At 35.6% G+C, this 288358-nt stretch overlaps 2 protein-coding genes across 2 annotated transcripts; both read right to left on the reverse strand.

The window, feature by feature from the left end:
• Positions 1-5334: 5334 nt before the first annotated feature.
• On the reverse strand, positions 5335-45247 carry TPO (thyroid peroxidase). The gene is given in 14 exon segments (XM_052697435.1): positions 5335-5564; positions 8683-8853; positions 9412-9620; positions 13392-13629; positions 15089-15259; positions 15777-16035; positions 22820-23335; positions 28507-28713; positions 31380-31509; positions 35939-36071; positions 38311-38480; positions 43449-43530; positions 44959-45009; positions 45154-45247. Coding segments are annotated over 14 exon segments (2592 nt in total). The 3' UTR covers positions 5335-5403.
• A 23840-nt stretch (positions 45248-69087) lies between these two features.
• On the reverse strand, positions 69088-208503 carry SNTG2 (syntrophin gamma 2). Its single transcript, XM_052701721.1, has 18 exons — positions 208324-208503; positions 207484-207630; positions 201111-201248; positions 189333-189389; positions 189179-189236; positions 176002-176045; positions 175847-175888; positions 162064-162151; positions 156508-156599; positions 143943-144070; positions 131919-132048; positions 124572-124610; positions 111240-111356; positions 104171-104242; positions 99491-99700; positions 86475-86567; positions 80979-81089; positions 69088-71118 (listed from the first exon to the last, which is right to left on the reverse strand). Exons 1-18 carry the CDS (start codon positions 208501-208503, stop codon positions 70987-70989), a joined length of 1878 nt encoding a protein of 625 aa, XP_052557681.1. The 3' UTR covers positions 69088-70986.
• Between the last annotated feature and the right edge of the window lie 79855 nt (positions 208504-288358).

Below are 288358 nucleotides of genomic sequence, written 5' to 3' on the forward strand. Positions count from 1 at the left end.
CCTACTATGATGAGTCACTTAGAGCATCCTGCATTTTCTCCTTCATTTTACTTATAGAAAAGTTTAAAGAAGTATCATTTTCAGGATTTATGTAGCTTTGATGTTTTCACATAATGGTACAAGCATGCAAAAAGATAAGAACATTTCTCCAAAGGTTACAGTCTGTCAGTGTCATAAAATTCAGAACAAAAAAATAAAGTACGGTCATTAGACTGGGTTAGTAACAAAATTTCTTGCCTGTCTTGATTACTTGCTGTCTTGTACTTGTACTGTACTTGTGCAACTCCAAAATGGAAAGCATTCTTGCTGAGATATCATGAGGTGTGGCCAGGTCTCTGCTGCCTTTCCCCTTTTAATCCATGTTTGTGATAATGTCAAATAATAAGGAAGGAGAGGACATTTTTGATTTATAAGCAAAACCTGCAGCAGTGCAGATACAGTTTATAGGAAGCAAGAACTCAATTTTGCTTGCAATATGTAGAAATAGAGGAACACATTCTCAGTACTAGGCTGTGGGATCATAGCTTCAGTTGGGTCACTTTGTCACCATAGCATGAATGCTTGGAAGAAATTTTCTGCTGTGTCTTGGGCACCTGGGGAGCTGATCTCCTAAAGCACGAAAAGGGAAAAGTTGCTTCAAATACAGAAGGCCTCATTCTGGTTTTATTCACTGGAGAAAGCAAACTTCTGGTTTCAGAACCAAATTCATTACAGAGAACGTGTATAGTAATGAAACACTAAAAATCTGTTTAAGAACTGAATTTCATATGTGCTATATACTTTAAAAACACACTTAAATTGAGAGAGAAAAAAGGTGAAGGTATGCACTGCAATATACTATCACTTATGTTGACAATTTTCCTCAGAGATTTAGAACAAACAATGTAAATAAACATAACTTGATTGAAAGCCCTTCTAAGCACCCTTACCCAGAAAAGAGCATATACAGCACTCATTCACAAGTAACCACAAAGTCAATACCCAGAGCAACAGACTGCAGGGTCTCATCATCACATTTTTTTAACTTTTTTATCCGAATGAATCAAAATTTCTCATTTTCACTCTGATTTATCTTATATATATATATATATATGTATATATATATATAATCTTATATCTTAGCTAGATCTTATTTTAGTAGCAGAGAGGGAGCCAGCTCTTACTTTTTGCTGTGGTCTTTCAGAGATCTATTATTAGAGTATTACAAGTAAACCCAACATTCCACTCTAATCTCTGTATCTTCTCTCAAGTTATTTGGTCTCTGAGATTAACAGTTAAGGACGTTATCTGAGTGGGAGTTGTCCTCTGATCAAGTCACTAAGAGCTGACAATTTTTATTAGCTTTATTTTTCACGTATATCATAAAAAATAGGTTAGACCGTCAAAATAATTTTTTTCCCAATCTCAATCTATAATAATAATAATAAAAGTTATTAACCAGATGTAAGCATTATCTGAAGAGAAAGACAAATAGAAACAACATGATCTTGAACCCAATAGTTATCATGAAAGCACAAGAGTAACAGTTCTCATGAAGATTTAGCAGTAAATACTACCAGTTGACTGATTATTAGAAACAGGTGAAATAGAGAGGGAGGAAAGCCAAGTATCCAAGACCTAGTTTTTTCAGAGCAATGCTTCTAGAATATTAAGACTGAAGTGCTTCAGGAAAACAGAAAGTTTATAAGTAATTACTACCTAGTGAGCTACACTTCATAGTCTTAAAAATTAAGAGAGAGACTTGATATATATGGATATTTATATTGAAACAGACAAGTAATTGTTAGCACTGTGGGAAACAGCATGATAAAAAAGAATGAGTTTCTCACCAGTTTGAAATTACTTTTGCTTCAGTATGCAGAATTGGAGATGACATTAATGTACTCATCAAGACTACAGAGATGAAGATGAGACTCTCACACTTATACTGATCCTTAATTTTAAACCCATTCACATTAATTCCTTCAGACTACATTAAAACACCTCTAATGACAGAACTAAATCTTCAATGCATTTTGAATGAAAATCAGTGAAAGAGACAAATACTGTTTATTTTTTTTCCCACAGCATGTGCAGGAAGAAGAGAGTTTTAAGTTAGAGTTCAAGTTATATCACTCATGGAATTACACAAGTGCTTTCCAAGAGCACTTTGGATAATCCTCATCCATCAGTCACCTAAAACATACTAATCTTCAGGCTGAATGTATTTTTAATACAGCTGTTTCAGTTTCTTTTTAATGTATTTTATGTTTTTATATACTATTTTGTAGATAGTGGCTAAAGACATCTGGAGTCCTCTTAAACTTGAGATCTGAAAAAAAAAAAAAAAGTATTTATAAAGCCAAACTTTTTCCCATTGTCTTGAAGGTGGGAACATATAATTATTTAATCATATACTTGTGGTTTAAACTGGCAGGGAGCTCCAGCACCACACTGCCATTCAGTCACTGCACCTTCCATGTGGGATGAGGGAGAGAATTAGAAACAAAATAGAACTTAAGGGTTGAGATAAAAACTTTTTATGAAAAGGAAAAGAGAAACGAAAATGAGATAATAATATAATAACATACTATATAATATATATACAATATAAATTATATGTATTATATACATATATAATATATACAAAATATAATATGTATGTGTATATATATATATATATACTCATTGACTGATGTCTAGCTAACAATCCAATTGCGTGCAGACCATTATCCCACAAGCAACACAACAACTCACCAACACCTGCCTAATTAACAAGCTTTGACCACTCCTGGCCAACTCCCTACAGCTTTATTATAGCCTTCCACATTCAGTATAATTTTTCATAAGTATTTCTAAGACAGAAATTGAAGAAATAGAATACAGTTGACTCACTGTGTTGTTTTCATTTCACTTGTTAATACGAATAATTTTCAGAATAATCTTCTATCAAGTACCTAATTAACTACTTTTTTCTCAGTGGAAACAGTATGAGAAACTATAGTGAGATGTGCTCACATGCCTATTTAGGACTAGTTTACAAAGAAACCACACAAAATACTGCTAGAATCATTTTTCTTTTCATCATACAGAATCACAGAATTGTTAAAGTTGGACAGAATTTTCTTTTGAAGAAACTTAGTTAAACTTTCCTGTTTAAGTAGATTTCTTGGGATTGTGTACATGAAGGTTTTGAATAACATGAGGGATGAAAACTCCACAACCAATCTGGGTGACATGTACCATTGTTCAGTTGCCCTCACAGTAAAAAAGTGTTTTCATGTCCAGCTGGAATTCATGGTTTTAAAGTTGTGCCCATTGCCTCCTTTCCTGTCAATGGGCACTACTAAGAAAAGTCTGTGTCTTTGATCTAAATAGTAGAATCATAGAATGACTTTTAGGAGTAACTTTTTTCTCTCAGAGGGTGGTCAGGCACTGGAATGGCTCCTCAGGGAGGTGGTGGAGTCGCCGTCCCTGGCAGTGTTCAAGAGGTGCCTGGATGAGGAGCTCCGAGATATGGTTTAATAGCTTGTGCTACTGGGAATGGGAGGGTGGTTGGACTAGATGATCTTGCAGTTCGTTTCCAACCTTGTGATTCTATGATTCTATGATTCTATGATTCTATGGCTTGGGTTGGAACAGACCTCAAGAATCAGGAAGCTCCTACCGCCCTGCTGCATGCAGGGCTACTGAGCTCCACATTCAATACTAGATCAGGCTGCCCAGGGCTCCATCCAACCTGGCCTTGAACACCTCCAGGGACGGGGCATCCACAACCTCTCTGGGCAGTCTGTTCCAGTGTCTCACCACTCTCTCCCCTCACCACCACTCCCCTTGATATCCAAGCTAAATCTTCCCTCCCTCAACTTAAAAAAACATTTACACACATTGTTAAGGCCTTCTTGATCCTTCTCCACTTCAGGCTGAACAGTCTGAGCTCTCTCAACATCCCTTTTTATGAAAGATGATCTGTTTCCTTAATTAACTTCATTTCTCTTCCCTGGACTCAAATGAAGACTCGGTTTGGTAACCCCATGTCTCCAGGTCTTTATCATTATGGAGAATACAGAATAGGAGGCAAAGCACTCCAGATGCTGCCACTCCAGGGCTAAGCAGAGAGTAGAGGGAAGAGTTTCACCTCTGTGCTTTTGTTAGAAAGCCAATGAGGATCAAAAAAGCACATTTGGCTTGGTTTGGGGTAATGATCACTTGGTACTGTGCGATGTTATGTTTCCTCTCTTTGAAATATAAAACTAATATTTGGAGATGTCCTGGTTTCATTCCAGTGCAATGTATTCATATATAATCCCTGTTCTCAACACCTCAACATCACTGAACTAATCTCTTTATGTTAATCTGAAGGCAGGTTTTGTCTCTGGGTTTAGAGTAACAAAAATATGACTATGGTTGAATGGGTAATGAAATACAACTGTAAATATAGATAAGAAACACCTTCAAGTGAGGTTGTTCTTTTGTTTTGTGTTTTGTTTTGTTTTTTTTTTTTTTTCTCTTTCTATGGTATTTTAAAAGATAAAAACTCTCACTGACTTGCATCATTCTTTTTTACTTTTATTCCAGAAATAAATAAATCCATAGGCCAAAAAAAAAACAAAAAACAAAAAACAAAAAAGGCTTGAAGATTGTTCCTGAAGCACAATGGGAAAATCAGCTATATATACATGATATCAATGATTTTTTTTGTCTGTTTGTTTGTGAGAAGATAAATTTGCTGAAGAATTATCGTCCTCTGTTTTCCTTGTGCAAATAACAATGATGGACAGCCCAATCCAATATCATAATTCAGGTACTCATTGAAAGAGGTAATGAGAAATGTGCCATCAATAAAATTCCAAACCTAATTATAATTAGTAATATATAGTACTGAATATGCAAGTTTTGGGTGTTTTAAAGTTTCTGTGCTTCTTTTGGGCACTTTGGCAAAGAAAATATTCATCCACTTAGGTTTGCAAGTAAGTTTTCATGGACCTTTTGGGAGATGTGGTCTCTCTTTCCCCAGAACAAATATTACTCAGCATCAGTGGGCAGTTCTTCTAATGCTCCCCACCTAAAATTTAAGACACAATGCATATTCCAGGGGTGCTGGAATTTTGGAGATCAAGAAAATGTGCAAATTATGCTATAGTAAACTGTTTTGCAATGTAACAGGTGGAACAAACCAGGTGACCTGAGAATATATCACCCTTCATATACACTGTCAGAAAATAATGTTTTTAATAAATGAAGAATGGGGAATGACAACCTTCTTCATGTTATTTATTCAATACATTTATTTACTTTACAGAATCTGATGGTACATTTATGACCAAGATTATCTGCAGAAAGTTTTAGGTATTTTAACAGTTCTTTCATACATCTCAATTTTAACATTTTTACAGCACTGTTAAAAAAAGAACTGAGAAAGTTTTAATGGACAGTAGGTTCATGAGTGCTATCAGTGCATGTTCTTCCATCTTCTGCCAGCTTGTAAGGTTCAGTACAGAGACATTTGTAGCTGCCTTTAGTATTAATGCATTTAGCAGTTGGAGAGCATGGTGGATTAATTTCATTTTCACACTCATTGATGTCTGCAAAATGAACAAACAGTGATCAATAATCATTACAAATTAGAGAAGGATTAATAATTTATGCACATCTGCTACAAATATTCATAAGTATATTTTTGTGCATTACACATTGATATTCATTCCCTTTACCTTTTCTAATTTGTTTTTTACTTTTTGAGCTGAATGTGTTTATGTTCTAAAACTTCCAGTTCTTCTATAAACAGTATTTATACCATATTCCATAGAAATAATGAAAAAATAGTAATACTGAAGTGGTTATATACATTTCCAGACATTATTTTGAACAGTCTAAGATCCAGGTTAGATTTGGGTATATCTGTGATAATACTGAAAAAAATTATTGCTCCTAGAAGTTATTTAAATTCTGTGAAATAGCAGTATCTTGACGGAACAATGAGCACATGAACAATTATCCATTTTTATCCACTTGAAGATGCACATAAATGCATTTTCCTTGAGGCCATTCAAGTCCCTTTGCTTTCAGTCTTATGCAAAAGAGGAATCAGTGTGGAGTGCAGGAAAGAAAATACACAATGAGAGAAAGAATGTAGTCTTTTTCATGTTTCTGCATCTCTCTTCCTTCTGTGCAATATTTGCTTATGCAACTTCATTTGGTTTCCTAAAAACATCCAGTACTGTTTTAGATTTTTTCCCATCAGTGCTGTGCAATATTTGCCAGTGTGTTCAACACCTCAGATTCCTTTCCTTGGGAAACACTGCAAGCTCATATGTAGACAAATCTCTGAGCCTTCAGTGCCTTCTCTTTTTGGTTACATTCCTTTCCTTTCATTCTCTACCTCATTTTCTAGCTGCTACTTCTGTCCACGTAGCTCTTTATTTCCTTTTTTTTCCTTTCTTTTCCCCTATCAGCATTAGTATTAGAAAGTGACCCTGTAAAAATGGTTTACTGGCTTAGCTTAACATTGTCACTCAGACCAATTGGGGAAATCTGTCACTGAAAATGGGATCAAACCTGATCCTTTCTTAAATTTTAATGCAAAGAAGCAGCTGTGTCCAAAGCTAACTGTCAACTGAGACAGTCTAAAGAGTGATCACATAAGGAATAATCTTAAATTTACAAATCCTTAAGAAATGCTATCTCCCATAATGCCTCTGTGAAGTAGTAAACTAGTCTGTTGTTCAGGATGAAGTGTCCTTAGTAATCATTACACCTTCAAGACCACATTTTACTTTAATTCCCACAGATTTCATCACTGGGAAAGAAAAACCTGAACAGACTTTTTCTCAGCTGTAATTCAGAGATTCTATTTCAGCGCATACTCATGTTATCTGTTAACTAACTAATTAGTTTTATGGCCATGAAATAGTGTATGTCAGATCTAACCAGCCTACCCTACTGCTCAAAGACTGTGGTACTTTATTAAAACAAAGTAAACACAGTTATCTATCCAATGTAAGATGGCACTTATTATAAAGGTAGCACAGTCTAGCACTAAGTGTCATCCTGAATCAATAGAAATGATTTCTATCGAAGCCAAAATTAGTAAGCAGAAATTAACAGCTCTCAAATTTTGATGCTTTTGTCAGCAGGCCACTCTGTCTTTTCCAGAGAAGCATATAATTTTGAAACCATCTGCAGAAATGCTAAGCTCGATGCTCCTCATTATATTGCTTGACTTATTCCTAATTTGCTGAACATTTAGAAGAATGGAAACACATTGCACAGACATGCATGGGACAAAGTACTTTCTACTATAAAACTGAAGAAGCATCTGCATAAGTGGGGTTTGATGGCTTTTTTTTTCATAAAGGCATTTCTTATTTAATATATGCAGCAGCTTGTTTTCCTATAGCAAATATAAAGTCTTTTGTTTACATTGCTGAACATATTAAAAGAAACTAGGACAAGGAATGATTCATTCATATAAGTTATTTATTCAGTTTGTACCCAGAATATTAATCTAATGAAAAGATTTTATTATAATTCATTTAACAGCTTTATTTCTTTATCTGGTATTAATGTGTGTGAGATTCAGCAAATAAGTAGGATATGAATAAAGGAAAGAGCTACAAATTTCATTTGACTTCTGATATACCAGGTATGCAATTAGAATAAATAGCTTTCTATTCTGCTATCACAGAAATACTGATAAGCACACTTTATTGCAAATCAGCTGCAGCCCTTACATTCAAATAATTTAACACAGTTCATAATATATTCCTAAATACAGCCTTTTCAGGTTTGATTTTCTCTCATGTTCTTATGAGATGCAACAGCTTGAGTATGTGTATAGAAATACACACACATATATCATTAAGAACATTCTCATTAGGAATATGAACACTGAGAGAGTTCATCCCTCATAGCAGTGAAGAGGGAATGTCTTGCAACAAAATATTTTCCATATTCTCTCTCTCAGTCCTCTTTTCAATAGCAAAAAATAGAGCAAAAACAGGACAGAAAATAGTAAATAAATTATCAGAATTTTTTTCCTTTTTAAAATGTTCATGAAATGTCTTTTAACTGACTTCTTACTGTTCCATTTTTCTGCCTGCAGAATTCATTTCTGTCAAAATTTTTCACTGATATTTAAGGGATGGAATTTGGAATAGAATGATAATGAAATTGCTTAATTTCTCTCATATTCAGTGTTTCTTTGTCACTTTTGCTTAACTGATTAGGATAACACACCAACTACAAGAGCTAAGTTCAGTTTGTATCTGGAGTGTTCACTGAACCACTTTAGGAAAATGACTTAAACAACAGTCTGATTCATTATTACATTGAATGTAGGAAGGAGTAATGTATAATACAAACCTGCTTTTTTTTTTTTTTTTTTTTTTTTTTTTCCCCCTGCTAGTTGTTAATTGACATTTCCCTGTCATCAATCCTAACAATGAATCAGCAAAGGTAGAGATTAAGATAGCAACTCTGGATCACGAGTATTTTTGCATTATCGTGTCATCATACTTATAAACGTAGTAGACTGACTATCTTTGTCATACAAACTGCACTCATCTATGAGGAACACAAAGGAAAAATGACATTTAAACAGTACATTTCAAGACAAGAAATGAAAGGAGTTTGCTTCTCTTAAACAGTGTTAGATGAGCTTTTAGAAAACTCAGAAACAAATACACATATCCAGAGAGATACCTATGCAAATGGGAGTCTGAAAGTTCCAGCCTTTACTTGTGCAGCTCAAGTGCTCTTCTCCTTGTAACTGAAATCCATGTCGACAAGAATAAGTCACTGTAGATTGTCCAAATTCTGAACAATATACATAATTACCATTTTCCACATGCTTTGGTGTTCCACACTTTTCTTCTACAAATAAAAAATCACTTTTTAAAAACATACTGCTTACCTTCAAAATGGACATTATTATTCCTTATTGCTATAAATTAACTTCAGTGAAATTACTCACATGCTTTAAGATGATCAAGAATTTAATTGTTCATTACTGGACAAGAATTTATATGGAATTCTTCAGGTCTGACTTACAATTCTTGTAAAGATAACTTTACCTCCAAGCAGTGTGGTCTACAGAGATCTTACTTAATTTATTTTCTATACTCCTAAGAACTCCTGCCCCAGGTAGCATAATGTTTGTGTATTTCACAAAGCCATCTGTTTAATCAAGGTGAAGATGGCAGACAGTATCCTTTTACAGAGGAGAAAATTGAGAAAGGAGAGAAAGATCTAGATCTCATTTCTAAGTGACAGAAATGGTAAAGTTCCATGATAGATCTGGAACTCAAGATCTGAATAACCACAGTCAGTGCTCTAACTATAGGTTACTCTCTCTCCCATCAGAAAAAAAAAAAAAAAAGAAAAAAAAGAAAAAAAAGAAAAAAAAGAAAAAAAAGATAATTACCAAATTACCTTCCTGAAAGATTTCTTGCCAAGCTTCTAAATTCATTCCATTTATATTACTACAATGTTTAAAATCCTGTGGAAACTTTCCAAGTTGAAAGGCATCTACTGGCACATCAGAAATCCCTGTGTTGTCACAAATCACGCGAGACAAAGAGTGTTTTTTGAGTTCATTCTTTTGAGCTTCAGTGAAAACATTATCATTTTCCCACCAAAATCTGGAAAGGTTGATAGAAATATTTTTAAACGATTACATTCAAATAGCTGATTACTCTTACTGTCAGAATATCCTACATAAGAAGAGACAAAAAAAAATAATAATTACAACAAAATGTAAGTGGATACAAGAATCATAAATTGAAACTCCATAATCTGCAGATTTACATATCCATCTTACAAGACACAGGAAGGCTGTTGTGAGTCTGAGGTACTAGCCATCTTAGGTGGTTTGTTAAAGTAAGATAAGTAAAACTATTAATTAATTCACATGTGCTGAGTTGCTTGTAGCCACAAAAGAATGTTGCAGTACTGAGAGGAAAAAAAAATAATTGATGCAAATTATTTGAATTGGATACTTAATCTTATGTAAACCAGCATTCTTATGCATTCATAAATTGTTTTAAACATAATTACAGGAGAATCACAGCAGTAGCCATAATAGATACACACCATAGTACTTGAACTTTTCTTGCCATTACAGAATGGTTGCTATGAAGTTATTGCTGAGTGCTTCTCTGTATAACATGGAGCTCTTCATTTGCTAAGAAGTTGTAGGTATGTAGAATGCTTATAGCAGAATGTTGTCATAATTGTGTTTTTGATCACAAATTAGAGAGAGGAGCAGCTTCTTCCTCTTGGTCACACCAGCAACATGCTGGCAGAAGGAAAGAATCAGTTGGTGGAAAGGTGTATCTACTATATGTACACAATATATATCTGTATATATGCACATGTACAAATAATTATAAAAACAATAAGAGGCTTAGTGAGAAAGTGAAAAGAAACACTGAAAAGGAAAAAAGATAAACAAGATATTATAAATTTTATAACAAAGAAAGGGATAGTCTATGAAAGATCACAGAGACTGTGTTTGTTGCAGTTTTACACATAAAGACGTAATGAATAGAAAATAAGATTTTTGTAGAGTTTGATAGCACATTTGTATTTATCCATGTTAAGAACTGCTATATTGCTAAAATAATTCCCAGTGGTGCTCAGGACAGATGGACTTTTCCCTACTGCTATGCAAGATCTGAACTAACATGACCTAGAACCACCACCTGTGGAGTGTGGATGTGATCACCAGTTGGTCTCAGATTTAACATAGGACTTGTTCATCTGTAATACTGGAGGAAAAGCACTGGGATTTCTAGAGATGTCTGTAATTTTAATGTTTACATCACCCTGATGAGAAGGAAACCACAATGTTGGCTGTGGACCTTGTGCAAAACCTGCATGTACATCATGTGTTAAATGACAAACCTTGCAACTGTTCAATGAAAACGATAAGCCTAATCATTTCTGTGCTGTGGGAAACATAGGGGCTGTTAGTGTGCCCTGGGAGGCTCTTCAGGACTAATTTTGCTTTTCTGCTAACAGAAGTCTACTCAGAAGTCAAAAGCCACTCACATTCAAGAAACTCACTTAAATAAACTGTGTATGTGTGCAATTTTTCAGAACCAGCTTTAGATAGAGGCAATTAGTTACCTACAGTGGAACAGTCTGAAGAGACAACTCTCCTGCTCTCCTACTCTATTGGAGTAGGATGAAATCTGCATAACCAAGGATAGGTCAAATGTTGCACAATACAGAAGCACTATGATAAGAAGTATAGAAGAGAGTGGGGGGCTGGAGAGAGAAGAAAATGTGTTTTCCTTCTGCTTCCGACATACAGTGTCCCCAGACTTCTCAGAACATTCTGAAATGTCACTGACTGTTCCTGGACCCCTTCTTATAACAAAAGTCATTAAAGGCTTTGCACTACTCAGCTCCCCTACCCTTCAGTTTCCTCTTTCATAAAAAGCTGTTCTACTTTCATCAGAAAATTCAGTTTTATCTGCACTGCTGAGAAGGTTTGAGCAGATCATTATTTTTCATCCACCCAGCAGCTAGATGATTGCTCTAACAGAGGTTGCTCCAGCAGATCTGTAGCGAGTCATGAAAATTTTACAGGTGAATTTTGCAAGATTAGAGTAGAAAAAAAAAGAAGAAGAAGAGGAAGAATATAAATAGGGGCACAACCCTCTTATGCTAAGAATGTACAGTCAGGTACAAAGTCATTACCCTGTTATTTCAAACCCTGAGATCAGACAAGGATTCAGAGCAGGAACAGAAAAGAAGGTAACAGCTGATGAAACAAAAACTATTGTTTCCAGGTGATTTGGCTGAAGTCAAGATAGGCTAAGGTCAAACCCAGCATAAGGGCCTGAGTTTATTACACTGGTGAAAGAAATCTTTTTTTCATCAGAATACTGACAGTAGATTTTAAGGTTATGAGGATGGCATTCAGTCAGTTAAATTTAAATTCCTACTTACTAACATGTACGTTTATCTAACAAATATCTCGTATGCTTGTTGTGCTACCAGTGCAGATACAATATCCAACGCATTATACAGCAAGCCACTGCAATAAATTTTGGACTTTTTCATTCTTATGCTTACTCTATGACAACTGCAATAAATTGTTACATACTCCTAACTTTCTTCAGTATCATAGTCTCAATAACCGAACATTTCCCACTTAAGTTAGTAGACACAAAATTTATAGCACGAACTTGAGGTGTTCTTTTAGTGTTAGAACTAATCTTTTCTCAGTTTAAAGATAACACATTAAATTATGCTTGTCTGATTAATGTTAGTAGCACTAACTGGATACACTGGATAAAAGAAGAAAGTCTGAAAGGGTCTCAATAGATCATCATTCTCCAGATAGAGTCGAGGATGCCATTGCAATTCAGAAAACTTACAACCATGTTTTTGCTGCAACTGAGTGGAATGTTTACTGTCTATATGCCTTGTTTTAATAAGATACAAACTTTGATTAATATTGCTTTTTCCTGTAAGCTAATTAATTAACATTTTTTAAAGTTGACATTTAAATTTTGTTTTGGATTCTTATTTACGTAATGGCTTCTGTCCACTTCTGAGAGGAGTGTAAAGGTGAGCACAAGGGCCAGATGTACTTAAACACCACTGCTAAGGTGGTGTGGGTCGTTTAAAATTAGTCTTCTTATGAGACTTTATATTGCTGCCATAAGTATATGACAAAAATGAAAAACAAAGGTTGGTTTTATAATTGCTTCAGGAATAGAAGTCAGAAAGATAAAAGCAGCATCTCAAACCCTTTTGAAGCCTGAAATAGCATTTTTTCTGCCTTCCTGATATGAAGGTAGAAGACAGACTACGGTGGCAGTTGTAGAGGACTAGGTGAAGTGACAGCCTCTTCTGGTATGTCTGATATGGCAGTTCTGGGAGCACTCTGCATTCCTGATACCCATAAGACCAAGTACCCGGTGCTTTTATTTACCTTTCTAGGAAGCCTTCACTGCAACTCTCCTTTCTCTTACAGATTTTCTGTGAGAAATGTTGAGATCCTTTCAGTTAAGGATCCTCAGCCTAGTGCATCCCTCAGGGATTGGATAGTTAAGGTTTGTAAATCCATTCACACAGAAGGACATGCGTTCCTGGCACAATTAACTGGTGCTGGCACCTTGAGTTTCCACCAGAATTTCAAAGTTGGGCATCTCATGTTGCAGAAACAATCCCTATGTCTGAATTTGAGACTACACAGATCAAAGAAGAATAAGGAAAGGTTTACCCAAAAAAACAGGAGAGACTAATGCAAAAATTTGGTATTGGCAGTGAATAATTTGTTTACATAATTAAACGTATGTTTAAGCATCATAATGCATTACATGCTAAGAAGTATCTGTAAAATAACAGTTGCTCTGAGTGGTTCACAAAAGATTCAGCATCATGAATAAACTTACCGATCACCATCCCTTAGTGCTTTCATTTGCTTTCCAATTAAACAGGCAAACAGGGGACCTGTTCTAGCACCTGGAAGAAAGTCTTCTACTAAACCACCAAGCCAAACATCAATATTGCTAGGATTATGGTACAACTCCATGATTTTTTCAGTAACTTTCTGATTAGTTATTATTGCATTCAGATCAGCTTGAGTTTCCAGTTTTGGTAAGCCACAGAATTCTCGCCAGTCATTATAACCTATAAATATGATGATTAAAAGGAAGATTAGATTACTATTAGGCATGATATTTTAAATTAATGCATTCAAAAGCACTGGATTCTGACAACCTTAATTACAATCATGGACAGTTATTACCAAAAATAATCCTGCTGTTATTGGTTAAAATGAGTAGAGAAATTACAGCAGGATTTGCAACTACAAGGTATAAAATATTACATCACACTGAAGGAAGACAAGAATTTTAAGTTCTCCGTTATTTAAGCAATGCACATGTATATATAGTTTGTGCACAATGCACGGTATATATAGTTTGAGCTAATGCAGGCAGGAGCATTCATTTTGTTTGGAGATTTTCAGATCCAGGAATAAACCCTGAATTCTATTAGCACCTAAAGCTCTTTACTAAGGAGATTGTTGTAGGACATGTCCAGTTCCCTGGAAAATATATATTTTTTCCATTTCTTTTACATCTCTGCAATTAATTTTCTCCATCTCCCAGTAAAGCTTGCATTTCTGGTCCTGGAGACCAAAACTTCTTCTCTACTCCTATTTAGCTAAGACTTTTAAACTCCAGGCTGGAGTCTGACTTCATTTCTATTGGCCAGGTCTGTATTCCTAGCTACAGAGTCACACAGCTTTCACAGGAGAAATGGAGAGGTTTGTCATCCAGAAACATAGCAACCTTAGTTAATCAGTTACTTGTATTCTGTGAGTAGGACATCAGGCTCAGAGCATAAAAGTGCAACTGCATTTGTTCCTTATTCATGCAGACAAGTGGTCTGATCAGGTAGGGGATCAAGATGCAGTTTTACAAAACAAATGAAAGAGTTTCTGCCTGCTTTGCAGAGGGTTGTTGCCTCTGCATTTAGAGGCTGTGGCGCAGTTACAGGAGGATTTTACACAGGACTGTGAACATACTGTATGTTTTATCAGCTGCTGTAATTAAACTGATCCAAGCTCCAGCAGTCTTCCTCTAACTCTGTACATCCATGGTCTGGTGGGCTCATGGTCCTTGACTGTTAGTTCAGCCTTACCCTGGGCTAACTAGAGTAAGAAATCCAACGCAAAAAGTAGGCACAAAAATGTAATATTTCTAAAAGTCAGGTGTACATTTTCTGAAGTCATTAACCACTCCTGGAGACACTGCAAGTCCAAGTAGGTGCTGCAGTCAGAAAACCCCACTCCTCTGCAGCTGAATCCTGCAGGAAGGAGTCCCAGGTGCCAGGAGCACCCAGATCTACTGATCAGTACTAGTCTTTCACATTCCAGACTGCAGAATGGGGAGGTTATTTTAATTTCAAATGCTGGGAAATATTTTTTTTCCATCAAAGTTGAAAATAGTGGCTTATTGTGTTTTAAAGAGATTTATGTTTCCTATAAAAAATCTGTTAAGTAAAAACTTACAGTTACATCCCAAATACAAACATTTGTATCTCTGTTGCTGATTGGAAGAAGATTTAAGAAAAATCAATAGACCTGGGAGTCCATGATCACGGCCACGCTGTAAATTCAGTGATGATAAATCAAGTGAACCATTGTTGGACAACACAAACAGCTTATCTGTTAACTCTTCATTCATCAGTTGACCTTGCACCTGCAGTTTTGCTGGATGTGCAAGAAGACCCCTTATCAATGGATCCAAGCCTCCTTCAAAAATAAAAATAATATGTTACAGCATGTATATAAACCACTATATTGTTCTCAACAAATGTGAATGCACGTATGCTTCTCTGTCTTTAAATGCTGGCCACATAGCCTTTTACATAAAAAAAAAGCAAAAATTTACTTAAGATTGAAATTGTGCTAATACAATGAAAATGTTCCACCTTCTTCATCAGGGATACAAAACTTGGCAATCTGATAATACATTTATCCACAAAAATGCAAACAAAAGATCAAATTTTGTCAGTCCATCAGGCTGTTTCAATCTGGAGAGTAATCTATTTTATTAAGAGAACTATTTACCTAAAATAATTATTTCAGTTAGTATTAATTCTATGGAACGTGTTCAACAACATAAATCAGTGGTGCAGTTAAATAAATGTTTTTATTCCTAATTTAAGACCAGCAATGTTAAAGAGACTGTAATACTTATGGGAAAAGCAAACAGAACAAAATAAAGAAACACACAAAGAACAAAAACACAGTTTAAATAAAAACATACCTTCTTTAATAAGCCTCCAAGGACTAAAGAAAACTTCATGCAAATGAAGATGTGGGAGTTCTGGATCATCTAAATACTGTGCATTCAATCGCCTTACTATCGGTTGGATTGTTGCATGACCAAAACGAAAAGCAGCTGTTGCAAATACGTTAGAAACTGAAGGATTCACTGTGGGATCATAACCTTTATAAAGGCCAATATACTGATTGAAAGCATCTGGGCCAATGATTTTGGGAATATAATCTCTTAAAGTAATAATCTGAAGGAAAAGAAAGAAAGAAAAAAAAAGAAACACCATTCAGTGTTTTGATAGATTAATAGTAATGATTCCTGTGTACAGAATGCCTTTTTCATCACTCATTTCTTCACAAGCATGACTAACAGCAGTGTTAATTTGAAAGTAACAAGATGTTAGCACTTCTTTTTGTAGTCTGGAAAAAATGACAGGGCAAAACTAGTGGCAAAGTTCAGTACATAGTATACTAACCAGGTTCATTTAGCATCCTACAATAATGCTGGAAAAAGAGCTACTGGGCAGGTTATCAGTATTGCTCCCTTTCAGTTCAAGTGGGCAAATCCAGCTCACAAGAGCTCTGCGAGGATTTAAAGCCCGGGCATAAGCTGTAATGCCCATGAATGTACAGATTCCATTTTTAGGCATATATATTGGACACAAATCCTCTTTTCTGAATATTTAAAATGACCAGGCTTTAAAATACTGGTTCCGAGCATCCTTTAGTAGACATTTTACGCTAAAGTCTATAAACTCATAAAAACACACTTCAAAAATGAAAATGGTGATAAACACCTTCTGCCAAAAGTTTATGTAATATATCATTACGAAATAATATTACTATTACATGAAAAATATATGAGTACTTCTCCCCCCGAAAAATAAAAAGGTGTAATAAGATCTAATGCACCAAATAAAATGAAAGCTTGTTATAGGTTAAAGATTACACTGCACTCAATAAAGCACAAAGGGATGAATATCAAGCATAGTGAATTCAATAAAATACATTATAGATTCAATATAGTGTGCAAGAAAATACAGAGAAAAATGTACTTTGAGATTGGTGTAGAGGATATTGTAAGGTTAGCTGTCACAAAATTAGGAACTGAGAAACTTGTATCTTTACTTTAGGCATGAAAAAGAGGCAAGAAATCCCTGGCAGAGTTCAGTCACTTTTCTCATAAGACAGGGGTAACATCTTTATATTTGCAGGTATTTGAGGTTAGGTCATGCAATGAACACAATATTTAAAGACAGTAGGTGAGGAGTCCTTTTAGAGCTCCCTAAATACAGCATAAAACAAAATTCAAATAATTGCTGGAAATTAATAATGACATTGTCATTTGAGCAATTAAGCTTTTGCTATATTCACAAAGATTTTGCAAGATAATTATTTCTAAACTTAGATGTAGTTAATTTTTACAGGCAAGATATGGCACATTGTCTTATCATTTCAGAGGGCAGAAATACAGAATTTCAAAGCCTGGTTCATCTTGACTTGGGGTCGTGTGATTTGGAAGTATGAGTGAGGCAGCTGTAATAAATCAAAAGCATGGGTAGAAAGGGATATAAGTACATCTTAAAAGCTGTGCAAAGATCTTAAATAAGGTTAGATCATCTCTGATATGATAAACATCCTGGTATGGCTTTTTTTTTTTTTTTTTTTGGCTCTTTTTAAATGAAATCCCAAACTAAGAAGCTCATTAAGGCTGGATTGCCCAAACAAAAAGTCAATTCAAAATTTTAATTTGCTCCAGGGCCAAGATCTTAATTTCAGATTTCCTTGGCAGCAAAAGAGGAATTGTTGTTTCAAAACACGAGAATTAAAAGGATAAAGGTAAGAAGGAGTCATAAACCTGCTTTCAACTAGGCAAGACATATATACAATGGAAACTTATGGTTTCTAAATAAAGCTCCTCCAAGTAGAGATGAGTTTTAGACAATACAGACTAAGATGATACAGCAGGAAAAAAAGAAGAATCTATAATCTCACAGAGAACTACATTCAAAGTATATCAGCATGTAGTATCCTCTATATAGACTCTGAACAATCTTACTGAATTTGTCTTCATTAAGACAAGGATAAACTCACTGTAACTGACATATGTAAGTGTTAGGGAAGAAATAAATAGGTCACAAAGAAAAAAATGTTTTTCTTAAAATTATTTGGCATGAACTCCTCCCTGCTATGACAGAATTATTTGAAAGATTTGAAATAACTAAGATTCTTCTGTGGAAACAAAAGAACAAAATATGTCTGAAAATATGTCAATAAAATTAGAGCTAAAAAGTCATAAACCTCTATAGAAAAGGCATAACAAGAAACTATAATGAACTATGCTACTGTTTATTACTTATTTTGAGTCACTTTATAAGAAATAAATTTGGTTTGGGTGTTTGCAACAGCATAAGAGCTTTATGTGGGTATAGTGAGTCTGAACCTGCAAGGTATTGAAAGGTCTCAGCTCCTTGTAACTTTTAAAATATTAGTGCTAATCCAATTTTTCCTTAGGAGACATTTGACATCTAATAGTATCAGCTCAGATTTACATAGAAGCCTCATTGTGAAATTAATTTTAATCAATTATGTAAATATTTCTACTCTCTAATGGCTGTAATTACTTCAAATGTACAATTTAGTAGAAAAAAACGAAAAATGGCCATTGTCTTTTAAACAGAAATTATATGTTCAGTATCTAAATGACTTTAATAACCAATATGATCAGAAAGTAACAGAGATTAAGAGTATTTGTATATAACTCATTTAGTCATGTCTGAGAAAAGAAAATTCTGATTTCCTAGCAATACAACCAAATATTTGGTAACTATACAAACAGAAACAGAATCTAAATGATAACAGACTATCAGAAATGGTTTTGTACGGGTTTGTCATAGCATCACTGAATCCTGATCTGTAAATGCAACAGTATTCAAAGTCAAACAGACTGTTAGTGTAAAAAGTACTATTCTTCTCATTCAGAAAGCAGAAGTATATCAGGGATTCTGAAATGTCCTTAGGAACTCAGACAGCATCCTGACTGGGTTTCCCTCTAGGTTGGACCACCTTCAACAGAATTCTTCCATACATTAGTTAATTGAAACTCTCAACTTATTTTTGAGATTTTTTTTTGTTCATGTCAAAAGCTATTTCAAATGAGGTGCAAAAGATGAAGAAATTCATATCACTTCCTCATTAAGTTTAGCAGACTTTTCAAAACCCCTCAAGCATTTTCCAAAAAAGTTGTGAATAAAGGTACAATGCATTGAAAGGAATGTAAAAAGAACTCTGCAAAAGAGAATATAAAAATATATGGATGACTGTAAGAAAAAAGTAGGGCTGATAGGACAGCTAATCTTTGCCATTGGCCAGAGGTGACTGCAAAAAATATCATCTCACTGAAATAGCAAAGAGCCAATTAACTCAAGCTCCTGTGCTTGGGAAAGATTGCAGAAATTGTACAGAACAATCCGACGGCAACACTGCGTAATCTCTTAAAGTGCTATACACAGTTGATTTGAAATTCTTAGGGTTATATTCAAAGATTTACAGATGACATTGAAGTCCTAAACATTTTCCTAAAGAATGACTGTAAAACACGTTTTGATAAAAAATGAACACGTCTTTATAGTTCAGTGAATAGTCTGAGCTATACTTTCTATGAGCAATGATGTATGCAACACATTTTTTTTAATATAATACATATCATTAATCTTTTTATCATTCATCATTTCATAAAGTTTAAGCTCTGAGAGAAGTTACTAATCATCCAATATCACAAACAAGTTTCATTCAAGTGACCTGCAGAAGAGACCCATTTTAAGCTCATGTATAAGTACATGGGGGAGAAGTTAGGATGAAGATGCTTAGAAAACACAGTTAAGGATAGAATGAAGTGAAATACTGAAAACTGAATTCAATTGACAACTACACTTGTGATCTACTGGCTGTAATGGCGCATCAAAGCAAAACTGGTACACATGCATGCATTTTCAACTCTCAGACCATAAATTTAACTTGGCAAGAATCTCAGCACTGCACACACAGTTCTTTACTTACTCTCCTACCTTCCCCAAGAAAATATGGGAGAGAATCGGAAAAAAAACACCAACAAAGTAGATCTTGTGGGATGAGATAAAAGCTGTTTACTAGGACACACATAACAAGGAAAAAAATACATAACAGCAATTTTGATCATATAAATGTGCAGGTGATGCACAAGGAGTTGCTCACCACCCACTGATTGATGCCCAGCCAGTCCCCAAGCCCAGCCTGGTGTTTTTTTGCATGCTGCCATATGGTATGGAATATTCCTTTGTCCAGTTGAGTTCCATCCTCTCCCATCTCCTTGTGCCCTCCAACCAACCCTTTGCTGGCAGGGCATCACATGAACTTGTAAAATTGAAATGTCCTTGCACTTGTATACAGCAACATCTAAAACAGTCTGTTATCAATAGTGTTTTTTATCCAAAAGATGAAACATAGCATCTTATCTCATAGCACCAGACATTATGAAGGAAAAAATCAACTCTGTCTCAGTTGTAACAAGGACAACAAAATAGCAATATTAATACAGTAGAGGTTCCAGAATTTAGTGATCTTCTCCTGTTTTGTCTACACTTTTTGTTTAAAGGAAGAACAAATTTTAACTATTGTCTTTCAAATAACTTGAAAGGAGTCTTCCAACTTCAATAATTCTGTGATTCTCTACCCTAATTTTTCTCATTCGGACATCTCAGAACAAAATAGGAATAACTAAAACAAGGAGTCAATTTCACTTCATTTAGCAAATGACAATGAAAAATATCTATTTGCGTAAAACACTCTTCAGTCAGGGTATATATTTTTAATACAGCATATTGCAGAGTTGATGTTTGAGAGTTAAGTATGTGTCACATTCAAGAAGATAATTGAATTAATTACTGTTGGCTTATGTAAACAACTACTTATCAAAGAAGTATGTCTACAATGCAACAAAAAATGTGTTTTGTCCAAGATATCAACAGGCCATTGTTTGGTAGCACTGTCAAACTCCTATTGCTAAACTTTTGTCACTAGAGCTATTTATGGTGATAAAAAATATCTAGGAGAAAAGCATGGTCTAGAGAGAGATTTTTCAAATTCTTAGTCTAGAAAGAAAGGAAGGCTTTTTGTTCAATTCTCTATAAGTACACACCCACAGGCAAAAATTACACTTGAAATTATTCATTAAAAAAAAAGAGAATTTGAGAAATGCGTAGCAACTGAAACAAAATTTTAGAGTGGAAATCTCAAGATAACTTCAACTAGAGTCGTCATTATGGTGCTGGTTAACATTCCACATTAATAGAGATACTGCAATTACCTCCCTTGAATGAATATCTATGAACCAGCCAGATATAACTGAAACACAGTTCTAATGAGCCATATGCAAATCTCATTATTCTGTGATACTGGTTGAGATAATGAGTAGCCTAGATTTATGTGGTATAATGCTTTGCACAAAGAATTTTCTTTCAGGATAATACTGGGCATAGTTCAGAAATAGTTGAACACATAGAGGTATATTATGGATTTTCACTTTTCTTCTAACAAGTACTAACAACCATTCTGACTCATCAGTGCAATTATTTGATGCAAATAGCTTATTTACATCCAAGAAGATTACGTGATTAATGAAAAAAATAAAATTAAATGAATGCAAAATTTTTAGATTTCATTTTTCTCTTGACTAAAACTTCTGAAAGAATAAAGTGTCTTATTGCAATAGAGAAATTTTTCTACCCCCTCTTCCAGTTAACTTTCATAAAGGTAATATTTTGGTAACAAATCATCTGCTTTCAGGAATCAGAAAGCATATGAAAATCATCAAGATTTCAGTTTATCCTGGTTCTGATATAATATTAATGCTGAATCTCCATTTACACAGAAGCCCTAGTCAGAATTGGAGAAATGTCAGATGAAATAGTCTGCTTATCCAAGTCATCAAAAAAAGGCTGATGGGACCAGTTATTCCCTGAGATCACTAAAGAAATTGGTTAGACCACAAACCTGAGGATGAAAGACAAGACAATGAAAAAAACTGTCCCCTGAATGTCAGGTATGCTAAAGGAATGATGGCTGAGAAGAGGTAGCACTACCTGTGAGAAGCAGGGAGGAGAGAATCTCTGTAGAATTTTGCATACTATGTTTTAAAGGGACTGTTAGAATGTGGGAGATGCTAGGGTATTCAGGAAGGACTAAAGGTGGAAAAAGGGAGGGGTTAAAGGACTGGGGAGGAACAAGCATAGGAAAATAGAGGGAAAAGGGGGTAAAAGTGGTTGTTTGAGCTTGAAGAGTCTCTTGATGAGTGTGCTTCTCTAACAGAGCCCTATGCTTGATGCTACAATTTATGCTATATTCTGCAGGAGAAGGAGAACTGTGAGGAAAACACAAGCCTGCATAATTATTTCAGGAAGAAAAGGGGAAAAGAAAGAGGAAATCAAAAAGGAAAAAAGGGAAAAAGAGAAGAAGGAATAGGGAAGAGAAGAATTGGAGATTAGACCCTGATTAATACAGCACTGAGAGGTTCCTAAGTATTTTTACACAGAACAGCTACTTGTTTATATAATTACCATAAGAAAGTAAATATTTTGGGCACTATGTAAATGCGGAGACATAGTTTTTTACTTATTTCCTTTACCAAAAACTATAAAGAAATGTATCTAAATGAGCTTCTTTAGACTTCAACAGACAAAATAGACATAGGAGAAATATGCAAAAATATGAAGAAGAAATAGTAGTAAATAAGTAGAAAAAATAGTAGTAAAAAAGTAGAAATTGCCATAAAATCAGGGCACTGAGATCTGAGGTCTGAATAAGGAGGACACTGCATTTGGGGAAAATAGGACAGAGCAAACTTTAAACATACCAGATGGGAAGCATAAAAAGAGCTGGCACAGAGTATGCAACATGATCTCTGAAACTACTCACAGTAACATATTTGAAGTTCTATGATGGATTCTACTCTAGGATATTCACTGCTATGTGTCAATAAGCAAATAGGCAGCCCACCTGATGGAGAGCTCCAACAATTTTCCGTGCTTCTTGGTAGACTGTCTCAGCGCTCCAGTGGCTGTTGATGGTTTTGAGGGCCCGGGCCAGGCGGTTATGCTCTCTCAGCCACAGTGTGTGCATGGCTGTCAATGATGTGACCTCACTCGATCGGCTGTCCCCAGCCATAAAGCATTCAATCCTTTCATCTTCACGTTCATTTGAGTCCTGTGCACAAGGTGATGGAACCCGGTCTGTAAAAGGCAGGTATTCATGACCATTATCATGATGTTTATTGTTGACTTTGAGAAGGCCTTCTTCACTTGTTAAATTCCTCAGCTTGTTTTCAACAGTGGAAGTGCTCCCATAGACAGTAGAAGCATCAATGAAAGAGGTTAAGCCATTGATCTGTTGTCTTGGATTTAGTGCTGATAGATTTCCAAAGAGAATACTGTGATCACCAGTGCCACATGTAGGAGATGAGCGATAGAAGGGCAGGCAATCCATGCCTTCGGATAATGTGTCATTGGTTGTTACCTGTATAACAAAAACGTGGAATTTCTGAGCTGAAGGCAACACAGATGTTCAATTAAGTTTTGCATAAGTATTTCTACCCGTGGTCTCCTTTTTCAGTTGTTTCCCAGGTCTAATGTAAGGATGTGACATTCTCTAAACTCACAGAGATGGTCTTTTCTCTCCTTCAGATTTAAGTGAAAAGATGTTTCAACAACTTTCAAGAAAAGACAGAAATAAATTAAAACATTTGCTCTATCATTAGATCAAATTACTGATGTTATACCTTTTGAGTAGTTCTATGCCTAAATTAGCCCGTTTTCACATTTAAAATTCATCACAGAATGTATCACAGTGAAGATGTGAACATCTGGTCAAATAATGTTCTGCTGAGCACCAAATGAAACAGGAGGTTTACATGTGTACATAAAAAAGTAATGAAGAGTTTCAATGTCTGCAGTAGCATGCCATAAGAGCACTGTTTCAATACTCAATTTTAATCAGGCGACAAAACTAAAGAAGGCATACATAATTATTCACTCTGCCTTCTGCTGGTCCCATAAGCATTCTCCTACATTATTTTATGGGTTCGGCTTTTCTTAGAAGTTTTAAATCATAGTTATAGAGACTTTTGAGTTGGAAGAGACACTTAAGTGTATCCAGTCCAACTCTCCTGTGGTGAAGAGGGACACAGACACCTACATCTAGATAAGCTTGCTCAGAGCCCCATTCAGCCTGACCTTTTTGACTGTCTTTATGAAAAGCAAAGAATGCTCTACTCCTCACAAGCAAAAGCCTTTCCAGTGCTTTGAACCTCAGGCAGCCAAGATGCTCAGATGATTGGTGATCCAATGTTTCTCCACTAGTCAGCATGGATATAGACTATTGCTCAGTCAGCTACTCCAAATTCAGGTAAAGAGTATGGGTGAGATATGTGGAAATTATCTAATGGAATCTTGCGATACAAGTAAGGGCATGAGGGAAGAATACAACCCAAATGAAACAGCTGGAAGGTTTGCCACTGGGGAACATACAGAAAGGTATGTGAATAGTTTAACGGCTGTAGGCTGTAGAAGAGATGTTGGAGGGTGTGAGTGAAATGGAAGTAAGAAAGACTTTATGTGCACCCTATGATATTTAAGAGGAAGACTCAGATGAGCAATTTTATTTCAAAGAACAGAGTTCATAACTAAATAAAAAATCACCAGGTTTCAAAATGACTAAAATGTATCTTCATTGTCAAATGCATATTTGACATTAGGAACTTTGTTTTGTTTTGTTTTTGAAAAATACATTATTTCCAAATGGTAATAGCTCTCCATTGTGCAACAACAATGAGTCATAGCAGTGAGTTAGTTCCAGGAGTTTTAGAAAGATTAATATCAATTTGAAATGTTACCAAATGATGGATTCTGAGTTTTGTGGAATATAAAACTTTTTTTTTAACCAACTGGTCAACATGAAATAGGTATAGAAAGCACTAAAGCTGCTTCAATATCTGAAAATAAAATTGTCTTCAAATAATCAACTAATAGTAAATAAATATTTTGTGTGGAAATGTGAGCAAATTGTTTTCCTTTGCATTATATTTTCTTGCTGTTCACATTTGAAAACTCCTTGGCAGAATACTGTTAATACTGCAGATGTTATATGAAATAATTTCTTCTTCGTACTTCTAAAAACAAAGTTTTTAGAATTGGGAATAAAATATCAGACAACTTTGGAATAGAATGAATGAGTTTCACTTAACAAAAACCTTACCTCGCTTATTATACCAAGTAATTTTCTTACTACTGAAAACTTGTGGCCGCAGGAATTGATATCAATAAAACATTTAGGTTAAGAAAGGATTTTGTATGTTTTTAGTTTTGTTTGGTGAAGAACTTCTACAAATATTCCTACACGTTAGGTACCAACAAATTTAAGTAGGTTAGTTTTGAGGGAAATACCTAATTTATTATCATTTTTCTTTTCTTCACTGATTACTGAAGTCAGTAATTTTACTCCCTTGGATTTGCCATGTAGTGTTTTTCCCTATGTTTATGTCTCTTTCTACTATTGTGGCTTCTTTTTCTCTTCAGTTGGTAATATAAGCAGGAAGATCATTTCACAGTACAGAAACCTGAACTCAACAGCCACAGCGTAGTATGTATTTGAGTGCCCCTAGCTTCTAGTTAAGAGGAAAGCCTGGAAGAAATCAGGTATAATTGGGAAAAATGTAAGAGTCGCCTTTAAGTTGTTGAGCAGTGTGGCTCACAGCAAAACATATCAACAGTGAATGAAGTTCATAGTGAATAATCTTCGGTTAACTGCCTCTGCAATTTCAATTCAAATTACTCTGTGCCCCAGCGGAGAAAAGCAGCAGTAATGAGCATTAAGGGACTGCAAAACTGTATAATGTAGTCTTTTCTCTTTTCATGGGATAAACAGCATGCAGACAGCAGCTGAATGTGCAAATAAGAGATTCCTTATGTTATTATTCAAATTACATCAGAAATAATCAGAGAAAATTAAAAGTTTTTTTCCTTCTGAAATGATTATAGAATAACATTTTTGTTCAGTACTAAATTAATATATATATTTTTTTTCCTGTCTTTGTATAATTCTAAAGGGAAAAATATCAGAAATAAATCCATCTCTGGCCACAGTAGTTTTCCAGGTACAGCTGCATGCTGATTGAAACCGACTAAATGTTAACAGTTATGCATAGCAGAATCTGCTTACAGTGAAATTTTTCAATGTTTAGGAATCAGTAATTGTTTCAGGAGACCACAATTTCTAGGCCATGACCATATTTAAATAAAAGCCTTTCTTGCTGTGAATTTGTTCTATGTCAAATAGTCTCTTTGAAAAGAATTTTTGCTGTTCTTAAGTGAAAGAAAACTTACTTATGGTTAAGAAAGTTTGTCCTCAAGGAAGACATAAATGCGTGATCTTAGACATGAAGATCAGAAAAGAGTCCATCTAACAGCTAGTTGCTACCTCTGAAATGCAGAAGAAAAGGCAGATACTCACTCTGCTGGCTGTCTAATACACAGACTGATCTTTTCTTAGCCAGGACAGGAACTTGCCATATTATATAACACCTTTGTTTCTCCCTTTCTTTTCCAGCTTCTCTGTAGCTGATCTAACCAAATGAAAGCATTTCAGGATCATATCTTATTATATTTATGTGCTATGCCTATCTTAATATCAACAATATAATTATTATTGAATAAAAACAGTAGTTCTCCTCTGAAAGTCTTTCTAATGTTTCACTGTGTCTCAGCTCTAGCCTAAAACAATCATTGGAAGAATGACAAATTCTCAGCATCCCACTTCCATGTGTCAGGCCTCAAAAAAAGCTAGTTTATTATTATTGTTGTTCATACTATGGTATTCTAAATAGATAAGTACAGAAACAAGATAAGTACAGGCTCAATGTGAGAATCTCTGAGTGACTCTCTGTAGCCTTTATTATGAAATGTCCAGAACAGGAAATCATAATGTTTCCTGCTAACCTATAAATAATTTACTTACACTTGTCATTAATATTAATGTACTTTTGCAAATTTCAATCTGTCTTTGAACTGCATTGTCTCATAACATTTTCCAGACACCTTTCCTAATTTGCACAGTCAAGAGCTGCCTTTCTCAAGTGAAAGCCCTGGAGTGGTCATATGGCTGAGCTCATTTGTCTTCTCATGTGTTTGAATTTTCCCTTGGGTGCCCCTGTTCTAGATACACTGAAAGAGTGCAAACAGCAGCCTCTGTGTTCACATTGTTGGATAATACCTTATCGGTTTCAATACCTCTGGAAAGCAGCTGCAGTATCTTCATATAAAAAAATGAATGCATGAAACTAAACATGGCTGTTTTCCAAATATTTGCCAGGTAGATGTTAGCTTTACTGAAGACTTGACAAAAGTGGTCATACTAGATATATAATACTAGATATATATCATAAAAACAAAAGAACCACCATCTTCATATCTGTCCTTCTTTAAGCGTGAATAACAGAGGAACAAAAAGAGGCTGAAAATTAATGGAACTATAGTAAAATAATGAATTCAGAAGTCAGAAAGCTTATCTAAAACAGAATTGCATCTGAATTTCTTTGTTTTTCTTTCCCATGGCCATTCTGGCTATCAGACACTGAATCCCAAGGGTGATCAAGAGTTCTGTTATGACCCCACTCCTCTGGTAGGCTATATAATACTGCGTAAGAGCAGCTTCTGGGCCAGATTCATAGCTAGCTTTAGGACATACACATGTAATTTGTCTTCACAGCAAATTGAAACACACTCGGTGATGAAACTCTTCACAACTCCAAGATAGAAACAGGACTTATGCCCTTTGTTTACAACTTTTCTCATACAGCAAAGTTACTGGTATATGGATAACTATATCAGCATAAAGAAGCTGATCAGTAATTAAGCTCTAGCCCAAAGAAAAGTAATTTACGTTGCTCTGAACACAAATTCATGCATCAGTTTGAGGGTTATGATAAACATAACCCTCCTGCAGAATAAAGTAATGGTCTGTGTTTTGAGAAACAAAAAATGTATTTTGACTTTGCCACTTGCTTTTTTTTTGTGTTTGTAAAAGAATGTTTATACTTTCAAATCAATTGGCAAGATAGAATTCTATATTTATACTAGTTTATGTTCTTTCCAATTTCCTAACAAGCTTTGAATTCAAATTTTCCATCTATACAAAGCAAAGATGTGATGTATGTAACTTTCAGCAACCCCTTGCAGATTGTTTTATACATACATTGAAATGTTACTTTAAAAACAAAAGTATTTTATATAATATTTTATATAATATTAAAGATGGCACTTTAAAAACATAATTATTTCTTATCTATTTCTCTATTCTCTGTGATAGAATTCAAAACGTTGATGCATGAAAACAATAATACTGGGGGAGACATAAAGTTTCTCTGCAACATAAACTTGAGAAGTAGAAAAATATATTTGTACTAAGTACTGTAGCTGTAGTTTGTTATCTCTGTAAAGCAATTTAAATCTGTACCTGTTTCATGTTATAATTACACTATATATCAATACTTCTATCACCATCTGCTGTACTGTTGGTGGTCTACAAGTTTCCTTTGCAATTATTTTAGCATATGTATGTCTCTAATGTATTTTACATTATTCACTTGTCTAGAACCTGGAGTTTGTCTTGAAGAAATTAATTTAAAGTCTTACCTTTATCGGAAAGCATGGATTTTGTCTTTCACATGTCATCTGACACTCCTTTCCTGTTAAAAAGCTGGTTCTACTTATGCTCTGAGGTGTGAATGAAATGTCATGGTCTATGTACTGTCCCCACACCATAATGATGTCAGAATATAGGTTGTCTTCGGTGACAGCCTCGTTAGATGCGTGAATTATCTTCCTTGTCACCTCTCGAACCTGGGAAAAGAACTAATTTACCTTGAGTGTCAAGCAGTTCTTCTCACAATCTGATAAAATAGTACAATCAGGATGAACCGTAATAAAAGGTATCTTTTCCCACACCCCCTCCTTGGAATACTTCAGATTGCAGAGTACTTTTAATGGCTTGCTTGAAGAAAAGAAAAAGAAAAGAAAACAAAACCAAAATCTGACAGTGTTAGTTCTGTTCAGGAGCTGAAACACTGGTGCCCAATGCAGATTAAGATGTTTCAGTTAAGTTTCCTATGTATTTGCCAAATGATCTGTGTATCTTTGATTTGTTCCTTCTCAGAGAATTTTGCAAACTTTGTGCTTTTCTTTATTCTGCCTATGAGTTTTTTTTCTATTTTTTTGTTTTCTTTTCCTTTAACAAATGGATTCTGCTGAGCAACCTCTGATCAGCATGAATACGCAGCGGTTCTGGCCTGTTCTGAATAAAGAGATCATTTTATGCAGCCCAGAAGACGGCATGGTAGCAAATACATGGTAGCTGGAAACTCTGCTTCATTATTCCAGGTAGGGAGAAGCCACAAGTATTTCCTCAATCACTTCTGTGAAAATTACACAGAGATACAGATGCTCTTAGAGGGAACATGTGGAGACACCAGTGCTATATGCTCAGCTGACATTGATTGCTAACTGAAGCCTTTGGAGCAAAATCAGCAATCAGTTTGATATGATTAGGATATCAATATTATTCACAATTTTTTCCCTCATGCTGCAAAACATTCCATCAATTAGGAGTCAAGCAGTTGAAAGGGCAGCACATAAAGCAGAGTAAAAGTCTGTAATAAATATGAGGGTTATATAATGAATGCATAAGGCAGATATAGTTAAATAGAATCTGTGAGGACAAGAAGCAACATGGGACTTGCTAAGAACACCAAGTCTTTATACTGAAATAGTCAAGGGTAGAGACATATGGCACTCATCAGAAATACAACTCCTTATATCAGTATTCGAATAACTTTCATGGTCACAAGTCTCAATTTTTTTCTTCCAGTTAGGAAGATATTCTAATTGGAGTTAAAGTTCTCAACCATGTTGCATTCTATCACTTTACAATAATTCTCAAGCTTCAAAGAATCATAAAATCATAGAATCATAAAATGGCTTAGGTTGGAAGAGATCTTAAAGATCTGTGAGCTTCCACTCCCTAACATGGGCAGAGTTGCCAATCACTAGATCAGGTTACATGACCTTATCTGCCCTTGAACGTCTCAGGTTGTATTTATACTTTACATTCACTTTATTTATTAGTTTCTTTTTAGTTTCTTTTTAAAGATTATGAGTAGTTAGTTAATAGTAAAAAAAAAAAAAAAAAAAAAAAAAAAGATGAAATAATGTAAATGGTGAAAAACAGCTATGGTGAAATGTAAATGTTGAAATGTAAAATGTTAAATGTAAATGGTGAAAAACAGGCACTAGTTTTATCATATCTTCCAATTAAAACAGAGTAGCTTTCTGGTTGTCAGATATGATCAAGTTCTTTAAAGCCATATAAGGTTTTTTAAATGTGTTTTACTTCATAAGTATGTGCTGTAATGAATCTAAAAATAGGCAGTTTGTAAAGCCTGGAAATTTACTTGTGCAAATGTCAGATTTTCCTCTCCAAGACTAAATCATGTAGTTTAGAGAGAATGTTATTTAATTAATAACATGAGTTGCAGGTGACATTAACACTAAATTCTCTTTTTCATCCTTATTAAACACGTGGTGGTTAAAATAACAAGATTTTGAGCCCATTAAAAGTCAAGTTTCAAGAAATGATGACAATTCAGGAATAGTAAGTCTAGCTCAAATCATTGTACACTGCAATGGGAATTTTTCACTCAGTCCCCTTCTCAGATGCATTTCATTCAAACTCTCCTCCCCGCTATTTACTAAGCATACAGGCTTCAAAGATTTGTAAATACTGCAAAGTCCTCTTAGTTTAGTAAATTGAACTTTTTGAAAAATAAAATTCTGGTTTGATAGAAATATTTTTCAACTAAGGTATGTTACTCAAGGTGGCAACACTGTGTATTTGTACACATATAATACATACAGATTACACGTGTTGTATATGCGGTATATTTATTTAGTTAACAGCCATTCTTGTCGTCCTTTCCTGAATATGGAGTCATGAAGTCATCAGCAAAATTATGTAGAAACAAAATTCTGGAAATCAAGTGGTGCAACTTTATGTTAGGAGAAGGAAATAGGCTATTTAGAGCTCCAAGAGCATCAAACTCTTGGCTCTCAGAGATTTCCAATGAGGGATACTCCAGAAGTAGTCTAGTTAGTTTATTGTGACATTTAATTTTTCTCACAGCAAAGCATTTTTCTTATATCAAGAAAAATATGGAGCAACTTGTAGCTGTTGGCTCTTGCTTTGCCAGTGTGCATCACAGTGAAAAAGTACCTTCCTCCTTCTGTAATGCCCTCTTCAGCATGAGAGTACTGTGTCTAGGTCTACCATCTGGTTCCTTTCCTCAAGGCTGAGCAATAACCCTATGTCCACTGGTTGCTCTGCAAGTGAAGGGAATCCTACCTACTCTTTCTATGGTCCAACTTCTTTTGCTGTTTGATTTATAGATGTTAATGGAGGCTTTTTTGTGACAGATATGTTTATGGCCAATGTTTCACTTCGTATACTTTCTAACCAGGGGTAGCTGGACTCCATTGTATCGAACACTGGGATCCCATCCTCGAGGTTGACTGAGTCCATCTTCATAGGTTGGCGGGAGCCATCTAGCCAAGGCTGTGTTGGATGCTCCCCATCTAGTATGTTCCCTGGGAAAAAGGAAAACCAAAAAAATTGCTCACAAAGAATTTTCACCTCTCAGTAATTCTGAATATAAAATAATTGTCAGCCACAGGACAATATTTCCTTGTAACAAGATGTTCAGATAATGTTCTTGGCAAAGGAATCAATTATTGGTCTTCACATATGCCAACATCAATTTAACAAGAAGGAATGCTATCTGACTCATGTTTCTAATTTATGTTGGCTACCTTTTGACGTCTTTGAAGTACTTGCCCATGTTCTGACTTCCTGATAATGAAATTACGTTCCTATGGAGTCAGAAATACTGTTAAGGGCTTTTGCATTTTTTAAAAGATGCTCATTCAGAGTGACAGCTTGGGAATCAAGATTTAGGAGAATGTGATGGAATCTTACTATAAAAGTGAAGAAAGCTGAAAAGAAAAAATGGGTACTACTCATACAGAGGTGACCATTTAACAAGATCTCAGAAGAAAGAAGAATTAGAGGAGAATGATGCCTTAAACTGTTGGATTCAATAGCAGAGCTCTTACTGGTTGTGTCTGGGTTTTTTTGGGAAGGCCTGTGAACAAGCCTAAGCTCTGCTATGCATTTAGTTGTTAAAATCATCCAGTGTTTCTCTAATCAACAACTGGCTGTGCACACCTTGGGATTAGTGCAGGCCAGATTTCTACGCTGCAGCCAGCCTTTATGGAAGAAGGTAGGAGTGTAAAACGGCTCAGACAAGAGCTTAAGTGCAAAAGAATGTAGTTAGCATTAAGGTCATCCTTGATTAAATAGTCATGAAATTATTCATGGTCTTTTCATTTATTAGTTCAGTCATTGAGTCTTGGGCTTGACCCAGTTAATTTTCCTACTATCGTGAACATTTCTATTGCATTTTCCCTAAGAGGAGAATATTTTAGGTTTTTTTAATATTTGTCAATTTTCTTCACATGATCTGCGCAGTATGTTTTATTATATATTGCTAAATATATGATATTAACAATAAATACAATTTTAGAAATGCATGCAGTGATTTCTGACAGTAGAAATATAGTATGTTACAGCAAGTTTATATTTCTTTTGGGTACTAAAGAGAGAGCAGTTACTTTATTAATCCTTCATTGATCTTTAGCTCACTGATATGACTCAATTTGCCTAGTAATATGATAGAATAATACACTTAATTATCCACAATAATTCACATTTGAAGGTTGAAGTATGTTTCAACAAGGCATTCAAATTAGTTACAGTTGATTTATCTTTATTGAAATTGCATAAAATGTTGCACATAGTGTAGTGCTATTTCACTCAATTAAAAATAATGAAATGTTAATTTTGCTGCTTAACTAGTGATTTTTCTCCTGATTGCTTTTATATTGTAGCAGCTCACTGGAATGCTACTTTATTAAAACCCAGCGTCTCGGATGCCTTGTTATTATTCTATTAAACATGTTGATGTCTTGGAATCTTGCATGAGTTATAAATGTTTTAACTAGGGTAGATGAAATAATGAGAATTTGGTATCATTATACACTTATAAAGTAGTCAAATTTGATAATGATACATTCTGTTTCTGGGAAGTGGAACTTTTCCTTCACTTGTGAAACATTAGAATTACACTATCTGGATATTGCTTTGACTCCCCTGGGTGGAAACTGGAATTTTGAGATACTGCTTACTATCCAGATTTATGTCTTTTGAATGACACCTAGCTTCTATTTAAGTGAAGCTGCCATTCAAATGAAAACATCTCAATTTCTTTTCCTAGTCAATGGATTTAGTCCAGATTGGACATTCTTTACTCTGGATGTACCATATTCAAATCCATAATTCCTACAGTATTAGAGCTTCAAAGTAACCATCAGGTACTTGCCTGATAAAATTATTAAAATCACAAAAATGAGACAAAAATCTGACAGATAAATTTCCTTTTAGATACTCAAATAGCAAGCATAAAAAATTTTTATACAGTTATCTAGACTCCTGGCATCAGCCCAGAAAAGAGTGCCATCCAGTCATTCTGTACTATCTCTCACTCTCAGAAATAACTCAATCTTGCAGTAGAAATATCAGTATCTCGGAAAGGTAAGATTAGAGGACATTAATTTGCACTGTGAGATGCCTTTCTTTTAGTATCTGTAATTTATCTACCTTTGAATCTCTTTCGTTGCCCTAAACATTAAAAAACAAAACAAAACAAACAACAACAAAAAAAAACCAACCAACAAAACAAACAAATAAACAAACAAAAACCCATCACAAATCAATGCAATTAGTTGGGATAAAAATGAACAAATAGAGGAAACCAACTTTGGCATTCCTTGTCTTCCACTTTTCTTACTTATTACTGTACATTTAGTTTGCTTATTATCCACACGTAAGCCTTCAGACACACAAAAACGTAACATTTGTTGATACGTGCTAGTGAATGAGGATAATGATGGGAATGTTTAATGTCACGACAATATTCTCCAAAGAAAGCCATGCTCATGCTGTTCTGTTATGCCTTTGTTCTAGGAATTTTATGGAGAAATAAACTCTGTGCTGGCAGAATAAATATTTTGTAATTGTGCTGATTTGTCCCAAATATGCAAATTGATTAAGCAAAGAATCTGTTAAGAGATTTCAAGCTCACTTTTAAATATATTTATCCAGTTTTGCTGTCGTTGTTGTTGTTGTTTTTTTTCTTTTTTTCTTACAGGCCAATTAATTTTGTGAATGTGAATTTTGTTTTTAAATGCTACCTAAAAAATGCAGGATTTTCTGACCTAAAGCACAGTTGTACATTGCTTCCGGGTAACTAAAATCGTTAATATAATTAAATGCTTTCCACTTGAAATTGCAGCTGTAAAACAGGGAAAACTATGGACCAGTACTTTTCATTAATGTTTGAAGTTTTCAGCTGGCTTTCGTTATAGAATTTGTTTACATTACAGTATAATGAACCTTTTCGGCTGCTGCTTACTTCAGTAAAGCTTGAGGTACCCACAGAGTTTTAGACTAAGATCTAACCTTATGGTTTCAAAGTCTCTATTTTTTATTTTTTGTTACAGTGCACCTTCTACAGATGTTTTAAGTGAAGAGTCTAAAATAAGACAAATGTGAGATATAGTTTAAACACTGGTTTGCTACAATCATACAACTATACAAAGTAGAAAACACCAACTGAAGACTAACCAGACTCAGTGGATCAGTTACTCCAGCCAAGTTTAGAAACATCTTTACATATCCTTGTATTAGTCAAGTTATCACAGAGAAAACAATTTTTAAATTTTCCCTCAACTGTTATTCTCTCCTGAAATGAAGAGAAAGACCTCAGTAACAAAGCCTGCATATTAGAAGCTTCAGCTGTGTGCTTATATTTGGCTGCTTGGCCACTGTTTTCAAGCACCAACAGAGTTATCAGGGCAAATATTGTACCAACTGTTATTTCAGATTCCAAGCCTGGGGAAATTCACATATATCCAGATAGATTTATAACATTGATGCATATCGGGTTGTGTTCTTTTGACAAAGAGCTTAACATGCACATTCCTTACAAATGACTTGTGATGCAGAAATACTGATTCATCTCATTAAAACTGAGTGATTTAATAATAAAAGTGCAGAATGTTACCACTGTTCAGTCACCACACTGAATGCCTTAACCTGTGTAATGCTAATCGTCTTCCATTTACAGCTCTGCAGTAGCATATGATTGCAGCCTGACTTTTCATTTGTGACCTTAAGCCTAGGTATCCTGCGGGTAAATATAAATACCATTTATCCTTATACTTGAAAGGTCTCTTATTCTCCTTTTTATATCCTTACTCTATTGAAGTATTTTGAAAATACAATACATTAAGGTGAGTGTTGTAGGAAACAATCCTGACTGATATCAGAGTACAAGTAGACTAATAAGTAAACAATAAACATTCAGCCAATCAGCACATTCATAAAAATGGAAATGTAAAACTAAATATATCACCTAGAATTTTTATGTGTATATTCACTATGCATTAAAGTTGCGAGAGAATAAAAAAATGAGAATCTGTTTGATTTTCTTATTGCTCACTATGAAGAAGTAATTTTTTTATGTTCGATATTGCTCTAATTTAATGAAAGATGGAAGTTGGGTTAGAATTCAATCTATTTTATGTAGAAAATGAATCTACTGAATAAGTCCACCCTATGTTTAAAGCTCTTTACATAATCTTAGAAGCTTTCAAAGGGAGCTGCTCTGCAAAAATTAGTGTACTAAATTTGAGATGAAGAGTCTCTACCCTAGGAGCTTTAAGAGGCACCTCATTTAGAGAGACACTGATTTTAAATAATTTAACAAATCCATCCAGTTTTTCTTGGAAAAATAAATTATTGAGTTTAAAGAAAAAGAAACAGAAAGAAAGAAAGAGGGAAAGAAAGGAAGACAGAAAAAGGAAAGATTTTTCAGGGCATAATCCTTATCATACATACCTGTTATTGCAGGCACCAGTGATGAGTCGATATTTATTAGCTAAGCAATTGTTTGGACATTTTGGTGGCAACATATAAGGCAGACATCCAGAAATGTTAGCAATCATAGTAAGCAAATCAGCTGATAAAAGATCTGTAAGAAAGAACCCAAATATTCTGTTGATATATGGCTTCTATGGGAGAAAATACATTATTGTCAGCGGCAATAACAGCATTCGCTTTTCTTTCTAGGAAAGAGCATTAGTTATACGTGCTGCAGTAGGTAGTCTTAGAGACTTAGAGGAGATAAGAAGTGAAGTGGAAGAGCTATTCTTATTATCTCATGAGTAGAGAATGAAATGGAAGCCATCCATCTATAGCTGAGAACTGAGGTGGACCTTCTTTCTCTCCTTTAATCTTCTCTTCTCTGCATGCTCTTCTCTTTCCATGCATTGTGGTCACATGTTTGGCCAGTCCACATAGTTAAAATAAAGGTGTAAAACAATGTTGTTGAGAAGTAGATGCATATACCAATGAACAAAATCTTGGGACTGGAAGGATGCTGAAATTTAAGGTGAGGATGGCTGACTGTATAGCTATGTTCAGACTGGGAGAGGAACAGAATCATTACCCAGAATTTGAGGGCTAGGGAAAAACAGGCTGCATTTCTTTCATGTCAACGCTCCCAGTGTGAGTTCTGGCAGCCTTTCTCACACACACTGTATGTAAATAAACATAGTGCAAGCTGGAATTAAAGATGTAAATGAAGGAAAAGCAACATCCTTCCTGAAACTCTTGCCTTTCAAACTGACTGTAAACCTCATGTGACAAAGCAAAACAGCAGAAGCAGAAAGTGACTATTGCACCTTCCTCCTTACTGCTTCAGGTCAACCAGTCCCACCACTTATCTGTTCTGCTCATTCAACCTTGATCTAAACTGATTTAGTCCATTAATCAAGTGAAAAATGCAAGTCAGAAACAAACAAACAAAGAAAAAAGATTCAAGAGTCAAATCATCTGAAAAATGTTTCACTGAGCAACTAGAATCTGTGCAAGGTAGTGTTGAGAACAGAGAGAGAGAATGGGTTGCTTGACCAGCTATATAATGTTGCTATTATGCCCTAGCTACCCATGTTAAATCTGTGGGTACAGATGCATTCACATGTTAGTTCAGGTTCAAAGTCATGCTCAGAATCCAATTCCCACCATCAGTGTATTGATTCATATGTTTGCTTTACAATGTTTTGTTCTTTGTTTAACAGAAAAACTACCCTTAGACATGGAAAAAAAAAAAAAAAAAAAAGCATTGAATTTATCCAACTTCTGTGCAAATTGCTCTAGTTCTGTACATTTATGAGTTTTTTACACTTTGTGAACTAAAAATTCTAGTTCTTTTGAAACTGTACCAGTAGAAAGATCACTGTATCAACTGTGAGTCTGTAAATGTCTAAATATACACATCTATAAATAGAAATATGTGTAGTTCTACGAAAGCCCCATTCATTTAGTAAGCCAGATGTTTCCTCAAGAAAGAAAAAGAAAAAAAAAAAAGAAGAAAAAAGATAATTGTAGATCTTTGTGTTTGTCTACAACACTCTAATGCTTTGATATCTTGAAAAATATTGCCATGGTATAATATCAAGATAAAGAATAGAGATTATAAATCTCCAGCTTGCTTTAAGTAAAGGAATTAAATTTTGAAGGAAAAAAAGAATCTGAATTTTTGGCTTTCCTGACATCAGGGACTCATCTTGAAATTAATCTTGAAGTTCATCTTGAACAGCAACAAGTACTTTCCTTAGATATTATACATCACTGAACTTTCTTTATTACCTCCTTTTATTTCTCCATCTAACATAAAAAGTAAAAAATGAAAACAAACAAACAAAAAAACAGTTGAAATATAAACAAAGTGATTGCAACTGCAATGTATCATTAAATTAATTTTTAAAATATGAAAACGTTTTCTTAAAATGAGCTATAAGTAAAACCATCTATTTCCAGAGGTGATATATTTCAAAGTGCCAGTGTCCTAGAGTGATAGGAATATTTTGCTTGTAAGCTCTTTGTCTCAGAAGCACTAAACCCAAAAATATTTCACTATCAACAAGAAGTTTGCAATAATGCGGATATGAAATATGGTCCTGAGTTCAGATGATGCCAATAGCAAAGTGCTGCTCTCCTCAACTGTAGGAACACAGTCAACTCTTCAGTAAAGAAAAATGTGAAACAGGGGCTACATGGGCTGCTTTTAAGAAGAACAGAAAGAGCATCCTGGCGCCAGGATATCGACAAGATATCTGCCTAATGTAAAAAATATACAAAGTTAGTACAATTTTAATCTAAAAGACAATATTGAAGAAATCAACAGGGATTTTTACTGATTTGTTTACCAGCTGGATGCAAAGAACGCTTGTGCTTCTGGCAAACATTTTGTTTCAGCACTTGAATTGACATTTCCATTCGTTCTGCTGCTTGGGAAATATCTTGACTGTCTTGTTCAGGAAATTTTGAGAAGGCCAGCAGTGAGGTAGGACTTGCTATTCCCTTTCCTTGGCTATTTCTATAATAAAAATAAAACAATAAACTCATCAATCGGTGTACTTGTCTATGCTGGGTATATTCTAAGTTGAGATATAACTTGATTAAAGGATGTGCTGGGAAAGAAAAATAAAAACTACATTTTTACTTTGTTTTGCAAGGAGAATTCTGGAAAGGACCCTTTTGTTCAGCACATACAACAGTATTGAAGTTTGTGTGAAGCTGTCAGGATGGAACAGAAACTGGTATGCTGGACAAAGTCTGCAGCTCAAAGTAGCTGAGAAGACTCATGCAGAATAATCACAGTATAGAACCCCCCTTGCTGATATCTGAGTATGCTTCCTTTTTATGTAACATGTAATATCACTGACCACCTCAATCATTACAAATAGATTCATAACTTGCCCTGTCACCAAGGAAACAACCACAATAGTCTAGATGCTCTCTGCATCTGACAATTAGAAATGTGTCTCCTCTCATAAATAGTCCAAACACCTGTCTCATAGTGACTAGCTGTAGATGGAGTTTCAGCATTTAGTTTAGCATGAGTTAATTATACAGTTAATGGCAATATGTTACTTAACCAGTCTGATCTTACCTTTAGCTTTTATCAGTTTATGTTTGATTAGACATCTTTTCAACTTCAACATAAGAAAAATAGAATCACAGAAACATAGAATGGTTTGGGTTTGAAGGAATTTTAAATATCACCTAGTTCCAAACTCCTTGCCAATGGAAGGGACACCTTTCACTAGACCAAGTTGCTCAAAATCCAGCCAAATGGGCCTCGAGTATTTCCACTGATGGGGCATCCACAATTTCTCTTGGCAACATGCTCCAGTGTCTCGTCACACTTAGAGTGAAGAATTTCCTCCTTATATCTAATTTAAATCTATCTTCTTTCATTTTAAAGCCATTACCTCTTATCCTAGAACTATATGCCCATGTAAATAGTCACTATCCAGTTTTCTTGTAGATATCCCTTAGGCACTTGTAAGGCCACCATGTGGTCTGTGAGAACCATCTCTTCTACAGGCTGACTAACCCCCCCTCCCTCAGCCTTACTACATAAGGAAATAATTCTAGCTCTGTGATCATCATGTCACTCCTCTGGACTCACTCCAGCAGGCTCACGTCCTTCTATCTCCAAAGGCATGGAATGTACCCTCAGCAAGTTTGCTGATGATATGAAGCTGGGAGGAGTGGCTGACGCATCAAAAGGCTGTGCTGCCATTCAGTGTGGCCTGAACAGACTGGAGAGCAGGGAGAAGGTGGGGAACCATAAGGGGCTTAACAAGAACAAGTGCAGCATCCTACATCTGGGGACAAATAAACTCATGCTTCAGTACAGTCTGGAGGATGACATGCTAGAAAATACAGGGATCCTTCTCCTGTGGAGAAGGACCTGGGTGTCCTGGTGAATAACAGGATGACCGTGAATCAGCAGTGTGCTCTTGTGGCCAAGACGGCCAATGGTATTTTTGGGTAAGTTATAAAGAGTGGTCAGCAGGTCGAGGTGATCCTCACTCTTTACACCACTCTTTACACCTGATGACACCACATCTGGGATACTGTGTTTAGCTCTGGACTCCCTGATTCAAGGAAGGATGGAGAATTTCTAGAGAGAATCCAGTGGAGGAACACAAAGATTGTTAGAGGCCTGGAGCACCTCACTTATGAAGAAAGGCTGAAGGAGCTGGGACTGTTCAACCTGGAGAAGAGAAGACTGAGAGGGGATCTTATCAATGCTTATACATGCCTACTGGGTGGGAGTAAAGTGACTTTAGAGGCTTTTCCAGATGTTGAATGTGTCCTTAATTGATACAAGAGTCTTAACCATCTCAATCATCCTACACACAGAAACTATTCCTGTCCTATGAGGAAAAGACCACGAAAATTCTTCTAACTGAAGCTATTCTTCTCCTCAGCAGTTTATTCTTCAAGTTTTTGACATATAGTTAGGAATTTTGCTGGGAATCTGGAGTATTAGAAGTCCTGAAACTAGTTAGTCAGAAGTTAAAAGAAAGATGCCACAATCAAATGCAAGAACTAGGGCTTAGTATTTCATACTCACATAAGGAAAATATTGGTCATGCATCATGTAAAAAAATATGCATGAACATACTCTCTCTCAGAGTATGAAACATGTATCTCAGAGAAATGAAACATTTCTCTATCAGTAAGTTACATGACAACCTCTGTAAAAATTAGCTACAACAAAAACACAAAACCAACCTCTCTTAAGGACAAGGTATGTCCCATACATCTTCTTCAACCTTTTTTTCTAATCTTATAGACTGTGTAAGATTATCCCAGTGGTTATTATTTTGTCAAACTTCTCTTTTCTTGCCTCTTTCCACTTCCTAATTCAATGTGTTCATGCTTCTAGTTCATACTTATGCCCTTATAGATGAGCTCTGATTCTGGAAGGAGATGCTGTTTTTTGTCACTAATTTAAAAAAAAAATAAAAATTGAATTGATAATTTGTAATGAACAAGTAGCCCCATGAAGCTAATGACCTGTGATATTATTATTTTTTGGAAGATGAGAGATATCTGGGAGGAAGTTTATATTTGCCAGGTGTTCAGATACTGAGTCTCACTGCAGATCAGCATTAAAATATTAAGCATATTATTACAAGCATATCTATATGCACAAAACAAATTCTCCAAAGTACAAGCTATACCTTGTCATCCAGCATCTGATATTCTGTTTTTGAGATTTCTTTCTGTCTTGAATTAATGTATTTATAAAGCAATTTTTTTTAGAGATTCTAAAGCCAGAACAAATGCCTTAGACATTTGCTGTCATCTGATCTCCCATAACAGCAGCACTGTGCAGAATATAAAGGGAGTATCTTTTGTTTGTTCTCAAAATACATATGTAGATGGCTACTGTTGCTCTAAGACCAGGGTGGCACTGGCTAAAGTATGATGCCAAGTGGGTTTCTGCAACTATACAACTATAACAATGGATTCAAAACATAGAAGTTGATTTTGCAATTCATTATGGACATAGTCTCATGGATAGCCAATTCGAGTTGGCACAAATAGGGACCAAATACAATAAAACATATTAAGTTGGAGGTTTTACAGTTCATATACTTTGAAACTGTTGAAACATGGTAAACAAACAATTCAGGAATTCAAGTGATTATATTAAACAGCTGATGTGAGAAAACCTACTTGTTCAGTTCAATCACAATTCAAGGTTAAACTGAGGTCTGTGGGAAAAAAAAAAACAGTTATTTTGTCTCAGACATCTTGTAGCTCAGACCCCTAGATCACGAATTCACCAACCATTGGGTTGGACTACTGTACATGGAATGATTAAGAGTTTTCTTATTCTAACCTGAAAAAGATACTGCCTTTTCATCTCAGAACTGCCTTTTCAGTCTCACAGACAGCACTGAGCTCATCTGTATTGCACTGTAGTTTCTTTCAATTATTTGTAAGCCAAAGTAAAATGAGTTTTCACAGTGCTGCAACCTCTATAACTTCCAGAATTTCAAATACGCAGTCAGATGTCCTTCTTTCCTGTTTTTATCCTTTGTGCTGACTAAAGCTTTAATTCAAGTATATAGCATTCTTTGTTACAAAGGGAAAAAGCCCTAGCAGCTTTAGATTGATATAAAAATGCAGAATTATATAATTTAAAGAGTTAAACATATTCCTTCCTCTAGATAATAATGAGATTAGATAATAGTTCAGTTCTCAGTACTTTGCAAAGTACCAAGGACTTTTGTCTAAGAGGCAGGTGTTGAGCACGTATACCAGGCTGGATTAAAACAAGTCTCTCAATGAGCTGATTAAACCCACAAGGAACTGAATTAAATAAGAGCATGCGACAAAAATACTTTTCACTTCTGGCAGTGTTCATTTTTAACAGTCCTATTATTCTACACCAGTTAACACAAGAGCAAATTATATTCTTACGGACAGGTTTCTAACACTGGAACAGGACACTTGTGCCTCTGATTGCACAAAACAGGAAAGCATGTGCTTTAGTATTGATACTAAGGCACGTATTCAGATGCTCTGCTGACAGTGCAAGCCGTTGGCTGCTTGCAGAGTTAAATCTAAACTGCAAACGACATAAGCAGTTCACACATTGCTTTTACTAGCAATGTTGTGCCCAAGAAATATCCAAAGATTAAAAACAATTCCTGTCAGATCAAATGCTTAATTTAAGTTTTGGATTATTGATCTAATTTTCAAGTGCTGCTGTCAAAACAGGAAAGGAAAGGGGAAGGGGAAGAAAGGAGAGAGAAGGAAAAGGAGGAGAGGGTAAACGAAGGGAGGAAAAAAGGAGAAGGGAAAAAATCTTATTTGTTTGCCTTTTCTGTAATATTTATTTCTCTGTATAATTATTACTGGAGCATCTCTCCTATGAGGAAAGGCTGAGAGAGCTGGGACTCAGCCTGGAGAACAGGTGGCTCAAAGGGGGTCTGTAAGTACCAATAAGGAGGGTCTGTAAGTACCAATAAGGAGAGTGAAAATAGAATGGAGCCAGGTTCTTTTGATTGGTACCTAGTGCCAGTATGAGAACAAACTGGAAGATGACAGGTTTTGTCTGAGCACCAGGAACACTTTTGTGCTGCATGGTGATGGAGTACTGGCACAGACAGCCCAGAGGCTGTGGGGTCTCCTTGGAGATGCCCCAAATCCACCTGGATGTGGTGCAGTACGCTGCTCTGGGTGTCCCTGCTGGAGCAGGAGCTGTGCCAAATGCCAACCTCAGACAGTATGTGACTGCTACTGTTATAAAGGCTTTTAAAGGGACCTCTTCAAAATAGGAACTTTGTATAATGCCATACTTCATATCCTATATATTCATATGAAGTTTTCGAGTGAAGTTGAAAAGTCCAATGACTTAGTGATTTATCTAGGGTGACTGTACAGTTTCATTTTTATCAAACTTCTATTAGGAAAGCCTTTTGCTGAATAAATTCACTTTTATTTTATATATATATATATATATATATTTTACCTTTTCAGAGCATACTGTGTAGCATAATCCACCAAATTAGAAGCCTTCTGGATAGCCTCAGTAATGCAGTTATCTTCACTTTCTTCTCAACAGAAAGACAAAACAATAATATATATATACATATATTAAAATACATTTAAAAAACAAATAGGTTTGCAATATTGTCATATGCAATTATTCCCCATTAAAAATATCTCCATTATTTAATGCTGTGTTTTCTGATCTTTCTGAAAAGCAAGGTAAGAGTAGTAAATCAATTCTTCCATAACATATGAAGTGCTAGGCTTTCCTTCATTTTCTTCCAGCATAAATCCAGTTACATACATTGTGTAGTACCACACTTACAGATCCATCTGAAAATGTGGTGTTATGTGAGGATTGTGCTCTGTACCTTCATATATATGTTGCATAAGGCTGTTCTTGGACTGAAAGGACAAGTCTGAGTTCTCCTCTGGTAGCACGAGCCATTCATGTGATTCATTTAATGTTAATCCAATATGTTACATTTGAAAATGCTTTGAAGTTTAAGTTAAAAATTGAGACTGATCTTTATAGTTTACACAGACTTTCAGAATTTAATATTGCAAGATTTTCAATTAAGGGTTTTTGTCTCTGAGAAATATATTTTGCTTATAGTATTTTTCATCGTGTGATATTGATTTAGTCTCTAATCTACAAAAGAAAATCCATCTTCTATACCTGAATTCCACTCTCTCTCATTCTTTTTCATTTATTCATATACTCATTTTGTGTTAACTAACTTAAAAATATAACCTCATTTTAAACAATGCAATTTAAATTAATTTAAAGAAATTAATACGGGAGCATAAAACAGAAAATCCCCTGTAGAAAACCAATCTGATCCTATTTCACAGAGATGGTCCAAAATCTATTTACCATCTAAAGTAATGTCTTTGATATTGGTTCAGGGGTTATTTATTTTATAGTCTGGATATAATTGTATTTTACTTTATTTGTGATTCTACAATAACTTCAGATGAAAACATTCCTAAGATCTTTCCCTTCCAAGCCATATCTAACATTTATAAAATCAATTAAGGAAATGTAAATATTGAAAAATAATTGAAAAATAAATATTGAAAAATCCTGTTTTTTCATAATCTTTACTAATGTAAAATCAGCCTTTTGAAAATTATCCTTTCAAAATTCAATCTTGTATTTATTGTATTAGTCTACCAAACCTCACTGATTTAGATTGATCAGATGTAAAATAAATAGCTCTGGTACTTAAAAAGATGGGATTTTATCATTTGAACATAGGTGCTTCTGCAGTCTGAGATGCTCTGAAGTCCCTCCAGTAACCAGAGGGTGCTAATGGGAACAGATACATGGAGATGTGCAGCCTTGTGGGACATCAGCAGTGTGCCAGCTGGCACATTGCATGGCAACTGACTGTAGTCCAGAGAGAGACAATCATGCTTCTAAACATTGCAGCTGACATATGGAAGCCACTAAGAAAGTTAAATCACTCTTAGACATACATACATACATAACTGAGATACCCTGCATATGCTGTGTTCTCCCTTGTCAAGTGATGAAGATGCATTTGGAAAGCAAGTGCTCATGGAATAATTCTCATGAAGTCAGATAGAATATTTTGCACATTAAAAAAAAAAAAAAGAAAAGAGAAAGAAAGAAAAGATTAAACTGAATTGCTAGATGAAATAAATATGCTGCTACTTACCAAAGAGGACATCTTTGCTTGTCTGAAGGAAAGAGAAGAAAACAGCTGTGAAGGCTATAGCTGCTGAAATTCCCAAAACAATTAACACCTTCATCTAGAAGAAAGAAGAGAGAACTGTTTACAAAATATATACCTTCATTTTCTAGATAATTATAAGCCATATTATAAATAATTTCTCGTGCATGGTAAGTTTTGCCATTAAATTATATTTGTAGCCAAATTTTTGAGTATGCTATTGAAATTTAAAATATTCATTTTTAGAAATAATTGTATTTCCTTTTTTTTTTTTTTTCTATTTTCATTTCTTATTAATTTTTTTCCCCTTTGGGAAACTTCTAGCACAAGGAGATATAACACTTTTCTTTACAGCACTATATGTTCTGAAAGTATTAGCAACGCTTAGCCTACATAACAGAAATTAAGCAATATTTTACCATTTATTTTGAACTTCTGTGTCTTAATATCATTTGATCATAATTTTGGGTTACACACAAGATAGTGAAACTGGCCAAACCAGGAATAACAAACGTCTACCAGAACTGTCTATAATTCTGTCCTTGTATAACTGTAACATCAAAGCTGTATAACAAATATATTCACATTTCAAATATGTGCTACATTTTCCATTTCAGTACACTGGTTTGCTGGTAGCTTTTACAGCAGTGCAAATACATATGGAAATTATCCAAGAAGCAATATTTTTCACATGCTATATTCTGATAATAAAGAAAACAATAAATTAACACATCAACTAAAAATTTGGGGTACTAGTATAAACTAAAGGAAGTCAATGTGAAGGTATCCCTTATTTTCCACAAGTTAATATGATGAAGTTGCTCTGGAAAATGGCAAGAAAAGTTTCATAGTCTGACCTTTTGTCTGCTGAGCAGAAGATCTTCCACAGTTCTGTACTTTATTGATGGCAGTAACTCTTCTGAAATATTAAGGTGAAGTACTTTACTGGGGCCCAGCCTACTCTATCAGCTTGATGCAGTGCTACTCACTCAAGCTTCATAAATCTTTTTTTTTTTTTTGCAACAGTATTCTCACACAGTGCAGAAACTGATGTTCTGATGTTAGAGCTTCACTTACTTATTTTTTCCTGTTAATAAGCAAACCTCTGTAGTAATTTCTGATATTAGATTTCCTTTTAAAGGAAATGCAAGCAAAATTTACTGAAGTACTTCCTGGGTAGTTTTCATTAGTTCACTTTGTCAATAAACTTGGAAAAGAAGGTAAATCTGTGTCCTATTTTATCTTTTCTGGTATTGACTCTTTACCAAAATGATCTTTATTTCCTCTGCTGATAGCCCCCGGGTTGCCTACCAAGTTTCTTGTATGGCCATTTACTTTGTATTGTTCTCTTGAGCAATTTATTTTACATTTCCGAGGCTGCTTGCTTTTATTTATACTTTTTTAGCACCATTGTTTCTGCTAATGTTAACATTTTGACCTAAGTTGTTTTTTTTTTGTTTGTTTGTTTATCATTGCCTATTTAGTCAGAGAGATCAAATTCAGCCCTAGAACAAGTATTGAGATTTCCATTTCATTTTTGCCAGTCTTTACAGGGAAATCACAAGGTGGAGCCAAAGATCAGTGCTTTCCTCTTTGCCGTGGGTAATAAGTAGAGGCTGAGTAGCAGGGAGCATCCTGAAACTTCTGTACATCATGTATGGTGACTGAAGAAAACTCATGAACATGGGAACAGGTTGGAAGCAAAACACAAGGCTGTTTTATAGCAAACTTAAATAATATAACCATAATCCTATTCCCTGCATGAATAAATGGACTTATATGAAAAGAAAGTGGAGAGTAAAGGGAAAGACCCTCTCTGAATAAGTGGGCTTCTGCTACTTAGATGGGGGCCTTTTCCTTACACAAGAAAATGCAAAGAAGATTGACTTTTAACATGGCACAGCAAAACACTGTGAAAAGTAGATAAATTCCAAACTTCTAAAAGAATAAAGAGTTTTTAACTACCTTTTTTCATATACTTCTCAAGTATCATGGGTCTCATTTCTGAGAATTGCAAGACTTTCTTAACATGTAAAAATGGGCCTGCTTTTGTTCTGAATTCCAGTCAAAAATTGGAGCTTTTTTGAAGAGTTCAAAAAGATCTTCCCTAACATTTTAGTTAGAATCTTAACCTTTGCTCATTTGTTACACTTGAAGTACTGGTAAGATTTGGACTGAATTTTGTTACCAGCAGCAGATTGATCTATGAGGAAAAACATGAATGGCAATATCTATGTTGCCTCTTTTGATGAAAATATAAATACAATTTGTATCATAACTAATTTTTTAGAGAGTTTTAAATATTTATCTGCCCTCTGAGTCTCAATCATAGCTTTACATAGAAAATATAGGAAGTCTTTATTACATTGGATCAGTACAGATAGGTGTGGATATATTCTCATTCTAATTGTAGCTCATTCAGAATCCTGTTATTGTAAACTGCCAAAAGAGAATTTATTGGCTTAAGAATAACTTCAGTTTTTGAATCCAAGAGTCATATATTGCCTACTTGTCAGTGAAGATTAGTTGGATAAACATCTTGCTGAATGAATCCCTCTTATTCTGAACCTCCCATTATTCACTTGTCTTCAATCTTTATTATGTCATACCTTTCTGTTCAGCAGTGACTACACAGATCAACGACTGTCTAAACATGAAAGACAAGTATAAAACAAGACTTATGTTAAATATCACTGTTGAAAAAAGCAGTAGAGAATCCTAACAGCTAACAACATTAGCACTTAGGTTTTAAATTAACCAACACATTCAATTTATTACATTTCCAAGATTTGAATTTGTACATGAAGAGCAGTATTGTGTATATTTGTGTTCTTAAAAATTAAAGACCTACAAGCTAAGTCCTTGAGCTGTTAATAAAAAAAATAAATTCAGTTCGAGGAAACACCTGTAAGCAACAGAATTCGGGATTATTCACACATACAAATTTCTGCAGCCTTACAACATTACAACATTACTCAAAATTAATATTCCATAATCAAAATATTATGCAATTTCAACTGATGTTTTATACAGGGAACAAGCATTTATCTAACCTTAGAAAGGCTCCTATATTTGCACTGTAACAGCCTATTGCCTTTCCAGGCTCTCTCAGGCATTATCAGTCCTTACAAGCATTGAGTTAGAATGAGAGACCTCCAAGATAAATCTGGGCAGCCACGGAAACTATTTCTGATAACAGAAAACAGTATTTTTCAGCATTTAGTAGCAAGCTTAGGATCTAGCATGGTAAGAAGGTGGGTGTCTAAATTGTAATAGAAAAATTAGTCTCTGATATCTCTGCTTATTAAAATTCTATGAATGCCTTTGCAGAGGAGAGGCGAAAAGTATAAGAGGCTCCAATAGAAACAGTTTTGCCTATGTTCCAGCTTAGCACTGTACAAATAGCAACAATCAGCCTCATCCCAGTTAATTCAGCAAAGTGTTACAAAGACAAAAAAAATATAAGGTGAAAGAAAAGATTACAAGGAGAGTTTACCAGTTTCACTGATACCTTGACTTCAGGCAACTTGGGACTCCAAGAAGAATCTACAAAGGTAAATTAGGCTTTTGAGGAGAGCCTACTCCATTCCTTGTGTCTGAACTTACAGCAAGCTTGCATATCATTATGTGAAAACGCTACCTTAACTAAAGAGCAAATTATGATTTATGTGGAAGCATGTGGAACAGATGAACTATATTTTAAGATATATATACTGAGAAGGTCTAAAATGCAATGGCATGAATCACAAAAGTCTTTATTTTTAAAATGCAACAGAAAAATCATTTTTCATCTTGATAAAGCATTGATTTCATGAAATTCAGTCTCTTTCAGACATAGCATCTTAAGGGAAACTTAATGGCAGGATTTCTAACTTCTTATAATTAATGGCCTTCTTGCAGAGACCACAGAAGTATCATATAATGAAGGTGATGGCTTGGATTTAGGGATGGCATATAAATACATCATATGTTACGTAGTCATAAAGCTGATCAAGTATTAACAAGGTAAATAGCATGATCTTTTGTAATTTAAAAATAATGTGGTCTTATGAAGACAAAAACAATGACCATGAAATACAATTACAGCAGAAAAGTTTTGGTATATTGCCAGTGAATGAAAGTTAGTGTGATTAGCCACAAATCCACAAGAGGATTTAAGACCCCAGAAGGAAAATTTAGAAGTGCTGGTGCTGAAAGTGATTTACTGCTGTATTTAAAGTGCATAGAGCTGGGCAGTATTCCTGTCCTCCTTTTCTAGTGCTTTGCAATGAGTGAAATATTCACAGAAGTCCTGGTGGGAGCTTTGACATATAGATCTCTCATGACTGAAGATCTGCCAATACCAACTGGAACTTTGTCCAATGTCTTTCATCTTCTACCTTCCAACACTGAGTTACTGTGAAAATTCTAGCAGTGGCAGCACACTTTCATTCTTTACCCATCCCATGAAAGAACAAAAAGAGATGGTGTAGTAAAAGTACTCAAGTAAAGGACAGAAATACCTATAAAAGTATAAGAATAAGGAATCCTGACTGGACAGAGGCTATAATTTTGAGTGAGGAGAGAGAATGCTATAGCATGAAACTTGTTTTATGCCATAATTATGATTCTTGGCAGTTCTTACTAGCTGCATCAGGAGTCAATATGATGGCATTAGTGCATCCTATTTGGAAGAATCTTATTGTCTCTCCACACTGTACAGAAAGCCTCAGCTTTGCTTGGCTAGATACCTTTCCTTAGACAGTGCAACTGTCAAGTTTGTGTTAACAACATTATGAATAAGAATCCACGGGAAAAAGTATTTTATCAAATTGAAATAACAGTGCTTGAACTCACCACCACACTTAAAATATTTTCTACTGTTCTGCCTTACTGAATTTCCTGGTAGGTTTCCCAAGCGTGGCACCGACTTTCCAAATTTATTATTTCATTTGTAATTAATTGTTTTATAAATTGAAAGATTAAGGCAATGGTGAATATTAGCAGAAAAAAAATATTTCGGAGATGGAATTGTCAAACAGGTTGTAGAAAGAGGTATTAAAAGGAAACAGACATTGAAAAATTAGATTTCTATTTGGTAAATGAAGCAATAAAAATATTTTCACAATATGGCTACCAGCTCAATAAATAGATTGTTCAGTAGACACATCCTACATTATAAAGAACATTTTATAAATTGAAAAACACACTGTAAATCTGAAGAAATACTCTTGAACTGTTTTCAGCTAAGTTCATATTCACTTGAGTAAATGTGCATGCTTCTGAATCAGTCTCCAGTTTTTTGTTGGTCTGTCACAAATCAGGAAAGTAAATGATCTGCAGAAGTTCAACTAAACATTCTCCACAAATTAAGAGGTCACACAACACCACTCTGGGACATTTAGTGTTCAAGTGTATCTTACGAATGTGTAATATAAACATCTTGGCTATCTGACGTCACGTCAAGGTTCCACTGAACTTGAGCTGTTGATTTTAATGTCCTGCTGAGTTTGAAGTATTCTGTAGCTTAGTATATGTTTTAGAAAAGTCTCAGACTGAAAAAAAAAAAAAAAAAAAAAAAAAAAAAAAACAAACCAACCAACAAGTAGTGCTCTAGTATACACAGGAAAAATGAACACGACAAATATTGGGCTCTCAGCATGAAATGTTAACTAATGAAAATGAATGAAAATCATCATATTTAAATGAATATTAAAAAGAATCAAACATTAAACAAAGAATGGTTCAAGCAGTTGAAGAGATGAGAGAGCCTATGTCTATGTGTATATATAATATTATGTAGGTCTACACGTAAAATTACATGGAAATAGTCACAGTAAAATAACTCATTTTTCACTAAGGTCTCCAACCCTAAATGAGGCAAAAAATAATGAGACACTGTGTTAGACTGATAAATCCAGCTACTCCTCCTATTTTAACTTCTAGCTTAACATAAACTATGTAGCAGCATGTGGGCTGGTATTTATTATGGGCAACCTGAGACAAGATGACAAATCAGCTGATCTGCTCATGTGTATATTGCCGTAAACCATCTGGACATTTTTGCATACTTGTAACTTTCTTTTTCTAAAAACTTATCCCATATTTGTTTCTTTGTCATTTAATCTTGAAGTTCAATCACTACCGATAGCAAAACAAATCTGTGCCCTAGTCAGCTGAATGGTATTTAACAGCAGTACTGTTCACCTCCTGAGAGGATCATAGTTCCCCTCAGAAATAACTAAATGCGTTAATGAGAAATAAACTCTCTGTAGAAATGTTGTTTGATGGGAAGCAACACTTCCGGGTGCTTTCTGTTAGCGTAGTCTTAAAGTAAGTATGCCATAATATAATTTGTACTGTGCTATATTTCAGCGTCTAGATACTCTTTAGATCTTTTTTCTGGTTTTCAATAATACCATCAAGGATCAAAGAGCTTCTTATAATCTAAAAGACATGGGTGTCTTTCACTGGTAAATACTACCAATGTTATGTACAGGAGTTTGTACATCAACACTGGAGTGTCTGGTACTGAAAGCTACTGCTGCTAAATTAAATGTAGCTGGGATATTATATAGCCTTTACCTGTGCTAGTGGAACTCCCCAATCAGGAGATATGTATCTAAACTGCCTGTAACAAACCTTACTAATTCTGCAGACATGCCTATAGGCTATTTAATGTGTGAGAAAAAACTGTACCAGAGATGATTTTCAGAATTATAACACAAAGATATGCAGACCCTCTGAAGATTTCCTGCTAATATTTAATTTACTAGCATTGAAGTAAGAAAAGTTTCCATAGGGAAACAAGTTGAGAATCATTCAATCTCTATATACAGTTTTTCAGTATGATTGAATGCCACAGAAGACAGAAGTATCTCAGACTCCTCCCTGTGTGGTGGAATATACCATTATAACATTCCTAGGCTTTCCTGATGCCTTCTAAGACAAAATGAGCTTTTCAGAACTCTAATGGGAGTACACGGTTACTCAGTTCCAATTGGGTATTCAAATAAGGGGACATCACATGATAGGACCAGGAGATAGCTGGTGATGTGACAAAGATAATGAAGTACCTTTGAAGAACTATGAACAAGAAGTCACTCTTCTGCAGACGGAGTAGAAAATACTAAGCAGAGTCTGAAGTCCTATGCATAACTCAAACAGATGATTATAATCTTCATACATAATTTAAAACCAAATAATATTATGACATCAAGTAATTTTTCTTAATATACACAAATCTAGAAATGATGTTCTCTTTTTTTTCCCCCAACACACAGAGAAGTTTACATCATAGAATGGCCTGGGTTGAAAAGGACCACAATGATCAGCTAGTTTCAACCCCCCTGCTATGTGCAGGGTCGCCAACCAGCAGACCAGGCTGCCCAGAGCCACATCCAGCCTGGCCTTGAATGCTTCCAGGGATGGGGCATCCACAACCTCCTCCGGCAACCTGTTCCAGTGCGTCACCAGCCTCCATGTGAAAAAACTTCCTCCTAATATCTAACATAATATCTCAGTTTAAAACTATTCCCCCTTGTCCTATCACTATCCATCCTTATAAACAGCTGTTCCAGTACTTGAAGGGTGCGTATAAACAGGAGAGGGAAGGCCACAATGAGGTCTCCCTTGAGCCTTCTCCAAGCTAAACAAGCCCAGTTCCCTCAACCTTTCCTCATAGGAGAGGTGCTCCAGCCCTCTGATCATCTTAGTGGCTCTCCTCTGGACCCGCTCCAAGAGCTCCACATCCTTCCTGTACTGGGGGCCCCAGGCCTGGACACAGTGCTGCAGATGGGGTTTTACAAGAGCCAAGTAGAGGGGCACAATCACCTCCCTCTCCCTGCTGGCCACCCCTTTGTTAATGCAGCCCAGAACACAGTTGGCTTTCCTGCTGCAAGCGCACACCGCTGGCTCATGTCCAGCTTCTCATCCACCAGGACCCCAAAGTCCTTCTCTGCAGGACTTCTCTCAAGGAGATCTCCTCCCAGTTTGTATAAATTGGAAGGTTTGTATAACCTGGAATTGCCCCAACCCAAGTGTAGCACCCTACAGTTGGCCTTATTGAATCTCATTAGGTTTTCATGTGCCCACTTCTGCAGCCTGTCCAGGTCCCTCTGGATGGCTTCCCTTCGTTCCAACGTATCGACTGCACTGCTCAGCTTGCTGTCATCCACGAACTCGCTGAGGCTGCACTTGATGCCATCATCTGTCATTGATGAAGATGCTGAAAAGCACTAGTTCCAAGACCAACCCCCATTACTGAAAGGTGAGATGGGCCCCATGAGTGAAAGTAAAAAGGCAAGTAGTCTTCACAGTGGCTGAGAATAAGGGGAGTGAAGGAGAATAGTTAGAGATAGTTTGTAGAAGTAAGAATGTACAGCTTGTTAGAAAATAAGGGATGGCAGACACCAAGTCTGGGATAGTGAGGGGGATGAAGACCATACCAATAAGGTTTGAGAACAACCTGAGGACATTTGGCAGGGAGGTGATTAGATGTTCACAGGGCAAGAAGAAACTGGTTTGGGTGGATGCCCCCCTGAAAGGTCGGAAGTTTACAGCAAGAAAGGTCAGAAGCCTTTGTGAGAAAGACAACAAATCGTCATCCCCACGACCCACTACGCACGCGCAAGAGGGGAGGGTCTGCATGCTAATGAACTCTTGGGGGTGTAATGAATATGTATCTGAATTCTAAGAAAACTATTGATTATATATTAGTTTTGCCTATATCTGTAGCATGATTTTTCCTGGTAACTTGTGACCTGGTGGAGGCAATGCACATTCTCACAGGTTATTTATTCTGAAGTCTAACTGTAACAGATAAACACAGTGGTCTCATGGCCTCCAACAGAGAGGTATTTGCTACCCATGCACAGGGAAAAGCAGTGGAGAAGAAAGGAAGATGCTAATGAGTGTAGGTCTCATATTACCCAGAGAATTAGCCACCAGAGGAGCATGTCCTGATTGCTCTGAGTTACCTGTCACCTCTTGATATCTCATCTGAGACAAACAGCTTTATTTGCTGAGGCAATGAATATATCTGCCTTATCAAGAAGTTGATTTTTATGCAAGGATGTCATCATTTTGTCAGATGTTAAGTACTCCACTGCTATATCAGCACTATATCGATACAATCAAACTTGTTGCAGCACAGGAAACTCATCTGGGATAACGTGATGTACTTTCTCTGACAAATAGGGACATTAATACAGGCTGGGAAAGGCAGAAGCAAACAGGTTAAAGGGAGGTAAAAGGTGGCAAAGGCAGAAAGTGTATCTTTTAAAGTGGGAACACATGAGAAGAGGCAATAGTAATGGGCAGGAAAAGGCATAACATTCCTGGAAGTTTGCCTGTACCAGTAGCAGTAATTATATGGCAGAAGAAAGCTGCCAGCAGCACTGTTTATTTCCTGTGGAACAGACAGGCTGTGGCACATATAACTAGCAAGCAGATGGCAAGAGCCCCATGAGAAACGGAGTTCATGATGACTTTTGCACTCCACTGTTTGTGCCATAACATTCTTTTGAAAATAGTGCATGTGCCAGGTCTGGTAATTGTTTAACAGATGCTTCATCTTGGTTTCTGGACAGAAGACAGGAAAGTTGCCCTGAGAGTCAGGAAGGAGACACTCATGCAGCTATGAATGTTCCAGCATGTAGAACTTTTATACATATACTATTTTGCCTCTAAAATGCCATGGGCCTACATATCTCTGTGCAAGTTCTGTTTTTTTCCTAATATTTTTCTGTGCAGAAAAAATTGGCATTTCTCTCCATGAGAGCTCATAGGAACTTCATGAATCTCATTATACAGTGAAGTGAACATTTTGCTCACTTATTGGACTGAAGAATTTGGGTTCAAGATGTTGGAAAGCCAAACAGGCACAGACATAGCACAGTCCACTTCATTATGGGACATCTTGCAGAAATGTGAAGAGTCCTGAATCAAAGTACTAGAAGTAAATATGTTTCTGTACTAGAACTAGTACTAGTTCTAGAAGTATTTCTGGCTTGTTTCAGGGTATTTTGTGTCAATCAACTCTAGCAGTTTTCAAGAGTAAGCAGCTTCTCAAAGGATGAAATAGTTAAGAATTATCAAAGGACATCTATTCATAAGCATTTTAATATGCTTAAGTACAATACTTCTGTAAAAATAAAATGTTGTCCTGCTATTTTAATCTGCTTCTTGTGTCCATGTTAACTTGCTCCATTTGTAAGCCATTATGTCCAGGAGGCTCAGCTATCCCTGCACATGTGACAAGTTACTCTGATCGATTTTCCACAGTATTTTTCATTCGATTCTCCAATTAATTTTTTTTCTTAAAAAAAAAAAAAACCCTAAGAGAAAAATAAATGTTATTACTCTGAAATTAGCCACTGTCTAAACACTCTGGCTGCAGTTGAAATAAAAATATGTTTTCCCAATTAGCAGGAAGTTTCTTCTCTTTTGGACTGTGTATGGCATGAAATAATTCAGCTCCATAGTTCCAAGCATGAAAGAAAATAAAGCAGCTTAAATAGTTAATATAATTTACTGCACAGCAATTACATCTATTGCCACGAGAAGCAAAATTTACTACCACAGGGAACTGAAAAAGTTCAGTATGTCAATATGTCACAGTAAAACACAGTATAAACCGCGTGTAAATGAGACCTTCTACACAGCTCTGCATTTTGTGTCACAGAGCTATTGGATGGAGAATGGATGATTCCTTTGGACTGGAGCGCAGGATTACACCTCCCCAGCTGAGAGCCCTGACTGCCAAGTTACACAGTGCTTCAGGAGGAAGCCAAGAAATGCTGCCTCTTGAGATGTAGTAGGCAGCTGCCACATTGCATCCAGGGCTTAGGAATATGTTGAGGCAACAAAGAGATGTTGCTTAAAAAAAAAGTGCATCCTCTTGCTACCTGCTCTCCCTCAGCTGTGCTTCATGCAGTAATGCTGCTCGAAGCCTGGCATGCTAATGGTTCCCCTTGCAGAGCTCACTGGAGCTGAAATCCAGGTTGTGAGCCATGAGGTAGGCAAGTATCTTGGTGCTTCTTCCAAGGAAGTATCCCTCAGCAGAGAAGGTATGTAGGCATATTATAGTACTTCAATTCATGACTAAGAGATTTTGAACATTTTATCTCCATATAGGTTGTCATTGGTATTAACAAAGAAAGAAAGCTTGCCTCCATTACTAGCACACACTGTTTTCCTTTTAGTTACAAAGTAATATTTATTTTTCATTCATAATGTACTATTTTCTTGAAATACTGCTATTTCCTTTAGGAAGAATGTCTCTCTACAGTTAGCACCACAAAAAGTCAATGATTCCACTGTTAACAATATTAATATCACCTGTATGGTGGTAAAGGTAGAAAAAAAAAAAAAAAAGGTTTATAAAACATTTATGAAGTCCTTTTTTCAAAAATCTGCTCTGTAGTGTCAAAAGTTATTCTAATGGTTTGCATATTTTCAGTATATTTCCAACTTTTGTGTTGGATGGGTGCAACATTTTACATCTGCTAGGACAGCAAGAAATCTCAAGTTACAGATGAGAATTCTGCTAAGATTTGAAAGCTGTTGACGTGTTGCTGTTTAGTACCTTTGGGTTCAGGACTTCACTGCTGATCTTTTACTGAAAAAATACAATATAAATTATGGTCATGATGCCTCAGCAAATCCCAACTGTATGTTTAAACCATGAGTATCCAAACTTTGCCTTGTCTGGGCCAAAATGAGTGAAGAAAAATGGTCTTGGGCTGCACACAAAATAGATAATATAGTTAATATATATAAGTAACAAAACTTCTTTTAATTTTTTTTTTTTTATTATTATTTAAACATAAAAGAGCAACAAAATCATAAAACTAGCAAGTTGGACACATATGGATTAAACCATGGGAAGTGGGAGTGTTTCAGATTCCTTATAGATCATGCCAAAACCTCACTCTTCCTTGTTATTCATCCCTCCCTCCATATTTGATCTCCACTGCCAAAACTGCTCTTCATGGTTGGTGGAAACTAAAGGGAATCCTGTCTGGTTGATCAGGAGAAGGACTTCTTGGTGGATCATGTATTGTGCACACATCTTATGTCAAAGAAACCAGGCTAAGCCAATGATGATTTATTAAATTAAAAGTGATGTGACCTAGACCTTTACTGATCCAATTACAAAACTTACCTTTCATGAAACCCACCAAATTACTGATGATATATAAACCTATAGTAACAACTAACAAATTCCTTGTATTTATTTATAAATGACAAAAAGTCATGATGAGCAATAAATTATTTATTCAAAAACAACTATACAAAATAACACTTTTGGAGATCAACACTTCTACATATTTTTAAAGTGCATCTCTTCATTGCTACAATATTTGGTTTACTAATTTACACTGTACATTCATAATCTGTAAAAAAAATAATTGGTGAGTATTTTCCCAGTTGGATGTTAATAACATTGACAGGGAGCACAGATTCCATTATAGAAATCACTTTTAAAGTGTATACATATACAAACCATTCATAATCAGAAGACAGCACTGTGACAATAGCAATCACTAGAAAGTGGAATTATAGAATATACGGTACGACAATAGGTTTCTTATAAAAGATTATGTAAAAGTGCAAAATATATACATCCTGCCTTTATATTACCTCCTAGTTTAATCTTTAATACTTATTAAATCTTGTTCTGACTTCCTGAAATGAAGAAAAAATTACAGTAATTTTACACTATGTACTACAAACATGCACATGATGCAAGACAGCATTTATAAAAAAAAAAAAGACAAGCAAAGCTTTTCACACAAAAATACCTTTTTAAAAATTTTACTTAGTAAAACATGACAAAGCATATTATGAATATAACTCCAGCTGTGAAATATTATGAATATGAAATTGTTAATTTTTTCTTTTCTGTCAAATTATAAGATTGTAAATAGTTCCATGTGCAGTCCACAGAGATTATCAAATTTACTTCATCATTTTGTTCTGCAGTATTTTGGCCCTCAATTCTTTCCAGTACACTGGAAAGAAGTCTACAATTTGCAGATAGTAAAAAAAAATACCACACTTAATTGCCACATAGCCAATATGAATGACATTTGAACAGTCCCTATGTGTCCATATAGAATGTTAACATACATTAGGTTAGGATCTATTATGATCTGTTAAATATTTTAATATACTTTTAGGACAGAGCTAGTGTACTTTGAGGAAATGTTTAATAATATATGGTTATTGCTCGTCATAAGGATACTTTTCAAAATATTTTTCAAAATATTTTTCAAAATAAATTCCAAAATATTTTTCTTAAAAAAGAACCTGTGCATTTATGTCATGTAAAGTTTAGAACAGAAATCTTGTGTTGATGATATGGCATAGCTCACTTTTTTTTTCCTGTACCAAGGAATTCAATACATTTGCTCTTTTAAAATTTGATTTCTTGGAGGATGATCTTTCCTTTTCAGCAAGGAAAGATTTACAGGCTGGAAGTGAGAATGAATGGCAGTTGTGAGAAGAAACTTGAATGTTTATGTCACCATTGATGACTTACTCCTAGACACTGTATTCTTCGGTAATTCCAATGATGGCCAGTAATTTTCAAAAGCATTTGTCTGGAAGTGGTTTTAGAAATATCCTATCAAGTGTCTAAGATATTAATATCTTTGGCTGAGAAAAAGAAGGCATTCAAAATAATATCTGAAACGCACATTTTTTAGTGAAGAATAGTATGCACAATCAGCCTGTTGTCCTGGGCAACCTGGTCTAGTACCAGATATAGAGGTTAGAGGCCCTGTGCGTGGCAAGGGGGTTGGAACTTGATGATCATTGGCGTCCTTCCAACCCAAGCCAATCTATGATTCTATGATTCGGTGTTGAGGAAACATTTCATTGGAGTGCAAGCAGACTCAAGAGAGCACTGTTGGTGATAGTCACACTTAGGAGAAAAGTGTTACTGTGAAAATTAAAAAAATAAATTATCCATACTTCACTTCTACAATGTGTTTTTTCATATTTCCTCCAAGAAATAAAAATCGCTTTTTACTTTGTAAAAGAGAACACATATTATAGGAAGGTAGGGAAGCAAGGGCCACATATTTCACATTGGTCATCTTGGGAAGGAAATTCACACAGTTGTAATACATGGCTCTAGCACAAATGGTGCTTCCCAACCACAGTGAACAAATTTACTGTGGTATTTGAGATTGAAACTCTCGGAAATATGCAGGTGCTATAAGTACAAATTTTAGGGACTTTTCTTATAAAGAGAAGTCATTTAGTTTTCCCATGCATTTACTAACAACTTTCACAAAGAATAATGTCATCTCCAGTTTTTTACAGTTAAGTGAAACCTGAGCACACTGAGAACTTTAAATCCCATTAATTTAAAATCATCAGTGATTTACCGCCTAATCCATTAGCCATGGTTCTGTTGAAACTGGACTAATACTGGATGAAGATAATATGAAAAATGCAAAAATATTGAGTTAAAATGAAACACAGATCTTTTTGCAGAAAATTTCATTCATTTTCTTGGATTTTCCAAATAAAATACAAAATAATAATAATAATAAAAAATTTGTAATAAAAAGGCAAAAATATTATAATTTTTTTTCATCTTTAAATAATCATAAAAAGATAATGCCATAGCATTAATAGCATCAACCTCTTATGTACACTAGATGTTGTCAACTTTAAGGAAAATTTAAAAATAAATGGCATTTTGTATGTCAACACAAAAATAATTGGACAAATAGGAGAATCAGCCCTCTCTCATTCCTAGTACTTCTCATGCTATCAGAAAGATGTATATGCAGCTAAACTCTTACCTCCTGTCTCTGAGAGACTTAGGTATTAAAAAATATTGGCTCAAAATGCAAAAATCAGGATAAACTGTTTAACAGAATATAATTTTTGGTTTCTAGGTGAAATGGATGAAAGGCACTAGATCAAATAAACAAACCCAGAACACAGTAAGTAAGTAACGCTACAATCACTAACAAGAAACAATGATGCTGACGTAGATGGACGAATAGAGCAAACAGCAAAAATAGAACTAGTGAATATGTATTGGCTGCAAGGTGAGCAAATGCAAAAGGCTGAGTTGGGAAAGCTTTCAGTGGCCACCAGGGATCCAACCTCTTGGAGAATGTGATTTTGTTTGGTTGGGAAACGCTAATAATATCTTCTCAAATGGATGGATGATATTACAACCTGGGTAGCTGGATAATGAGGTATACATTTACATGCTTTAAGAAAGTACTTACATCTGCAATATCTCTCACTAACACAACAAATATTTTAAAAAGCACCAAAGATTTCACTTCCTCTGACAAGTCTGCTGTTACTGAATAACTGAGCAGTATTTCTTCTTACGCTATGTAGGGAACTGCTGTGTAATTCTCTTTTTCTGCTCCTTACATTTTTAGTGATCGTCTACTCTCCATACTCTGGCAAGCTTAGCAGTGCCTCAGAACACACTCAGCATATGCCCAAGCACCTGGATGCATCAGCTCCAGTGGAGCTCAACAGATTGCATTTTTTTCTGTTTATTTTGTGGCTCCTTCTTTTAAGAGAATCCTTTTACAGTTCAAATATCATTTTCTTTTCAATCAATGAATTCATATTAAAAAAACTTCTAAGCATCAGTGATCTTTATGGGACAGATTATGGAGTCCTGCTCTTTATTCTGAACATTTCAAACATCTGTAGCACAAAAAAAAAAAAAAAAAAAAAAAAAAAAAGTGCTTCAACATAAGTATATCACTCATATAAGTTCAAGTCAGAAGATTTATGCATGCTTTCACAAAGCTTTGTGGTCCACAGACAAGTGCCTCATGAATGCATTTGTCCCATTTACACACTGGAATTAATCACATGCATTTATTTGATAAATCACATAAATATTAAAGGCTTGAAACTAAATGGCATGTCATTTTAGATGAAGTGCATTTGTCTCTCACAAGCAGCCTAACTTTGCTTGAACACTTTAGACAAGAAAAAACTGCAAATTTACACTACCCAAGTTTGGCTATAATTCCATAACTCCTCTGTGTGATTAGGTACCATTCTCAAACCAAAAAAAAAAAAAAATAAAAAGGTGTTTGTGGTGATCATAACTGTGACAAGCTGAGGAAGCACCGCTAAGACTGTGGAATGATACAGAAGCAAGGCAATTAGAGAACACAAAGCAGAGAATTAGACATCTCTCACTTCTAGTACTTCCTGACAGTGAATTAGTTGAGAAACATACCATTGTTTCCTACATTTCAATACAATTCCCGTCTCCATTCCTTTCTTACTTGCACTCCCTTTCCAGGAAATCCATAATATGTTATTGACAAATTCAGCGTTTTACTGAATAACCTGAAGAACTAGAAGCTACAGAAAAATACATCAGACAAAAGGTGTCTCCTGCAGAAGTCCTGTGCTTTACTGTAACACATCAATCGCCACCAATATTGTTTGTGCTACATGAAGCACTGAATAAGTCACTGTGTCGTTTCCACTTCAAATGATCTGTTCATCAAACCATTTCCTGCTCAGCCCAAGCTCAGCCTGCCACTACTTACATTTGTGCAGGGACAATTGAATCTGCCCTTTAGAGCTATTACAGTGACATCGTTTTCTATTCCTCACTGAATTTCAGCAGAACACTATTTGCTGAAGTGATTTATTGTATGACAGAGAATGAGGGGCTCGGCAGTCCGCAGAGCACCTTTTACTGCTGGAACCGAAATGCCTCTGTGCATGCAGGAGGCTGTGGCTGAGGTTGCAATTGTGATTACTCTGCATACATTCACAAAGACATTTAGCATGAACTTAAAGAAAGAAGCTTCAATCAGTGATGCAACTGATCAGTCAGCTGCATCAAATAACTTTTCATATTTGAAAATGTTACACTATTATAGTTTAAAGGCTGACTTTCCTATCCTGCTTAAATATGCTGCAATGAGTATAAAACAAATGAGTTAATTTGATACAATTTAGGAAAATATGGACAGGTATTTAATAGAGTTTTCAAGTGTAAAAATGTATTTATTTTCTTTTTTTCTTATTGCCGCTACTAATGTTTGCTTTTCTTATTCTAAGAGTACTTTGCAGAAATTTCTTTGTTTCAAAGAATCGTAATAGTTGGAAGGGATCTCTGGAGATCAAAACCTTGTTAAAGCAGTTCCCTACAGCAGGTCTCAAATCATCCAGGCTGGTTCTTAATATCTCCAAAGAAGGGGACTCCATATATTTCCATATTCTTAATTTTGTTTCAAACCAACCCTGAAGCACATTTTGGTTAATCTATTTGACCCCAGAAGACAAAAGATGGATTCACTGATAAACAAACAAGTAATCAGCTTATTATAGCCTAATGACTTCCACTCATCAGCTTAGCAATCATCTGCAAGTATGTTCCTAGCCCACTGCAGATATAAAGTGAAACATGCCCAGTAAACAACTGCAAAGGTCAAGGAATATGAAGTGAGTGTCTGAGTAGATGGCTGTGTATTCAGCAATTTTAATTATTAGACTTGTGTCGGGAAATCTAAACAATGAGAACTAATTAGAAAGGTGAGATGTTTTTTTCTCACATCAAGACCTGCTCATAGCAAGGGAGGAGTTATGAATTCAGATTACACCGAATGAATCCCTGTGGATGTTTCAAAGCCTGGTCTCCTACAGCCTTTCTATCCTTTTTCATGAGCACCATCATATCCATGCTTTTCACTAGATGGAAGTTGTTCTCTGTTGGGGATTCTTAGAGTCTGCAAACACACTGCCAATAGCACACAGAGAATGCAGGTGTGCCACACTGTTGAGTGTTAAGTCTGGCTTTTTAAATCTTGTCTTTTTAAATCTGATCTTTTTTAAAGAGGTCTGCCTATTTATTTGAGTGCTGAATCACTGGGAAAATTCTTACTCAGTATTTGATCCTGGACCTTTGCATTTCTAGGTTTCGAAAATCTTAATTGGACTCAAAATTGTAGTTCTTATATAGTTTGGGTAAATTTTTAATACAAATAAGTCATTTTATTTCCAGTACTGTGATATTCTGTCTTTTTTTGTGTAAGAAAAATATTCCTCATATTTGCAATGTTTGAGGAAACATCAGTTCCCTCAGTTTCAATTTTACATTGGGTTCAAACTAATTAAACTATGTCTGCATGCACTCTTAGCAATTTTCAAGGTCTGAGATGTCAAAGAATAGTGAATACTGAGCTGCCCTATGTAAACACTTGTAGCTATTTTTCATACAGTTTGAACTCCAAGCGTCTGAATTTGGAGCAGATGTTTTCATGCCAGAGACATAATCAGTTCAATTTATCTTCTAGAAAAAGCTGCTTTTGCTTTGAAAATCAAGATAAAAGAAGGAAGGTATGAAGATATGAAGAGCAGGATTCAGCATGCCAATAAAAAATTCAAAATCTGACTTTTATTTCTGTCCAAAAAAAGAAAAAAATGTAGTGAAATGAACAAACAAACAAACAAAATCAATGAAGCCAATTGTTTTAGAACAACTCCAGAGAGTTTCTCCAAGCTGCTGAAGGGTTTTTTTTTTTGTTTTTTTTTGTTTTTTTTTTCATATCAAGATATGGGAATCTAAATAGAGAAGAACAAAGGTTGACTGATTACTTTGGAAAGAAGTATAACCAATAAACACAACATAAAATCTTTCAGAAAAATGACCTGAAAAATAAATGTGAAATGGTGTGATAAATTAAAGAGAAATGTGTAACGCAGATAAATATGCAAAATTAAAAAAAAAAAAGCAATTCATTAGTAAGCAATAAGGAAAACTGGGACCCATTATTATTCAGTTTTACATACATGTGTTTTCAGCTAAAATACTTTTGCAAGCAGTTTGAAAAGCTGTGGATGGTAGAAAAAATATTGTATTATATTATAATTATTATATTATATATTATAAAAGAACATTGAAAATAATAATAAAAAACAGCTGAGCCTCATCTATTTGTTCACTTTGTTAGGAAATAAATATCAGTTGCGTCAGACGGAGAGAACAGTTCCTCTGAAGGCAAATGAAATAAACAATTCTGAGTACAAGAAACCACATGATGATGGCTGGTAAAGCTATTTAGATAGGGAAAGCAAAAATCCAGGAAAACTACATGCCTCTTAGCAAGATTAAGGACAATCATAAGAGGGCATGCCATGGAAACGGATTTATTGCTGATGAAAATGTGGCTACTGTTGAGTGCTGTATACTAGTTACAAAGGAAAAACATACTACTCATCCTAGAATATACCAGACAAGAAAGGAGCATGGTGCAATATTTTCAAAGAGAAAAACCCATAAAAATTCTACAAATAAGTCTTTTAAAAAAGATTCATAAAGGAAATTACTGCATAAAAGGAAAAGAGAATTCTCATTTACATTCTTTTCATATGAGCTCTCACAAACTATGAGTTATGTGGTTGTTTTACTATTGCAATTGCAAATTTTCCTCTCCATGATATAAAACAGTGTTTAAGAAATGTGTTAAGAGAAATGTATTAAAATGAAATGCAAAAAAATCTTAAATGAATAGAAATAGTTTATGTGTCAAGAGAAGACATTAGCAGTATTTGACTTTATAGAAAATTACTTCTTTTGGATGAAAAAGATTCTGATAAAAAAAAAAAGAAAAAACATTTAAGAATGTTTTGATGTCTTTTTAAAACTAAAGATCTAAAACAAATTCAGGGAGTTAAATGGCAGGGTAAGGTAATTCTGTATAAGTTACAATGACCGCAAATTCAGAATGTGGGACTGCCATAAGACAGTATTCTTTCCTACAGTTTAGAGTAATATACAGTAAATTAATATTTTGAATTCCTCAGTGCCTTGATTCAAAGAAAGGTGAAGGGCAAATGAAGTATGAAACATTTTTTGATCCAATTCTGCTTCCCTCCACCTCGCTATGAATATTTTAGTGATGGGGAGAAATAAATCTGTAATAATGCTAAAAATGATGATAAAAAACATAATTTGCTGCCATGAAGAACTAAAGCCCAGAAGTGGTTTTGACATTCAAACCTGCAGATGTTTTAAAGTTACTACATTCCCTATTTCTCCCTGAGTGCATTCATTTTTCACTTGAGGACTAAGAAAGGTCAAGTATATACAGCATACCAAGATGCAAAGTGTGCTACTAAGCGCTGGGCTTTTGTGGTAGTCACTGTGGTTTTAGTAATAGACAATTGAGGAAAAACACTGCCTTTACTCCAAAATCTCTTCTTTGCAGTACTGGCTAAAGCTAGAACACAAGTCAAATGCAAACCACTGTACTTCCCAAAGTCTTGGTGTGAAAAGTTTAAGGAATGGATTTTTTTTTTCCTGTTTTATCCAACAACAAAATAATCTGCCTAACCATATTGGTTCAGTAAAGGATTTCTACTTTAAAACAGGGAAAGTTTTATCCCTAAAGCCAATTAAATATTCGCATTAAACCTGCAGGGGCATTTTTGTCCAGCTTCTCTGCAATAAGAAAACAGTGAGCTGATAATGTAATCTGCTTATGGATAATTTAGGATATACTAAAAAACAGTAATTTAGCTCAGTTCCGACTGCTAATTGAACAAAGTGCTTAAATACACAGTAAAATATATATATATATATATATATATATATATTATACTAGTAGCTTGATGTTACAAGAGCTAACATATCCCATGGGATATAGACCAGTCTACAAATTAACACAGTTTTTACTGCCTCATTTTAGAAATATTTTATACTAAGCACTAGGCAGTAAGCGCTGGTTGGAAAAACAGGCTCTGTTATTTTTCTTTTTTATCTCTTCCTTCCCCACTGCTCCCTGCCTTCTGGGCTGGTCAATGGAGAAAGATTAATACCTTTTCCAAACATGATTCAATCTGCTGGTTTTAGGCCTTCTGAGCAAGTGGAGGAAAGCACTCCTCGCCACTTCCAGTTTCTCTCCAGTGATTACAGAGTTGAGACCAGCTGATCAATGGAGATTAGATAATTGATATCTACACAGATTCATGAATAAACTCAAATTCATAAATAAATTCATCACATTGAGTGTGATGTTTCCACCATATTTGAAGAATGTAAGAATCTGTAGGCTTCCTACACTATAAATATGACAAATAATATTCCAAGAACAGTTTGTAACAGAGAGAAAAATAAAATAGTTTTTACATTTAACTTTCTTTCCCTGTTTGGTATTCTGGAAATCCTACAGATCTATGACAGTCACAATCAGCTAAGCATTAAATAAAGAAAGAATGAAGCACTCTCACAGCTCTAACAGCAGTAAGAAATTAGACGTATGAACATTATATATCTTTTCATCCAATTGTTCTGTGATGTTCTTCCAATTCTTGCAAATCCAATTTCTAATAAAAAATGAATTTCTGCATTAAAAAACAACCAACAAGCACCGCCAGTAAAAATCTCCAACCCTTCACTAACAAAATTTCCTTCCTGTATCCTCACACTGTCTAGAAATTAAAACCTTTTTGCTTGTAATGCTTTCCCTACATATTACCACTGCAGTGTTTACAAGAACAGAAGGCTCTTGTGCAACTCAGTTGTCTACGCAGCTCTGACCTGTCTGCCACCCTCAATTCCCAGTTTAACAAGACTTACACAATATATCATGTTTCTTCCCTAAAAAAAAAAAACTAAAAAAAAGAGGGTATTACACATCTGGACTATAGGGCTGCAGGTATGAATACCTGCATAACTGCAATTCCTGCAATTTATTCCATAAACTGATTTTTCAGTTTATGTCCTGTTTAAGTCACTGAGAATCTGTTCCTAAACAGGAGTGGATTTTGGCTTGAGTCCATAGTTCTTAATAAATTTAAATTTAATGAAAAGATTTTACTTGTGGTATTCTTCTGATTGAACCAGATTAAAATACATCTTCAATTACATCTTGCATGCTGCACAAGTCCTTTTTGTGCTTTCTAACAAATTTACTACAAAGTCTTTACTCCACATGAGATAATCCCTTCTCAGCATGCTTCAACAAAGAAGTATCTAAATGTTTTTGAAGCACACCTTAAGAACTTAGATATATGAGTTTATAAAGAAATGATACATTTAACATTATTGACTTTTAAAGTTACCTATTCAGCAACCATATCTCAGTGATTATCATTGTAAAACAGCAGTACACTGAAAGAAGAATTTCTCTGTGAAATGCAGAGTGATAGTTACTTTCAGCTTGCATGCTTGAGTAAAAAGACTTTTAAGATTGCACAGTCAGTCCATCTGTTTATCCTTCTCCTGCCTCAAGTTTTGCAATGCTTTGATCCACTTCCCATGCATTGGAAAGATGGACAGAAATCACCACAGACATCTCTTCATCTCTCAAAAATGTGTGGAGGAAAGAGACTACTTCCTTCCTAATGCCCATCCTCTTTGCCCTCAGAAACTTACTGGAGGACCTGGACAGACTACACTGAACCAAAACTCAACTACAGTAGATTGAATTGACCTAGCAGACACAACCTATCTGTTGCCACAGGCACAGGCAGCTTGTGGAGGCAACTCAGAGCTCGCACTCAGTCTCCTTTCATGGAAAGGTAGAAATGGCTCTTCCCCTGATGGAGGCTTCTAAGGCAGAGCTCTGCATGCAGGAGCATTTCTGTACTCTTTCAAGGGAACAGATGCCAACTCCTTGGCACTGCAACACTATGTGCTGAGAAGCTTTAACAGGTGTGCAAACATCACTGTCTTAGATCAACTTGTTCAAAAAAAGCAGAAAAAATATATTGCAGTGACACTCCCTTCACTATGATGTTCAGGGAAGTGGGGAGGTGCTACAAAATATGGACAGTAGAAGCATTTATGGTAATCTCCTTAGAAAGAAATTCAGCCATTTATAAATAGTACTTGTACAACAAAGATTGGCCTACACATTTTGCTGAAGAGGCATTCCTTTTTAGAAGTTATATCAGAATTAATGTAGTTCAGATAGAAAACATTTATGTTGTAGATTTAGGATTGCAATGTCTACTAGAGTTTATCCTCTCTCTATCCCCCACAGATAATCATATAATAATTGTAATAAGTTTCAGGACTACTGGCACAAGAGTGGCAATTACTCTGAAACACTTACTGATTCTTAAGATCTTAGAGAAAAAAGAATTAAGTCGGATTTCCAGAATTTGAGTAATGGCTGGTTCAGCACAGCCACCATATTGTAATTCCATGCTTAATTTTAGCAGCATCTAAATTTAAAACTAAAATTGTCAGGGCTTACTTTCTACCCCCAAGTCCATCTGGCATGGTCTACACACATATCTACTAAACTCTCTGATGTTTTAAACTGGGTAGCAAAACAAAACCACTCATTGGGAACAGACCTGAGCTCACTCAATTCATAACTGTGCACAGGAATTTTTCTGCAGATTTTAATTAACTTTGATCAAAGAATGCCAGGAACTGGATTAATAAATCAATAGCATTGTTCAAGTCCAGTGCCCTAGTCTATGCTGTAGTGACTGTTAGTTAATATGGCAGTGATATACCTCTCTCTGATTTAAATTCATGGCACTAGACATTCACTCAATATCACATCTGCAAGTGGAAATATATTTGGAAAGATAAGCTGTGCTTTTCATTACACTTAAAACATAACAGATTCAAGCTGGACATTAGGAAGTATTACTTTTCAGAAAGGGTGGTCAGGGACTGGAATGGATGCCCAGGGAGGTGGTGGAGTCACCAACCCTGGGGGTGTTCAAGGAAAGGCTGGATGTTGTGCTGAGAGACATGGTTTAGTGGGAGCTATTGGGAATAGGTGAACGGTTGGACTGGGTGATCTTTTAGGTCTTTTCCAACCCTAGTGATTCTATGATTCTATGGTAACATTGTCTAGATGCCTGATCATAGTCTTAATCCAGTGGTAAGTAGTACATTTTTCCACTCAAGTTACACTAGTGCCGAGCTAGTGCTGAACTTCGTACATAAGAGAATAAAAACAAAACAGAGCAAAATTTCCATCGTGCTTCAATCTATAGTCACTTCGTAATCTATAATTTTTTCACGCTAATAATTGAGAATTGACTATGAGAAAGCCTTTCAGTTTCTAATGCTACCATTTGTCAATGTTAAAATCTCAGTAAAAATAAAAAGCTGAAATTTAAAAGCAAAACTGAAAATTAAATTAAAATTTTTTAATATAATAAAAATTTATTTACAATTAATAAAAATATTGCTCAGCTTTTCTAAAAAAATGTTTTCAAGGGAGTTGGCTGTCCTATTACCCCTCCTTGCAAACATCAGGTCTGTAAACAACAATGGAATTGCAAACAGCATCCCTAACATTTAAAATAATTTCTCTCAAGATACCACTTTGCATTAGGCAATCTTTATGGTAGGATCAGATCACCAACTATAAGCACTTTAATTGTGCCTATGCTTTAGATAGGCAGATAAGCATTCTTTAGAATTAAGTGCCCAAGGCTCCACTGCTGTCTTTCAAGACAGTTACCTGCCTTAAGACAGAGGTGGAACGTTTCTAATTAAATTCAGACATCGAAGTTAGGTAAAAAGACTCCTCACCTAAGAGCTTTTAAAGGCACCTACCTACTTTCCTTAGCATACATTGATTTTAGGCTTTTATTCTAGGACACTTTTTAGACATAATTTAGAACGTTTGATTACATTGATGTATATGCATTTTGTACATTGCCTGATTTTTAATATTTTTTTCTTACATTTCTCAAAAAAAATCATAATATTGCATGATGTTGCCTCAAAACTACAGTTGAAAACAACTGAGATTTTTATCACAGAAGCCTGGAATACTTGTTATTACTTCCCCCTAAGATTAAAATGTCTTCCTTCAACAGTTTTTTAGTAACAGGAAGCATTATCTGTGCAAATAAGAAAGTGATTTCAGAAGAAATTTAAAGAACAAGTCAAAAAATAGACCCATATCCTCTTTTCACTTGTGTTTAAGCATATATGTAAGACAGGGCTAGAGGTGTGGGGAAAAAAAAAAAAAAAAGGAGGTGGATGGGCCAGAAAATTCTTTATGTTCACTCCATTGAGAGCATCCTCTGTCAAACAACGAAGTTACAGAGCATCACACTGGAGGTTACTGTTAACGGAATATATGAGTGATATCTATGAATGATTCATGGAAGCTTTATTAACAGATAAGAAAATCCTATGGCAAGTTTTCTACAACTCAGTGCCTACAGTTAGGCTCCTCAGCTTAGAACAAAGCTCTTCAGTTGATCTGGCAAGGTATTTAAATACATATGTAGCAATACGTTCTGCATACACTCAGGCTACGTAATAAGGCCAGAATCAACTATGGGCTTCAATCTTTTCCTCAGTCTGAGACAGATTACTTTGTGTTATGCCAGATCTAACTCTCTGGCCTCAAAAATACTGGAACAAGGAACTGTAAATTTTCAAACCCATCAAAGCAAGATGAAAGTCCATTTCCTATTGTAGTTTTCTACAATAATCAGTTCTTTTCAGTGAGGACTGTAGAAATTGTGCACAGCAATTTTCAAAATACACTTAAAAATCCTAATTTTTGGACGCCCATTTTCAAATGTTAATTTGTGTTTTTATCTAATACACGGGTAGATATGCATGACCATAAGAACAGAAATCAAAATGACACCACAAATGTTACTGAATGAATATCTGCTCAGAGTATTAGATTAGTGCAGACAACAAACTGATTCAGTTTAATATTTGTTAACTCATAGATTCAAAATGTTAAACAAAGTGTGAAAACTGTTAGCATTACAGATAACACAACCATAGACTTAGAAAATCACAAAGTTGCAATATTGTGCATGAAATAACTACTTTCTTTAAGAAAATAATTTATTTGCCATAGTCACATATCAGTTACTGTACATATATTTTCTCGCAATACTCTGGCTGTCTATGAATACTGGATCCACAGATGCCACTTTTGCAGCTATAAAGGAGTGAATACAATGTAAAACTGCTGTCAGATCCTGAAATTCAAGTTCCTGAAAGAGAAAGCAAGAGAAAAAAAAAAAAAAAGAAGAAATTCAAATTCAGGTTAATAAACATTTGATATAATGTTTAATATTTATAAGGAACTGTAAATTTAAATGTGCTAAGAATTAAAGATGTCTATACATAGCTCATTCACAGGCATTGCTGTATGTCAGTTTAGATTTCATCCTTTGTTGCTTTACTGTTTACAATTCCCTCAGTTTAGACAATCAAAATATTCAACTCACAAAAATGTTCAGACATCACCACATCTTTCAAAATATTTGAATTTAAAGATGTGGTTTCAGGTCCCATTCAGGGGATGGGTGAGGAGGACACAGAGTTTGGCAGCCTCAAAGGACAGTAAAAGAAGCAAACTGTGAGGCCAGAGGCAAATGGAAGCAAAGATAAAGTCACACCACAGTTTGCACATATAAATATGGGTGTTTGAAATTCACGCGCCCTAATTCAGCAAGAAAGGCAGAATTACTCCTAATTAGTTCTCAAATTTCTTTGATTGTATTATTAAGTATTTCATAAATGATATTTCTGTTTCCCAGTCTACCCAGAGAAAAATGAAGTGATATTCTGACGCAATGACAAAAAACACAGAATAAAAAGAATATTCAATTTACACAATAGTAATATTTACAGACTCTGCAACCAGACATTTTGTATGGTTTTCTGTTTGAGGAGAAGGTTTCAACAGGACATTTATTGAATGTATTGGTTATACAACAGCATTTCAGGAAATATCCTGTTTATTTTAAAATGAAAATTTAACCACTTCTGCTTTTCATATCACAGTACTTTATGGTATTTTCTAAACAAAAATTGCCTCAGAATATTTGGTCTTTATTCCTGTTCAGGAAAAGCTAATTTTCACACGCTTTTCTGTTGAAATCTGTATTTACTAGGTAGGAATGGTATTACTTCTAATGAATGCTTAATTGTAATCAGAAATTCTGTTTTCCATTTTATCCAGATGCATAGTGTTCACTGAAAGATTTTTGTCGTTAGAGATTTATTTTTCCATCACAGATTTTATTTTTCCAATATCTCTTATTATCCCACTTCCAATTCGCTTGTGATGAAGCTCTTTCCAGATATATGTACCTTTAACACATACTTTTGTGGGTTTTGTTGTTGTTGTTATTTTATTTTATTTTCCTTTTCAACAGCCTTATTTTACTGGCTTTTTAGTTTGAAATAGGTTGATTCCTTCAGAAGCTGAAGATAACAAGACAGGTATCCTTGCAATCAGCTTGGTATATGAACATACTGTGCAGTAAGCAACAACTACAGTGACAGATATTTGCATTACATTTAATAAATATTTTATATCTCTCTGCTATGTGATAGTAATCATACTGTTTTCTGTGTCAGTAAGTATTACCAGAATGAGAGGTCACTGCATACATCTCAGGCACATAATGACTAACCTAGGTGCTGATACACAATAATTAATACTGTGATTTCATTACTGAAAAGCAACCTGTAAGCATTAGGTGAGATTCATGAGCCATAACAACGTTCACGGAAAATGTGTGAATTAGTTCAGCCATATTTCTTTGCTTCGCTTCTGCTTGGTAAGTTCCTGTACAATGCTTTGTTTTGAAAAAAAAAGTTGTATCAGGCTCAGTAGAAATAAAATCAATATGGATTCGTTAAGTAGACACAACTAATAGGTGAGATACCGGTCACAGTATTTCCATCCAATTTCCCTCTGAAACTAATTCTCACAAGAATTTTTACAGTATAAATACTTCGCCAACAGTCTGAATGAAATGAACTCATTGGAGATTTTGAATTATTTTAATACATATATATTTGATTAAAATGGTCAAACCCAGAGGTTCATTGTTGATTTTTCTATATTGATGAGACTGCAAATAGGGCAATGCAAATTTTACATACTTACTGTACCTCACATACTGCAGTAATAAAACCAAGTCAATATTTGGCTTTCCAATGCTTCATTCTGAAAATAGTTAGGAATTCTAGTGGGATTGTGATTGGAGACGTGGAAAATAAAAAGGCAAAAGAAGGACAAGGTGGTATCAGACTTTCAGTGTTGGAGAATAACAGAATCACAGAATTGCTCAGGTTGGAAAAGACCTTAAAGATCATGAAGTCCAACCACAACCTGACCATACTACCTGAACTCAACCACCCTCTGCTAAATCATGTTCCTGAGCACCACATCCAAACGATTTTTGAACACATCCAGGGATGGTGACTCAACCACCTCGCTGAGGAGCCTATTCCAGTGCTTAACAACCCTTTCTGTAAAGAAGTTTTTCCTGACATCCAACCTAAACATCCCCTGATGCAACTTAAGGCCATTTCCCCTCATCCTGTCACCTGTCACCAGTGATGATCCACAGAAGCGAAACAATCACAGCCTCCCTCTGCAATAAATATTAATGTCTATGCATTGAGGGCATCAGTTCGTGATGAAGAGGAGACTATGAGGATTTTTTCCAACACTTGTGCATGATTTCTTTAAAACCTCAGGCATATACAGCTTATTGTCTCAGGTATTTTATTTTCCAATAAGCAAATTTATTATTCTCAGACAAATTTAACTTCTGCTACCATCTACTTTCTCCAGCATAAGATGACAATAAGCAATATTAATGTACAAAAAGCGTAATGGGATCATATTCAACATGCTCCCAGGATATGCTCTTTCTAGCATGTTAAGTAGTTTTACAAGTACCTTTGTTTTCTACTACACATCCAAGGAAGCTCTCAGAAAGTCCTCACACATTGTAACTTTCAGACAGAGGAAGCTTTGGCAGCAAACTGTCTTCCTCATAGTGATTATAGTGAGCACACAGAACAAGAGAACAATGCTTTCAGACCCTAAGTCCTGCAAAGAATATGTAAGCAGAGATATTTATATGCATATAACACGTCTTGGGTAATTCATCATCTGATAAATAATTTGATAATTTTTACTACAGTGCTGAGCTTTCTGAATATGTCATTCCATGCATGTGAAGTGGAATGCAAACTGCTATAGCACTTCATGCTACTTCCAGTCTCTAGACAGCCAGCACAAGTTTACCAAAATGTTTGTCATGGTTCTATGTTTTTTTTTTGTTTGTTTGTTTTGGTTTGGTTTTTTTGTTTTTGTTTTGTTTTGTTTTGTTTTTGGTTGTTTTCAGGTTTGAATCGGTCCTGGGAACTCTCTCTCTCATCTTGTCTGATTTATTAATCTCAATTTCAATTAAATTGTATATATTGTGTTATCTTGTATTCCAATATTATAGTAAAATAAGTTTTCCTCCATAGATTGTTGCCGCTGCTCTTTTCCTTCCTTCCTTCCTTCCCATTTTTTGTGCGACTGGGTTGGGGGGGGAGGGCAGAGGCCTGTCCCCCCTGTCACAGACATAGATTGATCTGGTCAACTCTGTGACAATGTTGTATTCTGAAACATGTCCATCATATATGTCACTGCAAAAAAGTTTGTAAACTCCTGTTCCTTTAAATGCTTCACTTCATAACATGTGTGAGCCAATATAACTGATGGACAGAATGTGCTATATTTTATTATCATTCGTATCTAGTTAAATAAGGAGGAAAAAAAATAACATTAAGGGATGTTACTCTCAACCTTCTGCTTTTGTGTACTTCCAAGTCAACAGCTCAAGAAATAATTACCCTAAAAGAAGAAAAATCTCTTGAGAAATTATATCAAACCAGGCATTTAGGTAACCAGTAATTGGCATTCAGTTTCTGAAGTATTCATTTGGGCCTTGTATTCAAAATTAGATCTTGTGGAAGAAAAATGAAGTGTAAATTTTCATTAAAATCCTTTGAAGAACTTAAGCACATGTAATCTTCATTTTGTTTTTTGGGGGAGTAAAGAAGTGTTTTTTTTCCATTTTGATTGATATATATGAACATAAGTAAATAAGTATTTTATTGGCAGTAGGTATATTATCTAGTGTAAAATCAAAATAAAATTAATATAAACACTTTCATTAAGAAGTAGTTGCACTATTTAACTCTCATTGTTTAGGGTTTATAAAACTAAAACAATGTACATAAGTCCCAAAAAGGTTTACACGACAAAGGTTTTAAAGATTTAAATATAGGTTGAAATCTCCTGAATTGCAATCTTTAAAAGCAACAAATTATAAAATGTGGCAGTACTCACTTTAATCTTAGGTTTGCTTCAAAATAAAATGAAATTATTGAACAATTTAACCTCAGGTTCTGACTACTCATTCTAACATTTGACACTTTGACCAACTGCAACCAAGGGTGCTCAGAGACTAGAGCCCTTCATAAAGCATTTCATTCCCATATTGCAGGTATATACATTTCCAAGATGCACACATTTATCAAGATAAGTGATCAGAGATACCTAACACATATAGTAGGCAAGAACTTCAGGGTGTTCCAGCAATACTATTTTGCTAGAGTTTTTGGATAAGAAAAGAGCAAATACAGAGATGTCTCATCACTAGGAGTTCACCCTTTTCAATGCTCCGACTGCAGAGTTCTCACTGTTTCTATGAGTTTAGAATACATCCTACAAGAATCACAGAATCACAGAATTGTAGGGGTTGGAAGGGACCTCCAGAGATCATCGAGTCCAACCCCCCTGCCAAAGCAGGTTCCCTACAGCAGGTCGCACAGGTAGGCATCCAGGCAGGTCTTGAACATCTCCAGAGAAGGAGACTCCACCACCTCCCTGGGCAGCCTGTTCCAGTGCTCCGTCACCTCACCGTAAAGAAGTTCTTGTGCACATTTGTGTGGAACTTCCTATGCTGCAGTTTCTGGCCGTTTCCCCTTGTCCTGTCTCCACACACTGCTGAAAACAGTCCGGCCTTGCCACTCTGCCCCCCACACCGTAGATACTTATAGACCTGGATCAGGTCCCCTCTCAGTCTTCTTTTCTCAAGGCTGAACAGACCCAGTTCACTCAGCCTTTCCTCATAGGAGAGATGCTCCAGGCCCTTCACCATCTTTGTGGCCCTCCGCTGGACTCTTTCCAAGAGGAGCTTTTCCTCCTGTGTTTTCCCTTTTCCAAGCTGGAGCTTTCCCTCCTGTGTACTTCAGAGATGTCTAATCCGCTGTGATTCATCTTTTGGATACTAATGATATGCTCTTATTTCTATATTACATAATTTATACATAGTTGAAATATACACATTACTGACAAAACTGTTTTGACTGGAGACAACACTTAGAATAGGAAATATCAACTTATTTCTATGAAAGAACACCAATTAAAATTATTTCAAATAAATGAATTGATACTTTTTTTTTTAATTTGTTTTTATTTTTTAAAATAATATATTTCTGCTCATACTCAGCCAGGCAGACAACTAACTAAACATTTCATGTGCCCTGTATAACCTAACTCTACTGTTCTGCTTGCTTGATTCCTCTGTGATTACTGTTCTTACCTTAATCAAGATTGCCCGTTTCTAAGTATTTAGAAAAAATTTTACACATCTAATATTTCAATAACCAAGACTATTTTAGTTAATTATACGCATCCTAATAAGTAAAATACAACAAAGACACTAAAAGGAGGGCAGCAAGAAAGAAAATGAAAGATTGCATTAAACCTGTGTGAAGACAAGTCTGCAAAACTGCAAGATACTGAGAATATTAAATATGTGCACAGTGTACTGATCTGGATCGCTATGTGTGCAGAGACAGATTAAAAAATGTATATGGTTTTGTTTTGCCCATCCACTTGTAACAAATGGATGTATTATATATCATAAAGACCTTAACAGGGCTGTTGCATTGGTACCACACATACACTTAGTTTTATTGATTATTTCTGAGAGCTACTGAATCACTATTTGAGCAAGACATGAGCCTGTATAACGTAAGAGGCAGATAATGTAGGTACTGACTCTTATTGTACCCCGTGTATTTCTTGACTTCTTAAAGAACATTCGTGAGTATCCATGTTTATTAATGGTTGACAAGAGTGCAACTACTGTATTCTTCAGCATATAACTTCATTCCTTCTGACTGAAATACTTATCATACTTTTTGGGAAAAACAAACAAACCAACAAAACAACACTGATAACGGCATCTAGGTTTTAGCTCTGGTTGTGTGGAAGTGAAAACAGAACAGGTAATTCTAACTTCAGTTCTAAATTTTAACAAGTATACCAGGGCTTGATTATCATATCATGGTTGAAAAGAACAAATGTACTAATACATCCCAGCTTGTTAAGACTGTTATAAAAACACACAGAATCACACAGTATGGCCAGGGTTGGAAGGGACCTGAAGGATCATGAATCTCCAACCCCCTGCCACATGCAGGGCCACAAACCTCCATTTCATACTAGACCAGGCTGCCCAGGGCCCCATCCAAGCTGGCTTTGAACACCTCCAGGGATGGGGCATCCACAACCTCTCTGGGCAGCCTGTTCCAGCACCTCACCATTCTCTTTAAAGAACTTCCCCCTGACATCCATCCTCAATCTTCCCTCCCTCAACTTAAAACCATTTCCCCTTGTCCTGCTGTTATTTACACTTTCAAAGAGTTGATTCTCCTCCTGTTTGTAGGCTCCCTTTAGGTACTGAAAGTTGCAATTAGGTCACTTCACAGCCCTCTTTTCTCCAGGCTGAACAAGCCCAGCTCCCTCAGCCTGTCTTCATAGGCAAGGTGCTCCAGCCCCCTGATGATCTTCATGCCTCTCCTCTGGACCCTCTCTAACAGCTCTCTGTCATTCTTGTACTGGGGGCTCCAGACCTGGATGCAATATTCCAGATGGGGTCTCACAAGAGCAGAGTAGAGGGGGACAATCATCTCCCTGTCCCTGCTGGCCACCCCTCTTTTGATGGAGCCCAGGATATCATTTGCTTTCTGAGCTGCAAAAGTACACTGCTGGCTCATGTTAAGCTTTTCATCCATCAGGACCCCCAGGTCCTTCTCTGCAGGGTTGCTCTCAAGGACTGTTCCTTCCAGTCTGTATAAATGCCTGTGATTCCTCTGGCCCAAGTACAAAACTTTGCACTTTGCCGTGCAAACCTCATTAGGTTCACCCGGGCCCACCTTTCCAGCCTGTTGAGGTCCCTCTGAATGGCATCCCTTCCTTCTACAGTGTCAACTGCACCACTCAGCTTGGTGTTGTCAGCAAACTTGCTGAGGGTGCACTCGATTCCATCACTGATGTCATTGATAAAGATGTAAAACAGCACCGGATCCAAGACAGACCCCTGGGGGACGTCGCTCGTTACAGGCCTCCACCTGGACATAGAGCCATTAATCACCACCCTCTGTCTGCGGCCTTTCAACCAATTTCTTATCCATTGAGTGGTCCACCCATCAAATCCACATCCCTCCAATTTGGAGATAAGGATGTGGTGGGAGACCATGTCAAAGGCCTTGCTCAAGTCCAGGTAAATGACATCGGTCACCTTTCCCTTGTCCACCAGTGTCATCACTCCATCATAGAAGGCCACCAGATTGGTCAAGCATGACCTTCCCCTGGTAAACACAAACGAGTGTGAAGGCTTGTTCAACTGTAAGGTTTTATTTGGTCTCCTTTTTGCAAATGTCATTTACACAAACAAAAGATAAGATAAAATGGTGCTCTTACCAATATAAGAACTAGATCCATTATGCCAAAATGAAATGCCAGATGAATTACAACTCTATGTATTGTCCTTAAGTCTTTTAATAGTGTTCTACAGGGATAAGAATGAATCAAATTGATTTTCTCTGCCAGTTTCAGTGATTCCAAATGCCACTGTCTACCATCAAATCTGGAACACTTTCAAATGTTCCACTGGCAGACAAAAAACATCTGAAAAGTTTTATGGAGATGTTTGTCTAAATGCAGCCAACTAAAGTCACCCCTTCCAGCACACGTAAACTAAATTCCAGCAGCAGACTGCCCAACACTGTCATCCAGTCAAAGTCTTAACTCATGTCTATCATCATCTTGCAAATGTTTTTCAAGCTCTCAAGATATTCAGTAGTAAATTGCCAGATTTCAGCAACAAAAAACCCATGTTAATAAAATACAGAAGTGTGTGAGTGCTAGATCATGGCTGTTTGATATTAGAGATCAATGTTGCTGTAAATAGAGAGCTCTGTTTGCACTATTTAATTTCCTTTATCTCTCAGCAGTACTAATATGGAATAAATTTTCTCTCAGGTGAAAATAGTAAATCTAAAGAAAGAAACACACTTGCTGATCTGTCCACAATCACTCTCCTGCAATTCTCCTGTTTAAACAGCATAGCATTTGCAGCAAAACTGTACTGCAGTCTAATTGCAAAAGTTAGTAAGTGTGAAGGAAGTGAAGAAAGAGTACTGTATGTAGTCAGACAAATATGCAGAGTTCTTAAGTTACATGCATAACAGTTGGAATGGATAAGAGACAAGCAACATACAGTAGAATGTTCTATATGTCTGTATCAAGCTTTATTTCACATGTAATGGAAATGAAACTTTATTATTTGGTGACTTAAATTCCAAGTTACTTAAATTCTATCCAACAGATGGTCACGTATATAGTGATGATAGCAGTTCCTTTACGTCTTCAAGGAGAACCATCAGAAATGAAGTGGAAATGACCTGCTACTATAGTCATATTATTATAGTGTTGTATCTTTTATGATGTTATTGTATTTGCTACTGCAGTGCCAACACAAAACTGAGGTTCAGTTTGCTGGTGAAAAATTGAATAATTTATAAATATAGATGTACAAAGAAATACATGATATTTGTTGCTGCTTTACGATGAACAAGGAAGTTTAGAGATTATTTCCTTATAGTTTTTTTTTTTTTTTTTTTTTTTTTTAAATTTTAAAGAATAATTAAAGGTATTATCTATGCTACCTTTGTAATACAGTCACTGAAGCAAATTTTCACTTTATAAGTCACTTTAACCTGTGTAACTCTGCGTAAAAGTGAGAATTTTCAAATACATTTATATGTGCTTTTTGTTTTCATTGAGTTTTGTCTACCAAATCTCAGTTGGAAGCTGAACTCACTCTTAGCTTCACTTCTTTGTTATATCACATCAAAGTTATCCTCATTCCTTTCAGAACTGCATGACAGAATAATTCTCAATTCATTTATTTATGTTTTTTTAAATTATTCACCACTTTTATTCATCAGCGATCACTGCCTTGGTAATTCATTTCTCCAACTTTCATCCTACCCCTTCAGTTATGTGTACAACTGTAAGAAGCCCAGGTTCACAGAGAGAATCTGAGGCCAGATTGTGGCATTACAGTTGTATCTCCAGATGATGATTCAAAGTACAATCCTGAATTAGAAACTGATGAACTTCAGTTGGGAATCTGAATTCTAAGCTTCATAACTAGATCTGATAATCTCTAGAAGATAAAATACATCAGTATCTCATCCTCAGTAGAGAAAGCATGTTGCCACAGCTTAATGCCAGATCTTGCAAAGCACTGAGAACTCTTGAGTCGCAGTACTGAATGCACTAGAATGTTTCAAGAATTACTTGTCCTCTTGTGAGATTATTTCTTTTTTATTAAGCTAATAAATATTACACAGCACTTTATTTTATCTGTAAATCTTAAGCTTGTATTTGCTTGAAGTTGTAAGTCTGCAATTTGTATTTAGTAGTTAAACAGATATATTTTTTTGCTTCATCCTCTTTAAAAAGTTTTTATATATTATATTATTATGCCATCAAAACACAGCTCAGTAACACATTTGTACAAATAGTGTAATAAATAAAATACCTCAATTCTTTTCATTGTGGTGTTTCTACAGAGCAGGATAAAAATATATAAACTATGATTTGCAGTTCACTAAATGCAAGCACAGCAGTAAATGGAATTGATTGTTCCATTTCATTTTTCACTAAGCTGAGAAAGATTATGTCACTTACCTTTGTTTCTATTTGTTTGGTGTCTGGATTCTGAAAAAGCAGCTTTACTTTTGTTTTCCCATCATCTGAAGAGCCTTTCAGCTGAGAGAATTTAAACCTCCACAGAACGTTCTGAAGAGAAAGAAATTTGATTAAGGACTTGTTACACAGTTACCTACAACTACAGATAAATGATTAATGGTTATGTATTAAGCTAAAGCATTGGGTCAGTAAATACAAGCTGGCCGCAGAGCAAACAAAATTCACAGCTTTGCATCATGTCTGAGAATAAAAGGTGATATCAATACACACTAATTAAAAAAAAAAGGAACTTCTCTGAAATTTGAATGATTCCATTGCCTATGTGATATAATTTCAAAATCCATTACAAAAGATTTATTTCTAGAAGTATTCATTAGGATATTTGTATCAGTTTCATTATAAACACAATTTCCCACCATATCTTGATCTGTCATCTTTCATCTGGCTCATCTGCACAATGTAGGTAAGTGTCTTACACAGACATTGGGATGCTCAATATACCTTTGTCAAAAAGCATTTTTGAAGTGGTTTGAAATCCAAAGATAAATATGCTAAATATGCTATAAATATGCTATATTTATATATTAAAAAAAATCTTGGTCTTGCAAATTATAAAAGATATGTTCTAAATTACACAGTTGTTTCTAAACTATACAGGAACTCTAGAATTCTTGCAAGCTTTTGCAGCACTTACTATTGCTGGCAAATTACAGATTGACAGAAATTTTTAATTGTTATGGGGATATTTTTCAAAAGAAAATGCTAGAAAACCATGCTTTTGAAACCAGTATCATCTTCTGCATTTGAATGTTTTCTATTGATATCTACAAATGTATAATTACAAAAAACAGTTAACAGATTGCATACAAACCTTCCACTAATGTTTTCTTAATATCTGTAATGTTAGTGAAAATTTTATTTACATGGCAAAACATGATTCAGTCTCTGGACACTGCTGATGAAACTCAATTTAAATGCTTTGAAGGCCATTTCAAAATCACACAGTCAGAAAAAATTGGCTTTGTTCCATTTTTTAGTATACCTTACTGTAAAACACTTTCTTCATGTAGGCCAGTGATATCTTCACTTGCAAATTTTCTCACTTTTTATCTGTGAATTTTTTCAATATTCTCTAGATAGCATTGGATTTGGAGTGGTTTAGCTGCTTTGTGAGTCAGATGTCATTACAGAAAAATCATTTCTTTCTATATGACTTTAAACAGATATTTTCACTACCTGAGAGCAGAGACATTCTGGTGAGTTTAGAATTACTCCATACATGGGGTAGTCCTGCCACATAATTAGTAAATTCAAGGGCACTATTGCCTTACTCATTAGTACTTCGTTACTTCTTCATAACATTGCCAATTATTATAATAGAAACCTTAATATCAATGGTGATAATAAAAAATTTACATTTAACTTGACATATCCTCACTGTGATTAATCTTGGTGCTACCACAATGGTAAATAATAAAAAATACCAGACTGAGAGATGATTAGGATAAGAAAGAGAAAATAAAGATTTTTTATGTCTCATTAGACAACAGTTTTGCTTTTGTAGTGGATATGGGCAACTTGAATCAAGAACAACTCGTAAACATGATAATCGCTACCTAAAATGACGACAGCTGCCTCATGGATTCCAATGATTTTCTTCATGATCTTTAGAATCATGCTGTTAGTTTGAGAGAAAATGCCCTATAAATAAAATAATTATTTGTACACTTGTTTATACAAAAAAACAAGGCATGAAATTTTTATGAAATCTCTTGACTTCATCCTCTGGTTCCCTGCAGACAGGAACATCACTGCCCCTTACTACAGCACTGTGAAGTTGTTTATGTTTTACATTAATAAACAAATTTCACTGTCTGAATGGCATTCAAATCTTAAACAGGTGTATATCTAAATAATAAAGATGAATGCTCACTGTATACTATAACTTCTAAGGGGAGGACAAAACAAGAACAATTTAGCAATAACAGGCATTGCTGAAGTCCATAGTTGACACAGAGGGGAAAAAGAAATGGCTTTGGAAGGCAGAAGAATATGTATACTTTGGGATCTCTTTATCTTGGATAGCTGCAGGCACAGTGGAAGGGCTGAATCAAGTAAGCTAACTGATAGAAAAAAACTGTGATCAGATACAAAGCAGCTGCACTGCGAGGGTGTCTCTGTGATGTGCCCCAAATCTGAATGTGTTAGTCCCATGACAGCCTCAGAACAGAACATATAAGAAATGAAGTAATTATTTCAAATATGTTTGGCAATCCCCCAAAAATGTTCTAATGAAGAGTTTTCTAAAAGATGCATAAACTCCTAAGGAAAAGTTCTTGCCCTTTTTATTTTGTCATTTGTAATGTAGAAGGCTCTCTTTCAATCTCTTTACAAACTGCAATAAAGAACATTTTTAATAAGTAAGTGAGCTGATTGCCCAAAATGTGTGATCCAGGCTCAGAGTTGTAGGTCAGACCAGGAGACTGCCCTGCATTTTAATAAGCCAGTATGAGCACCTGCTGTGCTGTAAAAGGATTTATTTTTTTTTTTCATCAAAAGTTCACCTTAATTTGAAATTCATTGTCTAGAAAAAATATATATACATATATATATTTTTTTCCAGCAAAATTGCTGCTTAATGAAAACTTAATTACTTTGGTAGTTCAAACTTATTCAGTGTTGGAAAGAAATAATCTAAAAAACCTAAGATTGTAGGGCAACACCATCAACTTCAGCTGACATTAATGGGCAGTAAGAAGTAAGTGTAGAAGCTGCTCATTATTGCTTCACACATGCTTGGAGACACAAAGAACATATCCATCTCTCACAGAGAAAAACAGTAAATGCATATGAGCTCTCCAGAATTTTTCCAGCTTAACAATAGAATTAATATGTCTAATATTATTCTTTATTCCTTTTAGGTAAGCAGCAAGTCTATGGGGCTCAGTGACACACATCCAAGGGTCCCGAAGGAAATGGCTGATGTAGATATGGGAAAGTACAGGCTGGTGAGCCTCATGTCTGTTCCTGGGAAGATCATGAAGAAGATCCTTGTGGAAGCTATGTTGAGGCACATGAGGGATGAAGAGGTGATTGTGACAAGCATTGCTTCACTAAGGGAAGATCATGCCTGACAAATCTGGTGGCCTACGATGGAGTGATGGCTTCAGAAAATAGAAGAAGATCATCTACCTGGACTTCTGCAAGTCTTTTAATGTGGTTCCACATCACATTCTTATCTCTAAATTGGAGATACATGGATTTGAAAGTAGACTATTCAGTACATAAGGAGTTGGTTGAATGGTCACAGGCAGAGGGTTGCCAGAGAGATATTGGACCCCCGTGACTGGTCCGGAAAGGGCGCCATCCAGAGGGAACTGGACAAGCCTGAGAAGTAGGCTCACCTGAACCACATAAGGTTCCACAAGGCTAAGTTGCACTTGGATCAAGACAATCTCAGATATGTCTACAGACTAGGAGAAGAACGCATTGAAAGCAGCCCGGCAGGGAAGGTCTTGGGGATCCTGGTGAATGCAGAGCTTAACGTAAGACAATAGTGTGCACTTGTAGTCTGGAAGGCTAACAGTATCCTGGGCTGCATCAAAAGAGGGGATGTCAGCAGAGAGAGGGAAGGGATTATCCTCAGTTGCTCTGCCCCATCTGGAGTACCGTGTATAGGCTTGGGGCCCCCAGTACAAGAAGGAAGCAGAGCAATTATAATGTGTCCATAGGAGGGTCATGAAGAATTTCTGAGGGCTGGAGCACTGGTGAAGAAAGGTCGAGGGAGCTGGGCTTGTTTTGCTTGGAGAGGAGAAGGCTCCAGGGAGACCTTCCAGTTCTTGAAGGGAGCTTACAAGCAGGAGGGGACTGACTTTTTACATGGTCTGAAAGTGATAGGATAGGGTGAATGTCTTTAAATTAAAAGAGGGGAGATATAAGTTAGAAATTAGGAGGCATTTTTTTGCTCATAGGTGGTGAAGCACTGGAACAGTTTGCCGAGAAGCTATGGATGCTATGTCCCCAGAGGTGTTCAAGGCCATGTTGGATGGGGCCCTGGGCAGCCCTGGGTGGCAACCCTGCCCACAGCAGGGAGTTAGTACTAGGTGGTCTTTAAAGTCCCTTCCGACCAAGCCATTTTATGATACTACAAAAGCAAAATTTGACTGAAGCCTCCACACCATCAACTATAATGATGGTAGGCATGCTGGGTTAAGGCCCTACTCTTTCTATAGGTAATACTTTGGTTCTACTAGTAGAATTTCTACATACTATGAGATTTTAATTATGAATAATTTTCTGGTCTTGTGAAAATGAATTTCAACAGAGAAGTTCACAGTTCTCAAGGAGGATTACACTAAATCAATCTTCAGATGTAAAATAAACATTATATACAGTCTAAATTAATTAGACTTTTGCTGTCTATACTTAATTTGTGGCTATGAGGAAATTGTGCTATGCAGAGTACAATTTCAGAATGTATTATCACCAAAGGCATGGAAAAGTATGCAAATATATTTTCTGAATTTTCATGTTATTTATAGGATAGCACATGCAGCACAAGTTGTCTGAATTTCCAAATAACAACTATACTGGTTATTATTTCTCTGCACTGAAATTTCAATAAATTTGTGTAATTGAGCCAAAAATACAAAAAATGCCAACATACAAAAACTAGATCCTGCATCAGTGTTTCAAAATGCATTGTATTTTCTTTTAAATCAAAATGACTAAATGAATTTCTTTAATATATATTGTAAAATCATTTCAGTTAGTAGTTGCAGACCATATTTTGGAGTACAGATCTCATACTAAACAGCTGTACTAAGGTAGAAACTTCTTAAAATTCAAACTCATTTTCACCAGGAAACAAATCTAAAAATTCACAAAAAAATGATGACAGATTTTATTTAAAACAGTAGAATTATAGATATGGTTTGGAAGTCGTCATGTGCCATAAACCATTCCCTATAGTCCTTTAAAAGCCATTCAGTTTTGCAAGAAAATTGAATTTAATCACATAGATTGACTTTGGAATGCATTTGCGCTTTTTCTGTGCTGTTCTGATATAGCCTAAATTTCTTATGATGGAAGAATAATTCATTCTATTTTATATCTGTAGCTTCAAAACAAATAGAATGTGAACAAATAGGTGAAAGTTCAATATTTTTCATGACTGATAATCTTTTCAAAATCTGGACGTTTCTCTGTTACTAAGAAACCAAGCACTCTACTGCACATAATCTTTTTTTCCTATTATTGCTTGAAAAGGAAATTACTTTTTTATATATATTTATCCAGTATCTACTTTACATGCTATGGCACAAATAGATTACCCTCTTCGAGTCCCAGACTGACTCAGTGGAGAACAGTATGTTTGAGAAAGAAATACTCCACATCAGTATAAAAGATAGGGTTACTGATAACTTAAAGAACACTGAAATAAAGCTGAGTTATGTTTTCTTTTCTTTTTCTTACCTTTGTTTTACTGTCAAAACAGGTAAATCCCAGAGCAAAGTCAACTGTGAAACACAGAGTATCCCCTTGCCAACTGCACATATACGTTTTAGACTGGAAAAAAGAGATGAATTTTGAGAGAACAACCACCAACTTCACATATCACATGATAATACTTTATGTGATTTTTTTTGTGTGCTTGAGAAGACAATTAGCTAACAATACTCATACTACTTTACAGTATTTTATATTAAAGTTGCCAAAAACCTCTGACCACCTTCATAGCAGGTCTGTGAGCTAGAGAGGAACTGGAGGTCTTTGTAGTGAATCACTCTTCTCAAAATAAAGACTGTATTCTTGGGAACCATCATTATAAAATGCTACATAGAAAAAAGTCAGTACTGACTATTTCAAAACTTTTTGAGAACTGCTTAGACCTCACGTATGACTTCTCACATCATTTCCAGCGATGTGCAGGTAAAAGTGCCTCAATGTTTAGTGACTGCAATCTAATTGTAACAGTTATCCGACTTCCTTATTTCTCTGATAGAAAATTTGAAGACAAGCTTTCACCTTGCAACATTTCTTCAAGTGTAGACTTGAATGACTGAAAAATGCCAGCTGATTCTCTTAGCATGCATTTTAAGATACCTGGCATCTTTGCTGGATTTTGTAAGCATAAGAGAATGTGTCATTTAGAAAAGCATGATGAGCATTAAAGTAAATAGTAAAGAGCTACTCAGTAAAAAGTCAGCATGAATAGAGATAGATCAGCTTCTTCCCATCTGACCTTACCATTCATTTTAAATATTACACACATATATATATACACTCTTGAACTTTATGAAATCTGATTTTTTTTTAATTTTGGTTTTCCAAGGGAGCATTATTTTTCTCCTGTTGATAGTTTTTAATCACGTTTGCCTCACCCTTGAACATTTGTTTGCATGAATTTTTGTATCTGTATTATTTCTTCAATGCCAAAAAATGGTATTAATACAAGAATGGTCTGAAGGAGACTGAAAACATTAATACAATTGTTTAAGGTGAAAGTTGTGCAATAGAGTTGTGCTTCAAAAATTTTGTGTATAATCTCTGATGGTTCCCTCCTTCTACTACTTAAAGAAATATTTACAGATTACAGATTTAAATTTTATGTAGGGTTTTGAGGGGGCTGGGAATTAAACTCACATAGTAGTACAGATTAGTATTATAATCATTTGAACGGTGACAAATATACATTATTTCCAAGTAAATTACTTTGCTTATTGGTGTTCAAAGCTCATATTATTTGGCACTAAAAAGATTTCAGTAATCAATAATCAATTATAACAGTATTTAAATATTCCCACGTATTGTTCAAGAACCATAAGGCAGTATCAAGCATCAGTCTCAGCTTATTCTCCATTATTTTCCAACTAAAGAGGTAAAAAACAAATGGTTTTTGACTCAGCAAAGCAGTTTTGAAAATATATTAAATTAGATTTCCCTAATGAGTAAGCATTCTAATTGCTCAGCCACATATGGCGGTTATTAAAACAAACTATTCATGCATAATCAGCATGGAGATTTTACAAATATTCAATATTTGCAAATATTGGAACTGTTTTAAAAATGATTGGCAGACAAATACTAAAGACAAACAGTCTGTGCTGCATTTTCACTGTGATAACCATTACAAGTAAACGTATCAGGGTCTATATTTACAAAAAAAAAAAAAAGAAAAAAAAAAGAAAAATACTCATAGTTTTTTTATTTACAACGGAAGTTGCTTGCATTTTGCCATACAGGGAAGAGATTGCAGTTATTAAATTTAAAAGCTTGCCTCTGGCATACACTCAGTGACTTTGAATAGGTTCTCAGAGAGCACTGTTACAAGGATCCTCAACCCTGCTCATTCACACTGACACAGAACACTATGCCTTCTCATTCCAGCCTTCGCAATTGACTTGCCATACATTTACAATTATTTGATTACCCTTTGTTATTGTTTACATAGAAGTTTAACAATAGAAATCTGGGTTTAGCTGTCTTCCACTGTAATTCTCTAGAAATAAAAACAAAAAGAAAAAAAAGGTAGTACTGCATATTAGCATACTAGTCAGTGCTTTGCAGGTGTATTCGACAAGAGAACTCATAGTTGAAGCAACAGAGAGGAAAAACTTACGTTATTTTAAACAATCTTCCTTACCAAATGGAAATGAGATTTTTTCTGGGCTTAGGTCCAATACTGGTTTATCACAGAGCACTTGAATATTATCAATAGAGATAGGTGAGAGGTATCACTTAATGGTACACATTAAAATATTTTTCTATTCATGCACTTATATTCAAATAGCCACATTAATTTTAACAACTGCATTTACACAGCTTGTGTTTAAAAAGATTCAAAACATTAGCAAACGTGGCATAGAGATGTTCTTTAGCTAGCACTGCTTGAGCAGCTGTAAAAGTTTTCCAGTTATAATCTTGGTGTCTCTGAATATAGTTTGTAGAACGTAGACTGTGAGTTTAATACTGATTTGATTCTTTAGTACGAAGAATTATACCATTAAAAGGAAGGTGTCATGTTTGAACTGTGTCAGATCAGAAAATGGTAGTATATATTCCAGATCAATCCAAGCAAAAGTGAGTTCTAGAATGATCATTCATACTTTGTAACAAAAAACAATTAAAGTGCTCCTTGTATTTTTTTTTTCAGATATCAGCATCACAATGCATATATGTTTATTTCACAAAATGATCATTAATTTCACAATATGACTGCAAACAGAACACCATTTATGACTCACAGAATTTGTTAGATCTCTTGTGTCTATTCAGAAGCAGAATGAAGGTATATTTTTGGCACGGATATCTGTCCTTCCAGGTCTTGAGAGACTTTAACAGTTGCTATTTGGGTGCGCTCACTATCTTTCCCATAGATGTAGACATTTCCCAGAACTCAGCTTTGATCCATCCTACTTTATTAGCCAGGATCCTGGAGCCTGCCCCCTTGATGGTAAGTTCAATTGTAGGTATAATGCAGAAGTGATGGATGTCCCAGCTTCTTCTTTGGGCAGTTTTGTGTTAGATTGTGTGAAAGCATCATATGAAAGTATCATATCCATATGAAGACAGTATGCACATTTTATATCTATACATTCCTTATAATTAATTTTATAATTAATTTTTAGTTAAAATATACAGTGTGCTTCTTTGTAGAAATAATATATCATCCATAAGCTGGGAAAATCTTAACAAAACATGTTCTTTATTTAGAGTAAAAAAAAATATTTACATTCAAATTAGCAACATAATTTTATTAATCTATTTTTTTACATTATAAACATCATTTTTTTTCTGAGACAAGTCATCCTGATTATATGTAAAATAAACATTAAAATTATGAGAATTCACCTTTATCTGGACAGTAAGAGCAATATACATTCCAGATAGTATAAAACAGCCATCATCATGTGCTTCTGATCTTTTTTTTATTATAACAATCAACTACCAGTCAATGTATATAGAACCCAATAACAATAATTCATGCTTTTTGCACTGGTTATTTAGCAATGACTCCCAACTCTGATAGAGTTAATGGCAAAGCTCTAACTCTTCAAGATTTGTCTGTCAATGTCGATAAAATTATAGTGATCAGCCTTATATAGATCAAAATGAAATTAAAAAACAAAACAACAAAACAACAAAAAACACCTAGAAATACTCTACGCAGTTTTTCCTACTAAAACAGTTGACTTCTTAACAAAGCACATTATTTCATAAAGACTTAAGGAAGTGTGTTTTATGCAGACGAGGACATTGGAATTTTTATTTGCCTATTTTATTGGTCATATTTTATTAGAGATTAACATAATAATAATTGAATTTAATTGTAAGGAGTTTTCCCAAGAAATCAATAACTAATCAATGTATTAATCATATTAGTAAAAGACTCTTTTGTTCCCTTTTTTTACTGGTTGAATTTTAATAGCACCCAAATACCAAATAATTTTTTCTCTGTTTAGAAGACACAATATAAATATATTTCATACTTTCTTTAGTCTTTCTATCAGTGTGGATATGTGGAAAGAGCATAAAATTTGCAATTGTTGTACTGAGAAATAGATCTCAGCCCACATACAGTAAGTACCAGGATACTTACAAACCCCTTAATTCTGAAGACAGCCTGCAAAATTGTGAACAGTGTTTTTGTACAGAATTATCTGTGCTGAACAGAAGTGCTTTTAAAAATCTTTAAAATTCCAAAAAGCTGAGTTTACAATGTATATTACTTGGCTTTCCAGAGTATAAAAACCTCCAATAGTTATTGTGGAGAAAAAATATATTGTATATTATCAAAATTAAAAGAAAAAGATATTTATACTGCATATGAATACATTCATGATCTGAATCTGTAAGACATATCATAAAATGAACTTAAGATGAAATAAAACATCAAAAGAGTGAAAGTTTTCAGAAATTTCATCCAGAACAGATTTTCAAACCTCAGACGTCTTCTTGGTCCACATACCTTTGCAAAGGGATCAATGAAATCATTTCTGTGTGTATGAATGAATGAAAGCTTAAAAATACATCAAGTTCAAATTCTCATCTGGGCATAAAGGATTGATGATGTCACAATTAAAAATTTACAGAACTGCAATAACTATGGATAAATACAATTAAAACCATTTCACTGAAATAGAACAAATCTAAAATATTCTTGTACGTGCCTACAAGATCTGCAGTTAAAATTACAGGAGAAACTGCATCTAATGCCCTGAAATTACTACTTAATCTTTTTTTTTTCTTTTTATGGTTTATTGGATATTAGTATAAAAGAGTAGTTTTGAGAAGACGTTACACTTGTGTCTTATTTTTAAGAACAGATATGTACATATTCAGCATATATGTTTCTGTTCAAGAAACTGGTACTAAAAGCAAGATTTTTCTAAGAATTCAGACAATGTCTCTTTTCAGTTTCAATTTAAACTTCTACTGATTTTGGCAGAAGTAGTGCCAGCTCAGTTGTTAGTGCCTTAGAAAATTTTACTTAATGCATTCACAATTTAAATGGTGTCTTTCTCAGGACACTGTGATGCTTGGAACTTCTACGTCTAGGTCAGCCATTACAATATGGACCACACTTAGTAAAATCACTGTCATACAATAGGTGGCCTAACTGAAACAAATAGTTATGTTATCTAACCACAGGTAAGAGACTGGGCTTCCTCATCTCTGTCATTGAGCAACTGTTCTGTGGTTTTGTAGCATCTGTGTTTTTGTTTTGTTTTGTTTTGTTTTTTTTTTTCCTGCAGAAGGAAAGAAAGTTGTGACAGTGAAATGAATGCTGCTTTACAACTTAGAGATTGCCTCACAGATATTTCCACATACCAGAAGCAGATTCTCAGTAATCAGGCTGGAATCATTCATCTTAGTGAAAATCTACTAGTGGACTTCAGCAAAGGTGCTGACTTGTTTTTAGAGACAGTTCTTTATTATAAATTAAATGATCTTTCTTTCCTATCTTTTCTAAAATACTACTAATTTTGCAGTGCAGAGACAATTTTAATTAGAAGTACCTACAAGAGACATTACCAGTTCATTTCAAAAACAACTGAGCAATTAAATTATTTATTAGCAGAACAAAATTAGATTCTTAATCAATGCTTCAATTGGAATTTTGGTTTTCTACCATATTATTAAAAAAAATAGGGGGAGAAAATAGAGAATGCTCACTTTTGAAAGCAGAATGTTAAATTTCATAATGCTAGGATCATATTCATCTATAAATTCAAACTTCCCTTAGAGTAACTTGAATATTTTCTTCCTTATTCAATTCTGTAATATCCTCTGGAAAAAAGTAATCAAATTATATTACACCACATCACTATTAACTAAATCTATGTATTTATAGATAAGTAAAAATATATTGATATAAATGTAAGGGTTTAGATCAAACTTTTAATATGGATCATTTGTAATTTTAAGAATGCCGTGTTCAGAAATGCTTGTGTAGCAACATGAAAATCCACATTTTTATGTTTATCATGTTTAAAATATAGAACAAGTAAAGAAGAATTTCTTCAGTATCATTGTAAATCAGTTCTTATTGCAGAAAATGAAAGAGATTTACAGTGTCTGAATTGCAGAATTATTAATAATTTTTATGAACATAGCAATCACTTCTACAATTATATTTACAGCTAATGCATACTATTCTCTTCATCTTTCTTTAGGTTTTGGAGAATGTGAGTGTTTTTGTTTTGTTTTTGTTTTTGTTGTTTTTTTGCATTAGCATGAAAATGAATTTGAATTTAATGGTATTTCTGATGATAAGCAATTAAACTGGAATTGTAATAATCCTTCTGTACAGAATGGAAACAATCTAAAGCTTAATTGTGTAATTAAACTGACCACTTCTGGTAACAAACTGATAATGAACTTTTAATGACCCTATGAATCTAACTTAATCTAACTGCTATCTATTATTTCACCTCAATTTAAAAAAAGATATTCAAGTTGTTTGTTTCAGAAATGAGAATGAAGTATCTTCTGAAAATAGTAGATGGTAGCACTTCTATTATTAAAGGTATTCCTATATATAAGCCTGCTTCATATATGCTTTGTTATCACAAAAAAAAAAGAGAAAAAGAAAAAAAAGACAGCATTGCCAACTGTATTTAACCTTATATATATTATTCACATCTCCTGTTCTACATCTTCTTAGTTTACCATGAAGAATTAAGGAATTAAGAGATTTGTGGCAAAAAATATGTCAGTTATTGGTTATTCAGGTTGCCTAACTTCTGCTTGTTTTCTGGTTGTTTTTTTTTTTTTTTTTTTTTTTTAATTTAAGTGAATGTTTCTTGCTTAATTTCAGCTGATGATTTCGACCAATCAAACACTTTTTAATTCCAAAATATGCCCAGGAACAATCAGCATGTTTCTTTTGACTGCAGACTTGCTAAAATATTTGAAATCTTCTATGCATCTCAGACACTAGCTAGAACAGTCAGGTTACCTGCAATTCAAAGATGAGTGGAAAGATACTACATCACTGCCAGCAGGGACACAGATCCTAAGATCCACTCTGATTATACCAAACTTGGGTTGTAACAAGATTAATTCAAAATGTCACTGGAGAATGACTGGAAAACGCCTTTAGCACACTGTGCCACTGAGGAGTTCAGGGAAGTAAACATTTTTTTTGCTGCCTGGTTCCAAACACCACAAGCTTCCTTTAAATCAGTTTTCTCTAAATCTAACACATTCACTTATCATATTTTTTCATTTCATAGATTAAAGAGATTCAGACAGATCTGTTTGGAAGCTTCCAGGCAGCTTGGTCACTATGCAGTGACAACACACAAACTACACATCACTGACAAGTGCATTCCACCTTTCCTGCTCTTAGCTGCTTGTTGAATGCTCATCTCTAACCATAAGCTGCTTTATAAAGGTTTTTAGCTAAAATATCATTTACCCTAGGAACAACAAACGATTAACGACTTGAAGCACAGGTGTGACAAATGTTGTTCTGACCAGCAGGCATTTAAAAAAAACACAACAGTGATTATGCATAATCGTTTCCAGTTGTTCTTTAATGAAAATATCAGACTATGTGATAAAATGTCTTATGGAAACCTGTGCATCAATTGCTCTTCTTGTGCAATGTATATTCTCATCTAGATCTCAAACTGGTTGGGATAAAACCTTTGGTCCACAAAATAATGCTAACTGGGATTCCAATGACTCTCTAACTATATATTATTTCAGAACAACAATATTGTGCTGCTTCATCACAAAGCATTGTACTACAGTACAATTACTAGAATCTCATCCAAATATTGGTGCTTATGGATATTATTTAGAATATAAACATTAACATCTTTATCGATGACAGCCAGTGGGACTGAGCATACCCTCAGCAAATTTGCTGATGGCATCAAAATGAGGGGTGTGGTTGACACAATAAAACTTGCTCTTGTGAATCCTCTGAAAGTTTTTTTAACACAATTACACACGTAAAATTATGTAACAGTACAAAACAAACAGCAAGTACTTAGTAGGAATTAGAGCTGCTCATATTAATTCCTCATTTATACAACAAACACTTTTTGTTTCATGGAAGGCAACTTAGGTTAGAAATGACTTTTAGTTTGTTTGTTTTGCTTTGCTTTAACCATCAATAGAGTAGTTGTAGATTCATCATCCTTAAGAATATACAGTAAATGGAGGAAAATGTTAAAGCATGGAAGTAGGAAGGTCGTGAACTAATGATACTGCAATACATGCCACTTTCATGCCTGTCATCTTTCATAACTGTGGAACACTGCTCATAATCACAGATGAAAATAGAGATTGGCATAACACACCAGTATTGAAATGGAATTCATTGTTGCTTACAGAACAGAAAAATAATGGATTAATTGCATCTGTTTTAAGCATTGCTACTTTTTAAAAGAATTTTACTCATGGAGTTTTAGTAATACAATATTTTTTTGAAGAAAGTAGAAAGCTTCAAGTAGGACTCTTACAGAAATAAAACTCTGGGTTTGTGTGCACAATTCTTCCCAATAATCATTCTTGCATTTATCCAGGAACAAACATAATCAGCAACTACTTCTGAGTCCCAAGGAGCCAGTCTAACTTACGCTTCAACATTAAGAATCTCACTATGAAGAAAAAGCATTTTGGGATTTCCAAACATTATTCACATTGCATGGATTTATGTGAAATATTACATCATGTACAAGAAAAATGTTTATTGTCATGTTATTTTTAATGCATTTCTCTGACAAGAGGAAACTGTATCATTTCAGAAACATGAATGTTACTCGTTATCCCTTATGTGTGGGGATACACTCATATTCTTGTCCTCAACTAATGCACACCTATCCTGACGTGTCAAAGAATTAGTAAGAAATCTAGTAAAAGCGATAGAATTTTATTTTTGAAGACTACAAAAAAAAAAAAAAAAAAAAAAAGATAAAAGAAAAATGATTTCATCTGACAGAGTTCTCCACTGCTGAGGATCATAGAATCATAGAATGGCCTGGGTTGAAAAGAACGACAATGATCAGCTAGTTCCAACCCCCCTGCTATGTGCAGGGTTGCCAACCAGCAGACCAGGCTGCCCAGAGCCACATCCAGCCTGGCCTTGAATGCCTCCAGGGATGGGGCATCCACAACATCCTTGGGCAACCTGTTCCAGTGTATCATCACCATCTGGGTGAAAAACTTCCTCCTAATTTTTAACCTAAGCCTCCCCTGTCTCAGTTTAAAACCATTCCCCTTTGTCCTATCACTATCCACCCTCAGAAACAGCCATTCCCTCTCCTGTTTATACGCTCCCTTCAAGTATTAGAAGACCACTGTGAGGTTTTCCTGGAACCTTCTCTTCTCCAAGCTAAACAGGACCAGTTTCCTCAGCCTTTCCTCTTAGAAGAACAGGATATCAGCTTGGAGGCTTGCTTGCTGGAATTTGTGAGTGATGAATTTCTAGTTGTGATTGAGAAAATGTCACAATCTACCTTTATCCACTGCAAAGATTATTTTTATCACCAATCTCAGGAAAATATTTCTTAACAGTGCTTTTTCTGCCTTCCAACTTCCTATTTCCCTACTTTTGCTGCATTTCTAATGCCCCCATCCGTCCAAGTTATGCTGTCAATTACAATACTTTTTCTAGGAAGAAAACACAGATATCTCTACACAAGGAATTAAAAGAATTTCACCTGCTAGCACTGCAAATAGATTAATTTATTTATGATCACTTAATTTCACAGTTTTGTGGTAGGCTCCTGTTTGTATGTATTTGCAGCCTGAAATATGTCTTTAAGACAGCTGAAGAGGAAGGGATGTTGTGAGAGGAATTTCTTCCTACTTTATTACATTCTTCCTATCACTTAAAACAGCTATTAAAAAATGTTTAAGATATAATTTCTCTGAATATATCATAGAACATTAAGATTTCTTTTCATAAACTAAAGACAGGTTAACCTGTCAGAAATACCATTTGTATGAAAGTATCAAAAACAAGACATAGAGGATACAGTTAAAAATAGCATTGCCAATGAAAAAATTTAAAAGGCCCTAATATTACGTAATATTGATTTGCAGCTCATGCTGCTCTTAACATCTATCTGAAAACCAGGACATGCAGAATTTATGTTCTGAAGGAAGAAAAAGAATAATGGGGTCAAAAAGATTTTCCAGTGCTGGAGAGTAACCACACCACTTTATATTCTACTGACAATGAGGTTTTCAGCAAACATGAATATATACAACTGAGGAAGAAAATTATTTTGAGAATACACACATGGAGACCTAAGCATTGTAATCATGATTTTAATTGAGTGCCTCTAATGGAGGTTCCAAAGAGGTTAAACCACGGCTGGATGAAATATTAATGTATTTAGTAGCTACTGGTTTACCATTTTGTTGGATTAAAATGACAAAAGGTCATTGCATAAGCAAACAAACATCTCTAAATGTTGAGATTGTTAGAATGCAATAGAAGAAGTTTTGAGATTTAACAATAAACTCTTCAGAAATTGAATCAGTGACAGAACAAGTTAATCTCCAAACTTATTGCACTTAATTTTAACGACATATTATCTGTTTTTTTATGCATGCTAAGTAGGGTATTTTATATGTTGTTTAAAGACATGTATCATAATTATTTGAAGATTTCATGTACAAAAATATTTTATGCATACTCAGCACTACTCAGCACGAATCCCTCCTTGATGCCCAGTAGCTTTTCAGGAAGAATCCTTTCTTTTTTTTTTTTTTTTTTTTTTTTTTTTTTTGAAGAGCTGTATTCCTTTTCAGAGGAGCAGAATAGACAGCATCACCATAACACATAATCATTTTTGACAACCCATCAGTCCAAAGAGACATTTGGAAGTGTTCTATGAGAGTACTTGAAACTCTCTTTATGATTCCAGAGACTTGGAAGTTTAGAAGAGCTGATTCAACAACTGTGCTAGGAGTCCCATTTCTTGAATACTGTGTTAATGCAATGCTGGGATCCACTGCTCTTTCTTGTGCAAACATCTTTAGGTTGTCTGGTGCCTATCAATCAGCATATATCAGATCAAGCTTTCATTTGGTCTAAATAATGTAAATATGTTTATGACTGGAGAAGGCCAATACTCTTAATCCATATTTTATCAAACCACTAGTCTAGTTTGCTTGACTCCACACATTCTGGAAAAAATTATCTGTGTAATAGTACAGTGAAGAGCACAGTGAAGTGGTGGGTGATGCGTTTTAGCAGTGCTGACACCAAGAGTAGGTCACCTCTGTTGGTGTAGATTTTTACATGTGGCATGCAGGTTCTTGATAACTGCTATTGAAAATGCATAGCTACTGGTGGTGACCATATTAAAAAATCAGTGCTTTGTAGCTGAGAATTTGCTCTATCAAATGGAGTGAAAACTCTTAAGAAGGGAGAATTTCCAGCTTAATTATTATTTAAGGAATTATTGGAGAGATCCACAGGAAAACTGTACTTAGGGACGTAGGAATGGAGTACCATTGCCAGCTCTTTAAGGAAACCCTTCTGAGAGCACAAGAGACAAGAGCTCTCCATCCACCAGCATAAGAAATCAAGCAAAAGAGGCAGGAAACCAGAATGGTTGAGCAAGGACCTGCTGGTTAAATTGAGGGATAAGAAAATACAGAGGCAGAGGCAGCAGGGATATGTGGCTTCAGATGAATGCACGAATGCCATCTGGACATGCAGAGATGGGATCTGGAAAGCCAAGGTATAGATGGAACTGCATTTGGCAAGGGATGTGAAAAATAACAAGGGATTCTATAGGTATACTTGTCAGAAGAGACAAGGCAGAAGAGAAGAGGCAAAGAAAAGTGTACCTTCAGAGAAATGAGAAGGGAGAATTGGCTTCGACAGATTTGGAAAAGGCAGAGTTCCCTGCTTCAATCTTCACTGGCTATCATGTTTCCCACACCTCTCATGTCTGAATCTCTAGGTGGGATTCAAAGGAAGAAAATCCCTCTCAAGAGCAGATAGAGACTACAAGTTTATTGGGGCTGGCTACATGTTAGGAAAAAATTCTTTACTCAGGGGTGGTGAGGCACTGGTAAAGGCTGCCCAGAGAAACTGTGGATGCCCTATCCCTGGAAGTGTTCAAGACTGTTGGATGGGGCCCTCAGCAGTCCTAGTGGGTGGCAACCCTGCCCATGACAGCGGGGTTGGAATTAGATGTTCTTTATGGTCCTTTCCAAATTAAACCATTCTATGATTCTATGACGTGACTTTCTTATCTCGCTGATCTAACCTCACCGATTCTAATGGAAATGTAGTCAGCACCATGTTAATAGACATACATTTATGCAGATATACCAGCTACATTGATGTTAAACATCAAGCTATCTAAGAAGGAGTGCACACTCAGGTCTAAAAAGTAATTTGGTTTAGAGAATTTTACAAGGCAGTAAAAAGTAATAATCTATTGTGTTTTTTGATGAATTTAAGAATTAATGTGATTAACTTTCCTCTTCTACTCTGATTCTTCAAATTTTTTCCAATGTTAAGAAAGTCAGCCCTAATTTTCAATTTATGTCATAAAAGCAAACAATCTATATTTTGTAAAATAGAACCATAATGTAAAGCAACAAATTTTAAATTCAATTTAGGCAAGTAGAATTAAGCTTTATGGAAGAAAATGTTTAAAGTAGTTTAAAAGAACCTCCACAAAAAAAAAAAAAAAAAAAAAAAAAAAAAAAAAATTGTATTTCAGTAGTAAAATGCATTCATTTCCAGTTTTTTTAATCAAGGTGAATTCATACATTTGAAAATTCTAATTTCCAGACATTATATACTCAAAGATTGTTATTACATGGGCATGGACAGATCAATATTGCTCTTACGAAGCTTTCAGAACCCTTCTATGCATTAAAATGTATTCAGATCCTCATTAATGGAGTCATCAATCTCATGCAATTATTGAGCATATATATCATCTAAATATATCTTATACTTATTCCAGGCTCCAGGATTTAAATTATTCATTACTTACCCCAGTTCTTTGAACTTCCAAGAAAATTGCTCTTTGAAATGATTTCTCCCAAACTGCCAACTCGCTGCCCAGCTCTACATTGAAACAATGACTCTTGCCATGTCCAACCATAACACTGAAACAATAGGGCCTGTGGTCTTCGAAATCGAAGTCCTGATGAATACCAAAATACAAGTTTGCTTGTAGCCAACAATCATCAGCAAGCCAGAGCTGAAAGATATGTTTCAGTATGTGATTCTTCATCTAGCAAAACAGTTAAAGCAACATTGTCTTTTGTAAGCAGTGAGTACTTGGATATGTTGTTATTAAGTTAATAATTATTTTGAAGAAACATTCTGACAATTAAGCAATATTTCCAAAATTCTCTAATTGGTTCTAATTCATGTAACCTTGTATCATACTACTTCAGTAGTTCAAAATTACTGTCAAACTTATCTAAGCAACGCATTCACAATTTAAAAGGAGTTTGTACAATACATTGTTTACAGTGAGAAGAAACAAAATTTCTTATTTGTTTGAATGCACTTCAAGAGCCGTCCATAAGTCTTACTGATGAATATAGCTAATGCATTCTAACTGGATTTCAATTTCCTGAACACTCAGGAATGTAATACTCCACCAAGTACACAAAGGGTCATTCAGGGAATGATGACCTGAACTTTCTAATATCCTCTAATAGCTTCCATTGCTGCTCTGCTACAACAAAGGGAGTGAAATGGGATACTGCCACCATCTTCAGGATGAAGAAGATGAAAAATTTCACAAAATTTTCACTTTTATCATAACAAAAATCCTTGTAAAAGAAAGCTTTTCACTGAAAACAAAATGTCATGTGAAACTTCTCAAATATTAAAAGTGACTAGCATAGAGAAAAACAAAACTAAATTAAAAGCTTTTACAATTGAGTACTTTCAATGATTGATTTTCCATATATATATTTATATATTTTAATTTCTATTTATCAGGGCCTTTTCCCATCTCCATTTCTCTATAACGATATGGAGCAGAAAAGATTGAAAAACCATGAAAGAATTTACGAATGGAATCTTTTTTCTCATCTTATAAAATCACTTGCAATCAGAATTTTATTTCTCTAGCAATCCACATCAAGTTTGAGAGAGCTGACTCAGGTCAAGCAGATCCGAGGCAAAAGCAGTAACGCTGGAGTGGACATAACTGGCTTTGAAAAGATCAGAATGTAGCTCTGTAATGGCACCTAAGTCCTGGAATCTCACAGTAAAAGATTCTTTAGACTTCAAATTTATTTTTTCCAAAGGTTCCAACAGTATATCAGAGCCTACCAGAGACTGGAAATTCCGTAGACATAAAAACAAGCAAACAACTGGGATCTGAGCCTTGTCACCTAAAATACTTTGCTATATGTAAGACAAATGTTTAAAAGCACAGGGTTTTGCATCCTTTCTGTTCTAGATGCACAAACAACTTTGCAGGACAGCAGTGAAGATCCAGTTTCAGTAATAAAAAGTAGAGGAAACAAATGATTCAGCAGTATAATCTTCCTTGTGTACTGCTCTCGTATTCATAAACAGGATCAAAATAACTCATACTGAATATTTTGTTCATATAGGTGAATTACTGAATAACGTTAAGCTGGCATATCTAAACTTATCCAATTTACTTGCCTATCTGTTAAATTATGGATATTTGAGGGCATACCTCTGAGGTAATACATAATTGTACCAGGGTACATGAGATTTTGCTGTCAAAAAAGGCCCTACAGCTGGCATAGGAGAGTTTTTTGTCTTTATGCAGTTCAAAACTACTTTCCAATGCTTGTTTGCACTGGCAAAAAAGAACCTGAATAAAATAAGTGCATATCATCTCATATTAAGTACACATGGAGTAACAAGTAATAAGCCTACATCTACTTCAGTACTACCCAATGAATAGTACTCATCGTGGCTGTTAGACTAAAATATTTTTGTTTCATCTTTTTGTACTTAGAAATGTGATGTGTGAAATACTATGCAATAAAAGAAAATCAAACATCTTTAATGCAGGTTACTTTTAAAAACACATATAATGTTATATACTGCTTTTCATTAACAGTTCCAGTAAATACAAAGTATGAAGAAAGTTTAGGACATATATATAAATTTATAAATTTATAAATTTAGGACATATACATAAGTGGGATCACATTTTCAGTCACCTGCCTGTTACTGTTAATTGTTCATGTATATGAATGCTAATTAACATATTTTCATATCTATGTGAATTAAAATATGTATTTATATGCATGTATACACACACCATCCTAAAATACAGCAAAACGGTTAAAAGTGCCCTTCCCATATTGGATGCTTATTTTCCATTTTTAACTCTTTTTGCTTAATGAACACAGGTGAGACGCTTACAGTTGAGTAACAAGTGCACCTTCTCTTAAAAATAGAAAAGCACTCTCCATCATGGCTTTGCAGTAGTTCTAACCAGCTCCTGAAAATCCTTAAAAACACTCTCCCAATCTGTATTTTTTACAACATAAACTCCACCTTTCAGTCTATAATGTAGGAACTCTAATCTCTTAAGATTTTTTCCATCTTTTTGGATTTGTTCAGTTTGCCTCATCATCATTCATATCAAAGGATCAACAGAAAAGAGGTTAAAGTGCTGAACTTGAGCTTTTGCACTTTAGTTAATGTATTCATGAAGACTAGCAATTAAACATTAATTTATTAAAATGTCAAGAACATTAAAGGGTTGAATCTTTGGTAGTTTACTTCCCATTTCCTTTTCTTAATGAAAAAGTACCACAGAACGTGATTTAAGGATAAACTATCTTTGAAATTAAAAAGGGGTGGCTTTCAAATCGGTAGCGATATTTGAAGGAGAAAAATCAAAAGCAAAACCCACACTGGAGAAAAATCTTTTCAAAAAGTATGAGTATTTGTTTTGTTGTTGCCCAAATTATCTACCTGGAAAATGTAAATTTTAAGAAAACCTAATAAGACAGAATCAAAAATCAGGGTCAGATTCTCTGCTCTTTGCTGCTGTCTCGGTGATGGTCAGGATCTTTCCGCACATACCCATGATCAGTCACGGTCACATTAATCTACATTAACGCTACATCCACAAAAGAAGTACTGAGCTCCTGGATGAGTGCCTGTGCTCTGGAGCTCAGCTCAGGTCTGCAACTCCAAGAGTGTCAGGCTCTTGGTAAGGCACTGGCCAAGACCCTTCCCTCTCTCACTTCTGTCAGAAAAGGGAATCATCCCCTCCTGCTCAGTAAAAGTAGGCTTCCTAGAGTATAAAAGCAAACACTGATGGGCTGGAATTTTCACTTACAGCTGCAAAACAGGCATCTGACATCAGGTTCTTTTACCAGCCAGTTAACGGAGCTGACACAACTCTAAAAGGGAGATGTCAGTGCAAGGCTGAGAGCTATTGTTTGTTTTTTTTTTTTATTTTGTTTTTGCTTGTTTGTTTTTGTCTGTGTGCTTCTTACTCTGTTTGTAACTTCATCATGTTTACTATTTATTTATTTTTAAATTACAATCCTCAAAATAGATGTAGGAAATATATCACTGCTGTGGAAAGTCAGTTTGGGACAAGCAATTTGAGCAGCCAGGACATGGAAACTCCATCATTCCATTCTCCAAACAATTTGGTCCTTTAATGAAACAGGTAACAACACCCTTTTTGCTGTACAGGGTGGAGTGTTATTGTCAGGTCTTTGCTTCTGTACACTGTCCCAGTTAACTGTGTTCTGATAGAAAAGCATCCACAAGAAGTACTCCATCAACTAAGGAGCTCTCCCTTGGTAGCATTGCTAAGCCAGGATCTGCACCAGTAACACAGCAACATTCCTTCTCCACAACATGAGTACATGCTCAAAGGAGGAACATCAGAGGGAAGGACAGCAGCTGGTGAGAACTAGAGCTTGTTTGGAATTTTTCAATGAAACAGCATCTCATGGGAAAGGATTTTCTTGTTTATTCCTTGAGAAAGTTTTCAGTTTTACTTTCTTAGGAATATCTTTCATCTAGCTCTATCTTGCCTGCAAAGTTCTTTTTGATTATTCAGTAGTGAACTATACTAACTTATCTGATGCAACTACTTAAAAAATATCTTTTGTAAGTCAACTATTTAAACAGACCAGTAGAGTTTGTTCTAAAGCCTTCCTTGCTACAAGCTAAACAGAAATATGACACTATGTCTAGATGGTGGAAAAAATAAAGAAATTTATGGTACACAAATGGACATCACTGCCCCTTTTATGGTTAAAAACAACTATAATGTTATCAAATTATGAATGATCTAAGAATGGCAGAATTGTATAGTTCTTATTACTCAAATAAAAGCATTTTCATGTAGAAAACATTCTTCAATACATTCACTTAAAAAATCTAAGCTACTAGGAAAATAACATTATCTGATTCCATTATGATTAGCTGATCATCAGCATTTCATGTCTGATTCTCACATGGAAAGAAAATACTCTTCAGTTTAGGAGAACTTAAGGAATTTGCCTACTTGGACCTTAATCTGTTTTCCAGATTCAATTATACTGCAACAGTCATTGCAAAAAGGTTTTATTACAACAAATAAGCTACTTGAATGTCAGCTACCCCTAAATGAGATTAAACTGATCTCAACATCAACAGGAAGAGGCAAGCTTTCTTTACTGTATAATATAATTGTAATTGTTCGGAAACCTACCTTGTGAATTTTAAATAGAACCTCACAGAGGTTATACATTTTTTCAGCTCGTACCCAGTCTAGTGTGCTTACCTATAATATCAAAATACAATATTAAGAACAAATTCTTCTTCATTCTAAAATCATTTAAAAATGAAAAAAAATATATAGATTTCACCAATCATTATTCTATCTTTAAATATAAGCAAATGTTAACTACATTTAATATCTAGCATTTAAAAATACTGTCAAATAGCATTCAGTTTCTTCCAGAAACAGTATCTACGTGAGTTTTACTATAATTAAAATATATGATATAATTAGAGAGATTTCTTTTCCATTGTTACTACAGCATGATGGAAACCTTTTTGTAATCTCTGTGGTGAGGTACATAATAATATTTATTTTTCACTGTGCTAGCATAGAGAACCTTCTCAAACACAAAGGCATTCTGCTCCATATCTCAATTTAATAAAAACCTTAGCATCAGCAGACCAAGATGTGGTCCTAAATACAGGTTTGAGTTGACATACGGTAGGGCACCATTATCTTAATATTTATATTAAAAACAGAAACTACAGAGATTACAATATTTGAAATTAAAAAGCTTGTCAGCTGCGCACATAACAATGAATACTAATAACTGGATTTTGTTTTCTTTTGTTTTTGTTGTTTTATCTTGTTCACATTATAGGCTATTCAAATTTGACAGTTGGAATGATAGGTGAAGACTTTTCCTTAAGACTAGGTCATGACATACTGTGCTAATCTATTTTCTATTAAAAACAGAATCTAGCCTAGATAGCATAAGGAAAAGAGAACCCAGGCATGAAAAATATCAGGGAAATACACATTGTTTTAATTACATGTTTTAGCACAAAATTCTAACTTTCTAAATTAAAAAAAAATTCTAAATTAATAGGAATATCTATATAGATTTATAAAGAATTTGAGTTAACTGAACCCTGAAGCTTTTAGCACAAGCAAATCAGTGTTTTGGTAACTGTTCTAACAGGTTGGATGCCTTAAAATGCCAGGGAAGATGTAGCTTGGTTTGTTTCCCCTCCCTCACTTTCCAAAGGAAGAGAGCAGATTCACTCTCTCAAAGTATTAGCTATAACAAAATGTGTCTACAAATCACCTCGCTTCTATGAATAGAAGTTAACCAGGAAAGAATGGTGAAATTCTTTATGTGATTATTTCAGGGTATATAATAGCATGAATTTCAGCTATAGTACATGAATCTTGTTCATGTTGTTTCACATGAACATGATTTATATTTTTCCTTTCAATGGGATCATCTTCACGGACTCTAAATCTCAAAGGTTCAGAAATTGTGTTGTAATACCATGATGATATCACTTTATCACATCACAACAACACCGAAGACAATTGTTGTGACTTCTACCGGTTATCAAACTGTATTTCTCTGAGGGCCCTTGGAAGAGTAAGGTAAACTCAGAGCTAGTTTCTGTCTAATCTTATCTGCTTATGTTTTTTTCACATTAATTTGAACTAATGAACATTACCATTAGTCCTCTTTCATATGCTTTTCAAAGCACTGTTTTAGAATTTACTTGAATTCTGAAGATGGCAATTATCTCATCTAAATTTAGACAGAGGTGGTATCTAGTTTGATTGTTAATAACATCTTAAAAAACATAAAACCAAATTCTTAGAAATTTAATTTTAATTTTTGTTAACTGGGAAAGAAGAAAACAAAAGCAGAGGTTTCTTCCAGCCCTTACAGCTCCCTTCCATAAGATTGATGAACAGACCTTGGAAATTCTTTTTATCTTCAGTCATTGAAAGAAAGTTTATAACAAATTCATAGTAGATCTTTAACTTCTAGATGATTGGATTTAGTTCAGATGAATCATGTACTGCAAAAGGAACTGAAGACCTCAAGTTCTGCCACCACTTATTTCCAGGATATAAAGAGAGTCATACTTTAGGGTTCTCATTGTGAAACTTATATATTTTAGTAGTCAAGTGGGAAGAATCACTTGAATACAATGCATGCAGTAAAATATGCAAATACACTATGTACTTTTTCATTCTGATATATAATGAGCAGTTTCTCCTTACGAATTAAATCTCAAACCATTACTTAACAATAACTTTCAAAGTACTCAATAATACCAGAAGGAAATTTGCCAGATTTAAATCTAAACATAATTGTCTTAGAAAATTATTTTAAAGCATTTTTAGATACTATACTCGTCATCTCATCACTTCATAAGATGTAGGATTTTTTAGTCATACATCACTAATTTTTATTTTTCCATTAATCTTTTCCTTCACGTAAGGTCTATTCAATATTTTATTTCAAGTTTGCTTTTTGCTAAGAGTAAGAAATCACAAAAGATTAGAAACAATTGGAATTGAGGAATTGTAAAGCTAATTCAAAAATAAACATTACACTTTTTAATATGTTCACTTACACTAGTACTGTACACCTTTTCTTGATCCTTACCGTATGGAAATATTTTTTAGTTTGACAGCTGATATGAATATAAAATCATTAAGTAAAATAAAATAATTAGAGGCCAGATTGGATGGGGCTCTGGGAAAACTCCGTTCAAAAATAAAAGTGTCTGATTTAGTGGTTGGCAATCCTGCCCATGACATGGGAGTGAGAGAACTAGGTGATCTCTGAGATCTGTTCCAACCCAAACCATTCTATGCTTATGTGATAAATAGAACAAGCTTTAGCGTACCATTGTCGACCCTCAAAGGGGATCTTCATGCTTCTTACAAAATAAGATTTACAGCCTAAAATGGTGTTTAGTTCACTATTTGATCTGATGTTTATGAAACATAATTCAGTGACATGTTCTATAATCAAGAACAGGTGAGATATGGCTTACATTTGCTTCTTTTTTTTTTTTTTTTTTTAATTATTATTCCTGTAGATTAATTTGGATTGCTGTAATACTTTTGTGCCACCAATGATGGGAAATGGTGAAACTGCTGTGCTATTGAATTTTTTTCTGAATACTTCTGTTTTTTCCTTAATACCTTTGAATTTCTTTCATCTTTTGACTCTCTGTAACCTATTATGATATTTTCAGCAGAGATAGCTAGTAATCATAGATCACAACCAGCACCTGTATAAGCCAGGATTTTCTTTTTCTGCGTACGTCAAAAAAAGACCATCATATCTAAAGCCAAGTGAAACAATCTGAACAGCACGGTGTGCAAGGTCACCAGTACAACATAAATGACATGTTGAGAAATCTTACGGAATGGAAACAACAAAGAGATACGGGAACCCAAAGAGACAGCTGACATTAATATGGTTTCCACTATAGAACTACTGTAGTATGCTTAAATTTAAAATGCTGTTGTCAGTGGCTGCACATGATCACAAATGATTATATAATTCTAGTCAACTAGTAAATCTGGAAAGAATCAAAACACTCAGAGGACCAAAGAGATAATAAACATGAAGTAGGATACAAAAATAGGAATCATAAGTTAAAATTTTAAGACCATGGGAGACTGAAATAAACACAATAAACAGTAACACTTACAATAAAAACAGTTACAAAAATGCTAATTATTCAATTAAGTACTTTTTAGTGTGAGTTGCTTGTAAGCACCTCATGTTTCCTAAACAAGCACCACAGTGGACTTCAGAAACTACACCAAGCTATTCAAATCTTCTGGTTTTAATTAGTTAAATCAAGTAATCTCAGCAAATATTCCAAATATACTTTGGTTTAGATGTATGCATGATATTTTTTTTCTTAAAAAACAGTTACAATTTAAAATAGGATAGAGAAAATAAATTAAATGCATATTCCACATACAGGTAGTAAGCAGCAAACTGGAGGAACACTTATTATCTAAATAAATTCTGTAGTGAAATTTTGTGAAACCAATCACAAAAGATTTGCTTGTTTATTCATACATCAGCACTAAAGATTACACTATGCGTACAGAAAATAATGGGCTGCATTTAAAAGAGTATCACTTTTCAAAAGCATTCAATCCACCCAGAATAACAAAATTGTAGAGGTAAAAGCTGAAATACTTCTGGGTTGATGGTAGTTTATTTCACTGCCCTCTTTAACAATGGGAAAAAATTAGCCAAATATAACTCTTAAAAATTATGAACAGATTAAAAAAAAAATTACACATGAAAAAAATGGTCTTGAGATGAACTGTGATACAGCAGTATAAGATTCCTAAAGATGTCTAAACCAACTAAAACTAGATGCTACAAAACACATGCCAAATAGCAGTCAGATCCTAGCAAGGAAGTGAAGACAAAAAATAAGAATTAGAAAGTTAACCAGAAGCATCCATAGTGAAGTCTATGCCCCACAACTCATTGCCACCTGTTTCTTGTTAATTCATATTGGCATTATATATAACATGCATTCACAAATATTTTGAAATGACATGGCAATTCTCTCTTACATACAAAATGCTGCTAAATTATGAATGATTCTCTGCAATGTTTTTCAAAGATGATCAGATAAAATACAGTACATTAGTTTAATAGCTTTTTTTTTTTTCTTTCATTTTTTTCTTTTTTCTTTTTTTTTCTGTTACTCTCAGGCCACTGTTGCATTTATTCTTTTCCTGAAAACTATAAGCAGGAAATTCAGAGATTGCCCAGCTGTCTAATTTCAGTCCTATTTAACCACAGTGATAAAGACATGGAAATTTTTGTAAGTTTTGTAATTAAGGGCAACACAACTCCAAAGGAATAGCTTTCTTAAAACTTGAATTTTAAACACAATACTAAACCATAAGTAAGACATAAAAAATCAGTCAGTTCTGTCTACCCATACATTTATCACATATTCAATAAGAAGAAATAATTTCCATTTTGTGGAAATAAAAAATTATATATATATATTTTAAGTGACAAATTTGAATGATGCTTCCATTTCTTCCAGGGTATAAATTCAGAACCTTTTCAAGATATGAAAATTGGCAGAAATTTATCAGATTTTTTTTAGAATGAATTAAAATACTGCTTGTATATTAGCCCTTCCAAAAGAATAATTTCTGTTCGTGCCATGGTATTGTTCATATGTGCATTTTCAGAAGTATGTCACATTTCAATTATAGCAATCTGTAAACTAAGTCTGCAAGTTTTAGATGATCCACATAGATGATGCATAAAAAACATTCTCTCATAAGCAACATTTTCTTGACATTTATTTTTATTATGATGCTTCCATATTTTTAGAAGAACCATCTGAGCCACTGTTGAAACAGGTTATAAATAGAATACTACATTTGATAGATTCTTTCAGATTATAGAATTGACATTTGGTCTATGCTTCTCTTGATTTTTGTGCAGGGATAACCACGTTTCTCATCCTTAAAAAAATGAAAATTCTTAAAGAGAGTTAGCAGCTGTATTTCCACTCACGATCCCCTACACAAGAAGGAAAAGAGTAAAAATCATACCAGATCCTTTCACAATCAGTTGAAAACTTATGAGTAAAGGCATTATTACTAAACTATACGATTTGCACATCCTCTACTCTGCATAAACCACAGTGATTCACTACATTGATTCAGCACACAAACAGCAATACAATCAGAGCAACATCTCTGAAATAAAACATAATCAGAAACTCTTATCTTGTAAAGATCAGACAAGTTAAAATATTTTATTTTTGTGACAGAATAATCCCATATTTAATCTTTCATTCATAATAATAAAAAAAAGCAAAACTGTAGAAGAAATAATAAGAGAAGTACAATTGAATATCTCTAAAAATGGTGAAGTAGTTCTCTGCATGGTTTTGTTTGGAGACCTATGTTTCCAGCTATAAACCTGGGATGTGTTAGAGAACTGGTGTCTGGGTGCAGTATTGACTGGCAGCTGCTTGGGGGTGGTGGGAACAGGGTTTGGCAGGGGAGGGTCTCTCCACTCACGGTCTATCCCACCACACTTTGATGGATTGACCCCACCTTAGTACCCATTCTGCTTATCACTCACTAACCCCCACCTGGAGAAGGATTAGGTAAAGCAAAATCAAGAAAACTCATAGGTTAAGACACTTCAGTAAATGATGGAAAGAGGGAAAAAAAGCAATCACACTCCAGTTCTCCATAAATAGACCGGTGCTAAGTCAATATGCAAGAAATGTGTGCTTTTTTTTTCTTTTTTTTAAGACAAAAAACCTGCTTAACATTTTCACATTTCATATTAGTTTAAGGTTTTGTGTGATTTTTGCTCTTTAAATGGATTGTAGAAATCAAATGAAAATTCTTTCATTGACATAACATATGGGCAAAAAATAAAGAAATAAAGAAAAAAACTTCACAACTTTTCCTAAGATGTGCTTTTGCATTTTAAAGAGTCCTATTACTTGATCATTAAAAAGAAAAAAAAGGATTGAATTTAATAGAAATTCCTAGATTTAGAATTTCAGTCAAGAGAAAATGTTACTGATAGTTTCAGCCTATAAGGTTGAAGAGTACATACTTAAGTAAGGTAAATTAGATAGCACAGTAGTATGCAATGAGATTTTCACTGGATCAGCTGAAGAAACTGGAAATTGAACTACCTTATGAGCAACAGAATAAAGCTATTTAATTGAAATTGATTCTAATTTCACATACTGTTCTTTTGATTTGTTTAAAGCAATGGCACTCTGGAAGGAAAAGATTAAAATAGACTATGTGAAAAGTAACACATCAACCCCTTGCCTGTATACAAGATCCAGATCCATCTACTGTTAGTATGGATGTATCTTCTCTTTAAGAAAAGAGTGACTAGAGACTCATTACATCTATGAAAACTAAAGAAAAGTTTAATTAAAAATGTTGGCTGTAACTAGCTGAAGAAAAATTGATCTTAAAACCTTTAAAAAGTAAAACCACTACATTTCCTATTGGGAATTCTTTGAGCTATCCAGACATGATATATTTTCAGAAGACCTTGAAAGAGGTTAAGTAGCTAAAGCTCATTAAAATTAAGTGGAGTTTACAGCTTTAACTTCTTTTGAAATCTCATCTGACATTCACTTGGTAACAAAAAGCAAACTCAGATAATAACAAATAGGTTTCCATTTACAATGGAACTGTTGCAAAACATACTATATATTTTTTTTACCGGTGGAGTACTGAAAATATAGAAGGATGAACCCCTCAGTGCTAGAAACTTGAATTTGTAGAGCTGAGATGAATCAGTTCCTTCAAGTCTCTCATGTACCCATCCCATATGAATGACCTGTAAAAGAAAATAATTGAAGATCAAGGATCTATGTTTTTCAATGGTATATCTGAATAGGTTAAATCTTTCCACAAGGAAAAGTGGTCATCTTAGTGAGAATCTATCATTTTCTTCATGCTTTCCTTCCTATCACTATCACACTCTTGAGCCTCTTAATCATGTAAAAAAGACAAATCAGGTCAAAAGCCCTCAAAGAAGCTTAATTTTTTCAGTGCAAGTTGTCTGAATCTTGCTCCAACCCAGGTAGTGAAATTAACAGATCCGTATATACTGTCTGTCTACAACAACTAATGAGAAAAGGTGGATTTCACAGGAAAAAAAAAAAGTAATTTTCATAAAATCAAGTGCTCCAAGACAGTGAATCTGTCTACACTATGAGGTCCATAGTTACCATTTTAAAAGTCAATATATGTGTTCCACTTGAGCCAGCAGAAAGGTGTACTGAAACAGTCCAGCCAGCAGTCTATAAACCTACATATAGAGCAGTCAAATCTTGGACATAATAGAATTTCAAACCTTAAACCTATAAAATACATCTGAGTAAGTCACTAGAGTTATCTGAAATCTAATAGCTTTCTGTATGCTTACATATGTCATTGTTAACAAAGGGTCTCTGTCACACTAATTGTCTTACGGTGTTTATATACGTTTTATCTCATGATAGTGATTTATATTCTGCTGGAATTAAATGTCAACTTCATCAATTAAAGAAGTTTTCTCTAACAGTATTACAATATGTTTCTTTATATTTCAGACAGATTAATCTTAAGAAAACATAAAATTAAGTAGGAGCACAGCCTTCCTTTCTGAGGGAAATGCAAATTTCTGAAGGAATAATGCCATATTGTGGCATTAGAATATAATGAATGTAATTTCTCATGAAAAATGACAACCTAAATGTACACAAAATGAAAGCTGAAGTGTTTAAGAGGAGCATATTACCCTTGAAACAGGTTACCCTAGATCGACCAACCTGGATATTTAGCTACTGCTGAAATCTTTTCTCATTTTCAATTAAGGATACACTTATGAAAAATACAAAAATACAGGGGCAGAAATATCGTAACGCTTGTGAATATTCTGACTCTATGGAACACTGCTGGAAGTCAGTGGAAATAAAGACTGGAAAAAGTATTCATTAAATCACATGAAAGCCTCAGCATTTGTTCTATGGATACATTATAAAACAAAAACAAAACCAATAACTAAAACAAACAAACAAAAAAAAACAACTCCAAACAACTCAAAAATGCATTTTTTATTGAAAATTTGGTGTGTGTATATGCAGCTACTGCTATTAGAGCAAAAAAAGTTGAAAAAATGATAGGGAACAATTAACAGTATAGAAATACATTCACAGTTTTGTATCACATATTTCACGATTTCACATATTTATTTTTCTAGTTATTTATTATATCGAACTAATAGCTTTTAGGTATCAAATTGTTTAGGAATAATAATATAGATCAATATGTTGATTATGACTGTGTCTACTATACTCTTCTGAGCTCCAATGTTAATGTTTTAAAAAGTTCTACGAAATAACATGATAAATATAACACTCTTTACAATTCTCACTTTGCTATTGTGTAAATCCAGTAACTCTCATCAGAATGTTGCCTCTGTACTAGTCAGTAAAGGTTTAGTAACAATAAAGGTTTAGTAACAAAATGTTCAGATACTTTAACATTTTAGCAAAATATGCCCCGGTATCACTGATAAATCACTCCAAACTATAAGAAATCACAGAATCAGAATTGCATGGGTTGGAAGGGACCTCCAGAGATCATCGTGTCCATCCCCCCTGCCAAAGCAGGTTCCCTAAACCAGGTCGCACAGGTAGGCGTCCAGGCAGGTCTTGAACATCTCCAGAGAAGGAGACTCCACCACCTCCCTGGGCAGCCTGTTCCAGTGCTCCGTCACCTCACTGTAAAGAAGTTCTTGCGCACATTTGTGCAGAACTTCCTATGCTGCAGTTTCCGGCCGTTTCCCCTTGTCCTGTCTCCACTCACTGCTGAAAACAGTTCGGCCTCACCACTCTGCCCCCCACACCTTAGATATTTATAGACCTGGATCAGGTCCCCTCTCAGTTTTCTTCTCTCAAGGCTGAACAGACCCAGTTCACTCAGCCTTTCCTCATAGGAGAGATGCTCCAGGCCCTTCACCATCTTCATGGCCCTCCACTGGACTCTTTCCAAAAGATCCCTGTCTTTTTTGTACTGGGGAGCCCAGAACTGGATGCAGTACTCCAGATGAGGCCTTACCAGGGCAGAGTAGAGGGGGAGGATCACCTCCCTCGACCTGCTGGCCACGCTCTTTTTAATGCACCCCAGGATGCCATTGGCCCTTTTGGCCACAAGGGCACACTGCTGGCTCAATGGCCAACCTGTCGTCCACCAGGACACCCAGGTCCCTCTCTGCAGAGCTCCCCTCCAGCAGGTCATCCCCCAACCTGTATTGGTGCATGCAATTATTCCTCCCCAGATGCAAGACTCTACACTTGCTTCTGTTAAACCTCATCCGTTTTTTTTCTGCCCAGCTCTCCAGCCTGTCCAGGTCTTGCTGAATTGCAGCATGGCCTTCAGGCGCGTCAGCCAATCCTCCCAGCTTCATTCTATCATCAAACTTGCTGAGGGTGGCCACTATCCCCTCATCAAGGTCATTGATGAAGATGTTGAACAAGACTGGACCCAGCACTGACCCCTTAGGAACACCGCTGGTTACAGGTCTCAAACCAGACTCTGCACTGCCAACAACGACCCTCTGTGCTCTGCCAGTTAAATATTGCTTTTATCATCATGATAATATAATATGAAATAATCCTGAGAATCCTGAGAAAAAACAACTGTGTCCAAATCGCAGGATCCAAACAATACGTTATTCTCCTTTACATGCTGAAATTCATGATTGCTGACTTGCAAATGCATGCAATTCATTAATCTGTATAACTACTAAATAATTTACTGACTACATTGAGAAATAACAGATTTAGCTCACTATTGTTTTTCATTTATCATTATCATCACTGCCATCAGAATCATCATCTTTTAAAACAGCATTTGCAAAAGAATTCCACAGTGTCAAATATAAAAACATAGTCGTGGATAAAGTCTTCAGCTTGACCAGGCCATTCAACAAGCACCAATATTAAACCAATTACATGACTCATATTGAAAAATATAATGATATATCTAGCAACAAGCCAAAAATTTACATTTTATGGACTAGATCAGAATTTCTTAGAAGTTCTTAGCTGAAACTCAGGGCAGGATGGTATCTGAAAACTGCAACTCCATTTGTCAGGTGTATTTTCACTTCAAACTGTGTGTCATTTTCTGTTACTGAAAATAAAATTTTTAACTTGATTCATCTAGTTGACAGGAACCAAAACTTGGCCTGTAAGCATAGTTCTTATGTACCAACCGTAATGCAAAAATCAACCATAACCTTCTTTTGACTTTCTTACACTTAGAGAAAGGGTACTGAATTTCTCTAACTTGAAGTAAAAGATTTCTTTGCAATGAACATGTTCTTTTTGCCAAAATTTTCCATCTATGAAATGGGAATATCCTTTACTTACTTTATAGATTTTGTATGAAGACTCTGTTACTCTTGTATTCTTATCTATGACTGCAAGACGTTGGTAGCAGTGCCAAACATTATAGCCATGATTTAGTGTAGCACTTAATCTTCTATGTAATTCTCTTGAAAATGTATTTAGCTATCAACACAGAATGCATTTTTTTATTAGCTGCAGACATACTTTTGGGCATGTGCTCTAAGTTTTTTGCTGAAATGGAACTGCATTATTATTTTTATTAGTCACACAATACTGTGATCAGTCTTCCTGCAATAGATCAGAATCAGCTTTAAAGTTGATTCTTCACATGAAAGAGGTGGTTTTCTTAGCTACTAACATCCATAAAGTGAATGTTAAGCTGTCCCAAGGGTCGCTTGTAGAATCTCTTTCAACCTCAGACAAAAATGAATAATACAATAAATAATACAATAACACATCCTCTGAATTAGATTCTGGGAGAATTCAACCTTTTTCCGAGGGAAAGATTCACCGAACTATTACAACATTCTAATATTGTATTTAACTTCTCATTCATCTAAATTCTTATGAAAAAATACATCAGTATGGAATAAGGTAACCTATACTTCCTCAAAAACTAAACACTACTACTTCAGTTACATTTCAAATACATTGCTCTCTATTTAGTCTGCTTAGTGGAAACAACTTACAAAACTTCAGTTTCAGGAAGAACTTATATAAAAATAAAAAAAACAGCAAACAATGTATGATCAAAACAAACATTATACTAGAACCATTAAAAACATTGAGAACTTTCTTTGTTTCTAAATGTCATTATAATTCCCAAGAAATATCAGAAAATGATCAACAGTTCTTCACTCTTTATTCCCTTAGGAACCTTTACTGAGCTTTGTCCTCATAGCTTGTGGAAGAAGGAAATAATTATATACTTCATAGTAGAAATAAGAAAAAAACAGCCTGCTAATTTGTGTCTTACAAAAGAAAATAAATATATATATACACAAAAACAGGATGTGCTACTGCTCAATGTTATTTTAAAAGAATAAAACACCCATAAAAAATCTTTTAAATTACAAGATTGAAAAAGACAATAGAAAAGATACTAAGCAGTTTAGGTTTTTCTTCCTACTGAATATAAAATACAGGAATATGACAAAACAGAAAATTAAAATGGAGAGAACAAAACAAAAGCACACTATACAGGTATATGAAGGGGAAAACATGGTAAAAATATCTGGGAGGAAAAAAAACATAAAGAAGATACCAAATGTATGCTTGCCCCATCCCTGGAGGTGTTCAAGGCTAGACTGGATGGGGCTCTGGGCAGCCTGGTCTAGTAGTAGATATGGAGGTTGGCAGCCCTGCATGTGGTAGGGGGTTGGAGTTTGTGGTTCCTTCCAACCCAAACCATTCTATGATTCCATGATAAGAAGAAAAAAAAAAGTTTTTAAAATTAAAGAAGGAAAATAGAATTTCCTTTATCATAATCAGTGTTTGCTTAACTTCTGCATACATATATATATTTTTAAAAATGCATTTTTTTCAAATGGAAATACACACACAAAAAAAGTTCTGTTATTTGGACTGAATTCTGACATTGGAATTTTCAGTGAGTAATTAGGCATTATACTATGAACTATACCATTCTCAGGACAACTTTCACCATTCTATTTCCATACTACATAATCAATTTAAGACTACTATCTGATTCTGTATGGAAAATTACGCACAGATCATCAACGTATTATCAAGTTTCTACTGTGATCTAATATGAATAAGAAAAGCTCCTGTAGAAACAAAATGAACAACAGCACTCATTATGAGGAGACTTAACAAGTCAGTAACAAAATGTAATCCAATTCTAGCAGATAAATGGAACTTTATGCTTATTATTTTCCTACAGCAATAAGACATCTCAATGCAGTAATGACTGCAAACTTAATGTGTTACATTTAATAAATCCATCAGTACCTTTTGTATATAGTACTTATTGTTAAATTGTTACAAAAGACAAATGAAGCCTAACAGTCAAGAGGGAAATAAAGAAAGTCAAGTAGATCTCTGATGTATGAAAAGTCAAAACAGATGGGTACACTTGTATTATTAAAGTGAGATAAGAACCTACTACAGATGCCAGCTTGGCCTGCAGATCAAGAATCAGTGTTGTTCTCTGATGCATCACAAAACAATACAAAACTAAGAAAGCAAAGACAAGTACATCTTGAGATAACTTAGTGAATTGTTTATAGTCTTTTTGAAAACAAGTGGTAGAGCTTGTTTTGAAAAGATCACATACTGGAGTGATGACTCCTAGTCACATGCAGTATCCCCCAGAGCTCGGTACTGGGGCTTCTATTTAACATCTTGATCATTATGATCTTGATGAGGAGATTGAGTGCACCATCAGGAAGTTTGCAGTCGACACCAAGTAGGGAGGGAGTGTTGATTTAGCAGATGGTTGTTATTCAGGGTAGTATGTTTAGGTCATGGTTGGACTTGATGATCTTTAAGGTCTTTTCCAGCCTGAGTGATTCTATGATTCTGTAGAGGGAAGAAAAGCTAATAGATTTCCTGAATCTCTATGACCTTCTCTATCTGTCTTTCACATACATAAAGATGATTCAGAGTCTTATGTGTAGTGATAATTATTTTACATCTTTACTTGTTTTAATAAGGAGGCAGCGAGTCTTGGGGCTGATGACACTAACTATATTCATAATAGTCTTCTTGCTCAGGTTAGGATCCAGAACACCAAGTTCACTCCTGAATGCAATAAATGGCATTTGAAAAAAATTCTTTCTGAGCACTACAGACAGTGGTAAACCAATAATATATGTACTATAGCTCCGAGCAATAGTGGCCCAACTACTGATCTGAGTTCTGTGGCCCTTCTACAGTGCACAGTTGCCTGTCATGTGACAGGAATGCCTGGTGAAAAGCAGGCAGCATGCAAATCAGTTTCCATGACTAAATATCAGTTGTATCTGTCCTGTGAGCAGATGTGAAAAAACAAAATACATATCTCTACTCAGTTGAAAATATTAATCTATTAGCCTTCTGTCAGACATCAAAATAGCTCTGTTAGAGCCCAGATTTTTCTCTTTGACAATATATAAGGGTCTTTCTGGAAAGAGGAGCCACACAGAATTACAGAACAGTTTTAGTCTGAGAGGGGTCTCTGGAGGTCATTATCCTCAGGAGTCCAATATCCTGTTTTGTAGCCAATGTAAATAAGTTTGCTCAGCAACATGTTCATTTGAGTTTTAATTATCAACTTATAAAACATATAATTTATGGCATAATAATTAATATGATTTGTTTTTTAATATCAAACAAAGATAGAGATTCCATAGCCTCTCTGAGCAACTTAGTCTGGCGTTTGATGAAATTACCAGAAGTTTCAGTACTTGAGCACATTCACACCTCTTTCTGGGAGATTGTATTTGTTTAAATACTTAGTGATCTAGATAGGAAAACATTTGAGTTCTCTCATTGAATCTAGAGATCAAGAAAATGGCTATCAGCAAAACAAGACCCAGATTTTTAAAATCTGTTAGATCCAATTATAAATCCTTTTCCTTTCAGTTCAGTCACTTAAATTTTATGTCTGTGATATCAAACTGCTGAAGTTTTATCTTGACCTCTTAATACTGTACTTTCCCCCTAACTTTTCTTGTTAGTTCTTCCGGTTTAGTTTGTCATTTTTACATCATTTCACAGAGTATTTCTGCAATTAGAATTAATTTTACGTGAATCGGAACATTCTTTTACCTAATTAGATTTCATTCTTTATTCATGCTGCCCAATAGTTCCTTTTCTCACTTCAAAAGCAACATTCATATCTCAGCAATGTGTGGTCAAATCTTATTTAACTATCATGATCCTCCTTATTCTGTATTAGCAGATTTCCAGTTCTGTTTGCATTCTTGTATTATACTAAATCAGTAGGACTATTTGTGTAGCAGGAACTATCTAAACTAATTAAAAATGGAAAGTTCATGTTCTCATGCTTTTGGTCCTATTTTTCTATTTTGTATCTTAACATATTACAACAACTAAAAAGTATACCTAAAAAGCTATTCCCTTCCTCACCAAATACTCAAACTGTTTCTTCTGCCATTTTGGAAAAGGAAAAAAAACTTTGAAAACACAGGTACTGCAAAAGTGTCTTCAAAGAAGAAAACTGATGAAAATATAGTCTTAGGTTCCTTTTACATGTTAAACAATGAAATAACAGTTCTACTTAAAAATCTGTTAAAATAATCTTAATTGGAGAATCATTCAGAAGGAGGACTGAACTGATAGTGTTAATCCAGTGAAATAGTTTTGTAGTTCTATAATATTACTTGGATAAGCAATGGGTTCTAAAAGCTGCAAAGAGCATACTCCAAGTTTTTCTGACAATCCACAAGACATACTCTAGTCTTTCTGACAAGGCATAAAGCAGAAAAATACAATAAAAAGGAGAATAAAGAACAATTGCAATTTTTCTTTAACAAATTCCAACAGCTAAGGAAGACAGCTTAACTAGAGAAAATGACTTCTGACTGAAGCCAGAACTATATTGTACTACACACTGCCAGAGAAATCACAGAAAAAGCTAAATGTTGGAAGAAGTAGTCTTCATTAGGGTAAGAAGCACTACTGACATGCACTTTTTTGAACATTTCAACTTAAATAGGAGTACATTTCCTTCACTGAATCTATTCTACATTTTTTAGAATCCAATGTTTAGAAATTTCACAATTTCAAAGAAAAAATTAAGATAAACTATTTCATTAACACAACACACACCAAATGGAAAATGTAAACACTGTGGAAACTGAGAAACGTGTGTACTGTAGACAATGTGTCACACTCCATGAAATAAGTTCAGAAACACAGTTGTATAATTTCTTGATTTGTTCTGGAAAGTCTGGCAAATTTTGCCTACCTTTTCATCTACAGCAAGCTTCTCTCAAAAATAAGCAAAATAATTATTTACCCCACAAAGGTACTACATAATAGCGAACTGATAGGTTAAAAAGTTCAAGTGCTTTGAAGTGGTACTTACATATTAGAATAAGTTGTATTTTCAGTGAAAGAGAAGAGGTCCACGAAAAATCTTTGAAGCAGATCAAGAGAATTTCACTAGAATTCTCTTGCACAGCTGACCTCCCGTGCAAAAGAAGTTAAAACAGCCACCAAGGAACATCTCAATTGTACTTTAAGTGGTTACTTTATGCTTGAAAGAATTTAGTTCTGCTGTCATTTTACAGTTGCAAATTACAAAATTGTCTGTAAGAATCTAACTTCTCCAGACTAACAATTCAGACTTACTAATTTTATGAGCATATGCTACACTTTTAATTACAAGAGTATATGTAGGGTTCCTTTTAACTTGCAGCATGAAACCAAGAGAAAATGTTCATGGCATACCTGGGACAACAGTTAACAAGGAGGAATAACGGGAAAACGCTCCATATTTGAAAATCTCTTTACTCAGAATTAAGACCACATAGCATTAAAAACAGAGGGGAAAAGAGGCTTCTGATAAATGCAGTACATTACTTCTTCAAAATGCAAAGCCAATGATCTCCAGTAAAAGTAATTGCATAATTTCTCTAGGGTTTTGTTAGCTTTACGAATGATAAGAAAATCTCTTCCTTATGTCTAACATGAATTGCTTGCTGTAAATATATCAGACTAATTTTTTACCCTATCAAATTATTATTAGATATAAAATCATTTACTATACACAAAAATTCAAATATTTTGTTCTGGGTTAATTAGAAAAAAACTAAAATTTCTTAAGTTCAAAACTATGGAAAAGCCACTGTGATCCAGAATACGTAGCTTGTGTGGCATAATTCTGAGGAAGACTGTTAAGCAAAACAGACCTGGCTGGCCTGAAAGGGTCAAACAGGGAACATACAGCCCCTCCTGAAAGGGAAGGACTGCCACGTGAAACATGCAGCCCCTCCTGAAAGGGAAGGACTGCCATGTGAAACTGGCAAGCATAAGTTACAGCTTCTTCGTTCCATGACCAAGAGCAGAACGTGTTCTGTGGAGAGAACACCTTTTGATCACTGTACTGACCATAATCCACAAAGAGCTAATTAAGTAATGATGTATTGCTGTCAGCTGCATGAATGTTATCTGATTTAAGTATTGTATACTCCTGTAGCTAAAAGATATAAAAACTCTATAACAACAATAAACTTTGCTTCTTGTGCCACCAGAGCCTAAGCCCGTCTGTCCCAGGCGTCTTGAGCTGGTCTCCGTCATAATTCCTTGCCTTTTGTACTTGCTATCACTAAGCATTAAGTTAACACTCCTGAAAATTTCATTTATATCTCTGTGCTCTGTTCTTTAAGTATCAAAACCCCATTTCTTTCAGTGTTTCCATGGATAAGCTCTGGTCAGTATTTTCAGTATATCATCACATGCAGTTTACCTGCCAAGGCCCTACAACAAAACAACTTGCTTGTCTTGAAGTCATTTAGTACATACAGCCTTGAATGCTTACCTCTTTTTCCAAAGCCACAATGGAGACATGGTTGTGGAAGATGGCCAGCCTGGACTGACATTAAACTGACAAGGTAATACCTTGGGAAACTGTTGGACATTGCAGACAGAACAAGGGGAAAATCGCCTGGCTGCTCAAGCCCATGGCTAATAATAATGGGATAAACTAACAGGCCAGATAGATGAGTAACATGTTTTAGGAATTCTTCTGGGTAAACAATGTCAAAATACAGTAAAAAAGAGTACAAGCTAATAAACAGTGGAGGTGGTATCACAGTTTGTAGTTGAAATACCCAAAGAAATGAGAAAAAAAACATAAAAAATAAGGACCAATGAATATATTAAAATTTAAACAGACTTTGACCAGCCTTTCTTATATCTCCAGGCCTCAAAAGAATAAACATCATCAAAAATTTCCTCATAGTGTAACTTGAGATTTAGTAATTTTTGTTTGTACTAATTGCAGTAACCATCTGTTGCAGTGACCTTTTAAGGTCAGCTTAAAAGCCTTTTAAGAAGGCTGACTTCCGATGCACTGCGTAGAAGACAAACATTTGTCTTTGCCTTTTTCTAACAGGTAAGTTTTGTTACCGATCTATCTCTTGCTGAGGCATCTTAATCTATGTCCTCTAGTCTTTCCTTGTCACATGTTGTGCTTTCATATATGTTGTTTCCAGATTTCTTTTTTTGTATAATTTCTGCCAGAGGTCAAGAGCAAGCTCATGGTTTAGACAATTGTCTCTTTATTTACTGAAGACATTTTAGAAATATCAAAATTAAAAAAATTATCCAAACTCCTGTTGGTTCAATTAATGCACAACTGCATCCATTGCAGGTCTTGACTCTGGTTGTGAAGGCCAGTGAATAGTTCTGGTGAAGTAATTCTGCGGTGAAAATATTGGACTCTTCCAGTGCTCTAAATTATTGACTTCTATAAATACTGAAAACCTTATAATCACTACAAAAGAGAAAATGAAAATACACACAGAGAGAGTTCACCTTTTCCTCCATCTGCAAAAATTGAAACAAACAAGGCAAAAGACATCATAGGAAACAGTGAAAATCTGTTTTATACCATAAAGACTATATTGTCCTAGTTAATATTTGATCAATATTTTCCTATTTCTACCAAGAAGAAACTATGCTTCTATTAGTTTTAAAAAGGTTAAAAAGAAACAGCAAATGAAATTTAAAAAACTACTCTCATAAGTAGTTTTTCTGTACTAAGAATCACCTAATTTACTGTTTCATAAAAGGCACACAGCAATCCAGCAATGTGTCTCTTACAAAATTGAGTCCCCATTCTAATTGCCTGCTGATAACACAGAATCAAGTGGTTTCAAGTCTCTAGAGAACTGTCATAAATTGCATTAGGCAGAATCAAAAGTTACAGTACTTGGAAAATGGTGACTGTAAACATGCTTCATACTCAATAAAATAATGCACAACCTGGCTCAGCCCCCCTTTCTTCTGAGATCTACAGAGGTTATACAGCCACTTGGAGCCACAGCTTTAGCTGTGCTACTTACCAAATAACTTAAATTTTTATAATACCTGTATACCTGTTAATACTTGTACTTGCAGACAAACTGGCACAACACAGGCTGGGGTGACTCTCCATACAAGGGAATAACCCAATGTTTGTTTCTGTCAGTCCTGTCTCAAATATTCAAGCCTGACATTAAAGTTCTGATTCTATTTTGTTATTCTCATACTCTGCACAGAAAAATTGAGATAAGTATTAAATTAATTTTAGGCACTTACTGTAGATACCAACCTAGGAGGTTTCTCTTCTAATGATGAAAGGAAAGACAGAAAAAAAGTTTCCTATAAGGAATAATTTAAAGAAGCAGTACCAAGTTCCTCATATGAATAACTCTGGAAGGGGATAATTTTCTGCACTGAGCGCCAGCTTATGGAGACTAACCTGCTAATTCAGGAAATCAAATGTCAGGCTGTATGACTGTCCTCAATATTTTTTAAAAAACAAGGAATTGTCATTTCATATTCAATACTTTTTCCCCTACCTTTCGTAATCAACAGTTTTTCATATGGACTTGATTAATATTTAAAAACCATGGCAAAGAGATCAATTAAATGCTTCCTTTTTATACAATGTAGTATTTATTTTGGTTTGGGGACAATTGCTGGCTATCTGCCATGCACAGAATTAAAGAGTGCATTTTTTTTTTCAGGTGCATTTTTTTTCGAATACTGACACAATTATAAGAAAATAACATCATGTGTAAGAACATGTCAATAGTTAAATATTTCTAATAGCTTCTAGAAAAGTATGTAAGTTTACAAGTACATTTTACAAATGACAAATCAGTGACATATAAAAGAACATTCAATCTGCCATGCTAGTAACAATTATTTATTTATTCCCAGTAAGAAGCATTTTTGACTCAGTTTTTAATATCTGCAATAAAATTCTATAATAAATTACTCTAGCAAGACATTAAATATGGAAGATACTTTGCATCATTTTCAGTTTTTAATCCATAAACCAGCATTTTTTAGAAAGTGCAAGGATTGGGCTCTTTCTTCCTGAGTAATGGTTTAATGCCAGACTGATGATGTGAAAGCACATATAAAGTGAAAATTTCCAATAAAACCTTCAAAGTGTTTCCCAAACTTACAGGATTAACCTGAAAAAATGCTAAAATTATGTTTTACATAGAAAAAGAAAAAGATCTGAAGTAAGAAGGCTTCCCAGTTTGATACATTCATTTGAGACTTCAGGACATTTGGCTAGCAGGAGCAGAAGAAATATCTCACCAGGCTGATCTTTAGAAGTCCCAGACAAAGGATGATGGCAAATATGCCATCTGCACAATATGACATGTTCAAAGCAGATTAGATCCATAACTTCTTAGCTAACTGTGCACTATGTGAGATTTAAGCACACGCTTAACTTGTCAGACTCACTGTGATTATACTACACACAAACACACTCGGTGCTTTCCAAGGTACAGTTGTAAGTTACACTGTACCCCTCTGTCATGTATATACATCATGTACTAAGTAGAATTTAATTCAGAACTTAAAACCATAGAAAACTTTCAGTGTTTGCTAATGGCTTACTGCAAATTTTGCAACTTAGCAATCATCAGAAAATGTGGATAACATAATGAAAGTCTTACCTGGTCTGAGGGAGAAGAGCATTTATTTGCCATTTTCATCTATAGAACAGAGAAGCAGAACACACAGTTATTAATAAACTGATGTAAAGTGTTTCTGTGATGCAGCTAGCACTGAGACAGTTACTAAACACTGCATTCACTTCCAAATAATAAGAAATTTAAAAATTCCATGTATAAATACTACATTATTGCTAAGTTTATAAAACAAAAGACTCAAAAGTTTTCATAAAATCCTTAATAAAGATATGCATTTTTGAATTTAAGTTTTGCACTCTGTGTAAAAATATTATACTGTACACACCTTACTTAAAGCATAAGACATGATTAGAGATGAAACAAACATTACTTAGAATTTCCTCTTAGTTTACCATTCAGTATAAATTACTTATCTTTCTTCTTGTTTGCTGTTCAGATTAGAGTTAGTCTGATTTTAGATTTTCTTTGGCAGATACCATTTGCAGAGATGAGTGGTGGGCAAACCCTGGCAGATACTCTCTGATATTAGTAAGTATACTAACAGTATGGAATCTAAAAAGAGCACTTAATTAGTGGAAATATACATTCCTCTACATGCAGGGATAAAGACTGCAAGAACTGGAAAGATGATGAGTACCTCCAGTGACATTGTTGGCCTATGTTATAAACGGTGAAAGGTTTATGATAAATACCAAAAACTACAATTATGCATGGGAAAAGCTACAATCGATACAGGAAAAGAGCAGAAGAAATCCAGAATCTTGTCTTGTATCCTGGCAATAGTAGATCTGTAAGATGAAATCTGGGGATAAGCAGAGCATGTTTGCAGTCATGTAGTTCTCAGCCTTCTTGCTTCCTTGTTCCATCAGGAGGAGGTTAAAAATAGGAAAAGCAATAACACTTAAGGGTGAAGATAAAGACAGTTTAATAAGCAAAGGAAAAGGAAAAAAAAGAAGTGATCCAAAGGCAATCTCTCAGTGTCTGCTACAAGCAACCAGATGTCCAATTAGTCTCCCAGCAGTTATGGAAGAAAAACCACCCATCTTTTCCCACTAACCCATACTTATTGCTGAGCACAACATTGACATTGATGGTATGGAATATCTCCTTCATCAGTGTAAGTTAGCTGTTCCAGCTATGACCCTTCACAGCTTCTTGCCCACTCCTTACTGAGGGTGGTTCAGATTGAGAAAAAGATAAATCCTTGATGCCCTAAAGGCACTGACTAGCACCAGCCAAAACACTGATATCAACACAGATTTAGCCACAAATGCAAATCACTGCACCATGAGGGCTGCAATGAAGAAAGTTAATTCCATCCAATCCGTGTCCTGAAAATATGCATGGAAGCAGCCAACAAGCTTTGTGTTACAACTAATTGCAGAGGTTTCAGGATGTGCCAGGGTTTGCTGGAATTCTTGTGGGCTCTCTGAAGCTGTTTAACTTGTTTATCGATAAAATAACAATATACTGACCATGAGACTGTTGCTTATTTGGTTTTCACAAAGTACCATTGTGGAATGTAATGATATATACGTACACATGCACATATAACTAATAGATGGTGATAGGAAGCAGTTATTTTGCATAGAGTGCAAAGTGGGAAGTGGGGCCTCTGGCATGGCTCCTCGCAGCTCTCACACACAGCTCTGACCACAGCAGCTCAAGCCATGGTCCTGCATGGACTTGGAGCCCTGGGGAGAGGAAAAGGTAGAAGAGCTTCTTGGTGCTCTCAGGGCCCCGACAGTATCAAAACAGTGGGAACTCAAGAACCACACTCTGTTATGTGAGTATTTGCATAGGACATAAGGAAAAGACACCTGAAACACTGTAACATCAGTAAGAATACCATAAAACAATGCTCAACTTCAGCTACAGGTGATCTCCAGTGCTTCAGAAACAAACATATGCACAAAGTAACTACACAGGAGTCAAGCTACACACACAGAAAATATTATTTCCTTGTAAGTCAACTCAAAGACATCATAAATATTACAATAATATAAACCAGTGCAGATAATCAGAACTAGTGGAGATCATATCTCTTTCATCCTCCTCTACGGTTCAGTCAAATTACTTCAGCACTCAATGTAACAGGAAGAATTTTGCTACTTTGCTTTTTATTTTACTATGTTCCAATAAGCCTGGAAACCTAAGTATGAGACAGGACATGCAGTTTTACTGGTGAGTGAAGGAAGAGCATTCTCATCATCAGTCCAGATTCCTTCTGGTACAGGAAGCAATGCTTCCTATTCCACAGTGTTTCACTGCACAGCCTTAGCTCATTCCCTATTCAAAGCAGGGATGGCTGCAGCCCTAATGTAACTGAGGGGAGCAGAAAGATCTTCTGCATCACGTTACATCAGGAGGAAAGAAAAGTATGCACTTTCCACTTTGCAAGGCAGCAGGTGCTCTCTATATCCCTGCACAGCTGATGCACTTAGACAGGAATACAAATGGAATAGGCAACACATTGCAGGGACTGCATGAGTTTTCAGCACTGCAGTGTAATAACTGGAAACATCAGGAGAGGCAAAAACCAAAACCTTGGATCTTCAAAGACAGCAGGCAACTTGGAAGCATTAAGCAACTGTAATTACTACACTGTTTTAAATGAATACATACAGAGCAGGAATGGAATGGGGATGAAATCACTCAGAACTACATACCTACGTCTAAATATCTCCCAGGTAGGGATTTATCTCACTATTGACAATGTTAAAAATAATAATAATAATTTTACATCTGATATACTATCTTTCTAGTCAGCAAAGAGAGAGACAAAGATCTTGACAGGTACCTATTTCTTCTTTTTTGCCTCTAAAAGGGTTGTACACAATTGCTTACTGTTTGTCTAAATTTAGGTGATGAAATTCCTATCCTTATTGACTTCCCTTTATAGTCTCAATGGTTTGATAAGTAGCACCTTCAAACACGATTTTCTGAATTTAAAATTAAAAAAAAAAAAAAGGCACCAAGAAAAAAGTATCACATTTTCATCCCATCAGTAAGACTGTTTGTAGTACTACTGAGACAGTCAAATTTTTATGTTGCTTCCTGTGTATTATAGACATTCAAGGATTTTATTTCCATCTGTATTTATCACACATATTATGTGTGTATGTTTAATGAAAGGAAGCCATCTGCCCTCTTTCTTTTTATATGTAAGTTCAAAACTCATAATTCTTAAGTCAGAAATTTCTCTGTACAGTGAGTGTATCACTTATATACACCTGCACATTTAGGCATAGCAGAAAGTGTTTAAATACTAAAACACGTGTATTAAAAGAGGCAAATATTCCTGTCTTCAAACCAAATTTTAAATTTCTACCATCCTCCAGTGAAGCTGCTGGAATTATTTACAAAAACCATAAATACTGCTCACAGTGGCACAACTGTGTCTTAACTCACTCTCTTACCTGCTTGTAAATTACTCATCTATTTGTGATTAACATACTGAAAAATAACAGCTTTAAAATATGCTGAAAAAATAGAAAAAAAACTTGAGAAAGTAATAAATATAGTAAGTCTTTTTAATGCAAATGAACTGACAGCATTAAATTTAGAATCATAGAATCACCAAGGTTGGAAAAGACCTACAAGATCATCCAGTCCAACCGTCCACCAAACACCAATATTTCCCACTAAACCATGCTCCTCCACACAACATCTAAATGTTCTTGAATACCTCCAGGGTTGGTGACTCTACCACCTCCCCAGGCAGCCCATTCCAGCATCTGACCACTTTTTTGGAAAAGGTATTTCTTTTTTTAGGTGGCTTTTTTTTTTTTTCTGTTTGAAAATAAATAAATAAATAAATAAATAAAAAATTAAGATCCATGAGTAAAGCTTTATTTGTTGAATAGCTGGCTACCCGAATGGTGCAAAGCAGAGGGAGAACTTATTCTAAAGAACTCATGTAAAAATCATCCCCAGCTCAGCACTGCCACTTCATCCTACAAAGAACCTTCTAAGTAAGCAAATAAGAACTGGAGTGAGAAGCAGATGCAGACTAAGTTGTCTCCTGTGCTTTTGAATTTGGCAGTTTCTGTTTTCAATCTCCCCTCAGTTTCTTCAACTATACCTCCTCCTGCGAGAAAAGAGGTGCATGAAGAAATAAATATGAGGTTCTGATTCACTGAAGGTAAATGTGGAAAGCTTGGGGAATACTGAGAAGCTTGGGGATTGAAACACAAATGGCCATGATGGGGAAGATTCACGTGGGTGTAACAGCAAGTGAAATACAAGAATACGAACAGACTGGTGAATAATTTGAGGCAAGGGTTCTCAGCAAAAAGCAATCCACTGCTTGTATTACTGTTATCGGGAGATTTCCCTAGCTGAATGTACAAGGCATTGATCAATAAGCAGGGCTGGAAAGACACCCTTACCTCTTTCACTGTGTTGTAACATTCCCCGTGCTTCTGCGTTTTATAAGAACTATCTATCTCACAGCTTAGTACCAGAATCATTATTTCTCATCTACTGATTAACTCTTACTAGGTATGCTAGCATCCTGGGGTAGCAACCTTATGCAGCAATGACTCTCCACATCTTCATTATTGAAAGACAATTTCTCCTTTCTATTTTATCCCCAGATAGCTTGCCTTTGCAAAGAAGTTAGATGTTTTAATACTTCAAAAGAGTAGTCTGACATTAGCAGAAGTGTCATGTTTCGGTAGTTATTTTTATACTGCCTACAATAAGGTTGTCTTCTGGCATAACCGGGAGGTCTGACAGAGAGCTAGCTGTTGTTGAACAAGACTGCTAAGTGGCAAAGTGGCAAAATAAATTATATAGAGAAAAGCGTGGCATGAAAGAGAGGGTGCCTGGCACTATGAGCAATTTAAGAACTAAAATTCAAAACGAAATTATTCAAAATGGTATGCAAAAGTACATGATGAATGTATATAAAAGAGTAGCATTAACAGGCATAACTGAATTAAGAATGATTAAGCTGCAGGCAGACTGGATCAAGTAATGAAATGAATATTAGCAAAATCTAAAAATGAGAAGAAGTAAAATAGAAGAATAGAAAACATTGTTTAAATACTTAGCAATAGAACTAGTAAGAACACTGGCATTCTTTATGCCAACAGTATCAGTGAGAAGGTCCATTGTGATTGAGCATTAAGCAAATAATTCATGTGAAGATATAAAGGCATGGGACAATAAAAATTTTTTAAGTATTTGGAAAACAATTGAATTCAATGTCGGCAAAATAAATAAATTAACTTTTAAGTAGATAAGGGATAATGTGAAGTAGTTTTTCAACAGGTAGTGATTCTCTTCAAGGACTACAGGATAGATGTAGAAGGAAAAAGGTAGGAGGAACTTCAGACTTCTGAACGATGATAACAGCAGTAACATTTTGTGAAATGATAACAGTGAGGTAATAAAAAGCATCCAGAAGACTAGAAGACTATTCCAAGGGCCTTGCCCTTTTTGCTGTGGTGTCAAACACTCTGTGTCCCTTGCCCCTTAGAGGTGGGGAGCAGACTCTTGCTGTATTTTGCTATACACTTAAGGTGCACTCCAATCTCATCTTCTTGGTATTAAAAAAAGTAGTTTGCAATGAAATAGATACTGTTATGCTATTACACCTCTTGTTTTGATTATTAGTAATTAAAACAGCACAATGTGCAGACCAGTCCAGTCACAGCACAGGCTACACATGTGACAGAGCCTGTCAAGCGCTAAATTGAAGAAATTTACTCTTTTCTAATGTGATTTGTACAGACTTTATATCTGACTGAGAACAGTGAATGCATTAATTTTTCAAGTTTGAAAAGAAACACACACAACAGCTTTCTTCCCTGAATGGCCACTTAGAAGAACACTAGGTGGACTACTTTGTTTACACAATTCATTATTGTGATAGATAATTGAGAGGACCAAGAAAAATACTCAGTATAAAAAAGAGTATTGTTGCTGACAGGTTGCAAAACCATTAAGATATTGTGTCAGGACACACTCTACTGGGCATAGCACATTAGGAAAATAACAGACCATTCCCATAATAAAATCTGCTTATAGCTGCTTTTTACTGATTTATTTACCTATATCCTTAAAGTAGCATTTTCTCACTTTAGAAAGTGAAAGAAACAGAAATGTGATTAGGAACTATAGTCTGGAATTGCTCTAAAAATATTCCCGTATAATTTAGAATAGCAGAATTATCAAATACCAATATCTATAATTTATAAAGAACATATGACAAGCAACTGTATTTGATTTTGTCAAATATATTGACTCAGTAATTGAATGTTAAAAAATAATTAATTTAATTAAAAAACTATTTTGGTCAAATGTGATTACAGGTAACTTTAGAAGACCAGAAAAATAACTTCTATTTATAATCTGGTTTGACCAAAGATTTATATTGAAACCCAATAAAAATTATACAGAATATAATTTAAAGAACTAAGCAACAATTACTCTAGAATAAAAAGTATCAACTAAAGATATCTACTCTATCAGATCATCTAGGCAAAATTACAGTCTGAGCACATCTGGAAAAAAAAAAAAAAAGAAAAAAAAAAAAAAGACTAAAAACAGGCATGGAGAGCTGCACACTTCCTTTCTCATCATTGATTTCTACCATTTCAGAAAGACTGAAATATATTTCCAATATAGAACATGCTTGAGTTGCCTGTTTAACTCTATAATTCATTCCAGGATCTTCAATAATTTCCAGTTGTTCTTCCTTGAAATAATAATGTCCTGTCCAAATAATGATTTTCTGTTTCTCCAGGGATGATTTAATACTTATGCTTGCAACAGTAAATGCCACATATAAATTTACAGCCTTAACTTACACCAGGATAAGCACCCTTAGGCTTTTGCAGAGAAGGATGAAATAATGCAATTTTAAATAACACAACTAGAAAACTTACAGAGGTAAAAATACCATCTCCCAGTAAGCCACTATAAGTCGCACTTCATTAGCTTCTATTCTATTCCAGCTACTAGCTAGAATTTCCACACACCTATTTCAAAATCAATACTCATTTTAAGAATATTTTAATTACAAAAATATAAACACAAACTATTTGGCCATTTCTAAAGCTCTGTGAAATGACTAGGAAGGATCCATATTTTTCCTTAAAAAGGCTTTAAAATCATAGTTAAAATCTGAATTTTTTACTGTTATTTGTTTTAACATAACACTGCAAGTCTTGAAAACTTCTTACTACTTCTGATTGATCAGACAACCACTTCCTGGTGTTTAATTTGTCCTTTTCCTTCCCATTAGAACACATTTTATATGTTTATATGTTGTATCTTACATGTGAATTGTTTTCTGCCCTTGGAAAATTAGATATAATTTTACAACATCACAGACAAGAAAATATGCAGAAAGTAACATACATTTTGCAGTGTCAAATCACTGATGTTAGTTGATATTGCTCTCAGCCAGTCAGCACTCTCCTGGGCTGTATAAAACTGAAGTATCCCAGTACTAACTCCATCGAGTGCCAGCACTTCAAATGCATTAGATCTGCAGTAAGAAGAAATATATCCATAAAGGAAGATATGTCAGTTTTCTGAAACTGTCCAATATTTCTCAGTGTCTACAATATCTTAACAACTTCTGAAAAGTCTTGAGGTTTGAATTTACAAATAAAATAAAGGCAACAAAAAGAAGGATAATAATGGACAGTATCAGGAGCAACACATACAATAAAAGCTTTATCTGTACAAGCATCTATATGTGCTGATTATTTACTTCCCTTAAGTACATAGACTACATTTATTATTTCTGAACATAGGGTATTGTAGTCAATAAGTATGCATTAGATCTTTTTGAACAAACATAAACATTATTGAAACCAAAATGCTTTTTCCTCTTTATTGTGTTTTGGTTTCATTTGCTAGTAGCATATATGCTGCAGCAAACTGCCTTCTCCAGTTTTAATGTCTATGATTGCTATATTTGCTATATAAAAATCTAAGCAACATTTCCTTTAAATTCTTTTACGATACAGAAATTTAAAGATTGTACTCAAAAAATTCTTTAAATCATTTTTGAATGTAAGAAACTTTCTCTTAACAGCATGTACATACGCTAAGATCCAATTGCATTTTATTCAATTTTTATGCGTACTTTCTGTATTTACAACAACTTTGTTCTGCAGATGCCAATATCTTCCTTACTGTCTGCAGTATATTCAATACTATGCATCTATCTCTGAAATCCCACACATCTGGATGTTGGTGGAATGCATTTTCACATACTAAGACTATTAAAACTTTCAGAAGGAACAACACAAGTTTATTGGGTGGTAGCATGGAAGTACACCATTCTTCAAAATGTATGACATGCAATAGTTTCATCAATTAAACTTCAGAAAGCTCCACAGGTGACTTCAGTGCCCGTGGGTGTCATGATAATTAGATTTCATTTATATCCTTTTATAGAATCACAGAATATCCTGAGTTGGAAAGATCTGTAAGGATCATCAAGACCAATTCTGGGCTCGACACAAGACCATCTCAAAATCAGGCCATACGTCTGAGAGCGGTCTCTAGACAGTCCTTGATCTCCTGTAGCTCAAGGCTGTGACCATTAATATAGGGAACCTGCCTACTACCATCTGGTTGAAAAACCTCTCCCTAGTCCCCACCTGACCCTCCCCTGACACAGCTCCATGCTGTTCCATCAGGTCCCATCATTGTCACACAGTCCACATCACTGTGCACAGCTCAGCGCTATCTCTCTGCTCCCTGTGAGAAGTTCGGGCCATCATGAGGCCTCCCCTCAGCCTGCTTTGCTCTGGGCTAAACAAACCAAGGGACTTCAGACCCTTGTCATATGTCTTCCTTTCTAGACCCTTCCCCACCTTTGTAGCCCTCCTTTGAACACTGCCTAAGAGTTTCATTTTCTTGTAGCGTAGCACCCAAGCCTGCAAATGGTACACAAGGTGAGGAAACATCAGTGCAGTGTAGGGCAGGACAATCCCTTTCCTCACCTGGCTGACAATGTCATGCTCAATGCACCCCAGGAAATGGTTAGCCTTTCTGCCTGCCTAAGCACACTGTTGACTCATATTCAGATTACTGTTGACCAAGATCCCTTTCAGCAGGGCTGCTCTCTAGCATCTTATCTACCAACTTGTACTTATAGCCACTGTTGTGCTTAAGTATCTGCTGAATTTACACAGTTGATGTATTTATATTTATGTGCTATACTGCTTTATTTTTGGAGCTAAACTAGAAGTAAACAAACTTGAATCAAGAGCACTATTAAGTTGCAGGGTTATTTAACCTGTGATTCTCTTATCTAAGGTGAAGTCCTCTACTATTTAATTTATAATAAACATCAGCAAAAGCATTCAAAGTGACACAGAGTGGTTAACAAGCAGTTACTCACTCATGACTTACTGAAGGAGTTATTAAACTAACATTCATAATAGAGTTCTGACAATGAATGCGAAGAATTAAAACTACACGCTTGCTGAAAACAGTAATATAAAATACCCAGCATATACAATATTAACAAGACCCCAAATTCTAATAGACACATATATACATCAGCTGATATACTTTATTGTTAAAGTATAAATTGGTATGCTTGCAGCGAGCAAAAAGTCCTTTGTCTGCAGGATTAAATCCATAACAGCTGATTCCCTTGTCTTCCTTTCATGATAGAATTATCATGGTATCTACTAAGACTTGACAGCAATGGCACAATTCTATGTCACTTTCATTTCAGCAGATCTGTTTCGCCACTTTGGAAAGAAAGAAAAGGTCAAAACAAATCCTTATATTGTCTTCAGGTGAATAATTGCCTCTTAAGAATACAGTTCCCTTTATCTAAAGCTCTCAAGAAGATCCCAACAGTGCAGTAATGGAAGTACTTACGGTATGATCTCTTCAACATCTGTCTGAGATGGGAGATCTATCTTTGCCTGTGCACTGATAAACAGAGGAGCTCGGAAACAAACTATCTACTGCCATAAAAGGAAGCCATTCACAATGCCTTCTTTAGATAATATTCTTACAAAAAGGCAGAACAATCCAGAGCACTTAACAGAGGCAAAAAAGCAGTCATTTCTCCACTGAATCCACAGGGTCCCCAGATAATAACTTAGTTTCAAAAGATGCATAGAAGTATGAAATGTGAATTCCTTATCCCAGTGGCACAAAGTTATACAAGTTACTGATGAAATGAATTCTTAGGAGAACGACAAATGCAGCTAACACAAGCAATCATGTAAAAATCATGTTTGAAATAAAAATCGCTAGTCCCCGAGCAGACCACAAACTGCATACAATATTTTAGATGCATGTATTTCAGATGCGACCTCACGAACAAAACGCAGAGGGGAACAGCAAGTCCCTTGACCTGCTGATTTTGTTATTAACTGCAGCCCCATTTGTGGCTACCATTCATCACTGAAAACACGTACAGTTGACTCATGCTGTAACCTGATTCTGTTGTGCTGATGGTCACATAGTGTGGTGCAGGAGACTGGGGCCTGTGGGTCCCCTGCTGATCCCACTGTGCTGACCAAGGCAGAAAACTGCTTTTAGCAAAAACCAGTTCTTCTGAAGCAAGCAAATGAAATGGAGACACCTGCTAGACACCAGTGCTAGCAATACAGTGGTTTTGCTCTCAAATTTGCTCAACTTTACTGTGACTATTTCTTGTTTTCTATTACAATTGTTTCTCTCTACAAAACCATTATGTATTGCTGTATGTAACTGCAACTTTTCAGACACTGTGGTCTGAAAAGTGTACTGTATAAAAAGCAACAAGTAAAATCAAACATCGAAAGTAAAACAAAAGCTGAACAAAATGATGAATTTTTTGTTTCCACTTTAAATGAAACAAATGATAAATAATGCAATCACCAAGACAGCACTGGAATTCAGGAGGTAATGAATTCTAGAGGCTTAAATACCACGCTTTTCTCCATTTCATCAAAACAAACATGGAAAAAACAAGTGACCAGTAAACACCTACTCTGGTTAAATGACAACAGCAAGAATTCCACTGAGTACCAACTAATAGGTTTGGGATGTCTCAGGATACAATAAAGGTGCATCATGAAATGACGTGGTTTTTTTTTTTTGTTTTGGTGTTTTCTTTTTGAGATCTCAAAGCCATCTTAAAACACAGATCAGGGAAATTCCCATGTCTTCTATTCCTCCTGTTATTGTACTATTGGTGAGGGGTCAATATTGGTGAGGGGACACTATTGGTGAGGGGTCTGGAGCACAGGCCTTATGAGGAATGGCCGAAGTAGCTGGGATTGTTCAGTCTGGAGAAAAGGAGGCTCAGGGGAGACCTTATTGCTCTCTATAACTACCTGAAGGGAGGCTGTAGTGAGCTGGGGGTCGGCCTCTTCTCTTGTGTAACTGGTGATAGGACTAAAGGGAATGGCTTCAAGCTGCATCAGGGGAGATTTGGGCTGGAAGTTAGGAAATACTACTTCTCTGAAAGAGTGGTCAGGCACTGGAATGGACTGCCCAGGGAGGTGGTGGAGTCACCGACCCTGGAGGTTTTCAAGGAACATTTGGATTTTGTGTTGAGGGACATGGTTTAGTGAGAACTATTGAAACTAGAACCAGAAATTAATGGACTGGAGTTCTTAAAGCCTGATAGTTTGAAACAGCAGAAAATGAATACTGAGTATAACTTACATACAACTATATATAGGGCTAGCAGGCTACAAATCTGAAACTGCAAATACCAGCAACCACAAAATACAGGGAAAAAGCACGCAATGGAAATCAGAAATGTAGGCAGTAATTTCTCTGTCCTCTTACACCGATTGTCATTTCAAATACACAATTAATGATACTAACAAGAATTTACCCAACTTTGAAGTCACTACCAAAGCTTATGGAACTCTTCCCTGCATGAAGCACAATACAAAATCTTTCAGCTTCCATTTCCAAAAATGCATCAACTATATGGAATTTTATCTTCTATACTATTTCTTCATCACAAGCAGCAATCACTGAATATATCAATTATATCTTACTGTTGAACTGTTTGAAGGCTGAGGAAACTGGAGGCCTGTCAAGGGTGCATTTCAACATCCAATGTCAGATACCATTTCTGCTTATAAGTAATTTTTATGGGGAAATGAACAAATGCTGCAGACTTAAAAAAAATATCTTGGATAGATAGAAATATTTTCCTTTTAATATTTCATTTAACACTATTTGTTTTTAAAGTTTCCCTCTCTCCCCTCCCCCATCTTTCTCTCTCATACTGCACCTGGCTATGCTATTTTAAACTCTAAATTGCATGAGTGTAAATAATAACAATATCAAGAATGTTTGCTTTTCTGGAATTCTTGAAATTTAAAGTGAATTACCCTCACATTTCTTCATATTATTTTCAAACTTGGATCCCAATCTGTAACTGCTTCCTGAAAGCATTTCCACTAAACAGCATGAGGTGCTATCTTCTACGTTTATATCTCACGTTCACGGTGAACTGATGAATGAACCTGCATACCTGTCTGTTAGTTTGTCTACTGAATTAATTTATTTTAATAAAATAAAAATTATCTTAGCAAGAATGGAAGAGAAATAAATGGGCATCGGTAGACTTAGTTCTCTTCCTATTATTGACACTTTTTGACAATTAATGTTAATAGACTTTAATAAAACATAAAATGGCCGCTGGGAGTTCAATACAGAGCAGTTAGCAAATAAAGGGATGTTACATCAAAATACTTTTCTAAGAGAAAATATATTCTCAGTGTTATCTGAAATGGGAAAAGCTGAATTTTTATGTTATTGGAGGCTAAGGATTTCAGCAAAAGACATTTTAAGATTTTCAGCGTCTGTGGCATGTGAAACAATCTTTCCTTCATTTTTATCTCAATGTACTATTGTTTTCCTTAATAAAAGCCTAAATGCCAGCCTGACAGCAGCTGTTTCATCTCAAATTTACTACCATGCTGATGCAGACAGACGCATTTGATCAGCTTTGAATTTCCTCAGGTCATAACTCAGTCTTCCTGTTTCAATGATTTTTTGATGTCTGAATTCAATTTTTATTACTTTTCTTACGGTGTTTTCTGGTGACTTGTTTACATTCCTGTATGCCTTTCTTACTAGCATTTCTATTTAGCCTGAAGTTTTATGGATTATGGAATGGAAATTCCACAAAAGACAATTGTCTGACTTAATCTCTTTGAAATTGTGTTTAAAAATATGGATTTTAGTACTGTAAAAATATGTAGCCTTATGTATTAAAAAAATTTGACAGTTTCTTACATAATCAGACAATTAACAGAAACTATGAGGCTAAAAAGCTACCAAGGTATTAAACAAACTTGGATCGTGTATCATGTTTGCTTTTTTTTATGAAGAATTTTCTTACAGTATTGTAATGTTGTTTTATTTTATATTAAACACAGAATAATGAAGGAAGACAACTTGGACGTGTCACAGACATTTTCTCTCTACAGATATTTTCTTTATCATTGTTCCACAGCAGCTGTATTGCATTAGATTTGTAATAACTCTTGCAGAAGAAAAAAGCAGAATGAGATGGGATGGTTTCAGCATTGATTAGGCCTCTTACCCTGTCCCCCATGAAATCCCACAAAAGGTTACAAAAGCACTGCTGATGGGAACTGACAAAGGTACTGTTGCCCACTAAAGGAGAGAAGAGTAGGATTTAGGTGTGAGATATTTGGCTTTGCTGAAGGGAGAAATAGTAGTGGAATTACAGTCTGCCAGACAGCATGCTTTACTTGTACTAAGTAGAAGCACAAAGAAAAATGTGCAGGAGCCATGCTGAAAAAAAGGATCTGCTGGAATGACTGAGAGCCACATGTGGTGTCACTGCATGACTGCCCTCTCCGAAAGCGACTCCGCAGAGAAGGACTTAGGTGTCCTGGTGAACAACAGGTTGGCCATGAGCGAGCAGAGTACCCATGTGGACAGGAAGGCCAATGATATCCTGGTTCCATAAAAAAGAGCACAGCCCAGCAGGGTGAGGGAAGTGATCCTCCCCCCCCCATACTCTGCTCTGGTGAGTCTGTATCTGGAAGATTGTATCCAGTTCTCGGCTCCTCAGTCCAAAAGACAGGGATCTTCTAGAGACTGTCCTGTGGAGAGCCACAAAGGTGATGAGGGGGCTGGAGCATCTTTCCTATGAGGAAAGGCTAAGAGACCTGAAATGGTTCAGCCCATGGAGAAGACTGAGAGGGCTATCAGTGCCTATAAATAAGTGAATGGGAGGTATCAAGAAGATGGGGCTGGGTTTCTTTCAGTGGTGCCCAGCAACAGGACAAGGGGCAATGGGCACAAACTGAAACACAGGAAGTTCCACATGAACACGAGGAAAAACTTCTTTGCTTTGAGGATTACAGAGTTTTGGAACAGATATTTACCAAGACAGATTCTGGAGTCTCCTTTTCTGCAAAATCTACCTGAATGCTACTGTGCAACCTACTGAAGGAATCTGCTTTTGAAGGGGGTTGGACACAAGATCAAGGGATCTCAAGAGGTTCTTTCCAACTCCCAAGATTCTATGATTCTGTTATACTCTAAATATCTGTTCTCTGTAAGTCTGCAGGACAGCGGTATCTCAGAGATATTCTGTGCCTGATTACAGTATGGACCTTATCCTCCTGCTGCCATCCATCTCAAGGCTTCATTAGGCTCCCTTGAAAAAGTAGTTCATAATTTCTTTATCATAGTAGCAACACCAAAGTTCTTTCATTCTTTTGCACTTTGAACTATTATGTTACATTCCATTTCCAATTATCTTAGCCTTTCATAACATAGTCATAACTCCTCTTCTGTACTGATGTCACCATTGATTTTAAATAATATACTTCTGTTTTCTTTATAATCAAGTATTCCTTAAGAGGCAATAATGTCCCTTCAAACCTTTACTTTCTTTCTCATCTTACCTGTTATCTGGTGTTACTCACTCTCTCACCCTACTGCTGCATTTCAGTTTGGCTGTGATATTTCTTATGTAAATATTCATTCTTGTTTAATTCTTCTCCTCATATTCGCCCTAATTTTTAACAAAAAACTACAATCAAATACTAATTCAGTTTTTGTAACTCAGAGAGAATATGTTTAATTCCCACACCTCGATCAAGATGGCTTATTTCATTATTTTCTTAATTAAATACATAAATTAAGGCTTTTTGTTATCATACTGAAATGTTAAAATGGGAAATAGAATCTCTCTGAAAGATTCTCTGTTAAGAATATAGTGAGCCAATAAAAAACACACACAAAACCCTGGAACAATACACTGCAGTAACTGCAATCTCCAGAATACCAGGAAACAGAAATTAATACCAAAATTGTTGTTTTTGTAGTTGGGATCATAGTCACAAGAACATCTAGAGCCTGGATAAAGTAACTTCTAGTTCACCAATTTCTTCTATTTAAATTCCATCCTCAAAACAAGAAATTATTTTTCTTTCTCTACACTCATAATGTACAAGAAGTTATAGCTACCTTCACTTAAAGTTCCTGTCAATACAGCAAATAAAAATGATTATCTAAGACTATCTACTGACTGCTGTAAGCGCTATAGATATTTTCAAATAAGTATTTAAACATTCTGTAAGAAAAATAAAAATTATAAATGAATGGTACTACATTCTCCAACATCTATATTACTCTTTTTTTTTTTAGCATTAAAAATTTTAAAAATCCCCAAACTACCCCATGAACAACAAGCTCTTGGGTGAGCAAGACATACTTATTTCATTTACACTGAATTTACTGATGAACTCCAGCAGTGAAAAAATGCTATGTACCCACACATGGAAAAATGGCAAGAACTGCAGAATGATAAAAGTAGCAGTGCTATATTGTAAAGGCAAGGTAACAGTAATTAACATAGTAATCAAAAAGAAGAAACTAAACTCACATGTTACAAACAAATATACTCTAATGACATCAACAATATCAATTGCACTAACTGAAGGAGATTTGGGAAGTCAATAGACTTATCTTCACACCTACTGAAGATATAACTATAAATGTGGGAAAGATTAATGGCAGTCAGCAGGTCAAGGGAAGTGATCCTGACTCTCTAGTCTGCACTGGTGAGACCTCACTTGAAGTACTGTGTTCAGGTGTGGAGTCCTCAGTACAGACCTGAGGTAGAGTGCATCCAGATGAGAGCCACAAAAATGATCTTCATACTCTTTGCAATGTATTTATTCTTCTTTAAGTATAAGGTAGGAAAAACATCTTTTTTGGTTTTTTTTTGGTTGTTTTTTTTTTTTTTTTTTTTTTTTTTTGAAGTATGTCTGCTACTGACAAAATCTATCAGAAATATACTTGTGTTGTTAAATCACCAATCTTCAGGGGAAAAAAAAAAAACAAAAAACAAAAAAAAAGAACAACAGTTGAACAGATACAGATGTTCCTGATTATCTCAGGACACAAAAGGTAAAAGTATGTCCTTTCTTGCCAAAGTTTCTGGAAAATTCCAGTGAATTTAAACTGAGGTAATTAAAAAAACATTTTTTAACCACAAAGGAAATAATGTTTTAATCTACTGAAATTAGACTAGATTCGATCTAAGTCACAAAAATTTATAATATAGTCTAATAAACTATATTATAGTAAACTAAATAGTATATATATTATACTATATATACATATAGTACACTATATATATATATATAGTAAACTAAATAATATATATAAACTAAATAGGTTTATAAAAACTATTTCTAGTTGAAATATGGTCAAAAATATTGAGATAGATGCTGGCATGCTATACATTGTTATACTCTGTATTTTTTAAAGTAAAGGCAACAAAAATGTTACAGTAACATATCAGATTCTGTTTGACCTAACAATAGGCAAATACCAAAAGAAGCATTACAACAAAACAAAGTCATGAAGAGAACTTGAGGGAGACAAAATGTGAAAAAAACAATACATAGACTCACAAACTCAATATTGGAAAAGAAGTTAATTTGTTTATGTATTTATGCAGATAGATTCCAAGTAAATATTCAGGGAACTACAAAATTTGTCAGCTGGATCCATGTTACATTCAGGGAAATTGGCATGAATTCATTCATACGTGAAAGAAAGCAAAGGAATGTAGGTATGATTGAAAGGAGGACTGTTATCCTGTCTGATGTCACCATTTATACTTACAATCATGTGTAGGTTTTATTTCATGCAAAGCAGACTCTTCATTTTAGAGAGCAGTTACTGAGATAAATGTTGTAATTTATACTTATATGAGCATGGATAAACATAAAAGAAAGACTGCAAGTAGGATAATACTAAGAACATGAATATGAATTCTAGAAAAGGAGAAAATGGGGTAATAGCAATCTGGTTCTATTAGATAAGAATAAACACCTTGCCCCCAACATTGCCTGGTCGTTATGCCCAAGGCCTAGTGCATACAGTGAGGTGCAAAAGACCTTGTCCTCTGAACTGACGACAGTCAAGATTTTACCAGAGACAGTTAATGACCACCACACTGTCTCAAACTGTGTGCTTAGAGAACTAATAGCAGACCTCTACTTCAACAGAGCCAATTCTAAAATGTATACTATAACCCAGTCATCTTACCCCATAAGTACCAAGCAGCCTAAGAATCTCTTTGAGATTCCATCTTGCAAGCAGCTGGCTGCACACCAGAATCTCTCCTTGAATGGAGTCACCTCTTGAGGTTGAGGTTACTTAATGCTTGCACAGAGATTAAACTGAGACATAGTGACACCTTGCCAACAAATCCTCAGTAAGAGAGTTATTGTTTTTTAAAGCTACACTTGCTTGGCTAAGATTTGATCTTAGAATTTTGCATCCTCCACCCGATAGCAAATAGTGAAAGATATGTAGCCATTTTGAATCTTGTTAAGTCACTGTCATCACTGTTCAAGTTACCATGTTATATCTATTTTATATCAACAAATATCTTTCTGCTTTCCTCTTACAAGCAAAGTGTGCAGTGAACATGGGAATAACATTTGTAATTAATCTCACAGTGGTATTTCTTTAATGCTCTTTTAGATATTCTTGTTGGATTACAAAAATACACAAGGAATGTTTAGTACAACTAAAACACCATAGGATGCTGATAGTCTTTATGAAAGGATTCCATCTTATTTTGGGCTGTTTAATAACAACAGCAAAGATAACAGAACAACAGTAATAAAGGAGTGCAGTGTACATGAAATATACATGAAAGCCAGACGCTTCACAAGAGAATGCATCTGTCCAGGACTGGGACTGAAAGCATTAAGCTCCTCCTTCCTCATGTGAAAAATATTTGTATCTGTGATGAGCTGAGGGACATAGCAGCTAGGCATCCACACAGCTGCTTACTTCCCACCTCCAGCAGGACAGATGAGAGACCTGGGAAAGTGCGAAAACTTGCAGGTCAGGATAAATATATAAATTATCTTAAAAGCAAAAGAAAGAATGCTTGGTGCAAGCATTGGTCAGCAACCAAAACACTGATGCATTATTTATACTGGTCTAGTCACAAACTCAAAACACAGCACTGTATGGCTACATGAAGGAAATTAACTCCATCTCAACCAGACCTGGTACAGTATCAGACTGTATGTTACCTATAGGCATTTTCAAAATGCACAAATTTGAAAGGGTTGGACCAAATGAAAAAGTCAGTTGAAGGAGGAACGAAGAAACTGATGGGGGCATTCAGACTAAGGATGCACAAGAATTTAAAACATTTTTGGGCAATTTATTATTATTGACTTGTGATGCTTGAACACTTATTTGACTGAATATTTGACTAATTGCTAACCTTTCTCAAGTATATTGTTTACTGAAGTTTCATTAAATTGCACTTTATTTTCACATATTTCCCAAAGTCCAGGACAATCTCCTCTGCTATCTTATTTCATATATGCTTTATGAACTACTGTCTAAGTGTGTGAGATGTGGCAAGATTCTACAATCAAAAATACAACGGAGGAGAGTATACTCTGCCAAAAATCTGGCGTCAATATGAGTTTCTACATGGCATAGTCATGATGATTGTGCAGTATGTTATCATTTGTAAAGAAAAAGGAATGTTAACTGACATTATCAAAACCTGAGAATAAAGAATTATTCTATTACAGAGATACAGAGTGAAATGTTTGTATCTTAAAAATTAATTCAAGTGATGGCAAACTTAATGTCTGTGCAAACTGCTGATGCTAACTGAATTCCCAAGATAAAATAGGTTATGGAAACATATTTGTGGGAGCTACATTTATGTTCCTTTTTTTTACTTTCTCTTTGATAATCACCACATGGTGTTAATCTCAAGAGAAAATGGACTGTACAGCTTTAATAACATGACTTTCATATCTCCACTCAAAGAGTTCACACATAACCTATACTTCACAGCAAAATATTATGTACAGCTAACCCATGCAGTGCTTTCCTTTTTAGATTACAAACCTCAATTTATCTGTTCCAGTTTTGTACCTCGAGATTCGAGCCATTGACAAAGGAATTGATAAGGTGTCTAGCCAGCGCTTTTCGTATTTTGGTTCATTAGCTATGGGCGAAGAAGGTGATGATGGAGCCTGTACAGAACAAATGAGAATCAGTAAGTACAGTCTACAAGACAACACAGCACAAAATCCATGAATATGCCTCTCTAGCTCTGCTTGTCTCAGAAATGAACAATACATGCAATAAAACCATTCAAGAAAATCAAGTTTTAATAGAGAAATAAAAATAATCATTTATGTAGAAAGAAACTATGGCTACCTTGATACTATGCTTGTCCATTTTAGTATTGCCTTTACACTAAATATATTTATGTTTTTGTTAATATTTATAACTGACAATAAGAAGGATTTGTTTTAATCACACCCGTGTTGATTTTTTTGCTAAACACAACATAAAACACTTTTTTAGTTTAAACTAATTTTATCTGTGCAACCCCTTAACATGTCTCAAATAATCATCAAAGAAAAAGACACAATAATATCTCAATGAAAGGACTATAGTAGTTGTTAAGAAGACTGGTTTATTATTTATTTAACTGACTTTTATTCGTAGTGTTATTTAATAGTTGAATTAAAATTCTGAATTCTGTGATACCTCTATCCATGTATGAACTGCAGAATTTTGAAATTTCTCCTCTGAAGTTTCCTTTCAAATGCTTCTAATTGAAAGACAAGATTGCTGATGCTATCTAAGCAGTACGGAATATCCTGATCTCAGAACAGTGAGAACTCACTTCTATGATCTACTTAATTCATGTTAGTAAAACATATAAAAGAAAATAAAACAAACGTTTACAAATGCCATTGCAAATTACACTAGAGGAATTGGCCCATATATTAGTTAACTCTGGAGTAGAGATTATATAGAGATGGTTCAACCTGTTTAGTCATTCATGCATCTTATGCCTTGCAACTAACTATTTAACTAATGCATGAAGGCAACACAGTATAAAATGTGTTTAAAATAAAATATTTATAAAAGTTCAAAAGTTGTTATAGAACTAAACACTAAAACTTGCAGGGAACTTCAAAGAGATATACATCTTAGTCAATATATAGCTGCATAATATGCAGTTTGTGCCTTCTGAATAATACCCATTTACACCAGCCTATCAGGGACTGAAAGTACAGAATCATGTCCAAAGTGTGAAGAAGCAAAATTAAAGGAAAAAGGGGTAAAAAATGAAAAATGAAAAAGGAAAAAGGAAAAAGGAAAAAGGAAAAAGGAAAAAGGAAAGAAAAAGTGACAGAGAGACAGAGACCAACTAAGGGACAAAGAGAAATAAATGATGGTAACTGGCTTTGTTTGTAAATGATTTCAAAACAGTTTCTACAGATAAAGATCAATTAAATTAGGAACAGATTAGAAAATGATGGAAACTAATGCTCAGTGTACCATTCAAAATTTATGATCGTGATTATGAGCATAAAAAGGCTTATTGAATGAACAATATAATGAGGTAGGAGTTTCTTACTAAATGCATAAAAATAATAACGCTGAAATTTACATTAATATTTACATCTCTGCAGTACCAGAATACCTGCATGTTTAACTTCATAAAGTTAGTTGTTGTAGGCACAGAGAGGAAAATGAGGAGAATTCAGAAATACAAATTCAGGTAAAAGTCAGGCATCTGTGCTATCTATATCTGAATTGAAATTTGTCCCAGCTTGTACAGAGAATTTAGAGGTAGAAAAGTAGATTATCTTTTTAAGAGCCATAAACATGTAATGAGTAGCACTTACAAAAGCAAATAAACCATACAATGATCCAACTTCAGTTCTTTCATACTCAGGTGTTAAAAACCATAAAATTTACTCAAAATACAAATCATTCTGGGAATTGCTTTATTTATTCTTCCTGCTTATAAGGTTTTAGGGTTGTGTTTTTCCTAAAGCTCTTTCTTACAGTAATCAAGGGTTGATCTTTCTATTTATTTATTTAAATTTAAAAAAGCCACTGACTTTCAGTCTCTAACAAGATGACTGAGAGTAATTGAGGAACACTTCTCTAATTAATGCAAAATGAGTAACAAAATTGCCAGAATTGGTAACACAAAACTATCTCTTAGACAGCAAATCCTTCAGGGAAAATAGTTTCATTTAGGATATTTACAATGCCTAGAACAATCCAGCTTTCATTTGATTGATGTGTCCTGATGTTGTAGCAGCATAAATATTTGATAATCAAGTCTGAAAACTAATTCTATGTCCTAGATCTAGCCACAAAAAACTAAGGTGTCTTTAAAACTTAGTTTTAACTTGGTAATATCATGGTGAAGAATCTCATGCATATTTTGGTCTCTGCACAGATAAAACTCATTGGCAGAACTGCAAGAAATCCAAAGCTACAAGTGACCAGTACAATCTAATATTCAGAAAGTTCAGAAACGGAAATGTCTAAGAATAAAGCAGAAGGTAGCCTGTTCCAATCAAACATAAATGCTTAAATATGCTCATTGAATTTAAATCCAGGAATCAGAAGATAAAGTAACATAAAATTTGCCAAAACATCTTCACCTATTTCTCCCATCCATTCCACTCTCCATATATATATAATATCTAGATAATTTATATATAAAAGACTGTTTCATAAAAAATTTCAGTTGTTCTTTTAAGAGGCTATCAATGTAGTATTTTAGTGTGGTCTCTTATAATTCAGTCAAATGCTTTAGTAGGACACCATTGTAAAGAAGAAATTTCTTCATGTAGGTAATGATCAGAATCTTCAAAAATCCTACACTGGATTCATTAATTAAAAAGAAGAAATGGGCAAAAAATCTTTTAAGGTCAACATCTTTTAAACTCAAAATTATAATGCTGCAATAGTACAGTACAGTATTCTTACCAAAATGCTAAACTTGTCAAACTGATGTAAACTCCTAAGGAAATCTGGCCTTGTAGAACATTTCAAAGTTTTGACATCAGATAAGCACATCAGAAATTGTTTTTCACAGAGGATTCCTCCACACCCACAGCCCCTCCCAAGGTCTATACTACTTGTACATGCAGGATCCCTGCTGCGTGATTTGGCCAGAAATGACCAAGAGCTGCAAAAGGATAGAAAGCAGTCAAGCTGGTCCAAGTCTCAAATGTCCATTTCTTACTAAGCCATATTCTACTAATGAGTTCATGGTAGTGCAGAAAGTAGAAACCTCTTTATCTTGGGTAAGGACAAAATATACAAAACATATCCATGGCCAAAGGGCCACTGCACAACAATTAAATAGATAGATCCAGCAGTTCAATTTGTTCAATTTGCCCTATAATCTACTAGCACTGAAATCTGAGACAGATTCTTCAATGCATTCTTCAAAGCACATGGATAAATATAACAAACTTGGGAAGAAGCAAGCCAAATGTAACTTCTGCAAACAGAGCTCACACCTTATTAGTCTTCTAGAGTTGCCCAAAGCAATCAGTAAATATGAGAGGACCAATCACTAATGCATACTTGGGCTGACAAAAAACATTTGTCCCCCACAAAGGTTTCTTAACTGATTTACTATGAAGTAAAGCAAAGCCCTTTACTATTAACTAAAATAAATCAAGCAAAACACTGCAGTCAGTAACTAGTTTTCACTATGCAGGGCACTATCAGGGGAATCCCAGATATATATGGCTGGAATTATCACTGATTAATCACTGATTTATCATTGATCAGTGATCTGGATAAAATGGTAAGCAATAGACTAAGTTTACTGCACATAAGAAGTAATGAAGAAATGTCAGTGGTTTCAGGGCTGGTTTGGCCTGTAAAAAAAATCAAACTGCAAACTGCAGCAGAGTAAGCTCATGTTGCTGAATGACTAAGAGATAAAGGACTGCTAAAATATTATAGATAAATATACAATACACATGAGGAAAGATAACATTAACTTTACTGTAACAGAAGATGAACAGATGATTAACATTCAAAAATAAAATCTTGCTGCTGCAGGAAAAGCAAATATTGAAAAGTATGGAATGGTTTCCATGCAAATAACGATTAAGCAAACAAAGATTAATTAGACTGGAAAAGAAGCAGCTGACATGACTGTATGAGAAATGTATATAAAAGTGAAAACACAGAGAAAGGGACTATGAAATAATGGCTCACTTTCTATTAAAATACAGTAGGAACCTAATATACAGTAAGGGTAGAAACAAAGAATACATTTCTTTATGTAAAAATCTCTGGCTCCAGAAGTCCCTATATAAGAATTCTTTGGAGGGGAAGAGAATATACTGCATAAATCATTCTACATATTCCCTCTATTCTTGGGTTGTCTTGAGGACATCTGCTGAGGATGACCTTTTTGTCTAGATGGCCCATTTGTCTGACTCAGGGTACTGAGATGGCTTGAATTTCAAGCCTTTTGTTCTACTAAAAAGCTGCTGCTTGTGTTCCCCACACCAGTCCTCCAAAAAAATTAACAAAATGTGGCTACACAGAGATCATCTCTGCAATCACAGCATTTATCCTCTTGTTCATTTCACACCTTTGGATTTCTACTGAGATCACTAACAATGCTGCCAATTAATGCCAATTTATTTGTAACACCTGCCCATTAAGAAATGGATTGAATACAAAATTCTCATTTCTGACAGAACACTGAACAAGGATCAGTTTATAATGACACATAATCACTGCCCACCTGGGACAGCTGTGTACTGCTGCCCTGGAGGAGGAACTGATCTTATATCCCATTAGCAATCACTGACCTATGAAGGACAATATGGACAAGGACTTTTTTGCTTTTTTAAATATATTCTACAGCTACGTATTACGAGACAATCAAGAAGTAATACCATAAGTAGAATGAAAAGTCCTCCATTAAGTAGAAGTAATCAGATATGTCTCTGTAATTAATCTTCTGCCAAGAATATAGAAAAGAAGTAAACAGATCATAAGTGGCTGGGATTTCAACTTTTTGACTTCAAATATAATTCATAGGGCTTAGACAACTCAGTTATTTTACCTTACAATTTATTTTATTTACTCATTAAATGTAAAACCTCTGCAAGAAAAATGTCATATTCTCAAAGAGAAACACTTTTGAATTCTCCCCAGTAATTTAGTTTGCAGCTTCTGTTAGGGCTGCAGCTTGAAAGCAGCCACAGTGATATATTTGGATGTATTACACACTGCTCTTTCCTTAAACATGGGCTATAGGCGGGCTAAAACTGGCTCAATTCAGTGTTACACTCAGTAACATAGCCACTTTGTCCAGCAAGCTTAAGATCGCCTTTAAATATACTTTGCAATTCATACTACAATTCATAATACCATATCAATATTGCCCAGTTCACAGAAAGGCAAAAATCTTCCTAGAGGATGAAAGTAAGGACCATACCTGAAATACTAGTGTATTTATTGCAAACATTCCTATATCACAGTTAAACAAAGAGACAGTGACACTTAGTGCAGTTATTTTCTTAGAAGACTTAACTAGCATGAATGATTTATTCCCTTGAAAGAAGCTACTTATTTATTACTGTGCTGCTGCCACCAGCCCTAAGGAATAAAGAGAAGACAGGACATCTTCTTACCTGAGTCTGAGGTTTTAATCATAAATTCAATCTTTGCAAAAGACTTGTGTTCTGTAAGACTTCCATTTTCTATCAAAATCTCTTAATTTTTGCAAATATTTGCTAAATTGTTATGGAGAGTTTCAGAACACAGGAAAGATATACAACAGTAAAATTAACTTTCATTTATTCTGTTTTAATTTAAATTAATTAACAATTTCTGTTTTGGCAAAGACTGAAAGGTAAAACAGACAAAAAGAAAATAAATAAGAAGGAAATATGATACTCATTACAAAAATTCATAATGTAAATTCTGTGATTTTGTCTTGCCTCCTGTAAGACCTTTACTAACCATTTGGAATTAATCATTTTTTTACTTTAGAGAATTTGTTCTTTCAAAGTGTATCATTACACTGTTGAGCCTGGTTCTTCTACCAAGCATTTCTGCCTGTGTAAGTAACAGACGTGACTATTTCTAGATTACTGCCTGTGATGACACTTTATTCAAGGGATGATTATGATATTATTTACCTTCTGAGGGTTTTTCTTTCTTTCTATTTTTTTTTTTCCTATTTTTTCTTTAGTGAACATCATTAAGAATTTCTGAAAAGAGTATCAAACATTTCTCTGTATATGTACATGACAGTGCTTGCAAGAGTAATACAACATCTGATCTTCACATATTGAAATATTTTCCTAAGGAAAACAACTTTGAAATGGTCTAGCATAGCTTCATCTTTTAAGCCATAACTGAAGAAAATAGTTAGTACATTTTAATGGATTTTAGTTTAAAAAAAAAAAAAAAAAAAAAGGATTAGTTTAGTAAATTCTAACTTCATTGCACCTTTTTGGTACAAACTGGAGAGCACCTTGTCCAAAACCAATTAGTGAAGATACTGCAGCACACTCAAAAGAAACCCCATTATATAACATTCTTTTCAAAGCAGGAAGATTTGTCTTACAGTTATTTTGTAAGAAAGGAACTAGAATTATTAGAATTGTATCCTTTCTTCTAAAAGCATTGGCAGCACCTCAAGTCACAGTGAATTGGATGAGCTCTCTCTATACGTTTCAGTCAGGTCACTGACAAATCTAAGTGTACATTGTATGTATTTCTGCAATAAATGCATACATAAACACATATTTAGAAATAGGATTAGTTCTCAGTGAATCAATGAACTGATCTGACCAATGCATGACTGAGCATTTGCCAATATTTATTCTAGGGAGACACAAAATACATGCTGTTGAACTGCTGTGGAAGGAAACAAGACTGCTCCATTTTGCAGTACAAGAGCCTTACCTAACATTAATCAAGGAACAGCACAATTACAAATCTTTAGTCATGAGAAGAAACAGGACTGAAACTTGTGATGCCCAGCTAAAGAAAAATTTAATGAGGTATCTACTTTAATAGGAGTCAATTAGAGCATTTGACTTGCCTTAAAATTCAGAGACTTCTAATGAATACCAAAATACTTGTGCATTCCTTTGATGTAGCATTAACACAGATGATGGACTGTGTTTATTTATTTTTAATGGAATGCTTAGATGTAGGTGCACAATTCTGAGACAGCTTTAAGACAGTAATTATGTGATAAAGTATGCACCACCAAATCATTTAATAGATAAAGGCTTTTACATAGAAAACAAGCCCTTCCAGATGAAGTAACAATTTGTACAAGTAATTTCATGTCTTTAAAATTGAATGAAAGGAGGAACTTTTAATTATACAGTTCTATTCTACATTATTTTAAGTGACACAGATTGTTTAATTAAACGAGAAGAAGGTAAAACAGTATGTGAAACAAGGATACTACTCCTCCATTTCTAATACAAAAACAGATTCAATTTTAATGCTGCATTACATGCAGACTTCTGAAAGTTAACAGCAATTCTTGAAGACATTTAATGCTTTTTAATTAAAGGATGGACTTGCAGACACCTAGCACTTATATGTGGTATTTACATGGAGAGTCTGAATACGTGTTAAGGATCTATTCTGCTCTACTCACTGCAATAGCTAGGCATTTCAGTGACTGGGATTATTATTCCACTGATGAGCAACAAATTAAAAATCTTACAATTATATAAATTTCTGTAGAAGTGATTTACAACGGAAAAATAAATGAATATTTCATTACAGTTGTGGTGCTATCTGTTATTTTTTTTTTAATGAGCCAATAAGGTACAAACCTGACTAAGGTATTTTTTGAGAATACCTAAGGACTATTATGCCTTTTGCTATAATTTGTTTCCCTTAGTTTAGTTTAAATCTCAGCACAAAAGCAGAAAGTAATTATAACTCTTTTCAAACAACAACAGAATTCAGAAATCAAAACACCGCATTAAAGTATATAACAAACAGAACAGAATATAATGTTGAGATTATTGCACTATTTATAAACAGAGGTGTACACAATTTTTGGCTGCTACAGACATCTTTTGGCAGCGTTATAGATCCCAAAACGGGGTGTGCTGCCTTGATTAGAAAAATTGGCTCCTGGTTAGGGAATTTTTTTGGCCTTAACATAATCTGACTACCCTTCTGGATGAATTTTACTTGTCTTTTACTCCTATCACTGACGAGGAACTCAGTAAATATAAATTTGTTGTAGGAACTTGTGGAGTGACAATGAGTAGAACTTTGTGGAAGGACCCATTGCCTTGATTTCATTGTTTTTTCTTTTCTTTTTTTTTTTTTTTTTTTTTTAAATTATAAGCCTTTCACACATGTCTGAACTGCTAAAGTTCATCCGTGCTAACATAGCAACTTGATACGGGTTGTTTTTCTGCAGATAAGCACAATAATATCACAATAATAATAATGCTTGCTTTCATTTCTAAAATATCAGATTCTTTACGTAGTCGTCAATCTCATGAATGCTCCCACATATTACTAATTCCTTCTAGCCAATAACTTCCAATACTGCCTGTAAGTATATCTGAAAGATTACTTTTTTTTTTCTGTTAACGATTTTGCCAACGTGATAAATAGTAATATTTTTGCTTAATCATGCAATGGATTTCTAACTTCTTTTGATAATCTAGCTTTGCCCTAAAGCAGTCTACTTTGTACCTTTGTAGTTCTAAGTAGAAGAACAGATAATGAGGGAAAAAAATATGTGATTTTGTACAAATAAATAAATAAATAAATGTTAATTCGTACGTTGTTCACATTCTGCATTTCTGAACACAATAGGCCAAACAGAATAACATCACCTATAACAATAAAAATTGTCCCCCAAAACTTCTTTGTCTATCTATGCAAATGAAGGGTACTCAAAGCATTCAGAGAAATACACTGAGCAATCCAACTCTCCCTAAACCAGCTTCCTGTTGACTGGTCATATAAGCTACTCTCTACATCTCATCAAGCAAGCAAGGTAATCCAAATATTTAATCACAAGTGAAATAAATAAATAAATAAATAAATAAATAAAAGCATAATGATCCAATTTCTACCAGAAATTGTATCTCTTTATCTTCTTTTTATCTCTTTTTTTGCTGCTGCTGAAAAGAAAAAACGAAAAAAAATCATAAGAAATAGAAGACATGGTTCACAAGAGAGGGCAGCATGTGGGAAAGTATGCAAAATCAAAAAATGGAACCTAATATTAAGCAGTTGCTGCTTTTTTACTTCGCACATTATTTACATTTCTTTTTCCTGAAAGATAAACAACAAAGCCAGAACCTTTTATCTAACCTTTCTTGGGCTTTGATTTATTTTCCAGTGAAAAAAAGAATTGGATTTAGGCCATCCGCACTTAAAAAATTTAAGCCTTCTTCTCAAACTGTGTGTGAATAACAGATTAACGTTCAGTGTTTTATCAGAACATTTTTGAAACTACTACTAGATGTCACAAAGCAGCAAATATCGTTTAGTATTCATTTATTTATCACTTAGGAAAACTTTCTTTTTCAGTGTCATTATTCCTTTCACTGCAATTTGTTGAGGCTCTAAGTTTAAAACAATTGCAGGAACAAACAATATCTACAAAACACTAAAACAATATTTGCCTTTTATTTATCCAGAAGAAACAACTAACTTGAATCAGATATTAAATAGTAAAAGAAGTAAGTCTATGGAAAGGATTAACAACGACAGTGTGGATCAATACAACTAAAAGATTAGACTTTTAGAGATACCTTTTCTTCATTTCATTAACATCATAGTAAAAATCAACTCAGAATTAAAGAAACAGCACTTTTGAATATCTAAATCTCAATTAAAGAATTTACTAACTCAACATCAAAAGCATTTCATAAGCAGATCCATAAAATTACTTCCTACTCTGTACTAAATAGCCTTTTTTCCAGCTTCCACAGCTATGATCCCTGGTAAAATCAGAGGTAAAATCAGAAATAGAAAACTTGCATCATTTTTCCCTGTATGTAAAAAGGGGATGGACATTTCATATTTTATTAATGGAAAAAATTATGATTATTTGCAGTATGTTTTCCTCACTTCATATGGCTTCTCACCATGCCAGCTGTCCAAAAGTCTAACTAGCTCTGTTTATCTGTTTTAAGCATTTCGTGTTCAGCAAATGGAATACATAGCAATGATTACTTTTGCGACTGTAACTAGCACTGTTACCTCTCTGTAAGTTACCTACTTTTTTAGTTATTTCATGTATTATGTTTTATGCCCATACATTACCAAATAATGCACTATGAATTGGAAGTCAATTTAAGGTTTTAATGCTTTCATACTCAGTAATAAAATCATGGATTTTAAGATTGTGAGTTCTCAGAGTCTACTGGTATCTTTTTCTAACAGAAAAAGTATTGATCTGAAATCTTAAAACTTCTTTGAAGTGAGCTACTGATTGCAAAAATGGAGAATAAAATACAATTTAAGAATGACAAATAGTATCTTTATACTGAATTGGAAAGCACTACAGAAACATGCAAAAGTGAAAGAGAACAACAGAACAACTTGATCTCAATTCAATGGTCTGTTCACTGCATTAAAGTACCCATCAAGTATAGCTTTTACTCAGCAAGAGAATCTCCATGCCCTTGCTTGGATCCTCTTCCCTTTTGGCCTGTACTGGCTTGGGATTGACCTGTATCATTCTTTAACTCTGAAGCAAGGACTAGTATATACATTGAAGAATTAGCATTCTCTAGGTTCCATCAAGTGCTGGGCATCTGTATTTTTTCTTTTTTTATGAACTGTACTTGGTGCTGAAGTAGGCGATATCTTTCTTAGAGCAAAGCTTTCATTTAAACAGATGAAACAAAACAACTGAAGAAAAAAAAATTCAGAATATCACAATTCAGCTGCACTTTTCAATCAGGTGAAAAGCTACTACAGTCTCCCTTTGCATGGCAACTTCCTTACTATTCAAAAGTGTCTTAAGAATTTGTTTTATCCCAGGACTCCTTTTTATTTACTTACCTATCTATTCATATATTCATTTTCACAGAATCACAGAACTGTAGGGGTTGGAAGGGACCTCCGGAGAGCGTAGAGTCCAACCCCCCTGCCAAAGCAGACTCCCTACAGCAGAGGTTGCACAGGTAGGCATCCAGACAGATCTCGAATATCTCCAGAGAAGGAGACTACATTAGTCCCCTGGACAGCCTGTTCCAGTGCTCCATCACCCTCACTATGAAGAAGTTCTTTTTTATATTGGTGCAGAACTTCCTATGCTCCGATTTATGGCCATTTCCCCTTGTCCTGTCCCTTTCACCAGATCACTAAAAAGAGGTTGGCCATGTCCCTTTGACTCCCACAATTTAGCAGAGGGCTGGCCTGGAAATCTAGAATATTTTGGATAGTTAGGAACTTATCTCTTCAGTATTTTTGCCATTGTTTTGTAATTAAAATCCTTCACATATATACACAGCAGAGCATTTCCATTCATGACTATATAAGCATTCTCTAAAACAGCATGGATCTGACTGTGGTTTGGAAGGAACGTATGACTGCAATACAAGCCTACATGATGTAGCACACTACTCAAAGTGAGGTGATATTAAAATGGGGCTTAAATATCTTCTGCCATCTTTCTATAGAAAACTTTCTTTTTATCAGATGAAAGATAGCCTCAGGGCTATTTTACACAGAGGAGTAATGGTAAAAAAAAGTGCAACACTTGGGAAAAGCAGCAGAAACTGGTAGGTCTGAACAAAAAAAAGGAGAGAGAGAGAGAGCATAGGAGAAGCTTGTACTTTGTTCACTGGCATTCCTTCTGCAAAATTTAATATCCAACTACTGAAGAATCTACAGCTGCAATTAGTTAAAAGTGAAACAGGTTTAGAGAAGGAACAGCTGTTCCTATAAAGCTATTATTTACATCTTCAATCTTCATTTTAAGAAGATGGCAACACTGTCACCTGCTAAGACATCCTATCTTCTTTGGTTTTGACAGCTAGTTATCTTTGCCAGAAAAAAAGAACACTTTATTTGCACAATGATGCATTTAATTCAATAACAACTGTTTGCTCCAGAAAAAGATCTGCATAATCTCTGGATTAAAAAAAAAAAAAAAATAGACTTTTGTTTTGCTGTGTTTGCTTTTCCTTTTTATTTCTGTTTCCTTTTCTCACATTTTTTCTATCATGAAACTTTTGCTTCAAGAATTCAACATTTATATTCTTTTCTGAATTCTGTGTGCATTTCAACATCTTTAGCTGTACTAAATTCCATAGCACAATACTACAGTTAAACAAAATATGTCTAAATTTCATGTGTTAATCCCCATACAATTATAGGGTCTTGCTGTGCTCATTCTTACAACCTTCTCAGTTGTCTCAGAGTAAGAACCTAGCCATTCAGGACCCCATGTTGACCACTTCACAAGTACAGAATTTTGCAGTATCTACACTTGAAATAAAAGATTATACAACCAACAGACCTCAACCAACCAGAAGAAAGTCATCAAAGAAACAGAATAGCAATACAGCATTATGTTAGCATTAGAAATCTCAGAATAGGGAGAGAACTTACTTATTTTATACCACATTTTTAACATTAATTTGCTTACAGTGTTAGCCGAGTTCCCATTTAAATGCAAGCCACTGTCAAAGAGAGGTGATGAAGCTCCACTACTGTGATCACTGGATGGTCCAGGGGAACCTGGAAATCAGATCATGAAAGACAATTGCTTATGTTAAAATATATATATATATATATATATATATATATATATATATATATAATATCTATCTATCTATCTGTCTGTCTATCTATCTAATGAAATACTTTTTCCAGCTGTAGAAGATGGAAAAAAAGTTGATACCTATCACCACACTACACCAAAAAATAAAAAACTAATTTAATGTTATTTTTTAGAGGCTATGCTCATGGAAACTTCTTCAATGCTTAATTGTTTGAAGGAGCAAACCTTTATTTTTCTTTTTTTCTTTTTTTTTTTTTGTCCCAAGAATGAGACATTCAAAACCAAGTAACAAATTAAGTTACACAAATTCCATTAATTTAATGAACAGATTTCCTATTCAGTGTTTAAATTCTCAACTTGGACTATGATAATGGACAGTAAACTTTCAGACAAGTACTAACTGTACATGTATGTACATTTTGCTAACAGATATATATCTTTCTTAAAATGCCTATTATATTCAAGAATGATCCACCTTCTCAAACTAAGAAATTAAAAGCAAATAGTCATCTTTATGTTAGTAATTTAGTATAACACAGCTGTATTCTTTGAGATATGTTTCTTTGACAGCTGTGCATAGTGATCCTGCAGTTATTTAGCAATTAATGAGACTAGAAATGCATTTGTATGCAGTGACTTACTTGTAATGACAGAAACAGCATGAAGGCACATCATTGCATAATTTTTGCTTAAATGTAAAACACTAACATATAACACCAATTATGCATAACTACAATCAGAAAGTACTTTGTCTTACAAAGCACATAACATCAATTTTACAGCATTATATTCAACATCACTGAAAACATTTTTTTGTCTGAAGAAGTCACCTGAAATTGCCTGTAAATCAGTTCACATTAGTATGTGTGTCAAGTCTAACATCACTAGACTCAAAAAGTTATTCATAGTCATACATTTTCATATACATCTGAATATATATATCTTCATACATATATTTAAAATATATATCACATATTTGAAAGATTTAGCAAAATGGAAGTTAATTCAACAAAAGCTCATCTTCTTAACAACTCTGTCAGTTCAGTGTTGAGGTCTTAAAATTATACTGTGAGCTTTAAAGTTTTGGTGTGTTTTTACTGGTGGTCCTTATTTTATTGCCTGAGATGATGCTAGCAGAAGGCATTGTCACATTCAGCTTATACAGGTCTACTCCAAGTGCTAACTTCAGTATCTAGACACATTTTGTTGCTACTATATACTTAGAGCAGACCACACACACAAAAAAAAACTAAAAGAAAAACAACCTAAACAAACAAACAAACAAACAAACAAACAAAAAAACTATGTTTAGACTTGTAGACCATCACAGTGACTGGCAGTAAGAGAAAGTGATTTCCTTTTTCTTTTATTAAAATATTTAAATAAATATGTTGTCATTAAACTCCCCACAGAATAGCCTGACTGTTGGAATCACATCAGAAAATGTTTTTAGTAGAGAAAACTGACATCCATTGCATAGGAATGCTTAGAATAAAAGATGAGGCAACAATTTTTTTTACTCCCAGCATGTTCCTACAGACTTGCTTTTCAGTTCAGTAGCATTCCTTGGTTTTCTGAGTCTCAACAAACTATACAACCTCTCTCAGTCTATCACAGAATCACCAGGGTTGTAAAAGACCTCCAAGATTATCCAGTCCAACCATCCATCCATCACCAATATTTCCACATTAAATCATGTCCCTCAGTACAACATCTAAATGTTTCTTGAACACTTTCAGGGATGGTGACTCTACCATTTCCCTAGGCATCCTGTTCCAGCACCTGCCTACTCTTTCAGAGTAGAAATTTTTCCTAATATCCAACCTGAACATCCCCTGGTGCAACTTGAGGCCCTTCCTTCTAGTCCTATTGCTACGTCACCTTCAAATTTTTCAGTCTGCTCTCTGCTTGTTCTGCCCCACTCACTCATAGATTTTTCTATCTTGGCCTCACTCCATATTTTGAAAGTTTCTATTGTTTATGCTCAACTGCTTTCACGAGAGGTGCAGCCCTCTCATCTCTCCAATGAGCTCCAACTGCTGCCCAGCATGGCATCCCAAAAGCTATCAAGTGATCTTTCCTCCTCTGAAGAAAACATAGGATATGCATACATGATAGATACAATTTAAAAACAAAAAACAAAACAAAACAAACAAACAAACAAAAACCACACAGAAACAATAAAACAATTATTAATTGTTGTTATTAATTGTATTAATAATACAATTAACAATAATTAAAAACAATTAAAAGTAATTTTTCTCTATCTGCCACTGTAGATCTTGCAAAAGTAGCTGAGACTTCAAATCAAGTGCTAGGCATCAGTCCAATCTCTGGAAAATTAGTTCATGACTACATAAAGAAAATGTTTATTTAAAACAAACCATCTGCTAAGGTAATACCCCCTCTGTGACTACGGTATCCCACTAAGTACTGCTATTAGAAATATGTGGTATGTTTTGAAAGTTTCAGCAATCATTATTATTACCTACCCTCTTCGTATTCCATCCAGATTGCAGCTAGACAGTCAACCTATGAGAAGTGCAAACTTACACTGTGAAAGGCTTTATCTATGCATTTTTTCTTAGCTGTGTCATTTTTGTTATTTTAAGAAAGCTAGGTCAGGAAGGATCCTCTGAGTATGAGGGAAAATGATTTTTACTTATGCAATATATGAGAATGCTGAGAGGAAAAACCCCGTGAGATGAGAAGGGGTCACAAAGAGAGATATCAAGGATACACGTACTTGCAGCTCACAAAAGCAACTGACATACTCCTGAGGGTGGCAAGAAAAATCCAGAACTCAGAGGTGAATGAAAGAAACTTAAGGATCACAGTGGATTTTGCAGATCTTGTGGTGATTCAGTAAATCAAGTTAACATGCGAAATCTAAAGCAAGAGCTCATTTGCAGTGGTAGAAGTAGGAGTTGTTTACATATCCTTTAAATTCTTTTTGACACAATGACTGAGATTTAAAAAGTTAGGGATTCTATTGCTTAATTTAATAAAACCTGGATTTTATTTACAGTTCAAAAGGCTTAAAATTAATAGACATACAAAATATTTTAAAGTTCTTATTACCTCAGAGTCCCATCAACAGATTTTACTTTTTTCCCAATTTAGACAATTAATTACACTAAAACTGTAAAAAACAAACAAAACCTCCAAAATGAAATAAGTCGGCAGATTGCTGTAAAGCAGATAGTCAGCAGGACTTTATCTTTTATGACATTACAATTTGTCTTACAGTCAATGTTGCTAAATGATACTGGAGAGCTCCTTAGCAGGGTCTGCTGTGATAGGACAAGGGAAATGGTTTCAAACTAAAAGAAAGGATTACATTGGTTATTAGGAAAAAAAGTGTTTTACAGTAAAGGTAGTAGAGCACTGGAATGGGTTGCCCAGAGAGGTGGTGGATGCCTCATTCTTGGAGACATTCAAGGTGAGGCTGGATCAGGTTCTGAGCACCTGATCTAGCTGTAGGTGTTTCTGTTCACTACAGGGGAGCTGAACTAGATGACCTTCAAGGGACCCTTCCAGCTGTAGTGATTCTGTGAATCTATGAAAGATCATGCATGGAGAAAATGAGGGACATCAATTTCAACTTTCATCTTTCCTTTGAAATGTCCTGTGATGGGGATGTTTGTCTTTTGTTTTGCCACATGGAAAACACACATTATGCTCTTAGCAGTATTATTATTCCTCCTTAGGTATAAAGAAGGAAAAACATCTATACTGCTCTCTCCCTTTTTTTATTTTAAAGTACCTCTGGTGCTGACAAAATCTATCAAAAATATTGTGCCGTTAAATTGCCAGTCTTCAGACTTTGTGCGAAGTTAAAAGATGAACTTTAAAAGTTCCTTTCAAACAGTTCTGTGATTCTGCAGTATTCCTGAACACCTGAATCAGAAACCTTTACTTTACTAAAACCATCATCCTCTTTCAAAGGGTCTGTAGCCAATCATTTGGAATCTGCCCCTGTTACTGTTATTCAAGAGAAACCTGTTCAGAGTAAGAAATTCAGTGTCATTTTAGAAAGGCTATCACAGGATATTAACAAGCACAAGAAAGACAAAATGCTTCTTAACTGAAAGAGATATATTGGATACAAACTGCCTATTTGGGGCATCTAATTAGGCCTGCCTCCTTTACACAGAGCATGAGCAAATCTGATACATTACGCTACCCTGCTCAGTCTGGTCCGCTATGTCATGCCTGAAGTGTAATATTCAGAAATAGAACTCAGTACAATCATACATTTGAGGAACTTAAGAAATGCCCCTTCTTCCTAACTGGACTTGAAACCTCAGCACAAAGCTCACTAGCTCCTCTCCTGGATGTTCTCTTCAGCCATTCAATACTGGCTGAAACCAAGCTCAGTGAGCAAGATGATCATTGGTAAATGACTTGATGTAAGTACTCATTCCAGCGGTGAGCAAATAAGCAAATAATGTCTGGAAAATCATGGAATATAGGTCTTCTTTAAGGGAATACATAAGTGGTGGGACTCCCATTCAAGAAGAGCTTTCACGAGACCATGCACAAGGTGGAATTACAGTCATGAAGACACATATAACAAATTAAGGAGCAATTCTACTGAGCAGTAAAATGCATCCCAACTCACACTGCAGGCAATATTGAAGTGCATACATGAATAAATCTGAAGTATCTTGTCCTTTCCTGGCATCCCAGAAGACTCAAGCTCATGGGCCCCTATCTCTAAGCATACAGTCAAACCAGCTGCTACCCTGGCAGTTTTAGTACTACAGTGTGTTCACTTCAAATGCAACTATGCTGTCTCTTCCCATTATCCGCATTATTACTATTTCTCATAAGCACATAATTGGGAGCAGTATCTGCCTCCCCTGCTTCCTTCTTAAAGCTCTTCCTTCCTTCCCTACTATATCTCATACTGTGGTTACTGAAGACACAAGTTGTCACAACAGGGAAAAATTTGCCTGCAGTTCTTGTAATATTTTCTGTGGCTCTACTCTTTTGAGTTTGGCATGAGTTTAGACATGAATACTCATTAACTGGCACTTAAGGATGAATTGCTTGTTTCTGTGTTTGGAGAGACCCTAACTGCACCAAACTGGTGATCATCTTGAAGACATGCACAGGACAAATGGGTGATCAGGCCTAGCCTAGCACGGGTACATGAAAGGCAGATCCTGGTTGACAAACCCTATCTCCTTCTATGACCAAGTGACCTGCATGGTGGATGAGGGAAAGGGCTATTGATGTAGTTTACCTATGCAGTATGCATTAGATTCTTACAATGTAAGCCATGGAGTACACAAATAATTTCCTATTTCTTGCAGTAAAACACTCTAGGATTGAATTATCATTTCTGTTAGTACCATTGTTTCATAAGAATACAACAAAGAGGAAAACAAATTACCCTTATCCATTGTCTCTTACCTAATGGGAGCTTTAAAAATGATGGAGCTTCTCTGAAGTACTGAACAGTAATTGTAACTTCATCACCAGCATTTCGCAGTAGGTGTACCTGTCAGCGTGACGAATAACAGCTACTTTAAACCACAGAACCACCAGTTGTGGAAAGCACATTAATGAAATCAGTATTTCTGTTGATCTATAAGGTAGTCAGTATGAACATTTCTGAAGAGGAATGAAGACTATTTGGGGGTTAAAGCCACACCAGTAAAGGAGTAGGCAAAAGAGTAAATGAAAAAGTAGGCAAGCCCAATGGAACAACCTGAAGAAATAATTTAGTGGGCAACCTGATTTTATATACCAGCTGAACATAAATTCTCCAGTCAAACTCATTTTATAAAGCTGCTACAGAGTAGTACTAGTGGTAGGGAGAAATGTATTATGTAAATACATTAATCATGTGCATGAGTACATACATAAGTACATAACATAAATTAATACATCACATATATTTTATATAGGGTTTATATTTTGTCTGATTCAGGTGATAAATTACAGTCATTTTTCCATTTAAAGCATAGTTTTCATTTTTGTGACTGTCTTCATTAACTATAAATATTTGCTAATCAGACGTGAACACATGTAGGCGTGAATTTCATATATACACACGTATGGGTACAGCAGCTCACATCAGAAACATCAGAATTGAATTGAAGACATAGCACATTACTGCATGAAGAACTTTTTAAAATGCATAACTTCAAATAATATCTTTGATGGAACTCAGTTCCCAGTAGAGGACAGAGGTATTCTCCAGCTACATATCCATGACTGAGGAAATAGGTATTATGTTTGGCTGGTACGCACCCTGCAGCCTTGGTCCCGTTTGTCAGAAATAGATGTTAAGACCCGTGGTCTCTAATCTAAGCATAACCAGAATAAGTGAGTATCAAGCAGAAATGTAACCATAGCAATCAGTAACTCCTATAGAAGTATTTACAGGTCTAACATGCTCGGAGGAAGCAGGTGCTTGTATTGCTTCAGGCCACTATTTCAGCACACTGCCACATCGACTAACACAAGAAGTAGGATTACCTCAAATATTATTATTCTTCCTTATGTGTACCTGAAATAATGCTTATACCAGTGACTGATCTATTCACCTGCATAAAAAATATTAAGCTTATTCCTGATGAATATGAAAATCCAGAACAAGTAAAGAAATCAAGTAGTCACCTAAGCTAAGAATCTTAAGCTTTAAAAATGTGTTGGAAAGGACTGAGCAAAAAAAAATGACCATAAAAAATACAACACTACCGAGAGTAGCACAAAAGCAGCAAAGCCATAACCCACTCTGTTTCTTACAGAGCCAGAAATAAGTTGTGAGACAGAGAAGGTATCAACTTAGCTGGAGACAAAAACAAACATGAAAGGGAGGAAATTATCTTAGTTCATTGAATTAGCCCTTTTATCTTATTTTTGCTTACAAATACAATAAGACATGTTTTGAACCACAAACCTTCATTATTCTTTTTAAAAAATAACACTGATCTTGAACAGCATAATTACCAGTAATTATAGATTTTTTTTTCTTCATGATTTTGTACATTATTTTATTTACTTAATTATATACTTCAGTTTCTGATTTACTTGAAAACAATGCATACACAAATATCTGGGATATGATACTGTTACATACTGCGGATTGAAAAATATACTCTGAGCCAAATCAGTTTTTCCCCGAAGGAATGGAAGTTTAAATAAATTTGCTTAAGGCTAACTCTTAACTGAAGCATGAAGACCCATTCCTCAGAAAGTAATGCTGCCATTCTTCAAAAACTCCACAAATATCAGAGCACCACAGTGACTTTTCTCTGGAATTTCAGGTCTGTCTCAACTATGATAAATGCATTATAATTGAAAGGACTTAAAAGCCAAAGAACTCATAATTTTACAATTAGCAACATGTTTTAATGCTCACCTACTTTTATCTATTAATTATGAAAAGAAAGAATTATCCCAGGAATTAAAAACAAAATACCAATCCCTCTCCCCCCCCCACCCCCCCACCTCCCAAAGAAAAATAAACAAACAAACCCATAAAAGACAGAAATGGATAAATTACAAAACAAACATAAAATTCCTAAATGGAAAATTAATCAATTGTTACTGATATATTTAGTATGTAAGAAACACGTCAGTCAGTCAGAAAACTGCCAGCATCATCCACTCGCAATGGTATGCAACGACAAAGAATGTGATTTCAGTTGAAAGATGGTCAGTTTCTAATGAAGGTTGTCTTGTGTCACTCAGTAAAAGATCTAAGCAACCAACTTTTGAAGTTATCAAAATAAGCAAGTGATGTGCTACATTAAACTTGGAAATTGTTGATGATTTGGACACCATTTCCTCTTCTTACAAACTTTTTCAGTTATCCTTTTTTGTACTAAGCCTTCCTAGTATAGCAGGTATTTTGCAGACATCCAGAGTTAACACAGGAGGAAACATAAGAATCAGTAAGAACCACTCTTGGTGTCCATGCCAATGAAGTACAGAGAAAAGCCACAGATCTATGGACTGATGAGCCTTAGAATTTATCTGAAATCATGCACATGTTCAGCATTTCAGGCATAAAGAACTGAAACCTGGGGTATCTAGAAAGTGATAATAAAAAAAATCCTCTTTTACATATAAATTCTTACAGCTTGCAGAAGACCATAATAGCATATCCATGGACAAAATGCAGCAAAATACTACTTCTTCCTTCCCCCTCCCCCACAACTCCCCAAGCATTGTAATATTACTGTCACCATAAAACAGAAAATCATTTACAATATTCTGCATGTGTCAGAAATAAATATGTTAGGCAAAATCTTTTGCACACTATTCCAGAAAACCAGTCCATGATTCACTGCAACATTGCTACCATAAAAGCTAATATTTATTCAGCATAAGTCAGAGGGATTTTTATATGTTTTCATTCGATATGCAAATATTTTCTATACTGAATAGAATCATATGAATTGATTAGAGAACCATCATGCAAATTACATTAAGTCTTATGAAGGATTAGTTTCTCTAGAGTATTGGCTGTAGCTATAGTTGTATTTGTACAAATACAGAACTACGTTTTTTTCCTATTAGACTTTTTGCTAACACTGTATTGGACAAAAAAAAAAAAAAGAAAAAAAAGAAAACAAATATAGAAAAAAAACTAATCAGTTAAAAATACCTTGTGATTTCCTAATCCAGTTTTTTAATAGTTTTGATTCAGTGTGTTAGTTTATTCACCACCTGAAGCATATGAACAGATCCACACTCTATGAGTTTGTCTGGTATCTACAATATTGAACAAGAGCAGGTAACTAGAATCTAGCCTCAATTCAGTGGCTAAACTAACATTCCTAAATATATTAATGATAGCTATGAGATCTACACGCTTATTTGAGCTCTCTTGTTTGTCTCTCATGCTCACGTGTGAGACGACTCTTCTGTTAAGAGTCAGTGACCTTATGAAGAGAAGCAGTAGAAATGTTGGATCATGTAAGTTTGAAAAACCTTCAAGATCACCAGTTTAACCACCAACGATCACTAAAATAAGTTCCTTAGCATCACATGCAAACATGTCTTGAACACCTCCAGGGATAGATAATCAAAAGGTACACCTGGCAGCTCATTTCAATGCTGGTACTTAAGTACGACTCATAAAGGGATTTTTTCCACCCACAATCCACAGAGTTTGTTAATCTCTCCTGTCATCGTACATAATAATTTTACTAGTAATTTAATTTTATGGGGCTGTAAGTTCTCTACATGACTTTCATTTTGAGGAAATTTACCAAATGCAAAATAACTGAGCTCTTCTTATGTAAACAGATTGTCTGATCTTTTACAAATACATTTATTTAATTAATCAATCCAATATCACATGGGCATGCCCTAAGTCTTTTTTAGCTTGTAGATGAGTCCTCTGAATAATACCAGGCTAGATTCCACAATTCTTTATGCCCTGATGAAAATCCAAGGCTCACACAATATAAAGTAGTGGATTAGTCCAAAGCACAAAACATTACTTAGGTAGAAAAGGATGGAAAAGAAAGCTGGAAATAAAAAGAAGAGGATACTGTTTCAGAGAAACTATGTCAGCCACAGCTGGAATGCACAGGTGTGACTGAAAATTAAGCTACTGGTTAGTTTGTGCATAAGACATAATCAAAAGAAGCAAGAGTGGAAAGGTCTTTCTAGAGATGGCCAGGGATAACAAAGGACATTATTCAATGTTCCTGAATTTATGAAGTCTTGTTTTAGAAAAGAAATAAAAATAAAAAAAAGAATTCTATCAACTCTTTCAAAGACATTCCAGATTTATTCATGGTCTGCACTCTTTTGTTCTTATTCCATCAATCTTCTTTGTCAGTATTTGGCTTTCTTTTTGACTTTTTATATAGCAATGACTGACAAAGTCCCTGAAGGTAAGAATTACCTTCCCTGTGGTGATCACCTGCCATACTTACTGCTCCTCACAACTCCACTTCTATTTCCCTCTCCTTCTAACTGTTTTTAGCAGTGGCTGTCCTTGCACAGGATGCTGAGGGCCATGGTCCAGGTGCTGAAGATGTACAGATGGAGTGCTGGCAGCAATGCCAACAGCAGTGAGGATGCAGGTGCCAATGATCACCTTGTCCATGTCTGGGGACAAGCAAAGGTTTTGATTAATTTAGTCAATTTTGTAGAAGAATCTACAATGTCATGTGCTAGTATTTCTGAATATTAAGATAGAGATTTCGTCATTTTAACCGTAATAAAATATGCAAAATGTGATCCCACTTCAAATATATAATGTCTACTTATGCATTTTTATTTATAACCAATTATTATACTGTTTCCCCTCAAGAATTACATATTTTTCCTTCATAACACCAGAGACAGAGTCAGTTTCAATTTCTGAAGTATATTTCTATTAACTACAGTTTACACATGCCTCTATTAGCAATTCAATTTTTGACTCTTTATTTATGACTGAAAAGGCTACTATAGGTTGTTATAAATACTTTGTAGGTTGGAAGATCTTTGGAGTCCAACCTACAAAGTATTTATAACAACCTATAGTAGCCTTTTCATTTATAAAATGAAATTTATATATTTCATTTATAAAATGAAAAGCCTTAAAAGAGATACAGCTGCAGAACTGAATGGAAAAAAAAACAAAAAACAAAAAACAAAAAACAAAAAACAAAAAAAAACCACCCACAAACAATACTTTTAAAACTTTTTACCTTTAGGAAATACTGCTTTAAAAGGTGTCTGCCTAGCCACACTCACTGTGTGCTTTATCTAAGTAGTGTGATAGTGTAACAAAAGTTTAATTCTAGCTATAGCTCCTTTGTGCTAGGTAGCTGAATTCTTCCATCAGTTTTAATTATACTAATTCTAATTTTGTGCTCAAAAATTATCTGCATTGTAAATGCTCTTAATGCCAGAGTATTTGCTGCTTTTCTAGCCCAGGGAATTAAATGACTGTGAAATAGATAGGGATAAAAAGTATTGAAACCTAGAACTACTCAATTGTGGATGCTTTCTTAACATGCTTAGAGCTTGAGAGTAAGTCAATTTCCAAGAGTACATTACATAAATTATGTGATATTTATTACATAAAGCATAACCCAACAGAGGTACCATAAGTCATTTCTCTATTTTTTTAGTATCTTTTTTTTTCTCTAGTATTTTACTATTCTTTACAAAAAGCTATAGAATTGTAAAAGGGTACAAATTTCAGAAATCTATGCTAACATATGTGAATTTTATTATTTGCATCTAAATTGTTGGAGACTAAAAGTATGCTGCAAGTTACTTCTTAATGAGGAACATGCCAGATGATAAAATAATCACATTTCTTAGAGCATCTGGAAAACGAGGTTGAATTGTATATTCCACAATATTTTGAACAAGTACTACAATTCGCTGATTTGATCTGGCTTTATTTTAATGTAGTGCTAGGATATGCAATACCTATGACAAATTAGGACCCGGACAAATGAAATTAAACTCAGATGTTTTTAACCCAAGGAATGTGAAGAACACTTTAAATTTTTGTCTCCTTGCCAGCTAACAAGGCCGCTTTTCTATCATGACCAAACTCCTGCAAGAATAGCTCAGAGAAAGCTAACATGGTAACTGAAAGAATAAGGAAACTATGCACATCAGAGCTTTATTCTGCTAAATTAGCATTCTTACAATAATTGTTGGTATTTTTCTTCTTTCTGTTACTGCTCACCTACAAATCAGCAGTCGATTTTCTAAAATACATGGTAAGTCTTAACTAAAGAAACCAACTATATAGCACCATTAATAAATGTTCTCTAATAACAGCGCTCCTTCTCTTATAAACAGGAGAACGATTTTTTTATGTGGGCAGATAGTGATAGGACAAGGGAGAATGGTTTTAAACTACAAGAGAGAAAACATACATTAGATATTAGGACGAAATTTTTTACTCAGAGGGTGGTGAGGCATTGGAACAGGTTGCCCAGAGAGGTCGTGAATGGTCCATCCCTGGAGGTGCTCAAGGCCAGGTTGAATGGTATCCCTGGCAGTCTTATCTAATGTCTGCATGCATTCAGAGTCTGGGATCGTTTCAACAAGCTACCCTTCATTAAAATCCTCAGAGATGATAGATAATATCTATGTTGATTCTGTTCACGTATGTGTATGCAACATGAGATAGTCTCAGCCTGAAATACATTAAAAAAAGATACAACCCTTTTACTTTTTGCACCAAACATTTGAAGAAATTATAGTAAAAGTAAAATATTTGGAAGACAACAAGACTGTTCACAACCTAATGAAATTACCTTTCGTACGCAGAGGAACTAGTCATAGGGAAGTCAATAGGCAAAAACATCTACAATTCTTCTCCTATAGCAAATGGCAATATAGTTCAGAGCTGGAAATCATCTTGACAAGGAAACTAGAATCTGCTAAAGCTTTTTGCTTTGCTAATTAAAAAAAATATATATACTTAAAAATAAAAAATATGTACTTTAAAAAAAAAAATTAAGTAAGAAAATTCAGAAAATGATCAATCTTCAAAAGATGAAAGCCATTTCACATTAAAAATACTTTGGAAAGAATAAGGGGAGTCTCAGTGAATATTCAGAAATATGAATCCCCCTATATTATTTTAAAGCATAGCCCATCAAGTTCCTCCAGATAAATCTATGTCAGTTTCCCCTCTATTCAGCTCTCACAGAGAGATCTTGGTTTCATTTGACACATCTTAGTTCTGGTTTCACTACTGGCAGAGACACTGAACAATCTATTCTTTACTATTCTTTTCATGCCAATCAACTTTACAAGCCTACATAATCTCTCATCTCAATTATATCTTTTTTCAGAGGAAAGCTCTACCTGACATAGCTTATTCACTGTTTAGAAGCTGTTGCACATCTTTGATCATGTTGCTCAGTGCCTTGTTGCTTTCTCTGAACCTTTTCCTGCTCTTTTACATCCTTTGAAGTGAAAGGACCAGAAATACTGTCAGCACTGAAGATACAAAGCCACCCTGGATGCATACAGTGATACTATCAGTTCTGCTTACCACTTCTTTATAAAAGATCCCCTGTCATTTGCTTGGCTTTCATTAAATCCTGAAGCCTGAGATTTTATTTCACAGCTGCAGTGGTAAGTTTAGAGTCTACCAGTCTGTACATGGAGCCAGGACTCTTCCCTCCCACTGTGGAATGTACTACTTGACTTCCCCATTAAAGGAGATCTCCTTTCTCAGGTGACAAGTGATCTTGGTGTGAGAAAAGAATCTCAAGATGCACCAGGAGATGCTTAGACTGGGCACTAGAAATAATTTCTTCAAGGAGAGTGTGACCAATCTTTGCAGTGGACTTCCCAGGTAAGCTAAGGAATCCCCATCCATGGAACTATTTAAGAGATGTGCGGATGTGACATGAAAGTTTTGTCTTGGGACTCTAGATCAGGCTGATGGGTGGGCTTGTCTTGAAGATCTTTTCCAACCTAGATGACTCTTAATTTCACCTTCTATTCTACTGACACTGAGTCTCTGAATGTTATTGCTGTTCTTCATAGTTCTCCCTTATCCTTCCCACTTTGAATAATTATGTTGAATGAGCAAAGTGACACCTCAGGTTTTATTTTCTTTCACAGTTTGCTAAGAGTATCTTGAAAAAATAAGTCCTAGGAAAGTAGAACCGTGTGGGATATTCCTTCATTGTAAATCACAATCCAATTACTCTTCCTCTCAATTTCTATCTTTCAAACAATTATTTATCCAAGCAAGAATCACGGCTTGTAAGTTTCCTTTAAGGCATGTATGAAACAAGGGTTTTGTTGAGGGATTTTTGGAAATCCAAGTAAACTTTAGCAATAGTTTCCTTTATCCATGTTATGTTTTTATGTTTTTATCTGTATATTTGTAAATTATATTTTTTTTATTATGATTGTTAATAATTTTGCAAGAACAGACACTAGGCTTACCAGACTGTGGTTCTACAGATCATCTTTTGCATCTTTCATTGATATGTATTTATTATCTTTCAATCCCTGAATACCAGTATACCTTAGACATTCTTCTAATTTGAAGTGATATTATTTAAACAAAGAAAAAATCATAACAATGTAATTTTGATTTTAAACATGTATAATAGTTATTATTTTATTCCCTAACCTCTTCTAAATGCAAATTATTTATACAATTTTCAGTTTTAAACAAATAGTAAGTGTTTTGTAATCTAAAATAAATGATCTCTATGGTTACATTTATATTGGTAAATTAAACATGATGAGGACACAAATCCAAACAGTGAGACATGATTAGTTAAATTCCGTGTGTTAAATTGTTAGCACAGTCTGGTATGGCTTAAACACTTGCTATTTATCACTTTACCAAATCCATGGTATGGATTAGGTTAGCCTAGGCCAATGGCCATAGTGAATAAATATTTTTGGGACTGGCAATCATATAATAAAATATAGAACTAGTTCTTTTCCAACCAACATCCACTCTGTCAAAAGCAAAGAGTATCCTCTGATGCATTCTCCCCTGGTGCTCCTCCCCACCAGCTGGCAGACAGGACAACCCAGTGATGTCCTGAACTGCAAGAGTCCAGACACTCACAAGAATTGCTAAGGTTTTCTCCACATATACCACTTTTTAATTGGCACAAAATGTTTTTGTTCAGAGTATTTGTTACTGCTACTTAAAAGAAGTAATTAAGGTAATTCAAGACTCTAGCTGTAGAGTGCTAGCTCACCCTTGCAAAAGGCCATTCATGGCTACCAGATTAGGCTTAAACTATGATACCCAATATAAGGTATTCTATTTTGTACTCATCTGATCAAATGTTCCAGAAAATGCTCAGGAATACTTTTTGATCAGATGTATTCTTGTTCACTGTAGACAATATAGTGGCGTTTAACAGTAGTATACCCTAAAGCAGTATGCCATAGCTTAAAAAACAGGCTCCAGTGCTATAGACATGACTCTCCTTGACAGTGATCTGAAACAGTCCCAAAACTAAATGTAAATTAACATAGTGGGAATTTGTCAAAGTAATTTTATAGTTTGGCAGGCATCTCTTTTCCATTTCCTAATGAGTCCTTCATCAATAGAGAAATAAGTTCTATGTTGTAGAAATAGGCTACTTGGAAAAATATTTCTAAGAGAAGAAAAACAATCTTAAACAGCACAGTTACTGTAATTCTTGATCCAATTCCATTAAAAAGATATTAATTTTTATTTCTGTTAGCTACCGAAACATTACCAATGGAAAGAAACATGAATCAAAGATTTTAGCTTTAAATTTTGAAAAGATTAAAAATATATACGCAGTTTTATTTTCATAAGTGCATCTTTCAATACAGGAGATTGATGCAGATGAAATACAATTTTGCATGCTGAAAACATATTTTAGTGTGAACATTGAAATGACATTTTATCAAGAGAATTGACTATTACATTTGTGGTGCACAGGGTGATAATATGATCAGCCACCAGGGAAACAAAATAAATTTCCCTCTCAGACAATCAGTACCAAAACTATATTAATCTGCATATTACCATTCTCTATATTCATAGTTTTTCCACAGTAATAGACTATTTCTAAAAATAAACTTATTTTTCAAGGAATATAATTATTTTCAATTCTTCACAGTCTATTGTATTGCCTACTATAAGAGAGAGATTTTCATCAGTCCTGATTTCCTGTTATTCATGTATCCATTCGTACCACTAACCTGAACTAAGATGTGGTTGTGGGTCAGCAGCAGCTTGAAGAGTTCCGAAGAAAAGCAAATTCATGGAATTTGAAGGGTGAAGCAGGAAAGCCAGTTTGTCGTGACATTGTTGTAAGCAGACCAGCCAGTTGTTTTGCTTACAGAGAAGTAAGCACTTTTCAACATCTCTCAAGTATCGAGAAATTATGATAAGCTCTTTACCATCTCCAAGTGTCAGTTGTGAAGCTGGTAGGTAGTAGGAACAATGAACTGGCCTCCTGTCCTACTATTCTCAGATCCCATAGCCTTTTCTCTCATGTATTTACCCCAGTGGGTTTTAAGTCTTTAAAATTGTGGCATCAAATTATATATAATGTCCATTTAATATAATGCAGGCTATCTAAATTTATGCCTGTACAGAGCATTTCCTCACATGCTATAAGAGTGAATAATCAGATATTCTAAAATAGTATAAAATAAGAACAGGAGGGGAAAAAGTCTAAACACCAAGAACAGCAAGACATGCCACTAGGGGGATAAGACAAAAGAAAATAATTCCTATTAGAGGTACAGTAAAAAAGAAATAAAACAAAACAAACACCACATGCTAAAAACCAAACCACCAAACTTGCCAAAACAAAGGAACAGAAAACAAATGAAAATGGGTGTTCTTGCTTCTTGCCTTTAATGGTGTACTATTGTGGTAGCATCCATTTAGTAGCTTGTAGTGGGTTACCCATGCAGCTGCTTGCTCACACCCCACACTCACCAAATCTCAGAATAAATCACTTGCTTTACCACTTGATCCACTTACCTAACCTCACACTGATTCTGATAGCAGGCTGTGGTAGCAGAAATGATTTCTTGCAGATCTATCTCCAGGTACATTGATACTTCTTTTCCTTCTGGTTCTTCCTTCAACCATACTGATTATTCCCTATTGTTCCAAAAAGTTTTGTTTAATGATCCCACTGAATTCTATGTACAGTGGAAAGAGTAGCATTATGCATTTCTCTTTTACTCCTCATCACTGTAGCACACTTGTGTTATACCGGCACTTCTGGAGTGCTTCTTGGTACTGAAAAACAATCTTTAAGGGAAGTAACTTACGATTTTGTGGTCAATAACTTTAATGAACCTTAGAATTTTTCATGTGGAAGTTCATCAATATACAACAGAACTGATTCTGGTGCTTTGTGAAATTCTATCTGTAATTATTTCAGAGGTTCAGCCTCTGGTAGTTTTGATCAACAGCAAGAAAGGGACTACAAGATCATGCAACTACACTTTATCTTGACCTAAAGAGATCATCTCCTAGCAATAAAAGCAAGTTTTTTTTTTTCTTTCCCCATGCAACATGCTGATAAGACTTTAAGCCCATGTCATTTATGATTGCTACAGATGCTACTCTGGATTACATTTGTCAGTGAGTTGATAGGCAATGTCAGTAAACAGGCAATGGGGATAAATGTTTTAATCTATATGACTTGCACTGAAGGCTAGACAAGCCCTGTGCATTAAGGGGGTAGTAAATGGCTTTATCTGTACACAGTCCATCTGATGAATGAAATAAACCAGTTAAAAACTAATGACTATTCAATAAATCAGTTTGTTTTGAGTTAGATAAAACACTTGAAAACCATGCTTCAAAAAATACATAGAATAGCTAAAAGAATAAGAGAAAAATATGTAAACTTTTAACGCCTGCATTTCTTTAAGTCAGTCAGAATCATGTATGTCCACTACCCTTTCAAATGAAAACCAATATAATTTTCTAATTATAAGATTTGGTTAGAATCCCTAGAAAATCCTTGTAGATACTATGTATTAGATCATCCATCACCAAATCAGCATACAGCGCTGTGGCAGAGGCAGTGGCTTATCAAGGCCATATGATAGAACTGTTAGAAGATGTATAGGAGAAGGACAGGTCAAAGATATTGCTGGTTCACAGTATTATAGGGAGCGGACAGTACAGGGAATATGGATACTTGGATACATCCCCACAAATGATGGTGATTTGGTATAGTGACTTTCAAAACCAATGGGTTCTCAACCCCTTCCTTCCTTTTGTGCACATTAATATATTTGTCTGAGGAGTGAAGTAGAAGAGATTCTCAATCTGATATAATAAGATATTTATCTTATACACTAGAGAATATGTTATAGTAAAAATATTCTGGAAACTCATCCAGCAAATTCTGCCTTATCTCTGTTGTAAACTCTGACAGCTAATACACAGCAACTGATGTTTTCTCTTTTGAGGTTTGACTGCAAACATCTGAACAATTAAAATGCTACAGAAGGAATTATATATATTTAAAATAATTAGAAGCAGAAAATAGTTACCCACTTGTCAACGGTTTACGGGCTGGTTCGGCCCAGTTCCGTGACCAGCGGGGCGGAGGGATTTTGCAAAATCCGTGCCTCCAGAAAAAGGGAAACAAGGGACCCCAAAATAATTAAAAACAGTGGCAGCGATCTGAGGAGAAACAAACTAATTTACTAAATATGGTATCAAAATGCAAGATAACACACCATAATACAATATAATCAGGATTGAAGTTAATAAATCAAATATAATGAGAGAGAGAGAATGTCCGAAAGGTGGATAGGCCTCACCATAACACTGAGGCGAGATGTGCAGTCCAGTTGAGCAGCAGGGAGACAGGAGGAGAGTTGACAAAGAAGAGCAGATGAAGAAGACCCCATCAGATGACCTTGGCAGGAGTTATATCTCCTCTCTGTGACCGCAAAGTCCCCTGGGGAATGTAGTTCTTCTCTTCCGGGCAGGTACACAGGACTTGAGCATTAACAGTTAAACTCCCAGTACCCACATGATGTTATGATGTGGAATACCGAAAACCAAAAAATCATAAAACCATGACATTACTGTATTTTTTTCCCCCTAAAATACTGATTTGTCACCTTTTGAAAGATGGATAGGGGAGTTTGAGAAGCTACCATTTTATAATGAGAAGCCCTTGCCATCTTAATTCTATAAAAACAGTAACAAATTTTCCTTTTAACTATATAACAGTTTCTGGATTTCACAACCTAAAAAGTATCAGATATTCACCTAATACTTATAAGCCATAGTCTTTTATTGTACAATATCTCCCCAGAACTCAATGAAATGCTTTGGAACACTTCTTGAACAGTACCATGAAAATGAATAGATTCTAAAGAGTCAGCATATTGTGCTGACTAATTCCATTAAAAATCTCAAATTTTCTCAAAACTAAACAAAAGTTAAACATTAGGGATTTTAACAAAAAATAAGAAAATAAAGTAGGTATGTATTCTTCACATCATGATTTCATTTTGTCTCATTTTGTGTTCTGAATGTTTTACTTAAGGAATGCAAAACTATGACATACAATGATGGAGACTTGATTTTGCAATAGAACATTTGTGCCACAATTAAATATTTCTTAATGTGACAAAACTCAAGTTCCTAATGACCACATACATGACAGAATCAAGACATTAACTCATCTGGATCAAGCAAGTATGGCATAGAATATACTGCACGCTACAAAGGAGTCAGACTAGAAGGACTTACCACTTCTTCATGGGTAGCATTTTCTACGTTAATACCATTAACCTAAAAACAAAGATACAATAGGAATGAAATGATTTTAAATATGTAAGCTAGTTAATTAAACAAACATAAAGGTAAGTCTGAAATAAATATGGCAAAAACAAATGTTTACTGACCTGTATTATTGCATCTCCTATAAATAACATTCCAGTTTGGTCAGCTGTGGGATTACAAAGTACAGTTTAACAGAATGAAGTACTGAAAAGATGCATTTTATTCTCTTTCAGCACTTGGTTTAGCATGCTGTTTGTAGGCATCATTAGAAACTGATTTGCTCATAGAAATAACGATATAGCAATCAATATTCATCCTATCAAGGTAGTAGATTTCTAGCAACCTTAAACCAACTAACAGAACTATTTCCCATGCAAAAAGAACTTGTTTAATATGGAATACAAATGTCATTTCTCACTAATGAAGGATTTTAGTAAATTATGTGGAAACTGTGATTCACACTTTTCATTATTATTCTACAAAGAGAAATAGAAATCTCTGAAACTGCTTAGCAATTCCTTTCCCCTGAACAAATTTACAGGGACAGGTATAATTAAAGAGGTTGTGCCTAGAATTTAATACAAATCTTTAACAAGAAGTTTGAGTTAGCTTTGCTCCTGAGAATAAGATAATATATTATTTCAGTCGGTTTCCTGCCTTACAAAATTAATGGGAATAATATAATGAAACTGCAAAGAAAACAATTCTACATAGACACAAACAATGGCATTTTTGAGGTGTATTCACCAGTGTTTTGTAGTCTTTTTCCTTTTTTTTTTTTTTTTTTTTTTTAATTATTATTTTAGTGGAATTTGGGGATGTTTACCTCTTGAAATTTAAAACTTAATTGAAAATAAATCTCTCATCCCACAAAAACTAACAAGGTTAAATGAAGCATATGGATAGTCTTGCATATGATTTTGTCATGTCCTGGCTTCAGACTTTGAAGAACCAAGGTAGAATTTTGAAAGATGAAGACAGAGAATCACAGAATCACAGAATTGTAGGGGTTGGAAGGGACCTCCAGAGATCATCGAGTCAAACCCCCCTGCCAAAGCAGGTTCCCTACAGCAGGTCGCACAGGTAGGCATCCAGGCAGGTCTTGAACATCTCCAGAGAAGGAGACTCCACCACCTCCCTGGGCAGCCTGTTCCAGTGCTCCGTCACCTCACTGTAAAGAAGTTCTTGTGCACATTTGTGCAGAACTTCCTATGCTGCAGTTTCCGGCTGTTTCCCCTTGTCCTGTCTCCACACACTGGTGAAGGTGTGTGAAGAGGTAAGAAAGAAAGAAAAGAAACAACAGCAAAACAACACAGAATATTCATACAATTTCTACAGTATAGCTTTTGGCACCAAAAATGTTATACCTTTGGTACAAAACAGCTTCTTTCTTTATATTTCCTATAGAATTTTCATCACTCTTTTAGCAAATAAAAGACACCTTTTATTAGGCACCTTGAGGAAAGAGCTTAGGAAAGATTTCACCACATACTATAAAAACTATGCTACAAGTTGTGTTGTTGTTGGTTCCTTGCGTTTTTGGGGTTTTTTTTCAATCTTTTTTTGTACTTAAAAATATACATACAATTTGTAACTGCTGCTATTAAAAATGGTTATCTATGCGTATAAAGGCAACTGAACTAAAGTAGTTTGAAAACAAAAAAGCAATTCAGAGTAGATTGTGTGGGTACCTGTCTTGCTAAAGGTGATAAATGCTACCTTAGGCATCTCAATACTAAATTTCTGTTCAGGATGTCAGTATTGATACACTAATACTGTGTCTGATTGAACTGATGTTCAAGCACTATATTAGGAGGTCAAAATTTCAGAGACCATTTCACTGCTCTTAATCAAGGCCTGTCTTTGCAGTCCTTTACGGCATTGCTGTGTGATGCCAGTATGCCTTAGGATGAGGTGCGTAGGGGCCCAGACAACAGGAAAAGAAGTTTTGTGTGTCAGATCAATGAAAAACTGGAAAGGTAGAATTACCAACACATACAAAGGTCTTGAGATCTAGTTCTAGAGAGCTAGTATATAGTTCAAGGATTGACATGGCATGGCATGATATGACACAAAAAAAGTATAAAATCTCAAGGAATTAAAACAGTTTGCTGAAGGACTGTAACTCAGCATAGCTGAAAATAAGTCCCTTCCAGGGAGCAATGGAGACTGAACATTCTCCATCTAATTTCTGATGGTTTATACACTCATTGGCCATCCCACAGTGATGAGTACTGCAACAACCCTAGCTATCTACTGTAGACATTATACAAAAAATAGTATAGCTTAAGTGTACAATGTAATTATATCCTGCTTGCAGAGTCTCTATGCACAATTGAAGCTGCGCAGATAAAGCGAACGGGAGGAAGAGAGTTAAATGATGGATACCAAATGCTCTGTGAAGTGAAAAAAAGCATAGAAAATAGTGAAAATCAGAGTGTTTGTTTCAGAAGTGAATTATACTGTAAAGTAACGCAATAATGTATACACCTCCATGGCTGTCATTAGCATGGCCACTGATGGTACTCTGGCAAACTATAAGTCTGTGATGAAAAATTTTGGCTTGATCTACAAATTAAAATCCATGATGATTTATAAACATTTTTAACAAATCCAACTGTAGAGGACATGTCACAATGATGCATAAATCACAATATATTTTGCAAGTATTTTAGAACTAATGTTACCAGAAAAAGTCCTTGTAAAGAGACAAAAAGAGTTTCGTTCTTCCTCATTTTAAATCTGAAGACAAATAGTTATATCATCTCAAACTCTTCTGATGTTTTCATAAAGTTATACTTCTCTGCATGAAAACAAAACAAAACAAAAAAACATTGTGCAAGTGCACTGTTCCACTTTATATGGAACTTTGCTTCCCACTGGTAGCATTCTCATACAAAGGTGTCCATGAAAGGCTACTCAGCAATTTAGTGATTCATAAAAAATAAAATATTTGAGAATGAGCTTTGAGATACTAACTAACATACAGCATTGTTCAGAGAAACAGTAAATACAGATCATCTGGAATTCAGTATGCTTCCTAATGATTTATGCAAAACGATATTTTATTTGTAATGAGTTGAATATGGCCAAAAAGGATTTTCAAACGAAAACAAGCACAAAGTAGTAATTAGCAGAAGTGCACTGGGGTTTAAAAGAAAATTAAGAGTCTGCTATAACAATTAGCATTAAATCACCTTTACAACTTAATTACCTTTAAAAAAGGTTAAACATTGATTACATTTTGTACATTCATGAAATTCATAGGGATACTGCAGTAGGAGGAAACCCTACTGCATTTATAACCCTTAAGGGGCTTCTAAAGAAGATACAAAATTTCTTATTCTTAACACGTTAGACTTGAAAATATATTCCCAAGAAAAACTGATCCATCATTGTAGTCCTCTGACAATGTATTAGTGATGCACAAAAACCATGCTGTTTGAAGCTTACAATTAAGTTGACTACATGAATCTTCCAACTCATAAGCTTAAGAAGATGTATTTCACCACAAAAAGAGAATTAAAATGATAGCTAAGAAAGTTTATGAATTGGAAACAAAAAAATGCAGAAATTGGTATCTACATAGAATTTAAGGGAGTTCATAACATTATCCAGGTGTGTTGTTTTTTTCTTTCTGTCTCATGAATTGGACTATAATCGTACCACTGGTACAATCCAATTTATATTTTCTTGAAAATAAGCAGTTTTGTAACTGCATTTGTAATCAATATTTTAAAACAGAACTGCATTATTACCTTGTTAGGGACATTTTTTAAACATAAAATATGCTTTACAGGACTCAGATTTAGTTTATCCATTCAAATAAAAAAGTCCAAATTTCTATCCTTATTTCTCTTGTTGACCACGAGGTTTCCTTAGCTCAGTCTCCTTACTCCTTACTGTCCAGTTTATCATGTGACAAAAAGCTGTATGTCAATAATGCAACGTTTCATAAAACATCCACGTCATTATTCTAATGTGCCAGGTTCTCCATGCTAAACTCAGAGGTACATGGGAAATTAGATTTCTCCGTCCAATCGTTTCAGTGGACAGCCTATACAGTAGGCAACCATTGATCATTTTGTGATCCTAGAAGTACCATGTTTACTTGCAGACCCAGTCAGGAACTCACTTCTAAATCCTTAGTGTACACAAGCCAGAACTGAAGCTCAACACACTGTAAGAGTCAAGTCAGTGTGAGATGTGTGTAGGATGACAGCGATAAGGCAGGTACTGGAGTAGGCAGAAACTGAATATAGCAAGGACAACACGTTTGGATAGTCAATAATAGACCTTACGTGGCTGAAGAAGTAGAATATTCAGCTGTGATAAGAAAACTGCCATTTCCCTGGCAATTTTGAGCTCAGTACTCCAGATTATGGATGTCTTAATGGTAAAATGAATTTCCACCTGACTCATAAAAGGTTACTAAATAAAAATACTACTCAGAATAGATTAGGGAGCACTGAGAAGCTGAAGCCTTCTTGCAGACAATATTTTAGCTGGCACTTTACCTAGCTGTATAGCATACAACATTCTATCTGCAAAATTAACAGAAAATAAAACTGGTTTGCTCTTGAAAATGAAGAACAAAAAGAACTACAAGATACACAGACACCACAGATGTAATCAGGAAAGATCTGAGGATCTGAGCAAGAACTACACTGACGTGTAGATTTCCTGACCATGTGGCATACATGTGCATGTAACTGATAATAAGAATTTTCTAGGACAGTGCATATGCTAGCAATGTTAAATTCTTTCTGATTTTGTTCAATTTAAGAAGTACTAAAAATACAGAATAGCTGCATATATTCCTGGAAATGATCAATTCACAAAGTACACTGTATGCAAACTCCTTTGTCTTTTGGATATACATGCATACTGCTATTATTACCAAAAGCACTGGGAAGGACCTAAGGGTCCTTCTGGTGGACAAGTTGGCCAGTAATCAACAATGCGCCCTTGCCAACAGTACCCTGCAGTAGCCTGATCTACATAAAGACAAGTGCTGCCCATAGGTCAACAAAGATGATCCATTACCTTCACTCAGCAGAGACACATCTGGAATGTTGTGTCTGGTTCTGGGCTCTCCAGTACAACAAAGATGTGATCTTACTGAAGCAAGTGAAGAGCCATATAGATGAAGGAGCTGCAGTATCTTTCCTGTGAGGAGAGGCTGAGAGAGGTAAGACTATTCAGCCTGAGGAAGGGTCAGGAGGATTTCATAAATGTGTACAAAGACCTGACAGGAGGAAATAAAGAAGAGAGAGCTGGACTCAACTCACAGTGCCCACCCACAGGACAAGAAGCATGAAATTCCGTGTTAACAAAAAAAAAAAAAGATTTTTACTGTGAGGGTTGCCAAAAAACTGAAATGTAGTTGTCAAGTCTCCTTCCTCAGAAATAATTAAAACTCAACTAGACATAGCTAGTTGCACTGCTTTAGCAAATGGTACTTGAGTAGAGAAGTTGACTAGATAATTCAAAGAGGTCTCCCAAGCTCAGTAATTTGCAAAGGTGCACAAAAGAGTTTATTGAACACATATGTTTTAACATGTTTTTATGTTTTAACATTTATTCAAAATTCAACTATTAACCTGTTAAAAAAGTATTTGCTGTAAATAAAGATATTTGGAATGAAAATAGGATTTAGTTTAATAATTTCATTCTCGGATGTTGATTTTTCTCAGAATTATCCTTCGTATGCCACTCATCTAAGTTTCTGGAGTACTTTTGTGGAAAGAAACCTAGGTATTGATTTCTAATTCCTGTTGCTAGAGGAGCTGTAGTGATATGGGAATGGTATTACTAGAAAATAATAGGCAGCAAGAGGAGCAAACAATCCTAGATTGAGAGTAGGTAGATTTTCTTACAGGGGAAATTGAGTAGAATCATTCTTCAAAATTATACATCACAGCAGAATCCAATCGAAAAGGGTAACTGAGTCCACTGCAAAAAAAAAACAACCCCAAACCTTAAATGATGGACATTTCTAACCATATGTATTTCAATTTCTTAATGTCATATTCAGTATTGTGCTGAAATATGAATTCCTCTGCTCCATTATTATCGTCTATTTTCTTCACTGTTTTGATATTTCTATCTGCATCTGTTTATCTCTGTGATTTTCCCCACCTCACTTTCTATTATTTTCAGTGTGTCCCTGTTGCCTTAGCCTGGCAATCAGCTAAACACTATACAGCTTTTTGCTCATTCACCCCCTTCCCAGTGGGATGAGGAGAGAATCAGAATTAAAATAAAATAAAATAAAATTAGAACTCCTAGATTGAGATAAAAACAATATCCTAAGACAGAAAAGGAAATGAGAAATAATAGCAGTAATATATATATATATATATATGTATATATATATATTTTTTTTTTCCACAAAACAATTACTCTCCACCCACCAACCGCAGCCAGTCTCAGAACAGCAGCTTCCCTCCCAGCCAGCCCCATGCAGTTTTATAGTTTTCCTCATGTGATGTCATATGCTATGTAATAACCATTTTGCCAGTTTAGGTCAGGTGTTGTGGTTCGGTCACCTTGCAACTCCAACTCCTTGTGCACCCCCAGTCCCCTCACTGGCAGGACAGTACGAGAAGCTCTATGCAGCACCTCTCAGCAACAACAAAAAAACATTAGTGTCTTATCAACAACGATTTCCTCCTAAAGCCAAAGCATGGCATCATACCAGACACTGTGAAGAAAATCAGCCTCAAGGGCTGTAACTCTCACTCTGGTCTTACTTTTTTTTCCTAATGTTTATTAATCTTATGGGAAGGCATGGAAAAAAGATGTGGTAACAAGAAAAGCAGAGGGTTTTTTCTTTTTTGTTTTTTAAATTGTGGCCTCTCAATACAGAAAGGGGACTTACATGATGGACAGAGACTTTTTACCCAGTTTTGTAGTGACAGGACAAAAGGCAACAAGTTTTAAATTGAAAGAGAATCAGAATTATAGAATAGCTTGTGTTGGAAGGGACCTTTAAGATCATGTAGTTCCAACCCCCTTGTTACAGGCAGGGACACCTATCTCTAGACCAAGTTGCTCAAAGCTCTCATCCAGCCTGGCAGAAGATTATGTACACAAGAATCTAATTAGGTTTAACAAGGTCAAGTGCAAGGTGTTGCACTTGGGTCGAGGCAAACCCAGATACGTATACAGACTATGAGAAGAATTCCTTGAGAACAACTCTGCAGAGAAAGACATGAGGGTCTTGGTGGATGAACAGTTGGACATGAGGCAGCAGTGTGCACTTGCAGTCAAGAAGACCAACAGTATCCTGGGCTGCATCAAAAGAGGAGTGGCCAGCAGGGAGCAGGAAGGCATTGTCGCCTTATGCTCTGTCCTTGTGAGGACTCATCTGGAATACTGCATTCAAGTCTGGGGCTCCTACTATAGGAAGGATCTAGAGCTGTTGGAATGAGTCTAGAAGAAGGCCATGAAGATTATCAGAGGGCTGGAGCACCTCTCCTATGAAGAAAGGGATTGTCCAGCTTGGAGAAGGCTCCAGAGAGACCTCGCTGTGGCTTTCCAGTACTTGAAGGAAGCTTATACTGACACTGAATTTTTACACGGTCTGATCGTGACAGGACAACAAGGAATGCCTTTAAACTAGAAGAGGGGAGATTTAGATTAGATGTCAGAAAGAATTTTTTTACTCAGAAAGTGGTGATGCACTGGAACAGATTGCCCAATGAGAGGCTGTAGATGCCCCATCTCTGGAGGCATTCAAAGTCAATTTGGATGGGATCCTGGGCAGCCTGATGAAGTGGTTGGCAAACCTACCCATGGCAGGGGGTTTGGAACTGGAGGATCTTTAAGGTCTCCTCCAACCTAAGCCATTCTATGATTCTAGGATGATACAGTAAGGTTAGTTCTAATAGATCTATGATTAGTGTCACTTATAGAAGTCTTACTGAGCTGAGTAACACAGACAAGTTATGAATATGTAGCATCATCTAAGGATATAAATTAATAACAAATCTGACATCTTCAGTCTTTTTAACAAAATTATGTAACAGTTTCCATTAAATGCTGTTAGAGAGTGCAAGAAAGTTTTAAATGCTTTAGTGGTGAAGACAAATTTGCAGACTAAGTGGGAATGCCTGAAATAACTGAAGTACATGTGTTAAAAGAGACACAAAGAAGAGATGCAATTCTTAAACTAAACTACAAAGTCTTTAGTTCAGAAAATGTTAAGGGAAAGATAAGAATAGTGAAAAGCTAAAAGTAGAACTTTTCTGAAGTTGCTAAAGGATGTTATTAAATTTCATATATTATTTCATTTGACATTATCTCCAAACAGTCTGTTACATTTGCTCTTTCCATCAAATATTCTACATTATTCTTGACTATGCTTCAGCCCAAATAATCTGAATGAGTTTTACTCTGACTTTAATTAATAGGTTTCGGTGCAGTAGGAATCTTTGTTACAGATTAGAAGATGGTTTCTGGCTAGCTGCTTGCTTCTCCAGTTTCTATACTAAAACACCACGACAAAAGAAAACTCCAAATCAAGGGTATAAAATACCATCCATCTTAGAAGAACAATTTATCTGAGTGAACATTCATGACATAGTTCTCTAATTTCACCATGAGGAAAAACCTATCACCTACATTTATTTTCAATATGGACTGTAGTGGTAATAAAATCAAAAAGTAATGCTAAATTTATTTCATTATACTTCTGCAATTCATCAGAAGAAGGGAAACAGAAGAGAGAATACAAACTGTAAGTGTAAATGAAATTCTAAGGTCTTTTTTTTTATTATTTTTTTTCACTCAGCTGCTAAATGGAGCAGATGATAATTGAAGAAATAACACTTTTTTTCATACCTTTTCCTAGTTCCTAGTTTCAAGTTTAGAATACATAAATAATAACTATAATACTGGAGTTTCACTGAAATTACAAAGTTTTCAGATGTTATCAACCTTTTCGGTTGAGAAACTGTGAAATGCGCCTTCCAAAGAGAATACTCATCATAAAAAAATGAAGAACTGAACTAAAATTCCAAGCTACAGTTTAGCCAAGCCAAAGGAATGAAAACAAGATTCAAATTAACCTAAAATGAGAGTGCTTTGGCTTTCTCTATAAAAATTTCTTGGACTGATCAATTTCTAAATCTATTAAAAGAAAAACAGCACATATTCTACAACAAAATAAATTTAAAAAAATATTTCATTCTATTTTTCTTGTCTGGTAAAGGGAATGAATTTCTGGTAACTGAAAAGAAAATGTTACTGTTCTAAAAATATTTCCCAAATCAGATTTTAATGACATACCTGCTCAGTTAAATAAACACATAAAAGTTAACCACTGCATCCTTTTAACCAAAGCACTCCTTAGACTTTGGTCTAAGGACTTAGGTCACTCATGCCTCAAATCAACAAACACCAATCGTATAAGCTGTTCAGCTCAATAACTTAAATATCTATATGCATCCCACTAAATATATGATGATGCCTGTTTATATAATTGCACCTCAAGTATGTTCTTCCTTATGGCCTTGTATTTAGCATTCACTTTCATGAGCATAAGGCATAGCACGTTTTTGATACATTCTGGCTTCCTTACAAAGCCCTTCACCTGGGCTTAAATCTTTCTTAATCTTGATCTTATTAAATTCAATCTATAAGGCTACTGAATCCAGGCTAAGTAGATCTGCAGCAATAAAGAATAATCTATGAGTGTCACTACTATATGCTGTGCAGCTTGTTTGTAATCTCAAGCCATGCTCAGTGGATGATTTATTGGTTACTCTAGCTGTAACAGCTTTGTGGACAACTGGAGTAAGCACAGAAAAAATACTCACGTGAGCAACATCACATATGCTTGCATATCAAACCATCTTTGCTTGGCATGTATGTGTAAGCGAAACTGCTATAAGCCCTCATCAAACTGACACTGTGTCCTCCAAGCAGATGGTCCTGAGTGCAGGCAGCCAGGATGTAATAGCTGGATACAGACTGTGTTTGGAGAGTGCAGGGTTTCAAGCCAAGAATGTTTCAGTGGCTGAATGTCCTGAGTTTGTTCTAATCCTGTCAGGGTATATGTAAACTCCCCTCAGAAATGGACTAAACACATTACACATTGTCACCTTTTATCACAGAAGGTGGGAAAATGCTTTCAAAGTAGTTTGAGAACCAATTTGGCCCTAAAGAGAAGATCCTTTGTGAAACTGGCAAAATGCAAACTATCCTTATTCTGCCAGGCTTTATTCAATTTTATTTATCTATTTTAATCACGCCTCAATGAGCTGCACCCACTGTTCTGTTTCTTCATTGATGCTTGTCTCACTTCACATGCTTTATGAGATGCAGGCAGAGCTCACAGGCAGCAGACAGATAATTACAGCAGCACTCACAAAGATGGAAATTTGTATCAAGGTAACCGAAAGTGACTGCTAACTTGATAACTCTGTAACATGAAACAGAAGTTAAACTGCTTGACCACAATAATATATTGCTTTAACAGTTAAAATATCCTGTACTGTATGCAACTAAAGTCACTTGCACTTATGAATAAATTATATTTCAGTCTGTTAATATTTACAGCCTCTACCCTTTGGCAAGTTCATAAAGAATTACTTAGTAATTATGGATTGGAATAACAAATACCAGACAGAAATTTTAAACATAGGAAAGCTTGTAAAATTTACTCCTATATGTTATATAAGAATTCTTTAAAGTATATTTCACATATCTGACAAATTTTCTTACAGGTTCACTATATATCAAGTAAGCCTGAACAATCCGTTTCCTTTCCAAGTTCAGGATATTCACTTATGCTTCTCTGAGAATACTCTATACTTTTTTGACTGTAAAATTCATGCACACTTTACCATAAATAAACTGTTAATACTGATTATAACACACTTATTGAAATAATGTATATCTAGAAGCTATTAACAAAACACCAACATTATTATCTAATAATTGACTCTATCTTAGATTCAACAAGGAAAATCAATTTTGTTAAATTTCATCTGAGAAAACAATTAGAGAAAGAATGATTCAGTTTTGGAAAATCTTACTAAGAAGCTTCAACATCAATATTATCTTCTCAAAAAAAAAAAAAAAAAAAAAAAGCTGGGGGATTGTTAGTAATGTAGCTAATATTCTGAGTCAGCAGGACAACTGGACACATGAGCAAGAGGGAAAAAAATCCTACCTTTAAGTGATTTTTTAATGAGATTAAAATGACTCTGAGATTAATCATATCATTTTAATTTAGAATTAATAAACATGTATGCATTTACTTCTGTCCCTCTAAAATTAACTTTAACAAAAGCTTTGTCAGTATGAAAAAGACATAACTTTTGTTAGAACGGAAGACAGAATCCACAGAGGAATGTAAAGTGCCTAAATTCAGGGATGAGTCAGCAGCATCAGCACAACCCACTTTTCCTCAATCCCGTGGAAAAACATAGAGAAAATTCAGGACAGTCTTTATTGTGATTATCAATACACTGGGACATTAGTCTCCAGTAGTGAAGGACTACTTAACCTTATCCTTCAGAAATATAAAGCTAAGCTCTTGAATTGAGTTTCTGCGCAAGTTTTGATCTTACAGAACTTGTCATAATGAAAGTCATAATGAAAGAAAGTCAAATCAAATAGGTGATCCATGACATTCATTTGGACATGGGAGCCTACTGTGGCAATGGGGTTGGACTAGATGATCTCTGGAGGTCCCTTCCAACCTTTACAATTCTGTGATTCTGTTATAAACACTGCGATCACAGCTGAGTCTCTAAGCAAGTTAAAACTGTAAGTGAAGTATTTAATACCACCAATGTTACAGAATTTGGGAAATTTAAGGAGGACGTAAATATTTCTAAATACTTCAGATAGTATAAAAGTTGTACAAGTATAAAACAAGAAACAACTTCTTTATCCTATTAAACTTCCCACTTTTGGAACTATAAAATAGCACTGTAACCAAAATATAGTTGGAAACATGACTTTGCAGTGCTGCCATACAACGGTTATTAAATTTCACAAAAGGTAGCAAGTTGTCAGATATTTTAGGAAATAAAATTTTTTTTCAGTAGGAAGAATTTTACTCACATAAGTTTAGCTAAATTAGTAAAATCCCTCATAGTACAATTCTACTTTCAAATCTTAAAGTCACCTGTGAAGCTACCTTATCAGTTTTACCACTATTAGTACCTCATACAGTGAAAATCTATTATTAATTTATTCCCATTATAAACATACAGATTTTCAGTCCAAAATGCAGTTTGAGATAAAATTGTTTCTCTCACACTTAAAATTTCCTCTCTTTATATCCAACATGGATATTTTTCCCTATGTCTCTCATATTTATATAAAGTTTTATATATTTATATATATATAAATACTTATATTTCAATATGCATATATGTAAATATGGGGAGAAATAATGCACATATGCATAGAATACTTCTTTCTATTAAATAATATTATCAGATTGTTTCCTGCAAAATTAAAGCATTAGAATCATATAATTGTGTAATGACCATGATCACAGAACATCTGTGGGACCCACAGGATCACTGAGTCCAACTCCTGGTTCCAGGACCAACAAAAATCCAAGCCCTATGTTGTCGAAACATTCCTTGAAATCCAGCAAACTCAGTGCTATGACCACAGCCCTGGGGAGCCTGTTCCAACCACCCAGTGATGTAGAACCTTTTGCTAGCACTTGGCCCAACCCAACTCCTGGGACACAGCTGCATGCCATTCCTTCAGGCCCTCTCCCTTTCCCAGAGAACAGAGCTCAGTGCTGCTCTCTGCTCCCTGAGAGGAGCTGCAGCTGCCATGAGGGCTCCCCTCAGCTCATAATTATCATTACAAATCACCTTCTGTTTGCAAATAGGGAAAGTCATTCATACCATATGACAATGAATCACTGTGTAGGGAAAAAATATGTTCAGTTTATTTATTTTATCCTCTGGGTTATTAAGCCTAAGTGTATTGATACATTTCCTAAGCCATAATTTTGTTTTCACAAATAGTGTTAAATGCTTTGTCTACTACACAACTGTCTCACTGCAGTAAAATGTATGTTTTGGGGAGCTGTTACCAGGACAATTTCAAGCTTAGTTCCTGAAGACATGGACAGATTACAGATTTTAAACTCAATACAAAAGATAAGTTGGACATTTAAAGAAAGGCTTAAAGACACTGATGCTGGAATGAGTCATAAATATGTTTTAATTTTGAGTCCATAGAACATTTGATATTAAAAAGAAATCATGTATATAACAGTACTATACATGTAAATAACATAAATATATATTTTACCTGCTTGGTCTTTAAACATTTTTGATATGACGACAGGCACTTTGTGCTCAGCACCGCCCTGTAAAAGATGCATATTAGTCGTGAGACCACAATCAAGGCTGAAGCAAACTAGTCAAACTAAAAAACAAGAGAGGAAAGAAGACTCTTTTCATACCTTTATGCTTAAGCCCAAGCCACCAACTGGTTGTCTATGAAGTGTAACAGTTCTGTGCTTTAAAAAATTGCAGAAAAAAATAAATTTAGGTGAAAACACAATATCTGAATAGGCACAGAAGTTGCTTTAAAGTGCTTTCCACTTAAATATATAAATAAATAATTTTCAGTGGTATCCTGGAAATGATATGATCAAGTTCTGTTCTGAAGTATCATTCAACACTGATTTATAGGCATTTATTTAATTCCTTAAGACAGAGAGCATAGCTGTTCGATGAACTCTACATGCAGACTTTTAATATATTTTTCTACCACTGATGTGATATTCTTCCTAAAAAGAAATTTTCACTTACTTTTGCTTTATTTCAACAAATGTTTTCATGAGAAAACTATGAAGAGATTTGAGATGCATGTTTTCATAGCTAATTTATCTTCTTTAGCTACTGTCAGGCTTGCACATGATATTTATTCTCGTATTTCCATCACAAATACTGATGTCTTCTAATTATTATCTTCAGTCATATGCTATTTTTGCAGCATATGCTAAAAGACTTTTTGTGATTGTCTGCATTATTTTCTTGCATTTCATGTTTAAGTGCATAAAGATAAAAGTTTATTGATATCTTTCTGTAGCAGTCTATCATACGTTTAATAGTACATTGAATTTGATGTTTCGTTAATGTGCAAATCATTGTGACTGACAACACAATATCAGTTCATTCACTGATAATAATTACAGAGCTAAAAGAACTTTTTTGCAACACACTGAACAACAGTGCATATAATGACACCTTTCAAGAACTGGGATGGCAGTTCCTGAATGTGTACAATTGCGTGGCCAGCCGGAGCAGGGAGGTGATCATCCCGCTGTACTCAGCACTGGTGAGGCCATACCTCAAGTACTGTGTTGTTTTGGGCCCTTCACTACAAGAAAGACACCAAGACCCTGGAATGTGTCCAGAGAAGGGCAATGAAACTGGTGAGGAGCCTGGAGCACAAGTCTTATGAGGAGTAGCTGGAATTGTTTAGTCTGCAGAAGAGGAGGCTCAGGGGAGACCTCATGGCACTCTACAACTTTCTGAAGGGAGGCTATGATGAAGAGGGGTTTGGCCTCTTCTCCCAGCCAACAAACAGGACCGGAGGAATGGTTGCAAGTTGTACCAGAGGAGATTTAGATTAGACATAAGGAAGAACTATTTCTCTCAGAGAGTGGTCAGGCACTGGAATGGCTGCCCAGGGAGCTGGTGGAGTCACCGTCCCTGGCAGTGTTCAAGAGGCGTCTGGATGAGGAGCTGCGAGATATGGTTTAGTAGCCTGTGGTAGCAAGGGTAAGGGGAATGATCTTGCAGGTCATTTCCAACCTTGTAATTCTATGATTCTATGATTTTGTTTTGCTATTCTTTATACCAGAGTTAATATATTATATCACTTTTATGTGTACGTATCTTGTTTAGGTATTTTATGTTTTCACAAAGTCAGACAAAAATTAATTAGCTGAAGTCCGCAAGTTTGTTTGTTTTTCCTAACACCCACCTTGCCAGAATTAGGTTTATTTTAACTCAGAGAAAAAGGGAACATGATGCACAATTTCAGTTTCATTTTAGGAAGGTAAAACTAATGTAAACACATTTCCTTACAGTGAGAAAGACCATATCAAAGAAGAAATGTCAAGGAGTTGTAATGGAAATAAGCCTTTTAGGGATAAAAACTAAGCAGTAAGGAAGCCAGAGCCATGTAATTCTACAGTAAGGTCCTCCAAAATTCTCCTAGTTCTCCCTGCAGATCTGGGGAGATAAGGTATCAATGACTACCTAACGAAATGGGTCCAGGAGTATAGATTCAAGTTCATCAGGAACTTGAGAATTTTTGAAATAAGGGGAGACCATACACGAGGCACCAAATTCATCTGAACTGTAAAAGAACCAAAACTGCTTGTGCTTAAAATACTGAAATGCTGTAACTAAAGTTCGAAACTGTAGTCTTAGAAAAGTTTAGTTAGAAAAGAGAGAAGTTAGTGCATCTGTTATGGATATAAACAGAAGAATTCTATATCCAGAAATTAAGGATAGTTACAGTGATATTACAGGAAATGTAAAACAGAATGCTAGGAAGTAAATCAAAATTATACCAAATCTGAACTAAAGGGAGGTATAAACACTCTGGAGATGTAGGGGGGGAAAAAGTCAAAAACACTACTATAACAGGATGTAAAGTATACAAGAAGATAAAATAGGCTAGATAAGCAGGACAGTGAATTCTATGTGCTAAAGAGAACTTAGGGCTCAAAACTAGTAAACCAACTACCTCAAGAAGTAAAACTTTTTGCATGGATTTAAGAGTTTGCATTAGTAACTAGGATAACAATGACTGCAACATGAAGACAGGCAATAGGAATATGAAATATAACACTGATAACAGACTTTGCTTAGTTTCAGATCAAATACTCACATAGCACATAGCACAATAACAAAAAGCGGGTCTCTATCAGTTACTGCTTCATGGAGCCTCACAAGACTAGACTAAATACTTGCCCTACTGTTTATTAGCATGCAGGATACAGTGAAAACTTTCACAGTTGAAAAACTACTCTGTAATGGCAACTGCTATGCACTTACTATTCAACATCTGTGCTGTGGTGATCTCTAAAAGAAAAGTGCACAAAACTTAGGAAGCTTGCTGAAAGGTAGAATTAAGGGACACAGCTTAGAAGATTAAAATTTCATAGGCAGCGTGAGGAGTTCTTAAGGCTACTACACTAGAAGCACAGAGCTACTGAATGGTACTTATTAGAATGGCTTAACTAAGCAAAAAGGGGAACAAAATGGCTAAGCAGGAGGCTGAAAGGTTATTAGATGAAAGAGTGGTGGACATCATCTTCAAACAAAGTCAGGAACATAAACAAATAAAGGGAAAAACAGAATCATGCAGTACCAGAAGGGAGAAATTCAACAGCTACCAAAAATAATCACAATTAATAATAAATCTTCAAATCTACTAGGAGCAGGAAGTCTGCCTAAGAAATCACAGGGCTGGTTTATGATCAAGATATAAAAGGCATACTCTGAGGAAGGAAAGATAAAATAATACTTTCCATTAGGGCTTTGTGTAAAAGAGACAAGAAAAATTCCTCCAGCATTCATTGTAGCATAAAGGATGTACAGATCTGAATTTGAAATCATTTCAGAAGCAAAGTGTGACTAAATAACAGTACCAAATCAACAGGTTCAATAGCATTCACCCTAGTCCTAAAGGAACTCATGGATTAAACAAAGGATAGAATCATAGAAGATCCTGAGTTGGAGAACAGCTGGAAAATTCCTTCCCTAATCCGGCTGGCCACATCATTTTTGTTGATGCCAGGATGATGCTGGCTTTCTTGACCACCTGGGCATGCTGCTGGCTCATGTTTAGTCAATTAACGGCCAGCACCCTTGCATACTTCTCTGCTGTGCAACTCACTAGACTCTCTTCCCCAAGTCTGTAGTGTTGCATGCGGTTGTTATGATCCAAGCACATGACCCAGTGCTTAGCCTTACTGAATGCAATAACAGTTCAGTTGGCTCATTGATTCAGCGTATCGAGATCCCTCTGCTGAGCCTTCCTACTCTCAAAGCAGACCAATGCTCCCACCCAACTTGGTGTTATCTGCAAACTTACTGAGGGAACACTCTATCCTCTCATCCAGATCACTAATAGAAATATTAAACAAAACTTTATAAAAAATTCATTTCCTCCCAAAGCTTGCAATTCAGAAATCTTTTTAAAGAGAAACACAGAGATAAGCACTCATTGCAGAAGTCCAATTAGAACTATGATTTTTCTAAATATAGAAGAATAATGGAATTTGTAACTTGAAATAGTATTCTAAACAGTTTTATACAATGCTATAATAATATACATTGCAAGGATACGGATTATCAACAGATATTTTCATAAAAATGCTGCATTATACAGTACATGAAATTTAAAAAAAACATAAATCTTGGATGTTTTGGCCATTTTGGCCAATGAAAACTTTCCTTATGAAAAAAAACACAGAAAATAAAATTAAACTGGAACTGAAAAATAGTTCCCATACATAAGATGATTTCCTTTCTTCCAAGGCAGATTCTTCACTCCTTGCATTCTTCAGAAATTTGTTCCTGTGGTGTTTCAAATAATTTCTTTACATTTACCACTAAGCAATCTTATTCAATCACAGATTCAGTGATAATATCTCCTGATCTGTGAAAACAACTTCTCAACTATTTAACATGCCCAAGGAAACCTATTTAATTGCTGTTACTGACATACCTTCCTGAATGTCATGGTTCAAATTGAATTAATTCAATCACCTGTTCCAACTCTTCCTTTGCCAAGTGTCACAATTATCTCTTCTTTATTACATAGAACTTAAAAGCCAGTATGAAAAACAATCCATATTGCCTAACACACCCAAGTAAAACTTTTGTCTCTTTCCAAAGGCAGTACCGCTCATGGAGTAACATTTACTCTGCAGGAGGGTTAGATCATAATCCACCAGCTTTGTAACTCATCAGTGTATATAGCTTGGCAACAAGGTCTGTATCTTGAAACAATAACATGTGTACAAACAACTGCACTGCAGAAAAAGCTATCAAAAATTTGAATAGCAGAAATAATTTCGACCAAATCTAAGATACTGACAGCCATAGTCTACACGTAAAAGTTTACCTCTGAAGAGGTCTTTTATATCTGTATTCATTCATATGCAGTGGCATGACCAGAGCTTAATCACCAATGTGAGAAGGCAATTGTAGTCCTTATTTTTGTTAGTTAGATTTTTAACAAGATTTTATATCCCCTGTAATGCCTGACTATATTATCCTTATTAACAAGTTGTTAACAAATAAGACTAGCACTTGTGGAAAAAGATCTTTCATTAGAAATGATCTTAATGAACAATGGGATTTCAGAAAGAAACTGTGCCTGAAGCACTCCACACGCACTGATATAAACAGATACATCTGGAAAAGATGCACCATATTTCCTTAATCTGTGTCAGACTGCAAGAAAATTTCAATGAATAAATAGACTATTCCCAAATGTTAAACTGAAGAAACATCAGAACCTCTTTTTTTTTTTTTTTAAACATTTTGTTTAAAATGTTGTAAGAAACAAGCTCATTCACAATGGCTACAATAGATTGTAAGACAAAGATTGTTATCAAGGTTAATTGTTTTTTTTTTTTCTTTCACTTAGTCAATATAATACCACTGTGCCAACTATAGAGGCATCCACCTGGACTGTCCTGTCACTGGCCAGGAAGGTCACATGAGAAACCACTTTGCTGGCTACTCTTCTGGAGCGAGCATTTCCCCACTGCAGGACCTACATGCTGAGTCACTCATCAACAATGAACACAGCAATCTCTAAATTCCTTTGGTACCTGAGCCCATCTAGTCCCCATAGTCCAACAACAATAGGCTATTGTTAACTTAATGACAAACAAACTAACCATTAAACAGTGTAACTGGATAAAGAGAAAGATAGGAAAACACAAGCAAAGAAACCATTCACTTACTACCACATTGTTCTGGGTACATTTTTGTTAGACGAATAATCTTTATTTCCACTACTGTTCTATCTAGTGTTTATTGGAGACAATATCCTCAAAAAGTATCCTTAGTAAGTAAGTAAGATAACAGTTTTAGTACAGGTACTACATGGCAAGTTAAAAACAGAAATAAAAGCCTGTCTTAGTAAACAATGTCAATAAGAGCAGAGGTAGCCATCCAAGTGCTTGGGAAACACGCGGGGAGAAAAGAAGAATCAAAACAAGAAAGAGCAATAGGAAGAGTTAAAAGAGAAGTCTACAAACTGTCCCACATGGATGCAAATGAAGACATGGTCTGATAGAAGAAGAAAAAAGAAGATAGGTACTTAAAATACCAGCCATATCTTATCTTTCACTTGTTCAGCAACTCTTGAAGCTTCCAAAAGGAAGTTATGAGATTAAAAAAAAAAAGTTATTGAAGAAACAGATCTTGTGAGAATGTGAGATCCAGTAAAATGTACCATAAAATGCAGAGCTCCTGCTGGTTGCTGTACATCCAAAAGAAACAAGAGGATGCAGTGAAGAAGAAGAAGATGTGAAATCTTTCAGGAAGTTGTCTGCTAAACAAAGATAGGGAAGAGCACACATGAGGATTTTCTCAGCTCACTCTCACCATTCCTGGAGTTTCCTCAGCAGTTTAAGCTGAATGTGTTTAATATTCTGCCATGTACCAAGATTCCCACCTCTACTCACACAACCTTCGCCTCTCACTGATTTGTAGCACATTTTCACCTTCCCAGTTGTTGCAAAGGTTGCAGTCCACCTTCTGTGGACTCAATTCCTAGCTCATTTCCTAGAAAAATGGACTTTAAACTGCAGGAGAGGCCTGAACAAGATTTTTTCCAGGCAGAATTCAGAAGAAACAACATGCATAGGACAGTGCATACAGCAACCTTAACAGAAGAAGGTGATGGATTTCAGTTAATGACTCTATCTAACAATCTGGACATCTAGATGATACAGCTAGAACCATGCACCCTTAAGTTAGCATGAAAAGATATTGTGGAACATGTCAGAATTACAGTGCCATTGTCTAGGACTGTAATACAGAGATTCCTTCTTCCACTACATAGTAGTCCAGGGTCAAAGAAAACTAGGATCTGGAAAGCAGTGAGTTTTGATCACTTCCTCAGGCATTACATTTACTAGTTATATTACCATATGTTCCACAGTCTTTATTAAAGACGATGAGTATACAAAAATCCAAAGCAGTCAGTGGAGCATGAGGAAAAAGTAAATTTCACTTAGCTGATTTGGCCAGATAATGTGCCATATCTGTTATTAATACTGTCCTCACAGGAACTTAAAAAAAACAGGAACAGATAACTGACTAGGTAAACAGTCAAATAAACAATATAACAGCTTTTCCATAAAACTATATTGGGGGTAGGATGTCAGTGAAACAACTTTACTAGAAATAATAATTGCTTTCCTGTTGGTTATAACATGTCTGGTCTTTAGGAAAAGCTTTTTGCTCAAAGGATGTTGTATAAATTTCAGTGCTAAGTCCATCAGTTTTAAGTGTCTTTTACAGCCTTAGGAATAATTAAATTAGTATTGAAGTGAAACTTCTTGGACGTGGAATTATGGAGCCAATGGAAATATAAGCCAAGAGATTCCACAAAAGAGAGGAAAAGTATGAATTAATACTCCATGGCATCCCATGATGCCTAATTCTACACTTCCATGAAGAGGAAGCAGGCTAGAAAGAACACATAGCTAAAAAGCAAAAGATTACTATTAATGGAAAAGAGAGAGCTGAAACTTTTAACTTGCATTGCTCAGTATGTAACCTTTTCCAAAAAGTAACAAGAAGAATGCATCTAAAACAAATGACTGAGGCATGCCAGTAGCCCTTGAGTTTTGTATGGAGATAAAGTAAATCTTTTCACATGCTAGCTGAGATCTGCGACAGCTGCAGAGAATTCTTAATAAATATAGTATAGTATAGCAAGATACTTTTATCAGTTTATCTTATTATAACTCTTTCTATTACGGTAGATCAAAGTCTCAGAGTCTTTTTTTTAGAGTAAAATGAAGTCACTCATTTTAGTTTCAAAGCCTGCCAACCTAAAGGAGGATTATATAGAAAACAGAACCAGATTGCTCTCAGAGATGCACAACAAACAAAGGAGACGCATGTCCCTATTTCAAGCTAAAAAAATTCCAGTTGAGCATGATTGTAAAGAATATCACAGCAAAAATGGTTATGCATTAGAAGAGGCTGCCCAGAGAGGTGGTGGAAATTCCATCTTGGGTGACGTTCTGAACTTCAATAGACAAAGCCCTCAGTAACTTGCCTTTGTAGTTAAACTTGCACTGAACAATGAGTTGAATCATAACCTTATGAGGTTCCCTCCAATCCAAAGTATTCTGTGACTGACAATACAGACGATAATACAAATCTGGATTTCCAGAGCTATTAATAACATAGACTGGAACCAATGGTAAGATATGTTTATGCTTCATTTTCCCTACTTCTTTCTTTTAAATAAAAAGGCATCCTATAACAGAAATTAGCAGCTGTTCTTTATTTGAATAATTTCATTTACCTTCACTTTGTGCAACATTTCACATGTTGGCGGGTAATATAATAAAGATGAAGAGCAGAGTTGGCAACCATTAGTATCTAACATACTATGATAGGAAATGCTCATGTCTCTATTGTAGTCATCTATTTTTCTTCTAGCTCTTGAAGACTTTAAACTGTTAAACGAGCTCCCACAATGTATACAGTAGCAATTTAACTATCTTTACAGTCTGCCATGTCTCCACGTACAATAGATAAACTGAAATTTTAATAAAGGACACAACTGTAGTAACATCAGTGCTGTGCTGCCTTTCCTTCTCTCTTGCGGGTATGTTAACTTTCAGCTGACTCTTTACACAACTCATGGAGAGACTTTTTTTCAGGCACATCCATAGTACCCTCTGCATCCCTGTGCTGTTACATTTATTAATCTTTTAAACTTAAGCTACTTATTCTTTTTATCTGTATTACTGAGGTTTGAGGTTTTTCATCATGCTGATGAATACTCATATTTATTATTTATTTTGTGATACTAGCTCTTAACTCTTCTCAAAATGACAGCAACAGAAGCTTATGATCTTTCATAATAAAATCCTAAAGAATTCCTAAAGAATCCTAAAGAATTGCTAAAAGATTGTTATCTTTTAGATATCTAGGTCAGCTTTTCAGCACGTGAAAACAAATAACAAATAGTTAAATAATGCATTCTCTCTATACAAATGATCTTAGTTTCAAAAGGAAGAGTCTTCCTTTAATCATCCACTTGGTGTTTCAAAATATAGATAAAAATGTAAACATTAGCTGATTTTAAAAGCTCTTTGAAAATTATTTTGGATATATATGCATACTAATGATGACAGAACAGACTCTGGGCAAACACAGTAGAAACTAGTTACCTAGACAGAAATGCAACTTAGCTTAAAAAATAAACTTTAGCCCTTAATGTCTTTTCTCTACAGCTTTGCCAAAATAACATTTTTTCTATGGCCTTATTAGTATCTGAGTTATAAAGGAAAAGAATCATAGCAGTTCATCAGGGATTGAAACAGCACTTAATGCATTCTAATTTTTAGTTTAAAAAATCGTCCAGTTTTTCCTCCCTGTTTGGAATGGAATGGTTCAGCTCAAAGAGATCTTATTCATCTACCTCACTTCGCTCTGCCCAACTCTAGCTAAAAAGCCAGAAATTTGGGCATGTAGAAAACAAAGATTTTTGTCATTCTAATCCTTTTGCCTCACATAATCTGTTGAAGACCTCTCTTCCTACTGAAAACCTGCCTGACCATTGATTAAGTCAGAGAAATTCAGCTCTGTGAGAGGGACTGATTGTGGTAAAAAGCCAGATGCAATTATTTCTGTATTTATTTTTAATTTTGCAAGTAGAATTAAAGCAGAAAAAAGAGAGACCAAAATAAAATGCAAATTAAAAGAGAAAAGTATTTATGAAAAGAAGAGAGGCCCGAAACTGTGAGGTTAAAACAGGAAAAAGATAGGCAGAGTAGTAAGGAAGGGAATGAGGTACCGTGAATATGTAAGAAATTAATTTTAACATATTAAATGACAAAAAAGTTATTAAAAAATCATACTCTTCAGAAAAAGCGTACTATGAGAAGTATAAAAAGGAATGCCTCTCTGTTTCTCCTTTAACTGAAAATAGGTCTTACCCTGGCGCTCATTTAATTGATAATTGATTCCTTTCTGTAAGTGTTATTAAACTACTCATATAAAAGAAAGAAAAAAAAAAAAGAACCTTCTGCCAAAAATACTTAGAATTTATTTTAAAAAATTCATCTTTTTTTCCCATATACCATTTCTGTCAATATCTTCATGCTTCAAGGGTGCTGATCCAACCTTACAGACTTTTTTCCTATGAGTTTGAACATTTTGAACATAACACTGAGTCATGAAAATTTGCATGGACTGCTGGATTTCCCAAGCCCAAATTACTGAATTACATTTTGATGTACACTGTGAAAAAGCTAAATACTGAGGAGAATAATCGATTGCCTTTACATTATTTTCCTCTCTACGTATCTTGAATTCTAGAAACGACATTCCTCTCTCTATATATACTTTACTTCCAAGTAAAATGATAGAAAACAAGCCCTACAACTGCTCATCAAAGATAAAGCTTTCTCTGTGCATAAAGATAGTACCTAAATATGAATGTGAGATGGCAAAACATGAAACAAGTAAAGATCAAGATGACATCAGTAAAAGATGGGCATTCTACAGAGACAGACTTTTATCTGCACAATCAGTGTGAGATCCTTGGGAGTGATCTGTACTGCTGAAAGTCCAAACCACCAAGGTAGCACCTGTGATAACTGACACCTTTGCCAGCCCTCATCATTCAGAAATGCATAGAGCCAGCAGTTAAACATCTGCAAACCCTGTCCTCAGCATTCCTCAAGGTCAATGAATCTGTGAGCAAAAGGAGTGGAAACAAATGTGTCAGATACATTCCATGAATGCTGTCTCACAATACTGGCAGAAGGAAGAAAATATTATCACAAGTACATACAGGGCTTACTTCTTCAATTTGTCCATTCATACATCCTACTTAAGGAGAAAGATTTTGGTTTTAGAGTAACTTTCCTATATTCTTCCTACATGTTCCACATTACTCCAGGAAGAAGACAAACATTTTATTTCTATTTTTGTTGCAAAGGCACTATTGTGAGAAATGGTCATGTCCAAATAAAGATTAACTATGAGTAACTAAGAAATAATAAGTATAGAAAGGAGAACGAATCAGTAAGAAAAAATGTTTGTGACTGCTATAGAATTGACTTTCAAGTTACAGTTTTACATTAATATTTTGAGTCATACAGAGGAGAGATGAAAACTATTTTCTTGAACCATGTGAAATATAAAGCATTTATCTCTTCTGAATCTAGCATGTGTAGCTGTAAATTTAAAACTTCAGAGTTACCAAAAATGTCACTAAAGAACTACCATATATTTCAGCCTGATTTCAAATTCTGCTTTTGAGCTCCTGAGTAATTCACATACTGTAAAATACACAGTGCTTATCTTAACTGGCCTTTATTTCAAATGCTAATTTTCCAAAAGTTTTTATTTTATTATGTATAATATAGAAAAAGCAAATATTCCCATCAAGGTATGACTTAATCCATTTTTATGCATTAAAGTTTGACAAAGACAGCCTACACTGAACCAACCCTTTCAGAGCCTGTCTTCTGTCCTGTCTTCCATCTGGAAATACTGTTTAGGGTATCTACAACATGTAGGAGAAAATTGTATCAAAATATGAACCAACACAAATCTCGATACTCCCAAGTGAAGATTTGGATTAACCATTCCTTCCTATTTTTCTGTGAACGATCAATGAGTGATGATAAATACAAACACAAATCTGATAGAACTTTTCCTCAGATGCACTCAGCCTATGATGATTCAAAGAACTAGCCAGGGACTGGTCAAGATAGAATTTCAAATCCTTTTCCAGGAAAGTAAGTTTATTTACAAGGCATTTAAATATCACTAGCATAATGATATACACTTAGGTGCACAGACACATTATACTGCAGCCATGTGACACATTACATACTTCTGTTACTCAATAAATTCTCTTGCACTCCAAATACCATAAACTGATCACTACAGAAAACAAAGTGCAGTCGAAAGCACAGAGATATAGAAGCACTTACATTTGCACTGTGATCACTTCCACTAACACAGACGACATCTTGTTTTTGAATTGTTAATACCTCTTTTGTGAGCTTCAGTCGGATGTCGTGAGCATTTTCAGATACTTCATCATACAACAAAGCAATACCAGTTTTAGTCTGTAAAAGCAAGGCACAGGAACAAAAAATTAAGAAAATGAACATTTCTTAGTGATAATTAATAACCTGTATCCCATTCAATACATAAAATTCATATAAACAAACACTGTTTAAAGAAAGAGGAAAACTGGTCTGCTATTCAGGCTCCAAATGAATTAGACCTACAAAGCCTCTTTTATGCTGTAAAAAAACAGGCTAAATTGTCTTTGAAGTAATCATTAAAACACAAAAAGAAATCATCCTCCCTTGTACTTTTTCACAAAGAAGTATCACTGTGAAGTATGTTCTTTTTGTTTTCAATTGTATGACTTGCTATGGAACTGCACTATAAGTAGATAGATAATGTACGTATAAATCTATGTGAATGTATTTTTCTGTTCAATAAAGAAATGCAATATTGTTTCTGACTCAGAGGTTTCCCTCGTACCGTGTCAGGTATCTATCACAAATGTTTTTATGATAATTCTATCACGATGCAAAACTAGGTTTCCACCTTATAAAACACACAGATATACATACTGTGATCACAAATGCTGGTGTCACAGGACTTCAGTTGGCTAATGTCAAGATGGACATACATTTATGAAATTACCACTTGACTGTCAACTAGTAAACTCTCTTAAGTAGTCAAGTATTTTGGTATCAAAGTTTTTCTTCATGAATAGTAGTAAATAAAGTCAATTTTAATTTTTGGTATATTCACTTATCTGCAAATTTTTCTTATTCTTCAGTCAGCTCTTTTCTTAAATTATGTGGAATTAGCACTGTTTACAGCTATTTGTTAAGAAAGGAAGACTAGTGCAATTTAATAGCTTTGCAGTCATTTCACAGAAGAAGAAAAGAGACAAACCTGTTATGAAATGCATTATCATACTTAAGAATAATATTTACTAATTTATGAGGCGTATAACAATATCATAACATCACTGCACTTTTTTCTATGCAACTGAAGAACAGTCATACATAATTTAAGGTTTAGCTGCAAGATTTGTTTTCAAAAGATTGTTTTGAATCAAGTCTATTCATTTTATTAAATAGCAGATTGGCAAAAAGAACAGAGTAATGGAATTAAAGAAGAAACGTGCCTTGTACCCTGTGTACTTTTAAACAAAGGACTTGAAAGTAAAACCAAACATGAAACATTATCTTTATAATATTTTCATTTTTCTACAAAATTAGGGGAAAACTTTGTGGTGATCATTAGTAAAAAGTTTTGGTCTGTGAAGTCATTTTAAATTTAAGGCACTGAAATTTAGATGAGTAGCTCTATGGATAATCAAATGTCAAATCTTCCCTTATATTTAGTGGAAATTGAAAGCACAGAAATTATATTTACTCTTAAGTGCTTACACAGCAGATGATCATGAGATTCTGTTCTCTCTAAGCTGAAATGAGTTACCCCATGTATGTCACTGTCACCATTTAACACACTTTAGAATGTCCAAGGCACCCATTTCAAGATGAATGTAAGGCTGATGTAGGGCTTACAGGAGGTTCATGTCCTTGTAGCAGGAGATGAGGCCAGATCTCCACAATATGATGGGATGCAGACACTGATCATGCCACCAGACATCCACAAATAGGTGTCTTAACCTTGAATCAAATCTCATGAAAGGTTTCCAGTGCAGAAATGCACACCTAGAATGGTCATTTAAATTCTGTAATCCAGCGGTGAGCAACAGACACCTCTGAAACATGATTTACCTGACCCCTTCTGTAGATCCATCTTGAAGGGAACAAATTGCATCATAGCTCTCTACTGTGACTTAAAAAATAAATATAAATGATAACTCAGACACAAGTGTTTAATTCTAGAAAGATAAATCTTGCACATCATGTTCACAAGGAATTCACAAAGGAAACCAAGTACAGCAAGAGTGGAAGCCTTAATCATTCTCACCTGTTTGGAAACTGACATGTATTAATTATCCTAAAATTTTGACATATTTTAAATTTCCAGCAGTTTTGGATGATTTATCAATATCCTATAAATGAAAACATATTAAATTTGTGTCAAAATTAAAAACTATGCTATATAGCAGTGGATATTTTTGTATAGTGGACACACTGCCTTGCAAAACCATCTTCCCAGCACCTTTTTGCTATCCGCTAATTTTACATCTCTATTCTACCCACATTGGCAATCACAGTTTCTTTGGCTGACACACCAAATTATGCTCTACAGAAACATCTTGAGAGAGCAAAACTACGTGAGCACATTACCCAATCACAAAGCAGAACATTTCCCTAGCTAGTAATTGTTTCGTAGGTTTAGAAGAAACTCAATGGAAAATATCCTGAAATACGTTGTAGAGTAACAAATTAAATACCTATCAAACTACTTAAAGTGAAAGTCTCACTGAAACTCTTCTATTCCCATTAAATTCTAGTTAAATTCATTTAACTCCTTACATGAGTTAAGATGACATGCGACAATACCTTATTTGCTTTCAGAATCAATAAGATTAGTCCAGATCTCTCTCAGCCTTTCAAGTGTGCTTTTTTAGACCATTATAAATGGCTGCAAATCAGAGTTCAGAACATTACCTTCTTTGCTCTGTGTTGAAGAGGGTGGTGCATGCAACTCTACTGGGCAAATTTCAGTCCACAAAAAGTGCTTCTTCAAACTAAGAGCATTTAATGGGAAATAGGGTAGATTTAGGTTAGATATATGGAAAAAATATTTTACAGTGAGGGTGGTGAGGCACTGGAACAGGCTGCCTAGCAAAGTGGTTGATGCCTTGTCCCTAGAGGCTTTCAATGTGAGACTGGATAAGGCTCCAGACAACCTGATCTGGCTGTGGATGTCCCTGTTAATTGCAGGGGAGTTGGACTAGAGATCATACATCAGAATTATGTGCTTTGCAAGAAAAAAAGAACAAGTAGAAAACATGTAGAGCTGTATAGGATTTAAGTGCTATAGAGGAATATAAATTAAAATTCATTTGTGCAGAGGAGAAAAGTAAATGTTGGTTTCCATACTTCTGATGGGGTGTCTAGATACTGTCCTCAAGAAAAGAAGCATGAGGCTTCATGCCTGTATCCATGTGTGAACATTAACATGGAGGGCAGAAGAGGTAAAAAGAACAGTAGTATAATGGTCATGTGAACTATTAAGAAAGTCACTATCGCATTTTTTGAAAGAAAAGTTACTGAAACTTTCTTACTTGAACAAGCCCTAAACCTCTCAATACCACACATAAGAGAAAAACATTCTCAAGAGGGTGATGAATGCAGATGAATGCTTTTATCGGTTTTGTTCTTATCTTCATCAGGCACATCCCTAGCCAGCATATCTGCTTTAAAGCAGTCCCTGCTGGCAATGTTTTGGTACCCTACTCAAAATATCCTAATTCTTTCTGTGTATATTTTATCTACTGCCTAAATCTCAGAACTCTAAATTTTGTTTCAAAATAGGCATCTCTAAGTGAAACTTTGGTCTAACTGACATAAAACACTTGTCTTCCCTGCTTTAAAATTTTGTTTTGAAAAACCTTGTAAAAAATTAGGCAGAGTGTGAAAGTGTTGTTGAGGCATACTAGGCATTCCACAGTAACTAATGACTTGGTTACGGCCACTTTTTTCTCAGATTGGTAGAGTAGTATTTGTGAGGCTTTTCATACTAGGTATTGAAGAGTGGGAGAAAGTGTTCAAAGATAATCAGTAGTCCTTTTTGTCCTTTTTGTACTACGTTGCCCAACTGCACACAGTACTCAAGGTGAGGATGCACCAGTGCAGCGCAGAGCAATGCAATCCCTTCCCTCGACTGGCTGGCAGTGCTGTGCTTGATAGACCCCAGGTTACAGGTGGCCTCTCTGGCTGTATGGACACATTGTTGACACATGTTCAGCTTGCTGTTGACCAGATCTCCAAATTTCCTTCAGCAGAGCTGTTCCCCAGCATTTCATCCCCGAGTCTGTACATATAGCCAGGGTTGTCCCTGCATATTTATAAATATAAATTAAAAAATAAATAAATAAATAAAAATTGAAAGGACAAAGCTTTAAGTATAATAATTGAATCTCATTTTTTTTTCCAATTAAATGTAACACATAAGTATTTTACCAGTGATATTTACATCTCAGAGGATTTAAAGACCAAACTGTCTAATCAGGTTTAATTTTTGCATGAAAACACTCAGTTGAAATTCTGCATCTGCAGCACACTGATGATTGCAGCACCTGCTGAAGATGTGAAAAATGGAGTCACTCATTTTTGTTCTAACTTAAAATTAGACAGAGAGAACTTCAGGCTAACCCACATAGATCTCTGACCACTACATTACAGCAGACTAAAATTATTTTCTCTCTTAAATCTTTTGATATGTGTCTACTATCATATATATCATTGATATGTGTCTACACATCTACTACTATGATCAAAAGATCAAGACATTTGCTCAGAGCAAAACAGAATTAAAATTTAAAATTGCCATGACTAATGTAAAAAAAAAAAAAAAAAGTAGTAGTACAACAGTTAAAAAGTGCAAGATTCTACACTTTAAGAACAGAAGAACAGTCAGTTGCACAAAAGAAAAAAGCTTGCATCGTTTATTCAGGAAAAGAAATTTAGCACTGCGGATTGACAGCAAAATATTGGCATCAATATTTTTGCTATAAAGCAAGCACATATATTCTGATTGCTCTCCTTTGAGTTCTTTCCTACTGATTTTCATTTTCTGAGTCACACAAAACACATTTCTTCACCTGAGCATTACAAAAGATTTCTCAATATCACTGAATATGAAGGAGGAATGACTTCAAGTCTGTGAAGTTATCTACCACCAATGGTGCATTTAATACTTCTCACTATATCGTTTCCTTTCACACAGTATTATGACAGTGTTAATTCACAGCAAAACTACAGAAAAAAGATAATGAACTGAGAAGAGTCCTGAGTAATGCAAAGCAAATCAATGTGATCAGAAATTTGGAAAACAGAAGCTATAAAGAATTCTGCACTAGGTTGTCTGTCTTAAAGGCTGAATAAAAAAAAGAACATAATGAAAGCTTTAAGTACTTAAAACTGTTGTGAAAACAAATCAAATGATCAGGTAAGAAAAACCTGAAATCTTTTTTATTCAATATGTTTTAACTATCAGGAAACTGATCTGCCTAAATGGTACAGGGCAAAATCCTGAAGATGATTTTTTTCACACCAGTTTGACAATACTATTTAGAGACTTCTTGCTTGTAAATTGTAGAATCATATAACAGTTATGGTGGAAGGCACCTTAGAGATCATCCAGTTCCAGCCCCTTGCCATGGGCAGGATTGCCAATCACTAGATCAGGCTGCTCAGGGCCCCATCCAATCAAGACTTGAGCAACTCCAGGGATGAGGCATTTACAACTTCTCTGGACAGCCTGGGCCTGGGTCTCACCATCTTCTGAGTAAAAAAAAATTCCACCTAACATCTAAGTCTCCTCTCTTTTAGTTTAATAGCATTCAGCCTTGTCCTAACACTTTTTGCCCACGTAAAACATCAGTTTCCCTCTTACCTGTAAGCTCCCTTTGGTTACCAGAAGGCCACAATGAGGTCTCCCTGGAGCCTTCTCATCTGAAGAAGGCCAGATCCCACAACCTCATCCAGGAGGAAGGCTGACCAGCCTTACAAGTGCAATTTCACTGAACAGCTTGCAACTGACATAGGAATGATGAAAACTAACTGGAAAACCTGAAGAAGTTTATCTTTTAGGGGCCTTATCAATGGATGTATGACATCTAAAATAAAATTTGTTAATAATCTTGTAGCAGTTAATCTTAAGGAGAACTGTACCCTAAAAGGAACTGTAACTTTGCCCTTCATGAACAGAAGATTCCAGGCTTTAATGGGCCCTGAGTGAGAAAACAAATGCTGGCTTTTCAATAGACCAGCATGGGATATATGAGTAAGGAGAGTAGACATGAAAGTTAAGAAGTAATGCAGCTGTGCAATACAGACAATTAATAATATTTTTTGTACTGGGGGAACCAAAACTGCATGCAGTATTCTGGATGCAGCCTAATGAGTATTGATTAGAGGAGGAAAATCCTTTCCCTTTATCTTCTGTATGTGCTCACACCAATATAGCCCATCATGCTGCTGAATTCTCTGCCATCAGGGCTCACTGCAGGCCCATCTTGCTGCCCACCCAGGGCCTCTTCAAACAGAGCTGTCCTCAGGCAGACCACAGACATGAGCAAAGAGCTCATTCTACCAGGTGCATGGATAGCATTGGAATTCATGACTTTACCTCATGAAATTTAGTGAATTTCAATAATTTCCTGGCAGTTAATTTCTCTGGTTTGCCCAGGTCTTTTGTCAATGTTGTACTGAGAGTACCTTCCATCTTGGTGCCATATGCAAAATAGTAATCAGTCTCTCCATTAACTCCTTCAGGCTACTGACAAAGATATAAGGGTCACGTCACAGAATGCCACTTGCTAGAGCAATCTAGAATACAGTCCACTCGCGTAAGCATTGAGGGCTTCCATACAGCATGGAGTAAGGATTAAGAAAACTCATTCAACAAAACTAGTGCTATTTTCCAATAGGCGATGACAGCAGGAAACCAGGATCTTGCTGGATTTGTTTGTTTTGTGTTTCTTTTTTAAATCCTCAGTACTCTGAAAATTATAAAAAATATCATTTGAACAGGGAAAAAGAAAAAAAACATTCAGTGAAAAACTGAATTATGGCAGTGCAAATTGATACACGGCAGTCATCAAATCAGTGACTTATGAGACAAATCATTACAACATTTGTTATGAAATTACACACATTACAACGGCATCCAAAGTTGCTTCAAAACACCAACACATTCTGCTGGGACATCTTTCTCCTTCTTATAGTCAAGGACTTCAGACTTCCTAACAGAAATATTGTAGAGGGAAAAAAATAAGAGGGAACTCAAATTTCCAGACACCTTTCTGCTCTGAATTACCACTGCCCACCATCACCACTGACACAACTATCTACTTTCCAAGCACAGGATGTGGTGCGGTAGAACCATTACATATGTTAGGCTCTGAGGTGCTGCCAGACTCTTATTCATCCAGTCTGAGGCCAAAGGCCAAGACTGTGGTGAATGTACCTGCACCATCCACACTGTACTTTGGGAAGGGTCCACAAGCCTCATTTTCCCCTCCATCTGCACTAACACAAGTAGCTCATCACCAGCTGCTTCCGTCACTTGTAACTGAGACCTCAACACTGACAGCTCAGAGGAACCCTTGCACAAGAGATTTATGTCTACACCAGTAGTCCAGCCCATTGGCTTCCATGTAAACTGGAAGACACGTATCTTACAGCAGTTTGAATAGGAATACTTTAGTTGAAAGAAAAAATGAAAAAAAAAAACACCCTAAATCTGGATTTCTTTCCAATTAGAAAGCAACTGGTAATATTAATTTTTTAAAGTAAATTACTTTTAATTTCACAAAATTTCAACAAACAACTTTTTACCTAGAATAATAAACAAGGAAACTAACTTTACACCTGCCTAATTTTTATGATGTATTTGAAACATGTGCATTTTATTTCAGCTCCTACTTCAAATAAACCAACATCAAGCCAAACAGACAAAACAGCAAAGTAAAAAAACAAAAAACAAAAAACAAAAAAGCTCTCACTCAGTAGGCTCTCTACATAGCTAGCAACAACATTTATTCTTGCCTAATTTTTAAAGAATTCTCTTAAGCGTTTCAATTATGACCTTATGCATTTTTATTAGAGCTCTAACACCATATCATAGTTTCACACTGACAACAAGCACTGCTGATAATTAATGGAGAAGATCACAAATTCCTGATAATCCATTTTGAAGTGTTGATTTACATACAAACCAAAGCCAATGGAATGTATCTGATGGACACCAGGTCAATTAGGTCAATTAAGAATAAAGGTATTGAATTACAGTATACTATAACTTTTCAATGCAAGATACTTAACAGGTATATATGATAAGAATCAGAATTTGAAATAAAAATAGTGAAGAGTAAATATTTAAGGAGTACATTTTTCCCAAAAGAACAACTTCTATCTGAAATATCCATCTTGGAAATTAAACCTTTTCATAAAGTCGTCTTTTTTTTAATGTCTGCATTTATTAATGACAATATTATGGATTTACATATCACTACATATAGTTGGAAAAAGTATATTAATATTACATGTTGACAGTAGATTTTAACAGCAGCATTACAATAAATTCTAGCAATTCTCAGCGAAGTTACTTCTAAATATTTGTAGCATGTGGAAATTTACAAGAAAGAATGTAAACTCAAGACAACACCAGTTCGAAAAGATGTTGGAAATAAAAACTTTTAAAATCTACTTTGTTGTTTAAATCACATATTACCCACAAGAAAAGTTCTGTTAAAAATTACCTTAGGGGCAGATTCTTGGGATTTTCTGTTAATGACATTAGCTGTGCAAGAAAAGTGATTAACAGCTGGGTCTCAATCTCTGTAATCTTAATCATTAGAAAGTAAAGCCATAATGTCTCGTTTAATTACTGCAAGCACAGTGTGTCACCAGCTAATTAGATATGATTGATTATTGTCATCTTCATACACCTCTGAAAACATCAGACACAAATATTTGAATCCTGTTATACATATTTGGAGAATGAACTTTCAGAATGTCATGTTGAATAAAAATTGCCTGATTAAAAATAAAAATTCTAATCAATACTAAATAATAGAGTCACACAGTTGAATATGCTAAAATACAACTTCTATTCCATAAAACAGACAAGGCACAAACTATTAAAAAAATTACATAATTTTACTTTGATCTAGATAATATCTTCAAAGAATTTGCTTGCTTATTACTAAGCTTCACTTTTCTCAGAAGTGGACAGTACCACAGAGTTAAATAGCCTAAGAATATAAAGATCTTCCTATGTTTACAGTACATTTTTATTAGTTTAGAAGACGAAGTATAACATTCACAGTTCAAACTAAATCATCTAGCAATAGATCAAAAAAATGAAAAGAAAATAGACTTTGGATATTATTTAAGAAAGATAAATTTTATAATTAGTATTAGTGGTAACATTCAGCCTACCTGTGTAGGATGTCAGCTAATACACAAATGTTTTTGTTCAAATATTAAAAGGTAAATGAAGAACATATTCCCTTACAATACACAATTAGGAGTATAATTCAAAGTGACTCACTTTCTTTTCTTATTCTAGACTACTTATGGCCACTGATTCATTTGGTTCTCCTTCTCCTCAGCTCCGTTACAGCTCTACCACACTCCTTATTTTTAAAGTTCTACCATGTTCTTTCTTTCCATTTAACTGTGTTGACTAGTTCTGCCAGTCATAAAATCATAGTCCCCTAAGATCATCTGCCAACCCATCACACCATCATGGCCACTAAACCATGTATCTCAGTGCCACACTTGCCCTCATCTTGAACATCTTTAAGGGACAGTGAATCCCATCACCTCCTTGGGCAGCCTATTCCAGTCACTCACCACTCATTTGGAAAATAAATCTTTCCTAATATTCAACTTGAAATCTCCCTGGCTGAACTTAAGGCCGTTACCCTTAACTCTATCACAGTTATCTGGGAAAAGAGGCCAGACCCCAGCATGTTACAACCTCCTTTCGGGTAGCTGTGGAGTGTGATCAGGTCTCCTCTGAGCCTCCTTTTCTCCAGACTGAACAATCCCAGTTCCCTCAGCCACTCCTCATTAGACTTACGCTCCAAATTTTTATTACCCAACTAAGCAAAGCTACAGCTAACTGCTTAATTTCTGAATAAGGTGATATAAATACTTTTAGTCTCTTTCTAAATTTAAAGTGGTAAGATGTGGTTTAATCACCCTACTGCCAATTATGATGAAGCAAAAAAATAATCACCATTATTCATAACTTCCCACACTATGTTGGCTTCTAGCATTATAAAACATAGAAAGATTTAGGTAAAGATTAATCATAAGGATTTGAAGAGTCCCTAAGTATTAGAGCAAGTCCAATGAAAAACTTTTTCTTTCAACTGTAGTTATTGTTTTTACAGACCCATAGCTCTGATAGATCCAGTGGCTGGAACCAGACTTCCTTTCAGTCATGCATTTGGCTGCTAGCCTGAAAAGTAATGAGACAGTTCAGTTTCACGTTTTATCCAAATACTTAACAATATGTTTATCTTCTTCTTTTCCTTAGCTCTAGTTCTCAAATGGAGCTGTGATGAACAGTTTATTTTTAAAACTTTCCATATTTAGCAGACAAAACACTGAAAGGATATCAAACTGGTTGAAACATTGAATATAATTTGAATATTGATGCCATGAAAAATATAAGAGCAATAGTCTGCCTATACCTAAATCATGGGATAACACGATTTCCAGCAACAAGAGTGCTCTACCAAATTAAACTATAGAATCAGAACATACTTATAAAAGCAGAAAAAAAAATATTGGAAAATATAAAGTGATGCCACTAATACTAACAAGAGCAGCTGAAAGGAAGTTGTTTGATTATAGTTGAATATTTTATGGTTTGTTTGTTTGTTTTACAGAATATTTACCAAAAAAGAGTATAACAAATTTGCAGGATTTGCTTTTTATTCATATCTTTCCCTCCAGTGTCACCTATCTTTCACTGATCCTTGCCACAGAACTCAATGAAGTGGCACAACGCATGGCTGGCACTACAGGGAGAACCTTCACTGCCACAGCTGGGGCACAGCAGCACTTGTGCATTGCTAAGACCAGAAAGAGATGGCTGAGTTAGCTCATGCATTAGCCAGCATCACATAGGCAAGCACCCAGCTGGCCCTGCGATACAGCATCAAGAAACTAGACAAGAGGGACAGGGATATGAAATTTACTAACTACACGTTGAAACAGCACGCAGCAAGTTAGGAAAACAAAGCTCCTACACAAAATAAATTGCGACTTGGTACTCAGCATAGAGGAGCATGGAATAGAAGTCAGACAATCAAGCAACACAGAAATTTTTTAACTTAAGGTTTTTAACTTAAGGAAACCTGAAGTTAACCTTGGTGTCAGGGTAAGAGATAACAGCATGAGCAAACTCATTGTTGACAAATGACAGGTTAAAAAAAAGGAGGGATTGAAAGGATTTAATTTAATTTCAGAACACAGATGCGAGATAACAGAGCCAGAAACAGACAAAAACTACAAGATGGAGAGAAAGCTGATATTCTAACTGTTCCTTTCCTGTTCTTTTATTCATTTTCCTGAATAAATTTTAATACTGTTGTAGAAGGCTACTGAATGAAAAAAAATCTTCAAAACTATATACGTGTAAGTGGCTGCAAAAGAAATATCTCTTATTTATTTCCATGGAAGCTACAACATATACAAAGAGCACATTAGTACTTCTTGAAAGAGCAAATTCTCAGCTACAGTACACTATTTTCCAACATGGCTACCATCATTAGATATGCATTTTTTGCTGTAAGTGAACAAGAGCCTGCATGCTGCATTCATACAAATCTGCACCAGCAGAGGTGACCCACTGTCATTGTCACCACTACTGAAATGCAACACCCACCGCCGCACTGTGCTCACATCCACTGTTTGCTCTCCATAATCATTCAGCAAGCATCAGTGAAAAAGTGCCATTTTTTCCTTGTGGAGGATTTCAGTGACACATTTTTGCTTTGTACACACCTCCACATTAGACACCACTAAGGGTATCAGACTACCCTCTATTACCATCAGTCATATGGCAGCAGAGAACACTGGTAGTAAGATTCAACCTCTACTGCCATACGATCAACATCCAATTGTGATATTATGTGCCAACATAATATAATAGGAAGCATTATTTTCAGAGTATCCCTCATGCATATACATATATACTTTTATATTGGTATACGTTATAAATAGATAGAAAGATATAGCATATTTTATAGTACAGTGTAGATATATATGCGTATGTATAGATATATATACGTATCTATATAGAAAACAAACACAAGCAGAAACATGAGTTCAGAATTTACAAGCAAGTTTCCAGGAATAACATATCTACATCAGAATAATCAATTACAGATTCATTACATTAAAGTAATTGCTTTGTACCAAATGCACTTGAATCACTTAACCAAAGACAAACAATTTGAAAACTTCAATAGAAGTATTAAACATCATGTCGATAAGATACTGGAGGAGAGCCTGATTCTAGAAATAATTTTCTTTTAGGAAACTGCATCTAAAGCCAGAGATAGCCATCCTGAGGACTCAAAACAATATTCTAAAATATCACAGAAACCCAAAACTTCTGAGCCAAGCTGTTCTATGATTCCATGACAAATAAGGAATTAGTATCACTTATGAAATTCAACTTGGTGCAAATGTAAGTAATAAAGCAGTGAAATGAATGCTCTAAGTTTATGTTAGATTTCACTTCATCACAGAACACAGATCACAACTGTATCCCAACAAGAAGTCAAATCCATGTTCGAACTGTTTTGTAAATACTTGATTCTGAACTTTATTTATAATAAGCTTTTCCTCATATGGCAGATCTTAACCCTCCTCTAAGTATGAGAATTAAGCATTTTGAGATTCAGATGTGAGAAGAAAAAACAAAAGCTACAAAAAGGGAAAATGTCAAATCATTCTTGCTACTAGTGAGAGAGTCAACCTATATTTGTTATTTTCCTTTCACATTTGAATGAGTTAAATAATAACATTCACAGGAAGCATTTTCAGTCTTTAGATATCATAGAAATGACAGGATAATTAAATGCAGTTATAGATGTTTTATTTTCCTTTTTTGCTTTCCTTTTTAAACAATGTCTCACACACACAAATAAATTGCATTCTGTATGATAATAATAGAAAAATTAGGCAATTAGCTATTCCTAGGAAAGCTAGAATAGCAAAGACTTGATGAAAAGGAGGTTACAGTGTGTCAATACAAAAGTATTCAGCAGTATTCAGCAAAAAAGACAGCCTGTCTATGTAGATGCCATTTAATTGACAAAGAATAAGACTGTGTTATTGCTCTAGAAACCTGTGGAAATTAATTTCAAAAGCACGTATCCCCTGAAGCAAGTCATGATCAAAAATACTGCATAACCAAATATTACATAATATTCATATGCAAACAAGTAAGGAATGAGAATATGATCATTTTTGACGGCTTTTTTTTCTTCTTAACAAATATAAAAGACATGTATACTTTTGTGTGTTATACTTTTTTCCCCACTGCCTCAAAACAGACAAAAAACTGAAATAAAAAAAAATCACTTAGCAAGATATTTGCCTCTGATGATCTCTGTATTAAAGCACTAAACAAATGGAAATAACACAGGCATAGTCATTTCCTTTCTATTGCTAGACTGGAATACAAATAAAGTGAGTCCCAGTTAGCTTCCTTAAGGTGGTTTTGGTAACAATATCAGCAGCACCATAAAGTCTTGTCAGTACCCTAACAGAACTATTGTCAAATTATCCTGATGCTGTTCCACAGCGGAAGCATCAGTGAGAGATGTCGATGTTTCCACAAGTATTTTGATGATAGGATAGCTTGAATAATCTTGTGTTATTTATGTTTGAAGAATATTTATAAAAGGCTAAGGCTGAGAAAAGATAGAAACTACCAACATTTTCATGGTTTTATGCAAGTTTAGAAATAAGATTTGCAGGACAAGAGATGTGAGTGTTTGTGAAGGAAGACGGGAAAATACGGGTGTGGAAAGACTGAGGAGTTGCTCTTGGCATGACTTGTAAGAGAAGCAGAGAATACCAAAAACAATAAAAAACGGAATAAAAGGAAGGCCAACAAGAGGAATAAACAGCAATAGCATGGAAAGAGAGAAATGTAAAAAAGAAGTACATGGAAATAATGAAAAAAGGCAAATGAAAGCATTGCATGCTTCATGGTAAGTAGTTGCCATCTCCGTCATTTGCAGGAATGTGCAACCCAGGTTACTAATGCATAAGAGAATTTGACAAGTTAACTCTACTCAGAATTGATATTAAAAATCTCTGAAAAATGGAATCAGAACTTACAAAATGTACTTTGCAGAAGTGTTATCTAAAACAACAAGCCTAGCTAAATCATGCCTGCAAAACACAGCTGGTGGTAAGCAGCATCCTGCCAGAGGTGAAATGGTGCTTCTCCAGCTGTCAGAAGGTTCAATGGCATGATTGCTTATGGAGAACATGCCACCGCATCCTACTTTCTTGGTGTGTGCCAGTGCACAGATGCACCAGTCACCCTAAGGATCTCAGCCAAAGGAGTGGCACAGACAAAATGTTACGGACTGACAGCCCCCATTCCCTATTCCCCTTTGCTGCTTGAGGGGAGGAGATAAAGGAGGTCGGATGGGAGAAAGATGTTTGTAGTTTGCTTCTAGTTCTCACTGCTCTAGTCTGTTATCAGTAGGTGATTAATTACACCAGCCTCCCCGTGCTGAGTCTGTTTTGCCATATTTTGCCACGTCAGTAATTGCAGAGTGACATCCCTGTACTCTACTCATGAGCTTTTTTATTTCCCATTACGTTTTCTCCCTCTTCCTATGGAGAGGGGGAGTGAGAGAGTAGCTGTGGTGGATTTTATCTGCCTATCAGGATCAAATCACTGCAACTGAAATTCACTGAGTTTTCCACAAAACCTATGCTTATAAGGCTCTGAGGATTTTCTGATTAAAATGAGTGGTGCATGGCACCTCCATTCTTCCTGGTTAGGTTTTCTCCTTTTCATAAATGTCAAAGGCTTACTTCAGCCTTCAGTACCTTCCTTGGATTTTTGCGCCACAGGTATGCACAACATTCGTATTCAGATGATTAGCATTGATTTTAACGAGTCATTAAAAATTCTGGGAGTGATTTTAAATAATCTGAAACTAGCATATTGCTTTCCTCTTGTAAAAAAGAAAGCATACTAGCACAAATGGTCCACAAAACCCTAACAATTTAATTTTAGACTCAATGAATTGAAATCAGTTGAAAGTTTACAGTTGAGTCACAAATTTAAATTGTCACAAATGTTCACAGCATTTTAAAATGTAACATTGATAGCACAGTTACTACCATAACTATAAAAAATCATGCACAAGTACATCTTTCAGAATACTAAAAAGTTTTTTTAGATGAAATAAATGTGAACACTCTTGTTCACACCTCATTAAAAATTCCTTCAAGTTGCTGAACAAATAAAGGGCATTTTAGTAAATAATAAACATATGCAATTTCTTCATTAAAGATACGAGAATGATATTTAGAAATATCTTTTTTTTTTTAATTTTCTCATAATTTTATTAGTTTATTAGTTTAGTTTATTTTTTAGTTTTCTCATAATATCAAGGGTCTGAGTAAATATTAAATATCTCAGGTTGGAATTATCAAAATATTTACTATGTAAAGGCACAAAGAAACAACCACACAAAAGCAGTTGTAATAATTGTGTTAAAAAGCTGGAAATAAACTATAAAATCAAAACGTGACCAGACAGCCAAGAAACACCTATAAAAGTTGCAGCTGAGGCACAGGAGAGAATTTTTTAAGATAAAAAAAAGTAAGAAACATTAAGCATGCTAAGTAACCTATTCTAAGATATGCAGAAAATTTGCATAGCAGCCTGTTTGTTTTTCTGATTGTGTGATTTAGAAAAGGATCTGTTAATGAAGCAAATGCAACTGATTATTTTTCTGAAGTCTATTATTAAAAACACTGAAATACCAATTGAGTTCATTTTCCTGCTCTCTTAGGTACTTTTTGAAACTCTAAAATTCACAGAAAACACTTGTAGGAAAACACAAGGGCAGAATTACAAAAGGGCAAAGGTTGGAAGGCACTTTCAGAGATAGTCATCTAGTTCAACACAAAGCTCAAACTGTGGTCAACTAGACTACATTCAGTTGAGTTTTGGGTATTTCCAAGATGAAGACTGCACAACCTGTGGGACATGTTCCAAAGTATGATTTTCCAATTCCTCATTTGTTTTTTCTTTCCTCTTCTTTCATCAGGAAGACCTGTTCAACATTCAGTTTGGTGCCATCAGCAAAATTCCTGAGGGTGCACTTGATCCCATCACATATGTCATGGATAAAGATGTTAAGGAGTACCAGTCCCAAGACTGGTCCCTGGGGGACATTGCTCATTACCAGCCTCTACCTGGACGTAGTGACATTTACCACAGCCGTTTTGTTGCAACCTTCCAACTAATTCCTAATCTACTGCATATTCCACACCTCAAATCTATATCTTTCCAATTTAGGGATAAGGATGAGATAGGGGAGCACAACAAAAGCCTTGCAGATGACCAGGTAAATGACATCAATTGCCTTTGTTCACCAATGCCACTACTTCATCACAAAAGGCCACCAGATTGGTCAGGCACAACCTTCCCTTGGTGAAGTTGCGCTGTGCTGGCTAAGACCACCTGCTCATCCTTCATGTATCATAGAATGGTCTGGGTTGAAAAGGACCACAAAAAGACCACAATGACCATCTATTTTCAATCTCCCTGCTATATGCAGTGTAGTCAACCACTAGATCAGGCTGCCAGAGCCACATCCAGCCTGGCCTTGAGTGCCTCCAGGGATGGGGCATCCACAACCTTCTTGGGCAACCTGTTCCAGTGTGTCACCACTCTCTGTGTGAAATATGTTATTATATGTGAAATGTATATCAACATATCTTCCAAGATGATCTCTTCCATGATCTTACCAGGCACACAGGTGAGGCTTGTGTTCTCCAGGTCTTCCTTCTTCCCTTTCTTATAAATGAGAGTGATATTTCCCTTTTTCCAGTCCCTGGAACTTCATCTGACAGCCACAACTTTTTAAATATGATGGAGAGCATCTCAGTAACCACATCAGCCAGCTCCCTGATAACCCTAGGATGCATGTCATGAAGCCCCATAGATGTGCACACATTCAGTCTAATGAAGTGGTCTCCAACTAGCTCTGCCCATCCAGTGGGGGGGGAGTTTGCTCCCCCAGTTCCCACTGTAATAGGATTCAGGGATGCAAGAAATATGAGAATCCTGTCTGCTACTGAAGATTGAAGCAAACAACTCATCAAGTACCTAAGCCTTCTCCATATGTCTTGCAGCCACTTCTCCTTCCTTATTTATCAGAGGAGGTACCCACTCTTTAGCCACTGTCTTCTGAACAATGTAACTATAGGACCCCTTCTCACTGTTTTTAATGTCCCTTGTCATGTTAATTTCCATCTGTGCCTTGGCTTTCCTAATCCCACCTCTTTATGTCTGGACAGCATCCCTGTATTCCTCCCAGGTGACATGTCCTTGCTTTCACTGCCTGTACTTGCTCTTCTTTTCCCTCAATATGACCAACAGGTCCTTGACCATGCTATGCTGGTTTCCTGACTCCTCTGCCTGCTTTCTTATTCTGAGGTATGGAGAGCTCTTGTGCTCTCAAAAAGGCATCCTTAAAGAGTTGCAAGCTTTGCTCCACTTCTTTGTGCTTAAAGACAGCTTCCCAGGAGAGCTCATCCAACAATTCCTTAAACAGCCTGAAGTTAGCTCTCCTGAAGTTCAAGATCTGGACTCCACTCATTGCCAGGCTCACATTCCTCAAGATCACGAACTCAACCACGGCATGGTTGCTGCAGCCCACACTGTCCCCAGTCTTCATGTCTTTAACAATCTCCTAACTTATCAGTGAGTATCATGTACAATAGCGTTTCACCTGTGGTATATCTGTCCAATACCTAAATCAGAAAGTTATCACTGATGGACTCCAAGAGTCTTCTGGATTACTTGCTGCTCACTGTTTCACTTGGAACTCCCCAGCCTTTATTGTTGCTTTTGGACACCAATAATGCCTCCCATGTACAAGACTTAGCATTTCCCCCTCTTGAACTCCATGTCAGCCCACTTCTCCAGCCAGTGCTCTCTAAAAGGCAGCACAGCCATCTAGTGCTTCCACCACTCTTCACAATTCTTTTTATCATTTGCAAACCTACTCAGGGTATGCTCTCACTGTCCAAGTCATTAAGGAAGATGGCATATAGTACTGAGTCTATTGCTGATACCCTGGATACACCAGTAGTGATCAGTCTCAACATGGATTTCATGCCAGTGATTACACCCTTTGAGCACGACATACAGAATTTTTGGTCTATTTCTCCATTTAGCTGTAAAAACACTTGTTTTCCATGTTGAGTATAAAATCCTCTTATTTCATAAATGAATTCCCAGTTTTTAAGTAGGAAGTTCATGTTACAGTACTTCATAATTGTGCAGAAATCTTGCTTTCTTCAAATAGTCTGAAAACGTGCTTCCATCAAACAGAAGACAATGGACACAGTGGGTAATTTCCATCTTCTGAGATGGCTCCATCTATGCTCTTATGAGCTGAAGAATAAACAGTCTGGTGAAACAGCTGCCTGAAGTATCTTTTACACTAAGAAATCCTTAGGGCTGTCAGGTAGAATGAAGGAAACAGCAAGTGAGAAAAAGATATTACTTGGCTAAGTAGATTAGACTCAATGGTTAAATCCTGAAAGATCCTGATGGTGCCTTGGTTTGTGCTAAGCAGCCTAGCTCCTGTTGACTATTTTCACCAGCAGAATACTCTGGACTACACAGTCATTTTTCATAAAGACTATGCCATTAAGTATGCGAATTAAACAGGATTTTGGGAACTCAGGTAACACAAAATCTTCAAAATAAAATGGGATAAAATTCTGAAAAAATCTGCAAAGTGAAATACTCAGATTGCCTAGTTTCTCCAACACTAGCAAAAACAGCAAAGTCCATTCTCAATTTTTCAGCCATCTGTTCCTTTATAAACTTTGAATACAGAAAGTATGGAAGCAGGCCTTATATCATAAGGATATTCTCTCACTAAAAATCAGACTTTGGAAACTCAGATTCTGGTTTGAGGTATAACTTAGTACAGCATTTACTGTTAGGCACCAGCTTTAAAACAGTTGATGAATAAAACTGTAGGTTCTCAGGCTACAAAGAGAACCCAAGAGTTATTAAAATGGTATTCAAATTGCCAGTGGCATCTATATGACCAATTATCTGTATCAAATATGTATATACATAATTATGCATATGTTCACACTTTTTAAAAGGAGCTTTCAGAATTATGGGTGTATTAGATTGAAGGGAGGAATAGTGATAAGATCTAGAAATCACTAAAAAGTTTGGGAACATTTTCCTAAGTATACACCTTATGAAATGCAGTTCTTAGTTAAGTAAAACATTACTGAAATTGCAGTTCCAATATTAGTATTCTCCATTTTGTACTATGTACATTCAATATATCTTAGGATTACAACAGTTAATGGTTTTTCATTAGCTTCAATGTCTTTAAAGCATTAAAAATAATACGACTATTTTAAAAATAGAGAAGTAATTATCCAGCCAAGTAGACTGAGTGTTGTGTGTAGTTTCTCGTACCTTAATTATGGACCAAAAGCCCGTTTTCTGACGCTACAGAATGCACTGAGATAACATAGCCCAAATTTATCCCCATTATTTTAAAGTATTTTGCCAAAATCTCTTAAACAAGAATGTATTTATAGTAACCAACACATGATTACAATGAACAAAGATGTCAATCTCCAATGGAATCCAAGAGATCAGGAACCCCCTGAAAATAAACCAGGAAGCAGTAAGCCAACAAAGAAACACTTTGACAGAAGGCTTGGGGAAACACTCTCCAAGCATGAGCTGAATTTTACTGAAACTTTTTTTTTTTTTTTTTTTTTTACTTTTTTTCTTTTCTTTTTTCCCCCAAATGAAACCCTTTAGAAACAAAACTTCAGAAAAAAATTAATGTGCAGCTACAGCATGTGAAGAAAAGAAATGCTGGCATTATGATCTGACAATTGGCAAAGGCCAGCCTCACTACCAACCAAGAGGAAACAGGTAAGACAGGAATAGCTTCTGAAAAAAGAAAAGCAGTCTGTGTTTGACACAGTACAAAAAAGGCAGAAACAACAAAGAATACAAAAGGAAAGAAAAAAGTAACTGAATCTCACAGCCTATTCATAAATCATAAGCTTCCTTTGCTCCGCCAGAAACACTGATTTGGATCCTTTTCACTTAACATCCATCTAGACTGGGTCTATCACAGTCAAACAGTTCAGAGGGGAAAAAAAAAAAAAAAGAGAACAAAAAACAGTTATCCCTTTCATTAGATATTCTAAAATATATTTAGCAATTTACTGAAATCTTCAGAAAGTGAGGAAGAGTGGTTGCTAACCCTACTGAAACTTCATTTAAAACAATCCAACTATTTCAGTTCCATCAAAAGCACGTTTTTTTTTCTCCAATTTATATTTATTCAGTAGTAATTTTGTCATTCAGGAAAATGAAAAACTTCTGGAGGCCAGAGGAGGTATAATGCAAGCAAAGACGTGAACACTCAGCGCAATCCCACCTGTGACATCTTAGCCATAACTAGGACCATTAACGTACAGTTCTATAGATCATCACTAAATTACATAAAGATATAAATAATCTCCGTTTTCTTAATCGTGATTTAATTATTCCTTTTACAGTGAAGCTTCAATTATACTGCACTAACTACTAGGGGGCAATAAATGTTGTGGATCTATACTTAGAGATTAATAACCCAAAACTAAAATTCCTAACATACAAAGGAAGAGAAAAATACAGTAATCATCATCATCAAACAACTGCTTCAGGAACACAGTAAATGATATGAAGCCCTGCTAATCAGATGTTAATTCCTGAACTACAGCTTTACATACATCTTGATGTTTTGCTGTTAGCACTCGCTAATATTACTAGAAATAAATTGGATGTTTATAAAACATTTCATAATTCTAATTTTAATATTGAATTTGCTTATACAACTCCCCAACTAAAAGATGTAGAAATCATAAAGTCAGATACCATAAGCCATCCTAGCCTGTCTCTCCTGTAAGGACACCAAATCTGGATACAGTATTCCAGGTGAGGCCTCACCAGCACAGAGCAGAGGTTTCTTTTTTTTTTTTTTTTTTTTTTTTAGATCCTTACAAAACATTAACACAGTCTGTAACCAGAGAAGACTAATTTCTTGACAGACAAGGAAATAGACAGAAACAGTGTGCATAGGACTAAAAATCCAACTAGCTTGTTTTTTTTTTTGCTTTTGTTTTTGTTTTTTAATTTCCTCTATGACAAAAGCTAGAAAGCATATCAAGCACAGGTCTGTAAAAGTAATTCCTCTTTGCTCAAAAGCAGAAGACAATGATATTAAAGACTTCATACAGGCATATAACAGTGGTCAAAAAAACCACAAGAGATTTCCCCAGATAACATTCTTTCTATATGGAAGAAGGAAGAGGTAACTCAGATAAAAACACAGAAAATAGAAACTACCCTTCATTTGAATTCTAACACTTCAGTATATCTTTCTCTTTGGTTTGGACTGAGTGGCATACAGAGAATCTGAATTACAGTCCAATGTGTATCTATATTCAGTCACACTGTTTGCCAGCAGCCCCACAATTTTACACTGCATTTAGGCAGCTACCAGCTCTAAGATAAAAACTTACTTATTTACACAACTCAGCTTTTACTAGCAAAGCAGGGAAGAAAGGACAGATGCATATGAATTCAAGTATGGTCTTAAGACGAGGAGAAGAAAGCTACCTCAGGTCAGCTACACAATAAATCCCTCAAGAGCTTCTTCATTTGCCTCTCTCCCTATGTAACTGTTTCCAAATCATGTAAAGCACATTAGTGCAATTGGTACCCCCATACAAAAGCCTCACATCTGTGAAAAGCCTTTACAGGACTTCATGAGGTGCTGGACTGAAGCCCAGATCTGAGGTTCAAAAGGAATAGGAAAACACAGCACAGTAGCTACCTGGATAGTTGAATTTTGGCCTGCACTCTTAAGGATTTATTTAAATAGTTCAATTGTAACACAATAGTAGCTTACTGGGATGGGTCAGTCTGTATGTCAGAGTGAGTACGTGCTGACAAATGTACATTAAATAATTAATTAATGAAATTAATTTTAAAACAAAAGAGAATACCAAATTTTATATCACACTAACTTCAGTAAGGCCAGGTTTTACAATCAAGAAGAAATCTTTACATATTCATCACAGATAGGCAAATTTGCCAAATGCTAATCACTGTAATGAATTCAGATATAATGAGAATCTGTAGATGCATAATGGCTAAAATGCATAGCTGACACTTTCCTGAAAAATACAACCATTCAAGTGCATTTTAGAGAATTGGAAAATAGACCATTGTGCATACTCAAGTTTTGCAGAAAAAGTAAGCAAAGACAGTGCCTCAAGTGTTTGCCAAGCCTTGAGTCAAAAAAGAACTGTAGTGTGCATAGGATTTAACCAGCATAGTGCTGAAGTACAGTCCTGCTGCTGAAATCAGCAGGTCACTGCAGCCAGTTGGTGATGCCACATATTGGGACCTACACCCTGGGGAGCCCGCAAGGCCCACAGGGACTTCTGTATGAGTGAGAGCCCCAGCAGACTATGAGGAGCACCAAGGGCACATAGAGCTGTATCACCCATGTCTCCATAGTAAGATGGAATGATAGAATATCACAGAATGCCTTGGGCTGGAATGGATCTTAAAGATCATCTAGTTCAAATAAATAAGTGCTGCATAAGCACAGACTATTTAGAAACATGGATCTCTTAACATTTTATTAAGTATTTTGTATTGCATTCTATATCTGTTATTGATATTACTGACTTCCAACAGGAAGTATACCAATCAAGAGCTGTTTATCTATCATTTATATATAAACAAGCAGCTTCATGCTCTGTTTGACTTCAACCACACATGACATTTTTCCTGCAGTGTGTCTCCAAGGAATGGAAAAAACCCTGTTTCTTGTCCCTGCACTCAGACAGACTGTTACTGAAAAGATAAAGACAGCTGAATAATAATTAGACCTTCTTTCTTTGCTCAATCACTCAGGAGCAAACCAAGCTATGAAAAAACAAGCTTCATAGCAGAGAACATACTCTCTTAAAACATACAAGCAACTTAGCTGACAATAACCTATTGCAGGGCATATAAAGCTCCTGTTCTGTAAGTTTGTACTTCATGGATTGCTCATAAGGTAAAGCCTAAAAGCAACAAATAGCTAAATGAGAGGGGAAAGATGCTGAAAGAAGCACCAATGACAAAACACAACTGCCAAACAATGTTTTGGTGGTACATCTAAGTATCAAAACTTCAATTAATTCACTAGTGAGATTTTATTTTAAGAAGTTTTAGACTTTTTTTTTTCTTTTTAATTACCTCAAACCATCTCTTCCCAAAACAAACCGGTTAGAAGCAAGGCTAGAAAATTAATAACCCCCTAGCACTTACTTGCACTATTTTTAACTGCACAGTTATCTGTCAAGGATTAATTCAATGTGATTTCATGAGCTCAGTTCTGACTTTACATAATGTTGATAAAGGAGGATTGTTATTTCCTTTTTTGGAGTCCAGTTTGGTTTTACCTCATGAGCTTGGTCTGCTCTTAGACTGTGCGAATGCAAACACTGGTTCCAACGTTCAGAATCATTCAGCTACTTTAAGTGGATTAGAAATTGAAAATAGATAAAAGTATATATTTTATGTCCCATTTAATAAAGACAAGGAAAGTAAACAGTACTGAATTCTTTTTCCTTGTAAATTTGAAGAGAGATGATATAACAACAGACTCCTTCATGAAGATTACACTCTCCTCTGTAACACCGGCAGTAATAATCAGTTTCCTTAATGATGACTTTATATCAGTGTTCCATAGAAGATAGTAGAAATGCAGTGATAGAGATCTAGGAAACCATGCTAACAGTAACTAATGTTACATGAAAAGGAATAAAGAGTTAAAAAAAAAAAAAAAAAAAAAAAAAAAAAAAAAAAAAAAAAGCATTAAAGAGCTCAGGAAAGGGATATCCACAAAAATTCCTCATATTTCAGTATATTTCATGTGCTCCAATAAATACCCCTTAATCCTATGAAGTAATTTATTATTCATGTGTTTTACATTTTGTGAATTCCTTCCACAACTATCAAATAATTTTCACCTTTCTTTGTTTCGTAACTTCTCTTTTCCTTTTAATTCATATTCAGTGTTTCTACAGCAACAACAACAAAAAAAAAAACACCATGTAACTTGATGCTTGAAAAAGAGCTTTTACAATTTATTTATTCTTATCTGTCTAGCCTAGGAACCAAGAGTAAACTTTCTGAGTGAATCTTCAAACTGAGTACACATCCAATTTAGAGAATAGTCCTTACCAGCAAAAGTCAACAGTAATACAAGTCAAACTTTGACAAGGTGGACAAGTGTCATTTTCAGTAAGAGGTATTTGAAACGCATATTACCTGTACAATACTGAAAACCTAAGTTGCATTTTTAGAAACTAAGACTGAAGGTGGAATTTTAAAATTCTGAATGACAGTTAAAGCGCAGTACCACCACCAAAATATACAGTCAGGGAGTGAAGAAAAGTGGCAACTTTTTAACCTTCTTAACATTCCTGCCCATCATTATTATTTGCAAGACAGGCGGGAAATTAAGTATGGCTACATCATGCCATTTTGTCATTTTACCATTATACTATTTTACTGTTGAGATCTTTTAGAAATTTTTTTTTTCCTTTAAAGACAAATAAACTTTTATTAGGATCTTACCTTAAGAAGAAGAAGCAAGGTTTTTGACAAAGCTGTGTTCTAAGTATCATTATACATTATATCCATACATTTGTATATGAAAAGGAGCTGGAAAATACATATTTGTACCTTGCATTCACTGTACAACCAAAATACGTTAAAGTCCAAGCAAATCAAACAAGTTCTTTACATTTCTCAGAGGCTGTGCTAATCTTGAAAGCTGCATTATCACAAACTTGGGCTAAGGAAACCAGACACTAAGTGGGATATAAAAAAATGCAAAAAAAGAAGATCACTGTTTCACATTATTTCAATTACTCAAATATTATTCTCCTATGACGAATATGAGAAATATTATTGCTCCTAAGAAAACACTTTTTAAAAACACTGTGTGCAGAAAACTGTCATTCTCCACTCGAGATCTCCAAGATGTTCTTGTGCAGGTGGTAAGAGCTCACACCTAGAATGGAAAAGATCAATTTGCCATGAAAAAAACAAAAGTCAAGAAACAAGGTCTTTTCTCATTCTCCAAATCTCCAGAGAACTTTTGCACAGTTTTCATTTGTCTATTTTCACACAGCCTTGCCTCCATTTGGCTGCTACTCCAGTCACAAACTTCGAAAAACAAAGCTTTTCTCATGGGCTTAGTGATGCTTTAAGTGCAGAAGGAGGAAAGGCAGAAAAACAAAGGCCATGTATCATCATTTCCTGCACTGCTTTTGAAGTCTGAACAGTAACAGAAGGCAAACTGACCAGGGTTTATCTGCAGGTGTCCCCAGATCACATCCATTACCTTCATGGAAATTCACTCTGAAAAGTTTTATTGAAAAAGGTTTTTTTTCTACTGATCAATGTCACATATAGTCAATCATAATCTGAAATCCATCGCTGCTCAGAAATCAAGAAAAAACAACAAATACAGAGCTCAGTGCTTTGGACATCATTCTATCTATAGGTTTTAGATCTGCTTAACTGGTCTTCCTATTCCTAAGGTATTCACTGGTCTATTGGTTTTATACGGCAAGGTTTTGGTAGTGGAGGACTGCAAAGTGGCCCCAGAGAGCAGAGCCCAGCACAGCCTCATGTCAGAGCAGCTCCAGCTATTCCAATAGGGACCCACCATTGCCAGAGCTGAACCATGAACAATGCTGGGTTTGCCCTGGTAGAGCAAATTTAAGGAAGGGAAAACTGCTGCACAACAGCAGCGGGAGAGAGGAGTGAGAAATGAGAGAGTGAATAAGGTGGAATAGTTTTTGTTTGCTTTTTAGTTCTCATTGCTCTAATCTGTTTTCAGTAGGTAATACATTACATTTATCTCCCTTAAGCTGAGTGAGTTTTGCCCAAGATAGTAACTGGTGAATTACTTATCTCAACCCAGGAGTTATTTTTTTCCCCATTGTGTTTTCTCCTCCATCCTTCTTAAGAGGAGTGAGCGAACAGCTTGGTGGTGCTGATTTGCCCACTGGTATTAAATCACAGCAGGTAGGTTGGCCAAATAGCTCATTATAACGAGCTATACAACATATTCAGGAGAGATAGATCAGATAAATTCAGCTGTTCCCAAAAGAAATAGCAAGAAGTTTGTTGCTTTAAAGGCATTTAATCTGGAAGCGTTTGCATTACAGATTGTCCTCTCAAGATATTGCCATACTTACAGATGGCAATCTGTAAGAATCATTTAAAGAAAAAGGATAGCAATGCATAGAACAGTTAGGCACAATTCTGCTTTATTTTTATACATATATAACGCACGCACACACAAAAATAGTAAGGTAACTATCTCTAATTGCTCTCCTACTGGATGATTAATAATAGTGGTCAAGAATGAAGTCCTAGTCCATAACACAATGGAACATAACTAGGTTTACATTTCTGTCACTTAACCAATTTGTAGAACATCACACTGAATGAAGATGTCATCCACAAAACATAATGAAGACATAAGAGCAGGCAAAAGAGAACCAATATTTAATTGACACTATATCAGCACTGTAATTATCAGCACTCTTCTCTTCATTAAGCTTGCTCCTTCCAAAATTAAACACTTGGATTCCTGTTTTATACTGGCATGGCAACAGCTCCATAAAAACCTTGCGTCTGGCTGCTTGTATTCCACTCATCTGCACTCTGTTTAAAAGCTGCATTAAAAGTTATAATCAAGTTATTTTATGAAAATGTAACTAGAAACTACTTGTCCCTTTTTTTGGGCACACATTGTCATCTCATCATTTTGTTCTTGTTCTACTTTCTCTACACTTTAAATCCCCAGCTGTGTGCATAGAGGAGATGGGAGCACAGCAAAGGAACTTGCTAGCCATTAAATTTTCTCAAGGATCAACGTTAATTAGCCGTATGGTATTTGTCTAATCCAACTGTCAGTTTGAAAACACTTTAAAAGCAATGTGTTTTCATGAACCCTGATCTGGCCAAGCACAGGGGACCACAGCAATGCCATAGTACAGGGCTTTAGATTTCATAACTGTCCACTGCACAAGTGTCCAAGCAGTTTGGCACAATAGCCTTTTTAGGGACTAAAATTTTGCTACTGTGAAAGTGGAGTGCACAACATATATTACTCATTTGATTAAAATGAACTTCAGCAATTAAAATGAATTTTATCAAGCAAGTTCACAAATTTGCATTACTCTAGTGTACCAGACTGTCTGGAGTACCTCCATTACTAAATTATCAAATAGATTCAAAAATTTATGAAAAATATTTTTCTAAAACCATTTCATTAATAATATAAAAACTGAAATGGAAAGACATAACACTAAAAAGAAACAATTTACTTCTCTGTAAGCTGTATGACCAAATCACTTAGATGATATATCATTGTAACTAAAGCCCCTTGCTAAATATTTGATATAAGACCATAATAACAAAAAAAAAAAAATCTGCAATATAAAGCTATGTTATATCACAACAGTATATAAAGACAGAAAAACAGATACTAGAAGATTGTTTCCACTGATTTTTTTTCATTAACTGTAAATTCTATGCATTTCCATGGTCTAACATTTTTTCCTGAATGTGACTAAAGGCACACACTTTGAGGACTAAAAATTGCAAATCATTCTCAAGTCTCACAACCACATTAACTATCCCTTCCATCTCTACACCTTTACATTTAAATGGAATCAAAATTAAGAAACAAAATCATCCCAGCTCAGCCACGATCAGAGAGCTTCTATTCTCAGCCCATGGAAACACGAAAAAGTCTAAATAGTATTCTACCGTTCATTGTCACCTCGAACACTGCTTGCTCCCTGGTGTACTGTGTACTGTCCTCAAATAAACAGAGATATGTTGTGAAAACCACCACACATTCATCATGAAGACAAATGATGAGGAAGAGTTTCTGTGGAATAAATCACCCTTTTAAAATTCACATATTCTTTGAACCTTGAAGATAAAAAGAATATCATCAACTGTAAGCAGCTGATTGTATAACAGCAGTTAATATTTTGGAGGAAATAATACTGAAGACAGAAGTTGCGTTTAGAGTTACATAGCAGAAACAATTAGTGATGCTGTTTTCATCAAGAATCGTTTAAGCCTTTTACCATTTCAACCATAATTACTAATCATAAAAGTATCAATGCCATACTAGAAGCACTATAAATTATTTTAAAACAATTTATGAATAAGACAGCTCCTTGTTTGTATCTGTCATCTCTAAAAATCATTACTTTTTGTTTTCTTACACAGGTGTAAAAACATACACGTACACATGTAAGCACTTAGAAAAAGCCTCTTTCCTACGGTACATGTTTATCCAACATCCAAGGGCATACACAACCCATACAGGAATGAATTATTCAAAATTTAGTGGATTTACCAGCAAGCTATCCTAACAATGTTAGGAGCATCTATGAGGAGGTTTTGCACCACTGATCTATGTAAGGTCTATATATAACTGTAAAGCTTTAAGAATTGATTTTTGTCACTTTTTTTGTCATTGTAGTTTAACCCAGCAAGTGTCTCAGCACCACACAGCCATTCACTCACTCTTCCTCTTCCCAGTGGGCTAGGGGGAAAACCAAATAAAACAGAGTAGAACTTCCACGTTGAGACAAAATTATTAAGATATTAAAGGATAATAGTGAAAACTATGTGTTGTGCGTGCATGCGTGTGTGAACGTATATAAAAAGTGGTACACAAGCAATTGCTCACCACCCCCCAGCCAATGCCCAACTAGCCCCCCCAGCAAGTAGAAGAGAGATGAATTCCCACCCACTTCAAAACTCCTCACACAATATCGTATGGTATGGAATATCTCTTTGGGCATTTGAGGTCAGTTATCCTAATTCTGTTCACTCCCAGCTCCCCATGCCCTCCACTGAAAATGGCATTGGCTCTATACAATGCTGCTTAGCAGAAACTATAAACATTGGTGCGTTACCAACATTGTTTTTCTCTTATAACCAAACCATAGCATTATAGCAGACCCTCTGAAGAAAACAATTTAGTCCCAGCTGAAACTGAGACAGATGAGCTGTAAGGAAGTCCTGCATTACTAATTTATATAACAGTAAAGCTTTAAGAATTGTTGGGCATTGTGTCACAAAAAACAAGTGTTGGCTCTACTGAGCACGCACACTGTAGCTTTATGCTCCCCATCCATACTGACCATAGAAGAGCTTCATTAAGAAATAAACAGAATACAACATGAAAATCCACTGTAAAAGAACAATCTCAATGTACTTTCTATTCACCAGGACAAATTTCTTAAAAATACTTGAGGGAAACGTGCAGAGATGTTGTTGAGTGTGCAGTGAGTGTGCATAGTGAAAAGATCCTGAATGTGGTGAGAAGTCTATCTGCATGTATGAATGCATATCCAAAACAGAATATCTTTCCTTAAGAAGTCGAAGTAAATTAATGAAAATTTTTAAAGCAGAATGTGATCTTTCTATGCATTTATGTGCAACAGACCTCTTCATCTTTTCAGCTTCAAAACATTTTTAATTCTAAATAAAGATATAGCAGAGAAGTCAAAAAGAAGCTCTGGTGAAATGCACTGTTTAGAAAGTTCATCCTTTTGAAAACTGTGAATAGCTGCTATACAAAAAGCAATAGTTCAAGAAAGGATTTGTCTTTTTGTGTTCTGTTTTTATTCACAGTTCACGGAATCATAGCATTAACTCCTTAGATTTGGAAGGGACTTTCTGAGGTCAGTTGGTCCAATTCCCCTGCAGTTAAAGGAACATCCACAGCACAGGTTGTCCAGGGCTTTATCCAACCTTGCCTTGAAAAGTCTCCAGGGATGGGGCATCAATCATATCTCTGGCAATCTCTGCTCCAGTGCCTCACCACGCTCACTGTAAAAGACATCTCATAGTACTCCTACATACTAGATCTTTCAATGATCATGCAGGAGGAGTTCACCAAATAAATGAAAATAATTTCTTTCTAATTGTCAGTCATTATCCAACGGAGTATCTTTGATGTCTCTAAAAAGAAACAGATCAAATTCAAGGGAGAAATACTGGAGTTTAAGCACACATGACAGGTTAAAATGATAGTATCACATCATCTGTGCTTGGAGCACTACTTGCAGTAGTACATAGTGCAGCTGCAAGGTGGCTTTTGCATACTTGTTCTTCATAGTTATGTCCTTTCCAGCCATCATATTCTGACCAGGAAAAACTAATATTATTAACCAACTAAAAATTATTCAGTTCACTTAATATTTATATGAATCCTTCTTTGTTTTTGGCTCAAAGCTTGCCTCCTGAGGTATTTCTTGTGATAAGACTGACTTGTCTAGGAGATGAGTGATGGGTGTTGCGTGTGGCAATCAACATCACTGTGTGGACAATTTTACATTTGAAAGCACTTCTTTGGAGCTGTTTGCCTTCGGAATAGAGAGCTCAGGACTGTTTACTGGAGGAAGATCCAGCCTGTGACCAAATAACTCCAGCTCGCTGTGGGAGATTAGGGAATGATATAATTATATCCTGTGAAGGCAAGATACAAGCGGGCACTTCCCTGCTCCCTTGTATCTGCCGGCAAAGCCCAGAAGATGGAAACAAAAGGAGTTCCTGCTGAGATCCAAAAGCAAGAAGCTGTCACTCCAAGAAGAGCTGACTCAACTGCCTTGGACTTATAAATAAGTTTGCACTACCATTGGAAAGTAGTCACCATCATTCACTGTCGTTGTCAACAGAACAACGCCCGATGACCCACCAGTAATGAAGACTGAGCTATGAACCACACTGGATCCACGGTGGTGACTATCTCCCTCTTATAAAGACTCCTTGCCTCTTTCTTATCTTTTCTTTTATCCTTTTTCTTCCCTTTCCCATCATCCTAATTTGCAATAGTGTTCATCCTCCCCTTCCCCATCTCCCTGTTTAAGATTTGTAATAAACTGGTCAGACCAACATTTGAACTGTTATTTCTTAATCTCATGCCGGGTATACAGATATCAAAGAACCTCCTCCCCTTCCTATAAATTGGAGACAATATTATGAGACCATCTGAACTGGAATCACAAAAAAAAAAAAAAAAAAACAAAAAACAAACAAACAAACAAAAAAAACCCCCACAAATTAAAAAGTAGGACTTTTTAGAAGCTAGACACCGTTTTGAAATACTAGTGTCCTTCTCCTGTTTATCATATATATTCATATAATGCCAGTATAGCAAATGAGAAAAGGATGATTCTTATTTGGGAAAGACAGTACAATGGTAATTAATTACCATATGTGATTTTGATTATTTTTTTTCCGTTTTTCTTTCATTTTTTCCCTTTAAATTTAGATGCTTATATTGTATCTTCCAAAAAACTCAGACTTTATTATTCCCTGAAGAAAATGAGACTCTTAATAATGTTTCCCTAGCTAGTACTTTCTGCAAAATTGGGCCATTTACTCAAAAAGACAAATCTGTCAATTTTCTCATTGAGAAAAGACAAAAGAGGTGTTTTGACAGGTTTTTGCTGTAATGTCTGACTAACTTGCATGGCAGATCGTAGCACTAAGCAGTGATTTTCAGCTGTTTTCTCAAGACCATCAAAGAGGTTTTTTGTTTTTACTGAAGGACTTTTTTTCCCCCCTCCTTCAAATACTTGTACTTCAAATACCATTTCACAGACTCTTTATGGAGATTGACTTTTTGCTTCACTCCACTGCAGGAGATGAAGGCAGCACCTCAGTTGAGCAAAGGCCCTGTGACAGGGAGGTGGGTTCTATGCGGAATGGCTGAGGTAGTTGGGTTTCAGCAGCTCAATGGAACCTAACAGCAGCCCCTAGCACCTATAGGGAGACTGCCAAGCACACGAAGCCAAGCTATTCAATGCTGCATGGCACAAGGGCAAGAAGAAGAAATGGACACAAACCAAGATAAGACAGGACATAAAGCAACACTTTCCCTCAAAAGCAATCCAGCCAAGGAGCAGGCTGGCCACAGATGTTGCACAATCTCCGCCCTGGGAAATTTCTTCAACCTGACTGAAGAAAGCTCTGATCTCAGAGATGACCCAGGCAGAAGGTTGGAAGAGAACTTTAAGATCTCTTCAACTTGTATTATCTTTGCAACCACTGAAAATGGAAAGCACTCTTAACACTTCCATAAAAATCTGCTAAAAAAACAAACAAAAAAAAAAAAACAGCACGAACCTGATGGATATTTAAGTGACCCACAAAATTGTTGACTATTCTGTACTCATGTTTTGAAGAGTTATTTTATCTATGCATTCTGAAACTAGTTTATTAGAAATTTGGTAACTTTGCCATATGTAACTTCAGTATTTTTTCTTCAAAAATAAAATGGTAAAGTATAACCTCACTGCAGTGAGCTCCTCACAGCTTAGCACACACAGGAGCCTTTACAGTTATCTACAGTTTCTCTGTAGATAAGTACTAAAGATGAGAGCAGCTGTCCAGTTAACCATGTGATTTTTTTTTTTCTACCAGGTAGTGTAACATCAGTGCTTCATAAAAGCCGCATCCTGGTGGAAGGTGATCAACATGTAGAATCCCTGAAGCAGAAACCACTGCAAAAGTAGAGCACTGCTTTGTTATCCTCTATCACGTTACGTGTGGGCTGCTCTTAGAAACCACTGTAAGCACCACTGTTGAGCCTATTATGTCAGACCATCTTTCCGACTGCACCAAATAAATGAGATTCAAAGCATGTTTCACATTTACCTCAAATCTCAATGCCCTCACTGGATCTGTGACAAGCAAAGAAAATGCACAGCTGTTTAACAAGAGATGCTGCAAAAAACTGTCTGCCTACAGACTGCAGCACTTCACAGAAGCACAGTCAACTTACCAGAGGAAAAGGTGATCTAAGCCATTTTTCAGGGCCTTGACAAATCCTGAATCAGTACACAATTCCTTTGCAATTAGCTCCACACTTCTGAAAAAAAATTTTCACTAAGTTCACATTAATTCCTATAGGAAGTAAACACAAAGCACTATTCAGCCGCAAGTACCATCTGCAATTCAATCCGTCGAAATTCAGACTGCCCCGTTTCACCACAGGATATGCTCATTCTAACAGTGAATCAAACAGCTCTCCCCAGCCACTACAATAACTGCATTGCTAGAAAGCCATTTTTTTAATCTGAGCCCAGCAGCTAACTATAGAGAACTACTACTTCCTGCATCAGAATTTCTTGTGCTGAACAAAAAAGCATCATGACACTCAGACATCTCTCATGAGATGGCTTTTCTTTATCTTAATAATTGCAGGTGCTCATCTTGTACCTCTTCTGTTTTGGAGCAGTTTTTTCAAAACTTATGATTCAAACAGCACAGTATGTAATTTATATAATAGCATTTGTTCTTTCTCATTGCTACTGGACATAATTCATTTGATACAGTCAAGAATCATATTTGTCTTTTCCCTGATAGCGTCTCTCAACCATTTTGAGATTGCTAATATAAATTAGCTTTGTTCCACTTCTACATTTGCAATTTCTGAATCTCACACTTGCTGTAAGATGCATATACTTTTTTCTTAAAATTAATGAATGACTTAACATTTTTTAACATTGAGCTTCATTCTATTTCATTTTCTCTCATTGTTATTGTTACCTTACTAGATGCAGATTTAACATCAATTTACTGTGTATCACTAGTAAGTTTGTTGATTTTACTGTCAGATTGCAAAACTCTCCTCCTTAGATTACTTATGAAAACAATATTGACATGAATGCAACTACTTTTAAATAGCACAGTACCCAGCACACCAGTAGTTTCTGTATAGATCGTCTGAGCAGTTCAACAATCAAATTTTAAATTCAGTTACAAATTTTAGTACCTTAATATTTCCATACAGCATATTATCAAAAGCATTCTTGTAGAGCTGATACAGAAATTCCATAATTTACCCCAGTAAGTGCTTTGCAGGAAGAAGGATAGCCTACATAAAACCAATTTTTTATAGTAGAAGTTTACGTCTTTGGCAAGGCATCTGGCATTACATTATGCAATACAATATCCAACTAGAAAATAAATTACTTTCTATTTTGAAACCTCCTCACTACTTCTTTTTGTGCAGTTCAGAAGAATAATATCAGAGCTAAAAAACACGGATTGGAAGTATGAGAACTAAGTTTACAGCAAGTCAAAAATGCTCTCTAGTAAGTGACATTAACTTATATTTTTCAGGTAATGATAGCATCAAAATGATATGTTAGTATAAATGCTCAAAATAAATGAAATGAAAACTTCTGTTTTAATTCAAATCTGCTCTCTATTTTTTCCACATCTTCAATCATCTTTGAAATACCTCAAATAAAATTCCCAAACAAACTGAAGTTACCCATTTACTTCTCAAAGAATTTTCCATTTTTGGATTCTTGGCCTTATAGTACACATTGCCAAGGAAACAGAAGTCAAGTAAGTTATTTGGAGAATCTCTGGAGCCCACCAGTTCAGAATCCATCAGAAATCAACTCAGATGGTATTCATGATCTTTGTTTAACAAATAATATACCCAGCAAAGAATGATAGAAAAAAATCATACATTTAAACAGTGAAGAGGGAATTTAACAGTATTGCAGCATTGAAGTATAACTCACTCAGGCTACATAACATGGAATATAACTCCTTTAAATGTTTCTTATAAAAAGGGTAACAACAACACAAAGCTCTCTGAGTGAAATACGTAGGGTTAGATTTAGTTTTACACGTACATAAAAATTGTATTCATATGTATGTATTCATATAGAAAGTCCTCATACAGCATATTATGTCTGTATAAATGTAAAACTGAATTATGTCTATGTACCTACTTGAAACCACCAGCAATTCTTCTACAAAACTGAGCTAAAAGATCAAAAGTCTAAACTGAATGTGTATCTTTTAGCAATGGAAGTTTAACTTGCTAGCCATAAATCAAAAGACAACCAGAATCATTAAAATGAATGCTAGAAGATATTTGAGTGAGGAAGATATCTGACCAAAAAAAATACAAATCCAAAAATACTTAAGACAGAAAGGATTCAATACATGAAATACTGTTCAAATATTTGATGTTATGGCTATTGTGTTTTTCCCTACAACTCTAAGTAAAAATTGAACTTCTAATCTACCATTTAGTGTAAGTAGCATCTAAAATTATTACCTGAAGAATGTAAGAAACAGAACGGTTTTATATCAAGCCCTATAATTTTATTATGTTCTGATTGCTAGCCTCCACTCACTCCAATTAAACTTTAGTCAATTGTTTTCTTCACGCATGCATACACGAAATCAGTGATGCCAGGAACCATGCATATTTTCACACCACTGAAAAAGTCCATATAAAGGAAAATACACCTCCAGCAATACAGTTAGTAGAAACCTGTTTGGGATCAGTTAGAAATTTCACAGTATCAACTTAACCTGTCTTTATTTCATTTGTTTTTCCTCTTCATCCATTTTAAACAAGTATCGTTGACTTCCCATGGCAACCTTAGCTTTGGCAAGAAATTTATTTTCTCACTTTTTTTGCAATGGGAGAGCAACTGGGCTAAATCATCTGCATGCAATTTATTCACTCCAGCAACAGACAGTCAGCATAGTTCAGCTCTTCAGCTCTGCTCCAATGATTGAACTGGGGCTAGAAGAGACACAACCACCGCCCAGAGAATTGTCTGGCTCAAAGTACAGGAATAATGAAGGAAGTTTTTAAGTATGTGGCAATGTTGAGCATGCATAATGTATGTTTTCTGACTACAGTTTGCTGACAGGGCAGATTCTTGGGTCTGATGAGATGGTAGCACTCTCAGGCCAGGAGGAGAGATATGGATTAACTTTTCCAGACTACCTTACCACTTTTCTGTTAGCCTCTAGTCTTCTTTCCTGACAGGAATTATTTTGGCCTTAACAGACTACTCAGATCAACTTGAAAATTGTACTAATTAACAATAAGCATTGATGCAGAGAATAGGTCAGGACTTCATTTGAACCCCTTTTCTAAAGTTTTCTTTCTCTTGGTAGGATATTTTGTAATTTTAAAGTTGTGAGATTAGAAAACAGGTAGCATATAGAAGCAGATTGTAAAAGAACATAAAATTACTAGCTCAGTATTAAATACCTTCTACTCAATGAAATTAGCAGAACAGTCTTTTAGCTATGCAATATCATACTGATTAAAACATTATTCTAAGAATAGGAATTTGCTTTCATTATATGCCAAAATTAGCACATATTGAAATTCACTCAAATTCTGAGTGATTTCCACTGCCCCAGACCCACTCTTATTTCTCTAAAACCTAGTCTTTAAGACTTACGACTGTATGATTTTATTTATACACAAGCACTACTGAAGACAGTTACCAGTGCAACAATCACTTCCAAATCTACATTTTCCCTGTAGCAGCTCTATATAGATACAAAAAATGCAAAATATGAACAAAATATTAACAACAAATTATGGACATCACAAGCCATCACCATAAACTACAAAAGATAGAGTTAACAGATCGGCAAATATATATAAACTACTTTTTAAAATATGTACTTCAGCCATCAATCATTATGAAGTTTTCTCAAACAAGTTCAATCCTTTTATCTAAAGACTGTTGTTAGCAGTGTTGTACCAGATCCCTTTGTGGCTTTAGTTACTGCCCTTACAAAACTGAGGCAGTAATTAATTTTAGTTAGCAAAGTAAGCTTAAAGCAGTCTCTTGTCAAGTGCATCCTTGAGGCAACAAGTCTAGTTGTCTTCAACTCCCAAGGAATAGGGGAGAGAAAAGAGACTGAAACATAATCCATTTCAGCTACGGGAACAGCAGCATAAACAAGATGGGTCTAGGTACACTTCATACCCGTATGATATACTTTACCAGATGTTAACAAAAGTTAATATACTCAATAAAAAAAGGTTATTCACATTTGCTACAACTATGTTCAGCATCCAGCCTCTAGTTTTATAGTAACACTGTTCTATCGAGCATTTCCATGCCTGTCATAGTTCCCCCTCATGGGAACATGGGTTCCCCCCCTTCTGTTTTGTCCCACTTTTGTATCACCAACATCAAAGGTATTACTGTCCTCTTCAGTCATAGTACAAACCTAGAGAGAAAAGACTTTGGCAGCCTTACTGGAGAAAGGCTAGTAGTGTCCCCATATCAACTACTGCTCCACTGCTTTCTCAAGCCCTGTAGTGCTTTCTGGATTGTAGCAGTCATATTTAATCCTGTTTAAAACTGCTTTCAAAAGCAGTTTCAAACATACTGCCTCCAACATCTTGATTCACTCCTCACAAAATAACTAGACAGGCAAATATCAAGTATACAATTGTCAAAAATAATATGCTGCCCTTCGTAAGTTACTAGAGATGCAAAATAAAACCATTACAATCTAAGCAGCTTTTTCGAAGTAATACAGACCATTCAATTTCATTCTAAAATATATTCACGTGAATATACTCCTGTTTGAAAAGCAGACTTGTGTGAAAATCACTAACTTTTTCTGAACAAATTTTTGAAACATGCTATATGAAGATAACTGAGTAAAATTTAAACAGAAATCAAAATGAATTACTCCTCATTAACTCTATTTGAATTCATTTAGCTTCAGCATCTAAGTCTTTTTGGTTAAAAAATCCAACATGCAAACTGGTAGCAATATATTCACATCAGAAAGAGAGCTGACTGAGTAAACTGTAGCCAATAATTTCTTCTTATTAGAGAACTGGTTTGGAACATTAGGGCTATAGTTTCCTATTGACTGTAAAAAAATAAACATAAGCTATAGAAACTATGCTGAAGGATTCTACTCTTTGACCATGAACGGTATGCATCTGTTGCCTTTACACAGAGCATACAGATCTACCTCATTTCCAGTTCTAATACTTTCACCCTTAAATTGTTATTTTTCAGGTTGCATCAAACTTCTCATCCTCTCAGAAATTGACAGTGATTACTGTCTGCTCTCATTCACGTCCCTTTAGAAAGAAGAGTAGGCCCTACACGAATCTCAAAGTTGAAATATTATGTCGTTAGAGCATGTTATTGCTCATATTTAACAGAACTTCATTAGTTTTTCTAATTAATTCTTTCTTAATATGCAGTCATCAAACAAAGTGTAATCAATTTGTTACTAGTTATTGTAAAGAAAGATTACGGGGATTAATGGTCTGTGTTATAGCCCTGGCCTATGATTCCACTCTATTGAGAGGAGACCATGGAAAATACAGATAAATTCAAGCTGAGAGCTCTACAAATGTAACAGTAGCAGTATGCTGCAGAAGCCCAACACTGTCTAATGCCTGTTGATGAAGTTTATCTCTAAAGCAGATGGTACAAGGGAACCATGGCAACTGCTCAGGTATGGTAAAAGAGATAAGAGCATGAACTGTAAATAATCAAAATGCTTGCAGCTTCAGTTTTACTTCCAAATATGTAAAGAACAAAGAATTGTGTGGCTTCATACAATACATACCTTCCTGTAATTTCCACTAGCATAAAAATTCAAAAGTTTACAAAAGTTCAGGCAGAAAAGAGTCAGATCATCAATGAAAAAAGTGACATTGAGTGTATGACAGCCTTGATTGTGAGACCTACTAAACTAAGCATGTTTCATAAGTTGGGTTTATCCTACAAACACAACACACAGCACATCCAGACTGCGCTCAATCAACACCCAGTTAAGAAGAGAGCAGTGCAGACAGAAGATGCCCCTCTTTTCTTCTGCCCTTGCAACTTGCTGTAGAAGCTGAAATTTCCTGTGAATTTAGACTAGAGATATTTGACTGGCCACCTCCAGTTTCCCAGTGTTCTAGAAACAGATAACTTTTAAAATTAGACTCGATTTAATCATTTTACAATAACGTGTCAAAACACCTGACAAGCTTTACAGCACTTTAAATGCATCTAGAGCAGGAAATGTCATTACTTAATTTTTCTCAATTTTCCACCTTCTTTGTATTGATGCTACTGCTTCAGCATCAGAATGATGGAAGAACACGAATTCTTCTAGGACTAAACTACTATCACATGAATGCCCTGTACTGAATCAACAGAAAAGCTGTACAACTTGACTACAATAGCAATCTAAAAATGGGGATTAACCTCACTGAATGAGATGCAATCTTCTTAGTCTAGATTAGATTTTTCAAATGATGTCTTTTCCCCTTCTTTTATTCAACTTCAATTACTTAAAGAAATAAAAACTAAATAAAAATTATGTGACATTATGCAGTTCAGCAAAGCACCACATCTAGCAGTTTTAACTGCTAATAAAATTGAGACAAAAATGACTCATCTTCATTTTGCAGGATGAAATCACAGATCACCTCCAATTTTATTTCATTTTATTTTTTGTAAACAGATACTCATTCATCTTCCAGAAAGATCCAGGATGACTACTTCAGCTTTAGACAAAGAACACTTAAAAGTCTAAATTAGGAATAAGAACACTGATTTATCTGGAGAGAATGAGGCACCGTTTTTCCCTGCTTGATCCCACACAGTTGTCCCAAAGGACTGTGAACAGAAAAACAGCACTTCTATTTAACGTTTGATGTGAAGAATTTTCAGTTCAAGACGTACCACCATCTTCACATGAAACAACTTCTCAACCCTGAGAACTATTTTTAATGAATTACTTTCTTGTAGTGTTAGTAACTGACTATTTAAGAAATCATATTTTGAAGTATTTACTCCTTAAATTTAAAACATAAAAACGATTATTTTTGTTTAGTTTAGAGGGAATACAGACAACATCTTACCTATCTTTTCCTAATTTTAAATCAAAATTACTCATTATCAGCAGTTTTTCTGATTTTGATCATTTACCTCCAAATAAATTAATTGAAACAATTCCACAAAACACTTAAAAAACACATAGTTGTTTTGTTTTCTTTTTTTAACATAATGGATGTTTGCAAGCAATCCTAATTATTAATTTTTCATGTATGCAATATTCATTTACTAAATATATACTCTGAGGAGGAATGACTCACTGTAAATAAATAATCTATTTTAAAGTACATGCACTCTCCCCAGTAAGATTTTATCTAATAGAATCTGTGTAAATGTATCAAGGAAGAAAAGAAACATCAGAATATACACACTGACTCGCATCAACTCCTGTAATTAAAATTCAATTACAAACGACCAACAAAAATTATGTAAATGACAGTAATCAATTCTGTAGTCTGATTACAATCCTCACTTTTTGATCTGTGGTATTTTTAATGCAAAATATCTTGAACCATGGCCCAAGTACTCATTCCTGTTTCCAGTTTCTCACATAACATTCATTTTCTATCTTAAAAATTCCCTTACGCAAGTCAAACAACTTTCACTCATATCATCATAAAAATCCACAGAATAACTTTTGAACATTGCTGTAAGGATATCCTCTTGCTATAACTGCAGCACTAACAACCATGTCATACATCAGCTACTATGTTCCTAGACAGAAGTTTCATGGTAAATCAATACCCTTGTAAATTACTTCCTGGTCTGTAGGGAAGGAACTGTAATGGCCAGCAGTTCAACAAAGTATCAGATATCTTCTACTTGTGAACGCAAATCAAACTTTTGTTAAAGGAAATTTCTATTTCAAGTTGAGTTATTTCCCATGCTTCTGATTCAGCATCTACTCTATTATTACAGAAGTGATAAAAGAAGTTGCCTTTACTGCAAGAGCACTGTAATTACAATATGCTCTTTTTTCCCCCAGATCGAGTGTTTTCTCTGATTAAGACAATTAGGACCTTTCCACAAGCACAAACAGGTTTTATTATTATTATTATTATTTATTTTCCCCTCTTATTTTCCAAGCAATTGGCCCTAGATGAAGCCATTTGGCTACTTCAGTAAAATACTGTAACTCAAAACCTTTGGCAAACTGGAAACTATGCTGATGAAATGATCCTTGTTCCACTCTGAAGATGGACAGTCTCCTGCTGGCACAGACTATAGATAATTGCAACTTACATTTATAGCCATCTGCTAAATGGGTAAAATAAAAAAAGAAAACCTGCCTTTGTTCAGAGAAAGTGGTTTGGAGAACTTGATTTTAACTCATGTCACCTTTCAATTTTATTCATTTTTGATAACCATAAACTCTAATGAAGCCCAACATGCACATTATCTTCTGGCTTTTTACCCTTAATAACAATGCTCTGAATGAAGAAGAACAATGAAATATTGGGCAAGTAAACAAAACTCATAGCTTAGCTCTATAATGTAACCTGTTAAAGTGGCTACACAAAGGGTTAAATGAAAAAAGCTTTAGGCAAAAAAAGATATTTCAATACAACGTTTGCAAAATACATATTTATCAGTCAAGCTACTCAAAACTAGTGTGTGCAGTGTGTAATTAGAAGTAAGCACTAAAATAGAACGTCATGTTTCCTTCCCTACATTTGTGTAGGTAACAATTTATTTCCTATAACATTTACTGGTCTCTCTGCATACTCTCTGTGCTTCTTCCTTCCTTTGTTATTTACTCCAATAGTAAATATTGGACTACGAGCCTTGAAGATAATAAACTAGGCAGGGGACACCTGCAGAAGAATAATTCTGGACAACAGTTTCTGTTCCTACTTAGCATAGCTGGTGTTCTTGAATCTTGAAATGAATGTTATGTACATCCCTTTAATTTTCTAAAGGCATTATTCATAAGTAAAAGTGGTGAGTTTTTTTTCTATTTATACTTGCACAGCAAGAATAATGTAATTTAAACTAAGTACCGTGCCAAGAAATTTGTGAAGAGTATCTGTCTGTTAACAGCCTCTACTCCCAAAGCTGGGTAACTGGTAATTAGCAGTATTTTAAATACGCAAGCTTGCATTAATAGGGGATGCTTCAATTTCCAAAACATTAACTATGACCAACACAAGCTATGTTATTCCATGAGTAATCTTTTCAAGTCTTCTTTGCTTGTCCAGGCAGAGTTTATGTGTTAGAGATAATCAAGTAAAGGTATTTCATTTATAAAGATTTGGATATATGAAAAGTACCTATATTACACCTGGGAGGAATGATTTAAACAAGGATGGCATCCTATCCTGACCTCTTCTATCATAAAAGAATTCAGTATGATTTTAAAGGCAATAAGTAAAAACAGGGTAAACAAAAAATATGATAAAAAGAAACAACATTATAACGAAAGCTACATTGTGCAGGCTAACTTAATATCTACCTTGTCATTTTAGATAAGAAGTATTTGATAGATTCAATTTGCCTAGATGTAAGTAAAAGAAAATATAAAACAAAAAACAAGCAATGCAAATAATGATAAATTTCAATGAAAGGAGAAAGTATCAAACTAGGGCGATATCATTTGTTGTACTCCCAGAGAATACTTCTTTGCCCAAACTTACCTAATAGTATATTTATAATTTGTTTTAAAAGTTTGTTAAAATAAAAGTTGTGAGGACACAAGGGTAGGAGGCTCTGTCCATAGAAGACAGGTTCATATACAAAGCGCAAGGGCTGTACTTGCTCAAGAAATACTTAAGATTTGGTACTATGTTTTAAGGCTATGAATGTCAAGACTAGAAACATTAAGATCTGGGTCAGGGGAGAGAAGTGATTCTGCACAGAATAGCTCTGATGTATCAATGTAACACAATCACTGCTCAGACAAATGTAACAAAACTTCATTTGAAGCACAAGGAAAACAGTGGACTGTGCATAACTGTAGTAACTGTAGTTCAAGAAGGACCAAAATAAATACAAGAAAATTAAAAGAAAAGGGGAAAAGAAAGTGTGACTGAACCCAAATACCACAAGTGAAGAGAAAAATCCAGGAGGTAAAAGAGCTGCTCAAGTTTAAGGCATTTTCATCAGAATAAACAATACAAGACACCATAATTTAAGAAGCAAAACCAGAACAATTATTCCTACTTCCAACACGTTCTCATGACCTAAATAAAATCATAATGTCAATGAAACAACATCTGTTTACACTCAGATGGTTTTTGTTTGTTTGTTTTTGACAAAATCATTTAGAGACATCTGAATGAACTATTACATATGTGTATTGATAGCACATAACAATAAACAACACTATATAAATTTTTAGAAGAACATGCTATGTTGTGGAACAATTGTTGTGGAAATTCCACAAATGTTGTGGAAACCAGTTGCCAAAGATTCCCAAAATAAGTTTAATTTATTTCTTTAATTTGAATTTAAAATATGTAGGAAATTTAAATATATATTTACAGAACTTGCAGTTGACAAAATAAACTTCAAGCTTCACTCCTGGATACTTAAACACTGATGATTATGAAATATTTTAAATTTAAGTAGTACTGAGTTGCTTTGAATACTGCTTCATTTTTCTCCTTTCCATATTTTAAAGGATGTGATATCAAATACGTACTTTTCAAAGACTACTCACACAAACACTATGAACATGCAGAAGTAAAATGCCTCTCTTCCTTGCTCTTCTCTTGAGAAAAATAGATATATGATAAACAGCAATGCTTCTTATGCAATTACACGAATTATATAAGAAGATATTTCACCCCCACTTCAAACTAAAAAAATTGAAAAATTTACACTAAAGTCAAATGAATGAAACAAAACTCAGTTGACTACAGAATAACCATCTTCTTCACCTCTGAAAACCTAGGAGTGTTTTCAGAACAATTGAACACCAAAAATTCCAAGCCAAATTCTTTCCTACTGTTAAAAAGAATCTACTCTAATATACAAAAAGCACATAGTCTACCATTCAATTAAGCTTTGACAGATTAAATTAGATTTTACTCCTAATAACTTGGAAGAATAAAGCTCATTATTCTGTAAAAATAGCTTTACATTTCTCTTGTGCTAGGGGACATATGAAATAAGGAAAATAAAGCTCTTTAAAGATCTTATTATTTTCTTGCTGTGCTTTCCATAGTAGAAGTAGCAGGACTGAGTGCCCAAAGCCAGATTAGAATGCTAACAAAGAACTTAAGAGTAAACAATTGAGTAGCTGTTGAACAAATTGTTATTTAATGGGTCAACAATCTATTTTCATGCCTGCTATACTTGAAAGGACAACAGACAAATTTATAACATTTCTTCCTGCAATAAAATCTATACTTTTACTCTTTTGGGGAAAATAAATGCAGTTTATTTGTGGAAGTTAATGTCAATCAGAATAATGCAGTACTCTAGTGACACTGAAGTCAACACCTGTAGGTAATTTTTGTAGGTTATTATTGAAAATGAAAGCTTAACTGACAAGAAAATGAAGTATACACAAGCTAAGTGGACTATGACATATTGAGATATTAACTACATCAAACTGTGTATTGCCATTTTTCATTTATGACAGAAGAAAATTAGTACTAACTGCTTCTCAAGTACCAAAGAAAGAATGCACTGCTTCTAAAGTTCTGCTAAAATAGCTTCTGTTCTCTTCATACTTCAGCAGCATTTCTTAAATGCTTAAAACAAGCATTTAGAGGACTGTGGGAGTTGATGTCAGGTGGCTCACAGACAGTGATTTTTACCCACAAAGTGCCTCTTGATAAACTGCAGACTCAGGGTAGCATAATTTAAAGGGATGTGGAAAATTGCCAAGAAAGCAGGTAAAAGAACAAGGCATTGTAATATGGGATCAAAAGAAGCTGTGAAGCTTGTTAGGAAAAAATGAAAAACTGGTAATGTCACAAAGCATTGTGGACACATAATGCATAGCCCTACTCCACTACATAACCACAAAAAATTTGAGGTTGTAAGGAGCTCCACAGCTTGTCTAGTCCAACCTCTGTTCACAACAGGGAAAACAGAGCAATTTGGACAGGACTGTGTTCAATCAGGTTTTAATATTTGCAATAATGGAGATTTTACATCTGCCTGACCCATTCCTGTATTTGACCAACTTCAGAGTAGAAAGTTGCTTAAACCAGAATTTTCCACATAACAGTTTATGCCCATTGCCTGTCAGCAGAAACCTCCAAAGTCAGTCCGGTTCTGTCTGCTTTAGTCCCCCTGTCAGGTACGTATACGTATTGGTAAGAATATCCCCTTCTCCAAAGTCTTCTGCAGACAGTACAGTTCCAGTGCTCAGTCTATCCTTGTGGAACATGAAAAATGTTCCATACCCTCCAGCATCTCCCTGGCCCTTCACTGAACTTGTTCAAATCAGCGTATCCATGTATCTCGTACTCAGGAGCCAAAACCTGAACACAGCACTCTAAGCACTGCTTTACAAGTGCTGAATAGAGGGGAAGGATTGCCTCCCTCAACCTGCCAGTAACTTAACAATGCCATCAGCAGTGTACTCTGCTGCATATTCAATTCAGTATCCATGAGAACCTCCAGGTTCTTTTCTGTAAAGCTGCTTTTGAGCTGGATGTTCCTCAGGATGTGGCTATTTCTCCCTTTAGGGAGCTTAGAATTACCCTTTCTCGAGTTTCATGAGGGTGTTCTTGTTCCCCCAGCTAGTAAATGCCTCTATGCAGCCTTCTGGCATATCAGCCACAACCTACCAAGTTGCCAATTGTGCACTCTGTCCTATTATCTGGATCGTTTATGAAAGTGTTAAACAGTAATGGGTCTAATATCAAATAGAACACCAGTGATCAACATCCAGCTGGACTTCTTGCCACTCATCACAGTACTTTGACCCAGCAGTTAATTCAGTTTTCAGCATGCCTCTCTACTTACCTAATCTTCATTCATCAGTATGGGTATGACAATAAAAAGACAAACAACATCTACTCACTGAGACAACTGGGGAATGCCATGAGGTTCATCAGACCTAATTTTCCTTTTGTAAGACTTGAAAGGTGGGCCCAGGTGAATCTAATGAGCTTCAACACAGCAAAAACCGATGGCTTACCTGGTGTAGGGAACCTGCTTTGGCAGTGAGGTTGGACTCTATGATCTCTGAAGATCCCTTCCAACCCCTACGATTCTGTGATTCTCTTTTGCACTTGGACTGGAGGAAACCCAGGCAAACAACAGACTGGAAGGAGCAGTCCTTGAGAGTAGCCCTGCAAAGAAGGTCCTGGGGGTCCTGGTGAATGAAAAAATTTAACATGAGCCAGCAGTGTGCTCTTGCAGCTCAGAAAGCAAGTGGTACCTTGGGCTCCATCAGAAGAGGAGTGACCAGGAGGGACAAGGAGGTGATTGATTATTGTTTTAGTCCCTGTGCTGCTATAACAGGATGATGGTAAATATCATGATAATAGCAGGGTGGCAAAATCTTTGACTGCAACAAATGAGAATGTGCCCAAAATGCAGCAACCATGGTTGCAGAAATGAAGGAAAAAAGCTGCTTATCCTTGTAAGGTCTCAGGTAGGCAGTGATCTCCTGCAAGACACCCTTGCCTCCACTGCAAACCCTTAAGTGTAGTCTGGGAAGGATTGGATACTGGCTCCATTCCTTCTGGTCACTCAAGTGCATTACATGCCACTGAGCTGCCCCGTGTTGGCCCTGGCTTCCCACCAGGTGCTCCATCAATGGTTCAGGTTGTGACTTGCCATTTCCACAGCAAGTACCATTGTTTGACAAAGGCAATGAATAAGAACTTGCAACCTATCAATGACCAACCACTTCCAATAAATTTTTTTTGTTTGTGTTTTGGAAATAGATTAAAATGCTAAATTCAAGCTTTTTTTTTTTTTCCAGCTATAGGTAATATGATTACTCAGATTTTTGTTACTATTTGTGGTTCAGTTCACAATCTTTCCCCAGTAGCTTCAGGTTGTAGCAATTATGTTATTAAGAGGATTGATTATTACATTACTCTAAAATCAAAGAGAAACTTTTGAACGTGTTAAGGGTATAGATTACTTTCCTTCCTCAGCGAATATTCTTGCCCTTCAGTATACTGTTCACATCCCTTCCTTTTCCATTCAAAAGTTAAATGTTTCACAGTCATTATATTCTCCCCGAAGTTTGCACTGACAAGTTGCATACTACATATTCTGCATACTTATTATGTTAACCTCCTAGAAGAATATTTATGGTGTTGTTAACTCAGAATAACACACCAAAACCCGATTATTGTAAAGCACGCTCTGCGCAACGTGTATAATAAATATAGCTATAAAATAGTTACAGAACAAGGAGTGTTACCTGCACTAGAATTTAATCTTTACTATCAAGAAGTGATATTGTATTCCCCCACTGAGCTAACAGCTATTATAAAGGCCAGCAAGAATGGAGCAAATATTAAACCTGACGATAAAGCTAAAAGGGAACACAAAAACGATTGCTGTGCCTGACTCAAATACTAATGCAAGACAGTAAGGTGTAATACTGTACTTCATAATGAAGACACAGAAGACCATGCTAGGGGAAGGAAGACCCTCACATCCCACAACTACTAATTTACTGTAAGTAAACAGTATTAATAATTAATAAAACAGTGTCAAGATATTTTCTAATATTTCAGAATTTAATTTTTGGGATACAACATCATCCAACTTGAAACTTGTCTTGCCCTTATAACAGTGCTTCAACACTTTTTAGTCAGTTACTATATGGCAGAAAACACATGATGAAAATTAAAAAATGATTGGTCACTTAGCTAGAAATAGATAACTACAAAATTAATAATTTATGATTGCCATACATTTGACTTCCACAAGTGCTCAACCCAGTAAGTCCCTATGTCATTTCTTTAATAAAAAAGCTGAAACATTTTTCTTTTCAAGTTTCTTTCTTCATAAATACCTTTTCATTTGCTAAGAATATTTTGTTTCTTGTTCTTTGACAGAAGTGTTTAAAGGAATCTGGTAAGAAGAAAAAAAAAAAAAGAAAAGGGAAAGTTTGAAGCAAAAGCTACATTAACAAATCTTGCATTAAGCTTTAAATAGATAAGTACTAGTTATGTTTTATTATCTACTGAAATTACACTATTTACTGATTACACTATTCAAAAAATTATGTATATTCAATGTTTCCACACAATGCAGACAAAGGCAAAACATGTAGATTATAAGCAAAGAAGAAACTTGAAAAAAAATGTTTGCACCCTATATAAATGCAAGATGGTTAAAAATACATGCTGAATATGTATTGATTTTAAAAGTACAGCACAGTGGAACATTTTTAAGTAAGTAGCACTACCAGATTTCATAGTAATTCATTTGATTGCAAGAGAAATCATAGAATCACCAAGGTTGAAAAAGACCTCCAAGACCATCCAAGTTCAACAGACCACCTATCTCCAATATTTCCTCGCTAAAAAAAATGCCCCTTAGTACAACATCTGAATGTTTCTTTAACACCTCCGAGGATGGCGAGACTCCAGTACCTCCCTGGGCAGCCTGTTCCAGAGTCTGACCACTCCTTCAAAGATAGAGTTTTTCCTAAACTCCAACCTGAATCTTCCCTTGAAATGCCATTCCCTCTAGTCCTATCACTAGTTACACAGGAGAAGAGTCCAACGCCCACCTCACCACAATCTTCCTGCAGGTGAGGTTGTAGAGAGCAATCAAGTCTCTCCTGAGCCAGCTCTTCCTCAGAGTAAACAATCTCAGTTCCCTGGTAAGACTTGCGCTCCAGATCCCCCACCAGCTTCATTGCCCTTCTCTCAACACGTTCCAGGGCCTTGATGTCTTTCTTGTAGTGAGGAGTCCAAAACTGAACACAGTACTCAAGGTGTGGTCTCACAAGTGCTGAGTACAGAGGAACGATCACTTCCTTGCTACTGCTGGCAAGAATCCAAGTCAACTCTCCTATCCCTCAATTTGCAATTTCCTCAGTTATTTCAATATTATTAGATTCATGTTTATAACTCGTCAGCAAAAACCCAACTTGATCACGTTGACAAAATAGAGTGAAAAAACAATACTCCTGCTGAGATTATCCATTTTTTTTTTTAATGCTTGGGAACATACTTATGCAGAACTGCAAGACCAAGTTGCTGTCTTGGAACTCTGCTGAAGTATCTCATCACACAACTACATTTCTTACTCATCCCTTTTGTAATAAATACATTATATGTGCTATTTCATGTAAGTTCTCATTAGCAACAGCCAAAATAACTGAAAGAGAGGAAAATACAGAACATAACTATTGTAGGCAAGAAAATAGAATTTGTTCTTCTTTGATCTGCAATTCCACATTCTATTTAACTTGAATATGCTTATTATCCTATCCTATGTTTTCTATGTTGGATGATTTTTTTTTTCTAATTCATAAAACCAATTTTACTTTATTCCAAAGAGTTCATTTGCTCTGTGATCAGTAATTGAATATTGGTGAATTCTTTGTAGTCCAAGGCTCTGCATATCATTCTCTGTGCTTGCAATTTTTATTCCTTTCAGTCATTGCATCCCTCTATTCCTCTAAGCAGTATCCCAGAGACAGTTCATTCTATGCTGAGGTAACACTTCGATCCTACTGCATTATTAGTAATAAAAATGTATGAAAATCTAAAAAAAAAAAAGTCTCTTCACTACATAATCCTACAAAAATCAGCTAGAACTAAAATGGATTAGGAAACAATTACATGGTTTTTACATAATTGCTATTGCAGTTGAACAAGTGATAGCTGAGCTCTGGGCAAGCTTAAGGTCAGATAAAATAAGCTTGATAAGCCCTTGTCAGGAACTGCAGCGAGGCAAGAAAACCCATGGTCTGTCGTGGACAATGAGAACATTTCTTGCGATATAGGCTTCTGGTCTGGTACAAACATCCGTGGTATTGAGAATGGCCAACCTGCAGACAGCGCGAAGGTATGCTATAACATAGCATTTCTAACAATAGTGGTTGGCCAAAAACAATCCTATAAACTTTTAATAAGAAGTGCAGTTATACATCCATATCTATACTTAACTGAATGTGTACCAGTCCAAAGCCACTGAATGCACACACATTTTTCCTCCTTTTTTGAGCTAAAACAGACAAAGGAAGACAGCTATTCAGCCTGCAAAACAAAGCCCAAGGTACTCCCCAACTATTGCACTTTTTCATTTTATGCTTACCAAAGGAGAGTACTTCCAAAATTAAAGGTCCCTTCCCGTGCTGCTTGTGCCATCTTTATCTTCTAGATCCATTAAAATTTCAGCCAGGTATCTGTTTGGCTGTGAGCAGAGCACGTCCCATTTCCTTACTACCAGTACTAACTAATTCCCCATACTGTTCTTACAGCTTTCCAATATGAAAAGAACTCTGGGGAAAAAAAGAAAAACAACAACTGTTTGGAGAACTGAACATCTCTAGTTCTCAAAAAGAAACATATAAAGCAATACAAGAACAAAGCTCCTTTCCTTTTTCTCCTTTTTTTTTTTTTCTTCCCTTGACTAACTTACAGGAAAAGCTAATTACCTATTTCTCAGCTGACAGTAGATAAGGATAATTGCAATTTTTAAGAGAAGAGAGACACCTACATATTCTTCTAAATCCAGAACTGAATTTCCCCCATAATATCTTTACTGAATATCAAGTGTTTGCTGTACAATGAGGTTAAGCTTTTAAAAAAAAAAAAAAAAAAAAAAAAAAAAATCATTTGCTTTAAGCAACATTTTTTTTTTCTTTTTTCTTTTTCCTTCTTAAGAGTACTCATTTAAGCGAGGAACAAGACTTTAAACAGAATCCTGGTTCTCCACATAAATCTGCCACTAGTTCACTGTCAGAGCATTCTGCAAGGAATGGAATGAAATAATACTTATTTCTAAGGAGATTGTTATTCTGAATCACTTAAAAATCTCCACTCCATTTTTAAAATAGCTCTGTTTTGACTTCAAAGAAAAGCACACTTACTGACAATAGCTGATTACATATACTTCAGTGCTTTTAAAAAGCTATTAAAAAACAGCTAATACATTTACGTAAATAAAACATATGTATATTTATAAGCTTACAGTTTAAACAATCATTTAGTAGGTCAATAATCACACAGGATCATTTACTAAAGGGATCACATTCCCATGTGAAAATACCATTTCAAGAAAATTATTTTCAAAGGCTGCTCTCAATAAAGTAGGTTTTCACAAGGAAAGTGATATTTAAGTAACTTAATTTTATCTGTTACAACCATGCAACTTGCTAAGGATTAAGTTCTTTCCTTCAGCATAAGATGAAATACATTCAACTGAATGCCTGAAGTCTTTCTATATTTATCTGTTACTCAGAAGAGCCACTGTTTAGTAGTCAATGGTCTGCTCCATCACACGCAAGACAAAAGTGGGCTCTAAGAAGGTTCATGAAACAGGATGAGTAAAGGCATGAAGTCTGAAAAATACTACCTTATTTAGAGAAATAAACGTTTTCAGAATTAGAAACCTATTTCTTCAAAAAGATAATCAAGTGAATGTATAGCTTTCTCTTATAGCACAGAAGACAACCTTTCTGCCTTCAGCTCCCATGCCCAATATTACTGATCACCATCAGGAGATACGTTTTCAGAGTTTTAAAGCTTGGTCAAAGTTGCATGATACTCCACAGGAGAGCAAAAAGCACTTTTCTCTCCAGCTATCATCCTTCCCAGACTTGCAGTTATCTACAAAAAAAAATAATAATAATAAAACAAACACATCACCTCAAAACTAGAATCTCTCTAGTAGTTTTTAAATAACAACTGACAATGTATGGCAGACAATATTTGTTTTGTCTGTATACAGGTACTACATGCCAGTAGATTTAGATTCCACAAAACTAGATACAGATAGTACCTCAGATTTAAAGATTAATTGAAACTTGCTTTTCCCCCTAAACAATTTCCTATTAGAAAAGGAAGCTGTTTATCCATCCAATTAGATTTATTTTTCATTAGATTTATTTAATTCTAGAATATTGTTAAAATAAGCTGGAGCTATAATTTGACTTCATTGCCCATGCGCCATCCAACCATAAAATAAATGCGAGTCCTTCCTGGATACCCTCTGCCTAGCCTGTGTTCCATCTATGCTTATGTGCCCCCAATTAAGTAAATGGATTTTTGCACACTTACAGTTTCCTAAGGAAGAGAAGGATATTTTGCTCAGAATCTGAACTGCCATTGGCAATGCCTCCATTACATCGGCAGTGTCCAGATGACTGCAGCTCCTTAGTAACTGCACCTCAAGCAGCTGTATACAGCTACCACATCACTCTTTTGCTTTATTTTCACATCCACATACAAGTGCACAAGTAACACACTACAGACATTTTTCCAGAAAATTGCGTTTGGACCTCTTAGAGCCTTAAATACATATCAGCCTGCTACAGACACACAGGACAGAAGTGCTCTAAAAAGGTAATACACAGAGATTACACGGTCTCGTAATCAGAGTCACGAGAAAATAGAACGTATGCATCTCTGTGGGTGAGGGTACAATCTTGAAAGATATCTGTACCAAGGTCTTTCGAAAACACGAGGAAAACCAGCAGAGTATCTGGAGGCTAAGTGAACCATGAGAGCAGACAGTTACACATACCAGGTAGCTTAACTGATTAAACACTGAATACATAAAAAGAACAACATTCTGGAGGCACAGAGTTGCCAGCTCCATCAGTGAACTCTCACAACCTGGAGAAACTTTGCTGAACTTTACTGCATTGTAAAGATTCTCTCCTGAGATCATGCAAAGACGCAACTTTTGCTGAGGGGTATCAAAAAGGCACTATGAAGCCTTCAGGAAGTCTCACTTTCAAAGGGGCCACCTGAAGCTTCCCTAAAATAAAGAGGAATGGGGAAAAAAAGTTTTGATATAAACAGACTTATAAATAAATAAATACTAAAAAAAAAAATCATAGACAAGCTGACTTAAGATCATAAAAGCACACCACATAGGCAGTTGTTGTAGAAGTTTCTAAAGCAGAACTGACTTCTGCCAAAGCATAAAAAAAGGACTCAAGTACATGTGTTGTTATTCTGGCACATACTTCAGGGCCTGTGTCTCTAAGTGATGCAGAATTAATTACTGTAATATAATTAACATTCAATAAGCTTAGTGCCAAATTATAACTTCTGTGGAAAATACTTTGTCAATTAAAACTCCAAATCTGAGCCTGCATAAATACATCAAATTAATATAGGCATTAACTGCAGGGGCTGTTCCAAAAATAATGCCTTCCATTGTATTATGTTAGCCCACAATGTTGGAGGTAGATGGTGATGATATGGCAGTAGAGGTTGAACCTTCCCTGACAACATTCCATCACATTTTGTTGCTGTGTGACAGATGGCAGCAGAAGGACAGACTGACACAATGGTGTCTGGTGTGGAAGTGAGTATGAAGCAAAGATACGTCACTGAATTCCTCCACGAGGAAAAAAATGCACCCATTGAGATTCTTTGACACAGGTTTTTGTTCATGGCTGCTAAATATGCACAACTAATGATGGTGACTATGCTCAAATATAGTGTTCTATAGACAAGAATTTTCTCTATCAAATAGTGTTACTGCATTCTGTATCTGTTGCAGTTTCTACAGAAATAAACAGGTATTGCTTTTGGAGTGACTTATGTACCATGTATAATGTAAGAAATTTATCATTTTTGCAATATTATCAACTTGTAAACTACTCTGAATTTCAAACTGTGGTAGGAGTGCTTTGGGTAGTGTAACTGAATCTTAGTTCTTGTGAATTTCAGCTCTATATTTTAGAATCTTTCATTTCCATTTCTGTATTTTGATAAGTTTTGGTCAGCAAAAAGAAACATTAATAAATATTAATATTATTTAAAAATTGTAATTGCCAGCTAATCTTTATTTTTCAATACTTTTAGATAGCTTGTTAGTAGAAAGGAAGTGGTTCTAGGGACTGCACAAGAAAGGCAAAAAAAGTTGTCCTGAGTTTATAATGGGAATACAAGAATTTCCTGTTCATAGTCCAGTTTTGTCTGATATTTCTAGACTAATTATAAGATTTTCTTTAACATGTGATTAACTTTTTCATGAAAAAGAGAACCACCACTAAATAAAGGAAAAGGAATAATCATTTTTCCAAACATGTTTGGTGCATGGTACTTCCTTAGGTTCCTCTGAAAGGAATACCTTATATTTATTTAAATGGAAATTAAAACAGATATAAATAGCACAATAAAACTGTTTGATAGAGCAACTTCTCAGCTACAAAACACTATTTTTCAACATAGTCACCACCATTAGCTGTGCATTTGTGCCAGATATGAACAAGAGCTTGCATGTCCCGTTCATGGCTGTCCAGAACGTGGCTTATTTTCATGTTACTGTCACCACTGCTGAAACGCACCGCCCACAGCCTCACTGTTCTCATATCCACCATTTAGCCTCCATAAATGTTTAGCAAGCACCAGTGAATGTCAACAGAATTTTTTCCTCGTGGAGGAGTTCAGTGACACATCTTTGCTTCATATTCAATTCCATGTCAGACACCACTGTGTCAGTCTGTCCCTTCTGCTGCCATTTGTCACACAGCCAACAAGATGTGATGGAATATTGTTAGGAAAGATTCCACCTCTACTGCCACACCACCAAAATCTGCCTCTGATGTTGTGGGCTAACATAATGAAATAGGAAGTATTACTTTTGAAGCAGCTGTCATATATAATCAGAAGTATAGTAAAGATCATTTTTTCCTTTCATATCAATGTAGTTTTTCCAGCACCAATGAAATTTGCAGTCAGAATGCTTGGGTCACTGACATTACCAGGTATCTTTGAAAAAGATGAAAGACATTTTTCTTAATATTAATATTTTCTTAATATTTTCTTTTCATAAATCATATGGCTTTGTTTTGTCACGTTTGCTTCTTTATCTTTTCCACTAGGAAATATCAAAAGGCATTCTGCTTCTACAGCTCATCTAATTGAATCAGACTTTGGCATAAGTTTTAGCAGATTTTGCCACTGTAAGGGCAGAGCAAGTCTGAGATCGTCTATGATGAGACCGAATGTGTACTTGCCTATGGGGCTTCAGTAAGAGCAGAATCAATTTTCTAGCAGGATTCAAAAGTTGCAACTTGACAGCTTCTGAGTTTGGTGAAAAAAGTTCCATCTAATAAAAACAAACCTGCACACTACTCATTTTACTTAAGTGGCCACTGCACTAACTGGCTGTTAATAAGCAAATACATAAAATGAAGGAAATATTATTCTCTTCTCTACAGGGCATGCTTGCTGTTCTCAATGTCAAAGCAATTTGTATCAGGACAATTACCTGCAAATTGCATTTATCCTACCAAAATGAAAGAGCAGACAATATATTAGATATCTAACAGTTGAAGTAACTGACAAAATATGTTACTTTAATGGTATCTAGCAGAAGAGATACAATCAAAAATATCTAAAATGAATGAAATCTCTACCGAAACTTAATAAAACCTCTAAAGAGATCAAAATTTGTTATTAGATCAGAATATGCCATACGTAAACTTATAAGTTAACAAAAAAAAAAAGGGAGGAAAATAAGTGTAAACTTCAGCTCAAACAGACTTGATGTATAGCTCTACTCACAGCCTTCACATAAAAGTCATGCTCTCCTTGGCCACAACCAGAATTAGCTGCAGTGATCATGAGATGCTGAAGTTGCAGATCTTGAAAGAAAGGAAGAAGGCAAAAAAAAAAAAAGTAGGATGCTACACTTAGACTTAAGGAGAGCAGACTCTGGCCTGCTCAGTGACCATCTTAAAAGAATCCCATGGGATAGTATCTTGGAGAAAGGAGTCCAGGATAGATGGCTGATTTTCAAGGATCACCTCTTCCAAGCTCAAGAATGGTCCATCCTGACAAGCAAGAAGTCAAACAAAGATGGCAGAAGGCCTGCATGGATGAATGACCTGCTCCTGACTGAACTGGCATAGGAAAAAGCAGTAAACATTAGGTGGAAGTGATTTGGGAGAAATAGAGACACAGCTCAAGTTTGCAGAGTTGATGTAAGAAAAGCTAAGCTTGAACTTGAAATGGTGAGGGATCTGAAGAGCAGCAAAAATAAACACATATATAAGAAGCAAAAAGGAAGACTGCGCAAGAATACAGACTAGCCCTTAAAAAGGTGTTACAGCTGATGGGAGAGTTTGCTGTTATGCCATTATATAATAATATAATGTAATATATTATTACATTGTAATAAATAATTAAAAAATTACAATGTAATATATAATATAATAATAAAACAACATAATAATGGTATAACCATTTTAAAATGTAAATCTTTTGGAAACAATAAGGATACATCTGTAAGCCAAATAAGTGAATAAATGGCTTGTTTTTGAATTTCTTATCAGGCATCAGGAAACTGATAAGTTTCCTAACTGTAAACAGTATTTACCTCAAACAGTATTACAAACATAATTTGAGTTTCAAACAATAAACCCCAGAAAACTCCTCCACCAAATAACTCTTATAAATGTCTAGAAATGTATTTTAGTATACAGTGTTGTATGGGAACTGCTGAATCACAGCCTGAACCTTTGATCACCTGAGGCAAGCGATGAGTCAGCTATGGGGGCTGCCAGAACAGGTGGAGTCTGGCTCCACCTCTCCTAGACCCATTTAATAGCTGATTACCAGTGGGGAAGGACCTCTTCTGGAGATCCCCTTCTCTGGAGTCTTATAGCGAGCCCAGGATACGGGTAAGCATTCTATCTATTCTGTTTTGGTATAACAACTGTGCAGCTGAATTCTGGTATACTTCATAACATCTGTACATTCATTGATTATACAAGTGTAATAGCAACAACCATGTTTTAAGTGACAAAAAGGTAAGGATGTTATAGGAGGGTGCTTCTCTTTAAATGGAAAAAGGTTTACTAACAACCAGTGATTATATGGTGAAGTAACTTGTGCCTAATGTCTGCTAAAAGTATTAATAAATAGTACAGAAAAAGTGTAACTTCTCCCAAAGCACATCCATTCTAACAAACTAACAAGGACCAGGACATGAACACAAGTGACCCCTACTAATTGTTAGCTTACTCCTTGTACAGTTCAGCTTGAGCTAATGAATGTTTCCACAGCAAATGCCCCAGCAGAGACCAGGAGACTAACTAAAGACAGCACTTCATGGGCAGTACGTGTGGGGCCATCCACTTCTAAGCAGAAAAGAGACCAGGAACTTCTGAGTGAGCTTGTCCTCAAGTAGCATCCTCCCCATGTTCTTTTTTTTTTTTGGTCAGCACTGACTCTTACCCAAACACTGCTGGAAAGTTTAGCAATGGAACTATCTCAATCTTAATTACAACAAAGACAATATTAAAGACACCATTTTTCATTTTTTAACAGAATCTTTAGCTAAAAGGGTGCATTAACCATTTACTGAATCACACAATATGTATACTTCTAAAAAATATGAATTGCTGTTAAAAAAAGTGCTACAAAACACCAAGAACACTGTCCTTAGAGGCAGTAATTAAAACAAATGAAACTATAATCTCTACTATGGGGTAAAACTCACTAAATATAAATATTTTGGCATTCACATTAGAAGTTTGATATTATTCTTATAAAAATGCCTTTTTAGACAACAATCATGACAGAACATAAAATCCAACATATTAGGAAAGCATAACATATTTTGACCTTATAAAAACAAAAAACATATTTTTCCAAGCAATTTTGAAGCATCAAGATGAACACTTTTTCCTGAAGAGATAGAGAAGGTCTCATAGGGAAAAAAAAAAAAAAAAAAAAAAACACCAAGCAAATAAAACAAACACAGAATGCTAGTCAAAACAGAGCCCACTTGAATTTTTCATGTCTCCAAAAGTTTTCTTTACAAAAACGCCTATTAATTAACCACAGAATTATAGAATGGTTTGGGCTGGAAATGACCTTTAAGATCATCTAGTTCCAAGCCCCTGCTATAGGCAGGATCACCTTCCTCTAGACCAGGTTGCTCACAGAACCATCCAGCCTGGCCTTGAACGCCTCCAGGAAGAGGGCATTCACAACCTCACTGGGCAACCTGTTCCAGCGTCTCACCACCTTCACAGTAAAGAATTTCCTCCTAATATCTAAATATCTAACATCCAAATCTACCCTCTTTCAGTTTAAAGTTATTTCCCCTCATTCTGTTGCAACATGCCCTCATTAAAAAAAAAAAAAAAAAAATCCTTCCCCAGCTTTCCTGTAAGCCCCATCAGGTACTGAAAGACCACAATAAGGTCTCCTCAGAGCCTTCTCCAGGCTGAAGGGCCCCAGCTCTCTCAGCTTGTCCTTGTGAGGGAGGTGCTCTGGCCTTTTAATCATCTTTGTGATTCTCCTCTGGATCTGCTCCAACTCCATGTCCTTCTTGTTTTGGGAGCTCCATAACTGACACAGTAGTCCAGGTGGGGTTTCATGAGAGCAGAGTAGAGGAGCACAGTCACTTCCCTCAATCTTCTGGTCACTCTTCTCTTGATGCAACCCAGGATATGGTTGGCCTTCTAGGCTGCAAGCTCATGCTGCCAGCTCACGTTGAACCTTTCATCAATAGGCAACCACAAATCCTTCTCCTCAGGGCTACTTTCAAGCTGTTCTCTACCCAACCTGCATCTGTGCTTGGGATTGCCTCAATCCAGATGCAGGACCTTGCACTTAGCCTTACTGAACTTCATGAGGTTGGCACGGACCCACCTTTCAAGCTTACCCAGGTTCCTCTGGATGGCATCCTTTTCCTTCAATGTGTCAACTGCAGCACTCAGCTTGGTGATGTCTCCAAACTTGCTGGGAGTGCACTCGATCTCACTGTCCATGTCACCTACAAAGATGTTAAACACATATAGTTCCAATCCCTGAGAAATGCCACTCATCACTGGTCTTCTCTTGGACATTGAGCCATTGACCAGAACTCTGAGTGCAACCATCCAGCCAATTTCTTATCCAGCAAGTGGTCCATCCATCAGAACTTTTTTTTTTTCCTCCAATTTGTTGATCACAATGTCATGTGGGACACTGTCAAATGCTTTGCACACGTCCAGGTAGACAATGTCAGTTGCTCTTCCTTTACCTACTCATGCTGCAACTCCAATACACGTCAAATTTTCCAGTGTCAATATAGATCTGGACTTCTAAACATTTTACAGACTCAGCAAATGCATTGCTCAAAACCGCATCTAAGAATGCATTGGTATACATTGGTCTCATATGCAATTTATGTTGTACTAGGGACAACTCTGAACTCATTTTAAGAAACAGCTTGTAAGCATAGGTTGCTTTCTTTGAGAACTAAAAAGTAAGACAAGCATATTTTGACAAGAGTGACACAAAACTTGCCAAATAGCTGTGCAAAGTTTGACTGCTTTGCACTACTTAGTGTCCCAGCAAATCAGGACCAAGATTCTATCATCCTTTACCTTTGACTCTCTGGACATTTCAGGCAGTCCTTACAAAATATTTCTTAACATCTCTTTAGTACCATCTTACACAATTCTATTAGAATTGTTTAGTTCAAAGGAACTATTGACTCTACTCATGTATCTCAAACCACACAGAACACATTACAAATTCTCCTATCATTCTTAGGCTTTCAAAGGAGTCCTTTCAAACTAATTTCTGTTATTTTGGGGCTGGGGGGGGGGGGAGGGTGGGGGGGTGAGGAGGAAAAAAGATTGGAATTCTCTGTTTAAAGCAAAGTATAAAAGTTTTCCTTGTCTATTGACTATCCAGGCAACACAACATATGGCACAGGCATTATGATTTCAAGATTAAAGAATAAAACAGATGATGCCTGCTGAAAGATAATGAATATAATGAAGCATCCGTTAAAGTGAGATAAGCAAACTTTTAGATTTACTGTAATTCTACTCCTGTGTGTAATTAGTACCACAAGTTGTTGGTTTCCTCTTTTTAATGTAGCATTTTACATTTATGGAAAGAAAGACTTACCATTCTAACAAGTCATTTTCCCAACACTATTTTATGCAACTTAAATATATGCTGTTATCTAATTCTATGGAACTCCATTATCACCTAATACAACATAATTTTCAGTTCTTTGAATATAATGGCACTTTAAAGACCTAATATCTTAAACCTACAGTACCAGTCCAGAAGATAAAATAACCTTATCTACTACTGCAAAGCTACAAAGCTTAGGAAGTTGTTACTCCCGTTTCTAGTGCAAAGCCTAAAAAAAAAAAAAAAAAAAAAAAAAAGCATATTCATGTGGATTTCTAAGAATATCCTAGAAATATCTGCAGTTTACATGAGCTTAAAAAGAGGGTTACCTCACAAATTAACTAGTCAAGAAATAAGCTACTCTCAGTATTTTTCATTGATATGACTGACTAAAGCTCAAGAGAAAGATGCACACTTCCACACAAAACTGCACCTGTCTTGGGTCCTTTGTCAGGTTGGGCCAGAAGACCCATCTAAGTCATAGCTCAACATCTTGGAGCAATGCATTCCTTTCCAGTCGTCGCTTCCAGTACATGCTGGTACTGGTACACATTTCACCATCATCTATTCCCACCTCCCTGCACTACCAGCAGCTCCACATCTCGTCATAAGAAGGCCTGAGTCCCCAGCCTAGAAGAATACCAGAAGTGAGACATTTTAACCAAGGATAAGCACAGCCCCTGCACGTAGTGCAGAGAAACCAACTGTGCCAAGAATGGAGCTTGGCTTTCCAGCTTGCTGCCTGCTGCACACCACTGTCCAGTGCAGATGTTCTGTCAGCCCAGCAAGCAGGAGCTTTCTTGCTTCACTTTCACAGCATAGTGCAGTTAGCACTTTTCAAGCCCTTCCAAATAGGGCTGTGGGAGAAAAGATCCACATCCAGGTACAACACCAGCTAAACGAGGCTGTTCTCTCACTATGACTTGACGCAGTGAGAGCCCATAGCTGTGGAAGAAAGAAATGAGACCCTCACTATGCCAATGATATGGCATTAGAGCACACTTGTGCAAGTCATTAAACAGCTTTCAGCAGGAAGTGGGGAAACAAAACTATATTTCGGACTAAGTTTTCAGTCCATCATAAATTGAGTACAGGAGACAAAGTTTAACCTTATCCCAAGAGAAGGCATAATTTCACATTACATACAGCTGAGTCTCTGTATAATCAATGGATATTAAGATGCTACAATCACAAAATAAACAAGAGAGTTAGGTGAAGTAGATTATGATAACAAAAGAGAATAAATGGAAGGCTTACCTTTATGCTGGGCTCACCACAAAACACCAGAAGGAGAGATCTCCAGACAAGACCCTTCCCCTCTGGTAGCCAGCTCTTAAATAGGTCTAGGAGCACAGGTGAATTGCCTTCACCTGTGCTCCTCTGGCTGACTCATGGCTCGCCTCAGGTGATCAATCAGAGGTTCAGGCTGTGACTCAGCAGTTCCCATACAATCTCACAGCAGCAAACAACCTGGTGCATTCCATCAGCATAACCTTTCTCCAAAAGCAATCTGTTGAAGTATTGGAAAGTTTTAATTTGGAAATACAGTTCTTACACAAAGTTACTACTAAACAGAGTTGCAGAATTGGATAGACAGGGGCAGCAGTAGACCAAACAGACTTTGCAATGAGATAAAAAGAAAAAACACATCAAATCTGTAGGCTAAATATATTTGGTGAACAGGCAACAGAATTCAGAACACAGAAACTAAGTCGTGATGCACTATCAAATCTGGTTTTCAGTAATGCAACTGAAAAATTTCCAAATGAAAATCTAATGCATCTGAAATCTGATTCTAAAAAACACTTAATGTGCAATTCATTGCACACCTAATCAGTGAAATCCATTTTGTTATATACCCTGTATCCAACACACATAATGACCCTCCTGTCACTTACTGGTTGAGCATCTCAGGCTCACAATCTGATGCTGTTGCTACACTACATTTCCACACAATGTCTGTTACCAACCCACTGTTTTTAGGTATGTTCTACTTTTTAATGGCAATAGGAAGACCATATTTGTAAAAATTAGCGGTTCTGTCCTGTACCAGACTCTCCCCTACTCTATATAATTACCTTACGTAGTGCCTGCAACAATTCTACCCAGGTCAGAACACCCCAGTCTCAACTTCGCTCTGTTCAGCAGCTTTCTTGTGAGAAAAACAACTTGTCTTACACTGCATAGAAAAATACTGAAAATTTCCACTGCAGGAACACAGTCTACCTCTCACATCTTAAAAGAGTTGACTTTGAGACATACTCAGTCTGGTTTTCAGTAGTGTAACTGAACAAATTTCCAAATGAAAATCTAATGCATCTGAAATGATTTTAAAAACACTTTTATATTTTAATGAAATTTTAAGCCACATTATGAGATAACTGAAATATCATCTATATCTAGTTTCCTAGAATAAGTTATAAGGAACAACAGCAACAAGTTGTTATATTAAAGAATAGTTGACTATTGAGACATCAGATTTTATTTTATTTTATTTTATTTTTTTACTGAAACTACATCATTTAAGAGAGGCTAAACATAATTTTGGCTGCTATGAGAGGAGGCAAGTGAATTTTTAGCACAGTCAGGCTATAATTAACAACAGCTTTTTCTGTATTGTATTCTGTTAAAATTCTCTCTTTTTTAAAAAAAACTTGTTTCACTGCAAGTAGGAATGTTTCCAGTGACAGCATCTTCTATGTGTATTTGTGCAAACACCAGATCTAAGCTCAGGTTCTTAAATGCTGTTGTAAAATAAGCAAAAACATCTTTTGAGCTAAGACTTATTTTGGCACTCCAGTAAAGGATATAGTTGCACAGCACAGAAATACTATGATGATTTTGAATGATTTACATTACTTGTTGAAGGATGTTAATTCATCTTTACTACTTTGGCACTGATAATACCTAATTCAGATATCTCTTCAGCAAATTATGTCCCCTTATATCAAAAATTCTTCAGCAGCACAGTCTGGAACAGCTGTGACAGCTACACAGATCTGCTAGAAAACATCAATGTTTTAACATAAATATAAAAGACTACTCCCATATGTAAGGCCTGATAATTTTAAATCAGGATTACTGCTTTTTGTACGTTCAATTACACTGAGTCCTTTGATCCCAAAAGCTCTCAGGATGTAACATACTGCACATACAGTTCTGCACTGATGAAAGAAACTGAACCTTAAATACATGGACATGCTCATACAAACTCATGCTATTAATTACTTAGATAAAATATTTCTCCTGTGAGCAATGGCCACAAAAATAATTTTTGTACTTAAAAGATATCTTTATCTCTCTCCAGTCACCTCCTATCTTTCCCTATCATTTTTCTCTCTCCACGTTTACCTACGCTCATTATTATCTCTTTATCACACATCCAGCTGAAAATTCAAATAACATTCTTCTGAATCAGTGATTTTTATCCACTATGTTATTGACTTTTCTCTTACAGAAAAGATCTTCCTCTATCCTTCTGTGTGTAGAGTAACTGTTTATAATCAAATGTGCAGTGTAATTTTTATCATTTCTATGAAGACATCATTTCAAGAGAGCAAGAAATCCTTTCACTGACTACAGCTGGATCAGATCAGGCATACCCAAATATAGTACAACCACTTTACTAGCAATAATCTATCAGAAGAGTATTCCAGGTAAAGATAAACATTTTACTGATCAAGAAACATTTAGCTATTGTACTAAGGGAAATAGGTTAGTGGGGAGATATTGGCGATAGGCGAATAGTTGACTAAATGACCTGAAAGGTCTTTTCCAGCCTTAGTGATTCTACTCTATGAAGTGCTAAACTAGTAACAGATGAACATTAAGCATGCTCTTCTTTGAGCAAGTTTGGCTGTTTTTACAACAGAAATGCAAGTGAAAACAGTTTCAATTTTTGTTAGCATTTTCTGTAGACACGATATCATTATGTTACATAGACAGATTTTTTTATTAGTGTTCTTCAAAGGCTAAAAAAAGAAAATTAAATACATTAGGGTAAAAGGCTAACCTTTACAGATCCCTGTGGTCATCCATTTTATGGCTGCAGGGTAAAGCACACACAACTTGCTCTTAGAAAGACTGTATGCAAGGTAGAAGTCACGAATTTTGGGATGTACCACAATTTTCACTCAGGGTACAAGTAATGTAAGAAATTGTTTGCTGTTTTCTCATTATTTTAGATATCTAAATAATATATCTAATAATATCTAAAACTGTCAATCAAAAACATTAATTGCTTTGAACAATTTCATTCAACTGACATTGAAAATATCAAAATTTCTATCTCCTCATTCTTTCAAAGTCAAGCTGTAATTACATTTAACAGACACACAGATGATCCTCAGAGATTCAGATTCAAATCCCAAGAACAGATCAAGAGTGTACTCCATTTGTAGTCATATTCAGTTCTATGCTCCTTTCTCACATACTTTAATACTATGTAAGTTCACAGTTGTTCCACATGATGCTGATAGCTAAAAGGAAGCAGGTTTGCTCAGAAGTGATATGTAAGTCTATTCCTCTTCCATCTGAACCACAATAATTACTGCAATTCTTTGTGTTTTGAGGTTCTCAGCACCCAAATTCCTTCCCTCAAGCATGTTAAAAAGCTCTCTGTTTAAATGTTCTTACTTTCCCTTCTTCCTTCCAAACAACATTAAAGCTTTCCAAACTCCCTTTTCATGAGAAAAATACAAACATTTTGTCCTTACTCTTTACAGACTTTTTTCCCTCTACAAACTGACTCACTCAGGTCTGTGCACAGCCTTCCTCTCCACTTTTTTCTGCCAGTGCGCCAGCAGCAAGATTCTGTTTGTGTCCAACAGTGTAAAGAACTCTTTACGCTTTCCTGTACTATGCATGACATACAAAAAGTTATTTCTGAGCAATGCTGCTCTCCTCTATCAGTGACCAAGAATATTTGACTAGTTTTAGTTTTACTGTCTGTAGGATAATGAGAAAGTATAGGCATAAATTGCTCTAGACTTACTTTTGGTCTCACTGAGATGCACTATCAAAAGGTTTGCTGTGAGGGTGGCCAAATACTGGCACAGTTTAACCAGAGAAGCTGTGAAGTGTCCAGCGTTGGGGTTATTCAAGATATTCCAAATAGACACAGTCCTGAGCAATCTGCTTCAGCTGACACAGCTCTAAGCAAGAAGTGGGACCACAAGATCTCAAGAGTACTTCCCACTTGAGAGGCTCCATGACTCCAAGGGCAGACACAATCTCAACTGAAGCTTGACTAAAAGACTTCACTGCAATGTGGCTCCATTGGGCTCCATTTCAAATGTCTACGATAAGCTCCCAAGACACCTCTTTTGGATTTCTGCAACATTTCTAATTCCTTAGATATTATACCAACCTCTTCTGTTGTCTTAGACTATTTAGTCCTAAATCCTAAATCTAAATTTCTAAATGATTAGAAAATAACTCTTCCATAATTTCAGTATTTTTCCTTTCCCTACTGAAATTGATATTCTACCGTGAGTATATAACTTGATATCAAGGACCAGATGTTTATGTTTTGCAGAAAAAGAAACTACACATAAAAAAAAGACCTCTTTTTAAAAAATAAAGAGCTGAGCAAGAAAAATGAATGTATAAAAGAAGTTATACAAGCAAATGAATAGCAAGGAATAAGCATTCCTTATATATCTGGACGCAAAAAAAAAGTCAAGGGATTCTAAGGACTACTTAAAGACATCATTTTAATCAACTTCAAAAACTTCAGGCAGAGATATGAGAATCTTTCGCACCTCATGTCATATAAGTATTACTGTTTCAGTCCATGACTCAGAAAAGTTGAAATCCAAACTGCTCATCTATTTCAGTGGCAACTTTATTGCCCAAAGATTACCTAATCTCCTATCATAACATCTTTTTCGTGACTGTAAGTGTAGCAGTGTTGTCACAAAGCTCCGTCAAAACTGTCTTATGAATAAATGAAGTTTTCAGTCTTCACCAGTACATCAAAATTTTTAATATTTGTGCTTCTCTTTGCATTAGATATAACTGTTAATTATGAAATCCCACTTTCACATTTGGTGCTGCAATTCAGTTCTCAAACCAAATTCTAATCAACAGGGTTTGCTGGGACAATCCACACTGAAACACAACCATTAAAACAAAAAGCTGGAGTAAAAAAAAAAAAAAAGTGCTTATTAACATTACACAAACAATTATTGCAGGTTTTTTTTTCCCCCAAAGCAAATACTACAAAGACATTGTGGATTAAACAGGGAAGTACAGATGTTAAATAAAGCAGTTTAAGCGTAAGCAGAATCCAGTTTGTGAACAGATTCTTGATGTATTGAGTGACAAAGATCCCATTATAACAGATGAGACTTTTTCAATAATGTAACTGAATCAAAGGGTTTGATTTGGGTGCACACATGTATGTATCCAACATCACTCAAGAGCCTCTGGGTACCTGAGACTGATGGTACCTAGAGACAAAGCAAGACATGAGATTTGCAGCATGGGAGCAAAGGCATATCTTATTAAGATACCTCATAAGTGTCATCTTACACTAGATGCTTGTGTAGTACAGAAGGCAAAAGTGTAGAGTGATTTGAGTGAATAATGTTCTTGATGAGAAAATATACACTGTCACTTGTCAGCACCAGAAGCAAACATTACTTCAAGAGATATCCCATACCTACTGCACTTACCTTTAACGCAACACACCCATGCAATACCTAATACTAAACTACAACATGACAATCAAAGCTCAACTCATGTATGCTGGCAGGCTTGCCACAAAAAAAGTTTTGTCCCCATCACCTACTGCACTTACAGTTTGCTCTTCTACTTGAGAGTCTGCACCACTTTCCTGCTGGCTATCACCTCATTCTGAACACAGTCAGGTAAGATAACATTATGTGAAAGCTTCTGAACATAGCAGAACATGTCTATCATTGCACTGGGGACAAGACCCATAACCAATCATTTCAGAGACCCAGGTTATGAGTGATAGCCTGTGGGACAAAAATCATGCTGGGTAAATTAGAAGCAGTTACAGGACTTTCATAAGAGTGGTTGGCAAGTATCAGCATATCACCTGTGTGAGCCACCACATTTTGAAGCCATTATGTTCCAGCAGTCATTTTTGTTATGGCCAAAACCACAATCTATCTAGTCACAAAACTACAGGCATTACAGTCTGAATGCCTCCTGAATACTTCCATAGTTTAAAATAGTTCTCTATTACACCATCATCCTCATTTATACTCCAGGATTGAAACATTGTTGATAATGTCAAGAAAGCACTTCACTGCAGAGATGCAGGCAAGGCACTTTTCCAGTTCCCACCACTCTGCCCTGAAGAGACATGGGAAAGGAAGAGACAAGGAAGAAACACAGAAAATTCAGAAAACAAGTTTCAGCAATAGGAGAGTAATTGCAGCCAGACCATGAAGTTGTCTGACTCACTGGGCTCAGAGTTATCGGCCTTCAGAACTGCCAGCATTGATCTGGGCCATAATGATACCCAGATCCACCAACACAGCCTCAACATCAATCTGATTCCGCAACGAGCAGCCAAAATTAAAGACCTCCCATCTGACTCCAAGTTAAATTGTGAGGTAGAACTTGGCAAGCTTTGTCTTAAAGGGATGCAATACATTAAGCTCATCATGTTGCCTAATAACCCAGAAGCCTTTTAATACCCTCAAATAGCTACTTCACAGGATGATAAATTTGTTCAGTGTAATTAAGTTAACCACTTGAATGGCTGGAAACCATCTCAAACTCAAACAAGAACTGTACTTACAGAAATGTTTTTTTTTTCCCCCTGAATTGAAGAAAAAGCACTACTTAGAACAATATTTCAGAACATTCTGTTCTGATTCTGTTTTTTTTTTTTTTGTTTTTTTGTTTTTTGTTTTTTTTTTTAAAGGAAATACTTTTTAAGCACAAGACACTCAAGTTTAAGTGCGCAGTTGTCAGAAATTTGGCTTACTTTCACTTTTAAAGCAATTAATGTGTGTAACATGCAAACACTTTAATAAGTCATGGAAATTTCCCAATACAAACTGAAATACCTACAGATTGAACCAAAAACTCTGAAAATAGTATGGTAGTTTGGGAGAATGTACTTTTGAGTTATTTACTTCTTAATCATTATATTCTGCAGTCACACATACACGACAATCAAGCTTACAGAATATTGAAGACAGCCATCGAAGACCTAGAAGTAGAGAATGGTTGTGAATTCTTAGGGAAAAAAAATGAAGATGCTGAATGTTAGGGCTGAATTAGAGCAGGCATATGAGAGAAGCATAAATTAGCAAGTTTCTGCCACATGCGTAAGTTTTCATTATTTAACAAATTAAACAAAGACTACATGCTCTCTCCCCAGCACCGAAGAGAGACTTTACTTGATTGCATTTTACTTCCTGCATAATTTTAAATACGCTAAATTGCCATTGTACAGTGTAAAACTTTAAATAAAATTTGAGAAAATCTGTGGCTTGACTGCACATTGAACATATTAGTTTGGTAAAATATAAGAAAAAACAGTGAGGCTAACCCAAATTGGAAGGGACTCACAAAGATTATCAAGTTCTGGCTGCATAGTTTCATATTAACTATCCCAAGAACTGCATACACACATCAAAAAATATTTCTCAACTGTCAGAGGATTTATGTCCTGATTGCAAGCATTCTAGGTATCAAGTACCCCAGCACTTGTGTTCAAATTTATCTGCTAGCATCTATTGAACCAAAAAAAGGTAGATACTATATTATCAAGTATAGTAAATCTATTTAAAAGCATATTATATTTAGAGATCTTGATTAAGCCAAAGATTTTAACAAGGAATGTGTAATGATGAACTGTTAGTTTTATGGAGGCCTCTTCAGTTAGAAAAACCATTTTCAAATTCACACATGTCACGTAGAACAAACAAAAAAGCCTCCACACCTTTACTTCCAGATTAAGTTTTAGTATTTTCATGAAGTTTGATGTGACTTAACACAAGAGCTGCCTTTGCTGGTAAAGAAAGAAAAATTGAAAAAAGTCATTCCAAAGCTAAAAATTGAACTCCTTTCCAGAAAGGAACAGGAGCAGAACTGATAAGAAGCAACAGAACAGACCTGTATGTCATGCCATTCTCCTAATACATACGGACCTTATAAAAAATTTCTTCGGAGAAAACTTGAGTTTATGAAATCTTGCATAAAAGCTTTCCAGAATTTACTCCTTGGCTCTAACAAAAACACGTTTGATATAGAAAGCCTGCTAAATAAACATAAAAGCACAGGTTTCTACCTCAAAAATATGAGAAGCTATTCTTGTGACATTTAGAACACGTTGTAAGGCAGGTAAGGAAATTCTCTGGAAAATGGTCACCAGAAAATAAAACAAGACTTTTGGACTTGTGTTGAATACTTCTGTATGGAAGCCTGAAATATAACAAACCAAACTCTTTAAAGTGATTATGGGGAAGTGAGAATACTAATTTTGCAGCACTGTGCCACTGCTGTGCTAATATAATAGGGATGAACAGAACATATTATCACATTACTACTGAGTGAAAAATAAGACCTCTCCCAGGCAGCAACTCACAGATGCATCAGCCTTTCTTTGTAACACATTAATTCTCAGTACGGTTTGGTATTTTAGTGTTTGTTTTCCTTTTTTGCTCTTCTTGAGTAGTGATCCAGTATATATTGCCAATTAGGAACTGAGAATGATCTCATGCACTCTGCCTTTCTTCCACCTCTGCAAAAACTGTGGTGATAGAACAGTAATAAATTAGGCAATAGCTTTTTAACAGCCTATTTAGTCAAAAGTAAATTATGCCAAAATACTTCTTTATGAAAAACAGTAATAGCATGAATATACAGATCCTATACAATGTCTATTTCACTATTTTTCCACTGTTAAACAAAACTAAAATGCTGTTTATTAGAAGCTAGAAGCATCTAGAGAATAACCGGTAAGTCTTTCGGATGCATATTAAACTAAGCATCAAGTTTCACTACAATGATATTGCTCTGTTCTACAAAAAAGCATTCTGATGTTCATTTTCAAAAAGTAATTTAAATATAAAAGAAACTCCCTTTAAAGCATTCTTTACTACAGAGATTTGGGTATTTGTTTCTAAATAAAACAGAATGGTTTCCGTATTAAAATAAAACAGAATATTTTCATACCTAATTTACTTGTAGTCATAATACGGCCTTAAAGGATTGCCAGAAGTATTGTACTTAAATCACAACACATTAGTCTTTCATTGGATTAGCAAGAAAAGCCTGAGCGACAGCCACAATACTAAAGCATTACAGAGATGGAAGCATTCATGTTTCATCTTCTTGGAAAAGTCATACTGACCCATCAAAAATTAATTTAAATTTTTCTATATTAAGCCGATTAAGACTTTCATACCTGGAACACCCAGTTATTTCAGTGTCTATGCAACATCAGAAAGACAGTTCACTAATAAAAAAAGTCAGATTAAAAGGACTAAAGAGAAAGAAAAGTATAAGAAAGATACTGTCTTTCTAAATATGTGAAGAAAGCAGAAACATACGTCAGCAACCACTCGTGAAAGGTACTTCACAAACCTCATCACAAAGTCTGATTGTTTTACACTCCTGAAAGCATTACAGACAATAGGTTTGTGAAACAAAGTACTAATTGCTTGCTGTGTAGATATATGAAGGGGAAAAAAAACAAAAAAAACAAAAAAAACAAGCACTATATCTGCTGAAAAGTCAGACATAAGGATTTCCTGCTTTGCTCCAAAATGACCTACCACAAGCAAATTCCAAGCAAGCGTTGGCACAGACATAGATAGCTCAGAGCTATTCACAAATTTCAAAAGTAGAAAAAAAAAACAAAAACAAACAAGTGGTTCAGCTCAAGTCCCCATGTTCGAATTTACCTCTGATCTGAGGAAAAAGATAGGCTCAATGAAGTAACTTCCAAGGGAAGCTCAGGTTGGGTATTAGAATCACAGAATCACCTGGGCTGGAAGGGACCTCAAGGATCATGTAGTTCCAACCCCCCTGCCTAGCAGGGCCACCAAACATACACATTCAGATCAGGTTGCCCAGGACCCCGTCCAACCTGGCCTTGAACACGTCCAAGGACGGGGCATCCACAACCTCCCTGGGCAGCCCGTTCCAGGGCCTAACTACTCTCCTTGTGAAGAACTTCCCCCTAACATCCAACCTAAATCTTTCCTCCTTCAACTTGGATCCATTTCCCCTAGTCCTGCTGTTGTCAGCCCTTCTGAAGAGTTTACTCCCCTCCTGGGTGTAGGTTCCCTTCAGGTATTGATAGGCTGCAATGAGGTCACCCCGCAGCCTTCTCTTCTCCAGGCTGAACAAGCCCAATTCCCTCAGCCTGTCCTCATAGGGGAGGTGCTCCAGCCCCCTGATCATCTTAGTCGCCCTCCTCTGGACCCTTTCCAAGATCTCTATGTACTGAGGGCTCCACACCTGGACACAGTACTCCAGGTGGGGCCTCACAAGAGCCGAGTAGAGAGGGACAATCACCTCCCTGTCCCTGCTGACCACCCCTCTCCTGATGGAGCCCAGGATCCCATTTGCCTTTCGAGCTGCCAGAGCGCACTGCTGGCTCATGTTAAGTCTCTCGTCCATCAGGACCCCGAGGTCCTTCTCTGCCGAGCTGCTCTCAAGGACCACTCCTCCCAGCCTGTACGGGTGCCTGGGGTTCTTCCGGCCCAAATGCAAAACCTTGCACTTTGCCGTGTTGAACCTCATTAGGTTCACCCGAGCCCAGCCCTCCAGCCTGTCGAGGTCCCTCTGAATGGCATCCCTTCCTTCCACCGTATCAACCGCACCACTCAGCTTGGTGTCGTCAGCAAACTTGCTGAGGGTGCACTCAATTCCCTCATCGATGTCATTAATAAAGATGTTAAAGAGCACCGGTCCCAAGACAGACCCTTGGGGGACACCACTTGTTACCGGCCTCCACCTGGACATAGAGCCATTTTTATTATGAGAAATTTCTTCTAAGAAAGAGTGGTGAGATATTGGAATAGGCTGCCCAGGGAGGTGGTACAGTCACTGCCCCTGAAGCTATTCAAAAAATGTGTAGAAATGGCACCTAAGTACATGGGTTAGTGGGCATGGTTATGTTGTGTTGATGGTTGAACTAGATGATCCTTGGGGTCTTATCCCAATCTTAATGATTCTAAGATTGTAACTGAGATAGGAAAAAAAAAAGTGAGAATTCAGGAGTGTAACTAATTGATTTAGCAACATGGTTACCTGAAAAAATGATGTATGAGTTTCTCTTCAGGAAAGCATTGATGCGACTGTGCACACTCCTTCCTGTTTGAAATTTTGTTTCAAGTTGGCTGCACTGTATTCTACATATAAAAGCTTTAGCTATCAAAACTGTGGCATTGACCACATCTTAACCTGTAATCTACATACAGCAGAAATCCTGTTTCTAAATACACACAGTGGCTTGAAGAAATACAAATAAAAGAAAAAAACATCAACAATTGGTTTTCACAAGTAGGTGCTTCAGTGCTTATTAGCTGGGTATTCATATTATTTGCACTTTTTGTGAGGAACACACTTCTACAGTGTTGATCTTTACGGTTTAAAGAAAATATTCTCTCCAGACCTGTGACAACTTCCCTTGTGCTGTCTCACAGAGCACAACGGACATTGAGCTTTCTCACATAAAATAGGCATCAAAGTTTCCTACCAATCTGTTTTATACTTCTTGAACTTGAAGCAATTATGCCTGCCCCTGAGAAATCAAATGAAGTACTGCCTGAACTCATGAGCTAACACCACATTATGAATTCGACAGTGCATATACCTATATAGCCTACACCTATTATTCCCATTTTATTCCTCATTATGGAAAGTGTCCGTTTTCCTAGCTCATGGCTGGAAACATGGACCAGGCTGTTTCCAGGGCTCTAGCTCCTTGTGCAGCCTACCATTCTTGCTTGCTGCTTCTCCCTGATGTATAGTGAAGCTCAGCAAGTCTGGCACTCCACTGTGCTAGCTCTGTGCCAACAAGGCAGTAAGTGTCTCTGCCTAAACACACTGAAGTCAAGTTATTGACAGGCCTTCTCACAGCACATAATTTGCAGTAAACCAAACACTTTCTGGGATCCATCCTATCCATTTTTGAATTGGGATAATTTCATGACACAACAGCATCACAAAAAAATTGTTTCTTGGAGCAGCAATATGAACTACCTGTATACATATATTCACAGTGTTTTCTCAAAGTAACATGAAATCACACTTATTTCAGGATTTCAGACAGACATTACATGATGTACCTTTACCACAGAATCCCAAGGATATGAGAAATGCAACACATTCAGTACCTCCTTTCCTAACACCAAGAACAATTTAAGAGCCACAGGGCCTAGACAAATAACACAGAAATGCCACTCTGCTGATGTGTTGAGTGGTAGTTGTTGGCATCATTTTTAAGGATTCAGGAGACAGACTATGAGAGTTGCGCATTTAACTGTCAAGTTCTCCATATCTTGATTGACAGTATGGAAAGGGCCACAAAAACTTGGTTTCTAGCATTTGTAGAATGCTGCATAGGCTAATATTTTCCCTCTGTTTAAAAATCATTACTAAGTATTTTTGCAGAACACACACAAAAGCTTCATAGGTTACAGGCAGCTTTTTTGGGAACCTCAACCCTCTTGAATCAAATCTTCAATTATTTCCCTTTTTCCAGACAGTAGATATTTGCTGTTGGAATAAAGTTGATTTAAACTGTACATTATTATCTACAATAAACAGATAATGCATCATTCTAGTCACTGCCACAACATTAATCTAAGTCTGCTGACATCATTATACACTTCCATGAGATTCACAGGAAGTGCAAAAAAACTCAGATTAGAAGGGATCTCACCCAAACTCCTAGACCAAGCAAGGTTAGTTATGAGATCAGATCAGTTTTGTCAGGGCTTCATCGGTAACACAAGTAACAGGAATATCTTGCAGCAAAACAGAAGCATTAAGGCCATCAGGCAGCCTGATCTAGTGGGTGGTGACCAATTATTTTGTCTCAATCCACCCATCAAACATTGTGTGTCAGACCATCCCTATTCCATGACATGAATAACTATGTTCACCTACAGATATACATTTAAACTATTTAATCAAATCAAATCCAACTATGTGTGTTATGAAATGAAAACAGCTCTAGGAAAACAGTTTTTTTTTTTTCTTTAATGAAAAGCCCTGCTTCTTTCAGGTAGTCCACAGAATACGCAATCACCCAGCAACTCATTAGGAAAATTAACAGGAAGAAGTTATATCTTGGTTCTGTATCTTGACTGCATTCCTAAGAAAATATTTTGATAAATTAACCTTTGTCTCTTCCAGTAGTTTTTACCTAATTGTGCTAGTAAGACTTACAACTATGCTCCAAATAATTATACAATGCAAGACTGCAATCATCCCTTACGATATCTCTAATTGTACAAATGCTAACTACTATGTTGTACATATATTAAGAAGTCTTGCTCCTGAGAGAGTCAGCTCTAATTGTTTATGTAGGGTTTCAGCAAAACACTTTGAAGCTAGACAGCAACTCTTTGATCTCTAAAACCTTAAATGAGAGACTCAAACATATATCCTCAAACCTGCAAGTAATCTGAATTAAAACTCAAAATGAGAGACTTACATTTCAAATGAATCAGGCATTTTAAGATGACACTGGCTAACTGATTATTCCCGAGAATATGCCATTTTTGTAGAGACATAAATCCTATGAAACATTTATCCTGGAAAATGTTGTAGGTTTGTTGTTTTTTGAGGGTTTGTTTTTTTTTTTTTTTTTTGGTAAAATTCTGAAAGACCTCATTTGGTAACATACTCAAAGAGAAGCAATTTCAATTCTTACTGAAGTCAACAAAATGCAGTATACAATAGAGACAGTATGCAACTACTCACATAAGAGCTTGATTTCAGAACTTTCATCACAGCTAAAAGAACAGCAGCATTGCTAGCTGCACTATATTCGACTATAACTTAAAAGACAAGTAAAACATAAGCCTTAAATTATTTACTATGCATCACAGTAATTTCTCTGTTATTTTTAATAGAAAGCAGATTGCTTCACCTCTCTCTACTTTCATTTCCCTAGTTATCCCAGCACCCCCAGAACCCCAACACAACATAAACATATATATATATATATATATATAAAACATACCTTCTTAAATTATTAAAACAGATAAAACTGGTATTAAAAAAGATGAAAAGAACACTAGCACAAAAGGACAAAAGTACAAGATTTCTATAACATCACTTAATACTCTTGGTTCAAAATGACACCATTAGTTGTAACAGATGCACTCCTCTATTTAAATACACAGTGCACATTCAAAGAAAGCACACAGACTCCTGAATTTGCATAGATGCTATGATTAAGTCTGTAAATAATCTTAATAAAAGGTGAGGCTAACTCAGTGTCTTGACATGACTCAACTTTCACACTGCGGGGACCACAAAGATCACTCTTTATCAAAAGAAAAAAGGAAGTAAATTAGACTTTGTCAGACACTGGCAAACTGAACATCAGATACACCTAAAAGCTCAAACAGAAAAGCTGAGGAAGGTTATTTCAAGAGGACAGGTAGATAGACACACATTCACTGAGCTGACAGTGCAGAGTTACAGAATAACCCAAGTTGGAAGGGACCAACCAGGATCATCAAGTCCAACCCCTGACACCACAGTGTACCACCCAAACTGAAACCCTATGTCTGAAAGTGGTGCCCCAACACTCCCTGAGCTGCAGCATTTCAGGGCCGTGCCCACTGCCCTGGGCAGTCTGCTCCATGCCCACCACCCTCTGGTGCAGCCCCTTTCTGGCTGCCAGGGCACACTGCCAGCTCAGATTCAAGGTGCCAGCAACCTGAACAACCAGATCTCTTTTTGTGGGGCTGTTTTCCAGCCCCTCACCCCACAGTCTTTACATATAGCCCAGATCACTGCATCCAAAGTGCAGAACCTGCCCTTGCTCTTATTCATACAGATGGGGACCACCCACAAGTTTGTCCAGATCTTGGCACAGTACCTCTCAATCATCAATGGAGTCAACACACCATCCAATTTAACATGATGGACAAGTTTACTTAATACGATTTCCAGATTATTGGAATCTACAGAAAAAAATCATTAAGGATAAAAGGTCTTGAAATGGAGTCCTACAGAATCCTAATGGTGACAAGCAGAGCAACTGTCAGGCCATACCCACCCCTTGCTCAACACAGCCATCTTTTGGTTGTCAGGGACATTCGTACAGTCACATCACCAAGGCCTTATGTCATGAGACACCTCCCTACCAACTGCTAGAAATACGTGGATCCTGTCAACAGAACACCAGTTGTGATACCAGCCAGCCAACAAAGGCAGGCAGGGGCTGTGACACCAGCCAGCCCTACCAAGGTGTCAATAGTTTATGGGCTGGTTCGGCCCAGTCCTGTGAGTAGGGGGTTGAGGGACCCACAGATCTACACCTTGGAAAGGGGTAAGTGAAAAGGACAGAGAGATGGGCCCCAAAAGTAACAGCGGCAACGATCTAAGGAGAAATAAATTTACTGAATAAGATACCAGAATGCAAGACAACACACTATAATACAAAATAATACAGCATAGCTAGAGCTAATAAATCAAATATGATGAGAGAGCACATCCAAAAACATAAGGTCTTACTCTAATGCTGGGGGAAGGTGGGGGGAAAAACAACAACAACAACAACCACAAACCAAGAACGCTCTCCTCCCCTACTTTTTAGTTTTAGGTATTATTTGCAATGCCCAGTAGCCAATTTTGCAACACAAGTATACACTGCACTGAACAGAGCCCAGTTACATGGAAATGCCCATTTTTAAGCATGCTCCCAACCATGAAAAAACCTCCTGTTTGATATGTATGAATTCAGCTTAATGTGGGCCCCACCTGGGCTCTGGATGGAGCACACTGGGACTTTAAAGCATCTCTTTTGGAAAGTAAAGCAGCCAGTCACACCCATATGAGGTAAGGGTACCTTCAGAGGTCAGAAAGCCTCAGCACTTCAGTCCTGATATTAAAAAAAAAATGTTAAAACTATGGCTCGATGGAGGATTTTTCCAAGGAAAGGGGCTGAACTTTTGTTAATGGAGGTGAAACCTGAGCCAGCGGTTTTCCATACTGTCTGGAAGCACATATCTTCCTGAAAAATAGATAACCTCATTGCACCTACTGCAAAAAGGCATTTAGATGCAAATGTACACTTTGACTATGTTTGCAAGGAAAAATTGGTTTCTTCTACAGTTAGCCAAAAAATAAGGGCTTCTGTGAATGGGAAACGGTATACAGACACTTTGTCAGAAAGTCGCTTGGCATCCTGCTGTGCTTATATAGCACCTGGAGCAAGCAGGCACCAACTATAGAGCTTGAGAGGGCTAACAATGCTCAGATATCAACCGAGGGAGTGAGAAAATGTGTCAGTAGGTGCAATACATTCATAGTGCAGCAACAAAGACCAGAGCACTGCTAAAACAGGTAGCAGAGTGTTTTCATTAGTGGTAAGAATGCTAGCCTCATCCAATCAAGGCTGAACAAAATGGGGACAACAGGATACACCCCACAAAAGATAATATTTTCTGCTGGCTTGGCTATAATTATTTCTTCATGTATTTTTCTGTTTGGTTGGTTTTGGTGAGACGCTAATAATTTATGCAACTCCCACCTCACTACCAATCTCTATCAGATGATAAGATAAAGGCTGAGATGAGCCCTTCTTCTAGCTATACAGTTTAAAGAAAAGAAATTAGATGTTAGAGATTTTGTGACGGAGATGGATATGAACAATAAAAGCAAAGGTAAAGAGCTAGCTTGTACAGCAGCAGGCAAACGATGGACTAAGGAAAAACACTTATCTGTAATATTCACACCTATATCTCATCTCACATAAGACCCAGACCACCACAATTTTCAAGTAAAAGTCCAGCTGACCTGTACTGTATTGAGCCTCTAAGCTGTAAGCTGTCTTTGCTTCTGTAGTTTAAGTTTCTAATTCAACTTAACAGGCAAGCCTCACCATAAGGCAATGACAATATGCAAAGTATAGGTGGAGTACATACATAGCCAAACTGGTACAAATTCCTTCAATATGATACAGTGTATAATCAATAAGTGCACAGAGGTGTAAAATGAATTGGCACACAGATATTAGGCTAAGCAGGATTATCATGATGGAAAGATAACAAATAAAAAATGCTTACCAATGTTGCAGGCTCACAATAAAGTCCACAAGAAGTGATCTCCATGAAGAGATCCTTCCTCAGTGGCAGTCAGCAATTAAATGGGATGTAAGAGAGGCAGAGCCAGACTTCTGGAAGCACAGGTGAATTACCCTTCACCTGTGCTCCCATGGCTGACTCATTCCTGCCTCAGGTGGTCAATCAGAGGTTCAGGCCATGATTCAGCAGTTCCCATACAGACAAAAAACATATGAGACCATACTGTCTGAACTAGAAGCACCCTGACTTTAACATATTTGACAAAATGCTAGAAATCTAATTGTTGTCGTATTTGAGAACTTTGTTACATAACCAGAAACTTCAACCTGCAGGAACCTCCAACCCTATCCCTTGGCACTGCACAAAAGAAAAGAGAAGACAAATATCATGATATGATAGATTATCCCTTATTTCAGAGTTGCTAACCCTCTTGTAGCATCAAAAACTGAATAAAAGGTCACCCAAGTCAGCAAGCAAAGAAACAGATTCTACTGCCTGGTACGGCTGAATAGGATCCTATGATGCTGCAAGTTACAAGTTTGGAAGAAAGGAGGGTAGGGTCTACACAAACACCCAGCTAAGAATGCTCCACTAGTATTTAATCTCCTTCACTGAATGTGTACCACAGGATCTCTCTCATGTATTTTATTGCATTTTACCTGCACCTCCTTAACCATATTCCTTACTGTTTAATCTCTTTTATGTACAACATGTAGGACAGTTATCGTGAAATCCTCAATTTAGTGTCAGCACACAGCCACCAGTTGACACTCATTTATGCTATGGGTGCCTTACGTACTCAGTGCTGGCTGCAGTCTTCAGCTTTTAATCACACCATGATTAAAAAAAAGAAAAAAAAAAAAAAAGACAATCACTTTTTAATCTGTCACTTAGTGCAAAAGTGTTGATGAGTAGCTTCAAGTTTTCCTCATCTTTATCTGGTCTCCTAAATTCTTCTCTTTATTTTAGTGTTAAAGTCTTATGAGTCTGTCAAGAAGAAGACAAAAATATTTCAGTTGAGTTTTCAGCTGTCATTGATCAGAAGAGGTTATGAGTGGTTTGCATACTCAGCATAAAATAAAGCTGGATTATCAGTTACAGGAAATATTATTCATATCTACACAACTGATTTCAAAATATAGTTAACTTTAAAATGAGGAACTGCACTGTTTCTTCATACTGAGTAAAATAATTATTTTACTGTCTTGTGAATAGGGACACACAACTTCCTGAGTTCACCAGTACAGCTTCTTCCTGCACTGCTTGTTGATAGTCAGACCAGGCAGCTGTAACTCAAGAGTTAATAATTCTGTAGCACACCCTGTGTGGTGCAAGAGAACCCCTGCCTGCACAGCTCAAATGTGAATGCTCTCTGAATCAGAAGGCAGCCTTTAAAAAAAAAGTCTGAAAAGAGCATCCAAGGATGAGATGTAGACTCTGATCATCTCAGTGGGATGGCAGTTAGTAATCTGACATTGTCACTGGCATTACTGGGTTTCAGAATGAATTCCCTGATAAAAACAGTAAGATTACATGTTATAGCAATGATGTCAGTTTTGACGCTGCCTTTGGGCTCCCACAAAAGACAAACACGACCTCCACTCTTCCCATACACATTTGCCATCTTCCAACCTGTTTTGTGACTAAATTGTGAATTTTCAATTTAAAGTGTTACTGCCTATAGAAACATCTTGAAAATCTTAAATACATTGTATTATCTTCAAATTTCAATAAGTAGACATTATTTGAATGAAATAAAACTACAGGCTGCTTTCTTCTGGGTTTTGGTCAAGCTTCTTCCAAAATTCAGATGATTTGCTATATAGAAACTGTATAGAAACACAGAGACAAAATACTCCTCATCTTCAACCATTGCCATTTTAACAGATCATTTACTGGACAGCACAGGCACACTGAAAATTATGATGGCAGAGTCAACAACTATTTTACAATGTCCTGTTAAACATTCAGAAGAGAATCAGAAACAATTAATTTCCTTGTCCTTAATGACAGAACAATACAATCATAGATTGACCAGGGTTGAAAGGGACCTCAAGGATCATGAATCTCCAACCCCCCTGCCACATGCAGGGCCACCAACCTCAACGTTTCATACTAGACCAGGCTGCCCAGGGTCCCATCCAGTCTGGCCTTGAACACCTCCAGGGATGGGGCATCCACAACCTCTCTGGGCAGCCTGTTCCAGCACCTCACCATTCTCTTTGTAAAGAACTTCCTCCTGACACCCAATCTAAATCTTGCCTCCCTCAACACCATTTCCCCTTGTCCTGCAGTCATTTACCCTTTCTAAGAAATGATTCCCCTCCTGTTTGTAGGCTCCCTTTAGGTAATGGAAAGGGAAACACTTCAATCTGCAGTACTAAAACATTAACGTTCCTACCAGAGGAAAAGATTATAGTAACCACATCATTAAACAATCTGCCAAATGAAGTTACAGAGTCTGCTTAAAACACAATACCCATCAAAGAAGCCAAAAGTAGTAAATCTATCTTGCCAAACTAGTAACGAGTTGTCCATAAATTTCAGGAGAAACACATTCCAGAACTCAAATGGTTTGATTAGATTACCAAAATTGCTTATTATCACAATCTGAATTATTTTCTTTAATCAGCAGTAATGAACAATATAAATGCTGTTCTAAACAGCTTCCTCAAAGACTAGATTGGCAGCGTATTTAATATTGCTTTTCATTATAACCCTTTTATTATTTCCTACTGTTTTAAAATTGATAACTTCAGAGAATATAATGTCATTCAGAGCAAAAATAACATCACTTCAGTTGTACTTCTTGTATATATTTTCTATATCTTGTATATATTTTCTATACACACAAACAAAATCAATGCTGCTTACTTGCCCTTTATCCCACTCTATACTTTATCTGAGGAAAAAACACCAGCTGGCACAAGAATGAATGCAGCCTCAGGCACATACTAAAGCAGCAGCTGGCCAGCTGGCACATTTAGGTCCTGTGCAGCAGGATCTTGATGCTGGGCAGCAGCATTGGGGTCACAGTGCTCACCAAGTGCCGGTGAGCTGGCAACTTGGTGATGGGCCACCAAACACCAAGCATGGATTCTAGCCAACAAATTAAAACCCAAAGGGCACCTCTTCAGGAAAGCTGGCACCAACTGGAAACAAAATGGCTCAGGAAGGGTTTGGGCCTGGACTGAAATGGGGCTCCTGGGCAGAGGCCCCAGGAAGGCTAGGCAGGGAAGCCGTGGCTCAGCTCCTGCCACCAAAATGCATCACTTCTGGTTCTGAAGACAGGAGAACTTTAAAGCAAGTTCCGTTTATGACTTACAAGTTGTGAAAATTAAACTACTTCAACACAATTAGGCAAACCTCTACGAGCAAAATGCATCCAGTAGAGCCACATCATACTTAAAATTGGCTCCTCGGCAGACTTAGGCCAGGCTAGGAAGAGACTCCCTACATACTTTAGCAGCTTAAATAGGCAATACAAAAAAATCTATAATTACTCAAAGCTAGAACTATGAAAACATTGATATTAGTAGCATGCATGTGTTAATTTAGAGGGAAATAAATTAGTGAGGGGTCTAACAGACTATGAAAACAGTGAGAAGCACTGCACTGGATACTTTGAAAGCACTGCCTTTGAGCAAGTTTCCACTGTTTAGGAGGACCTGGTGTTTAACCCTAAAACTCATCAATGTTATTTCAGAGATCTCAAGCCTCACATTAAATGGTTTTCAGAAACAAAACATGAAGATACCTGCATTGAAGCTTCAATAACCGTCCTCCCGCAAATGCAAAAGTAACTGGCAGGTTAGCAAATAAGCAAACTCCATCCAGCATATCACCCACTGCAGTGTCAAGGACAGCTCAGTTCGATGTAGTGGCATTTTGAAGAAATTTTGAAAAGAAAATATGTAAAAAAAAAAAAAAAATTGAAAGATAGTATCTTTCCAATAGAAAACTGCTAGCAGTGAAATAGCAACTAAAGTTGCAAAGATTGACAACTTAGCAAGGTTTTTTTCTTCTTCTTAGATATAATGTTAATTAAAATTGATGAAGTCATAGAGTTATTTTTGACCTATTCTAAATGTAATGTAATCTCATCTGAAAAGCATGAAATTACTCTGTCTATATGTATTACTTCAATTCTTGATAACTATTATAGTAATTCAATAATCCAGTTGCTATAAATTACTTTGCAGAAGTAAGAAAGAAGTAAAAAAAAAGATTTGTGGAATTGTCTGCAGAACATTAATGAACCAAAAGAAACTTATTTGATAAACTAAAAAAAAAAATAAAAAATAAAAAATAAAAAACAACTTGCTTTGACATCCTACCTGAAAGTGTTTGCATTATTGCAAAATAAGACACTCTTGGAACTCTTAACATTTTGAAATGCTTGAGTTGAAATAAATACAGAATTTAGAAAGTGACTCTAAAATTGGCTTTTAATATAGTTGGAAAGTGCTAGCAGTAAACAAGCCTCCACCACTCTGGGAAAGGAGTTGGTCCAACTTCCTAGGATGCAGAAACAACATATGTGTCTGTGTTGGACACCAGAAAGTACAAACATAACACGCAAACACAATTTTAAAACAAGAGCACAAAATGCTTGACTGAGTGGGGATAAAGTAGGGAGTGTAAATACAGATTTCCACAATTTTCCAAATGCTTTCAATCAAATCTCAAAATGCAAATAGTAATAATAATAATAAGCAGCTAATGAATCTCTTAACTTGCAGTATAAGCCTGGATAAATACAAATTTGGAAAAATCAGTAGCAGTAACCCTCACCAAAATTAAAGCATCCAACAAATAACAGACATCCAATGTTGCTGCTACAGAAGTCCATCAATCCACATGGGATGGTGATTTTTGTAAGGATGAAAATAAGACAAGAAATAAGCTTTAGTTGTTAATGTGAAGTAACTGCAGATGTTATTTACACAGATATCCACTCATCATTTCACACAGAAGAGATCTGCTTAGTTTTTTACTGCTTGAGGTAAATAATACAGTTGTATCTTGGTAACTAAGACAATCACAGCCACAAAAGAAAAAAACAGCTGAAAATAATCTCACACTACTTGTTTTCATTTCTATTATTTCTATGTATTTTGCTCCACCTTTTTGATTATACATATTTTTTCTCCAAGAATCAAGTTTGCTTCTTTTTTTAAAACCAAGACATAAAAACAAGTTGAGTTTCTAAGTTTATTGTTTAAGTATTTTTCTTAAAGTGAAAATCTTCAACAGTATGACATTTAAATTATCTACCTAGCTACTATTTTAAATGATCTCATATTAAGTGATTAGAAACTGTAATAGTAAAACCATAAAATTGTGTTTCCATTTGAAATGTAGTTCTGCCTATTCCCAATGATACATCTTCAATAAATTTTTTCAACTTTCAATTTCTAATATAAAAATATTTATTCCTTACTGAATCCTGGCAATTTTAAGGTTTTAATAAATTAATTGCTGCAAAACAGCATCATATGTTTCACATTAAAAAAATATATATACTCAAAAGCATGAAATTTGCTTTCGAAAGTCTCCTAGAAAATACTTTCTTCTATACCACTGAAACATACAAATAAAGTTAAGTCCCTGTATTAGAAAATAAAATGTTCTTAGTTATTTCTTAATATAAGCAAGTGTACATCTATCTGATGTGGTATCTATGAAGTAACAGTCACATCTGTGATCTTTCAAAGATCCATTCAGTTACTTCCAAATTCTTCCTTTGTAGCCCATCTTTGCTAAGTTTTTGCACTGAAGCTTAGTCATGATTTCTCCATTCAACTATGCTCTTACCCAGAGAAGTCTACTTACTGTGGAAGTGTGATGGACATTATTGCTTACAAATCTGCTAGCTCTCCTGAACATATTTACCTTTCAGTGGAATCTACCTGTGTAGAAGAAGAAGGGGAATCTTTGGCAGCAGGCTGGCTATCCTAATGAGGCAGGCTTTAAACTGAAGGACTCGGGGCTTGGAGTCCAAATTGGCAATACTCACATCATTAAAACTGACCAGGAAATAAGCCAGGCCAACCAGAACAATGACAATTATTCCTTAGCTGCTTCTTATTACATGATTCAACATTACAAAAGTAATCTCATGTAGCAAAGAAAAAAACAAAAAAACAAAAAAACTAAGCAAACAGAATATAATTCTCTTTGTTTACTAGCATGAAAATAAGATCTTTCATCACTTAGATGCAGAATTCTCCTTCATCAAGAAGATAGATGTCATATCGAAATCTTTATTTAATTAACTTTGAAAATTGAGGCTTACTTCATCCCCCTACATAAAGTAATTCCAGTAAACAAAAAACTTTGGAGAAGAAAAGAGATAGTAAAGAATATTTCATAATCCCCAGAACTGCGCTTTTCTAAAAATATTCTCCTCTAGAGGAAAAAATATTGGGTAATAAAACAATGCAACTTTTGAAAGGTGGTCTTAGTCTCCGTGTGTTTACTGCTGGAACAAATGAAAAATATCTTCACCTGCTCAGGAACACGCTGTTCAGAGGAGTTTGTGCATTTCTAAGGAATGAGATTTCACAGTTTAACTGGAGAAAGACCTGGCCAGCAGAATGATTCTCCCTCACAATTCACAAAGTAAAAAACAATTAATCCTGTTCCTCTCATATAAACTGAACAAAAATACTGTGCATCTGTGAACGTGTTAGTAATACCTTGGATGAGGGGATCATATACAGAAGAGCATTCTGTGTGCAACCATACATAGGGATTTTTCCTCAAAAGATTTGGAAATACAAGTGCTGAAGAACAACCTAACAGTGACAAAGCCACTTTCTAACACAAAGAAACATCTAAAAAACCATTAGAATTCTTTCACAAGAAATTGGAAGATTAGAGAAAAATCAAAAGCTGAAAATAAGTCAATGATGTATTTCATGCTCCAGGAATTATAATTAGGGGTACCACATGAGATAGGCTTAAACAAATCCTGCTCAAATCAGCATATTGACCAGGCCACAGTCAGAGTCCTGTAAACAACCATAGACGTATAGAGGCATGATTGAAAAAGTCAGGAAACAGATGCTGCTTATGCCGTAGAAGACACATTAACAATCTTCACATACAGAGAAAACTACTGCAAAGAGCAAGAGTTGCACTACAAAAAGAAAAAAAGAAAAATAACAGCAGACCTTAAAAGTAGAAGAAAAAAAAGAAAAAAAAAAAAAAAAAAAGAGCCAAAGAAATAAAGAAATGCAGGTTAGTAATCTTGCTTTGACACTGATAAATATTGGGCTCCAGATGTCAGGGAACAGATAGAGTGGGCTACTCCAGCAGGAAAAGGGAGCAGGGGCAGCAACCTTACCCACCAGAAGCATGTTCCAGAATACACAAGGAAGGAAAGCTGTGTAAAGTATAAGACAAAGTATAATATCAAAGCAGAGGAACTAGTGAGAAATGTTTATAAACAGGCATAGGAGATGCACAAACAAGAAACATTCCTACTCTGTAAAGAAAAAAACAAAACATTGTGCCATATTCTTAGATCACTGTTACTACAATTAGAGTAGTGACTGGCAGTCAAGACATCAGCTAGACCTAGTTGCATGAAACAAGAATTGAGAATAACTGTGAATTCTGTAATCAGAACAATGCAGTCACATTTATACACTGCTTTTTTCAGGGAGAAAAGGTACTACCTTAACGCTACTGTAATGCAATAGAAAGCACAGCAATGATAGCAGGGTAGCAAAGTCCTAGGCTGCAGCAAGTAAGGATATGCCTAAATACAGCAACCACCAAAACAAAGGAAAAAAAAATCCATTTACCCTTGGAAGACCTCAGGTAGGCAGGGATCTCTAGCAAGATACCCTTGCCTCCACTGCCAACCCTTAAATGAGGTCTGGGAAGGGTTGGATCCTGGATCCCCATCCCTTCCGATCATTCAGCTGCATTGCATTTGCACCTGAGCTCCCCTGGGTTAGCCCTGCCTTTCCACCAGGTGCTCCATCACTGGTTCAAGCCGTGACTTGAACCAGCTTGAACTCAACCTGGTCACTGGGGTAAAAAGGAACAAGAAACTCTTTTACAAATCCATCAACAGTAAGAGGAGGACTAAGGAGAATCTCCATCCTTTACTGGATGAAGCTGGGAATGTGACCACTGAGGATAAGGAAAAGGCAGAGGTTCTGAATGCCTTCTTTACATCTGTTCTTAAAGGTCAGACAAGTTATCCTCAGGATACTCCAGTCTCTGACCTGATAATCTCAGCTGGGGAGCAGACTAAACTCCCATTTCAGGAGGACACAGTCAGAGACCTGCTACTCCAGCTGGACTGTCCTAAGTCCACGGGGCCAGATGAGATCCACCCGAGAGTGCTGAGGGAACTGGCGGAGGTGATAGCCAAGTTGCTTTCCATTATCTATCAGCGCTCCTTGTTGACTGGTGAGGTCCCAGAAGACTGGAGACTTGCCAATGTGACTCCCATCTACAAGAAGGGTTGTAAGGAGGATCTGGGGAACTACAGGCCTGTTAGCCTGACCTCAGGTTATGGAGCAGATGTTTTGAGGACATATTTGGGACAGCAGGGGGAATCAGGCCTAGCCAGCATAGGTTCACTAAGGGCAGGTCCTACTTGACTGATCTCGAGGCCACATCTCGAGTACTGTGTCCAGTTTTGAGCTCCTCACTGCAAGAAAGACATTGAGGCCCTGGAGAGGGTTCAAAGAAGGGCAACAAAACTGATGCGGGGTCTGGAGCACAGGCCTGATGAGGAGTGGCTGAAGAAGTTGGGATTCTTCAGTCTGGAGAAGAAGAGGCTCAAAGGAGACCTCATTGCTCTCTATAACTACCTGAAGGGAGCTTGTAGTGAGCTGGGTGTCAGCTTCTTCTCCTGTGTAACTGGTGATAGGACTAGAGGGAATGGCTTCAAGCCGCACCAGGGAAGATTTAGGCTGGACATTAGGAAATACTACTTTTCTGAAAGACTGGTCAGGCACTGGAATGGGCTGCCCAGGGAGGTGGTGGAGTCACCAACCCTGGAGGTATTCAAGGAACGTTTGGATGTTGTGTTGAGGGATATGGTTTAGTGAGAACTACTAGTGATGGTTGGATGGTTGGACTAGATGATCTTGAAGGTCTTTTC

This window comes from Tympanuchus pallidicinctus, unplaced genomic scaffold (genome assembly GCF_026119805.1).
Source record: "Tympanuchus pallidicinctus isolate F22 unplaced genomic scaffold, pur_lepc_1.0 scaffold1, whole genome shotgun sequence".
NCBI classification, from domain to species: Eukaryota; Metazoa; Chordata; class Aves; order Galliformes; family Phasianidae; genus Tympanuchus; species Tympanuchus pallidicinctus.

Excerpts from the sequence above, each read along its gene's own strand:
- SNTG2 (XM_052701721.1), bottom strand. The coding sequence starts at position 208,503 with ATGGGCTGGACTACTGGTGTAGACATAAATCTCTTGTGCAAGGGTTCC. Across the intron at positions 176,046-189,178 it reads AATGTTTAAAGACCAAGCAG|CTGACCAAACTGGAATGTTA; the intron begins GTAAAATATATA and ends GTAATCCCACAG. Across the intron at positions 99,701-104,170 it reads TTCTATTTAAAATTCACAAG|CTCTGGCTTGCTGATGATTG; the intron begins GTAGGTTTCCGA and ends CATATCTTTCAG.